Source organism: Dermochelys coriacea, chromosome 2 (genome assembly GCF_009764565.3).
Source record: "Dermochelys coriacea isolate rDerCor1 chromosome 2, rDerCor1.pri.v4, whole genome shotgun sequence".
In the NCBI taxonomy this organism is placed as follows: domain Eukaryota; kingdom Metazoa; phylum Chordata; order Testudines; family Dermochelyidae; genus Dermochelys; species Dermochelys coriacea.
In genome coordinates this window covers 125,938,786-126,227,143 of record NC_050069.1, presented here as the reverse complement: position 1 = coordinate 126,227,143, position 288,358 = coordinate 125,938,786, and the positions used below count along the sequence as shown (strand labels likewise).

Below are 288,358 nucleotides of genomic sequence, written 5' to 3'. Positions count from 1 at the left end.
TCCACCCTTAGAATCTAAGATGCCAAAACCTACTAAAACTAAAAGCGGTTATTGGAAATCTAGGAATCTCCCCACTTATAAAGAAACTAGTCCAGCCCCAATGCTTCATAAGTTATTGGGCATTAAGTCTGATTCAGTTTTAAGACTTAGGCCCAATTTTGGTGGGAATTTCCATATTTGGGAGAATGAAAGAAAAGAGGTTGTGACTGGAGATTTTTTTTTAAATGACAGTTCATTAAAACTGTTTGAAGGACTGTACTTATGTTAGAAATAGTACTGACAGAAATGAATCTAGGGGAAATTGACCTGGGAAAATACTAAATTTTTTTCAACAAAACTTCATTTGAAATTTTAAACTAATTTATTTCAGCTGGGATCATACCATTTTTCATGTTTGCTTAATGCAAATATTCTGGCAAATGAATTTCCTGACAGTAATATTCACTGAAACAGTGAATTGTGAATGTGCATTTAATATTTTATTTATAAATTTCAATTTCAATATGCTCACTTAAAAGAAGTGTAAGTTCTAAGTGAATCTAGCCCCTACATTCCATTCATTTCAATGGGAGTTCTTGGAGGATCTGGTTCAAAAGCAAAGAAAAGGTGGTCTTTGAGCCTTCCTCGTGGAATAAAGCTGCTGTTTCTACCCATAGGAATTTATCAGACTTTAACCCTTTCACTGGTCCAAGACAAAATATCAGAATATTGTCACTTTCCACACAAAGCCACATGAAACTTGGCAGTTTCAGCTGAGTTTCACATTGGAGATGTTGAATTGACTTCACGCCCAGATTTCAAAGCAAAACTTGGGGAATGTGAACCCCATATATGCCAAAGGAAACAAAAATATTCACATACACCCCTGTGAAATGAAGCTACAGAAGTAGTGGCTATATTGGGAATTTGCCCCTTTTCCAGCAATCAATATCCAGCCACATATGTAGCTGCACAAATGCAAACTACAAGCGTTGACTAAAGAAGCTATAATTTACCTCTGTTTAAATTATTTACCCTCGTCCTGTCTTTCCCATATGTCCTGAAAATATTTAAGACCCCTTTGCACTGCCTGAAGAAGCACCATATCTTACATCACTGCACACTAGTCACCAACAGCTTTCAGATTTTTTCTCCCCATTGATTGATAGGGGTTGTTGTGTCCCACCTAGTCACTGCTAGGCAACATTTCAGCTCTCCAACAAGGCAGGTACAAAGACCAGGTATTCCAAGGCTATAGCTCCAGCCACAGATTAGAGTGATGTGGGCTACTTTATGAATTGCTTGAGCTCAGCCACTGCAAGTCATGACACAATTCCAATAGAATCAGACAGACAATGTCTGAGCACCAGGTAATCCTTGAGGATTCGGCTCTAAATAAGTTTGATGAGTTCTTGACATCAGGGTCTCTTGTTCACCGTATTAAATAGCACCATGCCTGACAGGATCCATAAGAAGGTCATGGTATGTTTATTGAATTAAAAAAAATGCAGCATATTTAAAATGTATCAATGCATAAGAAAATAAGTATTTTTATATTTTGAAGGATGGATTTTTAATAAGTTAACTACAACTTCACAAAAGAAAGAATCATTACTCAATACACATTCGGAATCTTTCCATATCAAACATGTGTCTCTGAAATTGCCCTGTACATGTATATTAATGATACCATCAGATGTTTAAAAGACATGCTTTGAATAATACATACAATTTAAATTAACTTCCATTCTTACTGATCACAGTGAAAAGTGAAGGCAATCAAATTTTAAGTCAGGTTGCCTCATAATTACCATCATTAATATAGTATTTTTATTTATTATTAATATAAAATACAGTGGAAGGGGTATATTTTCTAATCTCAGGCATCAATCCTTAAATGTCACAAGCACTGCAGAACAGTTCAAGGCTCAAAGACTGAAGAGAAAACTCCTGGATCTGAAGGCTGAGAAAAGCTGTGTAGAGAATTTATAAAACCAAAGACCACTTGCTCCTCTTTTTTGGTGACACATCTTTCTGAAGATGTGACTGTCAATCTGTCCTGTAGTGGCTTAAAAGTGTGAGTACTAGCCTCAGGGCAGACTGTTAAGAGGCAAGGCACAAACTCCAAATTTCTTGTGAGTTCTACACTTAGATTTCACCAACCAAGTATCAAGTGTAAACTCCTCAGGCACTTTAACAGCCTAACCATGGAGTCACTGACAGTAATCTTGATGCTACAATTTATCTTGTCACCTAGAAAAGCTTGCCTTTGTGATAGATGGTCCCTTAACACCAAAAAAAAAAAAAAATCACAGAATTATTAAGGTTACTCCCAGTCCCAAAGGACCAGCCACTTACCCCAGGTTTCTTCCTGTTGGGGTGTTTATCTCATTCCCCCTTTGTGCTTCTCACCCAATGGGCGGAATTCACTTGCAAGATTCGTCTCCAGGAGAGAGAAAAGAGCAAATCAGTAAAGTCTTTTTTCCTCTTTAAGGTTCCACAATAAGTTTGTCTGGCATTGATGGGCCTTCTTTATTGGGCAGGATGTAAAACCTTCTGCTGGAAGCCACCATTTCACACAAGTTAATATCTTTCTCCTGTCTAGAAATTTACACAATTGCAGAGGATTACAATACAAATGCTTAAACATTACTTTATAACATGGGATATAGATATGATACATCAGATTAATGCATGCAGCAATATACAAGCTATTAATAAAGTCTAAACACATTTGTATAACTCTAATACCTATTGTAACCATGCTAACACACAGATGAGCCAGACTGGTTCTAGCAATGGATCTGTCAGTGTCCAGTTGAGACCTAGGGGCCTTGGCATCAGCTGGCACCTGGTCTGTCAGCATCACAGAGCGATCCTAGGCTGCAGCAATCAAGTATGAATAGGAACAAGATAATGACTAGGTTCCAATGTTATTTTCACAGCCCCTAACTTCAGGAACTCTGGTGTCTGTACCTTGTCATGGTGGGACAGCTTGCATGCTCTAATGATCCCCAGAGTCTTCGTTGGTGGGGGCTTTTTGCTCCTAGTAGGTTCAACCATGCTGGATTTGTCTGTGCGGGAGGAGCCAGACAAAACAGACACCCTGGTCCTCCAGGTTGGTGGTTAGGCACAGGGCTAACAACCCTGCCCCATAAAAAACCAAAATATATTACAGAAACAGTGATGGAGAAATCGACCACTACTGTGTGTGATGGCCTTCAGGAGTCAATGACCCGTATGAATGCCAGTAATGAAAGCCAAAAGGAAGCCAGGGATATGAAGACTGAAGTGCTCAACAGCAAGACAAAAACCAAACTTGGGTTTTGGAATGTACTGACAATGTACGAAACAGGGAAGCTAGCTCCGGTCAGAGCAGAGATGAGACACTACAGCTTACACATCCTGGGTGTCAGTGTCAGTGAGAGCAGATGGACAGGATCAGGAAGATTAACAATGGCCTCGGGAAAAACTTTGCTGTATTCTGGACAGGATGATGGACAACACCATGAGGGTGTTGCCATTCTTTTGAAGAAGGAAATGGAGCATTCCCTGCTTGAATGGAAATTCATGAGCATCAGACTTATGAGAGCCAGACTGAAAGGGAAACATAATAATATCACCCTAATTCAGTGCTACACTCCGACAGAAGACCGTGATGAAGAAGTAAAGGACAAATTCTACCTTACATTACAGGCAGAGTTAGAAAGAGTACCACATCACGACCAACTATCATCATGGGAGCCCTGAATGCCAAGGTCAGTAAGGACAACACAAACGACAGAAAGAAAAGGAGTACTTGTGGCACCTTAGAGACTAACAAATTTATTAGAGCATAAGCTTTCGTGAGCTACAGCTCACTTCATCAGATGCATTTGGTGGAAAAAGCAGAGGAGAGATTTATATACACACACACACAGAACATGAAACAATGGGTTTATCATACACACTGTAAGGAGAGTGATCACTTAAGATAAGCCATCACCAGCAGCGGGGGGTGGGGGAAAGGAGGAAAACCTTTCATGGTGACAAGCAAGGTAGGCTAATTCCAGCAGTTAACAAGAATATCAGAGGAACAGTGGGGGGTGGGGTGGGAGGGAGAAATAGTTTTACTTTGTGTAATGACTCATCCATTCCCAGTCTCTATTCAAGCCTAAGTTAATTGTATCCAGTTTGCAAATTAATTCCAATTCAGCAGTCTCTCGTTGGAGTCTGTTTTTGAAGCTTTTTTGTTGAAGTATAGCCACTCTTAGGTCTGTGATCGAGTGACCAGAGAGATTGAAGTGATCTCCAACTGGTTTTTGAATGTTATAATTCTTGACGTCTGATTTGTGTCCATTTATTCTTTTACGTAGAGACTGTCCAGTTTGGCCAATGTACATGGCAGAGGGGCATTGCTGGCACATGATGGCATATATCACATTGGTAGATGCGCAGGTGAACGAGCCTCTGATAGTGTGGCTGATGTGATTAGGCCCTATGATGGTATCCCCTGAATAGATATGTGGACAGAGTTGGCAACGGGCTTTGTTGCAAGGATAGGTTCCTGGGTTAGTGGTTCTGTTGTGTGGTGTGTGGTTGCTGGTGAGTATTTGCTTCAGATTGGGGGGCTGTCTGTAAGCAAGGACTGGTCTGTCTCCCAAGATCTGAGAGAGCGATGGCTCGTCCTTCAGGATAGGTTGTAGATCCTTGATGATGCGTTGGAGGGGTTTTAGTTGGGGGCTGAAGGTGATGGCTAGTGGCGTTCTGTTGTTTTCTTTGTTGGGCCTGTCCAGTAGTAGGTGACTTCTGGGTACTCTTCTGGCTCTGTCAATCTGTTTCTTCACTTCAGCAGGTGGGTATTGTAGTTGTAGGAATGCATGATAGAGATCTTGTAGGTGTTTGTCTCTGTCTGAGGGGTTGGAGCAAATGCGGTTATATCGTAGAGCTTGGCTGTAGACAATGGATCGAGTGGTATGATCTGGATGAAAGCTAGAGGCATGTAGGTAGGAATAGCGGTCAGTAGGTTTCCGATATAGAGTGGTGTTTATGTGACCATCGCTTATTAGCACCGTAGTGTCCAGGAAGTGGATCTCTTGTGTGGACTGGTCCAGGCTGAGGTTGATGGTGGGATGGAAATTGTTGAAATCCTGGTGGAATTCCTCAAGAGCTTCTTTTCCATGGGTCCAGATGATGAAGATGTCATCAATGTAGCGCAAGTAGAGTAGGGGCATTAGGGGACGAGAGCTGAGGAAGTGTTGTTCTAAGTCAGCCATAAAAATGTTGGCATACTGTGGGGCCATGCGGGTACCCATCGCAGTGCCGCTGATTTGAAGGTATACATTGTCACCAAATGTGAAATAGTTATGGGTCAGGACAAAGTCACAAAATTCAGCCACCAGGTTAGCCGTGACAGTATCGGGGATACTGTTCCTGATGGCTCGTAGTCCATCTTTGTGTGGAATGTTGGTGTAGAGGGCTTCTACATCCATAGTGGCTAGGATGGTGTTTTTAGGAAGATCACCAATGGACTGTAGTTTCCTCAGGAAATCGGTGGTGTCTCGAAGATAGCTGGGAGTGCTGGTAACGAAGGGCCTGAGGAGGGAGTCTACATAGCCAGACAATCCTGCTGCCAGGGTGCCAATGCCTGAGATGATGGGGCGTCCAGGATTTCCAGGTTTATGGATCTTGGGTAGCAGATAGAATACCCCAGGTCGGGGCTCCAGGGGTGTGTCTGTGCGGATTTGTTCTTGTGCTTTTTCAGGGAGTTTCTTGAGCAAATGCTGTAGTTTCTTTTGGTAACTCTCAGTGGGATCAGAGGGCAATGGCTTGTAGAAAGTGGTGTTGGAGAGCTGCCTAGTAGCCTCTTGTTCATACTCCGAACTATTCATGATGACGACAGCACCTCCTTTGTCAGCCTTTTTGATTATGTTGTCAGAGTTGTTTCTGAGGCTGTGGATGGCACTGTGTTCTGCATGGCTGAGGTTATGGGGTAAGCGATGCTGCTTTTCCACAATTTCAGCTCGTGCACGTTGGCGGAAGCAGTCTATGTAGAAATCCAGGCTGCTGTTTCGACCTTCAGGAGGAGTCCACCCAGAATCCTTCTTTTTGTAGTGTTCTACAAAACAAAGAAAACAACAGAACGCCACTAGCCATCACCTTCAGCCCCCAACTAAAACCTCTCCAACGCATCATCAAGGATATACAACCTATCCTGAAGGACGACCCATCACTCTCACAGATCTTGGGAGACAGACCAGTCCTTGCTTACAGACAGCCCCCCAATCTGAAGCAAATATTCACCAGCAACCACACACCACACAACAGAACCACTAACCCAGGAACGTATCCCTGCAACAAATCCCGTTGCCAACTCTGTCCACATATCTATTCAGGGGATACCATCATAGGGCCTAATCACATCAGCCACACTATCAGAGGCTCGTTCACCTGCGCATCTACCAATGTGATATATGCCATCATGTGCCAGCAATGCCCCTCTGCCATGTACATTGGCCAAACTGGACAGTCTCTACGTAAAAGAATGAATGGACACAAATCAGACGTCAAGAATTATAACATTCAAAAACCAGTTGAAGAACACTTCAATCTCTCTGGTCACTCGATCACAGATCTTAGAGTGGCTATACTTCAACAAAAAAGCTTCAAAAACAGACTCCAACGAGAGACTGCTGAATTGGAATTAATTTGCAAACTGGATACAATTAACTTAGGCTTGAATACAGACTGGGAATGGATGAGTCATTACACAAAGTAAAACTATTTCCCCATGGTATTTCTCCCTCCCACCCCACCCCCCACTGTTCTTCTGATATTCTTGTTAACTGCTGGAATTAGCTTACCTTGCTTGTCACCATGAAAGGTTTTCCTCCTTTCCCCCCCCCCCCCGCTGCTGGTGATGGCTTATCTTAAGTGATCACTCTCCTTACAGTGTGTATGATAAACCCATTGTTTCATGTTCTCTGTGTGTGTGTGTGTGTATATAAATCTCTCCTCTGCTTTTTCCACCAAATGCATCCGATGAAGTGAGCTGTAGCTCACGAAAGCTTATGCTCTAATAAATTTGTTAGTCTCCAAGGTGCCACAAGTCCTCCTTTTCTTTTTGCGAATACAGACTAACACGGCTGCTACTCTGAAACAAACGACAGAGCAATAGGAAGATATAGGTGTGGCACCACGAATGAAAACAGAGAAAGGCTTGTTGCTTTCTGTAATATGAATGACCTAGTCATCGGCGGAACCCTATTTGAACATTGTCAAATTCACAAGCTGACATGGTGTTCTCTAAATGGCAGAGATAAGAATCAGATTGACCATATCATGATCGATGGCAAATGGCAATGCTCACTGACAGATGTGAAAGTGAGAGGGGGTGCAGATGTTGGCAGCGACCAACACCTTGTGACAGTCTCCATCAAGCTGAAACTGAGAAGTGTGAGTCCACTAAATACGGGACATAGATGTTATGACATTGACAAGCTAAAGTCCCTTGAAATACAAAAAGCCTTTGTTCTGCAGTTAAAGTACAGGTTTCAAGCACTTGCAGGCCTTGATGAGGAGGAGGGGACTGCAGATGAGGAGATCAACAAGAAGTGGGACAAAGTAACAGCAATTTATAAACAGAGCAGTGAAGTCTGTCTAGGCTACAGGCAGAAAGGAACGAAGGAGTGGATTACACCCAGCACATGGAATGCCATAGAAACCCGATGAGCCCTGAAGAAAAAAGTTTTAGACACAAAATCCCAGAAGCTAAAGGATAACTACCACGAGCAGCATAGCAAGGCGCACTGGGATGTCAAACGCCTTGTGAGAGCAGAGAAATGGCATTATATTGATAATCTGGCAACACAAGCAGAGGATGCAGCTGCTTGTGGTGAATGAGGAACTGTCTAAAAAAATGATTTGGCTTATGAGTGGTAAACGGCCGATACAATAAACAAGCACTGTCATCAGGAACAAACAAGGCCACCTACTAACAACCAAAACAGAACAAGAAATATGCTGGACAGAGCCTTTCAAAGAATTGCTGAACAGAGAGTCACCTAAAGAGGAAGCAAACATTCAGGAGGCAGAAGAAGATCTTGATATCAACACAGACACCCCAACTAAGGAAGAGATCATTCAAGACATGAAATCTTATAAAATGGAAAAGCTCCTGGCAAGGATAACTTGAATGCAGAATTGTTCAAGGTAAATCCTAAATTAGCAACATCTATCCTGGCCCCTCTACTTACATCAGGCTGAGAAAGGGAAAAAGTGCCAGATGAAAAAGTACCAATGGGGTTATAGTGAAGATACCAAAGAAAGGACTTCTCTGTGATGGTAATAACTGGCATGGTATCACACTTTTATCTGTGCCAAGCAAAGTATTGTGTAAGATCATAGTCCAGCGTATATCAGAGGCATTCTCAGAAAAGAGCAAGCTGATTTTCGGAAAGGGCATGGATGCACAGTCTAAATCTTCACTCTACAAAACATAATAGAACAGTGCTTGGAATGACAATGGCAACTCTACATAAATTTATTTGAGAAATTTCTTTGACTTTGAGAAGGCTTTTGATAGCATTCACAGGACCAGCCTATGGCGCATTCTGTGGGCATTTGGAATTCCTTTCTGTATAATCAATGTAATCGAAAGCTTCTATTTCAACTTTACATGCAGTGTTGATCACAGTGAGCTCAGTTTTGAAGTCAAAACAGGAGTATGTCAGGGATGTGTCATGTCTGCAATCCTCTTCAACATTGCCCTGGACTGGGTAATGCAGCATACAACAGAAGACATGCCAAGAGGCATTAAATGGACACCCTTTTCATCCCTTGAAGACCTGGACTTTGAAGATGATGTTACTCTCCTATCACATACCCAACACCATATACAAGAAAAAACAACTCGACTCAATGCAAATTGGACTGAAAATCAAACACAATAAGACAGATAACATGACATTTATTATTACCTCACCATCACCAGTATGGATAGAGGATTATGTTCTCACCAATGTAGAAACATACTTGGGCAGCACCATCAGCCAGGACGGTGGAACAAGCCAGGACATCCGGAAGAAAATCAATAAATCCGGGAACACCTTCAGAAGCTTAAATACAGTCTGGAAATCATCCAAATACAACAAAACCAAACTCAAGATTTATCAGAACTGTGTACTTTCAATACTACTTTATAGTGCAGAATTCTAGGAAATGACCAAGTCTGACATGTCCAAAATGTCTTGTCTCCGTACAATCTCCCTCAGAAAAATCCTGCATTACCTTTTGGCCCAGAACAATCTCAAACCAAGATCTATTGACACAGTGCACCCAAGAAGATCTAAGCACCATCATTGCCAGGAAGCGTTGGAGATGGATTGGTCATGGGCTTCAGACGGAAACTGATTCCATCACCAGAGTAGCAATAAGATGGACACCTGAAGGCAAGTGAAAACGAGGCCGCCTGAAAACGACATGGTGAAGAGCTGTGGAAGCTGAGCGAAAAAACCTGGGGCACAGCTGGGGGGAACCATGGAAAGACTTGCCAGAAACAGACACGCATGGAGGAGCTTTGTCACTGCCCTAAACACCAGAGGCATAATAGGAACATGATGATGATGATGATGAACTGCAGGAACATGAGAGCATATGCTCCATAGCTGAGTAGTGGATTTTCTGACCTCTTGTCCCTGACATTTGGAGGTATAAAACCCTGCCCCTAGACAGCATTCAAGAGTGGGAGAACTCCCAAGACTCCAGCAGCCTCCCTGCCCCATATAAGGAGAAGCATTCCAGCTGAGAGAGGCGGAGGGAGGAGGGTCCCATCATCTGCAGAAGCATCTTTAGTGCTCAGATGGAGCAACAGAAGAATCTAGCTATATAGTTAGAGCTGTGGAGACAACATGCATATGTTTTAAAGCAACCAAGAATACCAGGGAAATGGCTGGGGAGAGCCTGTATAGACGGTCAGGAGAACAACAAATAATTAAATAGACTGTGAGCACAGCTTCATTTTTTCTGGAGGACAGGGTTGGGACAAAAATGTTAAGAGAGCATGGGGTGTAATGACCTGATAGGGAATCTTTGCAATGATTTCCATCATTCCCTACCTTTTCAGGACCACCAAGCCTGGCTCTGCAAAAAGCTCAGATAACAGCAAAATGAAGTCTTTTTTTTTTTAAGGCCTTTTGACACTGAGTAATCCCTTTCAGTGTGTATCACAGGGTAGCTGTATCAGCAGAAGGCCTGATAACATGTTCCCATCCCTTGTCTTCCTATAGAAAAATTTGGGTGGAATTCTGCAAGGGGAAACTCCCAGAGTTCCTCTCTGATAGATCTTCTTGCAGGAAGGGATGATCTAGCTCTGAGTAAAGACTTAAAGGATTTGCCCCATAGCTGACAGCTATCAGTTAACTACATGGTAAATACATCACTACATGAATCTTCTACTTGATAATTACTTTGATACCCATTAGATGGAATCACCAAAGTAACAGTAATAAGATGTATTCTTTGGGAAATATTATAGAACTCTACAATAGTGGCCCCAAATATCACAGTATATAATAGTGTCATTGCACGGCTCAGGGCTATTGCTATAGCATTAAAGCTAGGTGAAATGTTCTTCTCTTTTCTTTTAACAATCAGTGGTATGACTTCAAATCTTGGAATCCAGTCCGGCACCCAATGAAACCATCAAGTTTGTCATAAAATTCAGTGAGAGCAGGACTGGGCTACTCACTGCTACAATTCTCAGTGAAGTTGACCTCTGTTATTGTCTTTGGCAATTGAAAAAGGTCCTTCGGTTTGGAGGGATTTTAACCAATAGACACCCAGTAAACTTATTTGGGGGCAGGCATAAAATTTTGGGCAAAAAATTGTGAAAAAAGAAAAAAAATCATAAATGTCAAAGATTTTCAAACACTTTGGGAACAGAAAAATTTTCAATTTTCAAACAAAAACCCCTGCTCTAATCAGTGGCCATAACAAACCAGAACTGGTTGGCTTTTGTTTTGTTTTTCACTCCCAGTCTTTCAGTCAACGAACTGCAAGTGGCAACTCAGAAGACGGCAGGGTTAACTATGGCTTTATTGGAGTGGTGGAAGCAGAAGCACGCAGGGTCACAGGCTCCGTCTCAAAAACTCATTGATGGGGCGGGAGCATGCCCAGGCTGAGAACAAGGACTCCAAAGTAACTTTCTCTGTGTTATTGAAAGAGGTAGAAAAGGCAGTACATTCAATTAACATTAAACCAGAGCCACAACCTAAACACAACTGCAGCAACTTCATCTCCATTCTACCTGTGGCGGTCATAAGGGTACTTTGCTTGAGATTATGCTTGAGTGTGTCCCGTGGGATCTATCCTATGAGGATACAGCCATGCTCCTCTCCAGCAAATACCTATCTCAGTGGTAACTTTTTCCATCAGAACCCTCAGAGGCAAATCACTGATGCAGTAACTGGCTCTGACTCTGCAGCACTAGGCAACAGGAGTGACACCAGTGAGAAATGTGGTTATCTGCATACATCAAGGTATTTAAAATGGAAATGGAAAGTATATTACAACTCAGTCTGAACTCAGATTAAATAAATAAAAATCTGATCCAAAATAAAAAAGATGATTAAATTTCCCCTTCTAAATTACAGTATCTGTCTGTTACAGGTGTTTGTATCAGGAGACTAATTGACAATTCATTTTTATATTCCTCCTGTCAAGCTACAATCTTGTAATATGATGACTCATGCATTCAGAGACACTGAGTACAGGAAAAAAAAATCCCAAATTTGAAATCTGACCTTTCTATCAGAGATCACCCAAAGATCATCTATTTCAATTAGATTTCTATTGCCCTTGCAGCTTATGTATGAGACCTTAAATATGATTTCTGAGGTCACCAATTCTATTTATCAATGTTTAGATGCAAAAATTGCCACTGGGGAGGGAATGTGCCTGAAGCACTGCCTTAATAGCCATATCTGTTCAAACAATGGAGGATATCAACTATCATTACCATTTACTTGGTTGTGAAACATACCCCACACATAGCTTGGTAAAACAAAGTTGGTTGACCTTCATAGCGTATTGCAAGGTCAGTACAGTTTCACAAAAAAAATGGGTTGATCAGAATGAGTGAGTTGGAATGTTTTTAATCTTATTGTGTTTAGAGTGATTAAAATTTTAATATTTATGTGTATGTTTTCAAGATTGAAATATGCATGCACCTAAACCCTGAGACAGGCACATGTTATACATCAAAAATAGATATACAGAGATACACACAGTGAAAATATATTTTGTCACAATAGCCAGACTATCAGTTGTGTACTGCCTACCCTTAAAGCCATGTGTGGAGTTGGGGTAACAATGTGGTTTCCTTTTCTGCTTTTCTTTGTTAGCTGGAAATCATTACACTGATTCAGATACGTTTCCAATAACTAAATAGCCAAACTACTCTTGGGATTTTCTCTAATGAAATCACATGATAATATGAAGGGGGATTCTCTGACAGCCATTGTCATACCATCATAAGAGGGACAAGAAGAGCACAAAGACATCATCCTCTGTTCTTACTGCTTGCCCATATGAGAGTGCATCTCATAACTTCCAACCCACCAAAGCTCAGATGTAGAACATTGTGTGGAACAGAGGGCCAATGTAAGTCAACAGGGTTTATATCCATTTACATACTGTCTGAATTTGATTCAAGGACATCAGATGAGGTACATAAATGAGAGATGTCAAGAAAACCAAATTAACTCCTGCTGTAATTCCTTTGGCACGAGAGTGACTTCTAGCTCAGAGAAGCTTAGCAGAGTTCCTACTGAATTGGTCATTATTTGGCTTCCTTTTGATTAACTGCTTATGGAGTACAAGGCTCCTGGTTTGCATCTCACTTAGGCTACATCTGCACTTGGAACTAGGTGTGTGATTCCCAGCTCAAGCAGACATATTCGTGCTAGCCCTCATCTGAGGTAGTGCACTAAAAATAACAGTGTAGCCACAGTAACATGGGCAGCGGCATCAACAGCCCTGGTTATCACCCAGAGTAAGTACCCAGAGGGTCCAGGTGTTTTCGAATTCAGAGCAAGTAGCCAATGCTGCCACTGCCTGTGCTACCATGGCTACACTATTAGTGCACTAGTTTGATGAGAACTAGCATGAGTATGTCTACGCAAGTTGAGAAATACATCTTGAATGATAGATAACATTTGTGTCTGAGGAGATGTACACAGTGAACAAGATTCAGATTTCACACAAGAATAGATTAGAGCAACTTTATCCAAATCTATGGAGTTACTTGGGTTCTACACCAATGTCGGGGAGATCAGAATCCAGCTACCAGATGATGGATTTTAAAATGACTTGTTAAATCTATTCTTTTGTCTAAATCAGTTAGCAGACACAGCATCTGACTTATGTATTTAGGGTCAACATAATTTTCTATCACCTTGGTGCTATGATTCAACATTAGTAATGTAACTAGCGTAAGACTTGTATGAGAAAGGCAAGTTTAGGTCTGTAAGGACGAGGGACATCCTTCATGGAGTAGAATGGTTGAGTGGGATTATAATAGGTGGAGTTCGGGCCTAAGCCTGCTCTCATTGACAATAAGGGGACCCAACTCTCATCACAGCAATTCCACAACATTCTAACTCTAGTGATAGAATTGAAGTTACTCCTGATTTACATTAATGTAATAAGAAAATGAGTATCCCATTGACTCCCTGGAACATAGGATCAGGCCCTCATTGCCATCAGCTTACAAGTGCAGGTATACTGTTCTCAGTCAAAGGCAAATGGCCAAGCTTTTCTTTACCATTTCATCAGTGGTTGGTAATGGTTAATACTGTCTGTAATGACTAAGTTGACTAACACCTGTTTCCACTTTTGGTAGGATGCGTCTACTCAGGAAATCCAGAAGTTGCTTTTGCTCTGGAATGGTTATTTCTTCCTTGCCTAATTATTGAATACTCTGCACTGAGATATGTATTTTCATCTGTTTTCTTTATATAACTGGGAGAAAATAGCAAAAACCTTTTCTGGCAGATTTAATAGTTTACACATTTTTACTATTAAAAGGTTTTGGGGTTTTTTTGGTATTCAAACTAAATTAATCATAACAAGCAACATCTGATCTAATAACTGCAATTTTGTGACTCTTAGTTTCATTGCAGTTTGTTTAATAAAAACTACAAAAGGTTTGCCCTAGCCTTGATAGAAAGTAAAGTTCTGTTTCCAAAGCATTTTTTTCTTCTAAAATATGATTTCTTAGAATTTTAAGACTACTGAACACGTTTAAGAACTAAAAAAAGCCAGCTTTTTAGGTCAACATTTTTAAGAGTGACTAGTAACCGAGGGCCTCGGTTTTTGGGTTGTCAATTTAAGACACCCTTATGAAGGCCCATGCTCAGCATTTCTGAAAAGCTTACCCTTTTACGGTGTCTCAAGTTGGACCATAAAAAATAGAGACATACAAAAATCACTAATCGCTTTTGAAAATCTTGGCCATAATGAGAAAGGGGTTCTGAAAATGATCAGCTTATAGGACTAGTTTAAACAAGAACTAGCTTGTGCAGGCACTCTACAAACTTTACAAAATAGTTCAGATATACTTATGGAAGCATCTATCATTTAATGGACATTTTTTTTAATAGAACCATACTATAGCACATTATAGCAGAGATACAATGTTCTGTTAAATTCCAGAAGATGGTTCATAAAGCATATAGAAAACCCCATAAAGCATATTGAATGTTTCTATACATTACCATACTGTAAAGCATAATGAAAAAAATGTTTCCCTGCTGTAGTTGTCAGCTGGGAAGAACTTTTAAGATAACAAAAAGGAAAGGAGGACTTGTAGCACCTTAGAGAGACTAACAAATTTATCTGAGCATAAGCTCTTGTGAGCTACAGCTCACTTCATCGGATGCATGAACTGTAGTTCATGAAAGCTTATGCTCAGATAAATTTGTTAGTCTCTAAGGTGCCACAAGTACTCCTTTTCTTTTTGCGGATACAAACTAACATGGCTGCTACTCTGATACCTTTTAAGATAACAGTAATTCTGTGATGTGCAATAGATCACCAAGTCCATTTGTACTGGGGATATAAGACACGATTTGGACTCAAGCCTTCAGAGATGAACAGCTAACACACCAGTCCTGTGGTTTTCTCATCCTGGGTACCCTATCCTGCTATTCTTTTCAGCTAGCTCTGTACTGGCAGGGCGGTTAAGACTAATTACATTATTGCTATATCCTAAAACAGTAGCTAAAAGGGAAATATATTTTCCCCCTATAAATCAATGGAGAATAATTAAAAATGCTCAGAAAAGCAGTTCTAATCTGGTCTATATCCCACTATCAGCCAGCTTTGTAAGGTCTTGTTTTATGATGTCCCTGCCATCCTGCCTTTCACCTGACTATATCTCTGTTCACTCTCCTTGTGGATAAATGATTGCTAGCTATAATCTGCAGTAAAGCTTTTACATCTGTACCACATGTGTTGCTTTATTCCAGGTCAACTTTCACCTCCTGGGCATTGCCAAGACTAGATGCGTTGTCTCTGAACTTCTGTGCTTTTCATTCCATTATCTCAGGATCAGTTACAAGGTTTGCCTTTACAATGCTGGGTCTAGGGCTTCTCTGTGTCCCTGGTGACCTGAAGAAGGAGCACACACACCTGATGAGAAAGTAAAAGCAAGAGGAACAGTTTGAGTAATGTATGTACTGAAGGAGCAACTAATACACAGACACACACACACACACACACACACACACAGGAGAGAGAAATAAAAAATTGCTAAATCATCAAAAGTCTGATAAGGAACAGATATGGTAACACAATCTGCTCCCTCTCCTTTAACTTCTCCTTCTCAAATATCTACTTACACAAATCTTTTCTTACAAATGTCAACACCTGAAACCTGGGTTCTGCCCTCCTTTGCCCAGGTATTTCAAGCTGGAGCTGTGATTTTTTGGTCCCACTATTTCCCCTGCTCAGACCCAGCAGCAAAAGCAAAGAACCTGCATCATTCATGTGGACTATAGAAGGTGGAGAGGAAAAGAAGACAATCAACTTCTGTGTAGTCAGAGGGTCTCAGTTTTTGTTTTGGGGTGTTGGAGGAAAAGTATAATGAGTTAAGTCATTTGAGAAGGGGATTGTGATTTATCATTATTACTATCATTATCATATTAGTCTACTCTTAGCCCCTTTCTTAAGAGAAATCTGAAAATACTTGAAAGCATATTAAGCTTCACAAAAGCCTTAGAAGGTAAGTAAGCACTATTACCCCCATTTTACAGAAGAGTAATGGAATGGCACAGAGAGGTTTATATATAGGTAAATACTGCCCACCTTTTTCATACACATAGATAATTCACCAGATTTTTAAGGGCTGTTAGATGAGGGCCAAAGTTTCCATCACATAAAAAATGTAAATCCCTATCCTTCTGTATGAAGGAGGCATACCAGTAAAACACTACTGCACTGATCCAACAATGTGATTCACTCAGGCAGATTCTTACACCTGTACAGAGTTCCACTGAAGTCAATGGAGTTCTACAAAAGGGCATAGATCAAGTATCAAGTTTAGGGACTACCTTTTCAGCAAATGCCTTGCAAGATAAACACGTGTATTAAGTATTTGCAGGATTGTGGCCTTAGTGTTGTTTCATGTGTATATCTATTTTAAAAACATCCATTACTGGAGTTAAGCCCCTTTACATAGACAAATGGAAGTTTCAACTTTGACCCGAGGGACTCTTTAGTCTTCATCTGTTAGCTCTTAAAGATTTGAATGAGTAACCTGACACCTGAGTGCCATTTGAGGTCATCTTGAGTTTGTGTTGAAGTACCACAGCCTCTCACAGCCTACTTACCAGATTTAAACATTACTGAAATGCCTCTGATCAGCCCATGACGCTAGCCTCCATTGCCCACTTGTTAAATTCTCGAACAAGCACCTTTGTGTTCTCTTCCATGCTGTCCCTCAAGTTTGGGAGGAGCTCCACATAAAATACACAAAACTAGCACACTATCCACCTTCAAATCTAAAGCTCTCCTTTGCTTGACAATAGCTAGGCTGCTAGTGTGCTGAGACCACTTCCGATTATGCTGACCAATATGGTCTCATCATTTCCTTGTACTCTCCCATCAGCCTATATCCATTTGCTGTCTCTTGTCTTACACCTAAATTGTAAGCTTTTTGAGGCAGAGGGTTGTCTTTTTTGTCTGCTTTTGTACAGACCCTGGCAGAACTGGGTCCATGGCTAGGGCTACTGGGCACCATCTCAATTCAAATAATTGATAGATTTAATAAGCGCATTTGTCATTCTCTTTAAATAAATTGAATTATGTGATCTTAAAAATCATAGGTCCTCTGGTTTTGGTCACTTGCACAAGGTAACCCAGCAAGTAGTGGCAATTCCAAGATTAGAATGAAGGAGCCTTGATTCCCATATTGCTGCTGTAAGTGCTGTCTCGCACTAATATTTATGGTCAACAGAAGTTTTTTTACACAAGCTATGATTGTTGGTTTTTTGCTATGGATATTTAATCAAATTACTGTAATCAACTAAGTATTGTAAATCATAGGCATGATCCTTCAAACTCTTTACTTAGGTGAGTAGTCCCAATGAAGTCAATATGCAGCACGAGTCAAGTGAGTAAGGATTTGCAGGCTTAGTCCTCTCTACCTATTGCTAAAGTCTGTTGTCTGATTTATTCAGAACTGCAGTGAGAATTTTCACTATTGCCAAGCCCCCACCTTCAAAAATCATGAGTCAGGCCTTAAAAAAGATGACACTGAATTAAAAACATAAGATACTATAAAATAATAAATTTGTGGTTCTTTTCTCTTGTCTTCTGGTATCTGAGCTTTCCACATGCACTCATGTCATGTTTTCATGCTTTTCTCCAAACTTTTTATTTAAAACTTAAAGCTAAGATTCTCATGAAAACTACTTGTCTCCAGAATCTGAGGATTGAAAAAAAATCAAATATCACAAGAGAGCAATAAAATCACAACAGTTGACAACACTCCTTTTTGGCAAGGCTGATACAATGAGCAATATCAAACTAACTTGTTTCCATAAAAGATCCATTGCCCATCAGTGCATTAGACTGTTTGTTTTGAGACTAGTTTTGAGAGAGCTGTTACAATTTAATTCAAAGAAAAATGAATCCTGGAACCAATTAGAAGCAAAAGTTTTTCGACGCACACAAAACATTGACACACAAAGTGCTTTACAGATTTTTTTAATTCGTTTCAATGAAGATACTGGTGCCTTAAATAGGATTCCAGTTTTCTTTGTTTCCAAGCCACCCACAATCTCTCCTCTCATTTTTTTCTATTAAACAAGCTAATTAAGTAGCATGTGATTGTGATAGATACAACCCTAGAGCTCTCTTACTCTCTCTAGTAAAAAAAAAAAACAAAAAACAAAAAAAAAAACAGGTCCACAAAGCATATTATCTTTTCAAATCAAAAGACTTTAGGGTATTTGGGAAGCATGAGACTGTGCAAAGTTTGAATGAGATGCACCGCTGGCAAGCTTTCAAACTTATTTGCAGAAAAAGACATCTTTTGTAAAAGTCTCCCCAGGAGTAAAGCAGTTAGGCACCTGCCAGTCGCCTACAGTGGCACCATCCCACTGTGATGTTAATGAGATGAACAAGAGCACTACCAAGAGCTGCAATAATTACAGGGTGAAGAGCTTGTCTTTTCCTGGACCTCCTCTCTGGGCTGCCTGTTCTTTAAAGCAGGGTCTTTTGTAATACTAATTACAAATGTTAATTAAACATTTCTTTGGAATTTTGCCCTCCATTAATAGGTCAGATAAACAGGGACTAGACTGTGACAGACACAAGCCATTAGCAGCCATATGAGAAAAAATACAGTTTATTTGCTCCCTTGTAATTTTTGTTCCTGCTTTGAGATGTTAAACTGATACTCCAAGCACTGAAATATAGTGTTTGCTTTTTTAAATACACTAAAATACCAATAGTTTCAAAGTTAATGAGATTATACAGCTATTACCATTTTACTCACATTGAGAAGGCCTTATTCTGCAAGTAATACCATTAATTTCAGTAGAACTACTTGTAGTTCTTATTACATATATCTTTCCATGGATTTCATTATTATAATCATGTGAGAAATGTTAGCAGAATCTGGCCCATAGTAAGGTACTATTCAGCATGAGGAAGGGTAGTAGAATCATGCCCTATATTTATTATTAATTATACTATTAGCAGGCCTAATCTGTTTTTATGCACTCCTTAGTCTAAACCATTCATTTCAAGAATAGTTTTGTCTGCCTAAGAATCAATTTCAAGATTTGCCCCATTATTATTAGGCATGGACATACCCAATTGGGTCATACTAAGAACAGACTCAGATCAACTGATGAACCTGAGACGAGTTTTGAAACTTTTGTAGAATCAAAAGATCTTGGTTAAGTAACCCCCACCCCAACCCTCTCTGTCTACCTTTACTTTAGAAGAAAAGTCACAACATAGCAACCAGGCAGACCGGCCATTTCTGAAACACTCCAATAAGCCCCACAAACCTCACCTACTGCCTGTGACCCTAACACTAAAGGAAAAAGAAAACAGCATTTTGACTCTTTGCAGAGCCCATCACATGTGGCAGCCCCTCTATATGAGCACAACCTCTGTGAAAATGAAATCTCACCAGCTTTTTGGAGGGAAAAGTTTCCATTCACTAGGACCCAGAAAGTAGACTAACAGACCTGCTTCCTCCTGAAGTTGCCACCCCAGCTGAATAAACTGGAGTAGGAGTAGAATAAACTGGCCAATTCCTAGGGTAGAAATGGGGAGAGGTCTACCCAGTCTCACTCTGAAGATTACCACTAGAGGAAGGTGCAAATGGTTACCAAACATACCCAGAGATCCTGCTTGCCTTGCTGGAAATTTATTCATGCTAAATTTACTCTTGACATCTTTTGTGGTTCACCTGTCTCTAATTATTTAGCTCCTGGATTCAATCTCCTGATCATTATTACTCAGAGGTGCCCACATCTTTCAGGATCCTAACATAAATAGGTGTAAATGTGACTCTTAAATGGATTTTATGGCCAGAAGGGATTATTTTGATAATTTAGTTCAATCTCTTATAACACAGACCATAGAATTTAATTCAGGAATTCCTGTAACAGGCCATATCTTCTGGATGAAATAGAGTATATCTTTCAAGACAAACATCCAAACTTGACTTAAAGACTTTCATTGATGGAGAATCCACTACATTTGGTTCTCCAATGATTTATTACCCCAGCTATAAAAATGTGCACTTTATTTCCAGTCTGAATGTATCTAGCTTCAGCATCCAGCCACTGGATCACATTATGCTTTGTCTAATAGATTAAGGAGCTCTTTTTTACCAGAAATTTTCCCCCTGTAGGTATTTCTAGACCAGTCACCTTTTAAACTTCTCTTTGATACACTAAATAGATAGAGTTTCTTAAGTCTCACACAGTGAGAGGATGAGCCTCCCGAGACAGGGCAAGAGTTATTACCACACTCAGACTCCCCCAACTATTACAGTAAAGTTTGATATCATTTAATAGAAAATGATAATTTCCTTGCAGGTTTTTTAAACCATCGTATAAAAATAATAAAGCATTATATTTTATATACAGAATTCTATACGAAATTTAAAAAAAAAACAAAAAGCAAGCTCAAGCGCAGTGCAGCTCTGTTATTTTTCCCCAGCTGACTTCGGTGGAGCTATGCCAATTTACACCAGATGAGAATCTTGCTCCATGAGCTTAGGAAGAGATATTAGCCCACCCCTAACTCATAAGGGTTCAGAAGAAACTTTACCTGTCAGCGGGCTATGCTATTATTGCCTGCGGTGCATTCCTCCACAGCATCTGGCACAGACCCACAGTTAAAGATGTAACACTGGGCTAGATGTACCACTAGTCTGATCTGGTATGGCAATTCCCATGTTGCTATCATTAGAAAGGGTTTCATTCTTTAATAAATTCTACAGGGTTTTAAGAATAATTTATACAGCCTCTATTGGTTTCAGCCCTCTTACATTTTACAAGACTTTACAATAAGGGGAGGTTACAGCAGGGAACCTAAGGCAGTTTCACAGGAGTGCTGGGAGAGTCACTGAATCAACGCATCTGTCATTCCATCCTCTTATGTGGGAATGTGCCTGGCCTCCAGCAGAGCAGAGCTTGCAGGAAGCTTGCAGGAAGCCTGTGCCATCATAACCCCTCCTTCCACCAGACAGACTTTCTGTGGCTGGAGACTAATGGCCTGGCTTGCAATCTAGCCTAAGAGCTTTGTTATGTTCATACCAGCCTCCAGTTCTGTCAACATTATTCTAATGAGCCTCAATCTTCAAACTGACTGAACTATCCCACTGGGATAGAGCTTTGAATACAACATTTTGGACCAGGCGCAGATTGTCTAGTCCAATTCTGTTTTCATCATTCTGGCCTTTAGAAGTTATTTGAGAGGAAACTACTTTTGTTCTCACAGTTTTCAAATGCTTTCTCTGCTTCTCTAATTCCAGCACCATTCTAATGTAAAACAAATTTACTCAGCTTACAAATGTATACGTGTTCCTTTGGGTACATAAATTGAAGAGGCAGAGATACAGAGGTGTAAGAAGCAAGCACTGCACATGTATTCAGTGCTTTTTTATAGACCTTTTTAGTGCACACACTTACTGTGAGTGCATGGTTTATTGTGTCAATGGTCTGTGGATAATACTCCCTATATGCCTATTGGCATGATAAATTATAATGACTTTATATAATAAAGTTAAAACCCTAACACAAATGCAAAAGAGCAAGGAAATTTTATTCCTAATGAATTCTTGTTGTGTCTAGATTGGGATCTGTGTGTACTCATCATTTTAAAAAAATGTGACATGAATGTAAACATTTTGAACATCTTATGCATTCTGAAACTTCTCCAGCTTTCAACAGATTTGGCCTATTTTCCATCATTTTGTAATTTGGGAAAAATGTTATCCTTGATCTCATTGACAACTATCCTGCATTCCAATGAATCGAATAACTTGTTGGGTAAAAAAAAAAATCTAGTTTAGCTGCTACAACATTGATCAACATTTTAATAACAGAAGAATGTCAGCTCATCTACCACCAGTTAACCCTATATTGTGATGCATGTGACATTGATACCCATGAAGGAGTCATGTTCCAGCTTTTGGAAGCTGCTAGGATCAGTGGCATGCTTTAAAGTACACCTCAGCCGAGAAGAGTTTTTGTTTGTTTTGTTTTCTGAACAGGAAATGCTTCTAGCTGTGTTTCATTGTGCGACTTACTGTTTGTCAGCAGGACTGGGAATCAGGAGAAAGGGCTCCACCACAGATTTATTTTGAGACACTGAACAAGTCACTTGGGCCAATATTTTGCAAACTGTTCTTGGATATCTTGTTTTCTAGGTGCTGGACCACTTGAGCTGGACTTTCAGAGATGCTAAGTATAATTCCAGCAGGTAGACAGCAGAACTGCAGGTGCTCAGTACCTCTGAAAATCAAGTCCCAATGTCTCTTAAATTTAGCTTCTCCTCAATGTATTCAGCATGAATTAGGATATCAGAATCTGGTCCAATTTGGTATTTTTCAGACTCACCTCTGGAATCTTATAATTATTGCTCCAAAAATATTTCTCACTAATACTTATCTTACCCCTTCCTACACAAGAAAAGGTAAGAAAATATTTGCATTTATTAACTGGATCTGAAGCTGTGGGACAAGATTCTCCTGACCTAAAAGGGAAAAGTTTTCAAATTGTTGCAAAGGAAATCAGCTGAGAGACTTCTACTGCCTTTAGCAGGGGCTAAATAAGTAAATTAGCCGGCAATGCTTTGAAAATTTACCCCAGAATGACTAGAAAGTGATCAGATGAACAAAATCTAGTAACAGAAATGGATGGAGTTTCCGACCCCACCATGCTACAGTGGGAGCTTCTGAATTAACATACATAGTATCATAGTACTTACCTATTGTGAACCAATGCATCGAGTGCAACTGGCTGTACAAAACAGAATGATATCCATGTTGCAAGAATATATGATGCCAAAATTGGCTTCTTAGAAGTGCCATTACCAGAGCTGGTTGAGAATTTTTTAACAAAATGTTTTTTCATCAGAAAATGCCAATTTGTCAAAACTAAAACTTTTCTGATGAATTTTTCAACTTGGAAAAAATGTAGATTTTTTTTTAATTGTCAAATTGTTTTGTTCCAACATTTTTTAAATGAAAAATTCCAGTTTTGTGGTGCAAAATTATTTTTCAATCTGAATTGTTAGATAATTATGGTTTAAAAATTAAAATACAAAATAGTAGAAAGCAAAACATTTCAAAATTATCAAAATGAAACATTTTGGTTGACCTGAACTGATTTTTTTTTGTATTTTCAATTCACAATCCTTTTTTCCAAGATGTTAATTTTTCATCTCCTTTCAGAAAGGGAAAATTTTTCAATATCTCAGAAATGTTCACAAGACAAGAAAACAGCTTCCCACAATGATCTACTCTATGGCTATTGAGAGTGCTGGTAATGTGCATTTTTAAGCGCTCGTGATATGATGCCTGGAAAGAATTTCAAGAATATCCGCATAGGAAGCAATGGGCATCCTGAGATTTTTGGCATCTGCCTTTAGCTGCAAATATGAATTTTACAGTCTGAACAAATAAAGAGCTCTGGCTTCAAGCAGAGAGTGATGTGTTCTTGGTACTATCACTGGAATGTAAGATACCTCAATACAAAATAAAAGTAATTTCTCTTGATAGAGGGGAAAAATAGACCAATATTACTATTTCTGGCTGTGAAATTAAAGCTGTGAAAACATCATTCTCTCCAATGACTGTGGTTTGCTGAGTGACTCCCACTGTATTAGAAGCATTCATACTATCCCGTATTTAGGGCCTATTGTGTCCATAAGGCCAGGGCTGGTGCACCAAGGAACTACCCCAGTGCAGCTAGCATTCCAGCAGTCATTGCACCTCAAAGAAGCACAATGCAACCAGAGTCTCTCAAGTGCACAGTAAGAGTAGATCCATTGCTATACATCTTAAGGGGATGCAGGGTTGTCAAAGGCTTCCCTGTTGGTGTAAGGATGGATGCCACAGTTATCTCCTACGTCATTCGTTGGGCAGCAACAACCCCACAGTTTGGTTCTGGGTGATGGGGTTCAGCCCTCCAGCTGTGCCTCTTGATGTGTCCACTCCCTTACGAGGGATATAAAGCAGTTCAAACAAAACAGAAATTCTTCCATGGTCCTCAAAAGGCCAGACCCTCTTCCTTGTGCTGGGGCTTTCAACAGATCAGCTTGTTTTCTTCCTCAGAGGGCTCAGGCTGGTGGCATTCACAGACTTACTTCAGTTAGTGCCACCAGTCTGAGAGCTCTGGGCTCTAGCTCTGCTTCCTCCAAATACCACCCTTATTGCATTGAGTTCCTCCTTGCACAGAGCTCAGGCCTGAAAAGGCTCACAGGACTGATTGTGATGACAGGAGTTCCTTAACACCTGTTTTCCTGGTGGGTAGTAGTGGAGGTCACCGGGCCTACCAAAAGAGGACATTTCTTTCCACAACTAAAAGAGATGGCTTGCTGATACAGGAGGAGGTCAGGCTGTGGCTCCACCTATTTCCAGCTTCTTTACTGGGTGGCTAGTAGCACCAACCAGGAACAGCTTTTGAATATAAGAGAAGTGAAAAGAAGGACCACAGTTATGTCTAGTTCCTCATGGAGAACCCAAGTGGGATCCTTGTGCCATGCCCTCTTCTGCAAATTCACACAGTGGCTGGGCAAATCATATTCCATAGGAAGGGTGTGGAGATCTTTATAACTTAAGCAGTACACACTGGGAAGTATAATAGGCTGGTTTGTGACAGTGGTCAGTGCTGAAAATAGAAAAGGAATAAGCTAACTCTCTGTAGTGGAAAAGAATGAGGTAGGAAAATTCAACAATCTTCTGAGAAAATGTAATGCTCTGTTCTTGTTATTCAGTGATAAATTACACCATCAGATATGCAAAATCACTTCTGAAAAAGAACCTTTCATCATGAAAATGCAAGTTTACATTTTCATAATTGACTCACGTTGTAGAACTTTCGTATAAACCATGACATATACTCTCAAGTTATTGCATGGCAAACACAAGGTAGTGATCATAAATATTTTATGTCAAAAGTTCAATATACAGAAAAAGGGATGATGTATCCTCATTTGAAATAGATGTTACCAAAGCATGTGCACAGGAATATCCATATGTGGATATGATCTGCTCCTCCCACAACACACAGCCACATACCACCAACAGTTACTTAGGGATGTTTTTAAAGATACAATTCCATATTTAATATTGTAGGTGTATTGGAAGCACGGTGTGATTCATCAACCACCATTCATATAAAAGGAGCAAAAAATGACAAAGATTAGAAAACAATCTGTTCTTCATACTAGATCTGATTCTGCTCTCACTGAAGTCATTGGCAAAACTCCCATTTTCATCAACGTGAACAGGATCAGTTCAAACAGGTAATTGTAAAGAGGCTGAGGAAATTGCTGATTTTATGTGCCATTCTTATGTGAAATTCAGCTAGCAAAGCCATCTCATTCTTTGATCAGAGCTCATCATCTCAGGCCTGCATATAAGTCTCTGAATCTATGTTCAGCTCTGCCGGTCTCATTCAGAAGGGACACAATTGGGTCCTATCCCACTCTGGAGGGATTTTTTCCCTATAGAGCTGCAGGCTGCAATAACTGCCACAGAAGCTTAAGATCACCATTCAAGTGTCCTCAACAACCCTTTTGGGCTAAAGTCCATTGTACATTTAAAAAACCTGAAGTTACTGTGATCTCCTCGCCAGTGGGTGATATGGATCTTCAGCTCCTGAATAACAACTCTAGCCTTTAATTCACCTTTTCAGAAAATGAATTCAATGCTAGTGAAAACTATCAAATCCATATATTGGGAAACTAAAGTCAATTTATTTCTAGACCAGATACAATATGGAGTGAGGCAGTGCAAGCTCCCCAAACACTGTACTGCCAATAGGCTTCAAAGTTGTCTCTAGAGTTGAGTGAAGATTTCAAGTCACCAGCTAAATTCAATCCTTGGGATCTTCTTTTGAGATTGGGATTAGAAGATACCCTGTGGAGTTTTGTGTGCGATGTGGACACTTGTGCCCTATGAACTGGACTGAGTTCACCTTATTAATTCTCTGTATATATCTATAGGTTCATTTTTCTTCAGTATTTCTATCAATCAATCTCAGAAAGCCCTCTCTCTCTGTGACAATGTCCATAACCCTAAAGCAGGCAGTAAAGCAGCTCTACCACTCCAATGCCTCCCAGTATTGAATGCAAGAGTTACAGTAGGAATATGGCACAGTGTTCCTTTAAATCATCCCATATGGCCTATCTTTTGTATTTAGAATATATTATAAGACAGATCTTCAGCTGATGTAAATCAATGTGCCCATAGAAATTCATTTATGCGTCCATATTCCAATGATTTTGTGCACCCTTATTTTCCTCTCCCATGTGCAATACTTGTATATGTTAAAATATTTTTAAGAGAGACAAGATGAGGAGATAATATGTTTTAATGGACTGACTTCTGTTGATGAGAGAGACAAGCTTTCAAGCTACAAAGAGCTCTCAGTTCATAGGGCACAAGTATCCACATCACACACAAAACTCCTCATGCTATTTGGCATGAGTTTACTCATCTAGTCACAATCTCAGCAGAAAGAACAAGAACTGAATTTAGATGGTGACTTGAAGTCTGCACTCGCCTCTAGAGGCAAACCTGATGATCACTTTTGAAGCCTATTGGCAGTGCGATGTTTGGGGAAGCTCACACTACCTCAGTCCATTTTGTGCCTGGTCTAGAAATAAATTGACTTTAGTTTCCCAAGATATGGATTTGATCATTTTCACTAGCATCTACTTTATTTTCTGGAAAAAGTGAATTAATGGCTTTGTGTAGCTCAAAAGCTTCTCTCTTTTACTAACAGAAGTTAGTCCAATGAAGAGATTACTTCACTCAGCTTGTCTCTCAAATATCCAGGGACCAAAAACACTGCAAAAAATATTTTTAACATAAATAGCTTAAAACACACACTGTTTAATCTGATCTTCAAATAAGTATGATTGCAAATGATGAAGGAAAATATTTCATTTCAACAGCCATGGAAGAAAGAAAAAAAACAGAAGAAAATAAACATTAGAAGGTATGTCAACACTATTAGGAAAGGCTGAAAACAACAGAAGACCCAATAAAAGACAGTGGCAAATGAGACGTAACAGCTGACAGAGAAAATAGAATTTGAGAAATTCACAGATAAGAGAAATGAGGCTTTTTAGAGGGTTTGATATATGTAGTATGATGTCAGTGCTCTAAACTTATTTGTCAGGACTTTAAAGATGCCAGGACATTACTGATGTTTATTTCATCTCAGAATATTTAACAGTCTTAAAACCTTAGCCTCACCTTCCCCACCTCAACACACATACTTTTGAATCCCTACAGGTCCTATCAAAGAGAAAAGAGTTTCAGTCTCCCTGCCACCAGCTCCAAGCAACTCCTGGAGGATTATCAGCAGAGTCTACTAATGTCAAAATATGTCTTTATACATGGTTTTCGAGAGAGCCATAACATGAGCCTCTGTGCAGTTGGCAGAGGGGTGATTTGGCAGCATCTGATTTTACAGAACTTGAAAGACTTACATCTCAATCAGGCTCTGCCACTGCTGAGTCACGCAGCCTCCTCACTCGGCATCTGCAGAGCAAGGCTCTTAAAACAAACAGTGCTGTTCATAGACAACTGCAAATCAACTACGTTAAAGATTGTTACTAACCATTCCTAACACAAACACTTATAGAGTATGATATCATTTTAAACAGAAACTGTTTTGATGTTTCCATTAAAACAGTTTTAGAGGAAAAAACATACCGAGTTGAGAAACAGTGAAAACAGATTAATCCAGGCTCTCGGAGGTCACATTATATTTATTGTTATTTACATTACCTTTAGCTTTTAACAAGTGGTTGGCAATGATGGTGGCTATTCAGTGGCCTATGTGAAAGGAGTTGGGCAGGTCTCTGTCCATTTCCCAGCGTGCAAATGTGAACATTCCATATCAGCATGCGATTTGTTTGTTTTTTATCATGGACTGGATTGTATGCAAGGGTGGGTGGGTACTAGCATAAAAAGCTCCCCTATTTTGTCATTCATTTAGGGGGCTGGCTGAATAGCACCCCTTGTAGATATCTGTGCAAGGGCTAGAACCACTAGGCATCCTGCAGGAAGTTGCAGAGAAGATGAGGCTATAGCCTTTCTCTACCACATTGACTGCCCCTATTTAAGAGATGGCAAAACAACTACACTTCCCTGTACTTCTTAGCCAGCAGAAGCTATAAGAGCCAATGTGCCTCAAGAAGGCACCATGTCTGCTTGAACTCTAAGTACAGCTCTCACCATCCCAACACAGGGTAGTAGCGATAAGATATAGAGTCATACTATTATCATTAATAAAAAACTATTATCACTAATGCAAAAAGCCATAATCACAACTGGCACTAATTCACACCACTGTTTTCTGTCTCAGAAGACAGGCCAAGGGCAATGGAGATTGAACTATAATCTTACCCACCTCCTGACCCAGGAACGATCCCTCCAGCTCAAGACTGAAGCACAATGGCTGGGCAGTGTGACAAGTTTCCCTGCTACTCTCTGTGCTAGGTGTGTGGAAAAGGGGACTTCACTTTCTAGGGCTATTGCTCCAGTACTTTTCAACAGCACTAAGTTCTCTCTCACACATACAAACGCAAACAAACAGAAAAATAGCAGAAATGTGTTGTTTTGAATTTTAACCAATTGCTCTGCAACATACAACAGCAGTGGGTGTTATTCTTAATGGCACAGGAAGGGAGGTCAGAACAAATCTTTGTCCTACTGGTCCCATGGCAGGCAGACAAAAGGAGAAGCTTTTCTCACTTTTTCATTCATTCATTCATTCATTCCTTCATTGCTTTCTCTGAACAGCTTGACTGGAAGACTGGAGGATAATCCTGTTCATAGTTAATATGCAGTAACAGGATTGAGGAAAACTGATTTAAGCAGCTTTCATCTGGGTCAGGACACATCAAATCATATTTAACGATATACTTTCTGTTCTCCTGAGCAAAGATAAAGGTCTCAACTTCAGACTTTAAAAAGAAAACTCCTCGGAGACATGGCTACTTAATTATTTGACTGAACAACACAGCTTTCTCCCACAGACCATGTTTGCTTTCTTTACAGGTGATGGAGTGGTGTGAGCCAGTCAGTGAAAATGCTTTTCCTCCCTTACAAAATGTAATATATAATAGAAGCTTGATTTGCAGAGGTGCTGATCATCAAAAGCTCCAGTCGAAGTCAATGAGAGCCTGTGAGTGCTCAGCATGTCAGAAAATGAGGCCACCATAAGTGTTTATTTCCCAGAGTAGCCCATTATCATTGCCATCTGGTGACAGAAATGGAACCACTCACACTATGGGGACCAACAGACTTGTGTCACTTCACAGGCACATGGATGGCTATTTCACCATCTTGGATTTTTATCACTCACAGACATGATTCACTCTGATAATTTCATGGGGAATGGGAGTTCTTTGTTTTTACAATAATGGTATTAATGAACTCCAACAAGCTCAAATCTTTCAGTCCTGGATTTCCTGTATGATGTTGGAACTGAGGGATTTTTTTTACAGTTCCAAAGATTCACAGATTATAAAAAGAAAATAGTAGGAAAAAATTCAGGCTGTAATAAAGCAAATTACATTTCCAGTCCAGTTTATGAATGGCCTTAGGAAGCTTTTCAGAAACCTTAATATCAATCTTGCACAGCTGGACTATAAAACATTCATATTGGACATTTGCTTTGACTTTGTTCCCAGCATCTTAGGACCAAATTCAGCCCTGGCAGAAGCAAATGCAACTCCATTGGCTTCAGAAGTGTTGAACCTACTTACATCAGGGTTGCATTTTGCTCTTAGGCCCTTTGCTTCCAGGAGTTATATTGACACATTATAGTGGAGGTCAGTTGTAACACTGGATGCAAATTCAAGAGCCATGTAATTTTACTGGAGAATCATTAAGCTTATCAATGTTATTAGAGGATAGACAATATGGACCTGATCTATCTTCTTTTGAAGTTAGTGGGAGGTTTTCCATTCACTTCAGTGGAAATTTGATCAGCCTGGAGGAAATTTGTGGGGTGAATAATCACTAGCCACCTGACCAGGATGACTATCCACACTCTACCTCCCTCCCCAACTTTGTATTCTAAGCTACAGGTTGTTTTTTGTTTTGTTTTGTTTTTGCAGTACCATAGCACCTGGAACCAGAACAATCATGGACCAGGACCCTATTGTGCTAGGTGTTGTAATTAACACTCTAAGATCGTCTGCCTGTAAAACAAAACAAAACACACTTGGGAAAGGATCAAATTATACATTTTTAACAATTATCAGTGACTACTTGGGGGAAGCAAACTTTATTAAAAATATATATATAGCAAAAATGACATATACCATTTTCCTTATTGGGTGAAATTCTGATTCCATTGAAGTCAATAGCAAAACTCCTATAAATGTCAATGACACCAGGATTTCACACCTAATTTCCTGATAATATCACAGTATTCAAAATAACCATTTGCATGTGCCCTTATTCCTTTAACTATAAAGAGGCAGATTCTGACTCCATGCTCACATTTCTGTAGTATCTTACTCACATTGAGTAGTCCTACTGAATTCAGTGGGCATGTTTGCAGAAAAGATACTATTCAGCATGAATAATGATGATAAACTGTCCCTATGGAAAGTATTTTTCAGAGCTTTGATACATTTGGTACACAATCTTCTCACACTAGCCTCAGTATGTTAACAATTTGCAATCAAGTTTTTTTTTCTCCTTGTTGCTGGATTTTATTTAACCAAATGAGATTATGTCTGATAACAATTATTTGCTAGAAACATTAATAACACTTCCAAATTAGCAGATGTGAAACTTGCCTTTATATTTCCAAATAAACAAAGCCTTCAGGCAACGTCCTTCCAAAATAATCTGCATGGACTTCAGCAAAGGTCCCTGTTTGGCTGAAAATTTAAGAGGAAACAGAATACTTTCATAAGATAAGGACTTTCAGTTATTTTCATTCCCTGTTGTTGCAATGTGTGGCAAAAGCTGGAGTTTAAGGTAATCTCAAAACTGTGTAGTGCAATTTACAAATTAAACAACTTTTTGCTTTGCAAAGTCTTTTGATGGAGTTGTTCTGGTGGGATTGGAGGGTCATCTGTCAAGAAGAGTCTGAGATTTGTGTGTTGCACTATATGGTGAATCAAGCACTGTTTTGGTATTGCAAGCTATCATTTTAAGGGTATATCTACATTTGAGTTGAGAGGGGTGATTTCTAGTTCTCATAGATGTACCTAGGCTAGCTATGCTTGAGCTAGCACCTACAAATACTAGTGTGTCCACAGCAAGCACAGGCAGCTCTTGGGCTAGCCACCTTGAGTACAATCCTGCCTGACTCCCTGGCTACATGCTTGGGTGGCTAGCCCAATCATCACATGTGCCAGCACACACACACTGCTATTTTTAGGTCCTACCTCATCCAGAGTCTGAGTATGTCTTCATGATCTGGGAATTACATTTCCCAGCTCAATGTAGACATTGGCAGGAGGGGTTCCGCGTTCTGCTTGCAGGTTTCTGTAGGGAAGAGTCAGCACAAAAAGAGACAGCTTAGAACAAAGTGGGTGAATTGTGCTTCTCAGCTTTAGGGAGCAACCTGATTGTGTCTCTTTGTTTTGGGGAGGTTTGTGTGTTGTCATTCTGAAGTCTAAGAAAATAAATTGCAACCTTCCCTCTAGATGACTTTGTTTTTATCTAACTTCTCTCTGTGTGTGCTGTGAACATAACACAGTAGGTATACAAAATAAAAGATTAGAACTGTACTATCTCTGATCTTTTAACCTTTCAAGATCACCTCTCTCTCCAAGTGGTCCGAGAACAAAATTCAGAGTTCCTCTCAATAATCGCTAGGATGGCCACCACTTCAGAAATTATTACATAACCTAAGACATCTTCAGCTTAAATTTTCCTTTTTTTAAAAAAACTTTATCCCTTTTCTTAATACTTTAACTTGTAAGTCATGTTGCACAGTTTAGAGATTACTTTAAGCCCCAGCCTTTTCCACAGTGTGTAGCAAATATGAAGGAAAGAATTAAGAGTCCTGATCATTATTAATACTTCTTGAAAGTATCCTGCCACATGTTATGTTTTTGGCTGTACATTACTCTGAATTATACTCTCTTTACTATGATTAATAAGTCCACTGCCTCATTTGTGAATAGAGCCTTCCAGCATTTGTAGATTTATGGCCCATTTTACCCATTGCTTAGTCATATATATTTACCTTATCACTTTGTACATATTTTCTATGTTGTATTGTACATATTTAACTCTTTTACTCTTTCTTCGTCAATTCCTCCAGTCCCTGATCATTTGGGGGAGTTTTTTGAACCTCCCCCAATTTGTCAATGGTTTTCTGGTAATGAGGTACACACCTCTCAGAGTGTTATTCCAGAATATTGTATCAGACATATGCAGTTTTGTTAGCTGCTGGTAGGTGGTTTGCTCTGTTCACTAACAATGTAAAAACATGTCTATATGCCACTAGGCAAAGGGTATTCTGAGTGTGTTTTTGCCATATAGTATATGTACTGTAGCAGTACTGAACATATTGAAATTTATCATGAGATAACTGTGAGGTAAACATCACTCTGAGAGGCATATCTGCTAGTGGATAAGGCGGATACCCCTCCAGAATGGTAAATTCCAATCCTCATTCAGTGTCAACACTTCCTATCTTTAAATCTGTCCTTTTGGTAAAAATCCTCCAAGAGTTGTAGCTGCTACTATATGTTGAAAAAAACTATCCTTTCAGAGGAGGTTCACAAAGGTACATGCAAAAAATAAAGTAAAAATATAAGAACAGATTCTTTAGCTACTCTCCCTGTTTTTTTTTATGTTAGAGCCTATGGATAATTCTGTGTTGCCAACTCTCACAATTTTAGTGCTAGTCTCACAATAATTGGTGTCTTTCTTAAAGCCCCAGTTCCCAGAATCAAGTGATTATGGGAGAATCTCAGCTTTTTCTTTTTTTTTCTTTCCATTCTTTCTTTCTTTTTAAACAAAAGTTTCTAGCCCTCATGGTTGTGGAGAAAAGCTTGAAAATGTGCTTCCTTAAGAGCACCCTGAAGGCTCAGAAACCCGAAGACGAAAATAATCCAAAATGAATTTTGAAGCCAGTTTCATGATTTTTTGAGGCCTGACTCATTCTTTTTGAATGTTTGGAGTAGGGAATATGGAGATATAAACACATGTTGCTGTAAATGGGTGGAGTCCTTATCCCACTCTAAAGAAAAACACCCAGACATTTCAAAAGATACCTTTCTTGGGGACTGATTTAATCATAAAAAGGCACTTTTGGAATAACTATATGAAACACAAGCCTAAAGACTTCTCTTTAGGTTGGCTGCTCCTATGATTTCTTCTTTCAGGACTTGTCTTTCCCAAACCCTAGCTCCCTCTGCCAGAGGCCTACTCCCACTTCCTCTGCATTGGTAATGAGCCAGCTGTACCCCAGAGTCACCAGAATCTATTGAACAAGGCAGAGTGCCAGAGGCAAACATGGCTAGTCTATTACCAAAGCCTTGAGGTAAGTGGGGATCCCAGTAGGAAGCACAAGTAGGAGAGCGCAAGAAAGGAGGACTCCTGCCTCATACTGAGAAAGCGGGACAATCAGCAAGTGATCTTAAGTGCCTATACACAAATGCAAGAAGCCTTGGAAACAAGCAGGGAGACATGGAAGCCCTGGCACAGTCAAGGAATTATGATGTGATTGGAACAACAGAGACTTGGTGGGATAACTCATATGACTGAAGTAGTGTCATGGATGGATATAAACTGTTCAGGAAGGACAGGCAGGGTAGAAAGGGGGAGGGGAGAAGTTGCATTGTATGTAAGAGAGCAGTATGACTGCTCAGAGCTCCAGTATGAAACTGCAGAAAAACCTGAGAGTCTCTGGATTAAGTTTAGAAGTGTGAGCAACAAGGGTGATGTCATGGTGGGAGTCTGCTCTAGATCACCAGACCAGGGGGTGAGGAGGACGAGGCTTTCTTCAGGCAACTAACAGAAAGTACAGATCACAGGCCCTGGTTCTCATGGGAGACTTCAATCACCCCAATATCTGCTGGGAGAGCCATAAAATAGTGCACAGACAATCCAGGAAGTTTTTGGAATGTGTAGGGGACAATTTCCTGGTGCAAGTGCTGGAGGAACCAGCTAGGGGCAGAGCTCTTCTTGACCTGCTGCTCACAAATAGGGAAGAATTAGTAGCAGAAGCAAAATGGATGGAAATCTCAGAGGCAATGACCATGAGATGGTCCAGTTCAGGATCCTGACAAAAGGAAGAAAGGAGAGCAGCAGAATATGGACCCTGGACTTCAGAATAGCAGACTTTGACTCCCTCAGGGAACTGATGGGAAGGATCCCTTGGGAGAATAACATGAGGGGGAAAGGAGTCCAGGAGAGCTGGCTATATTTTATAGAATCCTTATTGAGGCTGCAGAACAAACCATCCCAATGTGTAGAAAGAATAGTACATATGGCAGGCGACCAGCTTGGCTTAATAGTGAAATCCTTGCTGATCTTAAACACAAAAAAGAAGCTTACAAGAAGTGGAAGCTTGGACAAATGACCAGGGAGGAATATAAAAATACTTCTCAGGCATGCAGGAGTGAAATCAGGAAGGTCAAATCACAATCGCAGTTGCAGCTAGCAAGGGATGTTAAGGATAACAAGAAGGAAAGGAGTACTTGTGGCACCTTAGAGACTAACAAATTTATTTGAGCATAAGCTTTCATGAGCTACAGCTCACTTCATCGGATGCATTTGGTGGAAAAGCACAAGAACAAATCCGCACAGACACACCCCTGGAACCCCGACCTGGAGTATTCTATCTGCTACCCAAGATCCATAAACCTGGAAATCCTGGACACCCCATCATCTCAGGCATTGGCACCCTGACAGCAGGATTGTCTGGCTATGTAGACTCCCTTCTCAGGCCCTACGCTACCAGCAGTTCCAGCTATCTTCGAGACACCACTGACTTCCTGAGGAAACTACAATCCATCGGTGATCTTCCTAAAAACACCATCCTAGCCACTATGGATGTAGAAGCCCTCTACACCAACATTCCACACAAAGATGGACTACCATCAGGAACAGTATACCCGATAATGTCACCACTAACCTGGTGGCTGAACTTTGTGACTTTGTCTCACCCATAACTATTTCACATTTGGGGACAATGTATACCTTATCCGATGAAGTGAGCTGTAGCTCACGAAAGCTTATGCTCTAATAAATTTGTTAGTCTCTAAGGTGCCACAAGTACTCCTTTTCTTTTTGCGAATACAAACTAACACGGCTGCTACTCTGAAATCTTCAAATCAGTGGCACTGAGATGGGTACCCGCATGGCCCCACAGTTTGCCAACATTTTTATGGCTGACTTAGAACAATGCTTCCTCAGCTCTTGTCCCCTAATGCCCCTACTGTACTTGCGCTACATTGATGACATCTTCATCATCTGGACCCAAGGAAAAGAAGCCCTTGAGGAATTCCACCAGGATTTCAACAATTTCCATCCCACCATCAACCTCAGCCTGGACCAGTCCACACAAGAGATCCACTTCCTGGACACTACGGTGCTCATAAGCGATGGTCACATAAACACCACCCTATATCGGAAACCTACTGACCGCTATTCCTACCTACATGCCTCTAGATTTCATCCAGATCACACCACACGATCCATTGTCTACAGCCAAGCTCTACGATATAACCACATTTGCTCCAACCCCTCAGACAGAGACAAACACCTACAAGATCTCCATCATGCATTCTTACAACTATAATACCCACCTGCTGAAGTAAAGAAACAGATTGACAGAGCCAGATGAGTACCCAGAAGTAACCTACTACAGGACAGGCCCAACAAAGAAAATAAAAGAATGCCACTAGCCATAACCTTCAGCCCCCAACTAAAACCTCTCCAGCGCATCATCAAGGATCTACAACCTATCCTGAAGGACAACCCATCACTCTCAAGATCTTGGGAGACAGGCCAGTCCTTGCTTACAGACAGCCCCCCAACCTGAAGCAAATACTCACCAGCAACCACACACCACACAACAGAACCGCTAACCCAGGAACCTATCCTTGCAACAAATCCCGTTGCCAACTCTGTCCACATATCTATTCAGGGGACACCATCATAGGGCCTAATCACATTAGCCACACTATCAGAGGCTCGTTCACCTGCGCATCTACCAATTTGATATATGCCATCATGTGCCAGCAATGCCCCTCTTCCACGAACATTGGTCAAACTGGACAGTCTCTACGTAAAAGAATAAATGGACACAAATCAGACATCAAGAATTATAACATTCAAAAACCAGTCGGAGAACACTTCAGTCTCTCCGGTCACATGATTACAGACCTGAGAGTGGCTATCCTTCAACAAAAAAACTTCAAAAACAGATTCCAAGGAGAGACTGCTGAATTGGAATTAATTTGCAAACTGGATACAATTAACTTAGGCTTGAATAGAGACTGGGAGTGGATGGGTCATTACATAAAGTAAAACTATTTCCCCATGTTATTTCTCCCCCCACCCCACCCCTACTGTTCCTCAGACATTCTTATTAACTGCTGGAAATGGCCCACCTTGATTATCACCACAAAAGGTTTTCCTCCTTCCCCGCCTCCTTCCTGCTGGTAATAGCTGATCTTAAGTGATCACTCTCCTTACAGTGTGTATGATAAAATCCATTGTTTCATGTTCTCTGTGTCTGTATATAAATCTCCCCATTGTATTTTCCACCGAATGCATCCGATGGAGTGAGCTGTAGCTCATGAAAGCTTATGCTCAAATAAATGTGTTAGTCTCTATGGTGCCACAAGTACTCCTTTTCTTTTTTGTGAATACAGACTAACACGGCTGCTACTCTGAAACCTGGTAACAAGAAGGGTTTCTACAGGTATGTTGGCAACAACAAGAAGGTCAGGGAAAGCGTGAGCCCCTTACTGAATGGGGGAGGCAACCTAGTGACAGAGGATGTGGAAAAAGCTAAAGTATTCAGTGCTTTTTTTGCCTCTGTCTTCATAAACAAGGCCAGCTCCCAGACTATTGCACTGGGCAGCACAGTATGGGGAGGAGGTGACCAGCCCTCTGTGAAGAAAGAAGTGGTTCAAGAATATTTAGAAAAACTGGACGACCACAAGTCCATGGGACTGGATGCACTGCATCCGAGGGTGCTAAAGGAGTTGGCTCATGTGATTGCAAAGCCATTGGCCATTATCTTTGAAAACTCATGGTGATCGGGGAAGGTCCTGGATGACTGGAAAAAGGCTAATGTAGTGCCCATCTTTAAAAAAGGGAAGGAGGAGGATCCTGGGAACTACAGGCAAGTCAGCCTCACCTCAGTCCCTGGAAAAATCATGGAGTAGGTCTTCAAGAAATCCGTTTTGAAGCACTTTGAGGAGAGGAAAGTGATCAGAAACAGTCAGCATGGATTAACCAGAGCAAGTCATGCCTGACTAATCTAATTGCCTTCTGTGATGAGATAACTGGCTCTGTGGATGAGGGGAAAGCAGTGGATTGTTATTCCTTGACTTTAGCAAAGCTTTTGATATGGTCTCCCACAATATTCTTGCCAGCAAGTTAAAGAAGTATGGGCTGGATGAATGGACTATAAAGTGGATAGAAAGCTGATTAGATCGTCGGGCTCAACGGGTAGTGATCAACGGCTCCATGTCTAGTTGGCAGCCAGTATCAAGCGGAGTGCCTCAAGGGTCAGTCCTGGGGCCGGTTTTGTTCAATATCTTCATTAATGATCTGGAGGATGGCGTGGATTGCACCCTCAGCAAGTTTGCAGATGACACTAAACTGGGAGGAGTGATAGATACGCTGGAGGGTAGGGATAGGATACAGAGGGACCTAGACAAATTAGAGGATTGGGCCAAAATAAATCTGATGAGGTTCAACAAGGACAAGTGCAGAATACTGCACTTAGGATGGAATAATCCCATTTACTGCTACAGACTAGGACCGAGTGGCTAGGCAGCAGTTCTGCAGAAATGGACCTAGGGATTACAGTGGATGGGAAGCTGGATATGAGTCAACAGTGTGCCATTGTTTCCAAGAAGGCTAACGGCATTTTGGGCTGTAAAAGTAGGAGCATTGTCAGTAGATCGAGGGACGTGATCATGCCTCACCAATGCCGAACAGAGGGGACTCATCTGGAGTACTGTGTCCAGTTTTGGGCCCCACACTACAAGAAGAATGTGGAAAAATTAGAAAGAGTCTAGTGGAGGGCAACAAAAATGATTAGGGGGCTGGAGCACATGATTTATGAGGAGAGGCTGAGGAAAGTGGGATTATTAAATCTGCAAAAGAGAAGAATGAGGGGGGATTTGATAGCTGCTTTCAACTACCTGAATGGAGGTAACAAAGAGGATGGATCTAGACTGTTCTCAGTGGTAGCAGATGACAGAACAAGGAGTAATGGTCTCAAGTTGCCGTGGGGGAGGTTTAGGTTGGATATAAGGAAAAACTTTTTCTCTAGGAGGGTGGTGAAGCACTGGAATGGGTTACCTGTTTTTAAGGCCCGGCTTGACAAAGGCCCGGCTTGGCCTGGCTGGGATGATTTAGTCGATCCTTCTTTGAGCAGGGGGTTGGACTAGATGACCTCCTGAGGTCCCTTCCAATCCTGATATTCTATGATTTTATACTTATAATAAAGTATCATCCCATTACATTTGTTCTTTAAGGCTCAAAAATAAATGCATCTTCCTATCTACAGCCTGCAGTTTAATGCAAATATGTATGCATTGCTCTTGTCCACTTATGCTGAGATTGTCTTTGACTTGTGGCAAAAAAAGAAGTTGGATCCCTTCTACCAGAATGCAGTGACACTACTCAGTGTGCTAGGGCTGTGTCTTTCTGATGAGTCTTTTTATCTGGCAGCTCCACTAATGTGGTACCATGGAGATTTGCAAGTTTGGTCTTTCTGCTGGACATCTAGAGACATGCAAGAAGTCAAAGTTCTGGCCCCAATGCCTTTGGGCTTTATAATAAGGGCACTGGCACCACTAATATAATGGAAAGTATGCTAGTACAATGAGAAGTTTAGCTTTTTGGTGCCTGATGCTAAATTTAGACAAGGCCCCCTGATGTAAATGAGACCTCTATTTGCTAATCTCTATGGACTACTGTTGAATAACTGCATTGCCTCAAAATCAGTATTATTATTTTCCTCTCTGGTCAGACAGCAGGTGAAGCAATACAGCTTCCCCACTGCTCTGGATATTCAAATTCATCTTCATGAATACAAGCTATACATGTTCAAGGGGAGGAAAAACTGTTAATTAGAACTTGCTAAAGATTTAACTTTATGTGAAAAAAAATGATTTGCCTCATCATTTTATGTTTCCATACGATCTCATCCATCATGCAATCCTGCTTCCTGAGATAAAGAGGGACTGAGAAATAAAACAAATTCTCACACCAGTACAAAAGCATATTTCTGGTCCATATATATTAGCAAGATAATGTCTTGCACGGATTCCTTATTAGGCAGGCTGCAGCACTAAAGTGTTATTCATGAAGCTATGCATAATGATAAAAGCAATCTACCTGACAATATTATGGGTAAGTAAATATGGAAACAGAGTGGGGAAAAGTATTTCCTTGCTTTATGATGCAAAAAAATTGTTTTCAGGCTATTGGTCCTTGAAAGACAGATGGTTCTAATGTGGAAAGTTCCACTATGCAGTACATTCTATTACAGCAAAGTGTAGCTTGAACCATCTGAGTTTTTAGGGCCACCCTGACTCCCATTTCAGTTGAGTTACTACAAATGCTGCCAAGTTTTGGCCAAGTGCAGCCAAGAGGAACGAGATGTCACATAGAGAATTGGAAAAAAGGTAATCTCCACATTCCCAAAGATTTCTGACGTGGAAATATTTTGCTTTATTCCTCTTAACTTTGCGACTACATTCACAAGCCACATTCTGAATTACTAAGGAGTTTAAAGACAACATGCCTTAGATAGTTTTGGAAGAAGGCAAAAAAAAAATCTATTTTCTACTCCTAACTTCTATGGCATCTAATGACTGGATATGATCTAGTAACCTTTTAGAGCCAGAGGAAAAATAATAAAGCACTCTTGCTGGCTCCTGAATAGGATTCATTTTCAACTAGCTTGAATGTTTGTCATTGCAATAAGCAAAGTCCTAGAAACTGCTGTGCTCTTCAGTTATAAAACAGACATACCTGAGGTTTCTTCTCTTTATTTTGAAGGGCTGATATTTGTCTGGTTGGCAAACTGGCTGTACAATTTAGAGTATCTGTGCTATCTCTCCTGCAACATAAGATACTCTTTATGTCAGTTCAGGATAAGGTAGATACTTGTTTCAGCTGGTAGAAGACTAAGCTAACACTGAATTTTTTAAAGATAATTAGGAGTTATGATTAACAACTGATCATTTATATTAATACAAACAATGCTTCTCTGTGTCTCTCTATTTCTCTCCCCAAAATAACGATGATGTGTGATAATAGCTTGTAAATGGTGTTGGGATTTGTTTTTTGTCTTTGACCAAGTATAGTAATGGAGAATTCCTTCAGGAATGGGCTCTGCACTTAATGATGGCCATTAACTACAGACCCTATATTCCCAGGAAACTCTGTATATCTGAGGCTAGGGAATTAAATGATTTACTACAAAACTTGCTTCAAAAGATCAAGTAATACCTTCTACTTAGCATACCTCATAGTGAGTCACTTCTAAAAGAACACACTGTGATACCACCTGCAGAAAATAGCACAAATCAAAAATAGGGATTGGTTTATGTAAGCAAACAGCAAGGGAAAACACAATTTAATACTCAAATGCTACATAACTTATTATTTATTGATGGCGTAGGAAAAAGAAAATTACTTTTCCAACTGCGTGCTATATAAGTTACATTATGTACATTTTTTGCCTCATATTGACGGGTTGCTCAGGACACCTGGGTTCTACTCCTGGCTCTTCTACTGGTCTCCTGGTTGACCTGGGCAAGTCACTTCAATGCCCCGTGCCTCAATTTCTCTATCTTTGAAATGGGGTAATGATACTGATCTCCTTTGTAAAGTGCTTTGAGGCCTACCAATGAAAAGGGCTACATAAGAGCCAGTTATTAATGTTATTGATTCCACCAACGGGGGATAATTATGGAGCTTTGAGTTTGAGTGACATCATACCATTGTTTATTTTTAAGCAGAATTCCCCATTAAAACAATATGCCCTTGAATTTAGGGTGAAATTCTGGCTCTATTGATAATGGTAAAATTTCCATTAAACAGGGCCAGGATTTCACCCTGAATGTTCAGTACTCCTTCACTCCCAATGCATTTTTCATTAGACTCAAAATACGTTTCATGCTTCTGTAGTAGCTTCAACTGGTTCCTCCTGGCCAGCCTCAAAGGGAGGCCACTAGGCCTCACTATGCCACCTAGCTATCAATAGTCAATTGGCAGGGGATTATCAAGGTATAATATCAGTTAATGGTCTGGTTTCCCTGTGCCACTTCCTACCCCAGTTTGGTCACAGAGCTCCATGGTTCATGGGCCCTCTGTCTCCTGGGGGTACTTGGCCAACAGCAGTCCCAGAAGCTCCTCTGGGTATTTGGCAGATGGCAGTCACAACAGCTCTTCCCTGGTGTCGGTCTCTGTTGTAGGTCTAGCACTGTATTACTCGGTCCCCAGTCTGGCAGCAAGTCCCCTTCCCTTGCATTCACCCAACTGAGCAGGAGGCTCCACCTATTATACTTCCTTTCCCACCCCTCTGCTTCCAGCACTGGCCTGACTTCATCTACCTGGGGGCGGGGAGTGGCTCCTCCGGGGCAGACTTGGAGGGAGGCCACTCCTCCTCACTCCAGATTTATAACCAAACAGGGTAATTATCAGGAGAAAATATCCATGTGTAGAATCTTTATAGGCACAATGCTTATTAAAAGGAGTCAGTAAAAAAATAGGAGCAAATATCTTTAAGATGGTGCTATGTATATCTTACAAACTGGAAAGCATCCTACAGATTGACTTGTTTTGGCCAGGCCAGTAAATTTTAATCTGTGTCCATCACAATTGTATAATTCATGACCAGAGCAAGTTGATCATAAATGTATGATTCAAAAGAGCCATCACCATGTTCCTCTAATTAATCTGAAATATATTTATCTATCATACCATAGTGATGAGCACCAGTACAGACTCCAGATAAGAAGACAGATGAAGGGGGCAAAGGAAAAGATATGAAAAGAAAAGGATTGAAGATTATAGAAGGGGGGAAATGTTTCTTCCACTGTTAACCGGAATGTCCTGGTAATGTCATAACTATGAGATTTTTATCAGTGAAAAAATCTTGAGAATTTTGCTTGGTACTGGCTTTTACCATCATATAGAGTCCAGAATCTTTCCCTATACAACTAGTGATAAATTCCACTAACCTCACATACACCCATGCCACTGAAGTCCATTTCTTGTTGGTGGGTTGTGCAAATGGAACTGGAGACAGAGTTTGACCTCTCATCTCCTCTGATGAGTAATTGTGGGGAGTAACACTGACAGTAGACCTGGTTTACCCCACAGGTTTTAATCTGGGATAAATACTTTAGTTAGGGAGTGTGTGGGGGTTTTTTTAAATCAAAATAGTTATAATGGTAAAACCCAACAGTGTGCACACAGTTATATTGATACAAAGGTGCCTTATACTGGTATAGCTTATTCCCCTTACTGCACTCATACACGTGCACAAGGGGGATCTACCACTATAACAACACCATTATAGTTAAAACAGTACAATCTGCAGGTTTAGACAAGCCCTGAGTGGCATGTGGTAGTTCAGAGACTGTGGCACTGTCACTATTTTTTTATTTAGATAAGTATAAGTGCAAACACTAAACAAACACCCCAAAATCCACTCATCTTGTTGATGCATAAATAAAAAATGCCCTTGGGTATTATTAACTCGTGCATCCTTGACATTAAATTCTGTCTATGTTCACCAGCGTAACAAATTGCAAAAGCACTCCTTTTAAAAAAAATCTGTGCTTTATATGACTGATACATACAGTTAAAAATCCATGTTAAAATGCATATAGTTTTCATCATCGTGTTTGTTTATTCACAAGTAATTTCTTATTTACAGTTTCACAAGGAGTGCCTGATTTTTTTTAAAGAGACAAAAATATAAAACATCCTGACTTTTATGACTTATTTTTGTCACCTTCTACAAAGCTTATACACAGCATGATGATCCATCGATATGAAACTTATGAAATGATTCACTTTGTAAATGCCTTTGACACACTGTTTTCATATTTGAAGTGCCATAATCTGGTATACAGTGCTGTTGCAGCCATGTGAGTCCCAGGATATTAAAGAGACAAGGTGGATGAGGTAATATCTTTTATTAGACCAACTTCTGTTGGTGAAAAAGATAAACTTTTGAGCTACATCAAACTCTTCTTCAGAAGACCTGAAGGATAGCTCGATGTTGCTCGAAAGCTTGACTTTCACCAAAGTTAGTCCAATAAAAGATATTACCTAACCCACCTTGTATCCCTAATATAACCAGGTATAAGCAGGTGGTAGGTATGTGTTATTGTCAATCTAGCTACAATATCAAGTTAAGATTTGGCTAAATATCTGAATCATGATAACACATTTAAATTTTATCTTCCCTGCCATACCTTCAAAATTTCATCATCCTCTTGTTTCCAGGAACCATCCTAAGTCTTTCGGGCAGATAAAAAAGCATTTACAGGAGCACAACATGCTTAATAGCTTCCTCTTGCCTGCCTGTGTCCTTTTCTGCTCAACCCTCTGCATCCAGTATCCTTTTGGAATAAAAAAATAACAGCCCTATATAGCAACGTATCTCAATCTTCTATGTCACTTGGACTATAGGTAGTTTTTCTACCATCCAAATATAACAGTCACCTTTTCTTTATTATTTAATTCTGTAAGCAAATCTTTTTGCCTTACCTCTCATTCCTTATGAAACCTTTAACTGAGCAACAGCAAGGAACCCAGTAGTGTTGTGGTTAGCACATAGTAAGGATGTGTTTATTCCTCTGTTCATTTAAGCCCACTGAGGCTTATATTAAAGAGTTTTTAAAGACAAGTGAGGATCTCAACCTTTTTGTTTATCCAAGCTCTTGAAAACCTCACCTTCCTTTGACTTTAATCTGGTAAACCTTTGATGTTAGCTGTTAACCCGCTTGTATTTATCAACAGCTGAAAATCCACTTTACTTCAGGGATGCTGTAAGAATCCACTCGGTCTTCCTGGGCTTCTGAGAAAGGGGAACAAAAGGTTTATTGAACCAATTTTCCATAAACACATCCATTACGCTTGAAGTGTTTCCTGTTACTGCAGGATACTTGTGCAAGTTACTGCCTTGAAACAGTGTGTTGTAAACACAATGGTGTTTATGGAGTGGGAAATCCCAAGACCAACCATGATGAAAAGGTGCAGTTTCAAGGAAAATAGAGGTATAATTTAGCTGGCAATTGGCTATTTCTTTGACTTTTCCCCCCTTTATATGCCACCAATTGCTGGGATCATTTTTGATTCCCTTTATTTTCTACAGGCATTTTACTATTTACATTATAGAGATTGTTTCAGCCTCCCTTCTGTGGGCCAGATTCTGACACCTGTACACACAATGAGTGGCTCCTTATTTCATGAATAGTCCTGTTGACCTCAGTGGAAGATAAGTGTAGCTGACTTTAGCTCTTTGTAGTTTGTTCTTCAGTGGCTTTTCTTCTCTGTCTAAGACACAGGAACATAGGATTGGAGGAATTACCTTTGTTCCATCTTCTTTGGAATCTTCTCCAAATCAGAAGTCAGAGTCAGATTCTTCTGAGCAGAAGGAAACCAAACATGGTGATGACTGGGTCTCACAGGGCATTTTTTTCTTTATGTCTTGTCTTCTAAGTTGTAAGTTCCCAAAACAGGGGCTATCTTGATTACCTGAGCATGTTTTCTACATTTTATAAATAATCACCCTGCAGCATCTAATTCAAAGTGAATCTTGCGGACCTGTGCTCTACCCCTGATAGTTCTCATTTCTGCAATCTTCTGTCTGCCCCTAGCCCTATAATCTTTCTTGCAACATAGGGAACCACTTCCAAGGGCCTTTTGGACCATCCCAATTTCCCTCCTCTCCTATGGTCTTTCATAGACTTCAGTGGAGACAGAAAGAAGTCTGTCCTTCTCCACAGAAGCAACAAGAGAGAGAAGACCCCTCTTTCCTGACTCCCAGCTACTAGAACACTAAGGATAATAAGATTCACATTCAGTTGCTAGGGATTCCCTATAGGATGTCTGTGGCAGGAGGTAGTGAGTGAGCTGTACAAACAGCATTGACTCGTGCTGAGGCTTACAGGCTTGGCCAAAACCACTCTAATTGTTGGTATCTATGGGGAGGTTAATGGATATAGATGGGAACTCTGTGTTATAGGACAATGAAAGAAGAAATATTTGTGATGGGAGAAACCATCAGCTATTCAAACCCCTACCATTGTGACTCTGGGAGGAAATTCAATACCTGTAGCATGACTAACTTTTCAACAAATGCAGGTAAAACAAGGATGTCCTTGCTGCTATCAGTAGGTGCCACTGAGCCAAACAGACCAGGTGTGATAAGGCTTCTCTGAGAAACATGCCATGGAAAGAGAAAAGGAAAATTGCAAAGGCACTTCAGTGAAATTTGTTCATATTTGACTTAGAAAATGACACATGACTAAGACCTTATTAATTACAGTCAGAGGCAGGTCTGTATCACACTTTCACTGTCTCCCCTCCATCACCTACAATCTCTTAGATTTTCTCTACATTAGGAATTTGCCTCGATACCAGCAATTGTTACCCAGACACTGACTGTCCTGGTGCAAAGCCTAACTGTAGAAAGGGAGCTTACTCTTGCTTGAAGTCACAACTTGCCTTGTCTGCTAGGGGTTTGCATTGGTGAAGCAGTGACTAGCTATCAAGAACTAAGGTCATCAAGTGTGGGGGAACATCAACCAAGCCACATCAAAATGAAATGTGTCTCCCTCCTTCTTTGCCATTCATTCATGCACAATATTTTTCATTCACTACAAGATAAAGGCACCCCTCAGGGGAACCCAAAATCAACTCACTTGACCCCACACAGAGTTAGTAGTATGTATAGAGTTTTATGGTTACCAGGGTGGCTGTTCAAATATCCAAAGAATGGCCTCCTAAAGATCCAGGGAAATGTGAATGAAATGTCTTTCTGATAGACCACTGGGAAACGTATATTTTATACAAAAAAGGTAGGAAAAGATAGTTTGGGTCAAAGGGAAATGCTAATTGATGATCTTTTCAAAAGTCCTCCTCAAGGTTCTAGAAAGAGAACTTGATTCTCTCCCGGTGTTCAAAGCACCCTTGCTGGGCTGGACCAACAGAGGAACACAGTTTGAAGTTGAAATGAGGGATGGCATGTCTGCTGCTCTTTGTAGCAAAGAATAAGGAGTTGCAGCATTTAAAGGGAAAGGACTTCTTTTAAATATATACTTTTTGCAGAAAAAAATGGTAGAAGTTGAATGAAAACTGGAAAAAGACATTGAGTTCAATGCTACATTTTAACGTTGACTTCTTCTTCTCTCATTATCCCTCTGACCCAGTAAGGAGAATCTAAGGCTGGACTGATTGAGGATTCAAATAAATTACTACACTGATTATTGTGTTTTTATCATTTGTTAATGAGAGTCAGGGATAAAATATTAGTCTTTCAAAGAATGTATTTCTAAAATGCCTGCTTCTGACCTCACTTAGGCCTTGATCCAGCAAAATACTTGAGCGCACACTTAATTTGAACACAAAAGTAGTTCAATAGATTTCAAACTGGTTTAAAGTTAAGCACATGCTTAAGTTCTTTGCTGGATCAAAGCTTTACAATGGTTTATACCTGTGTAACTATATTGACTTCTTGTTTTACCCCAGTGTACGTGAGATCAGAAATGGAACCCATATTTTTTTTCCAACTAAATGAATAGTTAAAGCTCAGGTTTGTAGATAGTAGCATAAGAACATAGGAACAGCCATACTGGGTCCATCTAGCCCAGTATCCTGTCTTCCAGCAGTGGCCAATGCCAGGTGCTCCAGAGGGAATGAAGAGAACAGGTAATCATCAAGTGATCCATCCCCTGTCACCCATTCCCAGCTTCTGGCAAACAGAGGCTAGGGACACCATCCTGCCCATCCTGGCTAAGAGCCAGTGATGGACCTATCCTCCATGAATTTCTCTAGTTCTTTTTAGAACCCTGTTACCCAGTCTTGGCCTTCACAACATCTCTGGCAAGGAGTTCCACCTGTTGACTGTGCATTGTGTGAAAAAATACTTCCTTTTGTTTGTTTTTAAACTTGTTGTCTATTAATTTCATTTGGTGGCCTCTAGTTCTTGTGTTATGAGAAGGAGTAAATAAATGTCCTTATTTACTTTCTCCACACCACTCATGATTTTATAGACCTCAATCATATCGCCCCTGAGTTGTCTCTTTTCAAAGATGAAAAGTTCCAGTCTTATTAATCTCCTCATACAGCAGCCGTTCCATACCCCTTATCATTTTTGTTGCCCTTTTCTGAACCTTTTCCAATGCCAATATATCTTTTTTTGAGATGGGGCAACCACATCTGCACACAGTATTCAAGATGTGGGCATACCATGGATTTATATACAGGCAATATTTTCTGTCTCATTATCTATCCCTTTCTTTATGATTCCCAACATTCTATTTGCTTTTTTGACTGCCACTGCACATTGAGTGGATGTTTTCAGAGAACTATCCACAATGACTCCAAGAGCTCTTTCTTGAGTGGTAACAGCTAATTTATACCTCATTATTTTGTATGTATAGTTGGGATTAGATTTTCCAATATGCATTACTTTGCATTTATCAACATTGAATTTCATCTGCTATTTTGTTGCCCAGTCACCCAGTTTTGTGAATTCCCTGTAGAGCTCTTCGCAGTCTGTCTGGGACTTAACTATCTTGAGTAGTTTTGTATCCTCTGCAGATTTTGCCATCTCACTGTTGACCCCTTTTTCCAGATAATTTATGAATATGTTAAATAAGACTGGCCCTGGTACAGACCCCTGGGGAACACCAATATTTACCTCTCTCCATTCTGAAAACTGACCATTTATTGCTACCCTTTGTTTTCTATGTTTTAACCCATTACCAATCCATGTGAGAACCTTCCCTTTTATCCCATGACTGTTTACTTTGCTAGGAGCCTTTGGTGAAGAACCTTGTCAAAGGCTTTCTGAAAATCTAAATACCCTATATCCACTAGATCCCCCTTTCCACATGCTTGTTGACTCCCTCAGAGAATTCTAGGAGATTGGTGAAGCATGATTTCCTTTTACAAAAACCATGTTGACTATTTCCCAACAAATTATGTTAATCTATAAAAAGAAAAGGAGTACTTGTGGCACCTTAGAGACTAACAAATTTATTAGAGCATAAGCTTTCGTGAGCTACAGCTCACTTCATCGGATGCATTTGGTGGAAAAAACAGAGGAGAGATTTATATACACACACAGAGAACATGAAACAATGGGTTTATCATACACACTGTAAGGAGAGTGATCACTTAAGATAAGCCATCACCAGCAGCAGGGGGGGGAAAGGAGGAAAAACCTTTCATGGTGACAAGCAAGGTAAGCTAATTCCAGCAGTTAACAAGAATATCAGAGGAACAGTGGGGGGTGGGGTGGGAGGGAGAAATACCATGGGGAAATAGTTTTACTTTTGTGTAATGACTCATCCATTCCCAGTCTCTATTCAAGCCTAAGTTAATTGTATCCAGTTTGCAAATTAATTCCAATTCAGCAGTCTCTCCTTGGAGTCTGTTTTTGAAGCTTTTTTGTTGAAGGATAGCCACTCTTAGGTCTGTGATCGAGTGACCAGAGAGATTGAAGTGTTCTCCAACTGGTTTTTGAATGTTATAATTCTTGACGTCTGATTTGTGTCCATTCATTCTTTTACGTAGAGACTGTCCAGTTTGGCCAATGTACATGGCCGAGGGGCATTGCTGGCACATGATGGCATATATCACATTGGTAGATGCGCAGGTGAACGAGCCTCTGATTGTGTGGCTGATGTGATTAGGCCCTATGATGGTGTCCCCTGAATAGATATGTGGACAGAGTTGGCAACGGGCTTTGTTGCAAGGATAGGTTCCTGGGTTAGTGGTTCTGTTGTGTGGTATGTGGTTGCTGGTGAGTATTTGCTTCAGATTGGGGGGCTGTCTGTAAGCAAGGACTGGTCTGTCTCCCAAGATCTGAGAGAGCGATGGCTCGTCCTTCAGGATAGGTTGTAGATCCTTGATGATGCGTTGGAGAGGTTTTAGTTGGGGGCTGAAGGTGATGGCTAGTGGCGTTCTGTTCTTTTCTTTGTTGGGCCTGTCCTGTAGTAGGTGACTTCTGGGTACTCTTCTGGCTCTGTCAATCTGTTTCTTCACTTCAGCAGGTGGGTATTGTAGTTGTAGGAATGCATGATAGAGATCTTGTAGGTGTTTGTCTCTGGCTGAGGGGTTGGAGCAAATGTGGTTATATCGTAGAGCTTGGCTGTAGACAATGGATCGAGTGGTATGATCTGGATGAAAGCTAGAGGCATGTAGGTAGGAATAGCGGTCAGCAGGTTTCCGATATAGGGTGGTGTTTATGTGACCATCGCTTATTAGCACCGTAGTGTCCAGGAAGTGGATCTCTTGTGTGGACTGGTCCAGGCTGAAGTTGATGGTGGGATGGAAATTGTTGAAATCATGGTGGAATTCCTCAAGGGCTTCTTTTCCTTGAGTCCAGATGATGAAGATGTCATCAATGTAGCGCAAGTAGAGTAGGGGCATTAGGGGACGAGAGCTGAGGAAGCGTTGTTCTAAGTCAGCCATAAAAATGTTGGCATACTGAGGGGCCATGCGGATACCCATCGCAGTGCCGCTGATTTGAAGGTATACATTGTCACCAAATGTGAAATAGTTATGGGTGAGGACAAAGTCACAAAGTTCAGCCACCAGGTTAGCCGTGACAGTATCGGGGATACTGTTCCTGACGGCTTGTAGTCCATCTTTGTGTGGAATGTTGGTGTAGAGGGCTTCTACATCCATAGTGGCTAGAAGCTCTTCAGGAATTCCACTATGATTTCAACAATTTCCATCCCACCATCAACCTCAGCCTGGACCAGTCCACACAAGATATCCACTTCCTGGACACTACGGTGCTAATAAGCGATGGTCACATAAACACCACCCTAAATCGGAAACCTACTGACCGCTATTCCTACCTACATGCCTCTAGCTTTCATCCAGATCATGCCACTCGATCCATTGTCTACAGCCAAGCTCTACGATATAACCGCATTTGCTCCAACACCTCAGACAGAGACAAACACCTACAAGATCTCTATCATGCATTCCTACAACTACAATACCCACCTGCTGAAGTGAAGAAACAGATTGACAGAGCCAGAAGAGTACCCAGAAGTCACCTACTACAGGACAGGCCCAACAAAGAAAAGAACAGAACGCCACTAGCCATCACCTTCAGCCCCCAACTAAAACTTCTCCAACGCATCATCAAGGATCTACAACCTATCCTGAAGGATGACCCATCACTCTCACAGATCTTGGGAGACAGGCTAGTCCTTGCTTACAGACAGCCCCCCAATCTGAAGCAAATACTCACCAGCAACCACACACCACACAACAGAACCACTAACCCAGGAACCTATCCTTGCAACAAAGCCCGTTGCCAACTCTGTCCACATATCTATTCAGGGGATACCATCATAGGGCCTAATCACATCAGCCACACTATCAGAGGCTCGTTCACCTGCGCATCTACCAATGTGATATATGCCATCATGTGCCAGCAATGCCCCTCTGCCATGTACATTGGCCAAACTGGACAGTCTCTATGTAAAAGAATGAATGGACACAAATCAGACGTCAAGAATTATAACATTCAAAAACCAGTTGGAGAACACTTCAATCTCTCTGGTCACTAGATCACAGACCTAAGAGTGGCTATCCTTCAACAAAAAAGCTTCAAAAACAGACTCCAACGAGAGACTGCTGAATTGGAATTAATTTGCAAACTGGATACAATTAACTTAGGCTTGAATAGAGACTGGGAATGGATGAGTCATTACACAAAGTAAAACTATTTCCCCATGGTATTTCTCCCCCCCACCCCACCCCCCACTGTTCCTCTGATATTCTTGTTAACTGCTGGAATTAGCCTACCTTGCTTGTCACCATGAAAGGTTTTCCTCCTTCCCCCCCCCTCCCGCTGCTGGTGATGGCTTATCTTAAGTGATCACTCTCCTTACAGTGTGTATGATAAATCCATTGTTTCATGTTCTCTGTGTGTGTATATAAATCTCTCCTCTGTTTTTTCCACCAAATGCATCTGATGAAGTCAGCTGTAGCTCACGAAAGCTTATGCTCTAATAAATTTGTTAGTCTCTAAGGTGCCACAAGTACTCCTTTTCTTTTTGCGAAACCAGACTAACACGGCTGCTACTCTGAAATATGTTAATCTATGTGTCTGACAATTTTGTTCTTTACTATAGTTTCAACCAGTTTGCCCTGCACTGAAGTCAGGCTTACCAGCCTGTAATTGCTGGGGGTCACCTCTGGAACCCTTTTTAAAAATTGGCATCACATTAGCTATCCTCCAGTCATTTGGTACAGAAGCTGATTTAAATGATAGGTTACAAACCACAGTTAGTAGGCCTGCAATTTCACATTTGAGTTCCTTCAGAACTCTTGGTGAATACCATCTGGTCCTGGTCAACAGAAAAGTATTATACTCGCAAATGGGCATCAATATGAAATTATCAAAATTATAATAAATACAAATATGCCTAACTCTCACTCATACTGATGTAAATCAGGAGAAACTACCTTGAAGTCAATGGAGTTACGTCATTCAAAACTGAGATGAGAAAAGAATCAGGCCCAACAATAAATAATAATTATTGAGGGTTATGTTAAAAATCCCTCTTTGGCAGATAACATGGGTGGAGCTACTATCTACCATAAAATCTGGGGTGCAAATTCCACTCACAGCTACCCTGTGGAAATTGATGCAGTGTCATGGAGGTTTGTGAGGGGAGAATTTCTTCCTGTTTCTACAATAAATGTTTCCATTTGCTGTCTTAGCTGTGTAACTCTCACTATGGAGCGCTTACATGTTGCTGCTGTCTGCATTATTTGCAACTTATTATGAATAAATAGTATCAGAGGGGTAGCCGTGTTAGTCTGGATCTATAAAAGCAGCAAAGAGTCCTGTGGCACCTTATAGACTAACAGACATATTGGAGCATAAGCTTTCGTGGATGCATCCGACGAAGTGGATATTCACCCACAAAAGCTTATGCTCCAATACATCTGTTAGTCTATAAGGTGCCACAGGACTCTTTGCCGCTTTTATGAATAAATAGAGGACTTCAGCTTGCAACGTTAGTGAGCCTTTAGCTTCAGACCCAACTCCCCCACACTGCCATAAATGAAACAACCCACCATCAGCATTCTCAATACGATCTCCTAATCTGTACAAGGGGAGAAAGGTCAAAATGGCTTTGCTCTAGCAGTTCTCTTCACAAAGAACTGCACAGAAGAACATCTTTGTCTTTGCCTTCTAAGCTAAACTCCACTGCATCACATCACAATAAAGCGAAGGATTTACTGGGAAGGCATTGATTTCAGTGAGAACAATCAGCCCCAATCCATGTCAAACAGGAACACAATGTGAAATTGCCTCCACTAGGATTCAAAAGCCTGTTACAAAAAAAAACAAAAAAAAAAAAACCCACCCCAACAACCACAAGTTAGCAAATATTGGTCACTAAGGTATTGGTATATTATTTTAAAATGAAACAGTAATTGTCCACTTGTACTGACTTAGTAGTTTTCTGTTTGTTTTGCTGCATTTCATTGTGTGTTATAGTTAGGCTTGAAAGAATTAGTTTTATAATTTCAACAGATAGTATTGATAAGATTTTTAAAATCTGTATCTATTTACATTTTCACAAATTTGCACATTTGTGCAAAATTATGGGTTTTAAGCATTTGTTTTGATTGGAATCTATTTAAATTTTCATAGCTGCAGGAAATCATGGGGAGGATCTGACAATGGCGGGGGGGTTGGACAATAATTATTTAATGACAGTAGATGTTGAGATTCAAAATGTTAAAGTGTTAAAACACAAACTGTCAACATTGCATTTCAAAATATACAGAGTAAATACATTTAAATCAAGTTCTCAAGCAGCATTTTTTTTTACTTTGCTTGTCTGTAAATTTTAATTATGATCAATGGAAATATTTTTCATCGGTTTATGTGAGAATGGTGATATCAATGTTTACAGACAAACATTTAATTCTTCAAAGCCTACTTACACTGATGTGTATTTCAGGGTCCCTTCAGTGTAAGGCAGTAGAGAATCAGGCCCACAACCTTTAACTGGGTGTATAACCAGTGCCAGGCGGGAGGATGATGTCTTTAGCCTTTTAAAGGGGAATTCTATTATAAGGCAAGACCATCATTTGTTCTATTTCCCTGCATAGAGGGACCAAGGGAGGTAAAGTGCTACTCACATCATGGGAACAGCACACAGAGAGGAGCAGTTTCCATGAGAATGCACAGGTGTAGTGGCAGTGGGAATGCAGGAGTAAAGAATAGGCAAAGCCTTGACCTGTGCATCACCATTTAATGTGCCCGACAGCAGAATGGAGCCAACATGGATGGGGAGGTAATTTCCTACTGGTTTGGACCAATAAGTGATTACCTCCCTACACAAGCAACAGGGAAAGACCAAGGAAGGAATTGTGCCTCCAATTCACAATTTCCTCTCTGGTCTACTGGGACACCACAGCTGAGCACTTGCCCTTAATCAGGATGGATTGCATTGCTACTGCTAGCCCATAGTGAGAGAGCATTGAATCAGGATTTTTGCTGATAACAGTTTTAAAAACTGCCAATTAAAGCTGGTTCTGAATTCCTCAAGAGTCACCAGGCCTGAATTTCTCTTCCATGATTACAGTGAACTCAACCTGCTCAGCACTGACAGTTTTTGCATTGGAGCTTGATCCAAAGCCTATTGAAATTAATAAGAAAAGAAGTACTTGTGGTATCTTAGAGACTAAAAAATTTATTTGAGCTTAAGCTTTCATGAGCTGTAGTTGAAGTGAGCTGTAGCTCACGAAAGCTTATGCTCAAATAAATTTGTTAGTCTCTAAGGAGCCACAAGTACTCCTTTTCCTTTTGCGTATACAGGCTAACACGGCTGCTACTCTGAAACCTATTGAAATTAATGGAAATCTTTCCACTAACTTCAGTGGCCCTGGGATCAGGCCCTATCATTTGAATTGAGATGGGTTAAATTGTCTGAACTAAACTCCTACACTAAAACTTGTATTTGAGTTGATACTGTGTGAAAATAGTGGCATCATTTTAATGTCAATGACAGCCCACATAGGAGTTGCCATTCAGGATCAGACCAATGGGCTATACAGGCAAGAATCTCATCTCAGAAAGCACCCAGTGCCCAATGCTTCAGAAGAAGGTGTAAAAAATCCTGTAGCAGACAATTATGCACTGACATCCCACTGCGGGACACGTCTTCTAAACTCCAGGCAGTAAATGACTGACTTATGTCCTTGAAGCATGAGGGCTGATTTCCCTTATGAATCTTTACTCTAGCTAGGGGAACTGCAGGTATTTTTATTAGTCACATGTAAGGTCAGATCCCTTTTTCAATGCTACTCAGCTCATTGCCTGTGTTGTAAGCTCTTTTACATTGCAAGCTTTTTGGTGTGGGGACTGCTTCTTTTATGTTTAAAATGTATCTAGCAGGTGGGGGGAGTACTGGAAAGACGACAACAACAAGATATCTAGCAGCAGATTAATTCTGTGTTATGTAAGAAATTTCTTTTTATGAGTATTAAGTGTATTGATTTGTTATCTCTTTGGGTCTTGTCTTGTTCTTGAACATGAAAAAGGGAAAATATCACACAGGAAAACCTTGGCTTCACGTGTGATTTCCAGCCCTCTTGGGAAGCAGATATCTGAGGACACACATGGATAATCTAAAACTCTGGAGAAGCAATGCCACTGAGAAATCTCTTTCCATCTTTCACAAGGACTGTCCAGAGGGAATATGCTGGATTGGTCCTATTAGGAGGAAATTTGAGTTTGCATTAGATAGGTTAAGGCAAGCACAGTCAGAACCCCGCACCCTTCAAGCCACAAACAGTAAGATTATTTTCAGCACACACAGTGACTCTGCACATCCCATGAGCTGATTAATTCATTGAAAATATCCCGGGCTAACTCATCAATGTAATTTATACGTATCCTAGTAACTCATTCAAATGTCTAAGGCTTTCTTATGAAGTCCAGCATTTCATAAAAATATTTGTGAAAGCAGACAGTAAAAGTTAGTCTGTAGCAAATGCATTAAGTATTTTTAACAGAAGACACATAACAATGCAGTTTGAGACCTTGGTTGTAATGCATTTTTTTTCTATTCTTTTTTAAAAAAATCATGGAAATTAGAGATCTAAAGAAAACTTACGTCTTGTACTCCATCCTTCAGCCTACATAGGATTGTTCCATATTGGGTATATAACCTAGAATACACAGACACACGCACAATTTTAAACAACTCAGGTAATGGATTTCTACAATGTCTCTTTGGAAGCTATTCTACAGCCTAATAGATCTGTTTAATTTTTTTCTTGATATTCAGCCTAAATGTTCCTTTGTTTAATTTTATTCCAGTACTACTAGTCACAGCTTCTTTACTATACTAAATAATTCCTCACCCTCCTTGGTTTTTCCATCCTTATGTACTTGATTATCCTAACTCATTTTAGATACCAGCACACCTGGCACCAATCCCTACAGCATCTCTCTACATACTTCCCCAACTCTATATAGTAGTTTATTTTTATACATTGGTCTTTGTGAATTGTGGGTCACACAGCCATTTCTCACTCAATGCAATGGTGTTAACTTCAACTGGAACTACTTTTAAAGTAAGATGCTGTGGGATATTTACAAATGTTTCACAAAAGAGCATATATTTTGCACCCACTGCATTCCCTTCACTCACTAATTCTGTAATTCCATCCAAGAAAGAGATCAACTCTGGCTAGCATGACTTATTCCTCAGTATTTCTGTAAGGTCAGAAACTATAAAATGTAACGCTGGTTTCAGGTTTCTGTTGAGAATCCTTTTGTACCATTCAGGTACGTGTTCTCCTTCTTCACAAACTCAACTCAGTTGCATTAATTTAAACAAGAGATTCCTGAGAACTAAGCAAAGCATGATTAAAGCATGACTAAATCCTTGTCCCTGATACATCTCAAGCCTGGTTAAAAATTAGACTTCCCTTAGAAGTTCCAGAGACAGAAAAAAGTCATGTCACAGCATGGGGTAGTACATCTCATATTGGTTTTAACTGATTCTTTAATTAAGTTTCCCTCTTGTGTTTCACAGCATGTAGTTTGTTTGGGAGGTATGGGGGGTTGCGTTCTTTTTCAAAGAAGTCTGCCTTGAAGGACCACATTTTATTGATGTCATTGGGAATCTAGGCTGGTGAAGGACTGAGCAAGGATGGCAGGATATGGCCCTAAGTCAACTTGGATATTTCACTGAACATGGTAGAGAAAATAACAAAAGCTACGAATCAGAAATTAGAAAGATCTACATCCAGTGTTGGAATTCTGCCAAGACCCACCAGGGTTGATGCTAAGTAAATCAAGCAGAAGCCCTGATACTTCTAATGATGTTATGTTGCACTGAACAATAGTGCCCTTCCTCCCAATCCCAATGAAGTTCCAGCACTGTGTGCCTCTAGTATCACACTGATAGCGAGCAGGGACAGCATCAAATTCAGGGATTAGTGTCTGCAGATTAGACACTCAGATGGCTTGAGAAATATGCTTTATCAGTCATTAGAAAAATATCCACAACTTTGAACCCTTGGTTTTATTTTGGAGTCCTGTTTCTTTTTGGCATGTGCTTGTGGTATTAGATGGCACAATACTGATGAAAGCTCAAAGGCCATATACTGTCACTTGCACTTTGCAAACCAAGAACAAAAACCCAAATGGCCTGTGATGCATTTTAGGCTTGATGCACTTGCAAGATGAACCTGCAGGTTTCTTGGCTCGATAATATGTTGATTGAGAAAATATATGTTGTTGCACTTTGAAAGTCTGCTTCTGGGGTGGTGGGAGGACCGGAGGAGTGTGATGGGGAGGTTCCTTCCCCTTTCCCTTCTTCAGTTTAAAAAATGCCTGTAACATAGTAAGCAGGCATTAATAGAGATCACATTCATCATCTTTAGAAAAGAGCAATCACTGGCTTAGCAAACCTGCTGTTGACTTTTGCTACCACTTTCTGCTGCCAGTAAAATTTGAAGCAAAGATCTAACAAACATGCAAACCTCGGTGGATTATTCAGCATCCAGTTTTGCATAACAGCATGTGAGGAAAGGATTAGAGAAGTACTTTTTAGTTATAGATAACCCTGAGCTCTAGATTAAAGCATAAAAGAGTTGGCTGAAAGGATTCTGTAGCTATAGAATTTACTGGTAACCTGGCCCTACGGTTTTAATTTCAATACGGAATATTTTTAATCCCTTGTTTGCCATCAGTGTTGCTATTTGATTAGAATGACCGCCAGGCTGTGACTATTGACACAGCAATTAGGCAAATGATGCCTTTAATAGGGAAAAAATTACATGGCTGCTGGTTATTAGAAAGGTTTTATCGCTTTGAACCCTGTTGCTTCTGTGCATCTCTACCAAGTTTAAAAGATCACCAGGATTCCTTATCTTTCTAACACAATGACTTGATAAAGTTCCAGGGTTGAACCTTTTCAGCCTTTGCTTATGCTCTCAACAAATATGTCTTTGATGACTAAAATTGCCTTTTACTTAGCTCCAGCTGCTGAAGCATCTATTCACTGATCGATGCTTGATGTTTGAAGGACTGAGGACCCAGCGATGAGCTGACAGCACTGATGACTTGAAACAGCACTATTCCTTTATCCGAGGAAGTGAGACTTCAGTCTGTAATGCTTTAATGGCCTTAAGTAGTTCAGAACAGAAAGCTGTTGAATACCTTGTTTTTTAATAGGATCTTTTGTTTGGAATGGACTAATTTCAGCCCATTAACTGGCTGTCTTCTAAGTCGGAGGTGCATTTTTGTCAGCAGAAGCTGATGATCACTGTCAAGTTCAGCCCCTTTGCAAACTCATATATCAGAGACTGCTGACTACCAACCATTGTTAATGAGGACATGATCAATAACTGTCCTGGTGAAACCATCTGGGCTATACATGATTGGCTTGTGAATCTTTGGGTGACAGAAGAGTGAATCAGTGATCACCATGTCATTGGGAGCTGCAAATTCCAGCAGTCACTGACCATTCTTGTTCTTTTTGCCCCATACCAAACTTCCAGAAAGTACTTTCCCAGGATTCTCTATCCTGTCAGTGGCAGATACAGGACTTGATTTCCTGTCTCCACAGGAGTTCGTAAGGCTGTGTTCTGTCACTATTGTTGTTCAATACTGGCATAGATCGGTTGGTTGATAAGCTTGAGGAGACAGCTGTCAGTGGAACTGAGCTGAACATCATTCTGCTTCGACATAGTGAATACACTGATGACATTGTCTTGTTGGCTCAGTTTGGTGAATTGCTACATCTGACAGCCAATCTGGTCAGGAAAGAAGTTGCACACGTTGGTCTGGTTATTAATCAGGATAAAACAATCCCTGCCATTACCATCAAGCAGCCTCCAGCTACAGATTACAAGCAGCTATAATTACAAACAACTGTCTTAATCTGTCCAGGTGGGACACTGAACAGGTGGCACCTGTCAAATACATGGGCAATGTCATAGATGGTACAGGAGGTAGCTTGAAAGATGTGGACCCTTATATAGCAGCAACTGCTGTCATGTTTCAGGCCTTTCAGCATCCTCTGTAGGGATGTCCTCACATCAGGCTTTCTTCGAAGCTGCAGATCTATAGAACCACAGTTATACCAACTTCAGAAATGAGAATATTCAAAGCTGAACCCAGCAACTGCCTCCATCAGCACTGGTTCGGTTTCAGTGGCTTTCTTGGTATGGATACATTATTAGAATGGAAGGCCAACATATTCCAAAGCATGTGTATCAAGCAATGCCACTACATGGCTGGTGATCACGTGAGGATGAAAAGTTTTGGTGGCATGACAAGATTTCCAGAGACGGGGACAAACTGAATATAGAACTTAAGCACCTAGCCAGAGACTGATCCAGGTGGTATTTGATGCTCAATTTGCAAGGAGGCCATATCTCTTTGTGATTTGTGGTGATGATTGATGAAGAAGAAGAAGCTAGAATGGAATAAGGAGCCAATCTCACTTGTGCACCTTGCATGAAATGTAACAATTGCAATGCAGGTACCACTACCAAAATGTCCTCAGTGACAGGATGAAGTCCTGCTCCTGTCTTCTGCTCTGTCTACACAGACTGTTTGGAGACCTTCAGTTATTAAATGCCACCATGTAGTTTATTTACACTTCTCTTTCCACCATCTTTACTGATCCATACCCCACAGCATTTACAACATGTGTTCCTCCTCAGACTTCAACAAAGAAGAGAAGAGGGAAGAGATACCTCCTTAGTTCTGGCTTCACAAGCCTGCCTCTCCCTCTAGCACTTCCTTACTGTGCCACCTTCTACATTCTGTGCTAATGGGCTAATTAGCTCTTTAGTCTTTCCCAGACCATTCTAATCTGCTAATTAGGCACGGTCAGCTCCTCCCCCAGGGGAATTAATTGGTGGTTATGTGATCAGAATGGCTCAGCCATTGATTCCCAGCATTCTGTAACACCCCTCCCAAGGGAGCATCTCATTGGAAGGAAACAGGGGTGGGTGGAACTATGATTCTGTCCCTCTGCACCAGCCATTAGAGCTGGCTGGCCACATAGAATGTGGGTATGCCGCAGTTCTTAAAGCAGCACAGCAGATTGTGCTTCCCCAGCACACCATGTCACTCCTGGCGGCATTCTGCACTAATACATACTACATGCACAATCTATCCTGAAGTTCGCAACAGGTCTCACATATGTTTATAGTCCAGAAAATAGTCTGTCCTTTCCTCATTTTCAGAATATGCACTTTCCCTTCTGAGTTTTGTGCCCCTTGTTGTGAGCAGAATATCTCATGCTAATCCACTCAACCTTTTTTGGAATGAATGAATAGTTTTGATTCAGTCACCTCAGTGTAAGGAAAATAAGGGATTAACCTCAATGTAAGTTTTTCTTGATACTAGTTCCTTAAAATCAAATATCACCATAATTATTTCATACTACCACATACCTAAGGCAATAATATTGTATATATCCTAAGCAACAATATCTCATACTCCTCTTAAAATCCTCTCTTGATATATCTTTTTTCAAAAAACTTACAGTTATTCCATGGGTTGATAGCTTCCAAGATCTTTCATCACAAACTCCAAGGGGCCAAATAATGCTCTCAGATATTTGTCTGCTTCTCCACTGGTGTCAATAAATTGCAACTGCATCCCACAGAATGATCTGTATGCATCACAGAGCAAAATTTAGTTCTAACATTCCTTTCCAGAGCATATGGTTTTATTTTGCATAAAGTGATTTTGCTATTGCAGTTTGTTGCCCCCATCATTTATATTTTACACCTGATTAAGCTAAATCTTGATTTACTGGTCCTTCACCAAAACATTCAAATCTCCTTGAATCTAATTGCATTGTTCTTCATTGTTTGCCAGAGCAGCAGAGTTGCTATCATCAACAAACTGACATCTAAGATGAAGAGTTCAGTGACAAACATCTCCACGGTCTCACAATAGGGTACCAACAATGATATTTACATCTAGATTAGAACTTGTCCAAAGTTCAAGGTTGATAGGATCCAGGATTATGATTTTGGTCCATCTTTATGGATACTACTTTGAAAGCTTTAAGGATCCTTTTCATTTTGTTTTTCTCCCCACAATTAACATTAAGCTATACTACAAGATAAATTGTTTACTTTTCTATCATAGGGCTCGTTTCTGAACTATGGTTCTAAGTTGTCATGCTCCTCTGCTCAGAAACTTGATCCATGTATAAAGAACTTTAAAATAATGGGAGGGAAGGAATCATAACTGTTAAAACATCAAAAGTTCGTTCGCTCTTTCTTTCTTTCTAAACCAGTAGCTGCATGCTAGCTTTAGCAGGTAGTTTATCTTAAAGAGGGCAGGCTTTCCCATTCTTATCTTCAAACAAGCTAACTCCCCCGATTACTTTACTAAAGGACAGGGTGGTTGATTAAACTTGCTCTCCATTCATTCCCTTCCAAAAATGCAGAATCAAAATCATTGTTGAACAAATCTGCCCTATTTCCCACTATCATTTTTATTGGACCACATCTCTCGTCCCTTCTATCTACTGCGAATATATTCAGTGAATCATTATTTTTTAATTATCTAACACATCTAACAGGATGCCTATCCCTGGCTGTTGGAACCCTAAGAAAACTGTAAAGATTCGATAGAGCCTTTACACTCAGTCCACAATAAAGGATGGCACATAATTGTTGTACCCCAGGATCAGCAGGTATTTTTCTCCTGTTTCCCTCTTGCTCAAAGGAAAGTAAGTTGCTGCTTCTCTTGAAAAGGTGCAGTTTACCTTCCCCTTGCTCCTGGCTAGCTATTCTGTCCAGAGGGGTCAAAGCTAAGTCTCTGCTTGCTTCCCAATCCACTGTAATTTCTCTCTAGCCATTTGCTTACTGGAAAGGAGTGTCCATAAAGCAAGAGCTATCCTACATATACGATCTGGACTTCCATTCTGTGTAGGATGAGCAAGGGGAAAGGTTCTTGTTTAGCTGAATAAAACATGGGCATACTCTAGCCCTATGAATATAATCCAGAATAAAAGAAAAGAAAAAGTTGAAAATTATTCTTTGGAATACAAAGGTAAAGCCACCTTTTAACTTACCTCTTCTTATTTCTCTATATCACCTTGTCCTCCTCCTGGGTCAGTTGATAATGCTGTAGTTTAATAAAGCACCTGTTTAATACTTTGTGCCATTTTTTTCTGACTTTTCCCCCACTGGCCTTTAACCTATGTAGATTTAACCAGGATGCATTTTCATTGCAGTCTGTCTGACAGGTCTTAGGTAACTCTCACTTGTACTACAGTAGATTTTTTTTTATTCTCCGAAAGAATCCTCATCAAAATTCCTCAAGGCATTGTTCTTCAACATCAGCTTTGCTAACCTCAAATACCTGTGTTTTCTCCTCAAGTACTCAATGTTTTTTCCAACATCTTTCTTTTCGAGTATTGGGGTGATCCCTAGATCCTAGCTTCTCTCCATGCTTAGCCTGAATTATCATACTGGCTCAGTTACCCAGGGCTAGGTCCAAAATAGCTTGTGACAATGCAAGCTAGCAAACAGCATAAAAATGCAATCTTGCCCTAAACCTCTAAAGCATGCCCTCCTTGTTAATTTGTGCAGTTATTATCCTAATCAATATCTAAGTAATTAAAATCCCCCATGATCAATTTTCCAGCCTTCCTACAGGACTCTCTAAATTAGAAAAGCATTTCCTGATCTCCATTCTCTGCCCTGATTTCTGTAGCAACATCCAAGAATCACCTATTCTATTTTTACTATGCTTGGATGTGTCAGCTAATATATTTCTAAAATTTCTCTCCACAGACTTAATAACATCACCTACCAATATCATCACATCCCTGTTTGATTCTGCTTACTCTTCACTAAATGCAGTATTGTGGTATTAAGTCCCCAGTCATCTTCCCAATTCAGTCATGTCTCTCTGTTATTTCAATAATACAAACCTTCTCTTTGAAACAATGTAGCTCACAGTCAGCAATTTTAGGCCCCAGTCCTGCTCCAATTCTTTGGGCCATATACTTCTTTCAGGAGCACCACTAACTTTTTTTACAAAGTTTTTAGATGAATACTTTATTCATTGAAAAAACATAGTATTGACAGCCCTAAAACTATTCATAAATTTGACCCAAAAATTACCAAATAGTTACCAAAATACCAATTTTGGGGGGGAAGCAGCTAGATTCATGGGGGATTTGGGAACCATTCACAAAGGAGGAGTGTCTCTCTCTTTTTCTGGCCCATTGATTATTCAAGTATCTTACACAAAGTGGAACCACTTCAGCAGGAAAGATGCCATTCTAAAATACCCTATAGCCAGGTGGTTAGAGCACTAACCTTCAGGGTGGGAGACCGGGGCTCAAGTTCCTGTTCCAGAGCCGGACTTCGAACTTGGGTCTTCCAAATATCATGTAGGTGCCCTAATCCAGTGGGCTAAAAGTTATAAGACCTTATACTACCTCTTCTTCTTACCTAACCCTTTTAACTAAATATTTTGTCTGACCCAAAATGGACTCTTTTCAATTCAACAAAAATTCCAAAACATTTCAGTTTCAGTACAGCTTCACCCAAATTTTTTTCCCGATTTTTTTTCAGAACTGCCACCAAAACAAAAAATCAGTTATTTGCCCAGCTCTAATTGTGACCCCTTTGACTTACCTAGTACCCATTAAGTGCAGACTTTCAGGTTTTCTTTCTGAGCTCTCTTTGATTAACTTTCTAGTATTCCTAGCCAGTGGTTATGTTAACTAAGGACCTAATTGCTTAACTAGTAATTTAAATAAAGGCAAAGGAACTTTCTGTCTATTGGGCCATATTCTCTTCTCATGCTATGTGAACATCCATTGAAGTCAATGGGAATTTTGTTCAAACATCAAGTGTAGAATGAAAGTCTGTTTTAGCAGTCAGTCTTTGCTACACTACACTCCCCTTCCGAATGGATTGCAGTTGTTAAATAATCCTTACCCTCTGACCATTACAAAGTGTTCCTCATAAATGGGGAGAGTAGTACTTACTTTATCTAGTCTCAATAATTTAAAGAATTGAAAATGTCTGTATATAAAAATTGACTATATTTCTGTCTTCTCCTACCTCACTTGTTGTCTTAGATTGCTTACAGCTGTTCAGAACTGGGACTGTGTTTTGGTATGTGTATGTAAAATGCCCATTACAATGGACCCTAATCCTAATGGGGCTCTCTGGGTGCTGCTGAAATACAATAAAATATAGATACATAAATGCATATTTGGCCACAGACTCCTGCTTCTGAAATCATAGCTTCTACCAACCACTGAGACCATACAATGCTAGAAAATATAAATGTAGAATTCCCTTTTTCTCATTTTCTGGGCAAGCTTCCCTTCAAATATCTCTGATCTCCTTTCTGTTAAATTATTTATATCAACATGTACAACTGCAATAGAATTCTCCTTCTTTCTCCTGACTAACATACAAACTGGTTCAGTAATACCACGGAAGTTACTTTTTTTGGGACACCCTTTTAGTTTCACACTCGGAGTCAGGGCTCTTAATCCCACTCTGATTGAAGTCAATGACAAAATTCCCTTTGAATTCAGTGATCCAGGATCAGCCTTAATCATCCTCCCTGATTGCCAGGAGATGACTCCCCTCGGTTTTTTTGGTTGGTATTGTAGTGGTTTGGAGATTTTATGGGACAGATCCTCAGCTAGTGTAAATCAGCATAGTTCCATTGCGGTATGCTGATTCACACCAGCTCAGGAACTGTTCCTTAAAAAATTTAGGTAAGGTGCCCCCCCTTTTTTTTAAGCAATGGAAAATCAGAATCAGTCACTCACTAATTAAGTGTCTACATTCTTAATCAGATTTGCCCGTGAAGTTGATTTAATAAACCATGCATGTTACAGAGTTAAGAATAGCACCTGGAGTACTTACGAATGGAATTTTCAAAGGACCCTAAATGAGCTAGGTACTCATCTTCCCTTGAATTTCAACAGATGTTTTGCCATTGACTTCAATGGGGCTAGGATTTCATCCCGGATGTTCAAATTTGAATTTAAAAATTTGAATTCATCAGAGTGCATAAAAATTCTTTAGCTGGAGACACAATGAAGTTGAACTACCATAGATTAATTTGATTAAACATCAGACTTTACCACTTTAGAGTGCTAAACATTATTTGGCTCCCTGGGAAGTTACCCAGTTAAGTAACATTTCCCCATTAACTATATCCTGATTAAGCGAAGTGCCCTGTATCTGTAAGAAATTGCACAGACTTCCAGGTGTGCCCTTGGCTCAGACTTACATTGAGAACTAGAACAATGACTATTCATGAAACAGAACATCAGGTTTGCTGTTGAAAATGTTCCACTCCACCTCACAGGTCCCTCATGCACAGTCCTGCATTGTACAATATTTCCTGTTAGCCTGTTACATTCAATAACTAGAATTTAAGGAGCAATGGACCTTATTATTCTAGTCATCCTTTTACCTCCTTTTTTTTCACCCTTATATGGTCTCTTCACTGTTGTTCAGTTTCCTCCCTCCCCCTTTCAGTCATCCCAGTTCTTCCATGGGTGTGTTTCCAGTGCACTCATCTGCCAATTTACATGGCAGCTCTGGCACTTCCCCTGCCCAGAGATTAAAACACACATCAGCAGTGAAACTCTCATCTTAACTCATCTTCTAAAAACACCATAGCTATGCAGCTCCCATATCATTGTATAGTACTCTGCCTGAACTAACAGCCACAAACAAGGGGTCTCTTACCTCATCAGCCCCAACAATCACTAAACATCAGTGGTTACGGTGATGAGCCCTTTAGAAATACCTATCAAGAAATATGCAACCTAGTGTAACCTGTTGGCTCATTAACAGGTATTTTCAATCCACCCTGAACTGGAGGGAAAGGACTAAGCCAGTGGAGCACACTGTTACAAATCTCAACATCTCGCCTGTATGTGGCCCCATAATGACCAGTGAACAAGAAAAGGATATAGTAACTTGAAGTTAGAGGACAGAAGGCTCAGGAGGGAGCCATAATCTGCATGGAAGCAGAAGCAACAGCCTGGAAATTGGCTTTGGAGGGAAGACTGGGTAGCAGATAACCTAAGGTGCAGGATTTATTAACTTTATTGTGCCTAAGGTATTTACAACCTTTATTTCTGGAAGCCCTAGTAAAATAATCCTGTATTTCAATAGTATATGATTATTTATGGGGACCCACCAAGGGTTAGAACCTATGTAATCGGGTGCTTAGACCAACTACAGTACCTGCCTTCAAGATTGTGATATATGGCACTCTCTACTAGACATCAGAGGGAACTGGGATCTCTCTTTCTCTCTGGGTATGTCTATACTGCCATTAAAAATCCACAGCTGGCCCATAACAGCAGATTCATGGGGTTCAGGCTAAGGGGCTGCTTAATTGTAGTATAGACATTCCAGTTCAGGCTGCAGCCTGAGCTCTACAACCCTGTGAAGTGGGAGGGTCATAGAGCTTGGGCTATAGCTTAAACCCAAACATCTACACCACAATTAAACAGCCCCGAGCCCAAGTCAGCTGGCATTGGCCAGCTGCAGGTATCTAATTGCAATGTAGATATATGTGCTCTCTCTCTCACACACGCACACACACACAAAAGTGAAAACCTTGAAAATTTTCATGAAAAAAATTTTCATTTTCTGGCCAGTCCTACTAATGACCCACGCCTCTTGGCTAGACAGCCAACATGTGGGAAGCATCAACAGCCAAGCAGGGATGAGTGAGATCTAGTCATGCTAGTGCAAGCACTCTACCCAGTTTCCCCTTTCTCGGTATCCTACAAACTCATAGACTTTGAAGCCAGAAGGGACCATCGTGATCATCTAGTCTGACCTCTTGCCCATCACAGGCCATGGAACCTCACCCATCCATTCCTGTAATAGACCTATAACCTATGGCTGAGTTACTGAGGTCCTCAAATATTAATTTAAATACTTCAAGTTACAGAGAATCCACTATTTACTCTAGATCAAAACAGCAAGGAACCCATGCCCTGTGCTGCAGAGGAAGACAAACAGTCCACTCTTTTGTCTCTGCCAATCTGACCGGGGGAAAATTCCTTCCTTATCACAAATATGGTGATCAGTTAGACTCTGAACATGTGGGTGAGACCTACCAGCCAGACACATAAGAAAGAATTCTCGGTAGTAACTCAGAGCCCTTGCCACCTAATGTCCCATCTCCAGCCATCGGAGATATTTGCTAATAGGTCGTGGCTGTGCCATATGCCATTGTTGGCAGTGTCATCCTATCACTCCCTCCATAAACTTATCAAACTGAGCCTTACAACAAGTAACTGTTTTGCCTCCACTTCTCCCCTTGGAAGGTAGTTCCAGAGTCTCCTCTGGTGGTTAGAAATCTTTGTCTGATGTCAAGCCTAAATTTATTGATGACCAGTTTATACTCATTTGATCTTGTGCCAACATTGGCCCTTAACTTAAATAACTCCTCTCCCTCCCTGTTTTTTATCCCTCTGATTATCTCTATTTATAGAGAGCAATCATACCACCCCTCAGCCTTCATTTTGTTAAGCTAAACAAGCCAAGCTCCTTAAGTCTTCTCTCGTAAGGCAAGTTCTCCATTCCTCCGATCATCCTAATAGACCTTCTCTGCACCTTTTTCAGTTTGAATTCATCTTTCTTAAACATGGGAGACCAGAACTGCACCCAATATTCCAGATGAGGTCTCATCAATTCCTTGTATAATGGTAATAATACTTCCCTATCTCTACTGGAAATACTTTGCTTGATGCATCCTAGGACAACATTAGCCTTTTTTTTTTTTTTTGGCCATATCAGATTGGTTGCTAATAGTCATCCTGGGATCAACCAGTACACTCAGGTCTTTCCCCTCCTTTTTGACTTCCAACTAGTCATCCCTATACATCCCTAGTTCACAGCAAAAATTATTGTTGTTAGTCCCTAAGTGTATAACCTTGTACTTCGCAATATTTAATTTCATCCCATTTCTATTACTCCAGTTTTCAAGGTTGTCCAAATCTTCTTGTATGATATTCTGGTCCTCATCCATATTGGCAATATCTCCTAATTTTAAGTCATCCACAAATATAATTAACACATTCCCACTTTTTGTGCCAAGGTGATGAACGAAAATATTTAAGAAGACTACTCCCAAGGCCAGTCCTTGAGGAACTCCACTAGTACCCTTCTTCCAGCTTGAGACTCACCTTTCAGCATGACCCACTGTAGTCTCCCCTTTAACCAGTTTTTTACCCACTGTGACAGGGCACTCACTTCTTGAGTGCTGCCTATCAGCCGGGCATGGTGCTGCAATCTTTTCCTTGCTCCTGGCATTCCCTCTATGTTGCCAACCTTGCTAGGCAGGTCTTCAGAGGTGCGGCCCTCCAGCCAAGTCACACAGACAAATGGATGAACCCTTTCTGGAGTAGCAAAGTTTAAGAAGCTGTCGGCCCTCACCAGGGTCTTTAGTCCCGTCTCTGGACCCTTTAAATCCTGCCTTTCACTCAGGCTTCCAAATAGGGCCTTGTTCCCTTCTTGGGGCCTAGGCCATTTCCCCAGTGAAATGGAGGAACCCAGGCCTGCCAACCACTCCGAGTCCTATCCCAGAGACCCTGTAAATACCAGCCATATACCATTACCTCCAGTTCACTACTTCTGTTCCCTGGCACTTTTTCCCACACAGCCTCTTTCTCTTCACCCTTATCTCAGGGCTGAAGTTCTCAGATCCTCTTTCTCCTCACTGAATTCACATGCCATCAAAACTCATCTTCTGGTTCTCTCTTTTCTGTGACCAGCAAAGAGCACCCTTCCTTGCTCCTCAGGTCCCAGCCAGGATCTGACCTGCTCAGGTCCTGCAGCTCCTTTGAACTGAACCTGTTAGTCTCTGATTGGCTACTTCTGTGGCAGCATCTCAGGCAGGCCTGGAGGACCCATCTCTGATGCTACTTCCTGAGATGGGATGTAGTAGGACCACAGACCAGGACACACAAACTCAAAGCATCACCAGACCCTGCCAGAATAATACATGCAAAAGCTGCAAACATATCTCCACTGCTGCAATGATCAACAGCCCCCACAACACATTTTTCAAGTCCTAAACATACCTATCACAACATGTGGTGTACCTCATCCAGTGCACTAAATGCTCCAATAACCAAACAATGACTATGAGTGAAATCAAACAGTAACTATGTTCTTGAATGAACTCACACAGGAAAATGATAAAAGGCAAAAAAACGGCATCACCAGTGGGTGAACACTTTTCTCAAAGCTATCACTCTATATCTGACCTATTGCTCCTCATTTTCAAAGGAAATCTGCTCAGCACTTCCAAAAGACAAGCCTGGACACTGAACTTCAGAACTTTGCTAGATACTAAAAACCATGATCTTAATAAAGACACTGTATTTATGGCTTATTACGACAATCTGTTACCCTTTTTGTCCTAAGAATACAGAGGTGTCAATAGGCCACTTCACCTTAAATAGTCCCTTAGAATATGTGCTAAATACTTATGCTAAATTATCTGTTCAATCTTGTATTTAGCTGTGACACTCTGGGTATGTCTACACAGCAACTAGATACCTTCAGCTGGCCTGTGCCAGCTGACTCAGGTTCATGGGGCTCGGGCTGTGGGGCTATTTCATTGCTGTGCAGACTTCACAGCTTGGGCTGGAGCCCAGGCTCTAGGACACAGCAAGGTATCTAGACATATCCCTGAGAACCTTTATCATACCTGAGGAAGAGCTCAGTGTAGATTGAAAGCTTGTCTCCACTTACCTCCCCCACGTTGTCTTACTGAAATTCACATAGACTAGAACTACTGCATTTCCTTTGTCTAGAAAATCAGTTATCTTCCCAAAGAAAGAGAGCAAGCTGATCTGGCACAATCTACCTTTTGTAAAACGGTGTTGCATTTTATCCCAATTACTGTTTACCTCTATGTTCTTAACTACTTTCAAAATTTGTTCTAAGACCTTGCATGCAATTAAGGTCAAAGTAATGGGCCTGTAGTTTCCCAGATCACTTTTTTCCTTTATTAAATATAAATATTATATAAGCAATTCTCCAGTCACAGGGTATGACCCCTGAGTTTACAGATTCATTAAAAAGCACTGCAATTGGGTTTGCAATTTCATGTGTCAGTTGCTTTAACATTTTTGTATTTAGATTGTCTGGGCCCCCTGATTTGGTCCTATTAAACTGTTTGAATTTGGCTTCCATCTGAGATATGGTAATTTCTACTTCCATATCCTTGTTCCCATTAGCCAGTCTGCCACTGCTCCCAAACTCATCATTATCCTTATTAAAAAATGAGGCCTAATATTCATTTAGGTGATGGGCCATTCCTAGATTATCTTTATTCTTTATCCCTATCCTCAGTGCTTAGTGGTCTCATTTCCTTTTTCTCTGTTTTCTTTTTATTTATATGACTAAAGAATCTTTTACTATTGGTTTTAATTTCCTCTGCAAGGTCCAATTCTGCTTGGCTTTTGTCAGTTCTCACTTTTTCCCCTATACTTTCTGACCTCCACAAGGTAGCTTCCCTTGCTGGTCCATCCCTTCTTTCGTTCCTTGTAGGCTTTTTGCTTTCTCTTAATAATCTGTTTGAGATTAAGTTTCATCTGCAACCCTTCCCTATGAATTTTTCCCCTTGCTTGAGATGCAGGGTTCAGATGGTTTCTACAACTTTGACCTAAAATATTTCCAAGTCTCCTCCACATTCATATTAGGATTGCCAGGTGTCCGGTTTTCAATCAGAATGCCCGGTTGAAAAGAGACCCTGGTGGCTTCAGTCAACACCACTGACTGGGCCGTTAAAAGTCTGGTCAGCTGTGCAGTGAGGCTAAGGCAGGCTCCCTGCCTGCCGTGGCTCCGGATGACTCCCAGAAGCGAGTGGCATGCTCCCCACCTGGCTCCTATGTGTAGGGATAGCCAAGGGGCTCCACACGCTGCCACCATCCCAAGCGCCAGATCTGAAGCTCCCATTGGCCGGGAACCAATGATGAGGCAGTGCGCAGAGCCACCTGGATGTGCCTCCACATAGAAGCCAGAGGGGGGACATGCCACTGCTTCCAGGAGCTGCTTGAGGTAAACGCCACCTGAAGCCCACACCCCTGATATCTTCCCATGCCCCAACCCCTTGCCCCATCCCTGATCCCCCTCCCACCCTCCAAACCCCTCAGTCCCAGCCCGGAGACCCTCCTGTACTCCAAACCCCTCATCCTCAGCCCCACCCCAGAGTCTGCACCCCCAGCCAGAGCCCTCACCCCACACACACATCCCACACACACTTCCCCAGCCTGGAGCCCCTTCCTGCACCCTGAAAACTCCCCATTTCTGCCCCCCCCCCAGAGCCCGCACCCCCAGCCAGAACCCTCACTCCCTCCCACACCCCAACACCATGAGCCAGCCTGGTGAAAATGAGTGACTGAGAGTGGGGAGAGCAAGCGACAGAGGGAGGGGGAGATGCAGTGAGTGGGAGCGGGGCATCAGACAAAGGGTAGGGCAGGGGCAGGGCCCCAGAGGTGGAGTGGGGTAGGGGACAGGGCAAGGTTGTTCGGTTTTGTGTGAGTAGAAAGTTGGCAACCCTCATTCAGATCTTTGAGTTCTTCCGTCCAGTCCAGTTCCCTAACTAATTCACTGAATTTTTTTAAGTTTGCCCGTTTCAAATCAAGGACCCTATATTTCTTTATGTTTCTCCTAAAATGGATGCAAAGGAGAGGCCTCATTCCCTTCCTTAACCCTCCACACCAGGGGCTCTCTAGCCATGAGGGGGAAGAGGGATCACACTCTCTAAGAGTCTCTGCTGCCTGATATACTCAGGTGCCATCTAGAGGCTGGGATAAGATGACAGACAGGAAAACTATGTCACAGATATTTTCAAAATAAAATTACAGAGAGTATAGCTACCTTTGAAACAGTGAAAGTGTGAATAGAGATGTGAACCTTACTTTAGTATCTATCTATATTAAATGCATTCATTATTTTTAATTAGAGATTGGTGAGGAAAACCTTCCAATAAATAGGTTGGGGAAGAACCTTTCCTGGCTTAGTTCTGTGAGGGTGGCCAAAGTGTCCTTTCCTATTTCTGAAAAGTACCATGGGAAGACAAAGAATTCAATATGTGCTACACTAATTTCCAAACAGAGAATTCCTTTGATTCACCCTCTGAAAAATAACTTGTGGCAGCAATTCATTACATTAAGATACCACTGTCCTCCTAACACTCTGCATATGTCAGTAGGGGTACGTTTGCTTGAACAAATGCCTCTGGTGGAATGTTGCTTGGGCCAGCTCATTTCTATGGTGATTAGAGGTAGCTGGTGCCCATCATACTCTGTTTCATTATTAACGCATCAACTGCAATTCAGTTGAAGAGAAAAGGAGAGATAAGATTGTCATAATATTGCAGAAGTGAGAGAAGGACCATGTTTTTAATGCCCAAGAAAAACCATTTGCTTGTCTGATCTCTTTCTTCCTTTGGTGGTAGTAAGTCTTTGCAATGGGGTTCAGAGAGATTATATTTTTATCTCAGTTCAAAACTGAAATAGAAGAGCTGAGCTATCAGAGGAGTTCCAGGGCAGAGAAACACCTTGCAATTACTTTGGTTTAGAGGCATTAGATCTACTGACATGGTGTTTCCTGATGTCTTTGTCTTTCAATCATGGAAGTCATTCTCAGGTTTCAGACATTTTCGGTTTGAAGTGGAAAGGCTCCATGAAAACAAATGTGCATTCACAGATACAGCAGAAGCTTTTTTTCATGAGCTCAGATTTTTATATGGTAGTTTTGCCTGTGAGGGGACTACAGAAATGGGCCCTTGAAGGCCAAATACCAGTTCATAGGATAAAGCACAATGCTTAAGTTCACAAAAACCAGAATTGCAGTTTGCAAGTTCTCATCTCTTTATACAATAAGGGATTTCCATTCTACTTTACTATAATGGAATTTCATTATGAGTGAATCTCATAACCTGCCAACCTCTTGCTCAGAGTTTAAATAGGTGAGCATTTTATGGATGCCTGATACTACTAAGTGCCTGATCCTACAAGACTGTAGAGAGCTTTCTGAGAGGTACTGAGTGCCCTCAGTTGCTGGGACTTCATTGCAAGTTGAGAGTGTTCAGTAGCTGAGAGCATTTGCTCAGAACCTCACAGGATTAGGGCCTTTATGGAGGTGAAAAATTTGAATCTCTTCCTCCAGCCCAGAGGGAGACTTCAGCACAACTCCTTCACACCAGCACATCCAGAGTTAATGAACCCCATCTCCATGGCTTCTCTGCTCATGCCCCCTGATCTAGCAAACACTGACATATCACACCAAATCTGCATTCCTTACTTAAATCAATGGGAGTCTTGAGCAAGATAAGCAGAATTTGCCTCAGATTGCTGTGATGTAACAGACTTGTCAATGATTAGGCCTCTGGTGTGCAGAGACCAGTGCATCTCATGCTGACCAATATCATATAATTGTTTTCTTGTATTCCACCATCAGTCTGTATCCATCTGTTGTCTCTTGTCTTATACTTAGATTGTAGGAGCAGGAGCCATCTTTTTATTCTGTGTTTGTACAATGCCTAGCACAATGGGATCCTGGTCCATAACTAGGGCTTCAATGTGCCACAATAATAAAATTAAAGAGTTATATATAGGTCATAATCCAATTCATATTTGTGTCACACTTTACTTTTTGTATTGCACTTGTAAAATATATAACCATTCAGCTATATATGAACATATATGTTTCCCCATAGAGCTTTCCAGTTTTAAAAGTAAAAGCAAAGTAACCAGACAAAAAATAATGTATTCTGTTTTTCAAAATAGAAACTTGGCATATGAATAGTGTAAAGGGCAGATGACACGGTATAGTTTGCCCATATCCAGGGAGTTAACCAGGGAGTGCATAAAAGGCAGATTCTGTAAGATTTTCTGGAGTATAGGTGATGTTTGGAAAAAAGTTGGGAAGTCTGAGTAAACCCTTTTAGTCAAGCAGAAGCAAAGTCCCAGGCTCATCTGTGGAGTGAAATAAAGATTTGACTACTTTAAGACTCAGTCATTCCTCCCAGGCAGTAATTGGCAGATTCAATTTTGAGTTTGACACCAAGGCTACCAATTCTCAAGAGAGAAATTGTGAGTTTGGGAAACTCATTTTATGAAGTTAGATAACTGTGTTCCAATCATGTATAATTTAACATTGTTTCAGTTTGGTATTCCTGTTCTTCACTGTTGATTCTTTTAGTGATTTATTAAAATATTCTCTCCAAAATTAATTGATTCTTCATTTCTGATTTTGGTATGCAGCCTTTTATCAGTGTTAGACTCTAAATAACTTTTTGTAGACATTTTCCCTTAACTGATAGAAGCTGTTTTATTTGATATAAATTATGCTTAGTATTATAAAAAATGTGAGAGACAGGTCTTAGATGTGTCACACATACCCCTCCAATTCCCCTCCTTCTCCCACTGGTCAACTAGTTGCAGTGTTGCCAACTTAGTTGTTTTCAAACTCCCCCTGTACATTTGAACACCCCCTCTATTTTCAATTCCTGGGGAAAATATAGTCAATGACTATCTCTGAATCATGTTACTCAATAGCTCAAGAGGGATCTGGGGAGACCACCTTATTCCCAACTAACCTTAATCACTTAAAATAAAAGTTTATTTGACGATAGCAAAAGCCTCAGTTATTTTCTATCTTTTAGCAGATCCAGCAAATTGCACTGAGTGACTGGATGTTCAGATAGAGACCAAAGCTCATCACAGCCTAATATTAAATAAATTCTAAACATTTATAAATAATCTTGAGATCATACCAAAGAGACATTAGTGTAGGCCAAAATTTGACCTAACTAAAGTCATAATAACTGGATGGAGCAAATGTTGTTTATTCCAGAGGCCTAATTCATAGAGTGAGTCTCGGAATTCAACTAAGTTGTAAAGAGTCTAACTGATAAAATGTTCAAAAATGCTGAAGTGACTTAGGCTTCTAAATCACAATTTCAAAAATGGCTTATCTCACAGACTTTTCAATGTGGTTCCCTCTAATGGCCAGATTTTTAAAGAGTATTTAGACACCCAAGGATGAAGATAGGTATCTTATGAGATTTCCAAACTCCCATTGAATCAATGGAAGTTGGGACCAGGCCATTTTGAAAATGCCATGGGGCACCTATCTGCATCTTTAGGCACCTATATATCTTTAAAAACCTGGACCTAGCTCTTTCTTGTAAATGGGACTTAGTCCCTTAGTCACATAGGCATTTTCGAATAATTTTCAAAGTGAGTACAAGTTAGAATGAGTTACACCATTAAATATCACCCTTGATTTTGGAAAGAAATATGTAGTTTTATTTAAAGAGTTGTTCTACTATCAACAAGGACTATATAAACATTATTTTCTTGTTGAACAGTTCTGCTCCCTGTGTAGATTCCATTTTACTCTATATAGGTTCTTAGAACATGCTCATCACCATAGTAGGTGAGCCCTTTCTGGTAGTGGATTAAGCAATGTTACTAATATATATTATATGCTTGTTCTATCATAATCTCCCTACAGGGAGAAGCATATGCAGTTTTGGAATTTTATTTTTATATATATATATATAAATATAAATATATATATACACTTACAGACAGCAGTGTGAGTGACTGAGTGTGTTAGAGAAGGCAAGGTCAAAGAAATGCACCTTACACTTACAGTGGAAGGTGGATTCTGAATCATATCTGCCAAATCTAATGCCATAAATAAATTTCACTATTTTTTACTCCCACTAGCCCTGCAGAGCCAACATAGCTAAGTAACAGTGAGATGGATTATATGTAATCCTGCGTATCAACATAACTTGTGTGCTAAATGTCAGTCGGTCAGTTACACCTGCAGATAACTGGTTTGAACAGGTGTCTCTGAGGGCATAGAATGCAGAATCTTTATTAGTGCTGCTGATGCCTAAGAAGAAAAAACCTAGCTTGACTCTCAGATCACAGGATAAGTTTACAGGGCTGGCAAAACACAGCATCATTTTTGCTTGAACAGTAAGAATATTTGATGTGTAAATTATTGTCAAATAACAAACATAGCACCGCATGATGAGTGTCTACAGTCACTTTTTAAGAGTGAAGCAGCACTTCAATCACAGAGAAACTAATCAAACAAAAACAAATAAATGATTCCCAAAATAAATCAAAGTTTTGTGCCAACTCCACAGAATCTGTTAGCATAGTACCAATGAACAGGAAAAAGACAAGACAATAAACTGAAGATATGGCTATTGTTAAACAAGCATACTGAGCATTGTTCATTTCAAAACACAGAAAAAAACCACCAGTATTTGCAAATGAAAAAAAATAGAAATGAAAAGTATTTTTCTTCCTTATTATTATAATTTTTTGAGTTTCTGCCAGCATGGAAACAACAGAAAATAAATAATATTATAAAATATTACTTGACATTTCCTCCCTCAAACTTATCCACTCTATAGAAAGATAACTTCCAGAAATATTATTATATTGTGTAACCTTTAAGCCAGGATGACTACTGTTAATAAGAATGAGATACACAAAGAAATAGTGTATTCCAGCTTGAAGATATTCTAGTTTGTTCCTGTTCTCTAAGTTCTTTAAGGCAACATGTAATTTAGTAATGTGTGTCTACTTGGTAAACTTTGGTTGCTGGACAAATTAATGACAAATTGTTAATCCAACTTGATCTATTTTTTAAAGACATCTAATGGGAAAGATAATTGAAGCATATAGCTTTTAGTTTTGTCTTTTCACAATCTTGAAGGGCCCATTTTGATACCACCAACCAGTTTAATCTTCGAGAATCTATATACCTTTGTTTGGGAAGCTTTATTGGTGTGTAGAAACTTGTTCTGTGGTTGAAAGTTGTAATAGGAATTCAGACCTGCTGTGTTTTAAGGAACCAATGTTTATGCAATGTAGGCAGAAGACCATATAGAGCTTAGCATATAGAATTGTATGCTAGGTGTGTGGAGATGAAGTGGTAAGGATACCAACCTGCCAACTCTGTAGATGCCTGCAATTCTGTTGAAAAAGTCTAAGTGCCTCTGTTTGTGTGCACCCCCTAAATCATTGGGGTTAATTCCAAATCCTTAGCAGGATACAAAAAATAGACATTTCCCCACCTAGCTCATCTGCAGAACCCAAGCCTGCAGATGCATTTAGAGTCCCCCTTCATTCACTAGAGTAAGGAGACTGGCACCTGAGTCTCCCATCTCCCAGGTGAATTTCCTAATTACTGGACTACAGAGAAATTCTCACTCTGTCTGGCCAAATGACCATTTAAGTATTTTATATAAAGTAAAATCATTTCAATAAGAGAGAGACACCCGAAGCTACTGTATAGCCGCATGGTTAGGGCCCTCAGCTGGGCTGTGGGAGACTTGGGTTCATGGAATCCAAGGCCCAGAGATGGTGATGGTGGTCATTTAGTCTGACCTCCTGTACAACACAGGCCATAGAACAGTGGTGGGCAACCTGCTGCACACAGCCCATCAGGGTAATCTGCTAGCGGGCTGCCAGACAGTGTGTTTACATTTACACATCTGCCCACAGCTCCCAATGGCCACGGTTCATTATTCCCAGACAATGGGCACCGCTTCCCGCAGCTCCCATTGGCCGGGAATGGCAAACCATGGCCACCGGGAGCTGCAGGCAGCTATGCAAATGTAAACACACTGTCTGGCAGCCCGCCAGCGGATTACCCTGTCGGGCCGCATATGGCCACAAGCTACAGGTTGCCCACTACTGCCATAAAACTTCCCCAAAATAATTGCTAGAGCTGATCTTTTGGAAAGACATGGAGAATCCACTGCGACCCTTGGTAAATTGTTCCAATGGTTAATTACTCTCACTGTTAAAAAATGTATGCTTTGTGAATTCCACTGTGTGACAGGGTGCCTAAAGTTAAGAGCTGCAATGCTGAACCTAAGTCCTCTTTGCGGGTCTAGACTTTAGGCTCCCTGTGCCTCAGTTCCCATGTGTAAAACAGGGATAACAACACTTCTCTGCCTCACAGGGACGTTGTGGGAGTAAACACATTTCAGATTGTGAGCTGCTTAGATACTACACTGCGGGGGGGACACATAAATACTGTAGCTAGTAGCACTCTGTATGGGGGGAATTTTGTCCCATAAAGATTTTACCTGGTAGAAAAGTCTAGCTGTTCTTCAGTATAAGCTGACTCAGGCATATTTTGACCAGCACTTTAAGATACATCTTCGTTAACGGTCATGAAAACTTCAGAAATTATTTACATTTGGCTGTTTTAAAAATATTTGTAACAAATCAGAATTCACATCAGCAATTAGTCTTCTTCATAGCATGGCTTTTTTTATTTTTGTCTTCTAAAAGTAAGTGACTAGTGTATTCAGGCATTTATTTATAGAGGAGAAAACTGGTGATATTTTCTCCTAAAATATGTAAATGTCACACACACACACACACACACACACACACACACACACACATACACTCACACAAACTCAGGTCCATATCCTTGTCTGTATCCAAGCTTTGGTTGCTACAGCTCAAGAGGAAGGTAGGGCAAAGGTAACTTGAAACCACTCTCAGGGTTCACCAGCAAATGCGGTGACCTTGGCCATGCTTCTTTTTCCCTTGTCACAACCCCTACATTGGTCCTTTGGCACCAGAGGATTTACTTCCACAAAGGGAATCCTCCACGGGCTATTTAAGATGGGTTTAAGGCTGCTCTGCACTGCCAGAATAGCATAAAGCTGCTTTATAAGAATTTAAGATGTAGCCCCTTACCCTTAGATCCTTCCATAACTTCTCCTCCAGGGAATATATTTTCCCCTTCTCTATATATTTTGCATTATCATTTTCTAGCTTTATTATGACATATTATTCACCTGGGTCTTGAGCTTCCCTCACCCTAGGACTTTCATCTGTAAGTTAATGAGGACATGTTAGGGAGTAAGGGAGTACTCAACATGAATAGGGTTGGCAGCACCGGCCCTGAGTTTGGATCCAAATCTGCATTCCTTGTGTACCTAAAGTATCAGGGGAAATCTTTTGCATTCTTTGTGCTCTCAAAACACTCACTCATATCTATAGAAATTTTGAGTTCTGCAATGAGAGTGAAATTCATCCCTGTGCAAAAGGTCCAGCATGTACCAATTAAATCCCATGTAAACCCTGATTTCAGTGGGGTTTAGGCCTCAGGCTAGGCCTCTGCATTGGGAGAATTTCTAGCGGAATGCATTTATTTGATTCTCCCTAGATATCGAGAAAATATAATCTGAAGAAAAATACATTTACAATTAAGCTTATTTCTCCTGCTTTCACAAATCCAAATTTCCGTCTGTAATATCATGCCTTTGAATCATTTCTTGGAGGGAGATGCTCCTGCATGTGCAACTGGTTTTTATTTGTTCATTTTTAACCTTTTAATTGTGTTAAGATGAGTAAACTGTTTTCATGGGAGTATCTTTTTCCCATGAAGGGCTTATTTCTTTTATTTCCCCACATCTTTGTCTTCCTATGGCTGTTTGCCTTATTTAAACCTCCCAATTTTCCCAAAGACTTGCTGAACACTAAACTTTTTGGGACAGTTCCACACCTGGTATAAATCAACACAAGTCTATTGATTTCACCAGTTTATACAGAGACCTGTCCCTCAGTAGGTTAACAGACAAAAATTAAATGAACATAGTAGGTTTGCCCTATCAGGCAAATAAATACTCCATGCTGTGATTTACCCGGAGTAGCAAATATGACATTTTCCTTCAAATGAGAGGGTTAAAAATGACCTAATACAGTGTAGCAAAATACTGAGGGTAATCAGTAAGACTGTTATTTTCTGAGATGGATGCAATCTGCTGTTTCTAGCTTCCCTACCAATATCCCGAAAAATAATGATGCGATTTAAGACATAAAACTTGCAGCTCAATTGTGGCAATTTATGTTCCTGTAAATGTGATATAAGCCTGAGTTACCCAATTCTTTGACTGCATATTGTAAAGGATTTTTTCATCTCAAAGGTCAGAGCAATTTACACAATTTTACTTTCAAAAATTTTTTTAAGTGAAAAACCTTTGTTTCGCAGAAAGATGCTGAGATTTGCCTCCATCGCAACCTGCAGAAATGGAAATATTTATTCAATGGATAGATTTCTTTCAGGGTGACACAATTGAAAGACAAATCATAAGAAGGTATAATACAACCATCAATGTGTTTCAGTCCCCAAGTGGGAATGCTAAGCAACCTCTTGCTCTAACCTTTTCTCCTTCTTCACTGAATGTAATGTTTTCAGATTCTGTTAGGAGTGTGTCTAATTCATTTTTCCAGCTTAGTAAGACTAGCCCCAAGTCATTTCCTATTTGCTGTCTTGCTGTGAGTGGAGCCACATTCTCTGTGAGAAGTCATTTTGGTTCTAGTGATTATTTCTGGTGAATGAGCATGCTCAGACCCGGTCCTCTAGTCAATGGATTGAAAGGATGCCTGCTCATGCTGGGAATATAGCTTAACAGTATGTAAATAAACACACAGGGAATGAGTCATGCAAACAAAGTCACACAGCCCTGAAGCTACAAAACATAGATTCAAAGACAGTAATAAACTTTGAAAAAATACACAATGTTATAACTTAAGTAACAGCTTTGTTATAAATGTGGCTAGGTTTGCAATGGGAAGAGTTAGCACCAAGATGCATTATCATTTTCCCTTGTGCTTGCTTTGATGAGCATTACAGTTAGGACTAGAAGGAGTTAGATGCATTAAAGGGAAGTAAGTCCATTCTCACTTTTCGGTGAAACAGTTTACAACACAAGGAATATTTCTTACCAGGCTATTAATTACATTCCATTAAATTCTTTAAAATGTGGGTGATTGAATGCAAACCTTCACTGTTTTCCTGCAAGAGACCTTCCATTTATAGGGTTGCTACTGTAGCTAATGCTAAAATTGAAACTTGTCTCTCAACTACAGTCCTTCAAAACCTATTGTACAAACACATTTGTTCTAACTTGCACTCCTGTGCAGTATCAACATCCTGTTACACTCCCACAAATAAAACAAAAGTAGAAGCAGGCACTAATCTTACAAAAGGATAAAATGTTACCCCTCCACCTACATAACACACATACACATTCCCCTTCCCCCACAATGATCCACTCCTAGACACTCAGATAGAAATATAAAGTTTCTCATTTTAATAAATCACAATAATGCAGGAGAAAGTTAATTTTAAAGGAACTAAACACAAAAAAATGAAAATGCTGGAAAGATAAGAAATACCCACTAACTGGAGACTGTTCTGAAATCAGGAAGAGAAAGCACAGCAAGATGCAGCATTTACACACACACACACACACACACACACACCTTTTGTTTTATTATTTGCATAATTAATTAGGATTGGGGAAGGAAAAAATAAAGCTACGTTTTACACATTTCTTTAGTTCCGAAAAGCAATCAAGATCTATAATAACCTCTTGGTTCTGAAGTTTAACATAAGCTTGTGTGAATGATGGAGCAATTGTTTTTGCTCTTTAGAAAAAATGGAATTTAGAACAAAATAAACCATGGCTTTAAGATTAACAGCAGTTTTTTAAACCTGCTCGCGGTCCCAGTAGCAAGTAATAGACTTGAGAGCTTAGTGGCAATTAAACCTTAAATAACTTGTATTTTTCAGTTTAGAAATGTGTCATTTACCAGCCATTCAAATAGTATCAAATACAACAAAAGTAAATAAAAAGCCAACATCACCACATGCATTAAGACTCTAAATCAAAGCACAGTAAAGTTGATGGGAATCTTCCCACTGACTTCTATGGGCTTTGGATCAAGACCTAAAGACAGCGGTGGCAGGAAGTGCTATGGGCCTCCTGAAAAAAATCTATGTTGCACACACCTATGGGCATGTTTTTACAGCAAGGTGTTTTACAGTAAACATGCTTTACTCCCGGCAGTGATGCAGACACCTCTGCATCCCCTAAGGAGGAGGACTTGTTCTCAGCTGCAAAGCAAGGCACAAAGATTTGGTCTTGGACCAAGAGCTAGTATGTCCCTATCCTGGCCTCCTTCTTCCCTGTTCACTACTATCCAGCAGTTGATGTGCACAATGCAGCAGAACCTCAGCTGGTGCAAACTGACATCAGCTGAGGATCTGCCCCAGCGTAAGAGGTGCCAAACACGAAAGTCCAGTCAAGAAGTTGGAGTTATAGGCATTGTGCAGCTCTGAGCTCACTCAGGAGAAATCCCCCGGTGGACATAGCTGGACACTGCAGCAGCATCTCATCCAATTAACAAATCCCTATTCCCTCAATGACAGGTTTCAGAGTAGCAGCTGTGTTAGTCTGTATTCACAAAAAGAAAAGGAGTACTTGTGGCATCTTAGAGACTAACACATTTATTTGAGCATAAGCTTTCGTGAGCTACAGTGAGCTGTAGAGTACAGTAAATGACTTACCTTAGCGGAAAAGCAGGTCTGTGATAATTCCTCTCATTTCATGGACATGCTACAGCTTGCCGCAGAGAGCCATAACCGCTATTGCATAGTACGGCACTGCAAAAGGTCAGGCATATTGTATTGCTGGAATATATATAATTCAGTGTTTGGAGATGTCCCAATAATCTGATGCAGAAAGCAAGAATGGGGCACAAGGCTGCTGTGTGGGCAAAGGCAGAGATTCTGTGTGCTGCTTCTGGAAGCTGCAGGTCACAACTCCCAGCCCAGGGATAATAAGGGAAGGGTAATTGTAACCTCCCTTTGCTCCCTCCTGATTCCAGATTGCTCCAGTAGCAACCAGGGCCCCCCAGAATAATTTTGGGAGCTTGATATGGGGGTGGCAGCCCTACAATATTATTGCCATAGGCCCAGTCCCTCCAGCCCCTATGCTAGGGCTTGTGGTGAGAGGGGAGAGATCATAAGCAGTCTATAGGAATTCTTCCATAGCTGGCTCTGGGGCTGTTCCAGCCCTTTATAAGGTCCTCCTGTAGTATACAGGAGGCACAGACGTAGTCTCTCTCTCTAAGTCTTTAAAAGCCTTTTATAGCCTCAGGCACACAACTCTGTGTCCATTACATATGCTTGGCCCATATTTTTGCTGTGTGACATGTGTAGTGAGCACTGTGTAGGATATCTCTTTGTGGAACAATCTTTCCGGTTATCCTTTGGCACAGCTGCCAAGTTCTATGTAGCTCCTTGAGTGACATTTTTCAAGGAAAGTGAAATGAACAAGCTTTTGATCCAGCCTGTCTCCTCTTCTGGTAGTAATGTATTAATGATAATGCATGACACATCTATATCACCTTCCATCTAGGTGCCCTGTGAGAGAGGGATGCGCAACTCTCCCAGTGTATGGATGGAGAAAGTGAGGCACAAAAATGGTGACTGTGATGTGGCATACATGCCACTTCTCCTCACAGCCAGGAATCTGAGGGTTGAAAACTCAGGCCACGTACTTAGGAGTCCTTACCCTCAAAATGGATTAAATTGCTAAATGTAGGCATCCAAGTTTGAAAATGTCAGCCTTTCTCAGTGCAGTACCAGATAAGACAATTACCAAGAGGCAAGTTCTATGTTTGAAATAATACCAAGGCCATGAGAGAAAGACCTGTAAATGCAGCCCCAAATATTATTTGAACATAAGCAAAGCAGCTTTGCGTACAACTTCTCCACAGTCCTCTGCCTCGCCTCAGTATAATCCCCACATTGAGTTGTACATTAGTCAAAAGGCAGAGCAGGCTACAAGTTCTACCGCACTTATAGCAAAACAGATCAGCCAATGTTTTCAGTGAAATCATTACTTATTTACTTTTATTCCCAAAGCAGCATCTGGTCCTTAATCTCCAGAGCAGAGGGAACCATTTTCACAGATCGTAGTGACTGCATGCCAAGGAGACGTTTCCAGAGCTTCGTGAGCTGACCATATGCTACATCTTTATCCAATTGGAGAAAAGCCATATAGCCACCACTTAGTTCTTAACCAGTATGGGTAAAAAAAAATTAAAGATGAAAGGGAAATCACTGTGTGGTGTGTGTCAGTGTTGGGGAGGGGTGGGGGAATCAACATGCAGTGTGTCTGTGTAATGAGTGAGAGAGAGAGAGGATTACACAGGTAGGAACTCTCCAAGAAATAGGGGGTCTTTGTTAGGGTTTCCACATAACCCATAACCACCTTGAATCAGGTGGGGGCTGTAGTTCTACAATGCTTGAATTGAATGGGGACACATCAATTCAAGTCCCTCCAAAGGTTCAATTACTTAAGCAAACCTCAGACCACATTTATAGAAAAGGTTCCCAAATAAAAGTGAATGAATGATAGGGGGCAAAAAATGGAGAATAATTTAATTGAATGATTGATGGGGAAAAAAGTCAAGAATAAACTGGCATTATTCATTCCTCACTAGAGCTGTGTGAACAACAAACAAAATATTCTTGGATAATTTATCATTTGGTGGGGAAAACAAATCCAATCAAAAAAATCAGTCACAAATATTATTTTACCAGTTCACTTCCTATTGGTGGGACAGCAGTGGGGATCTGGCTAATGGGAGGATGCCCAGAGGGAGGGTGATAAGTAGGGCTGTGCAGACACTACTTATCACCCTCCAGGCTCTGGGATTCCCCTCACCCTTGCCAAAGAGATTATTAGAGCAGATGGGTCTGAGGTACAGGTCTTAACCTTCCCAGTGTTAAGAGACATCTGGCTACAGGGTCTGATTTGAGCCCATCTCTGGGCTTGATAAGGGAGAAACAATGCTATCCTTCCCTATGCCCTTATGCTGACCTTCTGAGTTTGGTAGTCCCCGCTACTACCCTTGAGTCTAAAGAGGGTGCCGGTTGGCCAGTGGCCCCAGCACATTCTTCAGGGGTGGTTGTAGCCATCCAATGTAATGGATGCACTTGACTAAACTCTTTTTGTTGTGGTCAAGGGGGTCACCGATTACCCAGAATGGCACCCTCTGCCCCGGCGCCTGGCCCAGTTTAGAGGGCAAGCCCTGGGCAGGTGGGAGAGAAGATGCAGAGCAGGCCTGCTTTGCACACAGCCTGCAGCAGTTCCTGTCCCACGGGGTGGGCCCAGCTACCCACTGCAAGCATTGCATCCATTATGACAGAGGGGCACTCAGGCCAAATTTCAGTGGTGTTGTGGGGTTGCAGTGCAACTCAGTCTGCAGCTTTAGTGGGGGTTGATGATTTCTGTGGAGGCAACAGAACCCATGAACCCCCACACCTCCAAAGCCACCACTGCTAGCACAGAAGTAGGGCCAGCCTCAAACTCCAAAGACTCCTGCAATAAATTAGAACAATCCTAGTTTTTTGGGTTGGGGAGGACTGATTGTGATGGTAGGAGAGGAAGGGGGGTGTTTAAAGAGTGTTTTGCACTTTTCCAAAGTAAGCTTTCAGGAGTTGTCCAGAGTCAGTCTCTGCAACAGACACTGCAGGATCTGGTTTGTGTGCCCCACCATGAGCCACCCCTGCTTTGTAGCCATTTTTTGGGGAGAGTTTGAGAGTAAGCGTGTTGTTCCTAGAGAAATATTAGACTCTAAGAGAGCTGCTTTCCTTGTACTGTAGCAGATAGTTAATACACTATGTTCAAAGTAGTGTGACTGTGGTGATATTCCTAGGGAGTAGGCTCCTTCCCATGGCTCAATTATCAGCACAAATTCACTGCTGCCTCCAGAAAGATATATGTATTGCGGGCAGTTGCTGCTGAATTAGGAGTTTTTTAAAATGGAGAGAAATGTATGTATTAAATAGATATATATTTACACAAGAAAAAATCCCATTATGAAATATATGCCGCTGGAATTCCATGCTTAAATTCCTTAGTTGAAATGTACAGGTGGGCAGTAATAATCCAGTGTTCAATCCTCCCCTCTCTACCCTCCCTTTTGGTTGATCATATATGAATTTGCATGAAATAATTGTGCCATAGCTGGTTGTCCTTTATATCATCACCATGATTAAAACAGACCTGGTCCAGTTCAGAATAACCCTGATTCAGGCTGCTGTTTGCAGAGCAACATGCTTTTAATTAAATAAAGGCACATCCTACCAAAACCTGGCTTGAGAACAAACCCCTACCCTGTCGCCATTACAGACAGAGAGACAGAAATATATCAAAGCCACCTAGGCACTTAAAGAGAATAGGAAATAAAAGGGATGTGTCCAAGCAGTGCTGGTGGCAGGTGTTGGAAAGACGAACATCAGCAGGATCAACTAGAAGAGTTTTCTCTGTTGCTTCTTGAAAGGAAATAAAAAAATCTGAGACCCTTACATTTTGATTAAATACAAAAGTAAGTTAGATTAAGGGAACACTCAAAAAGAAGCTGGTACCAATACATTTGGATTTAGAGTTCAGATCACTCACCTCCTAGTACACAATACAAAGGCACAGCACTAAGCTTCACACCTCTCCTGGCATGCTCCAGTGATTCCCTCGGGATTCCTGAACAAGTTTCATGGGTGGGCTGGGGGAAATGGCAAATGGGTTTAAGATTCTTGGGGTGCATCCTTGAAAGCTTCTTGTCTGGTAAATGGCCTTTACTTTCACTTGGCTCAGTACAATCTTTTACACTGCCCTACCAAGCAAAAAGCAGAGGCTCTATGTCAGAGAGATAAAGCCCATTGGAGGATAGGATGGAAGAGATGAGGGTTTGAATCTAATCTTTTAGCATAGTACCTTTACCAGTTTGTCTCTGCTTTCAAAGAACTGTTTTAGCCCCCCTTTGGTTAGTGAACAGGATGAGGGCTCAGGAAATCTGGGTTCATTTCTCTGCTCTGCCACTTACTTCCTAGGTGACTTGGGGAACTCACTTTCGCTCTGCGTGTACTGTAGGCAGGGCTGATAGTTCCTAACTTGTGAGTGCTTGAAGTTATATCCTTAATAATGTTCTTTTATCATAGTTTTGTGTGTGCAATTTCCTAGATTTTTAAAAAAAGCAAACTGAAAATACAAGTAATTCATCCTGTGGCTTCACATTTACACCCACAAGGGTCATCAACATGACTGAAACTTTTAGATCAAGCCCACAGACTCCTCTCCCCCCCCACCCCCAATATGACTTCATCTACCCTGTCATCTCCAACCTGTCCTTTGCCCAGTCCTGTCTCTTCCCTACCTCTTGCTGCTCATCCTAGTTCCGTTCTCCACTCATACTCAGTCCCATTTCTCAGGATTCTCATCACAGTCCCAGTCTCCTTGCCCAGCAAGTCCTAACCTCACCCCTTCTGGACTCTCTGTCCTAGTCTCCCCTCCATTCCCAACCCTAGTCCCTTAACGTAGCTATTCCCTGTTCCTCCAAACTCTTTTCCCCTCTCCTTTGCTTACCCAGTCCTAGGTCCACCCTCCCCAACTCATCAGCTGATCTCTCTCTCTTCCCCACCCTGGCCTCTAGTTGTCCCCCAAGCCCTGTGTCCATGTTCCCCATCCCAATGGCCTCCCAATCCTTTCTCCATTTCCAGAATCCTCAACCAAACTCAGTACTCCCCTCCCACTTCTTCATCCCCCCAGTTCCTTGTCTTAGTCTTTTTGGACAGCCAGTACCAGTTCTCCCCTTAGAATCATAGAATATCAGGGTTGGAAGGGACCCCAGAAGGTCATCTAGTCCAACCCCTGCTCAAAGCAGGACCAAGTCCAGTTAAATCATCCTAGCCAGGGCTTTGTCAAGCCTGACCTTAAAAACCTCTAAGGAAGGAGATTCTACCACCCTCCCTAGGTAACGCATTCCAGTGTTTCACCACCCTCTTATGTGAAAAAGTTTTTTCCTAATATCCAATCTAAACCTCCCCCATTGCAACTTGAGACCATTACTTCCTCGTTCTGTCATCTGCTACCATTGAGAACAGTCTAGAGCCATCCTCTTTGAAACCCCTTTCAGGTAGTTGAAAGCAGCTATCAAATCCCCCCTCATCTTCTCTTCTGCAGACTAAACAATCCCAGCTCCCTCAGCCTCTCTCATAAGTCATGTGCTCTAGACCCCCAATCATTTTTGTTGCCCTTCGCTGTACTCTTTCCAATTTATCCACATCCTTCTTGTAGTGTGGGGCCCAAAACTGGACACAGTACTCCAGATGAGGCCTCACCAGTGTCGAATAGAGGGGAACGATCACGTCCCTCGATCTGCTCGCTATGCCCCTACTTATACATCCCAAAATGCCATTGGCCTTCTTGGCAACAAGGGCACACTGCTGACTCATATCCAGCTTCTCGTCCACTGTCACCCCTAGGTCCCATTTCCGCAGAACTGCCTGCCGAGCCATTCGGTCCCTAGTCTGTAGCGGTGCATTGGATTCTTCCATCCTAAGTGCAGGACCCTGCACTTATCCTTATTGAACCTCATTAGATTTCTTTTGGCCCAATCTTCCAATTTGTCTAGGTCCTTCTGTATCCTATCCCTCCCCTCCAGCGTATCTACCACTCCTCCCAGTTTAGTATCATCCGCAAATTTGCTGAGAGTGCAATCCACACCATCCTCCAGATCATTTATGAAGATATTGAACAAAACGGGCCCCAGGACCGACCCCTGGGCACTCCACTTGACACCCGTGCTGCCAACTAGACATGGAGCCATTGATCACTACCCGTTGAGCCCGACAATCTAGCCAGCTTTCTACCCACCTTATAGTGCATTCATCCAGCCCATACTTCCGTAACTTGCTGACAAGAATGCTGTGGGAGACCGTGTCAAAAGCTGGCTAAAGTCAAGAAACAATACATCCACTGCTTTCCCTTCATCCACAGAACCAGTAATCTCATCATAAAAGGCGATTAGATTAGTCAGGCATGACCTTCCCTTGGTGAATCCATGCTGACTGTTCCTGATCACTTTCCTCTCCTCTAAGTGCTTCAGGATTGATTCTTTGAGGACCTGCTCCATGATTTTTCCAGGGACTGAGGTGAGGCTGACCGGCCTGTAGTTCCCAGGATCCTCCTTCTTCCCTTTTTTAAAGATGGGCACTACATTAGCCTTTTTCCAGTCATCCGGGACTTCCCCCGTTCGCCACGAGTTTTCAAAGATAATGGCCAAGGGCTCTGCAATCACAGTCGCCAATTCCCTCAGCACTCTCGGATGCAATTCGTCCGGCCCCATGGACTTGTGCACGTCCAGCTTTTTCTAAATAGTCCCTAACCACCTCTATCTCTACAGAGGGCTGGCCATCTCTTCCCCATTTTGTGATGCCCAGCACAGCAGTCTGGGAGCTGACCTTGTTAGTGAAAACAGAGGCAAAAAAAGCATTGAGTACATTAGCTTTTTCCACATCCTCTGTCACTAGCTTGCCTCCCTCATTCAGTAAGGGGCCCACACTTTCCTTGGCTTTCTTCTTGTTGCCAACATACCTGAAGAAACCCTTCTTGTTACTCTTGACATCTCTTGCTAGCTGCAGCTCCAGGTGCGATTTGGCCCTCCTGATATCTTTCCTACATGCCCGAGCAATATTTTTATACTCTTCCCTGGTCATATGTCCAACCTTCCACTTCTTGTAAGCTTCTTTTTTATGTTTAAGATCCGCTAAGATTTCACCATTAAGCCAAGCTGGTCGTCTGCCATATTTACTATTCTTTCGACTCATCGGGATGGTTTGTCCCTGTAACCTCAACAGGGATTCCTTGAAATACAGCCAGCTCTCCTGGACTCCCTTCCCTTTCATGTTAGTCCCCCAGGGATCCTGGCCATCTGTTCCCTGAGGGAGTCAAAGTCTGCTTTCCTGAAGTCCAGGGTCCGTATCCTGCTGCTTACCTTTCTTCCCTGCGTCAGGATCCTGAACTCAACCAAACTCATGGTCACTGCCTCCCAGATTCCCATCCACTTTTGCTTCCCCCACTAATTCTACCCGGTTTGTGAGCAGCAGGTCAAGAAAAGCGCTCCCCCTAGTTGGCTCCCCTAGCACTTGCACCAGGAAATTGTCCCCTACGCTTTCCAAAAACTTCCTGGATTGTCTATGCACCGCTGTATTGCTCTCCCAGCAGATATCAGGAAAATTAAAGTCACCCATGAGAATCGGGCATGCGATCTAGTAGCTTCCGTGAGTTGCCGGAAGAAGCCTCATCCACCTCATCCCCCTGGTCCGGTGGTCTATAGCAGACTCCCACCATGACATCACTCTTGTTGCACACACTTCTAAACTTAATCCAGAGGACACTCAGGTTTTTCCACAGTTTCGTACCGGAGCTCTGAGCAGTCATACTGCTCCCTTACATACAGTGCTACTCCCCCACCTTTTCTGCCCTGCCTGTCCTTCCTGAACAGTTTATAACCATCCATGACTGTACTCCAGTCATGTGAGTTATCCCACCAAGTCTCTGTTATTCCAATCACGTCATAATTCCTTGACATCACCAGGACCTCCAGTTCTCCCTGCTTGTTTCCAAGGCTTTGTGCATTTGTATATAAGCACTTGAGATAACCTGTTGATCGCCCCTCATTCCCAGTATGAGGCAGGAGCCCTCCCCTCACAGACATTCCTGCCTGTGCTTCCTCCCGGTATCCCGCTTTCCCACTTACCTCAGGGCTTTGGTCTCCTTCCCCCGGTGAACCTAGTTTAAAGCCCTCCTCACTAGGTTAGCCAGCCTGCTGGCAAAGATGTTCTTCCCTCTCTTCGTAAGATGGAGCCCGTCTCTGCCCAGCACTCCTCCTTCATGGAACACCATCCCATGGTCAAAGAATCCAAAGCCTTCTCTCCAACACCACCTGCGTAGCCATTCGTTGACCTCCACGATTCGACGGTCCCTACCCAGGCCTTTTCCTTCCACGGGGAGGATGGACGAGAACACCACTTGCGCCTCCAACTCCTTTATCCTTCTTCCCAGAGCCACGTAGTCCGCAGTGATCCGCTCAAGGTCATTCTTGGCAGTATCATTGGTGCCCACGTGGAGAAGCAGGAAGGGGTAGCGATCCGAGGGCTTGATGAGTCTCGGCAGTCTCTCCGTCACATCACGAATCTTAGCCCCTGGCAAGCAGCAGACTTCTCGGTTTTCCCGGTCAGGGCGGCAGATAGATGACTCAGTCCCCCGGAGGAGAGAGTCCCCGACCACCACCACCCGCCTTCTCCTCTTGGGAGTGGTGGTCGTGGAACCCCCAACCTCAGGACATCGCATCTCATGCCTCCCAACCAGCGGAGTCTCCTTCCGCTTTCTCCCCCCAGACATATCATCTGGTCCACTCTCCGCATTGGTACCTGTGGAGAGAACATGAAAGCGGTTAGTTACCTGTGTCTGTGTTACTGGAACCCGGACATTCCGCTTACCTCTTCTGGAGGACACATGTTGCCAAGCTTCTTCACTGGCCTCTTGGCTCCTCTGTGCAACCTGCTCTATATCTTTAGAGCTTTGTGCCCCTAGAAGGCTATCCTGAGTTTGGTCCAGAAAATCCTCAGTCTCTCGTATACAACGCAGGGTCGTTACCTGTTGCTCCAGACCTTCAATCTTCTCTTCCAATATGGAGACCAGCTTGCACTTTGTACAGACAAAGTCGCTTCTGTCCTGTGGAAGAAAGACAAACATGGCACATCCAGTGCAGGTCACAACAGCTGAATCCCCCCCTTCCATATCACCTACCTACTATGAGCTTCCTCAGAGACGTTGGCAAGATGTAAGCCTCACTGGGCTCACTCCAGGCGAACTCCCAGGCAAACTCCTGCTGTGAGCTGCTCTGCTGTCCCCGCTGCTCAGCTGGTTCGCGAGGCTCTGGCTATTTTTAAACAGCCAGGCTTCCCTGACGCAAACACACAGACACCCTAATGCCCGCCCCCTGCAGGCTAGCAGCCAATCAGACACTCACTCAGGCTCTCTCCCTGCCCTCCCAGCAAACACACGCTCGGATACTTCCTCAGCAAGCAAACACACACACTCGGATCCTTAGTTTGCATGTGCAAACTAGGGACCCTTGCACCCTAGCTCCTCATCAGACCTGTCTCTCATCTTCCAACCCCACTTATTATCAATCCTAGTATTCCCCCTCCACATCTGATTTTAGTCACCCCCCAATCTACTGGCTCCTAGTCCGCTCCTCCCCTCTCCCTTGGCTCATAGTCTCAGTCTTCCTGCCCAATCAATTCCACTCTCCCCTCCCCACCCTAACTCCCGGTTACAGTTTATCTCTCTCCCGCCAGCAGCCTTCAGTCCTAATTTCTCCACCACCATCCCAAGGCTCCCTGTCTGAATCTATCCCTCCTCTGTCCCTCAGATCTGGCTTCTATTCTATCCCCTCCTCTGCATTCAGTTCTGGGAACTTCCTCCTCGATGTTGCATGGGCCCAGCAGAAGAGTCACTGAAAGTGCAGATCCCCCCTCCCCCCCATCTCTCTGCTCTCATTTCAAGTGCCTGTACCTTCGTACAGAATATCCTGCAGCAGCCCAGAGCTGCAACTGCAGAGAAAGTCCATCTCAGCCTTAGGCTGGAATATGCTCAGTATAGACAAATTTTATGAGGAATTTAGCTGTTAAAATTTAAGACATTTCTACTGAGCACATGCAAACTAAGGAACAAGGCACAACGCCACCCACTGCCCAAACTTTAAGTCCCTGCTCCAAACCCTGAGGGCACTACAAAGAAAAGGTTGCACAAATGTTATTAACATGGAAAATCAATGTATTTTTCCCTAGCCTTGGAAATGGTTGACCCATTTTGACTGAATGTTTCCAAAAATATTCAGCCAGAGTCAGACATCTGGCATATAGAATTTCAGCCTAAGTGTTAAAATTTGGCAAAAGTTATAAGTAGCTGAGAACAGGATGTTATAATTGGAAATGTCAGACAATCATAATAATAGGAGGTGCTACCATCTATAATACACACTCACTAAAGGTTTTGTAATATGAGTCTTGGGGTGTGAACCAAAGTCTGTTGAAGTCAATGGGAAAAAAAAAACCCTCTCATCTTTATTTAAATGGGCTTTTATAAGGCCCTTCTGAGTGCTGGTTGAGGGGGAAAAAGGGGGAGTGAAATGTGAAGGATCCCTTTAAAAATAATAATGTAAGTGGCCTCATTGTGCTTTGCTTTACTGAAGTCAGCTGTATAAATGAGATCAGAATTTGATCATCTGGATTTGAACATAAGGAAGTTTAGAGGCAAGGTCTCCCAAGTAAGCTACTATAATACTTGGGTTAATTTTCCATGGACATTTGTGTGATTACACGTATTGGCCTGATTGTTTGACGGATGTGAATTTCAAAAGGGCATGCATAAGATTTTAAAAGTGTAAGTGCAGGTATTTATGCACAATTCATCCAGGCAGGAAGAAGAAACAGCACCTTGTGATTTAACTGACCAATCAGAACTAGATTCCTCAGATGAAACAGCAAATAAAATATCAAATATTCAGAGAGAAGCATTCTTGATCAAATCCTAAATTTAAAATTGCTGCAATAAGGTATCTAACAATTTCAAACACTTTCACAAGTAAGGAAAGGAGACTAAATTTATCATTAGATAAATTATTAGTTTCATATTATTCACTTAGATGTATTATAGATGACACCACATTTCCTGGCCTTTTTAGTATTTTGTTTGTTGTTCTACATTGTTTTATGATTTTTTTAATTATTGTTGTTTATTTATTTTAGTAGTTTCATTTTAATTGTCTTTGGAGGATTCCAGTTGCTTTGCTAGGGAGGCACTAAATAAATACAATCACTATTAGTATAATAAACATAATAGATGATAATAGTTATTTCACCATTTATGATTAGTAGGAAAAAAAACCCTAGTATTTCCTGAAGGTTAGGATAGGGCAGGTAGGATCCAAGACCCCAAGGTTCTAATTCCACCTCTGCCACTGATTACATCTGTGACCTAGCACAAGTCACTTATAGTCTCTCTGTGACTCAGTTTATTCATCTGTGAAAGGATTATCATAATGTTTACCTATCACAAGGATAGGAGGAGAATTAGCTAATGTTCATAAAGCATTTTGATCTCCTCAGATGAAAGATGCTATATAAATACAAAAATAAAATCCTTAATCTTTTAGTTTATTAATGACACTATACAGAGACACTATTACAATCTCCCATGCCAGTGGGAGCTGTAAGTATTGTTTAGTTGGTTTAGAATCTACAACTGGTGCATTTTACTCTGCTTACATAGCAAATGGGCTAGTTTTTCCTAGATGCACCTGTATTACGATTAACAGGAGACATGCATACACACTGGAAGGAAAACAAATTCTACCACAAGATTCCTAAAGGCAAATATTGTTGCTGTGGAGTAATGACATAAAAAAAGTCAAAAAAGTACTGAACACCAAAACTAGGATAACAATTCTAAGTTTTTAAATCAAAGCCACTTTGAAAGTTATAGAAGCTTAAAATAAACTTTGAAAATGCTCGTTCTCTTTTTTTTGTAGTTGTTATTGGAACATTTGTCATTTAAAAATACCCTGACCTGATTTAAACTAAATGTGTTAAACTAGTTTTTCTTTTGTCTCTGAAACCCTGTGCCAAGCTTTAAACAAGAGACTTTTTTTGTTAACAGCTCATTAGAAACTTGTAAAAACTGGAGGTTATTTTAATACCAGCTCCTTAACTTTTGTGGCATTAGCAGGTACTACTAGCCCTACATTACAATCCTTACTCCACCTGCTGTCACAAATAGACTGCCCCAAGGTGGTGTAATTGAGGCAGCACTCCTCTATATACTGTCTACAGGCCAGTACAATGCCCTTGTCTAAGCCACCTAGGGTGACCAGATGTCCCGATTTTATAGGGACAGTCCTGATTTTGGGGTCTTTTTTCTTATATAAGCTCCTATTAACACCCCCCAGCCCCAGTCCCGATTATTCACACTTGCTGTCTGGTCACCCTAAAGCCACCAGATGTTGGTGCAAGGATGTCCTGCCTAGAAATGACAGTCAAATTCTAAACTATTCCTATCACAGGGTGGTTCGGCCCCAGTAAATGAAGTAGGTACACCTCTCCTGTAACAGTTTGGTCAATTATAAGAACATAAGAATGGCCATAGTGGGTCAGACTATGGTCCATCTAGCCCAGGATCCTGTCTTCTGACAGCAACCAGTGCCCGATGCTTCAGCACGAGTGAACAGAATAGGGCAATTTATTGAACGATTCGTCCTCATCATCCAGTCCCAGCTCTGGAAAGTCAGAGCTTTAGGAATACCCAGAGCATGGGCTTCCATCCCTATCCATTGCTCCATGAATTTATCTAATTCTTTTTTTAATCCAATTATACTTTGACCTTCACAACAAATCCTGGCAATGCATTCCACAAATTGACAGTGCATTGTGTAAAGAAATACATCCTTATATTTGTTTTAAACATGTTGCCTATTAATTTCATCAGATGACCTCTGGTTCCTGTGTTATATGAAGGGGTAAATAACACTTCCTTATTCACTTTCATCACACCAATCATGGATTTTATAGATTTCAATCATATCCCCGCTGTAGCTGTCTCTTTTCTAAAATGACGAGTCCCAGCCTTATTAATCTCTCCTCATACGGAAGCTATTCCATACCCCTAATCATTGTTGTTGCCCTTCTCTGTGCCTTTTCCAATTTTATCTTTTTTGAGATGGGGCGAGCAGAACTTCACACAGTGTTCAAGGTATGGGTGTACCATGGATTTATATAGTGGCAATATGATATTTTCTGTCTTATTTTTATCCCTTTCCTCATGGTTCCTAACATTCTGTTAGCTTTTTTGACTGCACAGTGAGCGGATATTTTCAGACAACTATCCACTATCCTCCAAAATCTCTTTCTTGAGTGGTAACAGCTAATTAGATCCCATATTTTGTATGTATAGTTGGGATTAGGTTTTCCAATGCACATTACTTTGCACTTATCAGCATTGAATTTCATCTGCCATTTTCTTGACCAGCTACCCAATTTTGTGAGACCTCTTTGTAACTCTTTGCAGTCAGCTGTGGACTAAACTAAACTGAGTAATTTTGTATTGTCTGCAAACTTTGCCACCTCCCTGATTACGCCCATTGTCAGATCACTTATCAATTCATTGAACAGCATAGGTCCCAGTACAGATTGTATTTACCTCTTTCCATTATGAAAACCATTTATTCCTAACCTTTGTTTCCTATCTTTTAACCATTTACTGATCTATTAGAGGACTTGCACGTACTTAAAAATCAAGAGCAATTTTTGTGTGTGTCTTTTGCTAGTTCTTTTCAAATTCTTTTCTGGCCTGCCTAATTATGCTTTTATATTTGACTTACCAGAGTCTATGTTGCTTTCTGTTTTCCTCAGTTAGATTTAACTTCCAATTTTAAAGGATCCCTTTTTGTGTCTAACTACCTCTGTTACCCTGCTGTTTAGCCCCTGTGGCTAGGAAGTCAGTGGAGGTGCTATCCAGCTGTCCTTCCTGAGCCAGAGAGCCAAGGACAGAGAAGGATGGAAGGGGATGAAGGCTAAGAGTAGCAGAAGGGTATGCTTGCTGGCTCTCAGAGCCAGAGAGCCACAAGGGATGCTGTAGTTGCATAGGAGAGCCGGGACACTGTAAAGGATGCTAGGGATGCTCTTGATGCATTGCCTGAATTAATAGTGTTAGGATTTGTTATGTGTACTGGGTTTTCTTCTGTAATAAATTCACCCCATTATATCATGATCAGTGGAACTAAAGTCAGAAGGCCCACGTTCTCTGGAGGATTGTTATTGATGTGACACCAAGAAAAGACGGAACATGAGGAGTTGGAAGCAACTCAACTACATGGCAGAGCAGTGCACAGGATTCAATAAAGTTCCACATGGTTAACATAACCTGCATTCAGCATCTCTCTTTGTGAATGAAACATGGTGGCAGCAAATTGAGTTGTTAGTTCTCTGCAGCGCAGCAGCTGGCAGCATGAGCTGTAGAACTTGGTCTGAAGACCTCCCGGTCCCTGGATTTTCAAGACACAAGCATAGTCCAGCAATGAACCCGGTGGAAAGAAAAGTGAGAGCTGTAAACAGATCTGTGCAGATGTGCAGAGGATGATGACGACAACAGCAGGAGGATAAAACTGTTATTTTATTTTATTTGGGAACAAGGTAGAGAAATCTGCACCCTTCCCACTGCCTCAAGCCTCACAGCAATCCTAGGAACCCTGGAAACCTATTGTTCACAAAAGCAGAATGAAATTGTGGAGGGACACATATTTCACAAAAAGACCAATCTGAAGGGGAGGGCATAGACCTTATACTTCCTTATGCAAACTGGCTACTACATGCAATATTGGGAACTTGACAGACTCCTTGGTTTGGTACAGGATAGTCTGTGGCACTTGGGATCAAGATATCACATTAGACAGATGCTTAAACATGGGGTGTGCAGAGGAAGCCTCCAGAGAAACGATGAAAGCCCTCGGAGGCGCCACACTCCCAGAAGCACATGCTGTGAAACAGCAGCAAAGGAGAGCTGGTGGCTAGGGTTCCCTACCCAAAGTGAGATGCATTTGCTGTGGGAGACAGGATGACCCACACACTAGGATGGCAGTGCAAAGAATGTAGCAAGCTGATTGATTTTAGCAGTGTGTGCAAGAGCAGAAGAAGCTCTCAGAAAGATTCAGTCAGTCTTGCACAAGAAAGGGATGGCACATCAGAGAGTGGTGATGATCATGACTCTATCTGTGAGTCTGTGAGCATATCAGGTTCAGGCTGTTGGGACAGGAAAGCAACTTGGGGTAATACCAACCCCCATGCATGTAAAAATGTTAATAGGGAAACACAACATGCAATTTCAGCGAGAAACTCTCCTGCAATGTGATTCTTCAGAGTGAGCAGGAATCAAACATGCCCATTACAGAAAGCAGTTGCAATCTAATAAAGTACAATGAGAGCATAATGTAGCCTGTGGGGAAATGTGATCTCATAGTAACTAACTTGAAAAATAAACATACCAACTGAAGTTTGTGGTGCTGGATGGTAAGCACCACAGACCCCTCTTAGGGAACACTACCATATGAGCCATGGATCTCATCATGGCGCAGCATCAGAATTTTATAGCTGCAAGGCAAGAAGAAAAATGGGGAGTCCCAAGGACACAGGAAACAATTTTAAAAGCATAAAACGATGTTTTCAAAGGTGATGGGTGCCTTGAAGGAAAGCTGTGATTAGAGGTAGACACAACAGTGGAATCTGTGTGCTTAGCGTGAAGGAAAATTCAGTGGCATTACATATTCGTGTGTAAAAGGATTGTGAAAATCTGCAGGCAGGGGGTATCATAGAATCATAGAGGTTAGTACAGCCTGGGTGAGCAACATGATGATAAAGAAGCCACCAGGCAAAATACACATCTGCATAGACCAAAACCTCCTGAAAAGTCTTTGAAAAGATGCCACTATGCACTGCCCACAATTCATGACATCTTGCCAGAACTCTCCAAAACCAGAATCTTTACAGTCTTAGACGTAATGAATGGGTTTTGGCATGTAAGCCTGGATAAAAAGTCCAACACACTTTGTAATACCATTTGGTTGCAACAGATGGCTGTATATGCTAATGGGCATAAGGCCAGCACCGAAAGTATTCCAGGGGAGACTCACCCAAGTACTGTATGGACTTTCTGAGATGAAAATAATTGCAGATGATATCCTCATTGTATGAGAAAAAAGTTATGATACAGAAGCTGAACAAGACCATGATAGCAAACTACAAGCTTCTCTACATCAATGCAGGAACAAGAACATAAAATTTAACCCAGAAAAAATGCAACCCAAATAGTGTGATGTATCATATATTGGACATCTAATCACAGTAGAGAGATTGAAAGCAAATTCAAACAAGAGCAAGACAGTCAGAGACATACCAGCTACATTGGATTTGAAAGGGAGATAGCATGTCATAGAAGTGATACATTTTCTGTCCAAGTTCTGTCCACACTTGGTGGCTATAGCAGAATGCATATGTCAGCTCAGAAGCCAGGATGTTGAGTGGGACTGGGTGGGTTCCCAACAGCAAGCATTTGACATACTGAAATAAGATAATGGCTGCCTGCTCCTGAAATACTACTAGCCAGGAGAGCCACTGACATGCTAGTGTGAAGAACTTGAGGAAGGACTGGGTGTAGCTCTTTTGCAGGAGCAGCTGGTCACTTATGCCAGCATAACCTTACCAGAGACCGAACAGGGGCACACCCAAATAGAAAAAGGAGCTTCTGTCTGTGGTATTTGGAGTGGAGCAATTCCATCACCTGTGCCCCCCCCCAATAATAGTGCAGTCAGACTAAAACTCCTGAGAGACAATCATGGCAAAATCCCTTCTTAGTTCTCCAAAGAGATTGCCATGCATGTTGATATGACTCCAGCAAGTCCATGTGGAGATCAGATATTGTCTAGGGCGATTACTGACACCCTTAGAAGGGCACATATACCCAACATCAGCAAGCTGGAGGAAGGGGATCAGAACACTGAATTCATTAACATGTGCACTATCTCCCAGTTTCAAGAGTGAAGCTGGCGTAAATCAAAGAGGCTATGGAAAAGGACATCGACTATAAGCAGTCAAGTAAGTGATACTAGCAGGGTTACCAGAAGACAAAATCCAAGTACAGATAGGAGCAGAACAAAATATTCAAATTAAAGATGAACTGGATATGCAGATTGGAATCAGATTTCAAGGACAGAGGGCTATTGTCCCCCCCCATTACATAAGCATGTCACGTGAAAAATACATGCCTCACAACTGAATATTGATGGGCATCTTAAACGGGCTGAAGAGTGTGTTTATTGGCCAGGGAACGAATTCATAACTGTGCTTTTTGATAGAAGGATGTGAGACTTGTCAGTTGTGTGATAAAATTGCCAGCAGAGACTTTTACCACATGAGCTGTGCCCCTCCCTGTCCCCAACCTTGGAAAAAAAGGTGGGAGTGGACTTATTTACCTCCAAGGAAAAGCAGTACTAGATTAGCGGACTACTATTCAAATTGTTGGGAGATTGATGCCCTGCCTGATACAAGAAGCAAGTCAGTGATTAGCAAACTGAAAGACCACTTTGCAGGACATGGCATTCCAAACCCTGCATTCACCCACAACAGATCGCAATGTGCCTTGGAAGCAAGGAATTTGTGTGCAAATGGAAGTTTGACCATCATACCTCCTCCCCAACATACCCTCAGAGCAATGGTACAGTGGAATCAGCTGTGAAAACAGCTAAGAGACTGTTACAAAGCTATTTCTTGTGGTTCAGACCCCTTGTTAGCATTTTTGGTACACAGGAATACCCCATCACAGGATGACAAAACTTCTGGTGCAAGTGCTGTGAAGTACCAAAACCCTTCTGCTAGGCAGAAAGATGGAGACACTGCCAAGAGAAGAAGGCCAACAAGCAGGTCACTTAAGAGGTGATGAGCAAATGACCTACCAGCCCTAGATCCAAGCACTCCTGTGAGGATCCAGCTGTTAGACACCAGAAGGAGCAGAATAAGGTAGTCATGAGGGGTGCAGTGGCACTCAGGTCATACAAGGGAGTTACCCAAGAAGGGACAAGTGATCCAACAGCGTGACAAGAAGATTCCAACTTGGCTATGTGCTAGCAACCTCTTGCTGAAGGGACATATGGTCAGGGCATCAATTATTTGTTTTTAATGTTCTGTGACAAAGCTCTGTCCTTGCCTCCATGGGTCCCACATTTCTTGGTGGATTTCGCTAGCCTCAGAGGCTCACTGTGACCCTCCATGTAACCCTTCTTTCTCTAGATACAAGGGTCACCGTCTACTGAGCCATTTTCATCAGAAGCCAGCGAGGGAGGTGAGGAGAAGTTATCATTCCTTGCACAGTCTTTGTTGTCTCCCAGTCTCAGTGATTAATTAGGGGGCAAAGGTTGAGGGGGGGAACCCAGGCCCACTCTCTACTCCGAGCTCCAACCCAGGGACCGTAATAGTATCAGCTATGGTGGCTGACCTTTTAGAAACATGACATGTACAATTCCCTGGGGTACTTCCCCCACAGCAGCCCTGACTTCCTCAAACTCCACTTCAGCCTTACCTCAGGGCCTCCTTCCTTGCACCTGATATGGTGTGTACTACTCAGCCTCTCCAACAGCACAACTTCCTCCTACAACTCTTGACATGCACACCCACCTGACTGACTGGGAGGCTTTTAACTAGTTTCAGCCAGCCCCTGATTGGCATCAGGTGTCCCAATCAACCTAACCTTCTCCCTGCCCTCTGGAAAGTTCTTAATTGGCCCCAGGTGTCTTAATTGACCTGGAGCAGCTGCCATTTCACTTATCCTGGTGCCAGGGATTTGTTTGAGAGTGAATCGCTCTCTCTCTTCCACTACTCTTCCATTGGTCAGGACTGCACTGGGTCCCTGCAGGGGTTCTCCATCTACCTCTGGAGGAGGGAGGACAGGGCCTGAAATGTCTGCTTACTCAGGTCCATGTCTTCCGCCTCCAGGCCCAGCAGAGGCTCCTTTATGGTGCAGGTAGTCCAGCGTGGAGCATACGGGCACACGCCTTCCTGCGCCACTTCCGAGGGCTCCGATATAACCGGCAGCTCCTTTATCTCCATCCAAGAGTTCTTCCGCGAGACCTCTCCGGGCTGCCGGTCTTCTACCAGGACCTCCTCCGGACCTGGAAATTCTTTTCAATGACCAGATCCATAGCGGCCACCGAGGGAGCAGGTCTCCTTGCGGAGCCCCTGCTAGACAACCCCCAGCTCCGTGTGCAGGTGGCAGAGTCCCACTTGGTGCGCCAGAGGTTGGTCCTGGCAGAGGTCACAAGAGACGGAGACCTCCTGGACTATGACCGGGGAGACTGACTGGATCCCCTGATGCTCGCTCAGCGCATGGGGCTTTCCAGACCTTGTACTCCCCAGCGCATACTTCAGGAGGTGAAGGCCTCTTTGCCGCCCGCTGCTCGGGTTTATCTCGACCAGGTCCTGCACAAGGGCATGCCCCGCTCACCCACTACCCCAGTCCCGCCGGACCTTTTAATTGGACCCCTGCCCCATGGACCCAACCGACCCCTTCACCCCTTCACTGGAAGCCGGCTGCACGAGATGCAGCCGGTCTGCTTTCAAACCGCGCCAAGAAAACATCTCTACATGCTCGTGCTCCACACCCTTCACGCCCTCACCCTCGTGTCCAGCCCCGATACAAAATGGTGGGACCTCCTGCCACCTTTGGAGGGTGAGGAACCCCGGTGGGCCAGTCTATATTCCACCTTAGTTCCAAAGCCTGCCGGGGAGGTCAGTTGGCGGCTCCTTCACAGAGCCATGAGCACGGGCGTGTACTTGGCGCAGTTCACTTCAATCCCAGACACTTGCCCCTTTTGCAGTGTGAGGGATACCCTGGCACATATATACCTGGAGTGTGGCAGGCTGCAGCCCCTATTCTGGCTCCTCACCAATATTTTATTACGCTTTTGGTTGCACTTTTCCCCTCATCTTCTTATCTATGCACTCCCTATCCATGGCCCCACAAAGTCAAGGGATCTCCTGGTCAACCTCCTTCTGGCCCTAGCTAAAATGGCCATCTATAAAACCAGAGTGAGGAGGTTGGCCGATGGCTCCTGTGACTGTGGGGCCTATTTCCGATCCTCGATCCGGGCAGAGTTCCTCTGGGCGGCGTCCTCTGACTCCCTTGACGCCTTTGAGGAGCAGTGGGCGCTGTCCGGGGTTCTCTGCTCGGTGTCCCCGTTCGGTTCCCTTCATTTGACCCTTTGACCCCATTCCTGTCCCTGTTATTTCATTAGTAATCCCCTGGAATTTTTTGGGTATCTAGGTCCTATGAATCCCCCTTTTAGGCTGGGGGGGATCCTTTAGCAGTGGATGGCTTCGCCCGCCCACTTCCCGGATCCCAATAAGACTACTCTTCCATAGCCTTCAAGCTTGGAGGGAGGTGGGAAGCTGCTACTCCTGCTGCTCCAGCTGCTCCCCTGGCTGGGCCAGACATCCTGCCCCTCCGCACCCCATTCTCTGCTACCTGGTTGCTGGACCCCCACTCTCGGGTGCTGCTACTGCTCCAATTGCAGCCCCGGAGGGGAGGGGCTGCTAGCCCACTCCCCAGAGAGGAGGAGTGAGGGACCCCAGCCACTGCTGTTGTGGACACCACCACCACCACCTGAGAGGGGTCCTTTCTGCCTGCCTGGACCACCACCTGGAGTTCCTGGAGCTGCTGCTGTGGAGTCTGCTGCCTGGAGCTGCTGAAGCCCCGAGGAGGAGAAGAAGAGGACCATCTACCAGTGGGGAAGCACCTAGAGACTTTGCAGGCCACCGTGGAGGAGGCCCTAAGACTGAGTAACTTTCAAATTGTGCTCTTGTGGTGGGGGTCTTGACTGTGTTTGTAGGGACACAGGGAGTGTGGTGTAGAGCTGCCCCCCCAATCCATCTGTGTGTCCTCCCCAACCCCCACCACTACTACCACCACCGCTGCCCCTTCCACCACCCCCACTGGCTGTATACCATCTGCCTCAGCTCCTGCCTCTGGACTCAGCTGCTTGCTTGGCTTGCCACGCCCTATTTCCACCCTTTGGGCCAGAAGCAGCAGCCAGCCTAAAAAGACTTTTACAAGCGCACGTGGGTGCACGTGACCCCCCCCCAGACTGCACACCCCACAGCTTTGCCCTTTACTACCTGCCCCATTTGCCACCTGTAGCTTTGCCCCGCCTTTTGCCCCAGCTCCCCTTACTAGCTTCAGTTTGTTTGCCTGCCCCACTCATTTCCTTCTGCAGCCTTTGTTTGTTTGCCCTGCCCCAGCCTCTGAAACTAGCCCCTTGGTTTCCCTGTTCTACCTCCAGACCGCTTAGCCCTCGCTTCATGCACCCATGCCCCCTTCCCATGCGCTTGTGCCACTCCCCATTTTAGTTTCAACCCTTTTCACTGCACTCCCAATGTTGTTGTATCCCCCCCTCCCTTAGTGCACCAAGAGGAGCCGGAAATCCACCCTGTGTCGGCGACTGACCCCAACCCAATTGCCCCCCGTCCAGCCCACCCCTTTTGGTGCCCTCCTCCCCTGCCTGAAGCCTAGCAGGGAGGAGTGGTTGTCCTGCTTCCCCTCTCCCCTCTTCTGGTGTCTCCCCTTCCCTCCCTGCTCATGATAGCGGGGGATGAGACGGGTGGGGCCCCTCCAGCAGCCCGAGCTGCCCCTCCCCCGCCTACCCCTCCATCACCCCCCAAGCTTCTACCTACGCTGCCGAACCATCTGCCACTGCCCCCGCTGGGGCACCAGCAGCAACGGGCACCGGGGTGATCTCCACTGCTGCCACGTCTCTCCCCCCCTCTGATTCGGGGGGAGCCCCCCCAGCCAGCAGGAAGGGCCAGGGGAAGGGCCCTGCCAGGAAGACCAGGCCCTCCATGGCAGGGGCTGCCCCCAATGCCCCGGCCCCACCACCTCCCCGCTGTTCCCTCCACCAGCTCTGCGCGTGTCCCTCCCTCGGCCCCCAGGGCGTACTCCCAGGTGGCGGCGGCCCTCCTGCCTGCCGCTATGTCATCTTTCCTGCCCACCGCCTCTGCTACCATCTATAGCGGCCGGGGCCCCTTTCCCACCATGACCAGGAAGCACGGCATCCGTTGCCTCCTGGTGCCTTCCTCGCCCCACGTGGAGACCTATGTGCGGGCGTTGGCGAGGGTGGTGGGGTCCACGGCCATTGTGGCGGCCTCCAAAATGTATGGCAAGGTTGTCTTCTTCTTAACATCGAAGGCCGCCGCCCAGGAGGTCATGGAGAAGGGCCTGGCAGTAGGGGGCGTTTGTCCCCTTGGAGCAGCTAGAGGACCTGTGCATCCGCCTGGTCCTAACCTCCATCCCTCCCTTTTTTCCCAATGCTGCTCTGTTATCCGCCCTCTCTACCTTGGGGAAGTCCATCTCTGTCATCAGCCCTCTCCCCTTGGGCTGCAAAGACCCCGCCCTCCATCACATCCTCTCGTCCCACTGGCAAGTGCAGCTTCAACTGCCGCCGCCGGCGCGTGACGGAGAGGCACTGGAAGGGTCCTTCCTAGTCCCCTACCAGGGGGCCCATTACCGGGTGCATTATTCCACGTGGGAGGCCCAGTGCTACCTCTGCTGGACGATGGGGCACGTCCGGAGGGACGGCCCCCTGGCCCGGCAAGGAGGGGCATCCGGGACCCCCGAGCCCTGGCAGGGCACCGGCCCTGTCATCGCCAGTGCCCAGTTTAATTTTGATTAAAGTCCCCCCATTGCTGGAGAGCAAGCTGTACTTTGTTGCGGGAGCCACGGATGTCTTCTAGAAACTCCCGCAACTCGTCTCGCAGAGCATGGGGGGGCTAGGGTTATGGTCTCCTGGTTACTCCCCGACGGTGCCTTTGGTACAGCCCCGTGACGCGCCAGTATGCTCCACGCCGAACTACCTTTTCAACGACCAGGTCCGTGGCGGCCCCCGAGGGGGCAGATCTCCTCGCGGAGCCCCTGCTACATAACCCCCAGCTCCGTGTGCAGGTGGCAGAGTCCTGCTCGGTGCGCCAGAGGTTGGTCCTGGCAGAAGTCACAAGAGTCGGAGACCTCCTGGACTATGACCGAGGAGACTGGCTGGAACCCCTGATGCTCGCTCAGCGCATGGGCTCTCCAGACCTTGTACTCCCCGGCACATACTTCAGGAGGTGAAGGCCGCTTTGCCGCCTGCTGCTCGGGTTTATCTCAACCAGGTCCTTCACGAGGGCACACCCATGCCTACCCGCTACCCCAGTCCCGCCGGACTTTTTAATTGGACCCCTGCCCCGTGGACCCAACCGATCCCCTGACCCCTTCACTGTAAGCCAGCTGCAAGAGATGCAGCCGGTCTGCTTTCAAACCGCGCCAAGAAAACATCTCTACACGCTCGTGCTCCACACCCTTCACGCCCTCACCCTCGTGTCCCGCCCTGATACAAAATGGTGGGACCTCCTGCCACCTTTGGAGGGTGAGGAGCCACAGTGGGCCAGCCTATAGTCCACCTTAGTTCCAAGGCCTGCCGGGGATGTCAGTTGGCGGCTCCTTCATGTAGCCGTGAGCACGGGCATGTACTTGGTATGGTTCACCACAATCCCAGACACTTGCCCCTTTTGCGGCGTGAGGGAAACCCTGGCACATATATACCTGGAGTGTGCCAGGCTGCAGCCCCTATTCCGGCTCCTCACCAATATTTTATTACGCTTTTGGTTGCACTTTTCCCCTCACCTTCTTATCTATGCACTCCCTATCCGTGGCCCCACAAAGTCACGGGATCTCCTGGTCAACCTCCTCCTGGCCCTAGCTAAAATGGCCATCTATAAAACCAGAGTGAGGAGGTTGGCCGATGGAGTCTCCTGTGACTGTGGGGCCTATTTCCAATTCTCGGTCCATTCACGTATCCGGGCAGAGTTCCTCTGGGCGGCGTCCTCTGACTCCCTTGACGCCTTTGAGGAGCAGTGGGCGCTGTCCGGGGTTCTCTGCTCGGTGTCCCCGTCCGGTTCCCTTCGTTTGACCCTTTGACCGCACTCCTGTCCCTGTTATTTCATTAGTTGTTCCCCGGAACTTTTTGGGTATCTAGGTCCTGTGGATCCCCCTTTTAGGCTGGGGTGGATCCTTTAGTGGTGGATGGGCTTCGCCCACTCACTTCCCGGATCCCAATAAGACTACTCTTCCATAGCCATCTGGCCTTGCCCCATCACAGTTCATATTAAACATATTGGTGAAACGGAAGATATATCAGGATCAGAGGAAATGGAGTTACAGGGCCCCATGTTCCCTGGAGGGACTGATATTGAGGGGCCACTAGAAAAATAAAATCAGAGGAGTTGGCCTGGAAACAACGTCGTCACAGGAGCAGAGCAGTGCACAGGGTTTGATACAGTTCCACTGAGACAACTTAAACCTATGTTCAGCTTCACTCTTTGCTAACGTAACACCCACAAAGGGCATTTACACTAAGGCCTGGTCTACACTGGGGCGGGAGGAAAATAGATCTAAGTTACGGAACTAAGTCTACGTACTTAGATCTACTCACCACGGTGAGTCGACTACTGCCGACTCCGCCTGTGCCTCTCACGCTAGTGGAGTACAGGAGTCGATGGGAGAGTGCTCGGGGTCATTTTGTCGCATCTAGACTAGACGTGATAAATCAACCCCCACTGGATTGATTGCTGCCCGCCGATAAGGCGGGTAGGATAGACATACCCTAAGGAAAACTGTTTGGACGGTTTCTGGTAACTCTGAAGGAGGGAAACTGCTGCACAGGGGAACTCTTTGTGGGGCTGCTTTGTGACAATTCCTCCTTCTGGGTTCAGTAAGCAAATCTACCAGCTTTTTCGGTTCCAAGATACCCCATTTATTTACTATTCTTTTCCTCCTTTATCCCCTTACTCATGTGTGTTTCTCTTATCTTTTCTTGTGAAGCAATTAATGACCAGCTAAATTCCAGCATCAGAAAAAAACCCACTATCCAATACAAAGTTTATTTCCCTGCTATATAAAAGGTTCTCTTAACTTCATCTAGATTCATACTTCTTCTCATTTAAGCAGTCTAGATCCAAAGACATGATATTCTCAGAAGTTTGGTTAGAAAATGATGACTCATCATCCACAGCTGCTTGTTGCTTTTCAGTTATTCTCCCCCCTTTGATCTCCTCTGTCTTGCAGTATTTTACTTGGACGCATCAATACTGATGCCCGTTGACAGCCAAATTGCTGTTCATACTCCTATTAATTAAAAATGTATGCAGATGATAATTTGTTAACATTAAGAATATTGCAGTTATTATTAATGACATTTGGCTTCCAATATTTTCTCTCTTGCTGCTATTTGTGGTCTTATTAATATCACCAACAGGTCATTGTCAAGACAAATCTGCAAAAGCAATTTTATTTGTGTAGGTTATATGTCTAATGAAATTAAATAAACCAAACAAATATTGTAAAATATATAATACTTTGAACTTATACGTAGGGCCCTCCAAATTCACAGCCATGAAAAAACGTGTCATGGACTGTGAAATCTGGTTTCCTGGCCCCCGCCCTCCATGAAATGTATTTTGTTTGCTTTTACCCTATACTATACAGATTTCACAGGGGGAGACCAGTGTTTCTCAAATGGGGGTCCTGACCAAAAAAGGAGTTGCAGGGGGAGTCACAAGGTTATTTCAGGGGAGTCGTAGTATTGCCACCTTTACTTCTGCACCGTCTTCGGAGCTGAGTGGCCAGAGAGCGGTGGCTGTTGGTCGGACACCCAGCTCTGAAGATGGCACCCTGCCAGCAGAAGCGCAGAAGTAAGGGTGATATTATTATACTATGCCATTCTTACTTTTGTGCTGTTGACTTCAAAGCTGGGTGGCTGGAGAATGGCAGCTGCTGACTGAGGGCCCAGCTCTGCAGGCAGCAGCACAGAAGTAAGGGTGGCAATACCATACCATGCCATTCTTATTTCTGCACTCCTGCTGGTGGCCTCTCTGTCTTCAGAGCTGGGCTCCTGGCCAGCAGCCGCCACTCTCCAGCTGCCCAGCTCTGAAGGCAGTGCCGCCGCAAACAGCAGCACAAAAGTAAGGGTAGCAGTACTGTAACTCCCCCTACAATAACCTTGTGACCCCCTCACAACTACTTTTTGGGTCAGGACTCCTACAGTTATAACAGTGAATTTTAAGATTTAAATAGCTGAAATCCTGAGTTTTACAATTTTTTTAATCTTATGACCATGAAATTGACTAAAATGGACTGTGAATTTGTTAGGGCCCTATTTATATGGCACCTTCCATTCCAGGATCTCATCTAAATTATCTTAGTGTCAGGATACCCCAGTTAGATAGGTAATATCATCCAATTTTATCGTGGGAACAAAGATACCAAAAGGTGAGGCCTCTGATTTTGGGTGACTATACTCCTGGGTGTCTAACATGAAATATCTGGGGCCCAATTTTCAGGAGTGCTCAGCACTCAACTCCAGTTGAAGTTAGTGGGAGTTGCGAGTGCTCAGAAAATCAAGCCCAAAGTTACCGTAAGTTGGGCTCCTGAGGAACACAAAATCTATGGCTCCTTTTGAAAGTATTCAATGATGCAACTTGCCCAAGGTCACAAAGCAGGTCATTTGCACAGCTAGGGATATAGTCTAGGTCTCCTGACTCGCAGTCCCATGCTTTAGCCACTAGACAATATTCCCTCTTAATAAGAATCATGGTTGTCTTTAGTAGTGTATATCCTGCAAATCCAGTGCTGGAGTGCTTTTCACCCAAGACAAAAGGATCTTTTCTCCCCCTTGATTCAAACCCTTGACTCCTATTAACTTCCAGCAAGGTCTAAGCATGCTAAGGGCATCTAAGGGCCAGCCTTAGACATGTGCGAAGTGTGAGTCTGTGCGGGTTCCTATGCTTGAAGCAGGTTCACTCTGTCAACATCCTTCTTAGCAAGCATCTACACAACCCAATGACCTCCCCACCAGGACAGACCCCCTGCCAAACCTAAGGCTGACTCTTAGGGAGTCTATCCTCCCCTCCCATTAACATGAATGGGAGTCATATGTTGGGGTCTCTTGTCCTCTTCTTACATGTGAATAGCTCACCTTAATATTTATGGGGTGTATGTACATTTAGAGAGAGAACAGAATTCAGCAAATCTATCCTTGTCATATTGTATGCTTTAGTTTAGACTTCAGAAGTATTTCTGAAGCACCACTATCCAATATGAAAGTTTTAGATCAAGTTCTTCCTCCATGGAAGCTATGCTTCTTGAATGAGAAGGGTTACAAGTAATTTCTTTATTCTCCAGTACATCTAAAGGACCAGATTCTCTCCGTGTACACCCATCTGCAACTCTAAGAATTCATGAGTTTATGACTGTAACTAAGAACTGGGCAACAAAACCTTTGCTGGAGTAAGTGGGTACCACTCCATGACTCAATAGAGCATCTCTCCAAGGTCAAGCATGTTTCCTTGCACATGTGCTTTTTGTAGCTAATTTTATCTGCCAAATGATTATACGATTGACAGGCCTTGATTCCTTTAGCATTTTCCTGAAAATGTACTACTTTAACGGAGCAGTTCTACCAATGGTAGCATGATTGGTCACCGGTAGAATGCTCACTGTGACAAGTTAGATGATATGGTGGTTAAAATGTTTGCAGCTAGCCTATATTAGTCCTTTCACTACTGCTGCCATAAAAGGGAGTGGAATCAGTGCTGGTGCAATGGTAGGCAATCTGAAGAAAATGTTAGTGTAGACACTGGCAAAGAGGCTTAATTGAAGTGCTGTTGAGAATACTTTGGACAACAAGAACTGAAATCACGGCTAGAGAGAAAAAAAGCTTTCTGGGCTTCTTTTTATTTTTTAAAAGTCTGCATGAAAGTTTTCATAAGCATCCGATTTAAAGTTTTGAATATTTTTAAGGTTTATGGTTCTTTCTAGTCTGTGAGCTAGCATCACTGGTGTGACCACAATTTGCAATTGATATCAAAGGCAACATGTAAATATTTCTTCTCTCTTCTTCACATTCATGCCAAAAGATAGATATCTGCATGGGCCAATGCAGATTTCTTTAATAAATGGGTCCAATATCTCTTTAACTACATGATGTCATCTATCAAATGTAGAAATGTGGGAGAACAGTCACAATCCACTCTGACTTAGCCTAAGTTAAAGGTCTGACACAGTCACCAGGCAAGAGAGAGGATGATCACCCTTTGCTAAAAGTTAACACACCTCATGTGACACTCCCAGCCCAAAGACTGAGAGATGGTGATGATAGATCTTAGAGGAAGGATGGATAGGACAAATGCACACCGTCTCAAAACAAGATATCTACTGTCAGGTCCTGGAGCTTGTTGGGAGGAAATAAAAAAGGGACTTTGCAGAGGGAGGTGATGTTCCCCTCCTCAACCCCTCCCCCCCCTTTTTAGAATATGGAGGTCACTGAAGTCCAACTGCAAAGTGAACCTGCAGGAATTGGTTCTCTTCCAATGGGAGAACAAAATGGCAGAGCTCATTTTGTGAAACCAGTTGCAAACCACACCCTGAATGCTTCACACAGCTCTAGTCAGGTTGATTATCTAATGAAAAGACATCCAAGCATGTGAGTCTCCGGGGGGTTGGTAGTGTCAGAGAGGTATACTGGGCCAAAGTCACTAACTTTTGTCCCTTGGCTGAGGTATTAAAGAGGACCGTTCTGCCTACCAGGTATAGCTATGGAGGTAAAAAACAAAACAAAAAATCTCATGGCACAACCTTACCCCCTTAATTAAACAGATGTTAATGTCCAAAACTATGAATGAGCATAGCTGAGCTGAGAGTGTAATGGAAGCTCAATTTGCGTCCTCACTACAATATTTTGCAATATTGCAAAGCACTTTGAGATACACCTTAAGTATGAAAAACACTGTTTACAAAAGACACTGTATTTTCTTCTCCTGATTATGTTTGGTGAGCCCAGAGAAGAGCTGTTTCAGTACACAAAGGTCTGCCGGATTCAGAGTAAGGTGATATAGATGAGAATTTGGAACAATTAGCTCCCTGTTCTAGTTAAGCCCCCATCTACACTACAGCTGGAAGTGTGCTTTTGTAATCATTGAACGGCACAATCAGCTTAAACAAGTTAGACAGGTCAGTCTGCATCCACAACTGTGTCCCAGTTCTTTGCTTAATTATATTTTTAGCAGTGCCTCCCGGAAGTTGTCCCACAGCCCCTCAGCCGAACCTGCTGCCCAAACCAAGACAATGCTTTAGAGTGCCTCCTCTTCCACTGAAGATTATGTTTCCTACTCAAACCACACAATCACCTGCCTCACAAGTCACAGTGGCCGTTTTCCATCATGGAGATCCCACTGACATTGCAGATTGCTGCCAATGTCCAGTATCTGGATTACGCTGTTTGACACGCACACCAGGACAGAAATGGCATTTCAATCTAAATGAGAAGAGAATCAGGCCTTGTTTTTTTAGCTAAGCATAGCGCTTCCCAATTAGTGGAACAATAAAGAGATGCTGTGTGGAAGGGGCCTTAATTACACTCAGAATGGACTGGTAACATTGGTAGTCAATTATCTTGAAATAGGTGATCAATAGTCTAGTTCTTCTGTTTTAAAATCATTATTGATATTACATCTTAAATTAATCCATCAATTAATCCACCTCTTTTAGAATAAAAGCATACATTCTAGAAGTTAATTTCTCTTCACTGTCTTTTTTTCCACTACCATATACTAAAAGCAACAATTGAAAGGCAGAGAAAATCTAGCTCAGGATATATTTGTTGTGCTGAAACATTTGTAATTAAGCAGGGTAACCACTTATAGAAATACCTAGAGTAACCCAGTGATTTGCTCTCACACATCAGAGGCTTCCTAATCAATTTAAAATAACCAGACCCTGCTATAGAAAATAAGCAAGATCACAGCACTTGCTAATGAGTCTCAAAAAATGGATTTCACTGCATGAAAATGTTCATTGTCAGGAGAAAGACTGTGTGTGCCCAGAATCTTTAGGGTCATTTTCATTTGCATTTGATTGGAGAAAAGTGCCCTTTGTTCTTCTCCATTCTCACATCCTCTGCAACACTGCCTCCCCCTGCCCCCTTCAGTGATTTAGTATTATTGTATCAACATGGTATACCAACTGCTAAAAATATACCCAAATAAGACGCTTTGTGCTGAAGCTGCTAGTATATACTTCAATTATTACTTAATTTCATTCTGTTACAGTGGTTTCCTTGAATATAAATTTGCAGATGCAGGACTTTTGGAAATTGTTTGACAGAAGACACAGTGGCAGAGCTATGAAGCACACACCAGAGTAGTGTATTATGCCATGAATAATACCACTTAAACATTTGAACAATTTAAAGCTGCTCTGAGCTTTTCCCCGTGGGGACTTGAATTCCTAGACAACAAGCAGTTCCAAACTCATCAGTCTGATAAAAACCTACCCCACTAAAATAGTGTCTAAAAATCACAAGGCTTGCAGGTCACTTGTTCTTTTCACAATAAAAGAGTGAGGTATTCACCTTACCTACTCACCTTCCCCAACCCAGCTGCATTCAGAACAAGATAAATTCATTATTGTATTTCCTTTTAAACAGGAACTGCAAACTATGGGCCATACCCAGTGGTCACCTATGCATGTGAGTAACTCTGAAATCAGCGGAATTACTCACAGGGGTGTTGGCAAGATCAGGACCCAGCTCAGAAAAAGAAGACAGAGACAACACAAACCATGAACCTTCTCTAAGTCTGCTTACTTTTTTTTTTATTTTTATTTTTTTAATTCTTCTTTGTCCTCATTATTGTTCATTTTCATTTGCTAGCTGATTTCCTAGTTCCAGCTGGGACTGGAAGTGGAGATGCCAAAATACAAAGAGAGAAGCTGTTCTTATGCTTGGCTGGAAGAGAAAATATCAGAAATCTCACAGGACAGACAGACACATTTCCAGACCAAACCTCAAAGGCCTGGATAAATCAAAGAAACTTCATGTAATTAGTGAGGGAAAAAAGGGAGGAAATGGTGAGTTGCTGGTGTACTGAAATTGGTTTGCATAGCATTCTTGTACCTAATGTCTAATATCTCCCTTATCTCTGCTCCCCAAGTTGATCAATAAGCTTTCTACTGGAAGGAGGCTTTATCTCGGCTGAAGGTCGAACTATGAATCACTATAAACTATGAAACTTGCATGCCGGCTATCTGTAGCTTGCATACCACCATGATCATCAGGTGAAAAATCTCTTCACATTGTCAAATTCACAAACACATCCTTGTCTAGGCAGTTTTTCTCAATAGTCCTTTTTCTGTGTTCTGTGTTTTACTGTACGTTTTCTCCATACTACTGTCATAGGCTTTTAGTTCAAAGCAAAGTTCATTCTAGTTGCATGAATAATAAAAAAAAAGGGGAGGGGAAGGGCAATTAATACAATCCATGCTCCCGAAACACTAAAATGTCAACCAACTATAGTAGCATGATGTTGCTCATGCTTCCTGAGATGCGGCTGTATTTAGTGTTAATACTTTTCTGAACTCAAAAAACACCTCCCAGAGAATATCATTGTGATCTGAGAACTATTCAGATTTGTGTACTGGGGTGGAATGACAGGAATAGATCCAACAGAGGCATGCTTGCATGTTGTGAAAGAAAATGTAAAATATCATTGGTGTTAGGGGATTTTTTTCTTCCTGTTAACCAACTTCACTCCAACCTCTTTTCCTCCCCCTCAAAAAAATCTGGCTGCAGGCTAGTTAAATTCAAAATTCTGGGGCAATAGCCAACTCCTATAGATGGCAAAATTTGCATAGACTTCAATGGGAGCACAACTGACCTCCCCTAGTGTGCTAGATATTGCTCCCTCTGCAGCACACAACACATTTCTTCCCCTGCTTAGAAAGTGGTTATGAATAGAAAAAGCCCACAACACATAAGGTGCTCAGATACTCCAGTGATGTGGGCCACGTAAGTAATTCAGTGGATAGATAAAATAAAATAAAATAAAAAATCGTCAGTCTTATTTTATTTTATTTTTTGCATATTGTGCTCACATTCCCTTAATCTGATCACTGCAAAACTCACTCTTTTTATTTTACTCAACAGCTTTAGAACTAAGTCACTTTTAGAGATTCAGTGTCATCACAATTTTTCCATGAAATGTATTGTTTTAAAAAATAAAACAGAACATATGTATATTCTGCTTTATTTTTTTAAAACACTACATTAAATGGAAAAAAGTGAATATATATATATATATATATATATATATATATATATATATATATATATATATATATATATATAAAAATATATAAAGGCCCATTCAGCCAGGAAATCCAAAGATTCATTAAGAACTGAAGCTTAATTGCATAGTAGGCATGTCCTGGGTCTGTTTCATGCATAAAATGTTGACCGAGAAGTGAAACAAAAGGTTGCTATTGAAAAAGAAGACAAAAGTATTCCTTTGGTTCTTTTTCACTCACTATTCTTGAAGATCTTTAGTTCAGTGCAAATTGGCAGCACACTACAAATTAGACCAGCCTATTGTTAGTGTCTTGTGAAAGAACAGAAACATCATTCTTCAAGGCTACTCTAGCAGAGTAACAAATGCAAACCACAAACATTAGGAAATGATGTTGATGTAAGATACTGCCTCTCTTCGTGTGTAGCAGAGCCCAGGTGGGTGGGGGGTAATTTCCCGTGAGATTCTCAAAGGAAAGGATCACAAAATTTCTGAGAAATTGGGTTGTTCTGGGTTTGTGTCTAATTAAAGCTGGTTGTAATCTTTCAAATCAGAAGACAAACATGTGCACATGGACAAGGATAAGGTGACAAAGTTGACTTTGATTCTTACATGGCATATTTTGCTTTGGGGACATCTACACAATAGCAATGAGCTGGAACTCAATTTTGTTTGTTTGTTTTTAGAAAAGACTCACATAGTATATTTGCTGTATCCCTCCAGTACAAAAACTGTGCACTTCTCAAAACACAAACACTGAATCAAGAAAGAGTTTTTCAGAGCACAGAGAGCATTTAGGCAGCCATCTACCATTAAATCCATCTGTCCAACTATATCTAAGTGTTTATATTCATTTACATCTACTTAGCATTTTTACTTATTACAGGCAAACAGACAAAGTCTCAAAGACATAAGAATTACCATACTGGGTCAGATGAATCATCTAGTATCCTGTCTTCCAATAGGGGCAAGTGCTAGATGCTTCAGAAGGAGTGAACAGAAGAGGGCAATTATTGAGTGATTCATCCCCTGTCGTTCAGTTCTAGTTTCTGGTAGTCAGAGGTTTGGGGACACCTAGAGCATGGGATTGCATCCCTGGCCATATTGGCTAATAGCCATCGATGGACCTATCCTCTATGAACTTATCTAATTTTTTTTAGGCCCAGTTACACTTTTGGCCTTCAGAACAACCCCTGGCAATGAGTTTCACGGGTTAACTGTGTATCGTGTCAAGAAGTGCTTCCTTGCGTTTGTTTTAAACCTGCTGCCTGTTAATTTCATTGGGTGACCCCTTGTTCGTCTGTTATGTGAAGGGGCAAATAACACTTCTGTGACACTCTATACCTCAGAGTGGCACCCTGGAACCCCATATTCACCACTGTCATATAATTATGATGCATTTTGTACGAAGTATATCTTGTGAGGTATCATTTTAAAAGTCTTGAGCAGTTGCATGTTAATATCCTGTTGGATTGTATGTGCTAACACTGTATGTGAAGTTATGAAGCTTTGCTATGTGTGTGTTACTGAAATATGTTTGAGGTAAGGAATACCCACAACCAGTCTTTCAGTTACAACAGTGGAGTAGCCAGAAAGTGGTTAATGGCTCATCAAAGAAAGAATACACTAGCCCAGAAACTGTATACAAAAGTGTCTTCTTAGAGGGCACACATATATAATGGAGACTGTTTGACCAATGGAAACCGCCTGTTCCCCACATCATAGCAAAAGATCTTTCCAGCAAGCTGGAAGAAACTATAAAGAAGGAAGTGATATCATCGGTTGGCCTCATTCCCACCACAACTCAACACCTAGAAACACATCTGGAGGACAAAGACTTTGAACTAGAGGAGAGTGGCTTCAGGCTGGAAAAGAGTCCCAGCCTGTGTATTGAGGATCTGTGACCTGTTTGTACCATCTGTCAGGGTGAGACACTGTTTGATTCAAATCCTGTTTAGTTTGTAGAACTCAGACTGTGAATTTATTTTTATTTCTTAAGTAACCAATTTTGATCTCCATGCTTGCTACTTATCACCACTTAAAATCTATCTTTCTGTAGTTAGTAAATCTGTTTTATATTTTACCAAAACAGTATGTTTTGGTTGAAGAGCTTAGGAAATCTCAGCTCAGTTTACAAAGGCTAGTGTGGTGTCCTCTCCACTTCGAAGGAAGTGCAGACTGGGTAACCAACTTAGGTAATGAAGATGGAACAATTCTGGGGTGCACAGATGGGGAACTGGTGTGGGGAGGGGTATTGACTGGAACATCCCTATTGATGGTTTCTGCATGGCTGGGAGATCATGTAACTCAGTTGGGTGTGTGCTCCTGCCTGTGGCTGTTTGTATAAGTGCAGTACTTGTCAGAGGTTTGTGGCTTGACACAGCATCACAATATGAGAGGGATACCCCTAGTTGGTAGGACAGAAGACTCAGTACTCCCCATGTCTAGGTTTCATCCCAGGGACCCTGTCACAACGTCCTTATTCATTTTCTTCATATCAATCACCATTTTATAGATCTCTGTCATAATCCCCCCTTAGTCGTCTCTTTTTAAGATGAACAGTTCCAATCTTTTTAATCTCTCCTCATATGGAAGCTGCTCCAGACTCCTAATAATTTTTGTTGCCCTTCTCTGTGCCTTTTCCAATTTTAATACATCTTTTTGAAACAGTGACCAGAACTGTACACAGTATTCAAGGTATGGGCATGTCAAGGTTCCTTCCCCACTCTGAACTCTAGGGTACAGATGTGGGGACCTGCATGAAAACCCCCTAAGCTTATTTTTACCAGCTTAGTTTAAAACTTCCCCAAGGTACAAACTATTTTACCTTTTGCCCTTGGACTTCATTGCTGCCACCCCACCAAGCGTCTAACAAATATATAACCGGGAAAGAGCCCGCTTGGAAATGTCTTTCCCCGAAAAATCCTCCCAAACCTTACACCCCCTTTCCTGAGGAAGGCTTGATAAAAATCCTCACCAATTTGCATTGGTGAACACAGACCCAAACCCTTGGATCTTAAGAACAATGTAAAAGCAATCAGGTTCTTAAAAGACGAATTTTAATTGAAGAAAAAAAGTAAAAGAATCACCTCTGTAAAATCAGGATGATAAATACCTTACAGGGTAATCAGATTCAAAACATAGAAAATCCCTCTAGGAAAAACCTTAAGTTACAAAAAGACACAAAAACAGGAATATCCATTCCATTCAGCACAGCTTATTTTCTCAGCCATTTAAACAAAACAGAATCTAACGCATATCTAGCTAGATTACTTACTAAGTTCTAAGACTCCATTCCTGTTCTGTTCCCAGCAAAAGCATCACACAGACAGAGAGAACCTTTGTTTCTCCCCTCCCCTCCCGCTTTGAAAGTATCTTGTCTCCTCATTGGTCATTTTGGTCAGGTGCCAGCGAGATTATCCTAGCTTCTTAACCCTTTATTGGTGAAAGGGTTTTTCCTCTGGCCAGAAGGTATTTTAAAGGTGTTTACCCTTCCCTTTATATTTATGACAGGGTGTACTATGGATTTATATAGTGACATTATGATATTTTCTGTCTTATTATTTATCCCTTTCCTAATGATTCCTATCATTCTGTTAGCTTTTTTGACTGCCACTGAACAGTGAGTGGATGTTTTCAGAGAACACCACATGATGACTGCAAGATTTCTTTTTTGAGTGGTAACTTCATTTAGAACGTATCATTTTGTATTTATAGTTGGGACTATGTTTTCCAGTGTGCATTAATTTGCATTTATCAACACTGAATGACATTTGCCACTTTCTTGCCTAGTCATCCAGTTTTATGAGATCCCTTTGTAACTCTTCACAGTCAACTTTAGATTTAACTATCTTGATTAATTTTGGAGTCACCTGCAAACTTTGCTACTTCACAATTTACCCCCTTTTCCAGATCATTTATGAATATGCTCAGCAGCACAAGTCCCAGTACAGATTCTTAGGGGACCCTCCTATGTATACCTCTCTCCGCTTTGAGAATTGTCCATTTATTCCTTCCTTTTGTTTCCTATCTTTGAGCAAATTACTGATCTACAAGAAGACCTTCTCTCTTATACCATGACAGCTTACTTTGCTTAAGAGCCTTGGGTGAGGAACCTTGTCAAAGGCTTTCTGAAAGTCCAAATACACTATATACACTGAATCACTCTTGTCCACTTGTTGACTCCTCTCAAAGAATGCTAATAGATTGGTGAAGCATGATTTCCCTTTACAAAATGAACGTGAGTCACCAATTAAATATCCAAAGAGAAGATTTTTTTTTAAGAAATATTGTTATTAGCCAGTTCTGTTGATTTATTTCAATGTGAATTTTGTACAGGTGAGAATGGGCTAGATTAGTACTGCTGAAGAATAAAGTTCTCAGTTTATCCACAGCACAGGTACAGCATAGGCAGCAGCATTATAAGCTTCCTCTCCAATACCCCTCAGCTCTGAACCTGAAGGGATTGTCTGTGGTCCAAGCACTGAGATGTTGTTTCCATCTACCTGACTACTTGGTCCTCTTCCTCTTTACTGAGACCGCTAATAACAGTGAGAAGCACTAGTGTAAATACAGCATTGTTTTCTTCAGGTGTAATCACTGGTGCAACTCAGACAGAGGTAGCAGCAGTGGGCCTTGTTCAATAGAATTTTAACTACTGTGTAATCTAACCCTGCTTGGGGCAGTTCTCGAGGACATGGTACTTGAAACACTAGTAACCTGCTACACTAATACACTGGTGGGGCTATATGGGTGGTTGTGCCACATTGGGAAGCCAGCTGTAGTGCTGGTTTGGTGCTATAATCAATTGTCCATAATATAATTAACTGAGACTGGAAACCACTTTCTAACAGGCAGCTGAATGGTTACCATATAGGGTGAGAATGTGCCATCGCTACAATAAGAGAGAGAAAACGTTCTACGTACTTATCTGATAGAAGCCACAAAGATGCAATGCCAGGAAATGCCAGTGATGCCTTCCTTTGGGATACAGCTGCTTTGCTCTGACAGTGTTAAAAGGACAGCCTGAGAAAGGCCTGCTGGGGAAAATAAAAGAACTTCCTATAAGAGGGCAACTCTGCAGTAGGGAAAAGTAGTAGGTATTACAGAAAGATGCTTTTTGGGGAAGAACTTCTTTGGGATTTTTTTCTGTCACCTCTAGATCATACATGGAAACAAGGTTTGGCCATGATCAGGAAGAACCAGATTGAAAACACTACCCTAGAAGTGAAAAGCGTGAATAGTTCAATCTCTACCTGCAATATTTAGAGACATTACTTTGCACATTTTAAAGGGGGGGAAAAACAGATACAACAGTACCCACCTTATTGACAGGTTAGGCCCTTTGTTACATATTTTTCAATGTGAAAATTTTGGAATCCATGAAGGCCTCCTCTACAAATCTTCCTCATACTGTATTTTTCATTGGTTTATGCCTCCATTCCTCCCAGATTTTCAAGAGTGAAATGTGTGGCCTCTTTTTCTCTTGCAAAGTACCCAAGAAAGAAAGAAAAAAATTCTACAAATGCTCAAAAAAAAAAAAATCAACAGCATAAGCCAGCAGCCATATAAGAAGTAAAGGAATTGGAACATTCTGCACATAAAATGCAAAGGTGGAAAAGAATTCTTGTGTGTTTTTCCTCTCAAGAGCAGGTAAAGATTCATTACAATGATTAATTGCTAGTGGGGGTGAAGGAAAGAGAAGGGTTGAAAAAGTGGATCAGAAGGAAACAGTAATAGAAACTTGACCAGTAACAGGAGTTGATCACTGTTGGCAGCATATATGTTTCAAATTCACACTGTGAACTGAGGAAATAAGTCTTGGATGGGATGCATTTTTCTGGGATATCCCTAAGGAATATCCATCAGTGATTCATCTAAGCAGTGACTGGATATCATTAGTGCTCTACCAAAAATGAAGATAAAACAGCAACCCAGAAGAAATAAGAGAAACAAGTGCCCCAGATTTTTTCTCAAACTATTGCTGGGAGATCATAAGGGCGGTGAAGAAGGGAGGGGGAAGAAGAGAGGTTTGAACTTTTCATCTGTAAGTCCTCAGTTTGCCTTTAAGCTGTGCACATCTAGTTTACTCTCATCTGAAGCTACAACTATACTTTGCAGCCCTTAAAGAATGAGATAATTGCTTTTTTGAATCACATACTTACTAATACAAAACTTTAGTTTTTTTCTTCCCCAGTCCTACAAGGTAGGACCTCTATCACTCAAAATAACATATGCTGTGTTAGAGATGCTAATGCACTATCCAAAGCAAATATAATGCAGCAGCTCTGACAGGTTCACATTCTGAAGTCCTCTTTGAACTCGGAATCTCTCTCTTTCTTGCTTCATAAAGAGTGGTCAATTATAAAATATGGGAAGGGAGAAGCTTCTGCTCTCTCCACAGCCCCCACCTTGGAGCAAAATTCAATTTTGCAGTGTGCTGTCTCCAAATATCTTCTCTGGTATGTTATCTAAGACAGAACTAGCGGCAGAATACACAGAATGGGGAATGTTTACGGTAACAAAGAACCAAAGGCATACCAACCAACTTCTTTTGGATCTATAAATATAGAGGGTCAGAGGCTCAGCTGGACTTAATGGCATTTCAGTGTTTTACATCAGCTGAAGATCTGGGCCATAGGGAATATTTGATTTGCATACTTAAGTAATAAATTGTATCAGTACAGATTCAACTGTATCTGAATGCCTTTACGTAAATAAATAGATGATTCAAGAAGAAACCTAAAAATCTATAGCAAACTATATCCTGACTGAATCCCCTGCACCTTTCCATTAATAGTTTCTTAAAAAAAGAGTTGTGATATGAAAAAACAGTACTATTCAAACAAGATAATTAATATTGCAAATATAATATAAAACCTGTGTATCCAGAAAGGATTTCTTCACCTACTTAAAGGGAGAACTTGCAAATGAATTTCTAAGTCTTTACCTATCTTGGATTTACTATAGCACCCCTTACCATAAAATCTAAAGCCCTGATTCAGCAAGGTATATAGAGCACATAGCTAATTTTAAGCATGTGAGCAGCCCCATTGATTTCACTCAGACCAACTCATGTGCTTAAAGTCCAGCATATGCTTAAGTAACTTGCTGAATTGTGGCTTAAGTACTTTGGCCAAGATTTCAGTGGGAGCTGATAAGTGGTTAGCACTTTTAGAAAAAAAAAATCACATCACATCACATATTTAAGTCACTAAATATCAGGAATCTGCATTGAGGCACCCATGTTTAAAAATCTTGACCTTAACCTTATATTACCCTAGGGGCATAGGCGCTTTTACTTTTCCCCAGGGATGATCCACCCCTGAACTGCCCAGAGGCACTGCCCCAACTCTGTCCCTTCCCCCAAGGCTCCGTCCTTGCTCCAACTCTTCCTGACCTCACTCCACCCCTCCTCTGAGGCCCACCCTTGCTCCGCTCTTCCTGAGCCCTCTCCGCCCCATCCCCAAGGCCCCACCTGCCTGATGCAGCTTATTCTGCAAAGTAGGCTCACTGAATAAGGGAGACTGAGAATGTTTTTGTGCTTCAATATCAAGACAGCATCTTCTAATGGGAACTAGGTACATTTCACAAAGTTGCAGTTCTTAAAATAAGTATAGGGAGAGGAGACAGTGAAATGGCAGAAAACAGGGTGTTAGTAATTTTCAAGAAAACTATCACAATTTGCTACTAATTGTTAAAGTAGATAAATGGGGTCCTGACAACATGTTTTCTATCACAGGCCATTCTCACTAAAAGAAAAGTAAGTGTGGGGATAGGGTTTTTTTGTTTTTGTTTTTTTCCCACATCCCAAGAGAGCACCCTCTTGAGGAAGGGGATGTCCCTCTCTTTTCACAAAAAAATTCAAAAGTTTTCTTGGTTTCATGCTGATGTGGAACAAAAACAAATGCTGAATCCTCAGTTTTTTGCAAAACAGAATTCTTGTTTTCTGGCCAGCCCTAGTGCATACCTCTTGGAGCTGCTGTTTCAGGCTGCCTACAGACTCAGACTAGCATTAGGTACATGCACATTTTCAGGTTCTCTTTTGGCCTTGAATACAGAAAAAAGTTGTTCCAATTACTTAAGTCATCTTAGAAACCAGTTAAATGGGTACAACCCCCTTGGATAGACACTTACTTCATTTTAAGAGTGCCTTACATTGATTAAATTTGCCCTATCTTGATTTAGCTTAAGTCAATAATAAGATATTTTTAAAGCTAAATAAGAGAGCCCACTCAATGGTTTCGCACCCATTTAGCTAAACCAGTTTAAATCAGCACATTTTTCTCATTGAAATTTGGCCTTTGCAGTCATGAAGGCTAGGATTTTTTTTTAATTAAAGTAAAACTGAGATTCTGATTTCATCATGTGACTCCTGGACCTGGGGCCTCATGCACAAGCCCATAGTGACTATGTTTTAAGCCAGCCCTGAATTTTAGGCAAAGTTAATTGCGATCTCAGTGTTGCTGGTGGAGGATGCCATCGATAAGGTAGCGAAAAGGATTCAAGAAGAAAAGTCAGCTGGTGAGGAAGGAAGGAAGAAGGTAACTCTGGAATAAATAAAATGCCTCACATAAACTCTCATCTTTATGTTAAGTGAAAAATTTCTAGTCCTTGTGCTGGAGCTGAATACCAAAAAAAAAAAAAAAAAAAAAAAAAATCAAACATAGCATGTCCAGCATATGTTGTGCCATATGATCAAGTCTTCCGTTTTCATTTTTTGTAATGTATTCCAAATTAACCCATGAACTACTTTGGATTTTCAAGACTGCATCCAATTCATAGATAGATACACATTCAAAATACATGCACCGGGGTATATCCCTCTATTAGATGACGTGGACAGACTCTGCATATAAACATACCACATAAGTGCCGGAGATATCCAGGTGACAAATTGTAGAACCAGGTTATATGTTGCCTTTACCATGCAACTTGGACCATTTCAACACTGTAAATCTCTGAACAGCTTCACATAGTCACTAGTTTTATTACAACACAATCTGACTCTTCTTCTTCACCAAAAAATAGAATTTTTCTCAAAAAGTTACACAAAGAAGGAGCATACAAATCCAAATATATTTATATTATAATATATATGCAGCATAACTAAAAATAAACCAAATTACACACCCCTACATACACAGAATACCTGACGATGTGGTATAAAGTTTATGTTGGCATGAATTTTCAAAGTCTGCACTCCTTGCAAATAGCCAAAGCATGGATGAATTTTTCAGATCGTCTCAAGTGAGTGCAAATAAAAATCTACTTCACCTTCATGTGATTTGTATATAGCTACATATTTTACAGAAAAAAAAAATCTTTCAAAAATATATGAAGAAACTTTGTACTATTTTATATCTCTCTCCATCAGCACAGGTAGTTGTCATGGGATAAAGTCAATAGAATTCAGTGGAGTTACACCTTTTTTTTTTTTCCTTCTTGGATTTGGATTCAGATTCATAACCCAAAGTCCATCTCTCATGGAAGAAATACATGTTAGAAAACACTCAAAATGATCTAAAATATCTCATCTATACACACTAATCTTGCTCTCCCTCTCTCATATACACACACACAAAGGTTAGGAGTGTTTTCCATAGAAGTTTGGAGTATGTAATAGTTTTGATATGGAAGGATCTAATTGGTGGAGAGGGACCCATTAGGGATTCTTATTTTTCAGCTGTACCATTTAAGAGGCAGAAGACCTGGTCAAAACAAACACAAACCCCAGAACTTTGGGAAGGACGAAAGCAGGGAAGCAATGAGCTCTCCTGGATAGACACTGCCGGCAGTCACCTGATGTGTGAGCATGGGTAAGTCACTTCACTTCTCTGGTTCCTCTCCTAACTGCTTTCTGTCTTGTCTATTTAGACTGCTAGCTTTTTGGGGCAGTGACTCTCTCTCCCTCAATGTGTTTGTAGAGTGACTAGCATAATGGGGCTCTGGTCTCAGTTGCAACCTCTAGACACTATTGTAACACAAATAAATAATGATCACAATAAAATACACTGCAAAAGCAAAGCAGTTATGTTTTGGCTTTTTGCTAGCTTCAGGGATTCAGTGAATAAGAGGGTCACTTCCTTCCCCCCTAGCCATCAAAACAGCTCTTCAGTATTCTTTTGAGTATTTTACAATAAATGACCATTCTGGAAAACGAAGCATTTCTTGAAAATAAATGAAAATTTCATAAAATGTTCCCAAACTCTCAACGTTTGACAAAGCTAGCAAAATTTCACTGTACTTTAATGTCATTGAAATAAGTTTGCAAGAAGAAAACAAAGTTTTACCTGAGGAAGGGATGACATCTCCAGCTCATCCTCTCAGTCCTTATGCCCATGACTAACTGCTACTATAACATCAGAATTAGAGGATCACTGATAAACGTGTTACCAGTGAAAGGGAAACCACCAAGATTCTAAGGATTTATGGTGGAATTTGGTCATAAATAATGATTACAAGTCACAATCAGTTTATCTAGAAGAATTTAATCTGACATTCAACCAGCTACTATCCCATTAGTGTAGATGTATCTGCCCCTTGCTTATCCTGATCAGTTGGTGCTTTTGGCTTTAAAGATCAAACTTGAAAGGATTTATTTGATTTCATGGTATTTTTAGAGGCAAGAAAATTGTTTGCATTCTAAGAACCATTCTACTGAACGTGGAAATGCCAACAGGCTGTTGGAATGCTGAGGAGAGCCATAATAACTTCATTGACCTGCCTTGGCATTAAAACACCCAATGTCTTCACTCCATTGTATTTGTGATGTCCACACTCTCCTGGGTCTGCCAGGAGCAATGAATCAGATATAAGAATATGGAGGTAAATCTTATAAACATAAATTTAAAATTAGTGAGGGATGAACTTCAAATGCTAGTTCATATAAACAACCCAAAATGTGTGTGTTTATGTGAAGCTTAGCAGACTCTCTTTAGCTAGTACTCTCATGAGATATCCTGTAGTAGTGGAATGATAAACACCAAAACAACAACTTTTTTTGTGATATTTCAGTACTAGTGAATTTCCTGTTTATCTCAATTCCAGAGGTGTGTGACATTTTTTGGAAAATACCCAAGTCAGTATGAATTTCATGAAAAGGCTGTGGTTGGTTTTCCCATCCCTACACAAATGTCGTCATGAAAAGGCAGAGGAAGAATTTGAGGGCGGGGGGGGGGGGGAATGTTCAGATAAGGATTGTTCAATTTTTAAGTGGTAATCATGTAATAAATGAATGAATAAATACATTTCATGATGTCTTGGCGCATTTCAGATGTACACAAAACAGCACAGAAATATACAGTGGGAGTCATATCAGAGGTGACTAGGACCATCAAGTAAAACTTGTGGCTCTGATACATCTGAATGGCATTCCAGCCCCTCTCATTTCACTTTATTTATACACAGCCATTGCAGATGTTTTGGGCATTCTCCTGAGCTTGGGTCTCCGGTACAAATGTCCTCCTAACTCACCCTCTCATCAGTGCTGGAGATAACCAGAAAAAACAGAATTTTGCTTCCATGAAAATTTTTGATTTAATCTGAAATCAGGATGAAAAGGCCAAAAATTTGAAGGTTGCAGGAGCTAAATTCATTTTGGGAGAACCAAAATGGATTTTTTTTACTTGCTTCCATGCTGCCTGATTCCTTGGGGATCTGGCTGCGTGGAGACTTGCCAGCTGCCATGGAGATGGAGAGCCTGAAAGCCATGGAGCTTGGGGACTCATGGTGCTGAGGCAGGTGAAGATCCAGGCAGATTTCCTTCAGAAGTTGTGATGGAATTAACATGATCTTGTAGAACATTTCAACTCCATAGAGTTTCCAATATAAAACTGTTCCGTTGGCAAATTTCTGACCAATCTACCACATAGTCATACAATCAGAATGATATAGGCACCCCTAGAAAGGCCTTGTGAAGCTTTGGTAGGATGCATGGTAGGTAAGCCACAATTTTGTGTTACATTAAAGATTTATCTTCTAAAAGGACGACAATGCCAAAGATATCAAAACAGAATAATGCATTATAATTCGTTGGACTAGTTTTGGTGCCCAACTTTGGTTGCATCTGTTCAAGAAAGATAACAGACAGGGGAAGTGTCCAGAAAAGGGTAACAAAAATGCTGAGTGGGTTTCACATGCAAAATACTGAGTTTAGTTGTGCAAGTTGTTATTCCCATATACAGTCCAACGGAACTTCAGAGGAGAATAGCAATATGCACATGAATAATTGTTCACAGAATTGGGTTTAAAGATTTGAAAGACTGGGGTTAATTATTTGGGAAGGAGAAAAAACTAGGAACTTGATTAAGATACCGAGGATGATGAAAGATATAATGAAAACTGGCCAGGTGCTTCCTTTCACTTGCTCCCACAACACAAGGATAAGGAGACACTCTTTGAAATTAAGGGGTGATAAATGTAAAGCAAACCAAATGGAAATATTTATGCAGTGGATAGCCCACCTGTGGAACTCATAACACCAGAAGGTCAGCGGGTCAAACACAGCAGGTCTGGATTTTTAAAGATATGGATAACTGTGACCATCGATAACATTCGTAGTTATGCTATGAAAAGATAATATTATTCTAGCCTCATAATTCCTGGCATCAGCTGATTGCTTGCAGTGTTAAGCCAGAAATCTCTTTCCCTTCTTGTGCAGCACTGAAGGAAACTGGAGCGGTGCATTATGGAAGGTTTCTGACTTCCTCTAGAGGATCACAGAAAATAGTGATAGGAAAGGCATATTAGATCATCCAGACCACCCCCTTAAAAATGCACAATACAGTCACAGGATAGTGGATGTATTAGATCAGCAGTTCTCAAACTTCCTTGCACCGTGACCCCATTCTGACAACAAAAATTACGACATGACCCCAGGAGGGGGGACCAAAGACCAAGCCCACCCAAGCCCTACCACCCTGGGCGGGGAGGGGGGAAAGCAAAGCTGAAGCCCAAGGGCTTCTGCCCTGGACAAGGGGCATGTAACCTTAGCCCTGGGCAATGGAGCTTGGGCTTCGGCTTCAGCCCCAGGCAGTGGGGCTTGGGCTTCCTACTTGCTAAGGCCCAGGGCCAACACCAGCCTGGGCCAATTTGGGGATCCTCACCCACAGTTTGAGAACCCCTGTATTAGATATTAAACTGCTCATCAAATAGAACAATGAGAACTCTGCAACATTCAGTTCAAATAAGGATTTGCAAATGAAGATCTGCAGATTGGTTTACAGGGCCAGGAACATACAGAGAACCATAGCTGGCCTCTGCTAACCCTGAGACACTCCTTCACCCCAAATCAGCATTAGATCCCACCTTTTTATCTTAGATTCCTTTTGGATTGGGGTGCCGGGATTTCTTAGGGCTTGGCAGGTACACTGACTATGGAAGAAGCTGGGTGGAAAAAAGTTCACAGGACAGCTAACCTATGTTTAACAAATGTGAGAGATAATGACAGTTTCATAGACAATTCAAATTCAGGACATAGGAACATAAGAACTATCATGCTGGATCAGAACCATGGTCCATCTATTCTAGTATCCTGTCTCTGACAGTGGCCCACACAAGATGCTTTAGAGGAAGATGTAAGAACCCTGCAGTAGGTAGATATGGGATAACCTTCCCTCTCCTGAAGGTCTCATCCTAATCCTTAACAGCTGGAGATTACTTTAAAATGTGAAAAATGAGCTTTTTATTTCCCATCCACTACTCTTTTAGTGAGCATTAACTATAACAACTCTGGCTATTCTTATTAGTAACATAAACATCCAATCCTTCTTTGAATCTTGCTAAATTCTTGGCCTCAGCAACAGTGCTGTCAATTTCAGACAATGCTGACTTCAGAGTAATTTTTATAAGGCTAGCTGAACATTTAATTCAGCTCAGGTATCAGGTACAGGACACTTCATGGACTAATGACCTGATCCAGTATGGGAATTCTAATACCATTATGGTATTTAAATGATGAATGGCAAAGAGGTAGAACATGACCTTGACAAGGTCACCTTGAAAACAAAAAGAAAAAACCTCTTCATGTATCCATGAAAGCGCAATTGTTAGTTGCTATTCCTATCTACCCAACCTATACGCAGATTCTTTTGAGTACACATTGAGTACACAAAGGAGAAATCACTCACTTTTCAGCACAGTGCAGAAATCCATCTTGGAAAAATGAAAAGTGGTCTGAGGAAAATGGGAAAAACAATGCAATTACATCCATTCAGCATGAGGGAAAGACTAATACCAAAAAGAGATCTTACATTTACAATGTGACACGGCGGCATAAGACAGAGGCTGCATATCCATTCTGTCAAAAAGCGAGGCGGGAGAATTGTCTCCATAGAAAGTTCTAAACCTGGCATATTGCATTTAGTCCTGGGCTTTTCATTAACAAAAAGATATTGGGAAACTGGAGGAAGTTCAAAGAAGAATGACCAAAAGGATCCACATACCTAGAGGAATGATCTGTGAGGAAATTTAAAATGATTAAACAGGTACAGCTTGGCTAAGCGGTGACTGCTACCGTTCCTTTGCGTAAATATGGTCTGCAAATATTTGAAAGGTGGACTCGAAGGGTGACATTCTCAACCTTACTCTGGCCACTTTATGCTGTTCTCATCTTTTTACCAAACTAAAGGGATTCTAAAATCCCTGTGTCTGGCTGAGGGAGGACACCTTAAGGCTGCCTTCAAGGATCCCTTCACAACGCCTGGCATAGGAGGGTTGGGAGTGGAGGGAGGAAGGGCATGCTGGGGGCAGGGCCCAAGCACTGCAGAGATTCCAGGGTGTGGTCCGACCTATATGGCAGGCCTGAAGAGACTGCTGAAACTCAGGCCCCCAGCACTATCTAAATTATTCCAGAGTCCCTGGAAAAGGGCACAGAGGTGGCTTAAATACACTTCAAGCCAAACTCCCCTGGGCTGCGAGGGCCACCTCCAAGAAACTCAGCACACAATTTTCCCCTAGGATGGGGGAAAAAATAACTTGGGTTTGTACTGCAGAGTGTAACTGGGAATAATGGAGAAAAATTGAGAAAAGCAAAATTATAGGCTGAATAATCAGGGAAAAGATTCATAATAATCCCACACTGGGCTATGGAATCCTCTCCAAGGCAAGTGTTAGAAGCTGCACAGCTTGCAACATTAACAATGAAACTGTTCAAAGCATGAGAAAAACACTATTATAGTGAACAATGATATACATATAAAGGGGATACACGAGGCTCCTGATAGGCAAAATGTAACGGACCATTAATTTCTATCATTATGTTTATATTTTTTACCCAAAGCTTCCTTTCCGGGCCACATTGTGCTAGGTGCGGTACAAGCACACCTGCCTCGTGCCCAAAGGGCAAACTGGTTTTATGATTCTATGAGCTGTCCAGGGAACCTAGACAGAAGCTGCGTGTTTGTACTCCCATGCCACCACATCTAGGTACTGTCATGCAAGGTAGTATTTCACTGGGAATTCTTGATCTGAAGGTCCAGGAAGTTAGGATAGCGCGGGCAAAAAAAAAAAAAAAAATGATGCAGTCATTTTTGATGATCAAAAGGACAGAAATTTCATTTCAGGCTTAAACACCCCTTGCCCCTCCCCCCAAACAGACGCACACAACTCTAAGTTATGAGCATGTCTTAACCTCTTTTCCATTTTCTGCTTTTACTATCACTACCGGCAGATTAGACAGAGCTGATTGCTTTAGGCTTCAAACAGTCAGTCGGGGGGGCGGGGGGGGGAGTCTTTAACAAAGCCCTCCCCCCCCCCCCGTACCCTCCCACCGCATTCACTTGCAAATCACTGTGTGTCTGGAAGTGCCTGCTTTCCCCCAGCCCTTAACCTTCCCATTACCGAGCGCTGCCGCAGAAGCAGAGCACTGTGTGTGTGAGGGGGGTGGGAGGCTTCCTTTCCTTTCCTTTCCTCCCCCCCCCTTTTTTTTTTTTTTTTATTAATCAGGAGCACTGAATGGAAACCAATCAGATAGAGAGCCCCCCTCGGCTTCGGCTCCCTGCATGCCCGAGTTAAAAGTGACGCTGGGAGCGAGCGAGCCCCACTTAGACGCGAGCAGCGCCAGCCGCGGAGGGCAGCCGGCAGAGCCGCAGCGCGGGTTCCAGGCTGGCCGCTGCACTCCCTGCCTGAGGCCGAGCACTTGCTTCCTCTTCTCTTACCGGTAAGGAGCTCAAGCTTCGGACGGGCCCAGGGCAAGTTTAACGGAGGGGCCGCCGCCGCCGCCCCTTGCCTTTGGTCGGGCGGGAATGCTCCTGAAAGCCACTTCTTTGGCAAAGTTGCCGGCTCGGGCCGGGCGTGCGCAGCGTTGGGCCGGGCGCCGCTGGCGATTCGTGTGTTTAGCGGGGCGTGCCTGGGGTGGGTCATTTTAAGTCGGGCATCGAGACGGGGCGTCTTGCTGCAAATGCGTGGGCAGTGGCAGGACACTCTAGCCGCGGCGGCGGCGGGGGGAGCAGCAGCAGCAGCAGCAGCAGCAGCTTGTTCAGAAAGTACCTGAAAACGACGCCTCGGCGAGGGAGCCGAGAGCAGGTGGCCGAGCGCCCGCCAGGAACGCGGGGGCACGAGCGCTCGGGTCGCCCGGCCGGGCGGAGGCGCAGCGGGCCTGAGCGTGGCGCGCGCTTGAAATTGGGGGGCGCCCGAGGCGGGCAAGTCGGGCGGGGGCTCGTGCTGGAGCCGTCTAGAAACCGACGCTCGTGAAGTTCTTCACGGGATGGTGGGGGTGGGGAAGGCGTTGGCCGGGGGGGGGGGGGGGTGCATGATTACAGAGAGACGCTGACTTCCTACCGAGCGCTAAATGAGGCACTGGTGTCGCCCCGTCGCTGCCTGTCGCGGAGTGAAATTCTATTTTTGTAGATAAATACAGCTCGCCCTGTTTTATATGCTGCTTGTGCAAAGAGTTGTAGCGGGCGCTAAGCAGCCCCTGTGGCGGTCAGGGGCTGCGGGAAGAAGTCTGGTCGCTGCTGCAATAAAAGCCATAGCTGACGGCGAGTTAAACGCAGTGCTTTGTAAGTGCAAGTGGATGGTCCCCTCGCTGACTCCCGCTGACATTCAAGGATCAAGAAGTTTAAGGACCAACATTGCGCCCGGCCTGACCCCCGCGCTGCTGCTTTTCTCCAAAAAGAGACAACGAGGCACCTTTTTCATTGACCCCTAGCATTTAGGGGGAGGGCAAACCCTTAAAGGAGTATCCGGTAGCCAGATTGCTTACTGAGTGTAAAGTCAGCCCTTTGTGCAATTTACAGTTATTGAAACAAAAGTGGAAGGGGAAAGGATGCCAATTCTGGAATAGTTAATGACCACACACCGCGATGTATGTAAATACATATATAGCATTGTTTCTGTTCATCCTTTCATGGGACCATATTTAATGGCACCTTGGAACTATTGTAATTCAGGATGGAATTTGGGTAGGAGTCCCTAGTTTTAATCAAAATAAACATAACTCTCCCCATCAAGATAAAGGCTTTTTTTCTATAGTGAAATATGGGTTGTGCAGTCAGTTTCAGGTGCAGGTGCTTGCATGTTAGTTTAAGTAATCCATAAATATGATTAGCAGCTGCTCATGAGCAGTATAATGCGATGGTACTGGCGCATCCCTATTTTTTTAAAAAAAATTCCTTTTAAAGGCAATTGAGGCAATACATTTTCATGTGTGAAGAGAGTGGAGAGCTGGAGATCTAAATTAAGTAGATTCCTTCTTCACTGATAAAACACATTTTTTTTTTAATAGGCCTGGCAGCAGAGAACTAATTGGATAGTTTCCTTAAACAGCCCAAATGTGCTAATAAATATTTCAGGGAATCTCTTCCCCCTTTCCTCTCCAATGTTAAGTTCCAGGGCAACTGTAAAAATATAATCTCATATGCTTGTGACTTTACACTGCATTGCAATCTTTCTGGACATATTTCTGCTGGCTTGTGATTAACTTTGGAGATGAGGGGGGAAGCAAACTATCCGAAGTAGCAATACATTTTCAAGGAAAATGACACTGATTTAATCTAGCGTAATTCCTTGCAATTATTTTTGCAGTCATTTCAGGATCTGGCAACCTGGGGTCCCTGTAGGGGATTTATTAGTCTCTCAAGCTTAGTGTTTCTCAACCTTTTTGATACCAGAGAACAGATTTTTGCCTTCCTAAACTATGGACAGGAGATCTCGGGGACCAGTGCTGGTCCACAGCGTGGTCTTTGAGGAATGCTGCTCTAGGTATTTTAGCTTTCATACCAGTTCATGGCTCTCATATAGTTCCGTACTAGCACTCCAAAGGTTACAGTTATAGGCACAGTCATCCTTTTCTACCAGGTTGTTCACCGTTAGAAATATGCATCTACCTTCTGCCTCTTCTCCACCTGCACAGCTCCCCCCTGCAAGTAGTAATCTGATGCTAAAGATAGTTTTCCCTTTTGAAAAGTAAAGTTTGCGTTTTGCACTCTGCTGTTCAGAATATATTTAATTGAGAACTTCTTTGAAAGGAAACATTCCCATTAAAGAAAAATGTTTTTCTCTGCTGGAAAATGTTTCAATTTGTAGAACTTCTGAATGGTTAGCAGAACATACACAGACGGCAGCCCCTACAAGCAATTAAGTTAATGTGCAACTCAAAGATATGATGCATCCCTCAACTCCTGAGCCTCCCCGATCCTCCTTCCACTCAGTTCATTAAATTTATTTTCATCTTGCAAGAGATGATGTCAACATGTTGATTTTCTCTTAGTTATAGACTTGAGGAATGGTTAGATTTGGATGGGATCTCTGTTGGATCACTTAATCCATGCCTGCCTCCACGATAGTAGCAGGGCTGATTTAATAATCCATGCATAGGAGAGCATTGGTATTCTGTTCATGTTTAAATGACAGTGTTGTCCAGCTCTTGCCTGACTTATTGGTGTGCTGTCTGCATTGACATTTGGTTTCTATTGGAATTTCCCAGTGCCAAGGCTCAAGATGCTCAAAAAATTGCTTATGAATCTCGCCAGAAATGACTAATTACAAAGGTAAAAAGCAACTAAAATCCGTAAAAACAACGTTGATAAAATACTTTGGGAGCAACCTGCTGTGATAGTACACAGCATGTTGTATAATGATGGTAATTTCTTCAATGAGTCTGCTGTAATGATGCAAAAAATAAATGGTTTAAGGTGGCTTTTGATTACCATTATTATACGTGAGAGGGAGCATGGAGGGACTACACCACTGAAGCTATTGTCCTTGACAGATTTCTTAAATTAACCCCCTGAAGACTAGGATAGCTAGCGTAGGTGTGCGGCTTTGCTCAAGGGCTTTTAGTTTTTGTAATCACTTAGCCACACAACTCTCAAAAACTAGCCAGTTAGCCTCAGCTGTGATTAATCTTCCCTGCTGTGCAGTGCCATGCATTGTTCCTTTGCTGTATACCTTACCATATTTAGGATGAGTCCCTGAAATTATGAATTAGAATAGATTAACAGCTCTGCATGCTGGTGAATCAATCTCTTCTGCTGCCTCTGTGCAGGATTCGACTTGCAGTTTAAATATTGGTTAGAAATGTGTTCCAGGCAAGATAAAATCTGGCAGAAGCTGGTTTGCTTAGTCATGGCAGCCCATTTTGAGGCTCTGGAGAAATCAGGATCCCTGGTTAATAAGGATAGAGAAGTGACTCAGTTTGAAATGTAGGGTTTTCTTTTTTTAATAGTGTTTCAACTCAGCTGCTGTCTGTCTTATTTGCCTAACAAAAAAGGCACAAAAGCAGATCATCAATGCCTATTTCAGTTAAATAAAAAAAAAATTGAATAATGCATAATAAATGCAAAGCATCAGGAGCATTATGCTAACAAGGGAACTGCAGAAGAAATAGTTATCTGTCAATTGTATTGTTTGCGACATTGCATTAGAACTTGATTAGAAACCACTTCCTGAAAACAATACGAAAAGTTGTGTTTTTTGGGGTTCCTCCCCCATCCTGTTTTACTTTCATTATAAATCTCATTTTAGAAACCTTCTCTCTTCTCCTTTCCTAGGGCCCATCCTACATTTGTTAGAGGCTATGGCAGCACTCCCATTGTCTTCAGTGGGCGTAAGAAGAAGCTTCTCTAGTCCATTTACATTCCTCCTATTTGTCCTTCTCCTGTTAGCCCAGTATTCAGCCTAATTCCGATCACGCCTTTATCAGCATTGCTCCATTAATTTAAATTTACACTGGATTAATTGACAGCAGAATTGAGCCATGGTCTCTACACTGGGTGCTGCCAATTGTCAGTATTGTCTTGTCTTCAGCTGATCGGTATAGCACCGGTTCCTTTGTATATCTTGTCCAGCACTGGGTGTCGAAGGCTGTTTATAAACAGAAATATGACTTTGTTGCAGAGGGTGTCCCATGATGAGAATGTCTCAGATTATACAGATTGTTCATTAAAACTCTCCAAAACCTAAAGCATTTTACTGGAGGCCTCTTACAACCGCAAGGATCTTCCCATACCACCAGTCATTTTTCTCCCTCAGGAGCCTACATCTTAGCAGTCATCTTGTGTTTCAGAGGAGTGACCAGGCAGGTCTACCTTTTAGGAACCTACCTCTCTAAATCTGCTGCAGGGTGCTAGGGTGACCAGACAGCAAATGTGAAAAATTGGGACAGGGGTGTGTGGGGGGGGGTGTTAATAGGAGCCTATATAAGAAAAAGACCCCTATAAAATCGGGACATCTGGTCACCCTAGGTAATGCTGAGAGATATGAAATAGTCTTTCCTTTTCATGGGTCTTCTAGCTGGCAGGGTAGCCCTCCCAGCATGGAGAGCCTAAACCTAAGTCTCCTTTCTGAGTTATTGCAAGGCCACTGCTCTCCCAAAAAGCATCCCAAAAAAGGTGGTTTTAGCAAAGAAGTGATGACTTAACTGTGATAGAGCCAGAACACTTGACAGCACTCAGGTGAGCAATCCAGGATTACACAGATACTGCATTCCCAGCCCTGAAAGACACAAACCAGACATCCCTCCCCCCCACGCTCTGCCAGACGCATAGCATATACATTTCCATCTGCTCCCATTCAGGAACTCTGCTCACCTTCCTGTGTTAAGTACCCTGTGTAATAGTGGCTTTGCTTTGGCATGGTGGGCAGATATATTATGGATTAATGGGGTTGTTTTGCTAGGTTACATATACACACAAAGTGTTTAATTGTAGCCATGTGATTTACATTTAACTGCAATATAAATGTCCACCGTCTCCTCCCAATCCTTCCCTAGTGACACACCACAACATAGTTTTGCAGTAATAGGTAGTGTCTTTCCAGCATTTCCACTTTTGCACCTAATGATGGGACCAGAGCAGGAGGACCTAGGATAAGGGTCAGTGGAGATCGAAAATTAGCACAGAAATTAAACACTAGTCGAGCTTCCACAGGTATTGCAGGTATGTGCTTATTTGTGTGGAAGATAGACTCCTATCCACAAATGCTGCACTTCATCCATCAGTTAATAGCTACTAAAACAACAAATGCTGTTCAATCAACATGATCATTAGCATGGAGCTCAGCTTTAGTGTGAAGGGTAAGATCTAACATGAAGAAAAAGAAAATTGGGATGCAAATATCTGTATATGAAGGAGCCTTCACTTTGTATTCCATAAGGAGATGGAAACAAAAATCTGTTCTGCATTAAAGTTGGTTAGGCTGCCTATACTCTGCTGTGATCAAGAGGATTTAAATCAGGATTCTAAGACTAAACTTGGTTGAGCCCAGCTACAAACACAAAAGTAATAGCCTAGGGGGGAATGTTCTTACTTGCATCTTGAAAGGGATCAGAGTATTTTTCCATCATATATTTTTAAAAAGCACATTGCTAACTTTAATTTCTTCCAGAAGCTTGCAAGTGAAATCTGTTTTCTTACTGAATTTTCTTTTTGTGTGCACAGTGGCTTATTATTGTAGGATTTCTGATAAGTACCATCTTGCTGGCATTAATGATTAAAAATGAGTAATTTCTTTACAAATATAAGAAAAGAAAATTAGTACTATCCTCGAGCAAATAGTTTGCTTTGTATTTTCACAGTGCTGTATGGATACTAAGGAGTCCGCTTATGTATTGTCTCTGACACAGGACAAAGCCAAGTTCTATCTGATCATCCCATAATCTTTCAGTGTGTTTATCCTCATAACATCTCTGTGAGATGGGCAATGCTTAAGCATAGAAAAGCCAAGAGTTTGCCTAAGGTCATAGAGGAAGTCAGGGGCAGAGCTTGGGTTTGAACCTAGGTCAGCAGAATCTCATGGTAGCACCCTATCCAATTGATCATCTTCTCTGTTCTGCTCATTTATGCTGCTCCTGCAGCAAACTGGAGCTGATCAAAAAATTTCAAAAATTAAAAATTAAAAGTGTGGGGGGTTGGCTAATTTTTTTTCCACAAAAAACAAATACCTTGCCTTTTTTGTACTAGCTCCAATACTAGCTGAAAAGTACGAAAGCTTTGTGAAAGATGTATCCAAGAAAGTGTTCCCTGTTTTTTGACCAGGTTTAGAGCAGACCAGGAACTTGACTGAGTCATAATCTACTCCCCCTTTACTTTTTGGGGGTAGAGATCTGAGCCCATTATCTAATGGCACTGATCACTTCTCCATCTGCGCTGGCCAGCAGGATGGGTTGTGGAGTCAAGCCTTTGCCCACTTTATGTGTGGGTGGGGGAGGGGGTGGTTGAGGACATATTAGACATATTAGAGGCCGCTCTTTTCCTCCCCAAGCTACATTATGGGCATGCAGTGCAGGCTGAGTGCAGCAGACCAAGGAGTCATGTTATGACCCTTTCTCTCCTGCACATCAAGACAATCACACTTTAATGTCCCTGTAACGTAGGTCTGCATTATTGGTTCTATGGGAGAAACAAGGTGGGTGAGGTAATTGTTCAGAAGTTGGTCTAATAAAAGCTATTACCTTACCCACTTAGTCTCTCTAATATCTTGGGACCAACACAGCTACAACTTCACTGCACACAACAGTGGAGGATATACAATTTAGCCATCTGAAATGGAAATGCCACAACATGAAGAAACAAGAAGCAAAAACCTTAATGGCAACATCTACTTCCTGAGCAAATGCAAGAAACAAAACGTCATCCCCAAAAGTCTCACCAGATGTAGGACACAGAAGTTGGTCCACCCACCTTGTCCGTCTAATATCCTGGGACTGACATGGCTACAACAACACACATGTACTATTTCCATTGCACAGGTAGGGAAACTGAGCCACAGGGAGGTTACTTGTCCAGGGCCAGTGTGTCATTAGCATGCAGGTACTGTGGCACTGAAAGTAGTGTAAATGCAGACAGATTAAATGGGATAGCGGTAGGGCTGGATTAGTCCTAAAAAGTAGCTGTCTCAGCTGTGCGCTCAACCTACTAGACACACAGGTCTGCAGTAATAAGAGCTAGAGAAAGCCCACTTCCTCCTTGTCAGAGTTACAGATCACATTCGGCAAAATCACAGAGGAGGAATACACACATTTGGAATCCCTTTCATGAAATGACAATTTGGTGAAATGAGAGCTCACTTTAGCTGTCATCGCTGCAAGGGAAAAGATTCAGAAGAAAGGTTTGAGTCCACTAACCTTGCTCTTTTAGACAATGAAAGCCATGCCAAATAATTTTTCAAAATTGTATATTTTGTCAAAACTCCTTTTAAGTGTACATAACCGTTACTGTATTTCCTTTCCCATCGTTGCTGGTTATTAAGCTTTTCCTTTGTAAACATAGGAATTTTTTCCTCATGCTGCTGGACTTTCTGGCCTCCTTCAGCCAGGCCCAGATCTGGAACAACACTAAGCACACATGCTTTACTTTAAGCACATCAGTGGTCCTACTGAAGTTGACAGGGCTACTCATTTGCTTCACTGGCGGGCTCTCGTGAGTTTGCAATACAATGTGTGACACCACCACAATTGCTTCTATGGTGACCATATTGTGACCTCCAAAACACTAGATGTGGTATCACTAAATAATGACTTGGGAAGGAGGAGGAAATTAATTAGAAATGAGAACAACTCACTGAAAACTTTACTAAATGTGATACCCCCAATGAACCCGTAGAACAACTTGCACGGCATGGGGTCAGATTCCTCACCACAGATCTGCAAGGATGAGGTGGCCCTTGTTAATTAGCAGTGATGGGGCAGGGAAATGAAATATAGAAGACATACAGAATATTTGGGTGGGGGTAGAACAATATATTATAAGGGTTTGCCTGACTGTAGTAGGGGTTCCATTCTAGAATATAGACATATTCAGGAGCTAGAGGTTTGGACATGTGTATGAAGCTTCAAAGTGGGCCAGATGTGGTCTTCACATGCCCATGTCTCCATTTAGACTTTAATGGAAGCTGTGTGCACACATTATTCTGGGGGCATTCTGTGCAAAAAAAAAATAAAAATTCTGCACACAGTATTTTAAAATTCTGCAAATTTTATTTGTCAAAATAACACTACATAATCGCACCAATTTCAATTATTTTGGTAATTTAATTCAAAATACCTGTCAGCAAATATGTCTGTAACACACACACATATTCCCCCAGGAGTAGAGAGTTAAAAAAAAAAAAAACCCTGACAACCCAGTTCCTGTGTCTCTACCTCCCCCCAGAGCCCAGTCATAGGGACCCCCTTGCCCAGACACCCGCTCCCCTCCTCCAGAGCCCAGACACCCGCTCCCCGCCCCCCCCCCATCATAGAACATCAGGGTTGGAAGGGACCTCAGGAGGTCATCTAGTCCAATCCCCTGCTCAAAGCTAATCCCCAACTAAATCATCCCAGCCAGGGCTTTGTTAAGCTGGTCCTTAAAAACCTCTAAGGATGGAGATTCCACCACCTCCCTAGGTAACCCATTCCAGTGCTTCACCACCCTCCTAGAGAAAAAAGTTTTTCCTAATATCCAAGAGCCCTCCAAAGCCCAGCCATGCCCCCACTCAGCCCAGATATCTGCCCCCCTCCCCCTCAGAGCCCAGGGATCCAGAGGGAGAAACAGCCTGATGCTTGGTCCCAGGTTTCCAAGGAGTTTCCTGTGTGCTGCCATCTCTTTCTCTCAGGGCATGCTGGGAACTGCAGCTGCTAGGAACCCTCTAGCTCCCGCCCCCGTCCCCCGGCAGTGGCTTCTCTGTGTGAGCTGGGCTCTGCCAGGTCCAGTAGCCCCTGTTGCTGACCAGCAGCATTGCAGCCCATTTCTGTGGGGGAAAGGAAATTCTGTGCACACATTAATTTCTGCAAAATTCTGCATTGCACAGTGGTGCAGAATTCCCTCAAGAGTAACGCATCCAAGGGCAAAATTGGGCGCAGTGTATCTTATTTATTAATATTTACATGCAATGGCTCTATTTACAGCCATCTGTGATCTCAGGTTTCTTTGAAAATGTTTACTGCTTTTAAGGCAATTGTTCCCTGTCAGAAAAAAAGAGTGCCCTTTGATTTCTAGAAAGGGCTTTATTTCCCTTTTAAAAAAAAAAAAATAATCCAGGCTTCCACTTGTCTCCACACACAATTTATTCTGCTGTGAAATGAAATATCATATTTTAACACTTTTAGGATGTCTTTTGCAGGATTTCTTAAAATGGTGCCTCATTAATTTACTGTAATCCATTTGTTAGATATGCTTCAAGCTGCCAGATATCTCATTCACTTTAAGGTATCATAATTTTCCTTAGCAACAGGTTGTAATTTCAACCAGGCTGGTAAATGTGAGGTCGGAAGCTGATTGTCACAAATCTAGGAGGTTAAAATACAGCACACATCATCATTTTCAGGGGAAATATTACACTGAACCCTAACAGAGCAAATTTACACAGCAGGATTTCCCAGGAGTTGCTTATAGCTTTATGACTGCTCATTTAATATTAAATAGGCAAGTATTTTGTGTGTTTACTGATGTATTCAAATTTAACAAGACAGACATTAAAAATAAATTTCCATCAGAGATCAGCATTTCAGCTGTAGATTTGTTTCCTGCCCTCAGCACCCTATTGTCTGTCTGCTATCTTACAAAGGCCTGGGACAGTCCCTGATGGTCAGAACACAAGACGGTTAGTTAATCTGTGGTGCCATCTAGGAGGAAGACTTCAGTAACTGGCTTCAGAACGCATTCAGGGCTTGCAGCGGCACAAGACAATCTGAAACCACTCCCTAGAATTTGAGTCCATGAATGTACAGCACGTACTGTAGATTGCTGTCAGAGACCGCAGGTTCAGAAAGGGTAGCATAACACTGTGTTTGACTGGAGCCAGGTCAGTATGGTCCAAAAAGACTAGATGACCTAACAGATCTTTTCCATCTCTGATTTCTATGAAGGGAACACAATAAATCTTTTTTCCCAAAGAAATAAAGAAGGAATGAAGTGCATTTAGGGTGCATGTTTTCAGTCACTGTCTCCCTTCATCTTTTCTTATTTACTTACTGGTTGCTGTTCTTTCCCTAAACCTCTATGTGCTTATCTATTGTTTGATTTCTTTTCTTTTTTTAAAAAATGACCCCCTAACGAGCCCTATATTTGGGGACACAGTCCTGTCACCAAAAAGCAAAAGGGATGATACACTGCAGTGGAGAGTTGTCACAATTCTGAAAATTCATTAGACATCTGCTTGTTGAGAACGAGACTGCTTGTCCTTACATGGAGCATCAAGGGCCATATACTGTTTGCCTCTCTCAGGCTCCTGGCCCATTGACTCAAGTAGGATAACTCACAAGAACAGAACAAACAGGATTCAGCCACAAACTAGCAAAAGATGAGTAGAGCCCTGCAAATCCATGGATGTCCGGGACCTTTTGAAGATTGGAGGCAGATACAAATTTTAGGCTCAGGGCTCTAAAATGAGTTAGTGTAAATAACAGAGTTGAGCCATCAGAAGTAACTTTCTAATGCAAGCAAGATTAACTTGATGTGCTGTCTGCAATGAGATATTAGAGATGATAGGGAGAGAGAGAAAACTTTCATTTAAATGGAAACATGACTGATTAATTAAGCAGTAATGAACAAGGAGCCTTGCCATGCATGGATATGAGGCTCTCAGTGCTAATTTAGCACAAAGTACAGCTCCCAATTTGTTGTTAAATTAAAATGGATTTTTAAATTGTTTACATTTTTTTCTTATCTGCTTCTGTGTGGCAAAATGATTATCTTGCTGGTTACGGAAACCAGTCAGAGCCACAGAATGTGGGGGAGGGATTGTCCTGTTTTGTAATTAAGAAATACACTCTAATATCTGTGGCATCATGAATAAGCACTTCAAAGCAATGAGTGTGCTTTGTGTTGCATATTAAGGCAAACAATTAGCATTTGCTAACAAGCAGCTCTGGACATAGAGCAAAAAATGCATTGTATTTAAGGATTTTTTTTTTTAATCCAAAATCTGTTCACCTGACTGACAAGTAAATAAAGGGAAGACATTTTTTAAATATTCAGAACAGCTTCCTTTTGATAGGCATCATGATTGTCACCCGGTGAAACTTTCCATCCCATTAATGTATGATGGTAGTTAGAGATATTTTTCACGATAGTCAAGCCCTATGGAAAATAGGGGGATAATAATAAAAAAAAGCAATGTCACTACAAGGTTAAGTCATAAAGAAGTTTCACTATGACAGGAATGATTCTCTGTAATTTATTGCAGGATAGCTCAACAACAGCAATTTGTCATGCATTGTGATATAATTTGATGGATTCATTTCTTAAATGAATTATAAATTACCTCTCTATATCAACGGCAGAGCTGGATTTTTTTAATGTAAATATTCCCTTAATTTTTCTTCCTTTTCTAATCCATTTTCCTTCATACAGAAATGACTCCCCTCCCCCCATCTAATCTTTCCACTAATAAGGCATTTAATAATTTAGAAGCCTAAAAAATGAGCATATTTCAAAGAGGTTGGTATCAATGTTAGCCTGAGAGCCTCAAGCTATAAAAATGTGGACGAGGCTACCAAACTTTTATAGAGTCAGAATTCCAACTGTCTTTCTGCTGCAGGCAGCTATTTTATTAAAGTTGGTATTAAACAACAGTGCCTATAGTCTGATTAACAATTTATGATTGCCTAAGAAGGATTAGCAGAAGCCTATAATTTTTGATATTTAAATCTTAATTTGCATCTAGGAAAAAGATCGACCTTATGCAGGTTTACAGTTTCATTTATTATTTTTCTGCTGCATCCAAAACAAATACTCATCTGCGCATTTCAAGCACACTTTGTTTTACTGCTCTTTCAGAATCTGATCCCAGTCCCATTTTGAAGTAAATGAGAGCTCTTCTGTGGACTTGTGTGGGAGAAGAATTAGCCCCTGCCATCATGTGATGGGCCACATTGCGCAAAATGAGAATTGCCTCCTGCTAGGTGCCAAGCACATGTCGCCCCTGCTGAAATTAATAGGAATTTGGAATGATCAGCACCTACCAGGATTGGGCCCCAGTTTTGCATGCCTAAGAACTGACTGCATCCAGCAAATGTTATTCTAGAGAATGGAATCTAGACAGACATGACTGAAATTTACTTGGCAGAGAATCCCAGAGACCAATTCCCTTCTCCTTTGGTCATAATTTATACTGTGCAACTAGTTAATCTGTGTCAGTGACTGGCCTGGTACCAGACTAGACTCCGCTTGGGGGAATACTGCTTCCACTACCAAGAAGCAGTGGGGAAGATCTGAGCTGGACCTGCAGCTGCTGGGTGGAGATAGAAAGGGAGTAGGAATTAAACCCCAGAACCAATACTAGGCGAAATTGTGCTCATTTGCTCCAGTAGAAAACCAAAATAATTCTATATATGTTGTAAAGGAGTGCAGCTGTGTAATAGCAGAATACGGCCCATTTGCGTCAAGGCTATTTTTTATATACATTTCTAAAAATAGAAATAGAAAAATGCTAAATTTCCAGTTCTGCAGATCTTTATTTTAAAAAGACCTTAATGTCCCCATGTCCCAGACCCCCTCAAATTCAGGTCCTGCACAGAAAGATTTATTTCCACTTATCTATTCTTCAATGGACTTAATGCTCATGCTTATTTTATGGGTTAGACATAGTGGTCATACCCTGCTGTGCTAAGGGAAAAGAGAGTGTTTACTATAGGTCGGTAGCTCAACTGGCTTGCAGTAAGAAAAATATTTTGGTCGCTTGAGTCTCACTAGTCAGTGAAATACTAAAAGATTCAAAGGAGATGCTGTTGTTTAAGCATCACTGATGTTTTCCATGGCCCTGATTGAACTCTTAGCTTTGATTCTGCAGCTTCTTTTAATCAACAGCTTAGTTTTGTTTTGAGCTCAAGGGCTTTAAGTTCTAAACACTAGATCCATGGTCTGGAAGTGGCTAGTTCTTCTTCAAAGAAGAAATTAATATTAATCCCATTATAAGGGACATTTCTCATATTACTTCTGGCTTTCCAGAAAGTGATCAATTAAGTGTTTCTATTTTTGTTGTCTTCTTTGGTCTATATTCTCCTTTCAGAGTGGTCATGTGATTATCTCCATGCATTGCAATCAGAATATTCTCCTGGTTGGACTGCATTTAAGCACATGCTTAAATTCAATTATGTCCCACTGACTTCATTGGGTCTTAAACTAAGTACTTAAGTGTTTTGCAATCAGGAACTTTAAGCATATCTGTGAGGAGTAAGTCCTTTAGATTCAGAATTTAGCAGAGCTCTAGAGTTTGTTTCTCTTGTGCTTCTGAATAATTTTTTATCAAATTATAGAGGCAGATCCTCAGCTGGCGTAAATCAGTATAGTTCAATTGACCTCAAGGGAGCTATGCTGACTTACACCAGCTTAGAATCTGGCCCATAAAGTAAATCAGCAATAGGAAATGTGTATGGAGAAGTTATCTACTGGTGAAGTTCCCAACCATTTTCATAATGTGCACCAGATCTTAATAGAGAGTCTTATAGGCAGCTCCCCTCCCATTTGTGATGGCTCAAACCAATTTACATCCCATTCATGATTCTGGGGAGAAGCTCCCCTTCCATTCACAATAATGCAACATCTCAGTATTCATAGCATTTTCATTTTAGTTGCTATTAGTGTGTTAACTGTTTTGTCCTTTTTGAAAAAGTTAGTCACATGGTTTATTTGTGATCTGCCTTCTCCAGTTTAAAAATTCTCCGTAGTTGAGCAGAAGCAATATGATGTGGACTTCATTGACCAATCACACAACATGAACAAACAGCCCCAGCCAACAGTTTATGATCAACCTGGAGGATGAATTATTCATTCCAACTATTCTGCAGATAATTATTTATATTACATTAGTGCCCACATGCCCCAGTCATGATTGTGCATGGCAGTGGACTAGGAAAATAGTCTCTAGCCCAAAGAGGTGGCAAATATGTTTACAGAAATAGAGTTTGGTTCAGGGATTATTAGCTGACCAGAAAATGTTGTTAGAAAAAGAGTGGCTAAACTAACTGTTTAATTGTAGCTTGTAAGCAACATATGTTGTATATGCTTTGGTCAATTAAAATGCATTTATTTTTACAAATATATTCTGTACTTTAGTTAATTCCTTCTTATTAGGCCTGATCCAGAAAATCTCTGCACTGTGAAACTCCCAACAGATGTCAATGGGATTTCCACACACAGCGGGATTGTAGATTCCCTTTTAATAAGGCATGACCCAAAGTACATAACATGCTTGTAGCAGTGTATGAGAGTGCCTGATGTGGAGGGGTGCAGGATCAACCCCAGTGTAAGGGCATCATACTGAAACAGGATAAGAGCGGAACACAAAATTGCAAGAAGTGTACTATAAAATGAGAGAGAAGCAAAAAGCGCATAAAAAGAGCCTTTGGGAAACAGTGTGAAGGTCAAGAAATGTGCTCGTAGAGCTCTTCAGGCTAAATTCTGCCCTCAGTTACACACTCCACTGTCTTCATGGGTAGAACGGAGGTTAGAAAATGTCCCATATTTTGTTAATCCTCAAACTCCAGAGTGTTCGAAACCAGGCTGCATTCCTGTTTTACTGATACACATTCCACATCAGACAATAGGCTTCTCAAACCCACATCCCTAGATATTTTATAGCTTTCTCTGGTTGATTTCTGCATCAAGGAGAACCAAATCCTGTAGCCAATTTTGACTTCATTCTACAGCAGACTCTGATAACATGTCACTTTGCAGTCACAGATACAACCTCTTCACTCTCAGCAGAATAACTACTGGATAAAAAATTCTGGGAACATTGGCTTTCCACAGACCCAAGCCCAAGCTTTGGATACTGATTGTAAACTTATTTCTACCATACACCAGTGCACTTCAATGTCCCATATGGGCCACATTTTCAAAGGAGTACATGGGATATTATGTGCCTGATTTCCAGTTCAGTCTCGGCTAGAGATGGGCTTGAATCAAAACCCTAACTTCAAATACCAAAATCTGAACCTGGGTCTAAAGTATGCAGATAGATGCCCATTGCATCTTTATAATGGGCAGAAAGGAAACCCTAGATCCAAACAACCCCAGACTTTTCAGGAGGGGAGGGAGATTTGAAATCAAAATACAAAAGAAAGTCTGAAACTAAAAATTCATCTCAATCCAGCTTTAAAATCTATGCCTGCAGTTTAGCATGCATAGGCATAAACCCCCAAATTAGCAGTCAAGCAGCCATTGCCCATTACAAAAGTGGTTGACCTGTGCACATTATGAGTGTGCAGATAATTACATGAAAAAAAATACTTAACTGGTGTAACTCAGTGTATAGCTCTATTGACATAATTGGAAGAATCTACAGTGAGGATCTGGCCCTACAATTGTAAAGTTAGAAGATGGTTTGGAAAATTTGCCCCCCCCCCCCATTGTTTCTTCCTGACTAAAAATGCCCAGAAGATTTTAGAACACATTTTTCAGAGTGGCAGACTTCCTTGTGTGTGTGCTCAGTTTGGATTAACAAAGTTTACATCTGGAATTCAGAGCCCCTTGCACTACCCAAATGGAGTGCAATCCAAGTACTTAAAGGTGTAAGTGCGCAACTTTGCTCAGGTTGTTTAGGTTGTTTTTTTTTCTTTTGCCCCAGAGTCAAAAGTGTGGCTAGCCACTGTGGCCCTCAGTCTATCAGTCATATAGCTGTGTCATAACTAAATGCGGGGGGGGGGGGGGGGAGGAAGAGGGAGGAAGAAAACCTCACAGTAGAAGTGTGACTTTGGATACTTGCATTTTTTGCCTTTGAAAAAGCTAAAAAAGTTAAAACAGCATCACCAGCTCTACTGGAGACAGGAGCTGGGCTCTTTGTCCTGGCTTCTGCACAGTGCAAGTCGTATATGACATCAACCTGTCTCATACCACTGCGTCACCATTCAGTTTGCCAGTGCAGAAGGAAAAATACAAGAGACTGTCAGGGGAATGCGTGTAGAGGTGGACTAAGGAGTAAACGGCTGTTTAAACAGGTTTATGGGGAATGTGATATTTCTTTTTAACAGTCTTTTAAAAAAGACTTTTAGAGAGCAGTTTCTTCTTCCCCATAGTGCTGTCAGTTGGCAGATGCCTCTGGGTGGGGGAAGCAGAGGACACCACACTCTTAAATGGCTCTTAAATGACATTGTTAAAATTTACAGCTGCATTGTTTAAAAGCCATTTCAGGAGCAGTTTCTAATCCTTACCCCACAGCCTGCTTTCACCTGCCAATCTTTTAATAGGCTGTATTCTGCCAATCTCGGTGGTGACATGGCAGCACCTGACTTGCTGGCTGGCATTTTGCATTATTCAATATACAGATATCAACATGGGGAGTAGGAATAGGCTACACAAGGCATTTTACCACCAAGTCCCCTGCTCACATGCAGGCCAGTTCAGATGCAAATGACCAAAAGCCACTACCAGCTGATGGCTGTTCAGGGGATTATGTAAAAGCAGTTAGTGGTTTCAATCTATTTCTTAATGCAGAAGTGTCCATATCACAAATGCCTTTATTAGCACCTTTTAGAGGGCAGTCTCAGAGAGGATAATAACTGAAAAGCCTGGGGTACAGAGCTACCATCCTGCCCCAGACACGCTCCTGCCCCAGACACGCAGAACAGGGTTGTAGCACCTATGCAAGATATTGTGAGGAAACATAAATAGAGGTCTTCAATCCGCAGGGCTGTCAGTCTGCTACACTGCACGATCATTACATCAGTACAGGAAAAAAAATAAAACAAATGCTGATGCCAGATCAGATTCTGATTTACAAGGATACAGGAGCGGGAGAGATTCCTGAATATCTGAGGGTCTGTTCGGAACGTGGAGTTATTTAAAGGGGCCATTTATTAATTGCATCTCAGAAGAAAAGTTGATCACAGGAGCAAACTTACTTTTCCTATTGTCCAGCCATGCAGGTGAAAGACCTACACTAAATATACCCAAGGATACTGGAGCACATTTTCAAGTGTGCCCTTTAAACATGTGCTTGCGAGATTTCATGGGGGTTGAGGCACAGTAGGTCATGATTTTGTAAGCACAGACTTAGAGGCCAGTATTGAAAGTGTGACCTAATAATGTAGCACTCAATCATGCAGGCCCTTACTCTTCTGGTGTAACAGCAAAGATCCAATGAAGACTATAAAGCTATGATCTGACCCCTAGTCAGGGATGTATAGTTTCTGGTGAAGTCACTGGGCTTGGATTTTGAACTCAACACTAGTTTTACACTGGTGTAACTTCATTAAGTAAAATCCTGGCCCAACCGAAGTCAATGGCAAAATTCCCATGGACTTCAACAGGGCCAGGATTTCACTTACTGACTTCAGTAAAATGGGGATAGTGATGATAGTCTCCTTTATACATGCTTTAAGATCAACTGTGTAAGAGGTAGGTATTATTAACAACACTGGTGGGAGAGGATTTTTACTTAGATTTTTTTACTTTCCAAAAGCATGGATTTCATATTTATTATTCATTTACAGTCCATTACACATTTCATTCAGTATTGCCAGCTCGCACAATTTTATTCCAAGTCTCACATTTTTTCTTAAAGCACCAGCTCCTGGAGTGATGTGATTTTAGCTTTTATTTAAAATAAAATAAGTGTCTAGCCCTCATGATTGAAAAAAAGCTTGAAAATGTGAATCTTACAAGACAGCAAATAAAAAAAAAGGCAAACTTTATTATTTAAAAACAAACAATTTCTTGGAGGGGTGATTTGTTTATTTTGTTTTGTTCGCTTTGATTTGTGGGATTTTAGGGCCTAACTCCTGATTTATTTTTTTTTTTAAAAGCACCTGGGTCCTATTAATTTGTTTTGATGATTGATGAATTCCTGCCTAAATCATATTTAGCATACCAGCAAGGTTTCCTTTCAACTGACTAGTTACATACAAGAATTTGTAACCTTCATTTGCAATCTCCATTTTGATTGCCTCACAGTCTTGTGTATGTAAATTTACACTCGCGTTCGACGCCTGGATTTCATGGTCACAAGGAGGAAAGTGCAGTAAAGAAAGATGAATGCTAATAACTATAACGCTTAGTACTTACATTGCTCCGTGCAGTCCAAATGCTTTTCAAACAGTAGCTGATTATGATATGTAAAAAATAATGATAGTTGATTAGGAGGACAGAATGTTAAAGGTGACGAGACATTTTTAATGTACTGTAATAGTGATAAGTGTTTTTTATAGAGAAGTTCTTAGGGACTTGTTTAAAAAAAATAGTTCCTACAATGATATGTTCATATTTGGAAAAAGTTGCACATTTCACAAATAAATAATCCTAAATCCACTCTTTTGTAAGAAAAATAAAGTCTTTATATGTCTAGACCAGTGATTCCCAAACTCGTTCCGCCGCTTGTGTGGGGAAAGCCCCTGACAGGCTGGGCCAGTTTGTTTACCTGCTGCGTCCGCAGGTTGGGCCGATCGTGGCTCCCAGTGGCCGCTGGGAGCCGCGACGCACGGCCGCTGGGAGCCGCGACGCACGGCCGCTGGGAGCCGCAATCGGCCCAACCTGCGGACGCGGCAGGTAAATAAACTGGCCCGGCCTGCCAGCGGCTTTCCCTGCACAAGCGGCAGAACAAGTTTGGGAACCACGGTCTAGGGAAAGGCCAAGGTGCAAATGAAGGGAATTTGGCCCTGTACCTGTTGGTTTGGGGTTTTTTTGTTTTTGTTTTAATTCTGTAACAATAGATGTAATGTGGAATTCCCATGGAGAAAAAAAGTTTCTTGTATAGAAAGTTTGTCCATAAAAGTAAAATTGGGTTTCATATATTCATTATGTTGCATTTTAATAGGAAGGCATAAAATCCAATCCATTTTCATTAAACGTATTCTACTTATTTGTAGGATACAGCTACAAGTGGAGAGTTAAAAATCAGATCTGAGACCACCTTGTAAAATATTGACTCCAGTTGTCAATTATATGCTGTTTAGGCTCTTCTCCCTGTAGAACCACAAAATACAGCCTGTTTCAGGAGGTTTTTGGTGTTGCTTGAAAGACTCTTCTCCTCTAAGGACTCATCCACACTGTGGGGTAATGTGTGCTAACATGTTACACATCACTTGGTCAACGTAGAACCTGCTCATGTGCACCAAGTTTTGCCTACTGCATGTTAAATTGCATTAGGGAATGATTAGAATGCACCAGCATGGTCAACATGAACTTATTGATGTGCTTCAGAAATCAGGCCCTGGTAGTATGGATTAACCCACCGTGTAGAAAAGCTCTTATACACACAACATCACTACCACCATGGTGATCTTTAGTACAGATTTATCCCTGCTCTGGTTGAGGAATGTTGTATCCTCACTTCAATGGACTGATGCAGGGGCACAGAATCACTGGAACACAAGCCTACCTTGACCACACCTCCTGCTGCCCCTGACATTCCCCTGCACTACATTTAGTTGCAGGATTCCAACAGGAGTAACTTGGCTAGACACAAAATGCTCCCTGTATCCATGACTCCTCTGGAAGTGATATACATACAGGCCCACAGACCTCCCCTCCTCCTCCCTCTCCCCACAGTGTTATTCTCCTGGGCCCTGGCTTTGTACCTACTCTGTGGCCCCCTTGCTCCAGTTTAGCTGATGCAAGAAGGTCTGTAGGGCAACAGCAAATCATGTCCTTACTCTTTTACATGCTGGTAAGCAAAGGAGGGATGGGAGCCAGAGAACCCTTTGAAACAGACCTGTGTTTGAAATAAGTTGACTGGTAGTGGTGGAATTTTCTCTTGCACATTTCAGGATACAAAGATAAAATTCCTGTCTCTGCTGCTCTGCTCATATTGCTTTAGTGGAGTCATCTTGTATTTTCTTCTTGAAGAATGTGACATCACAAAAATTAATTGGTAAACACACTAATAAAAATTAGGATGGGGGGAGGGGGAAGCAGCGTCATAAAATCTTGTAATCAGCCTGATTACAAGTTACTGGTAGAAGATTATTTTCTGCTCTCCTTGAATTTGAGGGAGGGATAATCTTTTTCTTAAAAACTTCATTATTCACTGAGTGTTTTCCATGTGTCATTAGGATTTTTAAGGAGGGTGTGGGGGAGGAACTTGAAAAATTAGTACTCCTTTACAGTGGATTTGTAGACTTACTTTACAGTGATGATCCATATTTCAGTGTCCATTTTTTTTTAAAAAAATAGCTGATTGCCACCATTTCATTTTAGACTTCTTTGGTAAAATATAAACATTTTAAAATCCTACAATAAATTGGTGTGTATTTGATTCAGATTACAGCATATGCAATGCTTTTTATATTGTGGTCTATCAGCTGGAATAGCAGACCGGCTCAAGTACTTATCACTTTGTAATGGTCTCCCCCACTAGTGGTAGAGGACTAGAAATAAAAAGGCTATGACTAACCACTGCATCCAACATGCAACTACACAACCCCCATGTCCTCTGTGTCCTGAATCAGATGCATGCATTAATGCACATGGAGTTGGGAGCATAAGCCTTCTGTCCCCTTTAGAAGCTTCACTTGACCTGATTGCTGTTGATCAATTTGGGCTGACCTGTCCTTTCTTCAGGCTTAGTTAGGCCAGAACAGAGAGCTTCTCAAAGAGAACAGTATAGGTCACTCAAGCCCCTATGCAAAATAGGGCCACAAGTGGGAACAAAGTGTGATATCATGGACCACAAGGGAAAAAGGTGTAATTAGCCACTGAGTTCCTAGTTATTAACAGACTTTGGAAACACTGATGAATAGGCCAGCTCCAAGACCTAAAATCTACAGCACTTTGGTGCTTGCACACTCTACATGACTAAGAAGTATTTGGCTGGAGCAAACATAAACTTGACATTTTTCATGGTGAGGATTGCACACAGGTGAGCCCTCACCTCCTAGTCTATCCTTCCAGTGTGGCTGATTATTAAGTTATTATTTTTAAAGAAGTGTTAGAGGTAGAAACTCAAGTTACTGGTAGTACTCAGTGGTATAAAACAACCCCTTCCCTCTAGATCATTTCTTGTTAAAGCAAAACTACAGTTCTAATCTGCAGTAAAACAAAAATAATCATCATAAGAGAAGGAGCTTCTGATCCTCTTTATTTATAATTCAGACAATGTAGACAAATGTTGCTGATTTTGAGGTTGCAATGTAGTTGACCATCCGTTCAGCTGGCCATTGTTTAAAGGGCATTTGACATTGAGTTATGTAGGGCCCAATCCTGCAAGATACTGAGTCTTCTTTGCTCTATAAGCATCCATAAGAATGAAGGGTGCTCAGACCCTTACGAGTTTGGACTTTTTTTTATGTGATGATGTAGCTGGAATGCGGACTGGAACAGATTGAAAAATGGGATTATGTTCTTTTATTTGCTCTCTTCTACCATTGAGAAATGGGAATACTTTCAACCAGCTCTAATGTTGACATTCCGAGTCCTCTCAGTGCTGTAACTTATCACTTGTAGAATTCTCATTTGTATGTGGTGAAGTTTACCAGAGACTATATTGCATAGTAGTGGATAATGCAGTTTAGGCTGCAAACCTACTGCTGTGCTAACCTCCTGTTTTTACTCAGGGCTTTCTGAAACAACAAGCTTTTTAAACTGAAATGTTTATGCTTGATACAGTTCTAAAATCATGGAAACTCAAATATACACCACACAATACGTAGATAGGCAAGTGGAGAGAGAAGGTCTGTATTATGCTAATTGGAAGAAATAAATAGTTAACTTTCTAAAACACAATTTTAAGAAAACCATGGTAAACAGGAGGTGTTTACATCCAGGAGACTAGGGTAATACATTTATCAAGAAAGAAAACCCAAAAGAGAAGCTAAAAGAGAACAAATATGCTGAGCAAAATGGGGATGACTTAAAATAAAATCATGATTTAAAAAAAAAAATCTGTATGCTAACCCTACTGTTTTCAAATGGAACAAAAGTATGGGGAGGAAAAATTCACATTTAAAAAGAAATGTGTGCAGCAAAAAAAAAAATTATGAATGGAAAGATCGCCATGAAATAAGAAGCAGGTTGAATCTATGTGTTCTTTAACAGTAGGGCATTTGCGAGTGTGAAGGTACGTTCAGCAGTGTGACTGTTAGAATTAAAGAATGTCAAATTAAGCAAGATGTTTAAAGCCATCTTGTGAACACAGAGATAATCTGTTAAAATACTACTTATAATGGGAGAAAATTTGTACATTTCCTGTACTTCCAGCTTCCTTTGAACGGTGTAATACATTTAATTGCTCATGTCTCTTCCAGGGAATGTTTGCTAGTGGCACTATTGATGAAGATACCAAGATGGTAGGTGTCCTAGGGCTTAGAAACACTAGACAGACAGAACTCAAGCCTGTAAGTTCAAGCCAGTGGATATTTTGTTATTAGTTTGAATAGGAGTCAGACCAGACTAGAAGTGAGAAAAATGAATAAATCTCTAGCTTGCCAGGAAATATGCAAAGCAAGGCAAAAATCTTCACGCCTCTAAATTTTGGAAATCATTTAAGATTGAATTACAGTTACAAACAAATCATATTACTTCATAATAGCATGGACAAAGATATATTATATTCATTTGATAGCAAACAGTTATAGCTGCAAAACCGTTACGATTTAACTTTTTAAAATAACTTTCAAAAAAAAGTCTGGTCTAAAATTGTCCATGACTGGCCCTGTTATTGCAAGTACACCTGCATCCAAGGATATTTCTGCAGGAATAGTTCCAATGCAATTACTTATATGCATAAGTATTTGTAGGATTTGGATCTAAAAAGGTAAATTACTATAAAAAGATTCGAGGAGACTCTGTTCAGACATTTTTGAATTGTGGAAGACTTAAACAAAAAGAAAAGAAAAAACAAAACACACACACCCCCCCCCCCGACACACACACACACACACACACACTTTTCTTTGCCTGTAGATAATTCAAGAATGGCTGGACTTTGAAACATTGCAGTTAAACATTGAGGTGTATGTCCATAATAAAAACCTGAGAATAATTTGCTAGTTTAGTAATAAATTTTATAAGCAACTGAAAAGTTACTTCTGAGCTTGCTTTGTAGGCATGTGTTAAGATTTTTAGCTGATCTCAACAGGTGATCTTTCCCTCCCTTTCTACTCTCTATGTGAGATCACAGTGCAACTTCTGTTGTCCATTATCACTACCTTATTTGTTACTGATGGGACAGTTTGCATAAGGTAATATGATTTTTTCCTTTTCCTGATGAGCATAGACAAATGCAGCTATTTTGGATTGTATGCTCTTTCCATAGTTTGTTATATTATGCAATATTTATTAAAAACAATTTGAAGTTTCTCTCGAAGTGCAGTCACCACATATACAAAGAGGTGCTATGGCCCTGTCCTATATCTCTAGGTTTCCAGCACTTCGGTCATCATGGTAGTCATGCCGTTAACCCAACCTTGCAGAGTGTGTCCAGCCAAACAACCGTATAAGCAACAGTATGAATTAGTCCACTCCATGCCTCATTCATTTTAATGAAACTGTTCCCATGCCTCTATAAAACCATTTGCCACAGTGAGAGTGAACTTCTGAGCCTAATTTTGATCAGATAACTACTCACAATAGTAACCATGTGTCTCCTTTAAGAACAATGAAAACACAAATGCAGAGAACTAGGTCAGTCAGTATTAAGGTTGAACAACTTTAATTTAAAAAAGTCAGGAAATGCAAAACTTGACTATCCAACAGCCCTGGTGCAGATGTGATTTTTGCGTCATGAAAGGCTAAAAGGAAATGCATTTCTTTTCCCACTGTTAAACTTACTGAAGTCTTTTTTCCTTTGACAGATAAGTCAAAAATGGCAGAACTTTTGAACATGTCATGTAAAGAGGAAGGTGTGCATTTCATATGCATTAAACAAGAAAGAACGAATGAACATGTAGCAGAAATATACAAGATACAAATGTAACTAAACAAACAGGAATAGAAAAGTACCTTATGTCTTGCTAAAGTTGGGGAGGATGGATAGCTCAGTAGTTTGGCATTGGCCTGCTAAACCCAGGGTTGTTGTGAGTTCAGTCCTTGAGGGGGCAAGTTAGGGATCTGGGGCAAAAATTGGGGATTGGTCCTGCTTTGAGCAGGAGATTGGACTAGGTGACTTCCTGAGGTCCCTTTCAACCCTGATAGTCTATGAAAGTTAGTTTTTGTAAATGTAATTTATCCTCTTAATTCTCTTGTGCTATATCTGCCTTTTCATCATATAGTAACTTGTGTCTGGCCTCTTAAAATTATTGACCTTGGACACCAAAGATCAATTTTTCTGCTTTTTCAGAGTCCACTCATTGCCATTTATCAGTTATTTCTGGTTGCTCACTTTTGTTTGAGGCTACTTAATTGGAAGTACTTAATTGGCTTGGGTGTCTTACGGCCAGGAAAATAATGAGTCTTAAGCAGTACTAAGCTCCCATGAATATTTCACTTCATGCTAATTTCTGTGCTTCCAGCTGAGTTGTTTGAAGTGCTCAAAAAGCTTTTTTGTTCACAATTAAATACATAAATGTGACAGCACATTTCATTTTTTTTAGTTAAGTGTATCTCAGTAAGGAATCAAATTCTTTAAGATTGACAGTCATTTCACATCCATAATCAAATTATTTGTGTAACTGTGTGGCCTGCTAAAGCTCTGATTCTTGAAATGCCACTGGACAGGCTCCGACTAGAAGGCTTGTCCTTTGAGCATAGCTGTTTGGAAAGCCTGGAGCTCCCTCAAGCGGACAAATGTTGGTGATTGTGCCTTAATGAATGGAACCTCTATCTGTCCTCTTATTCAGTGGGAAAATGCTTCTAGCTATGTGCCTAAAGCTTTGCACAAGAAAATTTAACTTTGAGAGGGATTCTTCTTTTGCACTTGCACACAAACTAAAGAGATGCTGTCATGGTACTTTTCATCATTATAAAAAAGGTGTATGTGTGGGTTGTTCCTTTTACTACTTCACTGTTCCTGATAAAAACAAATTGGTTTCTTTGCTAGTTTATTTCGGTATTTAGTATATTCTCCCCCACCCAAACATGCACGCTCTGTATATCTGGATGAAGAAGTACAAGAGAGAAGGGGGGGTTGAGAAATACAGGTTCTAGCCGTGCATCCGCAGTAGGCAGTATACACTCGGGTATTAAAGGCTGTAGGGTTGTCAATCCAGACACTGAAAACTGCAGCATGGTTCAACCTAATAACCAGTATGAGGAAGGAAGAATGTCCACTCCTGAATTTCTCCCAATAGGATATTAATAACTCCCCTAGGCTATTTAGTTGGTGTTACTCATCCTGTGGAAGCATTGAGATTCAGACCCCCGGGTTCCCAGCCATATCCAGCCTACAGAGCAAAGCCTGGGAGGGAGAAGTATGAATGCAGTGTAGGTGGCAAAGTGTAGGGCATTCCCAACCAGGAACGGCCCAGGAAACAAACAGAACATGGACTAAAGAACATAAAAATCCCACAGGTGACGTACACCCACAGGATATGGTAAGTCATGTAAGAGAAGATTCTGGTGTGCTAAACTGATAGCACACTGTAGAAGTAGGGGCATGAAAAACACAACAGCATCCAGGATAGGGCACGGGGCACTCAACGTTAACACTTCTACTTTTAAAAAAGAAAAGGAGTACTTGTGGCACCTTAGAGACTAACAAATTTATTAGAGCATAAGCTTTCGTGAGCTACAGCTCACTTCAGAGTAATGCATCCGATGAAGTGAGCTGTAGCTCACGAAAGCTTATGTTCTAATAAATTTGTTAGTCTCTAAGGTGCCACAAGTCCTCCTTTTTCTTTTTGCGAATACAGACTAACACGGCTGCTACTCTGAAACTTCTACTTTTAGTACACAACAGCAGCTGTGGTGACACATCACCAGCTTCACACATGTATCAGATGCCTTATCACCCTGGCTGAGGGCATGAAGGCCCCTGCCCACAGCCCACATATGTCAGTACTATGTAAAGGACACAGGGAAAGACCAACATACAAGGACTCCCTGGCGAACAGAAAGCTTCATGCAGGCAGCAAGCACCGGGAGTCATAAGGGCAAATGCTGATAGCGCCTCCTCTTGCTCCAAGCATTCCAGCATCCCTCTTTCAAACACATCCAACAAAGTGGTGCTCTCTCTCAAGTTGTCTCTGGCTGATTCGGTTAATGCTCTGTTAGCCTAATTACAAAGCACTCTGCTCTGAAACTTGCATTGAGGCACAGAGCATAGCTAGTTTCAGAGTAGCAGCCATGTTAGGCTGTATTCGCAAAAAAGAAAAGGAGGGCTTGTGGCACCTTAGAGACTAACACATTTATTTGAGCATAAGCTTTCATGAGCTACAGCTCACTCCACTGAATGCATCCAATGAAGCGAGCTGTAGCTCACAAAAGCTTATGCTCAAATAAATTTTAGTCTCTAAGGTGCCACAAGTCCTCCTCTTCTTTTTTTAGAGCATAGCTAATTTTCCTCTAGGCACACCTTTTCCTCTGGCACTTCCTTCTTTCTTAGTCCTGCACATGGCCAGAATGCAGCTAAGGCCCTGGACTGTTCTCCCTACATTATGCCCAAGGGCCAGGTAACAGTGCTGCTATTTTGCCCATCTTTTCCTACCAAGCAGTTCACTTTACACTTTTTCATTCACTGACTTGGTACACAACAGAATAAATCATTTGGGCCATATCGTTTTATTGCTAAGGTAACCATAATTGGTCTGGAATAAATAGCAGATCGTTTTAAATAAGTGAAAAAGCATGTACCAAACCACCAGTCAGATATGTGTTATGTATCACACCTCAGCCTTATTAAACTAATTTTGTTATTCTGCTTACAGGGACAAGTCCTGCACTGTGTTAGGTTAGCATGGCACCATTTTAATGCCCCTTCTTTCCCTCCCTGCTCCCCACCCCCAGTACCAAGCTTTTAGGCAGTTCCCCTGTCTTTAAATTGTCAGGTGGTATAGAGCCATCATAGCAGTTCTTACACAACCCTCCTTCTCTGCAGTCAATGCAGGGAAATGAAAGCATGGTATAAGTGTCCTCTTACCCTTATGTACCACAGCTGCCTTGAGGCTACTGTAAGTTTAGATCTGGCTGTCAGAGACAGATCCATGAACCGGGGGTCCATTAAAATGGCTCAGCCACTTTTGCACCCTGTCCTTCCTCCCCAAGCTGTGTCCCTGCTCTTCAGCCACTGTTCTGAATGTATCTGCATCCATTGTGTTTATTTCATGAGAGCATGCTTACCTTGTTAAAAGAAGATTGTATAAAATGCCCAGGGATTTCAATGGCAATTAAAATAAGATTGGATCCCCCCACCCTATACACACGGGAGATATATACTATGTTGTACATGACTCCACTTCTCCAAATGATGGACAGATAGATGGCATCTTCTATTGCCTAAAAATAAGGATCTAAAAAACCCCATGTTTCAAAATGGGCCCCTGTTATTTCTGTTCTTTCACTAAAAATCACCCTTCAGTAACTTAATACATTGATTGGCTTTCCAGGCCCATGGGGGAATGTTGCATTTCTGTCAGTCACTGCAATGTCTTTTAATGAATATGTAAAACTGTGAATGAAGTACATTCAGAAATACTCAGAATTTTATTTACCCTTCTCCATCTTTTCCTACTTATCTGGAATGACAGTGACAAGTTATTGATCACCCTGTTAATCTCCCATGCAGATAGTGGGCTGGGTGTCAAGTTTTCTGAGTGGATGAGTGATTCGATCCTTCCCTTTTGAAGAAATGAACCCAAAAAGAAACACAATTCATTGTTTTCAAAGTTGCTGGAAAAGTCTAAATCACTCATTTTCCATTATATTTATAGATTCTATCTGTAGATAGAGCTGAAAGAAAGACTTATTGGTGCTGTGAAATACATATTTCAATATAAATGTCAAAAAAAAAAAATCAAAGGCATAGATGGCTGTTTGTGACAGTTATAACACCTGAGAACGATCTTGATGTATCTCTTTATGTACAGAATAAAATGATCACAAAGGTTTAGAGAAATCTTCAAGAAAGCTAATGTAATAACTCTGATGTGCAGTACACACACACACACTCTCTCTCTCTCTCTCTCTCTCTCTCTCTCTCTCTCTCTCTTTCTCTCTCTCTAATGCAGCCCTGTAACATTTTATTTGCCATTTCTCCTGGTGTGCATAATAATTTTTAATGAGTGAGATAAATATTTCTCCTTCACTTCCTTTCCCTGCTTCTCCCCCCCCCCACCCGCACCCATCATCATCAAATGGGTAGACAAGGAGATGGGACAAGTTAAATGATAATCTTGTAAAGACAGGATAAATAGATACTCAAACCCTCTCTCATCCAACACCTCGTTATCCACATTTAGTTTGTCCTTGGAGATTCATCAGCTACATGAAAACTTGCCTTTCTTATCCACACCTAATGAATCAATATAAAATGTTATTCCTTTTAACTGAATGAAAAAGCATGTACAAAACCACCTTCCCAGAAATATATGATCTGTCAATACTCAGCCTTATTCAATTTTATTGTTGATCTACCTACAATGCCCTGTGTTATGGCAGCTTTGCCTTGCTCCCACAACACAGAACTGGATAATGCAGCTTGGAAGGTTTATCGGAACTAATAAAGAGAATGTAGTTTTTCCATACAACCTGTAATTAGACTGTGGAACCCATTGCTGCAGGATGTTGCCGAGACTAAGAATTTAGCAAAATTCAAAGAGGGATTGGACATGTACATGGATAGCAAATGTAATCAGATGTAATAGGGAATATTAGAAAAAGAAGCATTGGAAGGGATATCAAACCTCATGCTTCAAGCCAATTTCTGTTATGGTTAGGATGAAACCTACCTGGGGATAGAGGAGAGGGGTTTCTTGCCTCTTCTTCTAAATCAGCAGTTCTCACATTATGGGACAGGCCTCCCTTGGGAGGCCTGGAACATAGCAAGGGAGGCACGAACTGTGTGCCTTTTTTTTTTTTTTTTTTAATTAAAATGTTAAAAGCTCTGGCTGTCAACCCCAGGTGGCTGGGGCTCATGCATAAGGACTGTGCACATCTAGGAGGCAGGGATAAAAAGGGACAGTCTGAGCACTGCCAACCAGGCTTACTCACCCCACCCCCAAATCCCTCACAGGGACACAGCCCCGGATAGTGACATCTGTCACTTTTCACATTGCCTTCCTGAATTCTGTGCTGCCTTCGGAGCTGGGCCCTGGCCAGGAGCCGCTGCTCTCCACTCTGCCTTCGGAGCTGGGTAGGGATATCTACTTGCTGGGGGAGAGGGCTGTAAACAACTACAGACACACAGAAGGGGCACCTGCTCAAATAACTTTGAGAGCCACTGCTCTAAACCATTTGGTGCTAGCCACGGTCACAGACTGGACAAGTGAGCCTGTGGTCCATGTAATCCTACGCCCATGTTATTTATGTACAGTGCCCAGCACAATGAGGCCCAAACCCTGACTCAGACAGATCACTGCTGTAAAAGAAATAAGCAGTAATGGCCCGAGTGTGTCAGCATGGGACTGTGGCTGAGTCACCCACGCACCGGTGAGAACAGAGGAGGGCAGCACAGGAACAGCTCGCTGCAGCAAGTCCCCATGCAGCAAATGCCTCTGCACAGCATGTTCCCCCTAGTTCTCCTGGAGGAGTCTTGCCTTTAAAAAGCATAGTGCCCCTCAGCTGTGGGGCAGTGCAGTTCCACTCCCCCCCCCCCCCATCTGCAGTGCAGCTCTGTCTCCTAAGAGGCATAACTGACCCCTTTGCTTTTTTTCTTCTAGCTGGTTTATGTTTTTGCAAGTCAAACAAATAGGAAAATTAATGACAGAACATGAGTGTGCCACAGAATACTACTACTCAATGACGGCTGTGCCTTTGGCTCTAATTAACCTCAGTGTTCTTTAGAGGTAGCAGCCAGCTGCATCAATCATAGTTTCTTCAGCTGAAGAAAAAAAATCCATCATTACTGCAGTCACACACAGATATGTACATTATTCCCTTAAAGTATCATAATCCTCCATTTACCAAAAAGGAGTTGTGATAGCTGGGAGGAGATTAAGCTCAATTTTTCTTCACATCTGCTTGATTCTTTGGTATAATCAGCACTGCATGTGCCAGGCAAGGTCACGAACTGTGGCAATGTTCATCACAACATGCAATCTCCCAGTTCTAGGGCCATTACTCAGCAACCAGTCCCTCTCCAGCCCACTGTTTTTAATCTGCTAGAGCCCTTCAGGAGAGCTCTGCTCACAGACCTGTTTCCCAGATTACTGTCATAGACCACAACTGGAGAGGGAGTCAGCTGTGAGCTGCCATTCCATTTGTTTCCATGGAATAAGAAAAAGAACATCACAGTGGGATTTATTTCAGGTTTGCTGCCCAAACACTCGCATCTAGGAAGAGGTCCTGATGTAACTCGCATTACAGTCTAGCAACACCACCCTCCATAATTGCCTTTGCCTTCCTCCAGGTGGTTTCTAAAAACCTGGAGTTAGTATGGAATCAGTGTTGTAAACAGGTTTCAGAGTAGCAGCCGTGTTAGTCTGTATTCGCAAAAAGAAAAGGAGTACTTGTGGCACCTTAGAGACTAACAAATTTATTAGAGCATAAGCTTTCGTGAGCTACAGCTCACTTCATCGGATGCATTTGGTGGAAAAAACAGAGGAGAGATTTATATATACACACACAGAGAACATGAAACAATGGGTTTATCATACACACTGTAAGGAGAGTGATCACTTAAGATAAGCCATCACCAACAGCAGGGGGGGGAAGGAGGAAAACCTTTCATGGTGACAAGCAGGTAGGCTAATTCCAGCAGTTAACAAGAATATCAGAGGAACAGTGGGGGGTGGGGTGGGAGGGAGAAATACCATGGGGAAATAGTTTTACTTTGTGTAATGACTCATCCATTCCCAGTCTCTATTCAAGCCTAAGTTAATTGTATCCAGTTTGCAAATTAATTCCAATTCAGCAGTCTCTCGTTGGAGTCTGTTTTTGAAGCTTTTTTGTTGAAGTATAGCCACTCTTAGGTCTGTGATCGAGTGACCAGAGAGATTGAAGTGTTCTCCAACTGGTTTTTGAATGTTATAATTCTTGACGTCTGATTTGTGTCCATTCATTCTTTTACGTAGAGACTGTCCAGTTTGGCCAATGTACATGGCAGAGGGGCATTGCTGGCACATGATGGCATATATCACATTGGAAGATGCACAGGTGAACGAGCCTCTGATAGTGTGGCTGATGTGATTAGGCCCTATGATGGTATCCCCTGAATAGATATGTGGACAGAGTTGGCAACGGGCTTTGTTGCAAGGATAGGTTCCTGGGTTAGTGGTTCTGTTGTGTGGTGTGTGGTTGCTGGTGAGTATTTGCTTCAGATTGGGGGGCTGTCTGTAAGCAAGGACTGGTCTGTCTCCCAAGATCTGAGAGAGCGATGGCTCGTCCTTCAGGATAGGTTGTAGATCCTTGATGATGCGTTGGAGGGGTTTTAGTTGGGGGCTGAAGGTGATGGCTAGTGGCGTTCTGTTGTTTTCTTTGTTGGGCCTGTCCTGTAGTAGGTGACTTCTGGGTACTCTTCTGGCTCTGTCAATCTGTTTCTTCACTTCAGCAGGTGGGTACTGTAGTTGTAGGAATGCATGATAGAGATCTTGTAGGTGTTTGTCTCTGTCTGAGGGGTTGGAGCAAATGCGGTTATATCGTAGCGCTTGGCTGTAGACAATGGATCGAGTGGTATGATCTGGATGAAAGCTAGAGGCATGTAGGTAGGAATAGCGGTCAGTAGGTTTCCGATATAGGGTGGTGTTTATGTGACCATCGCTTATTAGCACCGTAGTGTCCAGGAAGTGGATCTCTTGTGTGGACTGGTCCAGGCTGAGGTTGATGGTGGGATGGAAATTGTTGAAATCATGGTGGAATTCCTCAAGAGCTTCTTTTCCATGGGTCCAGATGATGAAGATGTCATCAATGTAGCGCAAGTAGAGTAGGGGCATTAGGGAACGAGAGCTGAGGAAGCGTTGTTCTAAGTCAGCCATAAAAATGTTGGCATACTGTGGGGCCATGCGGGTACCCATCGCAGTGCCGCTGATTTGAAGGTATACATTGTCACCAAATGTGAAATAGTTATGGGTCAGGACAAAGTCACAAAGTTCTGCCACCAGGTTAGCCGTGACAGTATCGGGGATACTGTTCCTGACGGCTTGTAGTCCATCTTTGTGTGGAATGTTGGTGTAGAGGGCTTCTACATCCATAGTGGCTAGGATGGTGTTTTTAGGAAGATCACCAATGGACTGTAGTTTCCTCAGGAAATTGGTGGTGTCTCGAAGATAGCTGGGAGTGCTGGTAACGAAGGGCCTGAGGAGGGAATCTACATAGCCAGACAATCCTGCTGTCAGGGTGCCAATGCCTGAGATGATGGGGCGTCCAGGATTTCCAGGTTTATGGATCTTGGGTAGCAGATAGAATACCCCAGGTCCTGGCTCCAGGGGTGTGTCTGTGCGGATTTGTTCTTGTGCTTTTTCAGGGAGTTTCTTGAGCAAATGCTGTAGTTTCTTTTGGTAACTCTCAGTGGGATCAGAGGGTAATGGCTTGTAGAAAGTGGTGTTGGAGAGCTGCCTAGTAGCCTCTTGTTCATACTCCGACCTATTCATGATGACGACAGCACCTCCTTTGTCAGCCTTTTTGATTATGATGTCAGAGTTGTTTCTGAGGCTGTGGATGGCACTGTGTTCTGCATGGCTGAGGTTATGGGGTAAGCGATGCTGCTTTTCCACAATTTCAGCTCGTGCACGTCGGCGGAAGCAGTCTATGTAGAAATCCAGGCTGCTGTTTCGACCTTCAGGAGGAGTCCACCTAGAATCCTTCTTTTTTCAGATTGACAGAGCCAGAAGAGTACCCAGAAGTCACCTACTACAGGACAGGCCCAACAAAGAAAACAACAGAACGCCACTAGCCATCACCTTCAGCCCCCAACTAAAACCCCTCCAACGCATCATCAAGGATCTACAACCTATCCTGAAGGACGAGCCATCGCTCTCTCAGATCTTGGGAGACAGACCAGTCCTTGCTTACAGACAGCCCCCCAATCTGAAGCAAATACTCACCAGCAACCACACACCACACAACAGAACCACTAACCCAGGAACCTATCCTTGCAACAAAGCCCGTTGCCAACTCTGTCCACATATCTATTCAGGGGATACCATCATAGGGCCTAATCACATCAGCCACACTATCAGAGGCTCGTTCACCTGTGCATCTTCCAATGTGATATATGCCATCATGTGCCAGCAATGCCCCTCTGCCATGTACATTGGCCAAACTGGACAGTCTCTACGTAAAAGAATGAATGGACACAAATCAGACGTCAAGAATTATAACATTCAAAAACCAGTTGGAGAACACTTCAATCTCTCTGGTCACTCGATCACAGACCTAAGAGTGGCTATACTTCAACAAAAAAGCTTCAAAAACAGACTCCAACGAGAGACTGCTGAATTGGAATTAATTTGCAAACTGGATACAATTAACTTAGGCTTGAATAGAGACTGGGAATGGATGAGTCATTACACAAAGTAAAACTATTTCCCCATGGTATTTCTCCCTCCCACCCCACCCCCCACTGTTCCTCTGATATTCTTGTTAACTGCTGGAATTAGCCTACCTGCTTGTCACCATGAAAGGTTTTCCTCCTTCCCCCCCCTGCTGTTGGTGATGGCTTATCTTAAGTGATCACTCTCCTTACAGTGTGTATGATAAACCCATTGTTTCATGTTCTCAGTGTTGTAAACAGTGTAGCTTATTCTGTTTTCATTTATTGGTTAAAAATAACCCCCTATCAAATCTGTACTTTCAGTGTCCTCAGTTCTGAAATAGGTTTCAGAGTAGCGCCGTGTTTAGTCTGTATTCGCAAAAAAGAAAAGGAGTACTTGTGGCACCTTAGAGACTAACAAATTTATTTGAGCATAAGCTTTCGTGAAGTGAGCTGTAGCTCACGAAAGCTTAAGTTCTGAAATAGTTTGTGTACATTTATGAACAGTTATAACTTTGGTTGTCTGATAGACAGTTCGCTTAAACTGCATTGTTTCAAAGTTTTTGACTTGGTTCAAACCAGAAGGTCAAGGCAGAACCCACATAACGGAAGGAAAAATTTCTACAAAATCCTGTGAAACAATCCAGCCAAATTTCACACCACTAGTTGTGTTTGGGCTGCTTCTTTTTTGAAGTCATACTGCGGGACAATTGGATTTATGGGTCTGTTTTTTTCCTTTTAAGAGGGACTAGGATTTGCTGCCTACATATTCCTTCCCAAACATCACAAGTTTAGATGACCGGAGTTAAATCTGAGCAACAGATATTTTTACTGTAAAATCATTTACTGGGGTGATTTATCTGGGGGCATCTGAACCAAAAATGAGGGCCATCCTGCAATTTTCAGGATAATCAGCAATCCTCATTCACTTCTTCAGTATCTGAATAAAATCCAGAATGGGTATTTGGCCATAAATAAAATAAACTAATTTTTAAAATGTAGCCATTTTTTTCAAGGAGTCAGACACAAGATTGCCAATCACTTGCAATCCCTATTGCTTGTATATGCATTGGCGGGGGAAATCTTTCCACCAATGTCATGTCATCTTTTCACTCATTGGACAAGGAGTAGATTCTCCTCTGTTATGCTTTTCAGAGAAAAGAGATTTTTACCAATGGAGACCTCAGTTCATCAATGCACTCAGGCACATGCTTAAATTTAGGCATATCCATTGATGCCAGCAGGACTACTACTATATTTCAGGTTAAGTAGGTGCTTGAGTGCTTTGCTAAAACAACACCTTAGACACCTCTGAAAATACTAGAAGAAGAGTGTGCATTCAAGTAACAAGCCAGCATCACTTTCCTCCCTATTGCCTCTGTTTTGTTCCCTTGCTCTTGCTGGGTACAGCTATGGATTGCAGGCAATCCATTTGGATGTAGTTTGGAGGATTTGCAGGTTCAGAAGATTAAAAACAAGGCACAATTTAACAAGCTTCTTTTTTTGTAAATTTAAGGAAACACCTACCTCTCAGGCATCTTTAGGTACTACCTTGTAAATCTGACCCTCTGTACCATGGTTTTCCCATCTTTAAATGGGGAGAATACCTAGCTGAAAGGCCTCATTCAGTGCTCTTAACTCATCAGGTAGAGGGGATATATTCACATAGGTGGTAACCATGACATTTTAATGACTAACACATTTATTTTCAAGTCTCCCTAGTGTACACGTTATATACTGAGAGAGTGTCGAATCCCCTGGGCTCCACACATCTTTGGCTTTGTGATTACCTCAGTCCCTATTTCATTGGCTTGTGTGTGACTGAAGCAAGAGACATGGTTTCGGGGTAAGACAATAGGAGGTCTTTTCGTTAAACCAACAGGGCTCATTCTTTGTTACTTCTGATTTGCTGTCTTCAAAGAGACAGCAGATTACATGTACAAATCAACACACTACAGATAAAAGATTAGACAAAGAAACTGGGGAAATGTACTTGTTAACGTGGTCATTTGTCAATGGGAATACGGAATGCTGTATCTTGTTTATCAGACTGCTCCATTAACCTCTAATAGGACCCATCATCCAGCAGTAATTAGACTTTATATTTTATTTTTAGACATTAAGGGCTAGATTGGCACTGTACAAGCCTCACCTGGTAATCATGAACAGGAACAGAGATTCTCAGATAGTTGGATCCTCATGCTGCATGTGGGATGTAAGATGCACCAGCTCTTTTCCTAGTACAACTTACTTCCTTCTCTCTGCTGGTTCAGTTTTGCTGGCTAGTACACTAGTGGCAAGGAACCAAAACTCCATCCACACTCCATCAACCTGTGAGGGGGATGCGGGGGTGGGGGGAGTAGCAGCCTGGATCCATGGCACGAAAAGGACTCCAGGAGCCCCCCTTCTTCTGGCTGGCAATACCCTGCAGCGGGAGCCTCTCTCTGCAGCAGGAAAGGCTTTGCTTTGCATTGCTGAACGTAGCTACACATACCCTACATGCCGCTACAAAAGGCGTGCAGTATAGCTGTAGGCTTAAATGAAACTAATCCGCTGGATAAGCAAAGCAAATTAGAGAGGAAGTAAATATTAGAAATGCAAATGTTAACTTGATACGTAGCAATGCAAGATGCAATGAGACCACTTTGTACACCTCCGAGCACAATGGGGCCCTATTCCATGACTGGGGCTACTGCAATACAAATAATAAATAGTGACAACAGTGAACAAAAGAGAACATCTTAGTCACTGACGTTCCCTGAGAGGAAGTATAATCTAGTGGCTATAGCAGGGAAAGATGAGGAACATCACCCCCCTCCCTAAAAGGAAGCAAAGATAGTCTGGGAAGCAGAGGTTCTCCACACACACTCAGTCACTCACTCACTCACTCACTCAAAGAGATGCAGAAGAGCAAAACGGAGCAGAGGTCCAGAAAATGTTAGTTTCTCACACACGCACACTTTGCATGGAGTAAAAGTGTGCAGGAACTTCCAGTCGTAGATGTCAATGCTATTTGGTGAGTTCAGTGTGGCCTGTGGTGGCAACAGTTCAAAGTCAGCAAGTTCAGGCCTTGAATTTGCCCTCTCAAGAATTGTTGCACCAGCTGATACAAGTTTTTAAGCTTCAGAGTAGCAGCCGTGTTAGTCTGTATTCGCAAAAAGAAAAGGAGTACTTGTGGCACCTTAGAGACTAACAAATTTATTAGAACATAAGCTTTCGTGAGTTAAATGCATCCAATGAAGTGAGCTGTAACTCACGAAAGCTTATGTTCTAATAGAAGTTTTTAAGCATCACTTTTCAATTCTACCCCCCTCTTCTCTGCTGCTATCCTGGGTCACCTTGAGCCAGTCGTCATTTCCTTCCACATGCCTCAGTTTTCCCACTTGTAAAAATCGGGAAAATTATACTGACTTGCTACTGATGAAAAGTGCTATATAAGAGCTAGGTATTATTACCCTCAGTCATCAGTGTATTAAGACATGCAATACAGTTTTTTCCTGCTGTATCCTCTCTTGATAGGATGAGTTGAAAACTAACTACTAAAACTTGTTCCCAGACCTCTGCCAAATTGTATTATCAATTATGCTTGGGAGAAAAAAGGGGCTAGATTTACCTAAATCATGTCAGCAGATGCAAATCCATTGATTTAAATGAAGCTGCATCCATTTCAGCTAGTGGTGAGAATTTGTTGCAACCCTGTGCCAAGCTGGTGTGTGCACCATGAGAAATAAAAGGTGGGAGGGAGGAGTAGGAAGGGGAAAAATAAATATTTAAGTGGAAATTGTTCAAAAGCTAAATCACACTCCTGACAAAGTCAATGTTGAAAAATTTGATTTCAGTAGCGGCAGGATCAGGGCCAAAATTACAAAATATTTTGTTGCATATTTAAGCCTCTCAGAAGCTATTACTGAAATTATATGGTGTGACAAACCCAAAAGCTGTAGAAAAAGCTCTTGACATGAATGTCTCTTTAAAAACAAACATTGTTTAATTATCCTTAATCCAGTGTGTAATGTTTAATATGGCAAGAGAGATTCTGTTCCATTTGTTCTCAGTATGGTTGGCATGGAGCCAAAATACTGTAACTTAAAAGGCACATTAAAACAAGTGCCAAACCTGTAGTGGAAAGTCCATTTCTTTTTGCAGCAATTTAAAAAGATCAAGGTGATTTTTCACCTTGCCAAGGTGATTTTTCAAAGGATGTCAAAACTTCACGAGTACTTATTTAAAGGATGTAAACTCCTTGCAGTGACCTCATTTGCCAGAGCTCTGTGGAATGCAGGGACCTCCATAAAGTTCTCATTTTCAGAGAAACAGGTGCAGAGGTCTGGAATGGATCCTCAAATTCTGCCCAGCTCCTAAGTATTTGAACCACAACCACTTTTCTTGGGTGTAGGATAAGGAGGAGGAGGGACTCCTTAAATAGCACAGAGTTGAGGAGATGGTTGGTGAGAGGAGAGGGTGGAATGTCAGCCAGGTGTAGATGTCCGGAAGACAGCCTATGATTGAGGGCAGTTTGTGTGAGTGAGAACAGGACTGAGGGCAGAGCAGCAGAAAGGAGAAAGTCAGATGGAACAAAACCTGTGGTAATCACAAGGGCAAAGGAAAAATATTACGGGAGCCAGCATTGCGATGAAGGTGTCTGGTGGACCGGAGACATTGTGTGTTCATTGTGTGTAAATGAGCAATGGAAGGTTGTCATAAATTATGAAAAAAAAACCCCACCAAAACAGAACAAAAACACAACTGCAGTACCAGTAATTCACTTTAACCTTTTCAGCTGAGCAGTTTCAGACTGACAAAGTGAACTCTTAAATCCTAAGTGTTAAGCACACCAATCTCTCTAGGAAGCTATTTTCTCAACTCAGAAACTCTTCTCTATCTGTCATGTGTTCCCCTATAGTTGTCTTTGCTCCTTTTGGGTATGTATTAAGCAAATATTATTTTCTATTGTTCTTCTAGAGGTCAGCTGAATTTTCCTCTCACCCATATTGTGGTCTATGACACAGCTCCTTCCTTCTGCCCTTCCATTTTTATCAATTGCTCTGAGGTCCCACACATAAACTTAGTGTTGACCACCCCCAAAAGCATCAGGCCCCCAAAATCATTAGATTTGCTTTAAAAGTCATGAGGGTTTTTTTTTAAAGACACTTTGAATTCTTTAATTGCCTTCTGTTTTTTTGAGACTTTAGAATGTACTCAGGTCACACTTTCAAGTTTTTCCCTACAATGAATGAGCTAGAAAGTTGCTTTCTTAAATGAAAGCTGACATTTTCATATAATCACTTGTCTCCAGGATCAGGGGCTTTAAAAGAAATCCAACAAAAATCCAATGCCATTTTATTGTGATTCTCATCAGACACACTTTTAAAGAGGCAGCAGTCCTTTACTCCTAAGACTAACTACACTTTTAGGATATTTGTACAGTAGAGGTCTATAATCTTGAAGCAAGATCTTCTCCTTAATTTGTGTTCATTCACAATCAGCAGAGAGAATGAAAACTTTGGCAGTGAAGCAAACATTTCAGGAGCTCTCCAGCACTCTGCAGCTTAGCAAAGGTTATTTGTGTAGTTACATCTCTTCCTTTACTGAGCACATCTATAGCAGTCATTGAATCTGAATGTTTCTTTTATGCCACCTTGTATTGTTGAATTAGAGAAATCTGCATATAGCCTGCGTCTAATTATGTGACCACAAAGCCAGATAACTCTGATCCAATCAATCCTCAGCTAGAAAGTCACCAACAAAGAAAGGGAAACAATAGCAAAGAGTAATGTGCCTGCAACAATTTATTAGTTACAATCTTATTCTAAAAGATTTTCTCATTAAGGTTTAATGCAGTTTCGTCGGGGTGGGTGGGAAGGGGAGATCAATCCTATAAATAAAAGGTTTACGGCTAGCATAAGATTTACAGATAGCAGTTAGAGAGCTTTTTTTTCCATTAAAAATAAATAAATCTGAAAATATTTATCCTACCCCCATAAGATTTGTTCTTCCCTGGGAGAGTGAAACAAAAAAATTGATACAGTGGCTGCAAGTGCACCTTTAAGTCATCCGGGGGGGCGGGGAGAACACCACCATGAACACAATGGTCCAAATTATGCCTGACTCCGTACATCTGCATAAGAGAGCAGGAAAAGGGCACCAGGAGTCTCACCACCCCACTGGTTAAATATTGGGACACAGGCTGTGCTCCTTACTAGCACTGCTGCCAAGGCTACCCACTAGGAAGGGATGAGGAGCAGGATGTGGCTGTGTCCCAGCTGGCAAGCTGATCAGGTCTGAGGAGTTTATGCTGCACCCATGATAATCGGTGATGGAGCTGTTTCTGCAACATGCACGCACAGCTCTAGGAGGAATTCTAGCTAACTCAGCCATAATTCCCACTGGGCAGTGTTGTGTGGAGAGAAAGCACAATTCCCCCCCCCACACACACACACACACACAAAAGTTGTCTACATTATTTCCCTACTCATGAAAATATTTCACTGAAATTTTGGCAATTTATATATATATATAGACCACCTGTCCTTCAGGTTTTGCTGCTGCAGTGCAGTTGCATCAGATTACAAAAACAAAGAAACCAACAAAAACAGAATTTAACTCGCAGCTTTGCATAGAAAGAGGCAGAAAAGAAATTAATCTGGTCAGTCTCTCAAAGAACATCTTCCAAATTTCTTAACTTGAATTGTCAGTCTGTTTATTGTTTTAGTTCTCCCCCCCGCCAACATCCCATTATTTTAGGAAGAGAACATGTCAGTTAGCTGTCTCATTTTCATCCCACTCACCAAACAGTCTTAATAAAAGATTTCCGTGATAAACTGCTCATTGAGCACAAAGGGAAATCTCCTCATTGTATTACATTCTCTATCTTTAAGTAGAACAAATTCTGTTATGTTTCATACTAGACCTTACCCTTTAGGACTCCCCCCAAACCCCAATTTATTGCAAATATATGCAGTAAGAGATTAGTACCAAACTGACAAGGCTTACACATTTTCTCTAGGAAATCTCCTTGTATTAACTGGCCTGCCTCTACGAATATACGAAAAAATTGCTATGAGTGAAAAAATATTAAGTTCCAATTCTGGGAAAAGAATGGAAGCTACATGAAGCAGCAATGACCAATAAAAATACTAGTGGTGAAGTCTGTGCTCCATTAAAGTCGATGACAAAACTTACTGACTTCTGTGGGGCCAGAATTTCTCACTAAAATTATAGTGTGAGTGAATAGCATTCAAGAGAAACTCAGAAATACCCTTGAAATTTTGGTTTGGCACAAGCAATTAAAGAGATTCTGAATGTTTAAAGATAGATAAGACCTTCAGGTTAGTCTGTCACAATGGAGAAGAAATGACAGACCAGCCTTTTCCGGGGGGAAAAGAGCAGCTGCATGGAATTCCATTAAACACACCTTTGTAGGTCAAGTTATATTGCTTTATAGAGTTACTGTTCTAGAGAGCTAGCTACACCTGTGACACTAATGGCAAATTATTTGTAGGATTAAATGACATTGAGTCAGTTTCCCCTTTGATTAAGGATTTGCTTTTTAAGTGACAACTTTATAAACTGGTGCATTATAGCAGAACACCCTTTACACTAAAGAGTTTCTTAAGCCAGAAGTCCTCCTCATCCAGTTTAATGTTGTTGTTCTTTAAGAATAAAAAAAGCTCTGTTTACTGGAGTGAAGTTATGCAGAAATAGAATTTCTTTTATTCTGGGCCTCCAAACCGCTTCAGCAATTTCTTTGATTTTGCTTGGCCACCCTGTCTTTGATTCTGAATTAATTCAATAAAATAAACATCCCTCCCTTGAACTAAGAAGGCCAATTTCCCAGTCTTTGGTGTTTTACATGGACTAATGTGCCTCTAAGTCCTGAGCAGAGAGCAACCACTTGCATCACGTACTTTGAGGACTTAGGATAAGCTTCTTCAGATGTCTGAAACGTAAGAGTAGAGCTTGTCTTGGAAGTGCCTAATCCCCAGTTTGCCGCATGTGATGTGCACATAGTTATTTAGCTTTAAGAAAGTTGCCATATTACTCAATTTTTTCCATCAAGAACATTCAGCAGGGAGTCTGGTGTATTAGATTTAAAGAGGCAGGGCTGGATTCTGGTCTCAATTGCACAACGAAAAAATCCATAGTAATTCAACTGAAGTTATTCTGTCCTTGCTCTGTCCCCAAATTTGCAAATGAGCGTACACACCAAACACATTGTGGATGCTACTGAAAACAAAACAAATAATAATATGATTATAGCCCAGTAAAACAGATCAGAATCTAGCACAATATCTGTAATATTAGAAGAATCAAACTTAACGAGGGCCTGGTCCTGCACCAAAGCAAATAAGAACTTTCCGTTGGGCTTCAATAGGCAGAGGATCATGCCCTATCTCAGTGGTTCTCAGTCTGTCTACTGTACCCCTTTCCGGAGTCAGATTTGTCTTGTGTATTCCCCAAGTTTTTTTTACAAAATCAGACCTAAAAATACAAAAGTGTCACACCACACCATTACTGAAGCATTGCTTACTGTCTCATTTTTTCCTGTATGAAATTTTAGTTTGTACTGACTTCGCTAGTGCTTTTTATGTAGCCTGTTGTAAAACTAGGCAAATTTCTAGACGAGTTGATGTACCCCGGAAGACCTCTGTGTACACCCAGGGGTACGTATGCTGCTGGTTGAGAACCACTATCTGATTACAGATACAAGCATATAGAATTAGTTACCTTTTTGTCAAGTAACTTTTCCTATATATTTGTCTATATAGAAATAACTACACATATCCAACCACACACAGGAAGAGAGAAACCACACACTGTATTAGATTTTCTCAGTATTTCTAAGTGACTTGTTAAGGACTTTCTAATGTACTAGCATTTAATAATACTGCTTATTTCACACCAAAAAGTTATTTGCCAAGGAGTAATGTTGTTTACTTATTTTTAGTCTTTTGTGGATTTCCAAATTTTAATAAATATGAAATAACAAACACCTTAAAAGGTTAAGAACTTTGGAAAGCAAATATACAAGTATTACATTAAATAATGCTTCACGCTTACCTTTAAAGAGCTTCAGAAACATTTAGTTAATTGCTCTTCACAACACTTCCATTAGGCAGGTAAGTCCATTATCAACTGATTTAGACACAGACACAGCAGGGTTAAGTAACTTGACCAAAGTCTCTCAGAGAATTATAGTATAAACTTGCATTAGAGCTTAATACCTCCTGGCTTTAATTGCTGTGTTTAGACCCCTAGAACACACTTGGTTGAATAGGCCTGTATGTAGTCACTCTCTATGAACAACGTGTGTGGCTCATCCCTATTTGCTGTTTAGAGCTGCTGATGCTGAGGTTATTAGGAAACTTTCACACCATCTGTAACACTGTTGCAGGTTCATTTGCACTCTCCATTGTGGGCACATCAGTGAAGATTACCCACAGGTGTTTTTACCCCCCCCCACAAGGATATGGTGGTTAAAAAGAGAAAACAGAGGCAGCTGGTCTACATTAGGGGTCATTCCACGGAGCTATACCATTGTTAGAGCAATGTTTGGAGACTTTTCCAAAAAACACAGCCTTCTAGTACAGCCAGTTAGTGCTGGTGTCAGAGAAATAAGGCCCTGATCTCAGAAAGAGTGTTTGAACTAATAAATGAAGTATTGCTAATATAGGTCTTATTATTTTTAATACTATATTTGCAATGGAGCTGAATTTTCAACAGGCCTTCCTATTTTTTTCCTTGTGTGCTATTGTTTGGTCACCTACACCTCAACAATATGGGTGCAAAATGCTACTGCGGGTGTAGGTGGCGTAATCTGACTTGGTAGCATTCTAAATCCATTGTCACTGACGTAAGTGACTCCACAAAGTACAAGGCATGTCGGGCACTGAGCCAACGTGAAGGACTATCCTTATTCTTCACCAATTTGATGACTCATGCTCCCTCTGCCTCTGTGCTCAATAAACATCACTAAGACAATGTACCATTTCCCCTTAACAATAAGGAAAGACAAACATAATGAGTACTTACCAGATGGCAAAGAGAAGATTGCAGACGTATGATGATAAATACAAAATGGCCATTCAAGGACTACAACGGCTATATTCTTATCAAAGAAGTTACTTTTAACTACATTTTTGTCTGTATGCTGGTGAGCCAGCTATCTACTGGAGTCAAAGTAGTTAGGCTTTGAGAGGAAAAATCTCTTCTTCCTATGGAAATGAGAACCTTGTCTTCTGTCCTGGTATTCTATTGGTCAGACATGTACCTGACATTCTAGCCTTTGTTTTCATTAACATGTTTGAGGTTGCTTCAGAAGGAACAGTTGAAACAACTGTAAGACCAGTTTGCACATGGAGGAGACCAGCTGCCTATAGGCTGCCTTGGTCCTGCTGGAAATGCTCAGCAGGGAATCTGCAAAAGACTCCTGGCCAAAATTTGCAAAAGTGACTCATGATTTGGGGTGTTTCAGTCATTCGGTCCCCAATTTAAATGACCTTAAAGGGGCCTGATTTTCAGAAGATCGGAGCTGAACACTCTCCAAATATCAAGTCCCTTTATGGTGGCTCAAGTCCATCACCTAAAAATTGAGGCATGCAAAATCACTAATCACTTTTGGAAATCTTAGGCAGGACCTGTTGCTGTGGGGGCATAGGATAGCAGAGACCACACAGAAGCACAAGGTATCCACAGGTCCTGGGGCAGGCTGGACCTCCTGCTTCTTTACAGCCAACTCACTGATTTCACACTATATTGTCAAAGAAATGAGAGAGAAAAAGCCAACCCTTTAAAAGAGATATGTAAGTACTGTGGGTGTTCATTGCATGTCTGAAAATGGATGTACTATTCACACACACTGATGACAAAGCTGCAAACTTTCATGAAATGCAGCATGTTTTGTTTTGTTTTCTGCATTCATATCACTTCGAGGATCGTTTTTCATCCTGCTGCAAACCTTTTGCAAATTGAAAGCCAGACCTTGTTTCACCCACATCTGCTGCTATCTGACTAGCAGTATTGATTGAAGATAAGACACACACACTAGATGTATCCAGTTCTATGAATACTACTGATTTGTTTTTCTGTTAAACATAGTTGATTCCTGTACTCTTTTAGCCTACTCTCTATCAAGAGACAGGCTAATGTTAATTAAAGGATTCCTCTTTACTACATACGAGTCACATACAGCCCCTTTTTTAGTTTATAATGCATTTAGGAAACATTGCATCAGACAACCCTGCAAACATAGAAGGGCAGATTCTGGTAGTTCCTGGTGCGAGGGCACAACGGTGTGACATGGATTGTACAAGAGATTGGCTTTGCTCCACAAGGTTGGGCAAAACTCCTTTGGTAAATCCAGCTCCTGCTTCCTGCTAGAGCTATGCAGAACTAGCACTCCAACAGGAAGCAGAATGGGATCAGATGATGGTTGGGAAGTGCCATAGTCTGCGCCCCACCCCCTCTACTTTACTGACCGGTATACAGAATGAATAGCACACTATATCCCCCATAAGGTCTGCATATCCAACCATCCCAATAACCCCTCCTGGGGATCCTACAACACTGCCCTCCAGTATGCAGACAGAATCTTGCCTAGCACATGCAGTCAAGTAGAATTGCATTGACTAAACTCAAATATTATGTCTTGAATGGCCCACTGTTTCTTAGGAAGAAACAATTGCTTTATGATTAAGGTAGAGGACTGTGACTCAGGTTCAAGTCCCTTTTCTGCCTCAGACATTCTTGTGTGACCTTTGGCAAGTCATTTAATAACTCTCTGCCTGTTTCCCTTCTGTTCAATGGGCATAACACTTCCTTTGTCTATCTTGTCTACTTAGATTGTAGGCTTCTCAGGGCAAAGACAGTCTATCATGATGTGCATGTACTATATCTCACACAATAGGACCTTTAGACATAACTTTATTATTCATAATAATTATTTTATTTAAAAGCCGCCTAGAATGTTGAAAATATGTTAAGAGCACCATCACCATTTGATCTACTTATCAACCACTTCATGTTCTTATATCCAAAGATTTCCTAGTCATGTGATTGTCTCCCCTCCAACCCCACCCCAACAATCACCAAGAAAACTTGTTGTTGTTGTTGTTTGTTGTTTTTCTCAGTCTTTTTCTTTCACGTGTGTTTTTTTGCATTAGGACCAGAGGAGCTCTAGCATGTTTTCAGGGTCACTAGTGTTAAGCCAACAGGACTTCTCCTGGGGTCAGGGAGTCCAGACTAGCAGATCCCGAGGAAGGATGTGGGGCTGTGGTTGTCTTCATGTTTCTGGTGTATTGATTTATTTTCATAGCAGTTCTGTACCATCTTCCTGCTGAGTGAACTGAGTAAAAAAAAATTCCTTTGAAAGACTAACCATTGATGGCTGCAATGAGATTGTGTGTTCAGGGTCTTGACAATGCACCTATCATTAAAACACACACACCTTTTGGTTTCCATTCTCTTTTAGGCCTGTCCTTTGTCATGATTTCAATGTGTATCTGGAATAAACCTGAAACTACGTGATGGGGATTTATATTACCAAGATCTCATAATATAGGTGAACATTGAAAAGATTAAACTTTCAACAAGATATCTGTTCTCTAAAAGAAAATGATGCTTTCCTTATTTGTGGTTGTTATTTACAAAGGATAGAGAATGAAAGGAAAAGCCATTTGAATTTCAAAGCTGTAAAAGCTAATTCACACAAGAAAATTATGAGATGGCGCCTTTCAGATCTAACAGCTCATAAGTTCTAAAGTGGGCTAAAACTCAACCACCACTATTTAAGTCCAAGTCCTTTATGGACAAGTCTGCAAGAGCACCTGAACAACTGAAACTTTGCCATTACCCAAACCAGCTGTCAAAGAATTCTTTAATACACATGAAAATGACATATTTGAAGACCTCCATTTTTCTCAGAAGAGCTGCACTACCTCCCTTTTGCTTCAGTGATTGCCACTTCACCCCTTTCTCTCTCATAAAAAGATAGTTCTGTTATGGTCTTTCCTTTGTATCTGAAGTTGGCTTTAGTAGAAATAGGTTATTGTTGTGTGCATGTGCAACTTCTAAGTGGTTTTCTATATATTTGTGTGTCCTGAACTGTGTGGATGGTTGGGGCTCTGATCACTGAATCCTCAACTGGTATAAATCGTGCTACATCAGTTTATACCAGCTCAGGATGTGCCCCTCAGGATTTATAAAGCTATCTAAACAGCATAGGTTATATCAAACTCTGATTACGCCACCTTCTGCCAGTGTAACCCAGAATGTGGTGGATTTTCCACACCCAAGTGACTCAGTTTTGCTAAATACCCGGAACCCCTACTCCACAAATTGGTGTTGGCTAAAAAAGGGGGGTGGCCAGGGCACCTAGTAGATGTGCTAATTCACATTATCCCCAGTGCAGTATCCCACTGTGCATCTTCTATGAGGTCCCAGCTATAAATTAAAGGTGCCTTGGTAGAACCCAGTGGGAGGGCAGTGGATGGCAGCTTGCTGTGTTCGCCAGGTGATGCAGCTGTCATTGATGCGTGGGGGCAATTTGCCTCATTCTCGCAACAGGGAGGGTAAATCAGGCGCGATGGTGGGGTCAGACAGACCTGCACACAGACACACATACAGAGCATTTACTACTTGAATTAAACAGCCGGAGCAGAACACCCGCATTTTTTTTCCTAACAGAGGCTGAACTCTGGCCTTGCTGAGTGAAATAACGGGAAAATGTTTCCATTTGTTTCACACACAAACCAAAATCTAATAAAGAAAAACTGTTTATTCAAGGGTGGATTCAGACCCACTCTACAATACTCCAGCAGCACATTTATATCAATTCCCTAGGCACTGCTCCCCAGCCTATACGCACACGTCTGCATGCCAGGCGTTCTACCCATTTGCTTTTCTACCGTGAGAACAATTTGGGTTCACCAATCGCTTGGAATACAAATAACATTAATCATTAATAGGGATTAATGAATGTTCAGCATAGATTTAATGTGTATGGCCTTGGACCCAGTTTTGGGACAGTGAAGAAACGGTTAGAGGGGAATGAGCTGTCATGTTGAATGGGGAAGTGAAACTGCTGCCAGAGTCTCTACTAAAATTATTTAGGTACAGACTCATAATGGACATATTTGCTGTGTTGGACCCAGACTTGTGTGCATGCGTGGACACACACACACACACGCAATCTATATGAATATGTGGTCACGAATGGCGAAGTCAGCAAGCGTCTGAAGAGGGAGGGTCACATCTGGCTCCAGAAGTTTTAGAAATGCTGATGGTTAGTGACACACTTAGAAGTGCTGACCTGTCCTGCTGATCTGGGAAATTCTGTGATTTGCTGGAAAATTACCAGATCTAGATTCCTATTGGCCTGTATAAAATGGCTCCAAACTGGGCCCAATTTCAATTTGTCAATGGCTCATGAAGGAGATGCCATCGGGAGAAGTAACAGAGAAGCTTGTGGATAAACACCAAAATATTACTTCCAAGACCAAAACACCAGGGCATTGCTTCCTGAATTTCAAAGCCAAATCATCATGAAGCCAAAGCATCTGAGAGAGAGAGAGAGAGAGAAAGAGAGAGAGGGGGAAAAAAAAAATAAAAAAAAAGTATGGGATATGGAAGGATTAATGGCCAAGCTAAAAGGACCTGGGATGCAGTAACACTGAATAACTCATAAGAACATGAGCTCAAAAAAATGCCTATACGGGGTCAGACCAATGGTTCATCTAGCCCAGTATCCTGTCTTCTGACTAGCTGGTGCCAGATGCTTCAAATGAAATGAACAAAACGGCAATTATAGGGTGATCCATCCCCTGTTGTCCAGTACCAGCTTCTAGCAGTTGTAAGTTTAGGGCAGCATTTCTCAAATGCAGCCACCGTGGCTGCATTCAGTCACCAAGGGCTTTTCTTACGGCCACAGCCTAGTGGGCGGTGACTGCGGGGGGGGGGGGGGGAATCGGCCCCTCCCCCCGTGCTGTCAGCAGGGGTTGGTCCCTGTTCCAACTCTGGAGCCACAAACGCTGAAGGAGCAGGCATCCTTCCCGGGGAAGGTGGGGCTCAGACTTCCAGCTTCTGCCCTGGGATGCTGGGCGGCAGGCTGTGGGTGTGGGGCTTTAGGTAGCGGGCATCAGGCTCCAGCAATGGGGGTTTGGGCTCCAGCCCCAGGCTCACCCCTACTCCCATTGCCCTTGGCCCCCGCTATGTCCTATGGCCGTGGGCTTTGGCTGCGCAGGGGCAGGCTCCAGTCCCCGTCCGCAGGGCTTTGGATTTCGGGCTCCGGCCCAGAGCTCGCTACCCACCCACCCCCGTTGCCCCTGGCCCTTGCTACCTCCCTATCCATCTCCCCACCCAGGGCTTATTTTTGTTCCTCGGCTTGCTGGGATTGAGTAAATCTACTGTGAAAAGTGATATTTGTGTTTGTTAATATTGCTTTTCATTGCCTCCCAGCTAGCTAGCAAGTCTGCTAATGTGAAAAGAGATATTAACAAACATACAAATATCACTTTTCACAGCAGCAGACTTACTAGTTAGCAAGTCTAAAGCAATCAAAAAATGAAAGAAAGAAAAACAAAAGACAAGAATGTGCAAAGCACCTTATTTGTGTTTCTATTCTGTTTTAGTCCAGTAAAGAATAGGGACAACAGTACTTTATTTTTGAGTTTGCAAAAAAACCCACAATCCTACATAAAGAAATTACAATGATTTGAACATGTATATGTGCATATGTATTTGTTTTTCCTAAAGTTAGTTAGGTATTTTAGGAAAAATTGTCAGAGTGGTCCCTAGCAAGAGTTGGTGGCTTCATTCTGAGGCCACCAAAAAATTTGTTGTGAGAACCCCTGGTTTAGGGACACTCAGAGCATGAGTTTATATCCCTGACCAGCTTGCCTAATAGCCATTGATGCCTCTATCCTCCAGGAACTTACCAAATTCTTTATTGAGCCATTATACTTTTGGCCCCTTGCAACCATTTCCACAGATTGTGCGTTGTATAAAGAAGTACTTCCTTACGGTTGTTTTAAGCCTACTACCTACTAATTTCATCAGCTGACCCCTGATTCTTGTGTTACGTGAAGGGGTAAATAACACTTCCTTACTCACTTTCTCCAGACCATTCATGATTTTACAGACCTCTGAATGGGGTGTATATATGTAAAGACTTCACATTTGATGTATTAGTGTGTGTGTAAATTAAAAGATTGTTTGTGAATATCACTACCAGGGAGGGGTAATTTTGAATAAAGTTGGCATTTTTAGCAATTAAGTGATTGTCTAAGGTTTTGATCCTGCATGCTACGCATGTGCTTAACTTTAAGTGTGTGAATAGTCTCTCTAAAAACTGTACTCTATGTGCAGTGACATTGCATTCATGAAAGTTCTCCCTCCAGTTTTTAGATTTCTGGTTTTTCAGGGTTTGGGCACCTAGCTCCTTTAAGGCACCTATGAAAATCCCAGCTTCACTTACTATACATTTGGTCTGACAGAGCCAATCCAGTTGTTTCACATAATCATATGAGAGACAGTAAAATAGCTCTGCACTGATATTTTTAGCTAATTAATACACTGAGTTCGCAAACACCTGATCAGCTGGAGGTTGAGAAAGGGTCACTTTAAATGTCTTGCTTATTGTTTTGTCGTCTGTTTTTGTATTATTATTTGAAAAAAAAATTGTAAAGAGAGAATCATGTGACTTATATTTTCCTACACCCACAAAGCAAAATATTCCTCTGCCTGAATGACTGATTTTTGGATTAAAGAAACAATAAACAAAAAAGTCTAACTATAAAATCTAATGAGGGAAAGAAAGTCAGAACACAGTGACGAACATTCTGCATCGGAACTGAAAGACAAAATGTCAGCTGCCGCACAACCACCAACACTGAGACTCATCTGTATTTAAAGGTGCAGCATAGAGAACAGAGAATGATCACATCTTACTTCAGGTTTCAGAGTAGCAGCCGTGTTAGTCTGTATTTGCAAAAAGAAAAGGAGTACTTGTGGCACCTTAGAGACTAACAAATTTATTAGAGCATAAGCTTTCGTAGCTGTAGCTCACGAAAGCTTATGCTCTAATAAATTTGTTAGTCTCTAAGGTGCCACAAGTACTCCTTTTCATCTTACTTCAGGTTTCAGAGTAGCAGCCGTGTTAGTCTGTGTTCGCAAAAAGAAAAGGAGTACTTGTGGCACCTTAGAGACTAACAAATTTATTAGAGCATAAGCTTTCGTGAGCTACAGCTCATCATCCGATGCATCCGATGAAGTGAGCTTTGGCTCACGAAAGCTTATGCTCTAATAAATTTGTTAGTCTCTAAGGTGCCATCTTACTTCAGTTACTTAGCTAGGTACATCACTATGACCTGGTCTGTAAGAGAGCACTAGCCATGGACAAGTCCGAAACTGCAGCATCTCTAGGGCAAAAAGGCCCTGGATTTAAGTTACTTAAATGGATTCCACATTTGAGACCCGATTTTAAAGGTACTGCTGACTACTTGCCACCAATACAGAAGTCAATAGGGGCTGAGATATACAAAGTACAGACAGGATGATACCCTTACTGCAGCATTTCTGGCACATCTCAGCTGGGAAAAATAAGAAGCTGTATTTCACAGCTGTGATATTATCCTCACAAGCTATATTTCAACAAGAGCTGCTATAAAACCTCTCTCATGACCTCACAGCTGTGAAATATAACTGGCTTCAAGTGGAGAAAACTCTCCCTCAGGAATAATTGTTTCCTGGCAATTGACAGAGGACTGTTTCTTTAAATGGCTCGTGGGAGCTCTGTCCATGTTGTTCTGCTCTTGCAAGCACTGCTGAGGAAGGGTTATGTACAGGACCACGGAGATAATGCCCCTCTGCAGGATTTATCCACGGGGTAATGAAAAGAATGATGGGGATGCCTGACAAAATGATGATTTCCACTATCCTGTGCCCTAGTGGCACATCCAGACTGCACTAATGGCTAAATAGGTGTACTCATATGCTGTGCTCCATACCTCAGACCCTTCCTCCCCAATAAGGGGACCCGTGTGCACACAGCCAGAACTAACTTATCAGTCATTTCACATCTGCACTTGGAGCAAATATCATGACAAGCATGCTGTCAAATGGCAGTTTGCCAGAGCTGCAAACAGCCACAGCACTAATTAAGTCACCTGTGGAATTTGTAATCACACTCTAAAGCTTGCTGCCAGGAAGATTCCTGACCAGAAAATGAGAATTGCAAACACTGTGGGAGATGGAATATTCTATTTCATACCACACCGGCAAACAGACCCATTTGAATGGACCAAACTCAGAGATCACGCATGAGTAGGAGTGTACATTGGAACAGTGGTGAGTAGGGGGAGTCTTAGGGTATATCTGTGCTGCAACTGATGGGGTGAATTTAGCTCAGGTAGGCATACAAACACCAGCTTTAATCTAGCTATTGCATTTAAAAATAGCAGGTTTCAGAGTAGCAGCCGTGTTAGTCTGTATTCGCAAAAAGAAAAGGAGTACTTGTGGCACCTTAGAGACTAACAAATTTATTAGAGCATAAGCTTTCGTGAGCTACAGCTCACTTCATCGGATGCATTTGGTGGAAAAAACAGAGGAGAGATTTATATACACACACACACACACACACACACACACACACACACACACACACACACACACACACACACACACACACACACACACAGAACATGAAACAATGGGTTTATCATACACAATGTAAGGAGAAGGATCACTTAAGATAAGCCATCACCAGCAGCAGGGGGGGGAAAGGAGGAAAACCTTTCATGGTGACAAGCAAGGTAGGCTAATTCCAGCAGTTAACAAGAATATCAGAGGAACAGTGGGGGGTGGGGTGGGAGGGAGAAATACCATGGGGAAATAGTTTTACTTTGTGTAATGGATCATCCATTCCCAGTCTCTATTCAAGCCTAAGTTAATTGTATCCAGTTTGCAAATTAATTCCAATTCAGCAGTCTTTCCTTGGAGTCTGTTTTTGAAGCTTTTTTGTTGAAGTATAGCCACTCTTAGGTCTGTGATCGAGTGACCAGAGAGATTGAAGTGTTCTCCAACTGGTTTTTGAATGTTATAATTCTTGATGTCTGATTTGTGTCCATTCATTCTTTTACGTAGAGACTGTCCAGTTTGGCCAATGTACATGGCCGAGGGGCATTGCTGGCACATGATGGCATATATCACATTGGTAGATGCGCAGGTGAACGAGCCTCTGATAGTGTGGCTGATGTGATTAGGCCCTATGATGGTATCCCCTGAATAGATATGTGGACAGAGTTGGCAACGGGCTTTGTTGCAAGGATAGGTTCCTGGGTTAGTGGTTCTGTTGTGTGGTGTGTGGTTGCTGGTGAGTATTTGCTTCAGATTGGGGGGCTGTCTGTAAGCAAGGACTGGTCTGTCTCCCAAGATCTGAGAGAGTGATGGGTCGTCCTTCAGGATAGGTTGTAGATCCTTGATGATGCGTTGGAGAGGTTTTAGTTGGGGGCTGAAGGTGATGGCTAGTGGCGTTCTGTTGTTTTCTTTGTTGGGCCTGTCCTGTAGTAGGTGACTTCTGGGTACTCTTCTGGCTCTGTCAATCTGTTTCTTCACTTCAGCAGGTGGGTATTGTAGTTGTAGGAATGCATGATAGAGATCTTGTAGGTGTTTGTCTCTGTCTGAGGGGTTGGAGCAAATGCGGTTATATCGTAGCGCTTGGCTGTAGACAATGGATCGAGTGGTATGATCTGGATGAAAGCTAGAGGCATGTAGGTAGGAATAGCGGTCAGTAGGTTTCCAATATAGGGTGGTGTTTATGTGACCATCTCTTATTAGCACCGTAGTGTCCAGGAAGTGGATCTCTTGTGTGGACTGGTCCAGGCTGAGGTTGATGGTGGGATGGAAATTGTTGAAATCATGGTGGAATTCCTCAAGAGCTTCTTTTCCATGGGTCCAGATGATGATGTCATCAATGTAGCGCAAGTAGAGTAGGGGCATTAGGGGACGAGAGCTGAGGAAGCGTTGTTCTAAGTCAGCCATAAAAATGTTGGCATACTGTGGGGCCATGCGGGTACCCGTGCGCTGACAGGCCCAACAAAGAAAACAACAGAAAGCCACTAGCCATCACCTTCAGCCCCCAACTAAAACCTCTCCAACGCATCATCAAGGATCTACAACCTATCCTGAAGGACGACCCATCACTCTCACAGATCTTGGGAGACAGACCAGTCCTTGCTTACAGACAGCCCCCCAGTCTGAAGCAAATACTCACCAGCAACCACACACCACACAACAGAACCACTAACCCAGGAACCTATCCTTGCAACAAAGCCCGTTGCCAACTCTGTCCACATATCTATTCAGGGGATACCATCATAGGGCCTAATCACATCAGCCACACTATCAGAGGCTCGTTCTCCTGCGCATCTACCAATGTGATATATGCTATGTGCCAGCAATGCCCCTCTGCCATGTACATTGGCCAGACTGGACAGTCTCTACGTAAAAGAATGAATGGACACAAATCAGACGTCAAGAATTATAACATTCAAAAACCAGTTGGAGAACACTTCCATCTCTCTGGTCACTCGATCACAGACCTAAGGGTGGCTATACTTCAACAAAAAAGCTTCAAAAACAGACTCCAACGAGAGACTGCTGAATTGGAATTAATTTGCAAACTGGATACAATTAACTTAGGCTTGAATAGAGACTGGGAATGGATGGGTCATTACACAAAGTAAAACTATTTCCCCATGGTATTTCTCCCTCCCACCCCACCCCCCACTGTTCCTCTGATATTCTTGTTAACTGCTGGAATTAGCCTACCTTGCTTGTCACCATGAAAGGTTTTCCTCCTTTTCCCCCCTGCTGCTGGTGATGGCTTATCTTAAGTGATCCCTCTCCTTACAGTGTGTATGATAAACCCATTGTTTCATGTTCTCTGTGTGTGTGTATATAAATCTCTCCTCTGTTTTTTCCACCAAATGCATCCGATGAAGTGAGCTGTAGCTCACGAAAGCTTATGCTCTAATAAATTTGTTAGTCTCTAAGGTGCCACAAGTACTCCTTTTCTTTTTTTAAAAATAGCAGTGACACTGTGGTGGCCAAGGATTAAGCATAGGCTATATAGGCCCACCCAGAATGCTTAATATGCATTCTTAGTATGCACTGAAGCCTGTGCTGCCATGTTTTCCCTGCTATTTTTAGCCATTCTAGGTAGATTAAAGCTACTTGAGCTGCAATCACACCTTCAGCTGCAGCATAGATATATCTATGGTGAGTCTAGAGGGCATTTAAGGTGATGTAAATGTATATTGTGCGGACTGGAAGAAGGTATAAGTTGTACCAATTCAGTCTGTCTGTCTGCCTAGCTACCTGCCTCGGCATTTATGTTAGTATTGCATTTATCATTATACGTTCAAATGCCTTACACGTTCCAGAACTTAAGACACAGGATTATTTCTCCTTTTTACTATCTAGTCCTCCAATCAGTAGGACATCTTTCTTTGCAATTGCAAAGAGGGTACATATGTTCAGTGGGTATATTTTCTGATTGCTACATCTGTGATTGATGGGACAAATTCAGCCTCAGCCTGATGAACACAACTCCCATGGACAGCAGGGCTGAAGTGTTCCTATTTATCTAATGAATGTTAATAAGAGTTAAGTGCAAAAATCCCCTATGCATCAAGAGGGGACTAGATACTGTGTCTCAGTATTAAACATTCCCTTTTCATTCTTCCTATTAAAAATGTCTTAGTACAACACAGTCTTTTCACAGATTAACTATTTATTGCATGTTACCTTGCAGAGTAGTAAAAGGGCATTATTTTAAGCAGGCTTGCTCCATTACCAAGTATTCCTCTAAAATAGCTAAATGGTATTTTTTATATAGAAAATGATTTAGTCAAAAAATGTAAAAGATTTGGGGTTATTTTGTGAAGTTTATAGATTAGTGACAGACTTAAAACAGTGGCTAACACCAGACATAGCGCATGGTTTCCCATCCAACTCAGTCGCTGCATCTCAAGGACCAAATTCAGTCTCACTTGCATCTTTGGAAGCAAAGAGACTTCAGTTCAGGGCAGAATCTGATCCTTAATAGATGTAATTACCTGAATACAGCTTTGTGAAATGTTTACAACAAAAACCAAAAACTATATTCTCTCCTTGTTTTTGATACATTTGAACCATCATCATAAAAATCTTCCTTTGCAAACATTTTGAGAGATGCTACGCTGAATGATTTGTTTCAGAGTAGCAGCCGTGTTGGTCTGTATTCGCAAAAAGAAAAAGGAGGACTTGTGGCACCTTAGAGACTAACAAATTTATCTGAGCATAAGCTTTCGTGAGCTACAGCTCACTTCATCGGATGCATTCAGTGGAAAAGTTTTCCACTGAATGCATCCGGTGAAGTGAGCTGTAGCTCACGAAAGCTTATGCTCAAATAAATTTGTTAGTCTCTAAGGTGCCACAAGTCCTCCTTTTTCTTTTTTCAGAATGATTTGTGGTTTTGTATTGTGACTGAGCAAAATAAATTGTTGCATTTTCTTTGCCAGTGGTTCTCAAACTTTTGTACTAGTGACCCCTTTCACATAGCAAGCCTCTGAGTGTGACTGCCCCTCCCTTATAAGTTAAAAACACTTTTAAATATATTTAACACCATTATAAATACTGGAGGCAAAGCGGGTGGTGGCTGGCAGCTCAAGCCACCCCATGTAATAACCTCACAACCCCCTTAGAGTTCCCAACCCCCAATCTGAGAACCCCTGTTCTTTGCAAAACCAGGTGAAACCAGCCATTTCATCCACGTTTTGTTCTGGATTTGTTTGGGCTGGAACTAGGCAAACTAGACACTACAAAAAACATTTTGTAGGAAATGTCTCTCTCATTTGTGTTCAGTATTCTTATATGTTCACTGTTCATTACTCATGTCACACGATATCATGTTTGCTCCCGGATTGGATGTCTGAAACTTAAAACAAAAAAATACCAGGAAAACTGCAAACACACATGTGGAACACATTTTTGGGAAACATAATTATTCATGCTGAAATTCATGAAATTTTTAAGGTTTGTGATGATTTTCACAACTACTCAGTGGGTGGCCAACTAAGGAATAACAAGGATAATACAAAATAATGACTATAAAGACCCCACAAATCACAGTGAACCATCTCCATGCTTTTATTCATAGATAGTTAAATACCTATATCTGTCTAGCTATTTAACCAGCTCTAGTTTAGACCTAAAACTCAAAATGAAACAGGCAATAAAATACCCAATCAAAATATTCAGCAAATGTCCTGCAAATCAAAATCACTGAGTTTCACACATGTCTAGTACTCAGGAGAGATTTACAACTGTGGCAATTTATCCAATTATTTCACTAACCCTTTCACCTGGACTGGTGCCTTGAGGTGAAATCCTGGCACAACTGAAGTCAATGGCAAAACTCCTATTGACTTTAATGTGACCGGGATTTCATCTCTGATATAGTAATTCTGTTCTAATCAGGTTCTTCCACCACAGCCATCACCCCGGTTTCTGTACCCCTTCCAGTAGTGTATTTTATGTTGTAATCAATACCTCTCACATGCTGTGTGATCTGACCGAGACGACCAAACTCAGTTGAATCCTGAAATCCAGACACGAAAGAGACAATGAAGTAACCCACTTCAGCTCATCAAGACAATAACCCAAACTAGTATTTTTAAGTAATGGAAGAAAGAAGGAAAATAAGTAGCAGAGCTGCTTCCTCCTACTCAGCTCAGATATTACATTCAGTGGATCTGAAGGACCACTTGCAGCATTTTAGAACTGAAAGCAGCTTAGAGCTTTTCAGCAATTACAATTACTGATCTACCTTTTTGGCTTATTTGCTCTAGCTCTGAATGTTAAGTACCTCTGCAAAATGCTTGATATGTTGTCATTTTTCCTTCCAGAGAGCCTTTTGAGACTGCAAAGAACATTAAAGGAGGAAGAAGGAATGAACCTGGATTCAGTGCAGTAAAGTAGATTGCTTTGAGGCCAAGAAAGAAATCACTGCGTAGACCCGTTTGTGCTGTCATGATGATAACTTACCATTGCCTCTGGCTGCTGTTCTGGGTTGGTCAGCCTCATCAAAGTTTTTCATCTCCGTTATCCAAAAGGACTAGGGGCTTTCCGGAAAGGGAAAAGGTTTTGGAACTGTCCGGAAATAACAGGAAGGAGCTTACTCGTTCTAAAAGGAGCTGGATGTGGAATCAGTTCTTTCTCTTGGAGGAATACACAGGCTCTGACTATCAATATGTTGGAAAGGTAGGAGTCTTTTATACAAAGTTATGTTCTGATTTTGAAAGCTTTAGGAAGCCAGTAGTTGTGAATGGACAGGAATAATGCACCGTACGTTTCCTCTGATCACTTTGTTATGATGAGCAGTTCGGGTGAGACAATTGCAACGTGAAGCTGAGCTGCACTAAAAACAATACAGAGAAATGAAAATGCTCTGATCTCACAAATGAGTCCCACAGCCATTCATATGTGTTTATTCTAAAGCTTTTGATTATTATTTTTTTTGTCTTGAAATAAGGAATGCAAAGCATTTGTATTAGGAAATTCTGGGCCATATTCTCAGCTGATGTAATCTGCCATTTCTCCATTGACTTTAATGGAGTTATACTAATGTACATCAAATGAGTATCTGGTCCAAGATATTTTAACTATATGTATAATGAATGTATGTGCAGTCTCTGAAGTGAGCCAACACCTGTGTCAAGATTATAAATAAAGAGGCTCAAACTAGAGAGCACTATGCACTTGAAGTGCCCTTATTTTGACAAGAGTTCTTTCCACTTGTCAAAAAGTAACTGTTTCACTGCTTATTCCCCACTTCAGCTTCTCTGCTGCTGCCATTTCTTATGGTGCTGGGAAGCTCCACTGAAATCTCAATAACTTGCTGTGGCACATGCAGTACGTATGGCACTACTGGTGGGAGGAGCAAAGGCAGTGCATGCTCAGGGGAGGGGGCGGGAAGGGGTGGAGTGGGGGCAGGGCCTGCAGCAGAGCCAGGGGGTTGAGCAGTGAGCACCCCCCGGGCACATTGGAAAGTTGGCGCCTGTAGCTTCAGCCCTGGAGTCGGTGCCTATGCAAGGAGCTCCATATTAATTTCTGAAGAGCTGCATGTCCCTCTGGAGCCACAGGCTGGCCACCCCTGGCTTAGATCATTCCCATCAGCGTAAGTGCCTGCTCCTGATGCTTGCTGATCAGCTATTCAGTGAGAGGTGGATATGACATCCCACAACCAGCTGAAAGTCATGATTCTAGTAAAGGAAGAGCTATTCACCTGCTGCAGTATTGCTCCAACCAGGAAAATGAGCATTCATGAAAAGTCCTCCCAACAAGGCTATATAGGAGTGAGCCAAATGGAGTGAGTGGTCAGGGGGAGGAGGGAGAGGATAAAGAAGAAGCCAGGAGAGGGGAGAGCTAGGAAGAATGGAGGATGAGGAGGAAGCTTGGGGGGAGAAGGAATCAAGAGGAGAGAGAATGAGAAAGAAGTTAGAGATGAAGAAAGGGGAGCAAATGAATGGGACAAAAATTTACAGTTGGAAAAGAGAAGTTACCCATAGACAGAACAAAAACTGAAAAGACTAAAGATGAGACTGTGAAAAAGGGGGAAAGAACAAAAGAAAAATCCACAGGGAAATTTTTTTTTTGTTAATAGATAGGTTTCTTCCACAACCTTATGACTTTATCTGTATAAATACACATTATATATACATATGTGGATATTGCCCTTTGAACTGTAAATTCTGACATCAAGCCCACACAAATCCCAATAGCCCTCTTCTCCCCAGTATAGAATTCAGGTAAATATCATTGATTCCTATCCTGTGCGGGGAGAGAATAGGACTGCAGGATGAGTTTGCAGAGTGGTAGTCACAAAAAGCCTCTTTGGACCCATAAACCAAGCATATCTGATGTGGAGTCACTGAGCCAGAATAAATGTGGCGGGTCAGAATGTTATTTTTAGAGTTACTTTTCTGTCTGGAACTGACACTTACTGTGGCAAAGCATGGAAATGACACATAATATATAAATGTCATTGATTCCGTGTCCCTGGGCTGTTCAGAAGTGGCCTTTCACACATCCTTCGAGTGCCAGAGCTGCTCACACCCTTGTCTTTGAACAATTAGCCAAGAGGCATGAAAGAGCAGCCATTTGTTATCAGACATAGCTGTGTGTTTGAGTAAGGGTAAAGGATAGAAATAGCTGAATGGCTACAGACAAGGTAACCAGGCAGTTTTAGTGAACAATTAAATTTGACTGGTGTGGATAAATGAAGATTAACAAACTTACTTTTATTAAGCATGTTTTATCTCAAAGGTTGTGAGCCTTAACTAGTCACCTGCAAAGGTGAAAAAAATAGGGTTTTTAAAAATGTTTTGTTTCTTTATGCTGTATAAAGACAACAGCACAGTGTGTGTATAGGGGAGAATTTGGCTTGTATTTTATGTTAGAAATTCAATCATGTCTACTCTGTATTTCTGGGAAACTACAGTTGGCTGGGGAACTGGTTGGGCTTTGACATCAGAGACATCATACACATGAAATCTGATTTAACTGGGAGGAAAAAATGGTTTTACTCAGATTGTTTGAAAACCTTTTATGTTTAACATCTATTTAACTCAAACACCCAAATAAAAAGCTAGGAGAATAGCTGTCTACATTAAAGATTCCACACTTCTGCCCCTTCATTTATCTGAATACACCACAAGATCATCATTATAGGAGGAGAGTGGTTTTGCGGGCAAAGGGGGGGATCACTTGGGATTGAGGTGGGAGAGGGGAAAGGAGTCATGAAGTAAAAGAGAAAAACAGAGGAAGGAATTAGAAAGGGGAAAGAATATTGAGAGCGAGGGCTGGGTAGCTAAAGGCTGAGGTGGTAGGAGAGGGGCAAAATGAAGGGAAACCCAGTCACCAATGGTAACACAACAAACATGTGGAAAATATATCCAGAGCCCAAATTTCAGAATTGATTCTACCAGGAGGCTGTGAAGCTTCTTCCCAGCTACTGTTGCTACTGAGCCCTCTACCCCAAGTAGCTCCATCTGGGTCCAGTGGAGGAGAGGTCAAAGGAAACTGGAAGACCCTGATTTACCTCTAGCTGTTAGCTGGCCGTGGCTGCTTTGAGAAAGGAACACAGATGTGGTCCTTCCGAGAACATGTTAAGACATATGAGAGGAGTGGGAGGAAGCATGCACTACCTTGAACCATGCTCTGCCTATTCCATGAATCAATAAAATACGTAGGGTGAAATCCTGCCCTGGGATTTTGCCACTAAATTCAGTGAGTCAGGAATGGATTCCCCCTTATTCTCTGGGTCTGTCAATACACCATCATTGAGCAATAGTAAATTCACTTTTAAGATAAAGATACAAGTGTTAGAGAGGGGAACGATAGGGCTTGGGGAGCAGGAAGGACATTATAGGTAGTTTGGGTCCTGATTTTCACAAGAGCTCAGCATCCACCATCAGGGACAGATTTTGGTGACAAGGTTAGAATAAAGCACTTTTAAAAACCTGCCCCTGATGGTGGATGCTGAGCTCTTCTGAAAATCTGGCTGTTAGTATCACAATTTCAGAAGCCTGGTGCTGGTTAGTATTATTATGGTCCATATTGTGGAGCCCTAAGCATATAACAGGACCTCCTTGTGCTAGGCATTGTACAAACATACTGTCCCTGCCCCAAAGAGCTTACAATCTACATACTTTTGAAAATGTGTTCCGTATTTAGGTGCCTGAAAGAACACGGAGCTCTTTTCGAAGTTGGGCCCCAGTTTTGTGTGCTGAGCACTTGACAATGAGCCCTCAGAAGCTGTCATATCGTACAGGCCGTGATTTTTCAAATGCTGAGTATACCCTATTCCCATTGACATCAGTGGGTGTTGCTTGTATGTGGTGAGGCTGCATGCTCAGATCCACAGTTCTTATTATCCAGTTACTACACATCTGTGTTTCATTCCTGTATATTCAAGAAATGAAGATTTAATAAAACAGTCTCCACTGTAGGTTAGTCCCAGACATAATCACAGAAGGAACTTTTAGAAAAGTTCTGGGCTGTAATTATACATTGTGCTGCTGACTAACTTGCAAGCTGTGGCTATTTACTGGAGTGTGATTGATGGGTAGTGAGACACTTTAACCTGAAGATGTCTTTTCTTCTGGTTCAAGAATTATAACACTTGGCAGGGACTCAGACCCAAAATAAAATACAAGGAGTATATGAGCATAAAATACAGTGCCCGGTACCACTTTACAACCTAAAGCATAAATCAGCATAAATCTGAGTTAGGTTTAAAAAGGAAACTGACCGTACAGGTACCTCCTTAGTGAGAATTAACTGGGTTGGGGAAATGCTCTTTTAAATCCCAGGGGGAAGTTGGAGTGTGGGTGCAGTCATGGAAATATACGGTTTGTTAAGATTAAAGTAGAGGATGAGCATGGAGAGAACATGTGGATACTGTGTACAATTTGTATATGGTTTATGGCTTTAACAAGACAGTGTCATACAATACATGATGTCCACCAAAAACAACATCTGCAGCCTATTTCCATTCATTGGCAGGATAAGTAGGTTTGCATAAGCAAGCATACACTTGAAAGTTGTTGTCCAATAAGGAATAGGATGCCTCTTCTTTTTAACTGAAGAAATATCTGAACAAATCTTAAATTATTTATCCACCAAGGAATAGCTTTCAGTACTGGTTGGGTTTTTGATAACATGGAGGACAATTGTAGAACTGTTTTGTCACATTCTGGCAGTCTGGCACCCAAAAGAACTTCTAGCCTTGCTTTTCATCATCACTATGTCTTATTGATGTTGATCTAATTCAAGCAGCATGTTTGCCTGTTAGCTATCGGATGTTACTACCTGTACACCCCATCATAAACCATCTTCTACTGACAACTATTTTTCTAGAAAAATAAACTCAAAGTCTCTCCTCTGCTATGTGGTTTTACAATGCAGAAAGAATCTATTGCATTATTTTGGCCAAAACAAGAATCTTTTTCTTTAGGTCAATTTCTACCTCTTCGAAAAAGAAAGGATCTCAAGGAAAGAAAGAGATACTGAGTTTACCTTTGGTTGTGTCTCTTTCAGTGGCAATTGGAAAAGCATGATCCCCTCAAGACTTGTACCTGACCATGTTCTGCAGCAATCCACAGAAAGCTAGTTAGAATTTCAAAAGCAGGGAATTTCATCCTTACACACACTAAAGAAATGAGCTGCCTGAACTGTGTGTTTCCAAAAATGGTGGAAGTGTAAGATTTTCTCGGACTTTGTAGCAGCCAGCATAAACTCCTGATTGGAGAAGGATCAGGATCCAGTTCCAAAAGCTCAAGACTTATTTTCTTAACTGGAGGGAGAGGCAAAGTTTACAACAGCTGATGTATCCAAGCCACATTTCAGGTGGCATTTAAGCCCTATTTAAAAAGAAAAAAAATGATTACTGTGAGCACACACAAAGGGCACAGAACTCACAACCCAGGAAGAGGGAGCTGTTCCAGGAGGTGGAAAGGCCCCCAGTGTAACTTGGGCAGCACTGGGAGCCTGTCTATGTTATGGTAACCCCCCTGAGAATACCTTATGAGCTACAGGGCTGCCTGGAATCTCCATAGTGCTGTGGCTCCACCTATGACACATCCCTCCCACCATCAGCCCCTGTACACCACCTATGCCAGGCCTTGCAAGGGAGGGTGGATCCTTGGAATGCAGCCTCATGACTGTCTACCCCTGTACCTCCACTGGGGGAATCCTCCCATGTCTGGACACAGGTTTTCAGGCCTCTTTATGCCTCTCTAACTTTTTACCTGGTGAGGATCTTGCCCATAGGGTTTCATGTGCTTTTTCAAAGCAGCGTACAAACGTTAGTTAATTATAGTGGTATGTATGATGCCCTTGTGAAGTAAGTATTACCATCAGCCTTTTTCCGAAGGGGAAGCTGATTCACAGACAGGTTAACTGACTTGCCTTCAACCATGGTGCAAATGAGCAGCAGAACCAGGATTAGAAATTAGGAGTTCCTAGCTGCTGATGCTTTTATTCAGGCTAGCATGCCTGTGTTTTGCTTCAACAGGCTGAGCAGAGGTAGAACAACTGCCATGGACACTTCTGCACTTCCTTTATTCTTCCTCTCCATCATTCATATTTTATGTTCCATTTTACTTTCCCAACCACCCTTCAATCCCACACAGAATCGCACACACACACGCCTTTGACGTATATTCCCCTTGGAAAGATTTACTCGTGTCGATGGAAGCTCTCTGCATTGTCAGCTCCTGGAGAATAGAGAGAACTTTTGAAATAAGGGACAATTGAGAGGTCGGAGGCCCAAGCAGAGAATCTAGAAACAGTTTGCAAAGTTCAGACTGTCCCAGTTGTGCTAAGAAAGTGAATAATGAGACAAAGGGTGGGGCAGGTAGAAATATGGTTCAGAAAATGACAGGGCAGGAAATGAAGATCCTTCACTATATCTGATCCTCCTTGTTATTGATCTGTGTCAATTTGTGTACTGCAGCCATCCTAGATTCTAGGTGCACTACAGCATTGCATGAAAGCAAATTCAGTACATTGAGGGCTCACCAAACCATATCTCCTCCAACTCCAAAGAGCATTTTCCAACACCACCTCCCTATTCTCCTCAACCGCCTTCCCAACCTAGAAAAGCCTAGACAAACATTTACAGTGATTTAATATTTTCTCTCTGTTAACTCTGTGGCCTACTGACTTAGTTCCTTGCTTTTTATCTTTGAACTAAATTATTTCTACCTGTACCTTGCTAATGAGCCACCCATTCCATTACTCACGTTTAGGGCCACACCTTAGCCATCAGAAGAGGTTCCTAAAGATCTCCTTCTGGGCCCCACTTCCTGGTAAAGTGCTATAGCATTGCCATGAATCATATATTGCAAAGATGTTCAAATTGTTGTTCACAGGCTACTGGTAGTGTGCAGAGTATCTCTATCTAGCTCTTTTAGGTACTTAGGTGGCCCCGTTACTGTAGCATCCCAGACTCTTTGATGTTCTTATCCTCTCAACACACTTGTTAGATAGGGACGTTGATGGGGAATGGAAGCAGAGGGAGACAAGGTTTGGATTCACAAAGATATTTAGGCATCTAACTCCCGTCACTTTGAATAGGAGTTAGATGCTTGAGTACCTTTATGAATCTTACCCTCAGTGCTTAATTTGTAATAAAAAGTTTCCAGGGCTCAAGCAATTTTTTACATTCATAAACTGATGCAGCAAGCACAGAGGTACCAGGGCTATGAATTGCCAAACCTAGAGGTGCCGGGGCTTAGCCCTGGCACACATTAAGCACTGCTTACCCTATGGTGACTTGCTCAGGGTCACACAGGAGGTCTGTGGCAGAACAGGGAATTAAATTAGAGGTGCCTAAATCCCCTAACCACTGTACAATTCTGCCTCCCTCTTGCTGGTGTTTTGCATTGATCTGGCTGGCCATATGGTTAGGGCCCTACCAAATTCACAGTCTGTTTGGTCAATTTCATGATCAGAGGATTTTAAAAATTATAAATTGCACAATTTCAGCTATTTAAATCTGAAATTTCACAGTGTTGTAATTGTAGAGGTCCTGACCCTACAGGAGGGGTCACAAGGTTATTGTGGGGGAGTTGCGGTACTGCTACCCTTACTTCTGCGCTGCTGATGGCAGCAGTGCTGCCTTCAGAGCTGGGCAGCTGGAAAGCGGTGGCTGCTGGCCAGGAGCCCAGCTCTGAAGGCAGAGCTGCCACCAGCAGCAGCACAGAAGTAAGGATGGCCGAGTATGGTATTGCCACCCTTATTTCTACACTGCTGCCTACAGAGCTTGGTCCTCGGTCAGCAGCTGCCACTCTCCAGCTTTCCAGCTCTGAAAGCAGCAGCACAGAAGTAAGGGAGGCATGGTATGGTATTGCCACCTTATTTCTGCGCTGCTGGTGGTGGGGCACTGCCTTCTCCAGCCACCCATCTCTGAAAGCAGCACAGAAGTAAGGGTGGCAATATGGTGACCCCCCCAATAACCTTGACTCTTCTGCAACTCCCTTTTGAGTCAGAACCCCCAATTTGAGAAACATGGGTATCCCTCATGAAATCTCTATAGTATAGGGTAAAAGCACACAAAGGACCAGATTTCACAGGTGGAGATCAGATTTCATGGTCCATGACCTATTTTTCATGGCTGTGAATTTGGTAGGGCCCTACATATGGTGCTGCCTCTCCTCTAGAATTCCAGCCACAAAAATGCCTTTAAAGAGACAGCTAAAAATGCATTAATATTTTCCCTGGTACACAGCATCATACAGGGTATGAAAAAACTGCATGACTGCAGTGAAATCAAAGTCTTAGATTATTTAGTTTGTAATCTCTTTGGGGAAGGAGCCATATTTTTGTTTTGTGTTTGTATTGCACAGAGTACACTGGCATTTTGCTCCATGATTAGGGCTCCTAGGCATTACCACAATACAAATAATAAATTAATAATGATCATAATGTCATAAATGCAGTACACGCAGAGAACATGTTTTAACCTGTAAAAAGTCCCTCATTTCAGGCTCAAAGTTCCCTCCACTGGCAAAGCTCAACTGTTATTCCACAGTTAGTGGTTGTAATTTATTCTGCAGGAATATTGAACCATGAGGTTTAGGGAAACTTTCTTTTAAAAATAAAGTCCCAGCATTTCCAGCTACCTCCTTGACTTTTGTTGCTGTTTTTCTCCTTTGGGGACCTTGGTTCACACTGGAGCAATAGTAGATTGAGAGCTCTGGTCAGTCAGCATAACATTTCAAAACATAAACTTGAAAAATGTGCTGTAATGTGACTAGCTGCTGTTAACCTCAATGCACTAATGCAGACTGCAGCTTGCCAACCGGCAACTCCTTTTTGCTTTCTTGTGGTGAAACAGAAACCTCAGCATGCACTACATGTGTTTCAGTGTTCAACAGAGCTTGCATTTCTATGGAGAATCTGAGATGGCAGAGGAAGGAAAGTGAAGAATCCGCTCTGGATAGTGGTGGAGGGAGCCCCACTCCCCTTGCTCTGATTTTTTAGTCTCCTGGAAAAACAAGAACAAAGGTTGTGGAGGAATAAATTCCTAGTTAGGGCTAAGGGGTAAAGATGCAAGTCAGATTTTCAGAGGAGTGGGAACAGAGGTTGTGGGAACCAGCACTCGCTCGTTCTATGAACAGTGAAATCATAGCAAAGTGCATTCTTGAGTTACACCATGCAAAAAGATAACCACAACCCTTCCACGCCCAGACTTGCTTCTGAAACACAGGGATCAATGTTTTTTATGGTGTCTTACTGAGGAGTACTCTACAGGAGCCTTGCTGGATTGGTTACTGTACATGAGAATGATCACTACCGATCTGATACTTTTAGAGCTCGCAGCCCTGTAGGATGTGAGCCCCACCCTCCCCCTTCACTGAACCGTAGGTGTTGTCATTCACCAGGAGACATCTGTAAGAAGGAAGAGGCTATTTGCTGCTGCCATTAGCCATGTATTCACTCATGTTCACATAATCAGCCCAGAGTCTCTGTTGGGATGTCCTTCCAGCCTGGCCAATTTTATTTCTTTATGCTGGAGGGCAAAAGGAAGTAAAGCAAAGTAACTTGTAATATCCTTTGTGTGTGGCTAAATAGAATTCAGCAGATGTATTAGTAATAAAAGCAGGAGTGGATTTACCATGAAAAAAAATTTCAGGACAAATCTCATCTGACAACCTGCCCCCAAGTCCTGGCTGGAGGCGCAGCAGGGCGCAGGCAGGCAGACTGTCTGCATGCTGTGGCCGGTGGCCCCACGCCGCTCCTGGAAGCGGCCAGATGCTGGCAGGTCTCTGTGCGCTCCTGTTCGGGGGGAGGCGACTCTGTGCACTGCCCCAGCCCCAGGCAGCACACGGAGACCCACTGCCCCCATTTCCCCAAGGGGCATGCAGAGATGTGCTAGCAACGCTAAGGCAGCTCCCTGTCCGCTCGGCCTCCCTCCCTCCACGCTGCACTACTCCCAGAAGTGGCCCCTGGGGGGTTCATCTCCGCACACTGCCCCCTCCCCGAGCGCCGACTCTGCAGCTCCTATTGGCTGGATAGTGGTGGAGGGAGCACCAATCAGCACCTGAGGGCAGCAGCATGCAGAGACCCCCCAGTCCTCCCTGCCTAGGAGCTGCTGCCGGAGGGATGTGTGTGCTGGTTGCTTTGGAAGCCACGCTGCCCAAGGTAAGCACTACCCTCCTGCCCCCCAACCCCCTGCCCCAGCCCAGAGCCTGCACCCCGTACCCAAACTTCCTCCCAAAGCCTGCACCCCACACTGCCTCCTACATCCCAACCCACTGCTCCAGCCCAGAGCCCACACTCAGTACCCAAACTCCCTCCCAGATCCTGACCCCTGCACTCCCTCCTGCACCCCAACCCTTGCCCCAATCAAGGTACCTCACTTTATTTTCATTTACTTCCCATTACTTATAATATAGAAGGAGGATGAAGAAAAAAAGAATGAAAAACGGGAGAGGGAGATGAGAGAATGTTCTTTTTCTTGGCTAGGTCCCTGGGAGGGGGTGCGAAAAGGAAGCTGCGCATAGGGTCCCACTAACTTTAAATCTGACACTGAATAAAAGATTAAGTTCTCCCCTCCTCTTCCAGCAGTGAATGGGGGAAGGCAAAATAACTAGAACCTGTGGCCCAAGCCATATTTCCTCCTACCTGGGACCCCTTGGAAGCCACTTCACCAGAGCCCTATAGTGTTGGGTGTCCACAGATCTAAAGAGCCTGAAACAGGAAAGATTGTAGTGGGGAGCAGCCATAGCTACTTTCCACAGCATGGTACCTTGCTGATTTCATACCAGATTTGTCTTCTTGCAGGTGGGAGTCAGCAACTCTCAAGAGGCATAATGGTGGGGGTCAAACTCCCTGTCTAGAGGAACTCTGGTAAATACAAGATGGTGTTGTCTGCACTACAGTTTTTTGTTAGCATGAGTTTGTGCCTGGCTGCATTACTCCTGGGTAATAAAACTCCTAGTGCGTTATGCATGTCATTCCAAAAGAGCTCTGATAAGACCTTTTCACGCCATCATGTATTATTCTTCTTCTGGAAAATTTTTTACAGAAGTCTAGTTAGTTTCTTAAAAAAATACTTAGGGTGCTTTATGGGTGCTTGGTTTTCTATTGTTCTAACATACAGACTTCAGAGGGAGAGAACAAGTATACCTCATAAACATTAGGCACCTCCAAAATGTATTATACAGAATAATACAATGAAGCCCAGTACTGGATACTGCACAACCCAGCAGGCCTAGACACAAATGCTGCCGTCCCACTGGGAAGATTTGGAAAGATTCCTGGGTCTTCAGTGGAAGTAAACCCTCATTCCTAGTTCATGAAATATTGAATCCTAAGTGGTCAGTAGCCTAGGACCAAATATCACTCATCCTGCACTCTGACTAATGTAATTTGGGAATATTCGGTAGGTGGGAGAATGTAACAAAGGGCAGTGTTGGCCAAGGGAATCTCTGTTAACATGGCTCCAATGGAGCCACTTTCCTGGGCAGGGGAGCGTCAGGGATCAGACCTTAAGTGGAAGTAAAGGGCCTCCTTTGAGGACAGTCATAGGTCCCTGTAGAGCCCTAGGGATCTGTCCAGTTTGGGGATAGGCCTCACAGCTTTTTCCACTAGGGGACAATATTGTGGAATATGATGTTATGGGGGAATTTTCACAAGGGAACCCTTGCAGAGATTTCTTTCCCCAGATTTCCCCTTCCCTAGATCTGGTGCAAGGAGTGTTTAGGTAACTAGAGACATTAGAGATCGGAGTGAAGCAGAACTGGGGCTCTAAACACTCCCTCCCTATCCCAGAACTGGGAAAGTTGGATTTGAATCTAAACATATATCCTCACTTGTTTGGCTCCAGCTCTGTGTTTATATATTATATAAAGCACACACACATACAGCCAGACATGATTGTCAGCATCAAGCATTCAGACTATCAAGGGGTAACCTTTGACAGTAAGCAAAGGCTGAGAGTTTGCTTTCAAGCGCATCCATCAGGGAGTAGTAAGAGGCTGTTACCTGCTGAAGAAGCATAATGTTTTATTCAGCCATCTCCCAGTAAAAACATTTCTGGATTTTAAGACCAAGGGATTGCTTTATATTTATAGTTCATCTTTATGAGTGGGTCTCCCCATGAGGACAGCAGTTCTCCATTAATCTATATTTCATCTAACCCCCTGAAGCCATGATACTCCATAGAGAAGTAAAATCATAGTTGATGCAATAGTATTTAAAGCTAGAGCACTGTTTTTCCATTGTTTGACTGATTGTTGGGGCTTTTTCAGAGGATGGGGAATTCACAAGCAAAACTAATATTATTTTGGAATTAAATAAATCAAGCAAAAGTTAAAGTGAATGATCTGAAGAACAATTTTGACACCTGATAAACACTGAAAAGTTTCCCAGGCAAGTGTTTCGAGACAGCAGAACAGTCTACGGCCTGGTCTGCACTACAGAGTTTGGTCGACTGAAGGTGTGAAGTTTCCTGCAAGGCAGCTGCCAGGCTCCTGGAGGGGAGGTGGGAGCCCTGAGGGCAGCTGGGCTCCCAGGAGGAAGCTTGGGCAGCACCCCAGCTCATAGTGAGGAAGCGGGAGCCCGGGCAGCAGCCCAGCTCCAAGCTCAGGGGCAGCAGGGCTCCCAGCATGGAACCCGAGTTCCAGCCCAGCTTCGAATGGTGAGCCGGGGGTCAGGGCGGCAGCCCAGCTGCAATCTGGGAGCCCTGGGGACAGCCAGGCTCTTGCTGGAGCCCTCCACCCACCCTGGGGTGACAGCCCAAGCTGTGAGCTGGGCGCGGGGTTCACAGCAAAGAGCCTGCCAACCTTTCTTGTCAGTTTCAGGGCTCCAGCATGGAGCTGTGAAATTGAAAAGAATGAGAGCCAACAGCTGATATAAGTAACACAGTGTCTACACAGAGACTGCATCACCCTACCTACACAAGCCCTACATCTCTCATGGAGGTGGAGTTACTATGTCGGTGTATTAGGGCACTTACATAGGCAGGAGCAAGGCTGTAATATAGACACTGACATAATTAGGTTGACGTAAGCTACCCCTAGTTCCAGCACCACTTCCTGCATGACCTTGGGCAAATCACTTGTCAAAGTGCCTCTACTTCTGTATCTGTAAAATGAGGATAATTAGTAGTGCCGAACTCACACAGGTGCTAGATTAATGTTTGTTAAGTTATGAAAGCCTTAGCTGGAAGGGACACTTTGAGTGTGTGGAAAGAATACTTGCATGACCAGGTTGTAGGACTGGACTACAGACTACTAAGGGCTGAACTATGGCTTTGACACAGCCCCATGCATGGGGCAATGTGTAATTTTGCTGCCCCAAGAGCAGATCAGGAAACAGACGTTGACCCTGCGAGTCACAATCTGCCTCAGTTTTCTTCCTGCTCTGAGAGGAACACACCCTCTAACAGCCCTATGCCGTGCACAGAGTACAGGGGCTACAGTGGGTCTAGTGGAGAGAACAACAGCCTGTGATACAAGAGACCCAGGCTCTATCTCTGGCTCTGCTACTGGCCTGCTGGGTGACTGTGGGCAAGTCACTTCAGCTCCCGGCGCCTCCATTTTCCCTTCTGCAAAATGGGGATAATGATACTGACTTCCCCTGTAAAGTGCTTTGAGATCTACTTATGAAAAGCATTATATAAGAGGTAGGTATTTATTTATTCCTCCTGGCATATCAGCAAAGCACATTGGAGTAGTGCAGTCAAATCTCCGCCCATTCCCCATCTGTGAAGGAGGGATATTAGAAGATCTCTGAAGGCTGCTTCTTCTTCTCTGTTCTACAGCCAGCCAGCCAGCCCACCCAAAGCAAGAAAGCACCTTGCAGCAGAGCCACTAGATGAATATCACACTGGCTCTGCATTACATAAACCTCCTGCATGCCATTTAGGAATGGAAGCTCCAATACTTAAATAATTTAAAACTAGCCTGAACAAATTACGGCAGGAAAATTTGCTACACTGACAATCTGGAGGAAGGACAAGATACGAGCTAATAGATTTTCCATGGCTCAGTCCTAGATTTTGTAATTTGGTCATTTTTGTATTTACTGGATTTTGAGAAACATGCACAATATGCAATGCTTCAGTCCTACAAAGAGATGTGCCAGAACACACTTCCAACCTGACAGAGATGCTAGGAATGTACTTCCGGTAACTGACAGTACTAGAAGTAGTGGGATGCCACTGCAGTTCCCCAGCCGACTGCCAGAATGGCATTCTGGAGCGTTCCAGCATGACTTGAGCTCTGATAATACGGATAATTATTAAATCAGATGAATGCCCTCAGGGAGATTTTTTTGACAGTACGGTGACTGACTAGGAGATTATCCTAAAGTCAGTGCTCAAGGCATACGAGGCAAAATGTGTGCCCAGAGTTACAAAGAAAGAAATTAATACGTGTGTGTATCTGGGGCCTGTTTTACACTAATGGGAAGTGTTTTTTCCAAGGCACAAGTGACAGTTGATAGCCTAACTCCCAAAGACCTTTAATGGTAATTCAAAGGGTGCCAAACCACCATTTCTGCCTTAGAAAATCTCTCCCTTAAATCCACAGGTACTGCTTCAATGGGTACTGTGCGTACAGCGCAAGAATGCCTAGCTTTTGTATTCCATTTTTCCAAATCAGAGCACAAATAGCCCCTATGTATTAACATCTCTGTATAACTACAAGGCAAGCGAGCAGGTTGACATGCACAAGAAGAAATATCTAACTGGATGGTAATATTTATATTTAATATGCCTCTGCTCCATAAACATATTAATGAATAAATATATTAACTGCACTCCATTGTTCTCTCCATTAGATACCCCACTAGATAAAAGGCACAGATAGCATATCCCTTCATTTTTAAAATCCCACAGAAGCAGAAACCAACTGACCAAGTTTAAATGTACACCATTTTACAACATAGTACTTGGGGAGCTTTGGATCAAACCCACAGAATTAAATGGAATGTCTCTCACTGACCTCACTGGGTTTTATGTCTGGCCCTGTATTATCCTGTCGCACCCGCTGGCCTGAAGTAGTAATAAGAAACACGAAATATATGGTTTCCACCATCAGCACCCCCACTATAACATAGTTCCAGCAACCCAGCAAGTAATAAATACCACCAGTCCTGTATTTTAGCTTATCCTTCCCCTTATAGACTTTGTATTCTGTCACAGAGACATACATGAATGTGTTTCATTCCATTTGTGTGTTTTTGTTGTTAACAGACAAATAATCACTGATATTTCGAACTAATTTTCCTAGTTAGCCTTGAAGAATCATATTTGAATGCACTATCTGACTGTTGGATTGTGGTGCCAAATTTGCATGATGGGAAAAATCTTTCCATCTCCTATAACAAATGACTTGTGTGCTTTTTTGTGGCTTTCAAGTCTTCAGTGGTCAGGAAATAAAATCCAAGCCTCTGAAGTGTATACACTATGTAATAAAATCATTTTTAATCTCTCCCTTTCTTCCCCCTCATATATAGATATATAGATTTAGATTTAGATATAAATAAAATTGAGAGAATATTTAATAGCCAAGTTTTGTTTCATGAGTTCAGGGATGACCCCATAGCTCTGCTCTTAAAAATTTTTAGCAAGTAAACACTGATGCCTTTACTAAAACTCATCTATAATATGTATTATTTATACAAACAATATGAAAAATGAAAGAGGTATGTCAGTCAAAATTACAGTGACATACCAAGTCACATGAAATGAACAGCCATCGAGCATAAAGTGTTGAAATATATGTAAAATATTTAAATATAGTAGTCCTGGTCCTGGCCTGCACTCTTTCTGATTAGCAATGCAAAGCATTGCTAAACCTGGTGGATCCATGTCCTGGAGGAGCTCTCCTGAATCCAGGGATTAAAAACTGACTAATTGTTAGATCTCCAAAAGTGACTGTAAATGGGGAATCATCGTCCTATGGGGTTGTTTCAAGTTGAATCCCATTCAATGCTATTCAGTTATTCCCAGTGCTATTCAATAATTTTTATGAATGATCTAAAAGAAAATATAAAATCGTTGTGGCTATGGTTTACAGATGACACAAAAATTGATGGAACAGTAAATAATGATAAAACATCAGTTTTACACACTAGAACAATCAAGATCACATGGTAAACTTAGCTCATTTGAACAACATGAATTGCATCTCTTTCTAGCCAAAGCTCAGAATCGATACTCCATTCTCATTCCTTCTTGACCTGTCAGCCATCTTCATCATCATCATCGACAAATCTTTTCTTGAAATCTTGTCCTCCTTTGGTTTCTATGGCTCTGTCCTCTCCTGGTTCTCCTCCTACTGCTCAATCTCAGGTTCAATGTATCCTTGGGGGATACTCCTCATCTGCCCTCTAACTTTCTGTGGAAGTTCTACGAGGTTCTCTCCTTGGTTTGTTTTCTTCTCCCTCTGCATCTTATCTCTGAGTAATATCATCCACAAGCACAAAATCTACCTCTCTAATCCATATCTGTTTCCTGCATTCCAAATTACAACCTCAGCCTGTCACTTTGACATCACCTTGTGGATGTCTAGCTATCAGCTCAAGCTCAACATGGCTAAAAGAGAACTCTACATTTCCCCCCCGCCCAATTCACTGTGGGCAACACCATCATCCTGCCTGTCAGACAGCTCTGTAACCTGCCTATCATCTCAGATCTCTTTCAAGGTCCTCACATCTAGGCTATACCTAAATCCTGTCAATTCTTTCTACATAACATCTCCATGATGTAGCCTTTTCCATCCATTCAAAACATCTCCTCAAGGCTGTCATCTTCTTTCTGTCTGTGACAAATGCAATCCTGCCCCACACATACCCCTGTGCAATAAGAGACCTGAGGTACAGAGGGATTAAGTAACTTGCCCAAGGTCACAAAGGAAGTCTGTGGCAGAGAAGGCAATTGAACCCAGGACTCCCAAACAAAACACCCTTTGCTGCAAAGATCATTTCCCTAGCCTATTGTTCCGACCAGGTCATCCTCTCTTTCCATCACTGTACCACCTCTGTTGCATAAAATATAAGCTACTTGTCTTCACTTTTAGGGCCCTTCATGACCTATCCCTACCCTACCTATCATTCCTCATTCAGTATCAAGAGGTCAACTGCACCCTTTGACTAGCCCATGATGTCAGCCTCCCTCATTCACTTGTACAGTGCCTAGCACAGTGGGGTCTGGGTCCTGGTCTTTTGGGACCTACAGTAATACTGTAGAAGAAGCTCAGTCTGTTCAGTTTATCCAAGAGAAGGTTAAGAGATTATTTCATCATGACCTATAGGTATCTTCAAGGAGAAGAAGATTTATAATAGTAGAGGGCTGTTTAATCTAGCAAACAAAAGTATAACAAGAGCCAATGGCTGGAAAGTTGAAGCTAAACAAATTCAGACTATAAAAAAATGGCACCTTATTTCAAGTGATGATAATTAGCCATTGGAACAATTTACCTAAGGAGGTGGTGGACTCAGTGTCACTTGCAGTCTCTAAATGAAGATTGGATGTCTTTCTAAAAAAAGATGCGATAGCTCAGTCAGTAGTTTTTTGTTGTGATATAAGTATTACTAGGTGAAATTCTATGGCCTGTGCATGCAAGAAGTCAGAGTAGATGATCACAACAATCCTTTCTGATCTTACAACATTTGAAACCCTGGATGGGTTAGGGCCACTCAATGCCGGGGCCTATGCAGCATGGCTGGGATAACTCACTTAGCCCTGGCCATTGCAATAGCTCCTCAGTGCCGTTGGCAGCTGGAGTAGCTTACAGTAGCCTGTGACGGGAGTGGACCAGCACAAGGCAGCCCTAGGATCAGAAGAGCACAAAGATACCTTTAAACTTCAGCTGTGCCATACATCCTTTGCGTACAGGTGAGGATCTGGCCCAACAGAGGCAGCCAATAAGAATAAGAGACCTGTATAGTCACATCAGTCATGGGTTACATATGAGCACAGTACCAGCACTGTGCTGTGCAGAACAGAAAACTCCTGGGCCACTGTCACTGCTTAAACCATCCCAGCTGTGAAGTCTAAGAGAGAGAAAAGGTACTAGACTCTAGGAAGTGAGAGTGCTTACACCTTCCAATGCTTTCTTGTCCTATCCCAGTAAAGCGGATTAGCTGTGGAACTTTCTGGACGCTCAAGAGCACAGTAAATGATGAAAAGAGAGGATGGCGTGCCACAACCTAAGTAATCATGATATATTTATTGCAGAGGTGTAGGTTTAGAAGAATTGCATGCAGCACCAGGTGGATTGCAAGCTATTCTCTGCATGGGAAACAACCAGGGAGAATTGGGAGGCAGGTAGCTCCTCCTCACCCACGCACAGCACTCCATGGGAGAAGGGATGAAAACACCTGCAACCACCACTAATTGGGTGGAGGGGTTGAAAGAACAACAGTTGCCCATCAAATCAAGAACATTATCCCCAAGAGAAAAATCATCTATCTAAGGTACTTACCCCACCATTATCATTGTATTGGAACACTTAATGTATGTATCCTAACAATACCCTGTGAGGTAAGGGATCTGAAGTACAGAGGGATTAAGTGACTTGCCCAAGGTGACCCATGAAGTCTGTGGCAGAGCAGATAATTGACCCCCCCCCACCCACCCACCACCAGACCATCCTGCTTCTCAATTTAATACCTATCAGGACCTAGCATTCCAGGGTCAGAGGGTGAACAAAGGAGGCTGCATGATAAGAGAGGAAACATAGCAGGGGAGAGAGAAAGGGATCGAATGAGTAGTAGAGAGAGAAGGAAGATGGGATGAAAGTAGAGACACAAATGGAAAGGGATTTGACGTGACAAAGGGAAAGATTTTGGGTGGCACAGAAAGGGAAAGCAAAAAAAAGGAAAGGGAGATGAAGTAAGGGGAGTGAGATCTAGTGCCAAAGGAAGAAGTGTGATAAAGAGAAGGAAATGGAAGTGATATCCAATAGGAAAAAACAAAATATTGAGAGATAGCTAGTGGGAAACAAGGAACCTGGGGGTTGTACTAGGGTGGGCAGAATCATAAAAGAAATGCATTTGGAGAGAAAGGTGACATGAAGGAAGAATGGTCTTAAGGAGAAAACAAACTTATCTGAATAATACCTGCCTCCTTTGTGATGTGAGGATTAGTTAATGTTTGCACTGCACTTTGAGGCTGAAGATATAAAGCATTATTTAAGAGCTACGTATTGTTATTTTACCTTGAAAAGATTATTAACTGAAGAAAAACACACTGAAAAAGCCAGGAGCAATACCTCAAGATATACAGCAGAAGCAAGGGAAAATGGGAAAGAAAAGGAAACGCAAACACAAGGGAAACCAAATTGATCAAATTCATCCTGGGTCTGGCTCCATTAAACTCATTAACACTAGGGGTGACTTTGACACAGTAAGTTTGTTTTATAATTTTTAGAAATAAATGCAAAATTCACAATGAAATGCATGTACGTGTTTGATTTCACATATCCAGAGGGTGGAGGCCTATTTATTGCTGTGATTTTGAAGGATGGGTCTGATAAAGGTGTGACACACCACAGTACTGATATTTATTTATTGATTCACATTTTTAAGCAGACATATAGGTGCCCATTGAGTGCTCCGTGGACCTATCCCATAAATCGGGGTGGCCAACCTGTGGCTCCAGAGCCACATGCATCTCTTCAGAAGTTAACATGCAGCTTCTTGTATAGGCACCGATTCTGGTGCTGGAGCTACAGGTGCCAACTTTCCAATGTGCTGGGGAATGTTCACTGCTCAACCCCTGGCTCTGCCACAGGCCCTGCCCCCACTCCACCCCTTCCCGCCCCCCGAGCCTTCTGTGCCCTCACTCCTCTCCGCCAGAGGTACCTGCACACTACGAAACAGCTGATCGGGAGGGAGAGGTGCTCATTAGCCGGGCTGCTGGTGGGTGGGAGATGCCGGGGGTGGGTGGTGGGAGCTGCTGATGTATTACTGTGGCAATGCACATTCGTAAATTCTGGCTCCTTCTCTGGCTCAGGTTGGCCACCCCTGCCATAAATTGTCAATCACATAGGATTGCCAGGTCTCCACTTTTTGAATGGAACACCAGTGAAAAAGGGATCCTGGTGGTTCTGATCAGCACTGCTGACCGGGCTGTTAAAAGTCCGATTGGCAGCGCAGTGGGGCTAAGGTAGGATCCTTGCCTGCCCTGACTCCACGCGGCTCCTGGAAGCTGCCAGCATGTCCCTGCTGTCTCTAGGCTCCGCGTGTTTCCTCCACCCTGAGCGCTGGCTCCACAGCTCCCATTGGCCAGGAACCGTGGCCAATGGGAACTGGGCGGGTGACATCTGTGGGCAGGGGCAGCGAGCAGAGCCCTCTGGCCGCGCCTCCGCCTATGAGCCAGAGGGACATGTTTCTGCTTCCCAAGAGTCACCTGAGGTAAGCGCCACCTGGAGCCTGTTCCTCTCACCCCCTCCCATGCCCAACCCCCTGCTCCACCCGAGCCCCCTCCTGCTCTCTGAACCCCATGTCTCCAGCCTCCTGCACCCCAAACTGCTCATCCCCAACCCCAGGCCAGAGCTGCAACCCCAGCCAGAGCCCTCACCCCCTCCCACTCCCACTCCAAAACCCCCTGCCCGAACCTGGTGAAAATGAGCGATTGAGTGTGGGGGGGAAGAGTGAGTGACGAGGGGGAGGGAGATGGAGTGAGTGGAGGGTGGGGCCTTTGAGAAGGGGCGGAGTAGTGGCAGTGCCTTGGGGAAGGGATGGGGCAGGGCCAGGGCAAAGGTGTTTGGTTTTCTGCAGTTAGAAAGTTGGTAACCCTACAAATCACATCGTAAACAAAAGAATTGCACTTACTCTTTTCTATCTCAGCCCTCAACCGCCTTAACAAAGAGGCAAAGAAGATAGGATTTGCAGTATGCCCAGCAGATATAACAAATCTGGGCAATGAGAGACGGATCTTTTTTTCCTGGCCCCAATCACATGACAGAACTACTATCCCTATCATATGGCAGAAGTCATGAGCACTTCTGACACCAAATGGCTACTATTTACAACTCCCTGATTTTCTTCCACTTTCTTTCTTTTGACAAATCAAATGCCACCGTCTTTGATCTTCAGTTTGCCTTCTGATCACATAGTCACTTCAAGAAAAGGAGTACTTGTAGCATTTTAGAGACTAACCAATTTATTTGAGCATAAGCTTTCGTGAGCTACAGCTCATTTCATCCGATGAAGTGAGCTGTAGCTCACGAAAGCTTATGCTCAAATAAATTGGTTAGTCTCTAAGATGCCACAAGTAATCCTTTTCTTTTTGCAGATACAGACTAACACAGCTGCTACTCTAAAACATAGCCACTTCAGAGTCTCAAAACTATCTTTCTGCTCTGGACTGTTAATCACTGAGGTTGTTCTGTCATTAGTTCGTCATTAGTTCTTGGCACTAATGTATTTTCCCCTCAGCCTATTGCTCTCTGAAGTGGTGATCTTAATAAATTTTGATTTGTATTGTAATATTTCAACAGTGTTATATATTGAATTCTAGAGAATTTCTTTTCTTTTCCTGCTGTTTAGTTTTTGCATTGATTTTTCTGCTCATCCACGTGACTCTGCAAAGTCAGAGTTTGATGTGGTGTGCTTCAGACTTGCCAGAATTAGGAAGCTACTTATGAATGGTGGGCCATTCTCTGTTAATGGGATTCACTTGGAATCCACCGGTAAACAATCTGAGACTTACAGTGAGTTGATAATATTACTTAACACGTGATTTACTGGGCAGGTCAGTTTAAACACAACAAACCTGAGTGCTAGTTCACAAATAAGACAATTTTTTATGTTAATTTCAAAACAGATGTGTCAAACTTGCACTAAGAACAAACAGGAATATTACATGGTCTCATTGTTTCCTTTGCATTCCATTTACTGTGTTTATTACAGAATTCACACGTACAGTCTCAATAGTAACATTCAGACCTGACCAGAATATTAGATTTTGGGCTCAGTTTTTATACTTCAATAGCCACATGAGCACTGTCAAATACCTTTAGCCTTTCTGACATCATGCTGTGTGGTATTATGACAAAATAGGGGAGTTTTGGGGGTGGGGGGAAGAAGAGAGGGGTACAGAAGCCCATTGTCATAGAGCAGCCCCACCTCAAGAGCCCTCCGGCTCTCAAACAGGTGTGTGTGCACCTCAGTTTCCCTTTGGCCCGGCTATAAAAAGAGCATTCTCTTACTGTCCAATTCAAAGACCCAGGCATGATTTATTAATGTACAGATGCAGTAATTCACTGAATCCTTGTGATAAAAGATAATTTTCTATTCCACAGTAAAAACATTTCAAAATTCAGAAATTTTCTGTTCTTCTCACCAGAGACTTCACTTCTACTTCAATCCCCAGGAATCCATCAGCATATGGTGCCCAGTTCCTTTCTGCCCTTGTTCCAGGACACCACTCCAAGCCATTCAAGCTGCTGAGAGTGACCAGTTTCATAACTCTTCTACCCAAACACAGTCCAACAACTCAGCCCTTTTCAGCCTCCAGCACTGGCTTTCCAGCTCAGGAAAGCCCACTGGCTTGCTGACAATTTCTCCCTATTCCCAGGGAGAGCTTGTGGAGCTTCCTTGTCTCTGCAGCTTCCCCCCAAGACCTCTTCCAGTCCCCTGATCTCTAGCTCTCACCTTCAGTCTCCTGACTGATCCACTCTGTTGTCACACTTTCCCATCTATATGGCCCAGATGCCCTCTCTTAAAACCCAATTAGGAAGCAGCTGACGAGTCACAGGTGCATGGGACCCAACACCCTCTTAAAAGGGGCCAGCCACCTTGTCACACCCATCACATGCAGAAATCCCATCTCTATAGTCCCATCTTTATGTTTGGAAGTAGCTGAGCTTTTTCTGATGGCCATCAATCTAGAATTACTTTCTCAAGCTCTTATAAGGTTGGGTCATTTTGCGTTTCTCATTTGAGCTTGTCAAAAAAAAAGAATAATGTGAAAACAGGTAGTACTTGAGTCCTGTTTACTTCAAACCCCTGTTCCTGCAGCTCCCATGGGAATGCACTGCAGGTGTCTAATGCTTCCGCACCCGCTACATATTGTAGCGTGGGGGACTCCCCTACTGTGGCTTCTCTGCAATGCTATTTACTTCCAGGAAAATTTGGAAGCAGAGCAGCCACTTCCTCCCATTCTTTGCCAGGATCCATGGCATCCATTCTATTTTTCCTGAAGATTTAAGCCAACATTTTCAAAACTGTGTGCTTGCAGTTAGACTCCTAAGTTTATTTATAGTCACCTAAATATATAGCCTGATTTTAAAAACTGCTGAATAGTCAGCAGCTTCTTAGCCCCCAAATCTATAAGCACCCTTTTTTAAAATATTGGCAATAGTTTTTTCCAGATACTATGTAGTAACTATGTGATTAAAAGACCATGAGCTTATTTCCTGACTCCAGTAACAGTTGGGTCAAGATTACCCAGAATACAGGAGCCTAGTGGTCCTATGCTCTGAAAAGGGGACAAGCCCACCTTAGTATGTGGAACAAATCTTATATTGTTTTGAATCAAATATTTGTATGTGTTTTTGCAGTGGTGATGCAGGAGTTTTATGTAAGTTTTTGTATATGTTTGGCAGGCAATACAAAAGCATATTTGGAACTTCATGGATTTAGTAGAACCTTTTTCTCCGCTAAATGTGGCACTACCAAGTGGAGGGAAAGGATTGATGCTGGCTGGGGCGATTTATGGAAGGGATGAGTTAATGCTGGCTGGAGTGCCAAGCCTCAATGGACCAAGGGAATGTTGGGAAGAGTTTATGGTTTTTAAATAGAAGCAGGTATAATTCTATAGGGCTGGCAAATCTCATTTCGAGTGTTTGGAATTTTCTGAGTGCCGCGTAACCTCAAGTTACACACAGGATTGAATCAGTTCATAGCTAGACAGCAGTCTGTTAGTCTGTAAATATCCAGTTTGAAATGAAGGTATTAGCTGGAAAAGGAAGTGCACAAGTGACTCCAGGTCCTGCCAAGAGTGAACCAATGATTTTATCTGCCATTTGCCTATTATCTATTTAATATTTCAAACAGTTGGGCACATCTTCACTATCAAGTTAGTAGAGAGACAAAAAAATTAATGGGGGGAGGGATAGCTCAGTGGTCTGGGCATTGGCCTGCTAAACCAGGGTTGTGAGTTCAATCCTTGAGGGGGCCATTTAGGGATCTGGGGCAAAAATTGGGGATTGGTCCTGCTTTGAGCAGGGGGTTGGACAAGATGATCTGCTGAGGTCCCTTCCAACCTTAATATTCTATGATCACAACAGAACTACAATAGTAACTAGTATCAGGGGTAGCCGTCTTAACCTGTATCCACAAAAACAACAAGGAGTCCAGTGGCACCTTAAAGACTAACAGATTTATTTGAGCATAAGCTTTCATGGGTAAAAACCTCACTTCTTCAGATGCATGGAGTGAAAGTTACAGATGCAGACATAAATATACTGACACATGAAGAGAAGGGAGTTACCTCACAAGTGGAGAACCAGTGTTGACAGGGCCAATTCGATCAGAGTGGATGTAGTCCAGTCCCAACAGTAGATGAGGAGGTGTCAATTCCAGGAGAGGCAAAGCTGCTTCTATAATGAGCCAGCCACTCCCAGTCCCTATTCAAGCCCAAATTAATGGTGTTAAATCTGCAAATGAATTTTAGTTCTCCTGTTTCTCTTTGAAGTCTGTTTCTGAAGTTTTTTTGGTTTTTTATAGCTACTTTTAAATGTTACAGAATGTCCAGGAAGATTGAAGTGTTCTTCTACTGGCTTTTGTATGTTACCATTCCTGATGTCCGATTTGTGTCCATTTCTTCTTTTACGTTGGGACTGTCCGGTTTGGCCAATGTACATGGCAGAGGGGCATTGCTGGCAGATGATGGCATATATAACATTAGTAGACATGCAGGTGAATGAGCCTCTGATGGTGTGGCTGATGTGGTTGGGTGCTCTTATGGTGTCACTAGAGTAGAGTAGGCAATGAGGTTTGCTACAGGGATTGGTTCTTGGATTAGTGTTTCTGTGGTGTGGTGTGTAGTTGTGGGTGAGTATTTGCTTCAGGTTGGGGGGCTGTCTGTAAGCGGGGACTGGCCTGTCTCCCAAGGTCTGGGAGAGTGAGGGATCGTTTTCCAGGATAGATTGTAGATCGTTGATAATGTGCTGGAGAAGTTTTAGCTGGGGGCTGTACATGATGGCCAGTGGTGTTCTGTTATTTTCCTTTGTGAGGTAACTATACCTCATAAATACAAGTAAGTAATAAGACGTAATCTGCAATATATATTTCTGGATTATTATAAGAGAGACTGACTTTGACCTTTCAAGAAGTGCAGTAACTGCTCTGAAATTTAATGAATAGACTGTTCTATTTGTGCAGGAGGTCAGACTAGATGATCATAATGGTCCCTTCTGACCTTAATATCTATGAATCTATTTGTAATATGAAATGGAATTTAGACTGTAGGGTAGAAAACAACATTACCCATAAAGTTTTCAGGCAATGTAAAAAGGTCTGGGGCAATAGTGACAACTAAACAGGAAGATGCTGTGCAATCCAAAGCCATTTAAAAATGTGATTAGTTACACTGTTTAGAACAGAGTGTGGTAAAAGTTGTTTGCTGCTCCATATCTGAATATGCCATTAACATGGGATTTAAGCTCTTTGAGGCAAGGATCCTCTTTTTGTTTTGTGTTCATACAGCAGCTAGCACAATAGTGTCTTGGTCCATTTCTGGGGCTCCTAGGGGGTACCCTAAAAATACAAATACTACTAATAGTACTTAACAAAAAGTTATGAAAAGCACACGCTCCCTACTGCAAATAAGTCTGCGCTTTATTACATAATCCTTTAAAATATATGCCAAGCACTTAGAGCCTGATCTAATTCCCATTGAAATAAATGAGAATCTTCCCCTTGAATTCACTCGGGTTCTAGATGGGTTCTCATTTTCATTGAACAATTTTTTTCCAAATTAGGTAGGTTCCCCTTGAAAATTATTGCCACTGCCCATCAAAATGACATTTTAAAGAAAGTATCAGTGTTTCCATTTTTCACAATTTCCTGGTGAGTCATGTGATCTCAGACAGGACTGCAGCCAGTCTCATGATGATGATGATGATAGATGATCCAGCCTCTCATGAAGGGGGTAACCACCCTTTGATTGGCTGCCTTCCCCACTACCTTGCTTCCTCAGAAAGAGCAGCCAATCAGAGCTACTGCAGGAGCCAGAACAGTTTTTAAGTAGGAGATGGGGGGAAGAGGAAGCAGCCAACACCATTCTCACAAGTTGGGGGAGGGAGCAGAAAGATCCTGGCAGCTCAGGCCAGTCTCATGATTTTGGGGGGTTTTTCATATGGGTTTTGAATGGTTAGGGCTGGCACTACTGAAATGCACTTCCACAGAGCCACATGAAGAGCAAATTTTCATATTAAAATAGTGTTATCTTAGTCCCGAAAGTATGTGAAAGGTACATTTAAATTCTTTCTGCATACTTTGCTGGAATATTTTCCATTTGTGCTCTGTGGATTAATTTTTTGTTTTTAAAATCTCAGTAAAAATTTGCTGGCATTTTTGTGTTAAGTGAAATTATTTATTCAACATAAATAGACAAGCTGTAAATATATTCATGCACCTTAAAATTAAATAGTACAGATACTTTGGCCAAAACTTTCCTTTGTGTCTTTTTCTTTCTTGCGTTCTTTGTATTTCTGTGCATATGTCACTGTCATTACTTTTGCTTTAGGGCAATATTGCCAATGACATTTCTAAGGAGGAAGCTATTAGTTATCTCAGATTGCAGGCAATTTTGAAACGGAACTACTTTTCAAATAGTTATTCATCTCACAAGAAAAAAAAAGGCAAGTGTAGGTGCTTAAACTTAGGCTCCTAAATCCATATTTAACCAACTATAGAATTCTCTAATTGGGGTGGCTAAATCTGGATCTAAGAGCCTAACTTTAAGCACCCACATTTGAACTTTTTGGCCCTGGATGATTCTGGGGAAGATGAAAGGGGAACAACTGAATAGTTTTTATTTGACAGTGAATCATTAAAAGTGAACCAGATTGTTAAATTTAACCATGGTATTAAAGTGAAATTAGGTAAAAGTGTGCCTATAGTATCCTAAAACTTTATTTGTTGGTCATCCTCAATCTTTTCCAGTTACTGATGATTTAACAGAAACAATTCCAATAATTTTTTGAATATTAAGCACATTAATTTACTATAATATAAGTATGATATAATTGCTTCTGCATTCACTTTCCACAGCAACAGCATTGTCAGAGCTTCTTCCCCTTAGTTTCCTTTGTCACATTCAGTTCATTTGACCTGAGAAGTGAATACTATTGAATAACATTGAGTTCCTGTAAAAAAGGTATATTCTTACTGTAGAGGAAAAGGAGTTACAAAGGGCTTGGACTGAAATGGCTGTGCACTAAAGGAACAATAATGAGATACAGCATATCTGAGAAAGGTATGGGGGAAATAATGAACACGCTCTTCCAACATGTGACTTAGCTCTTCATGACTCCACAACTCCTTTGCTATCCCACCCCTAACTTTCATACTCTCCCCTCCGCAGTGTGCCAGAGAGTCCACTGCAACATGCATAGAGGCACAGAATCCCACAGAGCAGTATAAACAATACAGACCCTATAACATCCCTAGCAGCCTTATGTGCATGGCTGTATAACATAACAGAAATATTGTTCAGTGTTGCTGAAATAATGTTGGGCCTAGGATATTAGAGAGACAAGCTGGGTGAGGTAATATCTTTTATGGGACCAACAGAAGTTTTTCCATTTTATCTGGGCTTACATAGATATACATGCCATCTTAGAAACTGGACCAGTGGACATAAGAGATGACAGAAAACTAAGGGAAATGAGAAGGATTAACCATGCAGTGAGGAGAGAGAAACCGTGGCGATGACAAATTCTGAGTTATTTTCCACTTACATAGGAAACTTTAGAGTAAGCTAATACAGCATAACCCTTAAAATGAACCCGGATATGGTAAAATTGTATTTAAAAGGCCCAGCTTTGGGAGGAGCTGAGCAATCTCAACTCTGACTGACTTCATTGAACGTGCTGAACAGTGGTTCCCGGGGGTCACTTAGCACTTCACACAGTCCAATTCATAGTGAAGCAAAATTCTTCCCAAATTCTTCTAGCGTACTGTAATGTGTACAACTGCTGATGAATATTCTGTTCTAGGGGCAGATCCTCAGTGGGTGTAAATTGTCCCAGCTCCATTGAAGTCATCATATTGAATGGAGGTATGGCAATTTACACCAACCGAGAATCTGTGATATTGGAAGAATGGTACAGTGCACTGTAATGATCTTTCTACCACCAGCTAGCAGCAAACTCCACCACATGACACGTTGCTAGTGCTCAGGAATTTCAATGCCGTGACTGGCTATGATTGAACTGGGTATAAAACCATGATAGGCCCTTTTGATTTGGGTTCCCCAAATGACTCAGCTTTTGACATTATGTGCCACTGTTTGTCTGTCATGGGCTCCTGGTTCAGGTGGACCATTGCTGGACCTGGATTTCAAATAATGGATGTGCCATGAAAAAAATTGACCACATCTTTATCAAAAATCGCTTTATAGTGAAATTCTCACTGGGTCTTCAGTGGCGCAGTAGCTCCAGCAAACTCAGACCATAGACTAGTTGCCACTCAGTTCTCACTGCATCTTCCAACTCCTCACAAGCCAGATGATCGATAACAGTACAATCTGTGGATCAGTCTTTCTGTGGATCCTGTTGAAATACACACAGGCTATCGAGGATCTCGTACATAACTTTGGTACCCACTCTGATGACAGAGATTGCATGGCATGGTAAACATACTGCTATCACATATAAACATGTATCACACACGGCCACTGAAAGAATCAATTTCAGATTGTCGCACAAGAAACACTGGCTTTCTGAAGACCCTTTGATATATTAGCAAAAAAGGCAGATGCATGCAAACAGGGAGATGTCCAAGAACATAAACAGTTGAAAGGCATTTCTGGGGCCATGGTAAAATGTGATCATGTGATCTACATCAGCTCTGTGGTCAATGAAGCAGGCAACAGTCTAAAGCACAACAATCTGTGTCCTGCCTCCAGAACGATCGTGTGCCTGGCTGGCAGCCATAAATAGCCTTCTAACATTCTCTCCCTGCTCATCAATGGATGAGGTCCTGAACAGATAGAAAACACATTATGAAAGTGTGATGAACCATGCACCTGCTGATGATGGTCTGGAGCTACCAGACTTGGCAGATCCAGGGATGGACACTCGTCCTCCATTACTAGAGGAAGTACAGAAGGACATCCAAAAGTTATGGAATGGATATGCTACTGGTCTTGATGATATTTCACCTTAGCTGCTCAAGGGTGCCTAGGAACCAATGAGCACTGGTCTGCATCAACTACTTGTAACGGGGTCAGCACCCACCTCTCACAAGCACCCCCCTTTTGGCCAATGCATGCCTGCAATCACTCAGTTTTGAATGGGGGTAGCATCCACTTCTTGCAGGCATCCCCTTTCTAGTCGGATGTTCAGTGACTCAGCCCTCTGGCTGAATCACACACACTGTCCCCTGATCCAGGATATACAGTCTTTAGTTCTTTCTCACAGCCCTGGTTGGGGCTGTAGCATCAAGGTTTCCTTCCTGGAGATACAATCTTCTTTAACAGCCCAACAGAGGTCCATCTTGGTCCCCTCAATTTGTGTCCTTTCAGCAGCCCTCCCTAGGCTCAGTCTTCAACCAGACCAGCAGGGCCCATCCTGGAACCCTCACCCAGTCTGGCTAGGTTCTGGGCTCAGTCCCCTGGACTCAGCCTGCCTGCACTGGCCTGTCCATGGTCCTGATGCTCTTTCAGCCAGCCAGACACCCATTTCTCCCATTTCAAGCTCCAGGCAGAAACTGACTGCTCTGCCACTGCTGCTTCCTTTTATGGGGCCCTTCTGGCCACCAGTTGGTCACTCCAGCAGCCCCTCTGATTGGCTGCTCCCCTGCAGCCACTCTATGCTGCCTGGAGGTGTTCACCAATCAAGATTGTGTTGATGACACAGCCTTGCTTGTAGAGAACCCAGAGAATTTCAGCTCCGCACTTCAAGTTTTCCAAGACATCATCCCATCCACACTATGAGGTTGAACATCTCCTGGCAGAAGACCAAGTCAAGAACCTCAGAGCTGGGCCACTAGAACTTCCAGTACTGGTGGGATTGAGCACCATGCAGAGCTTTGACAATTTGCATCTACATAGGTGCAAGCAGAGTTCAAACAGTCACAGTAAACCAGATGCCCTCTGATGAATAGGTTTTACCACTGCCTGATGAAGTCAATGTCTTATCCACAACTGAAAAAAATTTTCTGCATTGAGACAAAGATTAGGTTCTGTCAGACTTTTGTATTGCACTGCTATATGGGTCAGAAGCCTGGTCCCACTTCCAGGCAGATTTGGAGCAGGCTAGAGGCATTCCATATGCTCAATAAGTGCCAAATTCTAAACATAAAGTGTTTCAGTTTTGTGCAAAATGACACAACATCACAGAGATCTGATCTTCATCCAATCACTCACTACATTCAAAAGCAGCTTTGCATTTGCTTTAGCCATGTTGCCAGGATGGACAAAAACACTCCAGCATGCCATGCCTCAAACTCTCCATCAACACACGAAGTGGTGCATGCTTGGACCATACCTGGAGTCATCGGTGGGACCACCCCAGAGATACATGGATTCTCAAGATTGAGCCAGAACTGGGAACTTCACTCTCTGATCCCTAGTACAATGCTTTCACAATGGTCCTTAGTAGACTATGTGCATTTGATGATGATGATGAATGGGCACATCTGGTTATAGTGAACATCCTCCTATAATGAGTCTTCTGTATGGGGAAAATGACTTCACATTGAGAGGGATATTTTATTATTACTATTTACTGATTTTATTCTACATACCAGCTATTGTGCTAGGCACTGTGCAGGCATAGAATACAACACCGTCCATTTATTTTTAACTGTATCTTCAGGTGTAATCCTTTGGTTTTCTTTTAAGTTTTATTTTTACAATTCTTCTACATGGTTACAATGGCAATTTTCCTCCTCATATCGGTCACATAAACAGCAGATCGCTGCTAGGACATCTTGACACATAAGAAAAAAAAGAAAGAGATTGTTTGGTAGAGAAGTTTTTATTCAGGCAAAAACAAATGGTTAAGGACAAATGTAGATAACAGAATCTAGAATAACAGAACAGGTTTTCAGACATTCTTCTCACAGGAGAATGTTACAAATTTTATCCTCTGCAGAGATGGTTTTCTTTTTAGAGAATTAATTTTTGATTTTTTTCTAACTAGTGTATGTTGGAAAAGAAAAAGGACCAAACTCAAAACTACATATTTAAAATTCTGTTCTGATGCTGTAAGGATCATCAGATCTTGAACCCAGGTTTGCATGGCTACCTGGCAGTCAACAGCCCCACACTGCCATAACCTGGCTGCTCTATGCTATCCACAATCCACGGTAGGTGCATGACACAGGACATTTCTCCTTGAGTAATCTGATTGGCAGTTGTTTTAGCAATCCCTGATTGGCTCCATGATCATATAGAAGCTCATGGGGCATAGTACAAAGTACCCAGGCCACAATGTGGATCCTTAGCGAGCTGGAATGACTGCACTGCTTCTCCATTTCTGAACCCCCAGTACTGACTTTGGCTCTGACTTGGATTCTGACTCCTGATCAACACCTGGAAGCCCAGTACGGAATCTGATACCTGATATTGACCCTGATTCCTGACTCTGTCTCTAGCTCTAACACTCAGCTTGATACCTGATTCTGATTCCGGCTTGATCCTCAGCATGGCTCCGACCCTGATACTGGCTCTGACCCCAGGCTTCAGTTCCTGGCTCCCAAAATCCTGCCATTAGTCCTGTCTTCCTTTACCCGGGATCATGACAGATGTGAGAAGATTGATGCAAGACTTATTTTATAGACACATCCCTCAAATACCTATTATCAAGGTTTTAGGGAAATTTCCCAATGTACTGAATTAAACAGATTCCTATAGAACCTTTTTTAGAATTTGTATGAATCAGATTCAAGGAGACTACTCAGAATAGCAAGCTCTATCTTCAGTAGTTGCATACAAGATAAGGATAATAGCTAGTCTCAGATCTATGCAATATGTGTTGTTGCATGGACTATGATCTCTTGCACTTCTCTGTCATGTAATAAATAAATAATTTACATACTGCTTTGCCAACAAACTGGTGTCAGTAATTTATTTGCTCAGGTCTTTGGGAAAGTTGTAAGACTGGATGCAATTACAAATCTGTCTTAGCTATAAATGTGTGTTTTCAAAAAAACTAGAACAAGATTTCTGAAATATTTCATCCTTAACATATGTTGGTCAGGTTGCTTACTACACCAGAACCTGAATAGAACAGAGTGTCTGTTATTTACATGATCAAAGATTTTTCTTTTTCACACTTGTTTTGTTATCTTGGAAGTAACAGGAATGTCACAGCTAGTCTTGTCTTCCCTATCTTTGCTGGACCACCTGTTGGCAGTTTCAAAACATGTTCATTTTGAGCTTTAATCCTTTAGCTGAAAGGGTGGAGGTACTGAATCTTTAACTAAGACGTCAAAATGTTAATTAATTATTGAAGTCAAATATGTGTTTGTTCCAATGTATGGAATCATAGTCCATCTTAAACAGGAGGCATTTATTTAAGAAAACTAAACAACTAGTGACAAGAACAAAAAATACTATTGCTTTATCTCCTCTTGTGCAGCAGGGACCGCATCTGATCTGGATCTCTTTACAGTAAACAAAGATATCTCAGAGGTGAATAGCATACTCAAAATGAGCATATCATTATAAGTATTAACAACAACAAAAAACCCACACAAATAAAAAATTTAAACTGTGATTAAAAATCCATTAACCTTTTTACTTCCTAAATTTCACTCTCCTAGTTCTTGGGAATATCCTACTTCCACTAGTTCTCCTGTCATTATAGGCTATATCCATATTAGGAAATGTTATTAAAAAAAATTCCCACTAGAATGGTGGGAGCCCAAGGGTAGACAAGTTTTCCATGACTGGACTTATTTTTACCATGATATTAGCTGAAACCAGGCTTAATTAACATGGTGATAAAAATGAGACTGGTTCAGGTATCCTTGTCTGCATTAAGGCTCCTCCTAGCACTATCAATGATTCAGCTGAACTGGTGGTAGCACTGGGGAGGGGAGGAGGTTTATGGTGGTATTCATCATCTGACTAGAAAGGCAGGAGAAGACTCTAGGGAGAAAAGAGGATGGTTTGGGCAATAGTAGCTCATGCTATGTTCACTGACCATCTGCCATCACCCCATGATCCTCCGAGGGTCTAGAGGTCTTATTTCTCTCAGGTAAAGATGTTGGAATCTCCACTGCTGACCTCTTATGTTGGCATCCTCCAATGACCCAAGCTGCCTTGGTTCTCGGACTGCCATGTGTGCTGATTTCTTGTTGTTTGTTGCTTCTCCTCATTGAATTTAGCATACTGGTTTGCTGTGTGTTATGTGTGGTCTTAGGGCTCATCTACAATGCCCTGCACTTTGGACTAGGGGAATTGAAATAGCAGTGCGCACCAAGGTGCTGTGCGATAACACCCCTGTGTGGATGCTGTGGGCATGAACTAAAAGTTTCCTAGTTTGCGTTAAGCTACTCCTCTTCAAACAGATGCTGCAGTGAATGTTTTTTGTTTGTTTGTTTGGACTCTAGGTCCACTTACCAGCAAAGATACAATTCAGTTTGATCTGTGCTTAGCTTGCCTTTGAAGCCTTTTGGTGATGGAGCTGTGGCTTCAAGTTCTGGGGCTTCCTCAGAAAGTTTCCTATAGTGCTGTAGGCAGTACATCTGAAGATGCTGAGAAATAAGTAGACAGCAATGTAGGATCATTCTTCCACTGTTGCATCATTCTACTCCCCTGATCCTCCTGCAATACCACAGAGCATTCTTTCTTTCCACTAGCACTGGATAGAAATCCACAGTTAATGTTGACAGTAAAAACACTGTTAAATTAGATTCTGCAACTGAACATCCCTCAGAAAGAGACGATCTTGCAATGGCATGGGTTGGAGGGCCAATAGCAGCATGGCTTCTGTGAGAAGGACCACAGGAGCAACAGATTTCAGAGTAGCAGCCGTGTTAGTCTGTATTCGCAAAAAGAAAAGGAGTACTTGTGGCACCTTAGAGACTAACAAATTTATTAGAGCATAAGCTTTCGTGTGCATCCGATGAAGTGAGCTGTAGCTCACAAAAGCTTATGCTCTAATAAATTTGTTAGTCTCTAAGGTGCCACAAGTACTTCTTTTCTTTTTAGGAGCAACAGAGTTACCATGATACCAAAGGGGGGGACAAGCAGGGCTGAGTGCCAGAGGTTGGGGAATTTCCTTCCCAGAGGATTTCTTGCCTCTTCTGCAGCCCTCCAACATTCTTTGATGGGAAGACTGGAAGGAATCTTTTCAAACTATAGCAGAGTTCCTTAGCCAATTGTCATCCTGCCATGGGTATTTCTTTTGGAAAAGTACAGTTTGGTCCCAGGTGCTTTCTAGCGTTCACTATATACAGAGAACAATAGTTAAGAAATTGGGCCAAATTCACTGCTGTTATAAATTCTGTTCAACCCAGCTGAATTCAAAGCAGCAGTGCATCTGGCCCACTAATTCCCATCTGAAGCTGGAGTCTCCTTGCACAGTGTAAAGAACCGATGGTGCATTACTGTAGCTTGCTTGGTCATCTGTAGCCTGCACAGTGAAAACACCCTGAATCTGTATCCCTCACCTTCAGCTAAAGCAAAGCCCAGCAATATGCTAGTTTGTTTCCATGTGATGTTTCTGTGAGGTTGTCCTGCTTTTCAGCAGTTATGCATTTCCTTGGAAGGTGCACTAGCCACCTTCTTTTCAGGACAATTCTCTTCAAAATAAAGATCACCCTACTGAAATGTGGCTGATCTGAGACACTGCTTATTGCTTTATGGAGAAAGGACTAGAGGGGATACAAATGAATAATGCAATACAAAAGTCAGGTAGACCACTATGACTTGCAATGAATACCAGTAAATCATGCCTCATGATGACAGATATAGACCTTAGAATACTGTCTCAATTATTTATTTTTCCTTTTTTATTATTCCCATTTCACTACTAGCTGCATTCAGACCAGGACAGAGGAGATGGCTCACTTAAGTACATCCTTTCTGGAGATGGAGCAGGAGACCTCTTCATTATCAATGAAAACACTGGAGACATACAGGCCACAAAGAGACTAGACAGGGAAGAGAAGCCTGTTTATACACTTCGTGCCCAGGCTATAAACAGGAGAACTGGACGACCAGTGGAACCAGAGTCTGAGTTCATCATTAAGATCCATGACATCAATGACAATGAGCCAATGTTTACAAAGGATGTTTACAACGCCAGTGTTCCGGAAATGTCGGATGTCGGTAGGTGGCAGCTCAGTAATTCACTGTCTGATCTGGGTTCTTTTGGGGGATTTGCATCAGTGTCCATTATTCAGAGGTGCAGGGCAGATACTTGTTATTTAGTTCATTTGGAGCTGTGGAGCATTCAGCATCTCTGAAAATCAGATCCCTAGTATTTGGGTTGGACCTGGAACAGAAGTCCTAATGCTGGTCAGCTCTGCTTGTTTATGGTTTAGGACAAAAACAAACTGGAAAAAGGTGGGGGAGGGATCATGTACCTCCCACAAGAGAAAGTCAGTGTACCTCTCAGCTCTTTCCTAATTTTGGGATACATTTCTCAATTCCCTTTGTCCCTCCATAATCTTTTGTTTCTCATTGAACACAAAGGCTGTTCTCCATTGCCCATTTAAGTAAATCCATATCTTTCCACTGACTTCACTGGGCTTTGGATAAGGCCTTTAGAATCAATAAAAGAACATAAAAAATCAGATTTAAAATGAATGGATTAAAAACTCACCTTTGGAGATTCAGGGGGCCCGTATTTAGAGGGTTTCACAGGTTCACATTTCTTTGTCCCTTGTTTCTTTTTAGAGAGAGCTGGGAGATTGAATAGCAACACAGCACATTTGTAATCTGAAACAATGTCCAGTGAGAGAAGCATTAAACAAATAGCATCAAGTAAAGGATTCAAATAAACCATGAACAATATGCAAAAAAGGACTAATGGGCATCTTCTCTCAGCTCATTCATGGGGTTTGTCATGTGAATGAAACCTTACCCCCATCAAAGTCACAGCATCCCCCTAACATTTTACATTAGGACATGGCATTCTTTAATCTGTGGAGTGGATACTTTGTTCAAAAATGTCTCCTCAGTCCCAAAACCAGCACTGTTTTTGGTACAATAAACATTTCATCTAGAACTGAACAGTGGCTATTTTTCTGAGAGAGTGGGAGTCAAGATTCTGGTATCTGAGGGCTGGATACAGCCCTCAAATACCAGATCCGAGGTTTTGGTTTGACTGATTACAAAGATGAGACACTTTGCAAAATTCAGTTCTTGACTTGGGTTCAGATTTTAAATACCGACCAGAATGGGGGTGTTCAGATCTTTGGGTTTTGGTACAACTGTACATTTTATAGAAAATATGAAACAGAATTTAACTTCCCTGTAGAGTCTAAACAATTGACTTTTTTTGGCTCCAACAGCAGCTGGAGTTTGTCTTTCCCTACAGTATTGGGCTGGTGCCCTTTAAATAGAGGAATGGGCAAAGCAGTTTAGATGAAATAAGAACATAGCTTAAGCTTTGCCCAAAACTTGAATTTAACCAGAATTGCATTTTTTTTAATCCAAAAAAACTTCAGCTGTGTTTAAAAATGTACTTTTTTTCTTTCCTTTTTTTCCATATAACGCCCCCAGGTTCCCACGGGGACTCGAAGGAGAACTGCCAAAGTGTCACAAATAGAGGCTGGTTCTTGAATTCCCAGAGCAGTTTTCCAAACCTAAGATACCCAGCTAGTTATAATAAACACCCAAACTCCAGTCTTGATGAGATTCCTCCAGGATTAAATTAAACAGTCTATTCGGGATCACAGATGTGTTGTCAGTAGAGAAGGAGCTGTTCAGTGCTTCTTGATTAATAGATTAAATGCAGTGGGCTCCCAATTAAAATACCCACAGATGGGTATTTGAAAGGCCTTATTCAGTTTCCCCAAATTCTTTCATTGAGGACATAGCATTTGTCACCAGCACTCCAGTCCCTAAGCTTTGTAGATCTCACAGGTTTCCCCTCAGGTACAGGGCCATTTGTGCAAACCCATCCACATCAGGGTCCTTCATGGCTCCCTGGCAATATAGCACTAGGGATTTGTTAGCTTCAAGCTACTCCTGGGATCCCCATGAAGGGAATTTCCCTTGAACAGAAAAATAATAGTAATAATAAGAACAATACAGAATAAGGCTGAATTTTTATTTATTTAATTTTAGAAGATTAACCACAAAGGTCTTTCCGCACCCACTCCCAAGTCCTCTTCACACACGGGGGAGCCACTGATTATTCCAGTCCAACTTGGAAAGACACGATCTATATGCACAATACCACATCTCCAAAACATCTCTTTAATGCAAGAGACAAACTTGCATTAACTGTCTGTTAGCGCTCGCGTGGGCAGGGAGACGGATTTCTGAAAGGACAATATCACAGTACTGTTCTTGTTTGTAAATTTACATTGCAGTAACTGTACTATATTCAAACCAAATGTTTTCTATAAATAAGCAAGCAAACATCAGGTACAGGGAAAGAATAATTTTCACCCACACAAATTGCTGTTCGTTGAAATAGTTCAAAAGCATTTTCGGCCCCTGTCAGAGTAGCGATATAACTATGAAAAGAGCAGGAACATTAAAGCATGTCCAGATGGATAAAGGCACAGGCAACTATACTATAAATTACTCTGTCTACCAACGAGAGTACATGTTTTTTATTTATCATTGCAGGTACATTTGTTGTGCAAGTCACTGCGACGGATGCCGATGATCCTACCTATGGAAACAGTGCTAAAGTTGTGTACAGCATTCTCCAGGGACAACCGTATTTCTCAGTGGAGTCTGAGTCAGGTCAGGAGACCTTATATCTGTCATTCTCTGACAGTGTCTGTAATTTAAAATGACATGTTAAACCAAGCTAGGACATATTAAACAAAAACTTCAAAGAGATTACATTTTACTCAGTGCAGAATCTGACAAACCCAGTAGAGCGATACATCTGTAAACATGATACCTACATTATTTTAATCTTAACATCAAAGGCAAATAAATATAATTAGACCTAGATGTGAACTAGTTTTCAATCATTTTCAACAAGCAATGGGCACGGACACTTTGCAGAGCCTTAAATTAAACCAAGTGTTGCTCAGTTCAATAGTTTGGCTCCAATGAGGAAAGAAGAAGGGAAGGCGGGTGGAAAGATTACTCATGGATCATCATAACAGCTGAATTAAGCTGAGTTTTCTTTTCTTTTCTTCTTCTTGGTGTTTATTTAAAACTTGTGCCAATAAAACGATTAAAGTTATTTTTCTGTACATCTGTAATGTAGAGAGATATTTTATGTTAATCTTCTGGGGGTAAATCTTCATTTAGAATCATGATAGAAGAGGTGCATTTGGCTTTGCCCCACTCAATATAACATCTCTCAGGATCCAGCCTTTTTGAGTTCCGTCTAGGGCTTTTGGGGAGATTTTCATCAGAAAATATTGGTTTGTCAAACAGAAACTTTTTGTGGCAACGTATCTGTATCAAAGAAACTTTTGTTAGGTAGGTTTCTCAGGTCCAAAGTGGAATTTCTGGAAAGAGCGAGAGACACACACATACATACAGAATAGCCCAGGGGTTAGTGGGAGACCCAAGTGAGTGCTGTAACCACTGGCCTATTGGATATTCTAGCAAGGGTCTTTCTCATTTTCTGAAAGGTTTTGGTATCATTCCGATGTGTAACACCAACAGATTTTGAAACCTCAAAATTGTTCATAAAATGGAATTCTTGTTTTTTGGCTAGCCCTAATTCTGTCCTCAGGAGGGCATCAAGTCAGATAGTGCTTGGGGGAAAGGAGGAGGATTCACCACCACCCCTACCCCCCATTTAAGGATTGCATTAATAAATAAAGGAAACACCAAGTTTGGAACAAAAACTCGTTTATCTCACTTTATGAAAAGTGGATGAGTTTACTCATGGTACAAAATTACTCATTAAAGTGATACTCAACAACTTGTTTATTATTTTTGACTGTAGACACACACACTCAAAATTTTAAAAAGTTGTCTATATCCCTGTAACATGGCTGATTTTGTTCTTGTTGGGGGTTGAATAATCATATGTCCAATAGCTTCTGTGGTTATAGGAGGCTGTGGGTTCACCTTTCTCTGAAGCATAAGATACTGGCTACTGAAGGAGGTCGGATTCTTCTCTTGATGGACCAATGGTTCTAGTTTGGCAGAGTATATCATACATTCTTCTATCCAAATGGATAATAAAGATGAGGTATCATATGCTTTAGCTGGTAGTGCAATGGTTTCTTAGCAGAGTGTATGGGGAAAAATAGATACAGCAAAGGTTTGATCCTGCTCCCACTGACCTCAACAGCAAAACTAGGGATTTCAGTGTGACCAGAATTCTATTCCTACTGACTACAGAAGAGCAAATGATCTGGTCTTAGACCAGATAAATATAGAGACACAAGATAGGTGAGATAATATCTTTTATAGGACCAACTTCTGTTGATGAGAGACACAAACTTTCAAGCCACACAGAGCTCCCTTTCAGGTCTGGGAAAGGAACTCCCAGTGTCCCAGCCAGGGGCTGGTACCACCATGTTGCGCGAAGGACGCTTGACAAAATTACTGTACTTAGTGACAGACATGGGGACAGAGGGGGGTTTATGTCATTCAATTTTTTGAAAAATTACCACAGACCTCAACATTTTTACCATGGACACGTTGCTGACCCCTGGTCCCAGCTAAATGCAAGGTGGAACAGATTGTTTACTATAAGTAGTTAGTACATATTGTAGGGGCCAGTCAAGGTAGACTGGCCAATTAACACCTCTGCAGTCATAGGACAAAAAGAGGGAGTTAGTGGGTTACAGATTCTTGTAATAACTCATAAATCCAGTGTCTCTGCTCAGTCCATGATTTTCAATGTCTAGCAGAGTTATGAATTTAAGCTCCCAGACTCATCTTTTGAAAATGTTGTGCAAGTTTCCTTTGAGAATGAGAACTGATAGGTCAGGTATAGAATGCTCACTTTGTGAAAAGTGTTCACCTACAGGTGATAGGATGTTTTTGTCTTTCATCGTTATCCTATGTGAGTTGATTGGAGAGCATAGTGATTGTCTGGTCTCACCTACATAGTCGTTATTCGCAAAAAGAAAAGGAGTACTTGTGGCACCTTAGAGACTAACAAATTTATTAGAGCATAATGCAACCGATGAAGTGAGCTGTAGCTCACGAAAGCTTATGCTCTAATAAATTTGTTAGTCTCTAAGGTGCCACAAGTACTCGTTTTCTTTTTGCGAATACAGACTAACACGGCTGCTACTCTGAAAATAGTCGTTATTGGGGCATTTAGTGCATTGGAGGAGGTACACCACATGTTGTGATAGGCATGTGTAGGATCCATGGATCTTGAAAGGTGTGTTGTGTGGGGCATTGATCATTGTAGCAGTGGAGATCTTCCTGCAAGTTTTGCATCTATTGTTTTGTCAGGATCTGGTACTGCTTTGAGTTGGTGTGTCTGCATACAGATAAATATAAACATTTTGCTTTATTACAAATATAAAGTATTGAATTTCAGTGGGAGTTAGGTGCCTAACTGACATTTATGCCTTTGAATAATAAAATATTTAGGAGGAGAATTTCAATCACTGTATAAATAAAATTAGATATTGTATGCTTGGGTGCTTGCTGCTTTCTTAATTAATTTCCCTGCCATTTAATGTCTCTGTGCTGCCTCTTAATGATGCCTTGCTGAAGTTTGCTTGTTTTTGCCATGTCTGTCAAAATAAAAGTTGATGGGATGGGGAAAATAACTGAAGTACCTTATAATGAGAGACAACCCTTCTTCCAGTTTAACAAGAGACTTTCATGCCAAGTTAAAGAGGGATAAATAGTCATATAAAATAACAATGCATGCAAATTGCTTTAACGTTTTTCTGGGGATGTCCTTAATATTGTGTCTGTCATACAGGCAGCAGCCTGAGATACAATGTGACAGGTCTGTAATTTAATATGCCATCTCATAACAGTAAATATTTATACTGGGCAAAGTTTACTGATTATGCAGAGACTGTCATCTATTTTTTTTTAAATAAGCATTTCTGTCAAAGACAGTACACTACCAACTATGTTCCCCTCCTTAATTCCCACCTTCCCAGGTATTATCAAAACCGCTTTGCTCAACATGGACCGAGAAAACAGGGAGCAGTACCAAGTGGTCATCCAGGCCAAGGACATGGGTGGACAGATGGGTGGACTCTCAGGAACTACCACGGTGAACATCACACTGACTGACGTCAATGACAATCCACCACGATTCCCACAGAGTGCGGACCATTTTTGTTTCTTTGAAAGTCTTTAAGGAAGTCTAGACAGAAATTAATATTTTTCCCCACTTATTTCTGCTGTCATAAACTGTGAGCCTACTGCATATCGGGCTTCCACAGAGTGAGTGAGCAGTGGCTTGATACTAGTGCTTAACTCCAGTGGATGGAAAATGTTTCTTGTAATGTTTTCACTGCTTTGCTAGAGCTAGTCTGAGATGAACATTACTAAACAGAAAGCATCCTTATTTTTTCTTCTCATTAAACGGTATGGCTGGGGACCTCCTCTCACATTCTTTGTGTTAGCATGTGTCTGCAATTATTTTTAGAGCGATTTCTGCTTTATTCTAATGTCTGTGTTTTGAAATATACTAATTTAAATGACTCAAATCTGTCCCTGGAGTAATTCCGTTGAAATCAATGGAATTTCCTTGCAACTATGCTTCAACATAGTGCTGTTTCAAATAGTACTATGTGAAAATGCACTAGGAAATCTTAAGCATGAACCAGCGGGGTCTATATGGCCAATTAATGTGCAACATGGTAGTGCGCTTTAGAAATTCCACCACCATAAAGCGCATTACCCATTTGTGCAGCCCTTAGAATCAACAGTCCTTTGTATTATTGCCAGATTCTGGGTGTAAACTGATTAAAAATCTCCCACACAATTTTTTTGCTTTACCTAACCTTTGCCATCTGAGCCAAGAGCAGTAGCAGCTGTTTGAGATTCTAGATACTATCAGACAAATATGAAAGCTTTGACTGTTAAATCACCAAAAATGTTATTGAAAGCAACTTGTCATTTAGGTCCAAAGTCTGCCCTTGGCTGTGGGCCAACAGCTCCCATTTAATTTGGTGGACTTAAATTGAAATGTAAGTCTCTGCCCCATAAAGTATATTATACACCTTTGCGCGTGAGCATCTCTTATTGCCTGAATCAATGATGCATCAACACAATGCCAACATTCCCCAAGTAACTTTTCTTAGGGATGTTGGGAGCAGTTTGTAGTGCAACACATTTGCGGTAAAGACTGGCCTGGATTTGGTTTTAATGTCACTATATCACACAGGCTACTGGTAGTTCTCTATATTTTGTGCATCTTTTAACATATAGAGGTTGTTTTTTCTATTCTTATCCATCTTCAACTGGCCAAAAGGGACCCAAGATATTGTCTGACATTACTTGCAGGTAGAAAGGAAAAAAAAGTTCATTGTCATACTAGGGTCTTGTCAGGGAATCACTTACCTCTATTGTTATGAAACTAAGACATGGGGTGAGTTTTACTTCTTGCTAAAGACCTGGAGATCAGCAACTTCTTAAATCTACTGATCAGAATATTGGTACATCTGCGTCTGGCAAGCAAATACAGCTTTTATATCCAGACTCCAAAATACCATGGTTCTGGCTAACCAAAACTGCTTTCTCATTTATTGTAGGCACATACCAGTTCAAAACACCTGAATCTGCTCCACCTGAATCACCAATTGGCAGGATAAAAGCGAATGATGCTGATGTGGGTGAAAACGCTGAGATCGAATACAGCATCACTGAAGGAGATGGATCAGACATGTTTGGGGTTATCACTGACAAGGACACACAGGAAGGAATTATAACAGTCAAAAAGGTACACATTTTAATAAACTTAATTCCAACGTTTAGAGTCCCTTTAAGAGCCTTACATGATGTGCGTTTAATTTGTCAAGCAATTGACATTGTTCAGTGATTTACACATTGTTTATTAAGAGTCTCCTCCAAATCCTCTGTACAAAGTCCCTTTTACCAAATCAATTAGGATTCCTACCCCTTCCCACCCTCCCCAATCCTGTTTCCTCTTAGAACCACTTCACAAAACCTGCTTGCACAGCCTTTGAATGGGAAGGAGCAGCATTTAACCTATAAAGAGGGACAGGTCTGAGAGAAAGTTCTGCTGCCTCAGAAAGTTCATCTCAAAGGCTGGAGAAGTGCCCTTCACTTGTGCTCTTTGTCCCTAATGTGAGTAAAAATATTTAAAAAAAAGATTTGTTCTACTTATTAGGAAAGTGCTAAGTTAGTCAACAGAAATAATCAGTGTCCCTGTACTCTTTTGCCTATTTAAATTACCGTTGACCTCTCAGAAGGTGTTGAATTATAGATGCTCTAGTAAATCAAAGCACACGATTTATTAATGTACATTTTGCATATAATGTAATTAATAAACCATTTAGTACATTCACTTTTTTAAAAAAAACCACAGTGCCTTATTAGATCACAGTGTGCATCATCTAATAGATTGCACTTTGGCTGTCGGAAAGGATTTGAATAATCTTGTTAATAGTGAGTTATCAGGCAAGTGTGATAAGGTTACAGATATCAACTTCCATCAGTTCAAGTTTAGTCAACATGAAACAGACATTGTGTGGATTTTCAAAATATGCACTTTGCTTGTTGATATCAGTATGACACCTGTCATTACTTGTTCCTTAAGAAACGCCTTGTAGGGTATGATCATCGACATCAGTCTAATTCTGTTCATGTTCCTGTCTGCTTCTGACAGCAACTTTGTCCCTGTTAGTCTTGTTCAACAAAATGAAAAAAAAAACAGGGTGGCTACTCTCTGCCTAAGTTGCTATAAGTATGTGTGTGCAGCCCCTCAAATGTTGTTTCTTTTGTATTTTTAAAAGGGCATTAGAACCGTATGATAGAGTCATAACCTATCATAGCATGATACTCTATTTGATGAGTCACCCTAAATCATTTTTGACACCACGACATAATATTACATTTCAATAATGGGCAGCCAATATTTTAGCACAGGGCTCTCATAAAGAGTTTTCCCCTGAGCGTGTGGTACTTAGGGAGCAGGAGCAGGAGGGGAAAGACAGTAAATGTGTTGAGGCTGTTCTAGAATGAAGAATTTGTTTTCCAATGATTATATCTCATAACGAGAACAGTCCAGGGAGGCAAATTCATTTGGGAAAAGCGTGTATGTTAAGTGCACTCTTCCTGACAAATATTAAGGACTAGATTCTCAGCTAATGTAAATCAGCATTATTTTGTTAATTCCGATGATTACTTCTGTTGATTTCAATGGAACTACACCTATTTACTCCAGCTGAGAATCTGAACCTTAGATAGTAAGTGCTTCAGGGCAAGACTGTGTCTACTCGCAGCTTCTAACACAATGTGCCACAACCTGACTGGGGCTTTTGGGAGCTACCACAATAGAAAAATATTGAGGTATAACTATATGCAGTACAGTATTATTATCATGTTATAGTTTATTTTCTGGTGGCAGCACTCCAAGGTCCCAATCAGGACCATGGCTCCCTTCTGCTGGGCCTTAGAAACATACAGGAAGACACAGTCACTGCCCCAGAGAGCTTAATTTGAAAAGTGGTGTACGGGTGTGCGTAGGGGAGACAGAGAGAGAGAGACCATTAATCAGAGATGAGACTCAGAGGCACCCTCCTGGAATTGATTTGAAAATACCTGACAGCTGGCACAATCTGGTACAATGGCAGTGTTTTATATTGGCTCAGCATAAGTTTGTATGGGTCTCAGGCATAGCATGTCTCTCTGGCCCGTGAGATTTTTGTAGTACACTCCAGAAGTAGCAGGGAGTAAAAAAAAAAAACAAAAAAACAAAAAACCACCACACCCACCTCATACCATTGTCTAGTAATGGATTATTAAGAAGAGGGCTCCATTAGCTCTCAAAACCCCCTTCAGTTCATCATCAGTTCATTCAGTACATCTAGATGCTGCCTGAAGTGGCTTTAAATGGTGAGTCCCCAGAAACCTCTCGGTTTTTTTTTTTGTTGTTTCATGACTCTTATTTATTTTCCAAGGCTTTGGATTTTGAAAAGAAAAAGCTGTATACTCTGAAAGTGGAGGCTACCAACACTCATGTGGATCCCCAATTCCTCTACTTGGGGCCATTCAAGGACTCCACTACAGTCAGAATCCTGGTGGAGGATGTGGATGAGCCCCCAGTGTTCAGCAGACCAGCATACATACTAGAAGTGAAAGAAGATGTGGCCATAAACAGTATTATAGGAACGGTAACAGCCCAGGACCCTGATGTTGCGAAAAATTCTGTCAAGTAAGCATAGACTATTTCAGGTCACCTCTACAGTCTTTTTGAATGCTTTATATTTATTTCTATTTGAACATCCGCATGCAAAAAAACATTCCCTTTAATAATGAAGTATATGTTATATACTGTACATGGCATAAACATATACACATGTACACATTCTACATACATGAGTGTGTGTGCATGCTCATTACATACAACTCGATTTGCATTTCAATTGCTTTTGTAACTACTCACTACACCTTAGGCATTAGTGACACTAACTAACAAGAAGAGAATCTTCAAGAATACCACAATTACGTTTTCTAGTTGCAGAAAGGCAAAACTGAATAGTTCCCGGTATAATATGGGTACAAACTCAGATTCACACACACACGGTCATACAATGTAAGCTCATTTATATCAGTGCAATTCCATTCACTTCAGTGAAGTGATTCACTGGTGTAAGCAAGTTTACAATCAGCCTCACAGACGTTGTAAATTAGGCAATTAATTTTTAGAGGAAATTTGAAGTTCAGAATCATTAAAGTTGAGCCCTTGTTTTTAATGAACTAGCAAGTGATACGAGCAAGAACACAACTACAGCGTAGTTTAGACTATGAAGATCTTTCTGAGAAAAATGATCAAAAGTGATTTTTTTAAAAAATATATGAGACTCTTCTTTTACACTGAACAGGAGAAGAATCTTACAGTGTGACACCCTCTTGTTAGTGCATTATAACAGGTCACCAGTTGGGATGGGGACATGGAAAATATGCAGTGTAGTTACATGCAAAGCAAGGTACATTGCCACCAACATTTAAAATCCAGGTGCATCTTGAGTGCATCTTGCATCATGGGTGGGAAAACTCAAAACTTTCCTAAAACGGGTTGGGGGAGAGGGGGGATACAAAGGAGAAAAGGGAATTTGATAAAATCAGAGGTCATAAAATTAAGGTTTATGGGTAATGCACTGTACTTCTACAAAGTACTATCCATCGACATATCTCAAAGTGCTTTTAAAACATTAATACGTTTCAACCCACCTTGTGAGATAAGTAAATATTTTCTTCATTTTACTGATGAGGAAACTAAGACAAAAAAAATTGTAAGATCTTTTTGTTCTGTGTTTGTACAGCACCTAGCACAAGGCAGTCCTGCTTTGTGTTGGAGTCCCTAGGTGCTTTTTCAATACAAATAAATAATAATAAGTGAAATAATAATCCTGTGTCTGAGGCTGATTCCCACACTTTTGTTTTAGCCACCCAGACAATCTTTGCTGTCATAAGACAAATTTTATGTAAGAACATAAAAATGTCCATACTGGGTCAGACCAATGGTCCATTTAGCCCTGTATCCTGTCCTAAGACAGTGGCCAATGCCAGATGCTTCAGAGAGAGTGAACATAGCAGGACAATTATCAAGTGATCAAACCCCTGTCATCAAGTCCCAGCATCTGGCAGTCAAAGACTTAGGGACACCCAGAACATGAAATTACATCCCTGACTATCTTAGCTAATAGCCGTCTATGGACCTATCTCCATCAACCTAACTCTTTTTTGAGCCCACTTATACTTTTGGTCTTCACAACATCCCTTGGCAAGGAGTTCCACAGATTGACTATGCATTGTGTGAAGAAGTACTTCCTTATGTTTGTTTTAAACCCTCTTACTATTAATTTAATTGGGTGACCCCCCTGGTTCTTGTATTACACGAGAGAGTAAATAACAATTCTCTTATTCACTTGCTCCTCACCAGTCATGATTTTATAGATCGCTATCAGATCCCACCTTCGTTCTCTCTTTTCCAAGCTGAATAGTCACCGTTTCTTAATCTCTCCTCCATATGGAAGCTGTTCCATACCCCATATCATATTTGTTGCCCTTCTCTGTACCTTTTACAATTCTAATATATCTTTTTTTTTTGAATTTTGTCCAAGGAGAATAAAATGACAAAGTAAAAGAAGAAAAAAATAAAAATTTACTAGAGAAAAAAAATCTCTCATCAGCACGACCTCATGATGAAAGAATGGTACCACATAGGCTGTTTGTCCTCTATCGCCATATTGTGCCATGGCCTCTGGTGCCATGTTGGCAGATCCAATTTTTTTAAAGAAAGGTTTTATTTTGTTTTTACAAAAACTTCCAGTATACAAGCTTTCAGAAGACTAGAGTGTAACTCTACAATCTGCCTGTTGTAAGGGGCAGCACACTCTTGTGCTGGTCCTGGAGGAACCCTGTGAGAAAATAAACTGCACTGGGTTTATACCTGGCACAGTGTATGTTCTCCAGCATGTCAGCACACAGACATGATGGCTCGTAGAAGGCCCCACCCGGACCCTATCTCCTCCAACCATCTCCCACCCAGTGGCACAGGAGGGGCTGGGAATGTAGTGCCTCTGTGGATCCTGCTTCCTGTATGTTAAGAGCTGCACACAAGAAGCCATATGCAGCACACACCAAGAAGTTTTATTTGCCCTATAGAAACCGGGAACTATGCTGTATAGTTTTGAGCCCTATGTACCTTATCTATAACTATCTATCTATAACATATTCTTGTAACACCCCCTTCTGCAGATTACTCACACCATGGTATCAGACACCTCCTTAATTCCTTGTACAGCCATGCAAGCCAGGCCATGATTTTCCCCAGAAAGAGCAGATGGGACAGAGTCCATACAAAGGGAAATGACTCATACCAGCAGAGTAGATCTAACCCACTAATACTATGTGCAAACATAACAATGGATTGAAAACATCAAAGGGAAATATTTAGATTTACAGTCCAAGGTGGTTGATATTATTTAGATGAAACAGAATTTAATTTGCAAGGTGAGGGTATCCCCTTATTTGAGAATAGGGTAATGAAAATCTCACTGATTTGTCCAAAATGAAAACCAAAGGAGGAAAAAGAGAGAAATGAGGAAGAGATTGAGACACCGGAAGGAAGTGACAGGAAGAAGAGCAAGAGGGAAGAGGAAACCAAGGAACCACTAGCCTATGAGATGTGGGCCTGCCAATAAATTATGATCCTAATGGGGCTTTTATGGTGCCAATATCTTGTGGGATCTCCCAGGATGTGGGAGGACAGTATGCGGTTCCATATTCTTGACAGGGTGATCTTTTTCCATGACAAGTGTAGATGCTAAATCTGACTTCCACTTTGAGCTTAGGGGAGGATGCAATTAGACTGTATGTGTATGACTTGTCACGTACTTGTCAATTGGCCTTGACAGTCAGAAATAAAATCTTTAGACACTTGATATTACAGTGAAAACCTTCCATTTTTTCCCACCTAAGTGCAGATTTTTCCTTTTTAAATAAAATGAGCCCTAACTCAGTTAGCTGAAAGACCCTTTGATCTTCCATTACAGAATCCTTCATAATATCATTATGAAAACGCATTATGAAAAATTCCCACACACATCCCTTCGTGACCCACAAATCTGCTTGACTTGTGGTTGCATTAGACAGCAAGCTGCTGAGTATCAGAAGACAATGAAGCAAAAGAAGACTGAGAAGTGAACTTTGCAGAAATATCTGCCATAACCAGAAATAACTGATCACCATCTACACAATATCAGTGGAGCCACATTTCATCAGCCTAGACCTGACCAATAGGTTTCCTAGCTGCAGAACAACATTAAGAAAGGACAAAACATATACAATTAGCGTATGCATGGATATACAAATACTGATATACAGCCAATATCACTAGAATGTTAAATAACACTCCACCATCCAGTTATTAGTGAAAATGTGTTGTTTGCACAATGCTTACATTTACAGTAAACAGAGGTAATATAGAAAAGAAGTACTTGTGGCACCTTAGAGACTAACAAATTTATTTGAGCATAAGCTTTCGTGAGCTACAGCTCACTTCATCGGATGCATTCAACTGAATGCATCCGATGAAGTGAGCTGTAGCTCACGAAAGCTTATGCTCAAATAAATTTGTTAGTCTCTAAGGTGCACATCCAATGAAGTGAGCTGTAGCTCACAAAAGCTTATGCTCAAATAAATTTGTTAGTCTCTAAGGTGCCACAAGTACTCCTTTTCTTTTTGCAAATACAGACTAACACAGCTGCTACTCTGAAACCAGAGGTAATATACTGAACCTCTGAATTCTTCCCATGTAAAAAAATAAATTGTGCTGCTTCTGGCATTATCAGATCTTTCTTTAAATCTCTAGTTGAGTTTTTTGCTCTTGTAACTCCTCAGAGGCATAATGTAGTTCACCATATATTGGAACTGCCTCCCTGCTGTGGCTGATTTATCAAAAGTATCCCAGATGAAAATAATCTGCAAATAAATGCAAGGCTTTATTTTGTTTGTGTATTTTACTGACAACTTACTTGCATGTATTGGCTTTTCTCTCCTCTCTCCCCCCCCATAGTTATGTTTAAGGGTACAGTGGAATATGCATATATTCATTAACTTTCTAGCTTGTCAGTTACCCAGGGTTTGAAGGGTATAAAGTCCTGAAATCTGACATATATGCACCATTAATTTCATTAAAGAAATGTAAAAACAAGTTTGATGTTGTCTGCTTAATTCATAGTAGGCTATGATCCATAAATTAGAATCACCACCAATTCCACATAATTAGTAGTCCTTGATCAAAAGAGACCCAGGATTATATAAACTCAGACAGAAATGACAGTCTAGCTTATTAAAAGCATCCTTCTAGGTCAGGGTTAATGGTATAATTAGAATACATTTGTAACTGCACTGATCTTGTATGTATTTTCACTTGAATATGAAGAAATAAAATTAATATTTCATCAAGACACTATTGCTTTATTGAGTTCAACATCCTGCTATACAGATGACCTAATGTGCATAGAGACTTGTGACAGCTCATATTTTGAAATACTAAATATTAATATATTGAAGGAAGTCTCACTGTTATGGCTGTGATAAACTCAGAAAAGCTCAAGAATTGGATACAAAAGGTTTCTCCATTGTTCCCAGACACTGTATCACATTTAGGGCTAAATCCTGGGAGTTTTGCTAGAATAATGACCATGATCACAGTGTCCCACAACACTAAAGCCTCAATTGAGCAAGGTATTTAAGCACACGCCAGACTTTAAGCATGAGTAATCAGTAATGGGGGGTATGGTGGGAAATAAATGCACTACACACTGCTTAAAGCTAGGCACGTGCTTAAGAATCTTGCTGAACCAGCACCAGGTTACTTGAGCTGGTAAGAAAAGGGAGTTTCCATTCTGTGTGAAATTCCAATCTTTTGTAATTTCTTTTCATTCCAAATGAGCATGAAAGGGTCAAAATTTTCTGTAGGATGGAAATTCTGAATCTATGGTGGAAACTAAACTTCACCAGCCATTTTCCTGGCATACCTTACTTCCCTCAACATGCTGCCTCAACTAGGCTCTGCCCACTCCCCACCTCTACCCGCCCAGCTGCACAGGAGATACCACAGTGGCTGCTCTCCTTGGATTGTGGTGACCTTTGATGCAAGTAGCCCACACAGGAGAGTAAGGGAGCACTTTAGACCTCTTCACTTACTTGCACAGGTATATAGGTCGGCTCACGACTGAGCCCAGAGCAAGAGCAGAATAATAGTTTAGTTCTGCCATAGTGATATGAGTGGAGTTTTTCTGCCACATCTTTGTTCTGTGGCAATTTCATTTTAACAAGAGATGGACCTGAGCAGCAACATTTAGATCTGGATGTCAGAACTCCCTCACAGGCATCAGGGACATTCATCTCCAAGATTTAGATTCAGCTCAGTATAAAAAGAGAGAGAGGCTAGATAAGAAATTCAAATCCATATTCAGATTCTGAATGCCCCCAAAGTTCAGTGGTGTTCAGATCCATCTGTACATATTACCAAGGAAACAAGTTGGATTATCCTTTAATGTGCTAGAACTTGCATTTACCATGGAATGAATCATCAACTACACTGATCTCTGTATCTTTCTTTTGTTGTTGTTTTTTAACCAATACAATTTTGGGAGGGAATGAAAGCAAAAATTGCACCCCAGCTGACAAATTTTGTATCAAAAGTCATTTGAAAGAGTTGAGATAGCAAAATATGAAAAGAGGGATGTATAATGGGAAAGCCAATTCAGCCTGAAAATAAGTGAATGTCATATCTTTCAAGATACAGACTCCATGTTTCTCACTAAAAGGCAAACCTTTGATGCTTCTCAGAAGTATGTAAATTCTACAGTAATTCATTTATTCAGTGACAATGCCCCACCTTCTAAATCAAACCCTCCAATATGTCATTATCCAACAGCTCAGAACAGACTCTTTGTATGAATATATCAAGATGCTGAAGTCTGCACTGAAAACAAAAAGGCAGCTCATTTACTAGGTATTTGATGTCTAGTCTTAGGCAACAGTTTAAAACAGAAATTAAAGTAAAGGCATTTTTTCTAACCATGGTCTCTGTATTTTCAGATATTCCGTTGATCGGCACACTGATATGGACAGAGTATTCAACATCAATTCTGGAAATGGTTCAATATTTACTTCAAAACCCCTTGACCGGGAAACATTGCTATGGCACAACATTACAGTAATAGCAGCAGAGATCAGTAAGTCAAACCTAAATACCACCGCTGTCCCTGATGTAATGAATTTAGCCTTTTAGCTGAGTGTGTGTAAACTACTGCTGGAAAGATGTCAGGCTGTATGGATGGGCCCGCTCGATACTAATCAAGCAAGGGAAAGGCTGAAAAAGATGCTGTGCGCGTCCTTTTCCTTTACCTAGGGCTACAGCTTATGAAGAGACAACATTTATACCTGAACGGGTGGAAAGTTAATGCTTACGTGTTTCTGAATCAACCTGCCTGGAAAAATGCTTATAGTCATTCTTTAATACAGTAGGATTTGCCGACTTCTGAAAAGTTATATACAGCAAACAAGATAATAGGAAAATAATCCATACAGTGTGGCCAAAATCAATTCTGTAGCGTAGCCTGGGAATTTTCAAGTGAACCAAAAGGTCCCCAAATTCCATTAACATGCAATGAAAATTTGGCATCTAACTCCCCTGCACGCCTTTGAAATTCCCATCTATAGATACGAACCCATTCCATTATTTTAGCCCAGGCGTAGGCAGTTTCTCTCTGTGGTGACACCAGTGTGTTAATTGTTTTGCAAACTAGTGGACTGTTCCATCAAATTGCAGATACATTTCATTGAACTAAATAAAGTTAATTGAAGCTAAAGAAATATTGAGACAAATTAGAATAAGCAAGTACATTCTCACTGAAGGGTACTCCCTTCACATTAATTACCAGTATATTTGTAAACTCAGAAAGAGAAACACTTTACAATGGTGAGTATAGTTATCCTCATTTCACAGAGGGGGAAAACCATGGAGATACAGAATGTATCATTTTCTAAAATATCTAGTAAGTTTGGGTGCCTCAATTTTTGGGTGATCCCCTGGAAACACTTTGACTCAGATCCTCAAAGGTATTTAGGCACCTAATTCCCATTGAAATCAATGGAAGTTAGGTACCTAAATACTTTTGAGGATCTGGGCCTTTGGGCCTGTTGTTCACAGATGCACAGCACCTCCAACTCGAAAGTGAAGTCAATGGGATCATCAGATGCTTCCAATTCACTGCCACTGTACCATACTACCTCCTTACTGAAATTCTGAGGGTGGTTTAAATCTTTACACTTACATTGGGAAAGGCACAGTAGATGTTGCACTGCAGAAGACACTCGACAACCAGAATCAGATAAATTTTAGGATTTCAGTCTGTGGATTGACAAAAGCTACATCCAAAACTAAGGAGATGTGCTAACATTATGCACCAAAATGAGGAATCTGCCTGCTCCATACAGTAGCCCTTTTTTCTGGACAGTCTAATAACAATTAAGTGATTTGTGAACAAGGAGAAGTTAAGCATCTCTTATGCATTCATGTAAAAGGATTTGGAAGGAGAAAAAAAGAGCAACGAGGCTTGAAGATTAGATACAAATATTTATACACATACCTGTTATATCTCTCTGAAGAAAAAAGTGTGCGAGAGAGACTTGGAATTATATATTTTTCATGGAAGTTCTCCTTGTTACTATATTGTTATTTTGAATTTTTTTTTGACTCACAGCCAGCTAGAAACAAATAAAACTGTGTAGTTATTTGTACAAAGCAGCATGCAAAAGAAGTATAATTAAGAATGATAGGGAAACCCTCGCACATATTTCAGTCGTTTCAGAGTAGCAGCCGTGTTAGTCTGTATTCGCAAAAAGAAAATGAGTACTTGTGGCACCTTAGAGACTAACAAATGTATTTGAGCATAAGCTTTCATGAGCTATAGCTCACTTCATTGAATGCATTCAGTGGAAAATACAGTGAGGAGATTTATATACACAGAGAACATGAAACAATGGGTGTTACCATACACACTGTAAGAAGAGTGATAACTTAAGATGAGCGAGGCGGGGGGGAGGAAGAAAACCTTTTGTAGTGAAAATCAAGGTGGGCCATTTCCAGCAGTTGACAAGAACGTCTGAGGAACAGTGGGGGGTGGGGAAATAACATGGGGAAATAGTTTTACTTTGTGTAATGACCCATCCACTCCCAGTCTCTATTCAAGCCTAAGTTAATTGTATCCAGTTTGCAAATTAATTCCAATTCAGCAGTCTCTCGTTGGAGTCTGTTTTTGAAGTTTTTTTGTTGAAGAATAGCCACTCTTAGGTCTGTAATCGAGTGACCAGATTACACTGTAGCTCACGAAAGATTATGCTCAAATAAATTTGTTAGTCTCTAAGGTGCCACAAGTACTCCTTTTCTTTTTACATATTTGAGTGAATTCCTAGAAAATACATATGGGTGTGAAACCTTCATAGCCATGCAAATTAAAATTAGGAACTGGGATTTTGCCCATTATGAAGATTCAAAATTTGTATCTACCTTTTAGTGTAGATTTCAGCTTGGTCTATATTATTCTTAGACCCTTAGTGTTATTTTACACCTGGGATGAATTTAGTCCAATGGCCCAAATTAAAAAATGCTTTATATCCAATTCAATCATATTAACTCCAATAAAACTGTAAGGTTTAAAGCACAATATTTGGCCCAAACCACTCAGTTCTTAATAAAATACAGAGCAGGCAATTCCAATATTGTGAATATAAAGTAATAAAATAATAGGTGAGTATTAAAACCAAATTCTACCAAAAACACTCCAGTGAATTCTTTTAGATATATAAAAGGCTCAAGAATTGCTGTATTTTATTAATCTGCTTTATTACAATATTTTTGCCTTTGACCCTTGTTTAAGATTCATTAATAATCTGTACAATCAGTATTATGGAGAGCATGGTTCTTTGGAGCAATTTAAACCAATCCAGGAAATGGAGAAATCCCAGTAAAATAAATAGCAACCTGTATTTTTTTTTTTTTGGTTGTGATGATGCTATCACTAAAACAAAGGTTTTGCTGTTGTTTTTTTTAAACTTGAAGAGCCAAATTCATTGCTTGCTTTTATTTTTATATCATTGAAGTTGATTTGGATTTATTGGAATTTTCCAAATTGCTTCTTTTTTATGAAGTAACTAGTATTTCCATAAATATTTTTAACTGAAGAATTTTTTTTTAAAAAAGAGTACATCACTCTTGCTGCCTTATACAGCTCCTGTGAGAGAAGTAAGCAATGCACTACATAGGGCTTATGTTCCTCAGCTGATGTGTTTTAGTGTCAACTCTGAAATAGCAACAAACAAAGATCAATCCACAAAAGGTCAGAAAGCATAATGTCATAATAAGCATACTGTCATAATAACAGTTGGTGTTTATATAGGACTTTCTTTGAAAGCACTTCATAAACATTGGGCCCATTCCCACCACCCACTTCTCACCCAAGTAATCTAGCCACATATAGACCTGATCCTGCAAACATTTACACATACAGATATGGGAAATGCATAAAGATATGAGGCGTGGCTTCACAGTTAGTCCCATTGACATCAATAGATTGCATGAACATGAATAAAATATCCATGTATAAATAAAGACTTGAATTATTCAGCCCCTGTTCTCTCCTTTTCTTCCCCAGCACTGAGTCCTATGCGCACTGTGCAGCTTTCCCGTTCTTTCTATTTTTATCATTGCAGACAACCCAAAACAAAGTAGCCGGGTCCCTGTGTTCATTAAGGTTCTGGATGTAAATGACAATGCCCCAGAATTTGCTATGTTTTACGAGACCTTCGTCTGTGAAAATGCAAAGGCAGAACAGGTGTGTTGATTGTTTGCACTCCATAATAAAAAATAAACTATTCAAAATGAATTCTGTTTAGGCATTTCTCTTGCATCACCTCATCAGGAGGTTGCCACCAGCTGTCACCGTGTAAAATTAAATTAAGCAGTGACTGTGTCATATCTGATTATATTTAGCATTCTTGTATTTGAAGTGACAGTGTGTTTCACATAGTTAAATGTGGTTGCTTCTTGTAGTGTGTCATGCTATCTACAATTCAGTTCCGTCTCTCTTCCCTTGAAAATGGGATTCTGCATCTGTATGTCCGGGTGCTTCCATCATCTCTTTTGAAGAATGGTTACAGGTCTGAACAAAAGTCCTGCCTTGTAAATTAGCTCCAGGCTGCCACATTGCTCTAGTTCCTAGTTCACCTTGCTCTGCAAGACCTGTTGCTTGGGGGTTCAAAACAGCAGATATTCCAGAGGATTCAGCGACACAACTCCCATTTAAAATTAATAGGATTTGTGTGGTTAAATAACCTAGTCAGCTTTGCTATCTCAGCCTTCATTTCTGCAGCTTGTTCCCACTGGGGATTTCCCACCCAGTTGGGATGGCACCAATCCATGCAGTCCCCGGAACTCCACCGAATTCTCAAGTCACTGCCCAAGTCATTAAGTTATTGGGCTGAAGGGCTGCAGTACAACAGCTTGGTGACACACACACACAGGGCCAATTTTCATTCATGGTAAGGCCCTTCTGGCAGCATCAAGGGCCTTAAAGCAGAAGAAAATTATATCTATCCCCGTTTTAAGACCATTTAACAGATGCAGATTGCTAGAGCAGATTGCCTTAATGTAAATGAGAATCAGGCCCACAGTCATCGAAGGGTAATTTTGCTGTTATCATTTCAGCTGATACAGACCCTAAGTGCAATTGATAAGGATGATTCTTTCAGTGGACACCAGTTTTCATTCTCCTTGGCTCCAGAAGCAATCAGCAGCTCAAACTTTACAATCCAGGACAACAGAGGTGAATTCCTAGGAAGACTTTATTTTGTTTTTTATTCTTTGTGTTTTTCAGCACACAGTTGAGAACTCCTGTACCATTTGCTTTGTGTTTTCAGACAACACAGCAGGGATCTTCACCAGAAGAAACAGATATAACCGACATGAAATGAGTACTTATCTCCTGCCTGTGGTGATATCGGACAGTGACTACCCAGTCCAGAGCAGTACTGAAACAGTGACAATCCGAGTGTGCGCCTGTGACCATCGGGGGAAGATGCAGTCTTGTAATGCAGAAGCCCTGATCCATCCAACTGGCCTTAGCACAGGGGCTTTGATTGCCATTCTTCTCTGCATCATTATATTGCTAGGTAATAGACCCAGATGAGTTTCGTTCCTGGGGGGAGTGAGGGGGCAGCTGGAAGGAAGAGGAGCATTACACATTAAAGACACATTGGAGAGATCTCTCCTGCATTATTCTGTAACAAAGGAGAAGTCTATAAAATTAGTGCCTAGTGGGCGGAAGATACTCCCAGATCACAATTCTCCACTCACGTAGGCAGCAGCATTTTACGCCCACTTTGGGCAGATACAAATGACTAAACAAGGTGCAAGGCCATATATCAAAATCAAAGCCACCAGATGTATCATGCTGCATTTACAGTGCTACATTGCAGATTATGAGGCATGCTGAAGTTAGGGTGACCAGACAGAAAGTGTGAAAAATCGGGACGGGGTGGGGGGTTATAGGCACCTATATAACCCAAAGCCCCAGATATCAGGACTGGCCCTCTAAAATCAGGACATCTGGTCACCCTAGCTGAAGTAGACACCTGTTGGGGTGCTGGAGAAGCATATTGAGTTGGGACAACTACAACATCCTGCAAAAGGACACACATGCTCTCCTTCCAGCACCAGAAGATACAAATGGGGTGTGGCCCTTTTGGGGTATGCAGCCCTCAGGCCAAGCTCCAGCCCCTCTCCCTTCCATTCTGGGTAGATGAAGACTGGTATTCTAGCTGCCCCCAGCAAAACAGTAGAGCTGGGAGAAAAAAACCCTCCCCTCATAGCCTTTCCTTACGTTGTATACCCCATGCAAGCCCAGGAGCAGTCTGGCCCTTAGCCTTTCGCTGCACTCAGTGAATACAAGGATGCACTTTGGGAATATGAGGAATTTTGAAATTTGGTGTCTCTTAGGGAGACATTGTCAGATGCTCTACCTACCTGCCCAGGGAAGTAAAGAGGGGCATGAAGTAGGGGCAGGAAAGGGGACAGAGCCGCCTCTGCAGTGCTGCTACTCCCACTCCTATGCATGTGGGCTGAAAATGGGTAGGGGTGGGTGGGAAGTAGGTGGCACAAGTGCTGGACCCACACCCCCCCCCAAACATGCTGGGCAGCACAGCTGAATCACCTTAGCCAAGGACATAATCTGTTAATGATGTTTACCAGTAGCAAATGACTCCCTTCTGGAGCAAGAGGATGGGAGGGAACACAGGGACCACATGGTGGCTCCAGACATGCACTGCCCCTTACTCAGGGCAGATTGCTAAATGACAGCCTTGCCCATAATTTGCAATTACAGGGGTTTTTTTATGTCATTACTTTTAAGGGTGGAACCCATTTAATATCAACTCATGGAACAGGAAAAAATTGCCCTATGCTGCAAACCATTGTGCATGCATTTAGTACAACTGTGCTCAGTAATATCAATCTGATATTAAACGATTTCCAGTTTAATGTCAATTGAAAATAATTGATTTCCTGCTCTCAGCAGCACTTTATGTCAATTATTGCGCACGTCACCATGCAGAATAAGCAGATTTTCAATTAACTAGTCTATATCATTTTCCGTTTTATGTCTAGCTGCAGGGTTTGTAGGTGCAAACATTCCTCCACATGATGCAATGATCTGGGCAGATCCAAACCACAATTTCAATGTTTATAGTAACTAAAGGTGCCTCCAGATTGGTGATTTTATTTGCATCTTGAGAAAGCTCAGATTACTTCCTAGAAACTCCCAGCTCATGTTGAAAATTGGTTTGGATATGATTGATTTGGATAGCTTGACTGTACTTCGATTTTTGCATCTACCTGGTCCAGAGATTTTTATTTGCAAGTTCAGCATAGAAGAAAATTCTTGGAGTATCAAGTACCTAGTATTAGTTATTGTTTATGAATTTATCATTCTACTATCCCTTTGTGGAGTAACATTTTTGTTAGCAGGATGCCCCAACAGTAATTACATACATAAAATACAAAGAAGCAAGAACACATTATCCCTCTCTTCTGAAATGAGAGCCAGTAGACTTTCTGAAGCCCATTAAAAAACTGACCTTCTTGTTTTTCAAATCCTTCGTGGTTTTCTTTCGACTACCTCATAGACCTGCATTGCCTCTTTCATCAAACATCAGCCTTCCACATAGTCTCTTAGACTGTATACTCTTTAGGACAGGAACTGTCCTTCATGCTGTGTTTCCATGGCACATACAGAGGGGCCCCCCAAGTGGATTAGGATCTCTAGGGGCTACTATAATATAAATAATAAGTTGTTGTCTTCATCATCATCGTGTGTAAGAACCTGCAATTCCTGCCATCTAGACCAGCCTCCATCACCACCACTTCTCCCAGCTTCATCAACTAACCTATTTCTTTTCAAATCATAGCTGACGCTATCCTCTGTTACCCAAGCAGTAAAGACATAACAGCAATTTAAAAAAAAAATGGGAATTTGCACCTGTTCTGTGGATAGAGTTGCCACTGACTTTGATGGGAGTTTAGCACAGGGGCTGCAGAAGCAGACACTGGCACTATGTCCTTTAGCTTATGTGACAGGGTCAGGCCATATGGCTACAGGAGAGTGATAGAAGGCAAATATATTAGACCCAGGTTAAGAAGGTCCCTTTTCCCTGGGTAAGGTAACAGGGAAGGTTCCAGAACAATCAGGAAGTTTCTGGAAACAATTAAGATAGACAGGCTGATTGGAACACCTGCAGCCAATCAAGAAGCTGCTAGAATCAATTAAGGCAGGCTAATCAGGGCACCTGGGTTTAAAAAGGAGCTCACTTCAGTTTGTGGTGTGCATGCGAGGAGCAAAAGGTGCAAGAAGCTGAGAGTGAGAAGGCGTACTACTGGAAGACTGAGAAGTACAAGCATTATCAGACATCAGGAGGAAGGTCCTGTGGTGAGGATAAAGAAGGTGTTGGGAGGAGGCCATGGGGAAGTAGCCCAGGGAGTTGTAGCTGTCACACAGCTGTTACAGGAGCCACTATAGACAGCTGCAATCCACAGGGCCCTGGACTGGAACCCTGAGTAGAGGGCGGGCCCGGGTTCCCCCATCCCTCCAACTCGATACTGGAGGAGTTGAACTGGACTGTGGATTCCACCAGAGGGGAAGGTCTCTGGCCTGTTCCCTGATCCACTAGGTGTATCAGCAGGGACTGCAGGGATTGTTCTTCCTTTCCCCATGCTGGCCAGTGTTGAGGCTAATTGAGTGAACGGCAGATTTGAGCCACGAAAGTGGCCTAACTGAGGGCTGCTGTGAACCTCCGAGGCTAGAAGATCCGCCAATAAGCGAAGGACCCACCAAGGCAGAGGAGTAACTTTGTCATCTTGGAATACAGCTAGCCTGAGAGATGATCTACAAAATAAGGGCTGAATCCCTGAAATGCTTGCATACACTATTGGGAGTCAATAAATGTTTTCAGGGCCAGGCCCAGAAGGGTATATTTATATAAAAGTAAAAAAAAAAAATGTATGGAGTGGTATTTAATAGAGCTGGGCAAAAATTTTCAACAGAAATTTTTTTCAGCTGTTTCTGTGACACCAAAACATTTCACAAATTCATGTTGATTTCACTGAATTGTTCATTTATTAAGAGATAAATTAAAAAACTAACATTTTGATTTTTCAATTCAAAATGACCGTTTACAGATTTCCTTTTATTCTGTTTGTTTTTTTTTTAATTTCAACACATTTAAAAAAAAAAAAAAGCTTGAAATCAAAAAGTTTCATTTGGTGTTGAATGAAACATTTGACCCAAAACAATTTTTTTTTATTTTTCAATTAGCTGAAATTAAAAATGTTCAACCCCAAACAATTATTTCCCAGTTTTTCAGAAGTACCAACAACCTAAAAAATCTGTTATTTGAACAGATCATTATGAGCACTGTAGCAAGAACCATCTTTCTGTAGTGTGTTTGTACAGCACCTAACACGACAGCATCCTAGAATACAAATAAAAGAAAAATACCAGTGCCAGATTGTGGCTGTTTATATGTTTTCAGTGATAAACATTCATATGTCATTTAAAAAAAATGAAAAGTAGAGTCAAGATAAGTAACTAAAATTTGGCTTCACAAGGTAATAGGAAAGTTTGTCTTGGACCCCAGTGCTGCAATGAGTTCTGTGCAAATGGACCTCTGTGCCGCCGCAGAACTGCAACAATGCTAGTGAGACAGTATGCAGGTACCAGACTCTGCCCACTTAGAGATTGTGGCAGTATCAGGGCCTTAGGTACAAACCAAAAAAGCATTAAAAAGTGGGAAAGCTGTTTGAGAAAAGTTGTGGGGGTTTTTTTTGGTGATTAAATAATAAAAAAAAAATACTTGTTCTCTGGGGACAGAGCTGCAGCTTGTGTAAATCGTCAATGCTCCAGGACGTCAACAGAGCTACGACCATTTACACTAGCTAAAGATCTTCCCCATGTTCTGCACCTCTTTCCAGGAAAAGAAAAAAAACGACTAAAAAAATAGTTTAGATATGCAGATTTGCTAAACTTTCATCACACCCCAATAGGAACAAGCCTTGTCCTTCGAGCAAGTTTTGCAGCATTTTAGGTGTTCGGTCTAATTTGCACTCTCTATTACAGTATTTTGAGGGAGGGGTTTGCCTTGAGACTAGGCTGGCAATTTCAAAGGAGCAAAGCTGCTATATGACTAAGGGAAAATGCAACCCACTGACAAAATATGACTCTTCCCACTAGCTTGAAATCCTTTCTTCTCATATTTATCCCACTCTCAGCTCCCAAAGTGATTACAGGCAGACAAGGCACAATCAGAAATTTTGCAGCACAACTTCTGAAAGTTAGAGTTCAAGCAGCACAATATTTCTTTCTGGCTTTAATTGGTGGCAAATTAACTCTCTCCCTCTCCTCTCGTCCCGTATCTCCAATTTATTTTTGTTTCCAGTTACGGTGGTGCTCTTTGCAGCTCTGAAACGGCAGCGGAAGAAAGAACCTTTGATAATTTCCAAAGAGGACATCAGAGACAACATTGTCAGTTACAATGATGAAGGCGGTGGAGAGGAAGACACCCAGGCTTTTGATATTGGCACACTGAGAAATCCTGAAGCCATAGAAGACAATAAGTTACGCAGAGACATTGTGCCAGAAGCACTTTTTATGCCGCGCCGGACTCCAGCGGTACGAGATAACACTGATGTCAGAGATTTCATTAACCAAAGGTTAAAGGAAAATGATACAGATCCTACCGCGCCTCCATATGACTCATTAGCGACCTACGCGTATGAAGGTAATGGCTCTGTGGCAGAATCCCTCAGCTCCTTAGAGTCGGTGACTACGGATGGAGATCAGGACTACGATTACCTCAGTGACTGGGGGCCTCGATTTAAAAAGCTGGCGGATATGTACGGCAGCGTGGACAGTGATAAAGACTCTTAATATGTTGCCTTTGTTGATTTCCAGAAACAGCATTGAGATATATGAAGTAGCTATTTCTTTCGATTTATCCACGGCTCTGTGATAGGGCTCTCTATTCTATTGGTTCCAGTTGTCTAATGACTGCAGTCTGTGTGGATCAAATGTCAGAAAACTTTTTTCTAGTATAATTTATGAGCTTCCAAGAGGCAATTTTTTTTTAATGCATCCACTTTACCAAGCCAGTCTTACAGGCACTGTGGTAGAGGAGGGAAACAGGAATGGAGGGAAGCAATATTTGTACTTGTTCTGCTTATATTGTAAATTGGAGTATATTACTGTTCCAGCTCACTTAATCTTCTTACTGTATTCAGATTATTCAGCTCAGATGATTGCTCTGTCCATTTTGTATTGCACATCCTAATGTACTGAGGTATTATGGTTTAACCTAAATATTATAGTAAAAAGTAGTGGGGGAGGAATTTATTATAAAATTAGAATCAGCTGACAAGGCTATAAGACAACATGAGAGTAAATTTTATTCTTGAATTTAAAGACGTCTAATTGCCATTTAACTATAAATATTTTTCTTGAACCTGCCATTGGCCCCCAAAGCATAAAATCATACCTACTCCATGTATATAATTCCCTGTGGACCACTATACCTGTATCCTTCTTACCTAACATTCCCAGAGAGGTGTGTGTGGTCTGTAGCTCTGAGCAGAGAATTGCTAAGTACTATCCCAGTTCTAACACTGACTCACTTTGTAACATTGGGCAAGTCACCTAATCACTCTGGATTAGACTGTGGTTTTGAAACAAGACTTGAGCAAGGAGCAGAATGTAGTTGTGCTGTATCCTATGTCTGGTATAGATCACTTCCTCCAGGCATACCAGCTCAGTGTGTAGGAAAGCAGAGTGAGGCTCCACCCATTCTCCTGCTTCTGCCTGCCCACCCACATGGAAGGGGAGAGGCAGTTTTAAGAAGGCTACCCTCTCCCTTGTGACATGGATAGCGAATGCAAAGAAGAAAGAGAGTACCTTGCACCCTTTACTTCCCTGCAGGTGTGCATAAAATGGGTCACATTCTGACTCTGTTTCAGTTTTGCCATCTGTAAAATGGGAAAATAATGCCTACCTCACAGGGATGTTGCAACGGTTAGAGACAGAGTTTGAAAATTGCTTTGAAGGAGGAAAATGCTAAACTCTCATCTCAGTAAGTCATTTCTAATGGCTTTTTGTGTGTGTGTATTTGAGCCCTGAATGCACAAGTAAATGAGAAACGTTCATCATTCTGGTTACTAGAACCAGGAGGGTGTTAGAATACTATCTTTACAAATGCATCAACCAGAATTGTTATAGGTTTCAATTACACCAAGAGGTAGAGTTTTAAAAATGAATCTTTTAGTCGGTTTCCTTAATTTCCTTGCCAAACCTGCCATTTTGCCTAAGCCAGAACAGTGGTGCCATAGGACTCAGTACGGGCCAGTGTCTCTTCTTTACAACTCACATGCATGAGGCAAAAGTAATCAGCAATGTATTAGAATGACAAGAGGAATATGTCACTGATTATGTTTCAGATCCAGTCATCTGAAATAGATTATTTTGAAATAGATTATTACAGCTTTTACAACCCTAAGGTCATACCCTTATGACACCTTATCAGGAAAGAGTGAAGTTTATCTTTATACATCATATACAACCAGTCTCATTCATTCAATATAAATAGAATAATTTACATAGTAGAATAATTGTATGTGATCTGTTGCAGTTGCTAGGTATTTGAGTTCTTTCCTTGAAACCATAAAGAAATTAGTTTAAACACCAGTCAGTAGCTCCAATTTACCCTTTCCAATAATACAAGAATAAGACAAACATTAAAAGGCAGCGAACTATAGTTTATGCCATCTGTGGAACTCATTGCTACAGGATAGTAAAACAAAGGGTTTAGTAAGATTCCAAAAAGGATTAGACATTTACAAGCATAATATATGCTTAGAAAAAACTAGGATTCAATGTAAAGGGCTATCAATCTTTGTGTGTTCAGGGCATACACTGGTAGCAGGAAGGCATCTATTCCCCATTGTCCAGCACGGCACAAGTGGGAATTAAGCAACTAGACCCTTTTGAAAAATCCCACTAGGTGCCTACCTGCATCTTTAAGCACCAAACACCTTTACAAATCTGTCCCTTTATGTCTTCGTTTCAATAGTCTGGCAATCGCCATTGTCTGAGGCAGAAGAACAAGTTAGATGGTTACTGGCCTGTTCTGGTGTAGTGTGTTTCCCATGTTCTTATCATTTCATATGTTTTGTTTTTTCTTAATTAATCATACTTAGTAGCAGTTCAGTCTAGAATTTTGCATTTTATCAACCAATGGTTTTATCGTGTCAGGAACATCACATGGTGTACAGAGAATGAGCCACACAAGCCTGTTGTGTAAATATATATAAAAGTATGTAATCTACTGACAAAAAAATTATTGTTTCAGAGTAGCAGCCGTGTTAGTCTGTATTCGCAAAAAGAAAAGGAGTACTTGTGGCACCTTAGAGACTAACAAATTTATTAGAGCATAAGCTTTCGTGATGAAGTGAGCTGTAGCTCACGAAAGCTTATGCTCTAATAAATTTGTTAGTCTCTAAGGTGCCACAAGTACTCCTTTTCTTTTTGCAAAATTATTGTGACAAACTGAATAGCAAGTGAATTCCTGTAAGAAATTCTCATGAGGCAAGTGCATCATTACTCACGTCTGAATTATTCTTTTATCCATCCAGCTTATAAGTGCTGATTTTTCCACAAACGAGACTCATTTACCATCACTCACACATAACAAAAAGGGTCCAATTCAGTCTTGTCTTCTTCCTCTATAGCTCCACAAAGTGCAATTAAAAAAACAGTGCCATTTAAATTGTCATATTGCAGTAAATAAAATATTTGCAGTAATATTTTTACTAAACCTTGTGTACTGCAGTGGCAGAGGATGGAAATCACTGTGCCACACTATTTTTATTCAATGACAGGGATGTTAAAATTGTCCATTACAGACAAAGAAGTGTCAGATTACAGCCTGCAAGTGGGTTTCTGGGCTGTGTTAAGGAAGTGGACTGCTGCCTTAATCAGTAGGATATCTGTTCAGGTGGAAAGAACCCCTGAAACGATGCTAGGAGATTCCACTGAGATGAGCTATACAATCATCTTGTAGTCTCGATAGTGGCAAACTAGATGACCTAATAATAGGAGAGGTACTAAAGGGTACCAAATAGTCTAGTGAGATGAGTGTGAAGGGGAAGGAGGGACGTGGCATAGCAATAGCAGAACAATTATTGGAGTAATTATTCCAAAAGAAAGTTGTTTTTATTCCAGAATAGTGTCCACTCGGGGAATTATACAGGAATATCCATAGCAAAATAATTATTCCACTACAGCTATATAGGAAATTTCCCATGTGGACATGCCCTAGGAGGAGATCTGAAGCTGGATCCTGCAATGAACTGCAATGAACCAGTGCAGGAAGGATCCCACTGCCCAAATAGATCCCCATTGGCGTCATAACAGGATGGGAGTTCAGTCCCCAGACCTGATGTTGCCTAATATGCTATCTGACCATGGGAAACTCATGTGATCTTGGTCATTTCCATTTCCTTGGCTATAAGCCAGGAGGAATAACACTCAGACCCCTTTATAAAGTGCTTTGAGATCCTCAGATTAAAAGGCTCTACATCAGGCAGTGCCAATAGCAAGATTTTCTGAATAAGCCCTAAAAATGGGCAGACTTTTCTTACTTATTTTTTGGTTCACTGCCAAGTCTGTCCTGATTATATACAAACACATTTCATATTTGTTAAACATGAAAAAAATTAAAAAGCAGTTTTCAGCTCTCCTAATTTTTCAAGTAACAGGCTACATCTCGAGGCACAGGCTTGGCATCAATCTGTCATACTAAACTATGCAGAAAAAATTAAATTGGGTATTTATAGCTCACATGGTTGTAGCAAATAATAAGCAATATATTAATAGGCAAGTAGGTAGAATTAGGTATGGAAATCTGTGTGTGTGTTTCTATGCATGAGAAGAAAGAAATAATGAACATTTAAAAATAAGGCACATTTGTAAATTAGATATTTTCATCTTCACTGGGGACAGTAATGAATGCTTAGTCAATTCCTTGGGGCCAGATCTTACACTTTCAGAATTCCAATAGGAGTTTTGCATGTGTGAGGAGCAAAATAGACTTCTAGCTGTCTTCCTCAGGCAAAATAACTCAGAATCGGTGCCATTTTGGTGCAGAGCTCTATTAAAAAAAGACCCCACAGCTGGAAAGCTTAAACTGCTGAAAGATAACATTTTACTTTTTTTTTTATTATGTTTTAATTTTATACATCATCTCTATCTCATGATCGCTTCTCTGGATGTTGCCATGCTAGCAGGTGGTCCAAAGTCCCAGTGGCCCATTGTGTTTAAATTAACACTGCAATCTGGATTTCTTTATCAAATTATGAGACCTGACAGATTAACAGTTGCTATGTTTATCTTGACAGGTGGAAACTGTTTCATAAATTTTGAAAAGGCAATTTTCCTTTCAGCCCTTCAAGAATTATGGCGCAGCCACTTCCTTCCCCTCCAATGAATGTTAAAGTTGAAGCATTTTAAATTTCCCTTCAGTAGTTAGAAAAAGACATTTTTAAAAGGATTTTTCTTTAAAAAAAGGTAGAACAAAACCATATTTAATGTCTGTGGCTTCATGGTTTATTCTGTTAGGAGGCAAATACAGTAGCTGTCTCACTTGTTAAAAATTAATACAGCAAAGGATCTTTAAAAGAAAAAGATTGGTTTATGGTCCCTCCCTTTTCAGTTTAATTTAGATATAGCTGAGACAATCTTTAATCTGCCCGCCATTTTGTAATATCATACTTATGGCCTGGACCTGCATTCTGTGCATATGCAACACTTTCCTTGAAGGGGAAGATGGCAGGTTTGAAGTCAAGGGGAAATTGGTTGGCTGTTCAGGGAATTCAGCAGCAGGTGATTATGGTTTGTATTTGGGGATTGTTTTGTTTTTTAACGAGGTGGAGGGTGGGGAGTTGCAGGGAGGGTAGTAGAAAATGCGGGAGAAAAACTAAGTAATCAGTCGTATGCTAAGCAGGAGCATTGTGACACTTAAAGCAGCAGAGCTACCATATTACACACAATATTATTAAAAGAAAAGGAGTACTTGTGGCACCTTAGAGACTAACAAATTTATTTGAGTGTAAGCTTTCATGAACTACAGCTCACTTCATCAGATGCATTCCATATGAGCTTTTACAATAACTGCAATTTCTTTGCAAGTATTTACTTTAAAAGGGGACTGCAAACTTACATATCTCCATCAACAGGGTTGATTTGACAAATAAGGCATAAGCCCAGCATTTATGGAAATCCTTTCCACACCATTGGGCTTTTAGCCTTTCCTACAAAACTGCACTATTGATGTAAATACATCTGGAGACACTTTCTAGAAGCTCTTAGTTTTCTATGATCTATTAGTTTAGTGTTTATTAAAGAAACAAAAATGTATAGAATTATTAGACATTCAGGTGAACACAAGAAAAAACACAGCAAACATGACATGGCTCTGGTTTTTGACAAAAAACAAAACAAAACAAAACAAAACACCTCTTCAAAACCACTCTACTATTTTATTTCTGTGATTACTTTCATTGCTTTGCAAATTAAACTTAAAAAAAATCGGCCTTATAAAAAAAAGCTATGTGCATCCTAACTGTGCTGCCGAGCTAAGTCAATCTGGCAAACCCTATTGTGATTTGTGATTTTTTTCAACCCCTAAAATAAATGTTTTTTGGTATTGATTTTTTTTAATTAAAAATACTTCCAAGCATAAATTGAAATTGATGCCACTGCCCAGGAAGATTTACTAGTTGGAGTGCTCCAGTCATGCAGTTACTCTCAGTTGTCATTCCCTTGTTCTGCAGAGAGAGCACAGAGTCAGATGGAAGTAGTCACTGTTCAGCACAGAGGAACGTTTGTGGGTGATAAGATTTTCATCATTTAAAAAGTTTACATTTGGAAGGTTCTCTGTATTACAAAGAGTCCCATGCTGGAACAATTACTTTTATCTCAGTGTGGCTGGGCCATTTGTTATAGTCAGCTGGCAAATGTGCATTCTTTCCCCCTTATATTTCTTATTCACTGTAATGGCTTTTTTTTTTTTTGGTTAAGATTTAATGAGAAACCAATTTGAACAACGATTTCTCACAGAAAGAGTGAATTTGCCTTTTTGCAAATCAATTTTTGTAACAAGTTATTTATATTATACTAAATAAATTGTTTTTTTCTAACTCGCTTTTTTTATTCTTTCAGTTTACAGTTTATATTTACAAAGTTAACATAAAATAATGATATAAATCTTCTAAAGTAATTCTGCATCCACCATCCTGACACTGCCACCAGTTGGCTCAGCCCATCAAATTTCATTGGTAAATGCTTGGCTTCTAACATTTTGTGTGAGCAATTGGGCTGGTCTTGAGATTGGTGGGGCCTCAAGGAAGAATGATGTAATTGGACAAGGAGTCAATTCCCCTTAGAGACCCTCACTTGGAGAAGGAGATAGGAATGACCATTATATTGACAAAAGCATAGGGTTCAGAGAAGCTACTTATGTTTATAGGTGACTTCAATTAGAAAGAGCTCTTATTGAAGTCAATGGGAGTTTTGCCTCAGTATTGGGTGTGGAATGTCCTCCATCTTGAAACATATGAAGATCATAGCAGAGAAGTCAGATGTAATACACTTATACATGTTACTCCTTGGTTATTTCTCTTTTGTTAAAAGAGGGTCTCAAAGAGAATTTAGGCATAGGGCTAGGTTGACCATATATTGAAGATGAGCACAAACCTCAACTGAGATATCTTCATATGCAAGCAGAGCTACTCTCTGAGGAAATTCTTCTTTTTAGCACTTCATAAAGGAAAACACCCCATCTTATTTAACAACTTTTGTGAGGAAAGGGAGGGAAATATCATTGCAAAGCAGTGCTTCAGAAATAACATGGGTAAGGATACATTAGACCTACTCAGGCAAAGTAATTGACCTGAATGACTGACTCCCCTAAGTGGTTTATGAATTACAATAAATCAAATGACTCACATAGGCCAGTGACTGGTTGGGCCATATGGAATGCTGTCTTAGATGCATCTCAAGAATATGGGTGAAAATTTTATATGGTAATCTTAGCAAAACAGTATTCATTTAGTATTCATTACTGGGATTGTGGTTTAGACTAATACATTCGTCTATATACAAACTAAAAATAAAGGAGATTAGTTTTTTACCTGTATTACAGTACACCAAGGCCCCAGCTGGAGCTCCATTGCGATAAGCCCTGTACATACAGGATTTTATCTATTACATACACACATATAAACCTTAGTTAACCTGTGTGTCATAACTATTATTTTTTTTCTATTTCCATAGCACTGGGAGATTCCAATCACACCGAGGCCCCATTGTGCTAGGCCCTATGCAAATAGAGTAAGAGATAGTCTCTGCCCCAAAGAGCTTCCAATCTAATTAACAGAAGATGCAACAAGTTGGCGTAACAAACCAGCAGGGAGAAGTGGACGGTAACAGTGACAGGAGAACAGAATTATCTATAACGGCTGTGGTCACAATTTGCCAGCTTGAGGGTTTGTTTTTTAAAGAGACCATAATGATTTCAGTAGGACTGCCACTTGGCCATTTTTTGACCAGCCTGGCCAGTTGCCGGTCAAAAGATGTACCATGTCAGTTTCTTTTTTGTGTGCACATGCTGCCACGCAAATAGAAATCTTAGCTACAGGCTGTACACGTCATGGCTGGGAGTGTGCCGCAGCCTGGACAGCACCCAGGTCCCTTTCTGTGTGCCAGGCCCTCACCTGCTGGCTGCTGAAACCACGGTGGCTCCTCTTGCACTGGGAACCAGCTGGGAAGAGGGACAAACCATCACCTGAGGGTGAGGCTTATTAGCATGGATGAGTAAGGAAGAGGGTAGGGATGCAGGGGCTCCTTGGAGGGGATGGTAGGACGGACTCCCTTGAGAGCTCCAGGAAACAGGATAGATGAGGCTTACCAGCAGGGAGGAGTAAGGAAAGGCAGGGGGAGCCCTGCCTCCCCCACCCTGCTCCTTATCCCTCCCTGCTGGTAAGCCTCTGGTCTGTCCCATTTCCCAGAGCCTTTGAGGGAGCCCTCTACCATCCTCTCACAGCAGCAGGGGGGGCTCCCTCTAGAGCTGAGGCCCCTGGTGGGAGTGGGATGGGTATAGGGAATCATGGACCAGGAAGGTAAGGCTGCTGGTGCATCTGAGAAGGGAAAAGGAGGATCAGGCTCATGGGGGGGGCCACTGTGGCATGACCAGTGACCAGTTTTTCTGTGCCTCAGAAGTGAAACCCTAGCTAGCAGTAGTTTCTGCTGGCCCCCTGTCTAGGTGTTAATCTAGAATCCTCAACATTCACTGAGAGCTCCACACAGCAGATCTAGGATTGGGATGCTAGAATTCTTTCCATTATAGGTGACGACAACCAATCATACTTGGCTCCTGTGCCATTACACCTCGTTTACCAGGGGGCATCCTCATCATGAAGGAAACCCCTAACAAAAGGCATCCCAGCAGTAAAATACACTGTTCCCAGACATTCAATCACCATTTTTATCTGTGTAGAAACCAAAACAAATCAAACTCATGCCTCCTTGCTCCATCCAGGTTATCAAAGGGCTAAGTTAGACTTTAACTAGACCAGTCATTAACTCTTATAAGCTGTGATTACTGGAGAGATATAGTAATTCAAACAGCAATAGGTTTCCCATAATTTTAATCTCTATCTAAGAGCTATGGAGCAGATCACTGATGGAAGTGGCCAACTTTTGACCTTACTCTTCAGGAACTAGATTGGCCACACATTGCCTACTCTCACTTTTGTATTGATGAAGACACCTTCTCTTTCCATCTCATGCTTATGTTCTTTCAAATATAGAGCAGCCGTATTTGCACATTAAATACAGCTCTTTCAGCAAGAGCCAAACCTTCTTGGGGTTCTCTATGAGAATCACCATAATCTCCCTTTCTTTGGCAGATTTTCCAAAACACTAGATAGACCCATAAACCTTAGGGCCAAAAGGGAACATCGTGATCATCTAACCTGATCTCCTGCACGTTGCAGGCCACAGAACCTCACGAACCCCCTCTTGTAGTAGACCCATAACCTCTGGCAGAGTTCCTGAAGACTTCAAATCATGATTTAAAGACTTCAAGTTACAAGCTACTCACCAACCGCTGCATTCAACACCGACGCCTCCACTTCTAATCACAAACTTCTTTGTTCTCACTGCTGCTAATCTGTGAAGAAAAGTTACAAATGTTTAATGCTATTAATGCTAACAGTAGGTATAATATACTTCAAAACATTTGGTTCAGACCTAAAAACAATCATCATAGATCCCTATCTTAATCAACTGAAGTTTTCTGTTTCACATTCCTCTCACTCTAACCAGGCCAGCCCCTCTTTCCCCTTCTTTCTACTGCAATCAGCTGCCTAGCACACATTCATCCGCTTACTCTTCTTTACATTCCCCAACCTGATCCAAGCCAAGTAATGAGATGTTCAACAGCTATCTGTCCACCTTTCAGCTCCCCATTTTTTTCTGATATCCCACCAAACCAAAGGTGGGCTTTACGCAGGTCTGCCAGTCTTGACTGCAGTCTTCAAATCCCTCATTCTCCATGTCAGATTTGCTCCAGCATACATTATACACTTCTGACCCAAGGGAACCACAAAACACACAAATATTTTCAGATACCCACTAGCTTAGCATATACTCTCAACCCACTACATTCCCACCATGCATCTTGCAATGTATCAGCAAATGGAAAGAGACTTCCTGAGATGGGCACAGAATGAGGAAACGTGTATACAAGGGGGTATGTTCATCTGAAACTTCCTAAGAGCTTGGGATGGCTTATTCCTTTCTCTCATGAAAAACACCAACAGTAGCCTGTGTTCAATTTTGTCTGAATCCCCTGCTGAAGCTTTTCTTTTCTTAACTCAGAATTTTCCTGGATGTCTGCTCATGCATGCATCTTAATTAATAAACAAATGAATACATTCCCTCGCAATTGCCTTTACATGTTGTTCTAAACATCTGTTTCTATCTATATCCTTCAACAAAGCAGCTCTAGTCTGCAGTTCAGCCAGGGAACATCTCTCTCTCTCTCTCTCTCAGGACACAATCAAGTTTTTTTTCATGTCAGTTATCTTAATTGGTTACAAGCTTGACCCATTTCCCAATTATGACTCCAGTTTGTTAGAACAAACAACCCCTCTAACCTTCTTAAATAGAATTATTTTTAAAAAACCTCTCCTAACTAGTCTTTTATGAAAACATTAATTGAAGGGATGGGTACTTCATTTGGAACCCAGGTTCTGAAACAATCAGAACCCTAGGCCCATCTTTCTAATGGATAGAATGAGAGACACACACATCCCCAAATCCCATCAGACTTTATCATTCAGGTCTGTCTCTAATGAAAGGTAGAAGCGTAAAGAGAAGGTACAAGGAATCCAGATGTGAGAGGGCCACACTTGCCTTACTGCACTGTCCACTGATAGGTTAGCCATACCACAACCTTCATTTGGTCCTGTTCCTTCTTGCTCATCTGTTTCCAGTTATACAGCCAAATACATCAAAGCTGTCACATCTTTCCTGTGCCAGCTACGTCCATTATTACAGACTTGAGCGGAGGGCAAATGTCTCAACTTCTGCCCTCCCTTCAGCTTCCTCTAGGATGAGGCACAGCTTTAAATTCTGCCAGAAGGGGGCATGATGCTATATTCTGCTTGGCCATGTCCCCCATTTCAACTAATAACACCAACTTTTGCAGAGACACTGGCACTTTACATACACCCTACCCTGCCTGGAGAGGCTGTGTCCACAACCTGCCCCTCCCCTGAACTTTCCTCCATCATTTATACTGATATGATATGGATTAACCAGGCAGGGAATTTAACCCAGATTGTTATGATATCCTACTTGATTACAGCACTTGCCTTGCAGGATTCCTATAACCTATGTGGGTCCTCCTGCCAAGTTCAGAATCAGAAGTCATAACTACAATAGTATTTGCTACTCTATTGCTTTCAGATATTGTTCACAGTTCTTAAAATAGTCTTATGGTTAGTTTTTAAATTTAAAAAAGCCCAAATGAGTTGCATGTTTCCAATAATTCAGCATTTAATAAACCAGCCATCTATCTGGTTGTGATATGAAGTTACTTTTGAATGACCTGGAGACAACAGCTTGTTATTTTTGTTAATATTTAAACATTGCATATAGCCTTTTATTTCAGAAGGAACTGTTTGAATGTCTTGGTACCAAGGTGGATATTCAGCACGAGCTCAGTCCTCATCACATTGAAATCAATGAGAATTTTACCATTGATTCAAAAAGGAGTGCCAGTGGACTTCCAAAACACAATGCATATCACTGAATTTCTGATGAGTAAAGTGAAGCTTGGCGGACAGCAAAGCAACTTGCCAGATACATCAGAGGAAGGCTGCCAATGGGCACTAAGAAAATAAACCAAGGGGACCATGTGCAAACAAGAATCTTCAGGAAAAGGAACACACCTCATAAAAAAGCTGTTCTAAGGCTTCTGAATTTCAGTTCAAACCAATATTTACTAATAATTTTCTCACATAAAGAAAAATTACCAGTAAACATTAGCCTGTTCACTAAATCCTGCCAGTTCCCCGTCAATTCCTCTCCACCAAAATCCCTTGTCTAGGAGTTAATCATCTGGTGCTCCATTCCCTCTATCCTTTCTCACTCTCTCCCACCCTCCACCCCAATGTGACCAGAATTCAGTTCTGAAAATTATCTTCCACATTCAGCCCCAGCATCTTGTGTCATCTTTCATGCATTCCCCCATGTTGCCCATATAATGCCCCTGTTACTCATCTAAATGATCAACTATTCTTACAGTTTTGCTCAACTCTGCCCATTTTTAAACCTCACAGTACTTAATGCACGTTTTCTTATTCTTATCTTATCATAGGACCAGTCCTGTTGACATTCCCTGATGTGCTCACTGCTGAGAATAGCCCTAACCATTTTGTAGCCAGGGTCTAATGGTGTAAAGGCCTGAGACCCAAGCCTGTAAAAATGTATATAACAAGCTTGGGGAAAGCACTGTGCTGATATAATATTTCTTTCCCTGCTGCTGTACTTCAGCTTACCTCTCTGATGGGGTACAGACCAGAGATTAGTCTTTTTAGGACTTTGAGATACCTATGTATTGTATATAGTGTTTGTCATAAATATAAAGGGAAGAGTAAACACCTTTAAAATCCCTCCTGGCCAGAGGAAAAACCCTTTCACCTGTAAAGGATTAAGAAGCTAGGATAACCTCACTGGCACCTGACCAAAATGACTAATGAGGAGACAAGTTACTTTCAAAGCTGCAGGGAGGGAGAAACAAAGGGTCTGTCTGTGTGATGCTTTTGCCGGGGACAGAACAGAAATGGAGTCTTAGAATTTAGTAAAAAGAAAAGGAGTACTTGTGGCACCTTAGAGACTAACAAATTTATTAGAGCATAAGCTTTCGTGAGCTACAGCTCACTTCATCGGATGCATTTGGTGGAAAAAACAGAGGAGAGATTTATATACACACACACAGAGAACATGAAACAATGGGTTTATCATATACACTGTAAGGAGAGGGATCACTTAAGATAAGCCATCACCAGCAGCAGGGGGGGGAAAGGAGGAAAACCTTTCATGGTGACAAGCAAGGTAGGCTAATTCCAGCAGTTAACAAGAATATCAGAGGAACAGTGGGGGGTGGGGTGGGAGGGAGAAATACCATGGGGAAATAGTTTTACTTTATGTAATGACTCATCCATTCCCAGTCTCTATTCAAGCCTAAGTTAATTGTATCCAGTTTGCAAATTAATTCCAATTCAGCAGTCTCTCGTTGGAGTCTATTTTTGAAGCTTTTTTGTTGAAGTATTGCCACTCTTAAGTCTGTGATCGAGTGACCAGAGCGATTGAAGTAGTAAGTAATCTAGCTAGATATGCGTTAGATTATGATTTCTTTAAATGGCTGAGGAAATAAGCTGTGCTGAATAGAATGGATATTCCTGTCTTTGTGTCTTTTTGTAACTTAAGATTTTGCCTAGAGGGATTCTCTATGTTTTGAATCTAATTACCCTGTAAGGTATTTACCATCCTGATTTTACAGAGGTGATTCTTTTTACCTTTTCTTATATTAAAATTCTTCTTGTAAGAAATTGAATGTTTTTTTCATTGTTCTTAAGATCCAAGGGTTTGGGTCTGTGGTCACCTATGCAAATTGGTGAGGATTTTTATCAAGCCTTCCCCAGGCAGGGGGGTGCAAGGTTTTGGAAATGATTTTTGGGGGAAAGACATTTCCAAACAACGCTTTCCCAGTAAACCCAGTCAAACGTTTGGTGGTGACAGTGGAAGTCCAAGGGCAAAGGGTAAAATAGTTTGTACCTTGTTTTAACCTAAGCTGGTAAAAGTAAGCTTAGGAGGTTTTCATGCAGGTCCCCACATCTGTACCCTAGAGTTCAGAGTGGGGAAGGAACCCTGACAGTGTTACATCGGTCAAAGAAGGAAAGTGACACAAAACGTCTAAAGGAGAAAATATTTGCTATATGTAAGTGCAAGTGAGATTTCTTATAACTTATGAAACAATGACTTTATCATAAGCAAACTAGGGAAATATTGGAAGTGGAAGGCAGTTTGGGTGAAAGTGATCATGAAATTATAAGAATTCGTGATTCTAAGGAATGGTAGGATGAAAAACAGTAGAATAAAGAAAACGTACTTCAAGAAGGCAGACTTTAGCAATCTCAGAGAACTGGTAGATAAGACCCCATGGGAAGCAAGTCTAAGGGGAAAAAGAGTTGGCAATTTTTTAAAGAGACATTATTAAGGGCACAAGATCAAATTATTCCAATGCATAGAAAAGATAGGAAGTATGGTAAAGGACTGCCCTGACTTCACCTGAAGATCTTCAATGACCTGAAACTCAAACTCATACAAAAAATGAAAACTAGGTTAAATTATGAAGGATGAATATAAAAAAAACAACACAAGCATGTAGGGACAAAATTAGAAAGGCAAAAGCAAAAAATGAGAGTAAAGTAGCTAGGGACATAAAGAGTAACAAAAACAAAACATTTTACAATACATGAGAAACAAGAGGAAGACCAAAGACAGGGTAGGCCCATTGCTCAATGGGGAGGGAAAGACAACAATAGAAAATGCAGCAATGAAATGTTAAATGCCCTTTTTGTTCTTGTTTTCACAAAAAAAGTTAACAGCAATTTAATGGCTAATAGAGCAAACATCAGTGTAAGTGGGATAGAATGTGAGGCTAAAATAGGAAAAGAAGAAGTAAAGAATTACTTAGACAAGTTAGATATCTTTCAGTCAGCAGTGCCTGACTAAATACATACTAGAACAGCTGTTCTCAACCAGGGCTGAAGCCGGCACGCCCCGGCCCCAGATGGAGCAGCTCGGGGCTGAAGCCAGTGCCCCACCTCCCCCAAGCCAGGAGCAGCGGATGGCTGAAGCAGAGAACGCCAGCGTCCCCACCATCAAAAGCTGGGATCCGCACTGGGAGACCCCCTGACCCTGGCCCATGCACAACCCCTAGCTAGCTCCTGAGCTACCCCCGCCTGCATACAGCCCCTAGCTGCCCTGTTCCTGCACCCTGAGCTACCCCCTGCCTGTACACAGTCCCTAGTACCTCTCTCCTTGCATCCTGAGCTAACCCCCTGCCTGCACACAGCCCCAGTTGCAAGAAGGGACTTACTTCCCAGACCAGAAAATTACCATTGGAGATGTTGTTATCCTTAGGAGACTCAGCCTATCCCTTGCTCCCATAGCTCATGAAGCCATACACAGGCAGCCTGGAAAGTAGTAAGGAGCAGTTCAACTACAGGCTGAGCAAGTGCAGAATGGTGGTAGAATGTGCCTTTGGACGTTTAAAAGCTCGCTGATGCTGTTTGCTGACTAGGTTAGACCTCAGTGCAACCAACATTCCCATTGTTATTGCTGCTTGCTGTGTGCTCCATAATATCTGTGTGAGTAAGGGTGAGAGGTTTATGGAGGGAGGTTGAGGCAAATCGCCTGGTGGCCGATTTTGAGCAGCCAGACACCAGGGCGATTAGAAAAGCACAGCAAGGTGTGCTGTGCATTGGAGAGACTTTGAACCAGTTTCATGACTGGCCAGGCTATGGTGTGACAACTGTGTGTGTTTCTTCTTGCTGCAAACCTGCCCCCTTTGTTGATTTTAATTCCCTGTAAGCCAACCACCCTCCCCCCTTCAATCACAGCTGGCAAAGGAAATAAAGTAACTAATTGTTTTGAAACCATGCATTCTTTCTTTGTTAATTAAAAAAAAAAGTGAGATAACTGACAAGGTAGCTCAGGTGGGGTGGGGTGTGGGAGGAGGGAAGGACAAGGCCAAATTGCTTATTGTAGCTACACTACAAATCAAAACTGTTTGAATGACAGCCTTCTGTTGCTTGGGCCATCCTCTGGAGTTGAATGGCTGGGTGCCCGGAGCCTCTCCTGCTGCGTTCTTGGGTGTCTGGGTAAGGAGAATATGGAACTTGGGGAGGAGGGCAGGCGGTTATACAATGGATGCAGCAGGGGTCTGTGCTCTTGTTGGCTTTCCTGCAGTTCCAACAGACACTTCATTATGTCTGTTTGCTCCCACATTAGCCTCAGCATCACCTGCTGCCTCTGCTCTTCGCACTCACTTAATGCTTTCCTGGCCCCTGCCACTGAATGCCTCCATGCATTAAGCTGTGCCCTATCAGTGCAGGAGGATTGCATGAACTTGGAAAACATGTCATTGCGAGTGCGTTTTTTTCACCTTCTAATCTGTGATAACCCCAGGGACAGAGATGATAGGGGGAGCATAGAAACATTTGCCCCTGGGGGGAGATAAAAAGGGAGAGTAAAATTTAAGATGATATATTTCTGAGAACAAAAGGGATATTCTTTCACAGTGAATCAAACAATTCACAGCAGACAGCACATGTGCTTTAGGTACAAGGTCGCATTTTGCCTTTAAAATGGAGCACCTGCTGGTATGGTGACACATCACACACGGCTGGGCAACAAAATTTGGTTTCCAGGCAGCCATGGTAAGCCTTTTGGTACGCGGGGTTGGCTTCTTCCACCTTCATAACACGTGGGAATGGTTTCAAACTGCAGCGCCATCCTTTCCCATAGTAAGCAATGCCGGTTGGGTTTCACATTTAAAAGGAAGGGCTGCAGTTTTGGGGTGAATGTGCAGCACACACCTCCCCCCAACCCGCCACATGGCTATTCTCTGGGATGATCCCTTCATCCCTCCCCCCCACCGCATGGCTATTCTCTGGGATGATCCCTTTTAGCCAAGCGCAAACAACCCAGCACGAACGGGGTCCTTTTACTGTTCCCTTACAAAAAATCCCCTATTTCAATCAGGTGACCATGAATGATATCACTCTCCAGAGGCTAACGCAGAAAGATGAAGACCGAATGTTGCTTGAGTGTGACCAAAACCCAGGACCATTTGCTGCCATGCTTTGTGCTGCAATGATTCCAGACTACTTGCTACTGGCTTGGCATGGGAAAGTGTCCTACCATATTGAACGAAATAAGGCAGCCCTTCTCAGAAACCTTCCGCAAAGCCTTTCAGAGTACCTCCAGGAGAGCTTCATGGAGATGTCCCTGGAGTATTCCTGCTCCATCCCCAGACATGTTAACAGACTTTTCCAGTAGCTGTACTGGCCACGAATGCATCCCAAGTCTTCAGGGCAAATCAAATATCAACCACTATTGCTTTTAATCCTTGTACTGTAGTTACAAATGTGCACTCACCAGAGCTGCCTTCTCCAGCTTCAGGGTCGGAGATCCCACCTTGGCTGCTGGGGAGAACAGATTCACTGCTTGCCTGCTGTGCAATCTCCTCCTCATCATCATCCACAAAATCCTCCTCCCTGTTGCGTGAGACTCTCCCCTTGCAGATGTCCGTGGAGAGTGGTGGGATCCCCCCCTAGAATGCTGCAGCTGATCATAGAAGCGGCATGTCTGGGGCTCTGACCCGGAGCAACTGTTTGCCTCCTTTGTCTTTTGGTAGGCTTGCCTGAGCTCCTTAACTTTCATGCGGCACTGCTGCGTGTCCCTGTTGTCCCTCTCTCCACTATGCCCTGTGCAATTTTGGCATATATATTAGCATTTCTTCTTTTTGATCAGAGTTCGGCCTGCACAGATTCTTCTCCCCATACAGCAATCAGATCCAGTGTCTCCATTTTGTCCATGCTGGAGCTTGTTTGCAATTCGTTTGCATGGTCACCTGTGCTGCTGAGCTCACCACGCTGACCAAACAGGAAATGAAATTCAAAATTTCCCAGAGCTTTTACTGTGTACCTGGCTAGTGCATCAGAGTTCAAAGTGCTGTCCAGAGCAGTCACATTGGAGCACTCTGGGATAGCTCCTGGAGGCCAATACCTTCGAATTGCGTCTGCACTACCCCAAAATTGACCCAGCAAGGTCAATTTTGGCACTACTCCCCTCGCCAGAGAGGAGTACAGAAGTTTATTTTAAGAGCCCTTTAGGTCGACGGAACAGGGTTGGTTGCGTAGACGCATTCATTTTAAAATTGACCTAATGCAACTAAATTTGACCTAAGCCCGTAGTGTAGACCAGGGCTTCATAAATTTCCACATAGGGCAGTATCGTACCAGGCTGAGAGTTGGAATCAGGTATATCAAAATCAGACAATCCACACACACATTATACACAATTTTTATTTGAACACTCAGAAGGATCAGTTCTTTATGGTTTTAGGCTTTTCTTCTATTTGTTAGAATATCCCCTCAACTATTTTTACAAAGTAACTAATGTCAACATCAGAAAGTGTGCATTGTTCTGAAGAGCTAAAAGTTTTGCTGAAAAATTAGTGAATAAGCAGATGTGCTCTGCATGTGGATCTCTTTACACAGTTAGGCCCCAAACCTGAAACACTGTGTATGTAGTAAAACAGCTGCTTCTGCATGGAGACCCATTATCTTCAAAGTGGCTCTACACAGGTACAGCAGTATGCCCAGTTGCACTGAATTGCAGGGTTGAGGCCATCCTCTATATTCTCTTCTCTACCCCTCCACAAACTTTTTTTTTTCTTTTTCCACCAAAGCTTGCTCTCCTTCACTGCTAGGCATTTCACAGCTGTACAATGGTGGTGGTTGTCCATCCACATGGGGTTGTCCTGCCTCTATCTTGTGTTGACAAGGTTTGTTTGTTTGTGTGTTTCATTACATTGCAGTAATTGTTTTGGAATTAGATTGGGCTACACAATTATTAAATGAACTAACAACACTTTGGAATATATTTGCTTTGCATGTTTGCAATGTTAATTTGTTTTTAAAAAAATAGTAGTAAGAAGGACTTGCCATTTATTATGTGCAGCTAGACTATTGCTTCAGGGAGGAGACCCAGACAAAAAGTCAGGAATAACTACAAGGTTATTTAAGAGGTTAAAGAAAAGGTCCAAGCATTTAGTATTATTGAAACACTTCAGACCCAGTCCTGCAAACACTTCTGCACGTGAATACTTCTCATTCTCATACTGCATAAAGTTACTCACATGTTTCTTTGTCTATATGATAAAGGCCATTTTCTGTTATAGATTAAAATTTTTAGAAAACAGCTTGTGGTAGATGATTAAAAGGCCCTGTTTTACTAAATTTAGAATGGTTTGATACATAGAATATATATTTTGTGATCAGATTTTTTTTTAAATCAAGGAGATTTTCTATTATGTTTTGCTGAACTGTAAATCGATTTATAAAAGTGCTGTTTATTCCAATCCAAGGGTTTCAGTTCAGAGAATGACTGTGGGCGTGATCCAAAGCTGTCAGGGTTGCCTCCCCACTCTGAACTTTAGGATACACATGTGGGGACAAGCATGAAAGACTCCCTAAGCTTATTTCTACCTGCTTACGTTAAAACTTGCCCAAGGCACAAATTCTCCCTTGTGCCTTGGATTAAGTAAACGCTGCCACCACCAAGTGATTTAACAAAGCATCAGGGAAAGGACCACTTGGAGTCCTATTCCTGCAGAATATCCCCCAAGCTCTACACCCCCCTTTCCTGGGGAGGCTTGAGAATAAAGAAGATGAGCATAGACCAGATTCTTAAAAAAAACAGAACTTTATTAGAAAGAAAAAAGGTAAAAGAAGCACCTCTGTGAAATTAGAATGGGAGATAATTTCACAGGGCAATTAGATTCAAAACACAGAGAATTTCCCTCTAGGCAAAACTTTAAAGTTACAAAAAGAAAAACCAGGAATATACCTTCCTCTCAGCACAGACAAAATCACAAGCCAAAACAAAAGATAATCTAATGCATTTCCTTGTAAAATACTTACTAAGGAGTTGGAGTGCTTCCTTTCTTGTTCTGTCTCCAGCAAAAGCCACACGGAACAGACAAAGCCTACCCCCCTGCCCTCCCTGAATTTGAAAGTATCTTGTCCCCTTATTGGTCCTTTTGGTCAGGTGCCAGCCAGGTTACTCAAGCTTCTTAACCCTTTACAGATAAGAGGTTTTTGTGCCTCTGGCCAGGAGGGATTTTATAATACTGTATACCGACAGGTGGTTGCCCTTCCCTTTATTTTTATGACAAAGGCCCATTACAGTTAATAGAAAGACCACCAATGATTTTAATGGGCTTTGAATCAGGACCTATATTTTGTTTACGGTTTAGTAATTTAGGCCCAGATCCTCATGGGAGTTAGGCACCTAAATACCACTGAGGATCTGGGCCATAGAATTGTGTATTCTGCAGTTTGGATCTTTTAACATATAGTCAATGCAGTGAATTGCTAATACAGACTGCATTATGCCAGTCAAAATGATTCATTATTCTACTGTGTTTTAGGTTCTTATGTGGTGCCCAAGCACCTTGCAATCTGCCAAGTATTTATCCTCACAAAACACTGAGGTAGAAAAGTGCTAGTATCTCCACTTTACCTCAGAGGTATTTATGCTCCTAACTTCCATTGAAATCAATGGGAGTTAGGTGCCTAAAAACCTTTGATGATCTGGGCCAAAGAGACTAACTGGGTTTCCCAAACTCACAAAGGAAGCAGTGTGGAGGAGCAGGAATTGAACCTGGGTCTCCCACTCTTGGGTTAGCATCCAGATCACTGGATTAGCTAACATTTTGCATGTGTCAATGACAGATGGTAGGTTTGTACCTACCTGCAAAAGAGCCCATATCAGTGACCTTGAAAAGACTAAGATATAATCTCACCTCAATTGCTTTTAAAACAGCACCACACGACCAAAAAGACCTTACTACATTAGAGTTAAAAACCACCAAATACTGTCACCCAGGATATCAGACATGAAATGTATGCCACAGGTGGTGGTTGTTTTCTTTTTCACATGGGTATACGTGTTCTCAGTGATATTTAATGCTTAAGAGCCAGATCCTCAGCTGGTGTGAATCGACACTGCTTCATTGAGGGCAATGGAGCTATGCCAATTGGCACCACCTGAAGATCTGGCCCATAAGTTTGAGCTAAAGTAATTTTATCTTACTTGCATAATTTATCATTGTAACCTATTTTTCATTATATTGGCTATGCTCTTAGAATCATAGAATGATTTGTTCTCGTCAGTTTTGGCTCTTAAAGTGCAACTCTGCTGTGAAAAGCAACTGTACAATTAGCACCTTTTTACTCAGCAGATCCCCTCCCTGTGCGAAGTCAGAAGCTTCTTAATTTAGGGAAAAATGTAAGAGTTTACTACTTTTGACTACTCTTCCAGCCCTGCAGAGTCAACACAGCTGTGGGAGAGTTAATTGGACACTTTTCTGGCTTGCACATTTACAGAACTGTTAACTAAGTTCCATTTGCAGGGGCACCTGTACAATCCCCGTGTCTTCTGATTATGTCCTCAATTACATCTGCACAGCCCAACGGTTATAATTGAGGGTGGCATTTGCCTGCAAAATCCTTGATACTGAAGATGAAGTGTGAGCCAGAAAGAAGCCAGCTTGACTTTTAAATCCCAGACAATGGCCCTGATCTTGCAGATGCTTAAGTATGTACCTAACTTTTCATGGAAGTCAATGGGACTGTTCACATGCTTAGTTAAGCACATGCATGAGTGTTTGCAGGATCAGGCCCATCATCTGGGATCTGAAAGGCAAACAAAGTGCTTTCTAGATCCTCTGCAAAATTATCCCAGAGTGGAGGCCTCTGGGCCAGTGTGGAAGCCTGAGTGGATTCAAGGATTTCTCCATGCAGAACAGCTTGTTTTTTTTTAAACCAAGATTTCTGGGCACTTTACATGTTAGTAAAATGAGTCATAAGTTCATACAGGCAAACTGATTTCTCTCATAGAGGCAGAAGTGAGTACATGTTTTCCACTTGATATTTTGCTATGGGAGATAATTCAGCTATGGGAGACAAAAATATCCAGTAAATCCAAATATTTTTCAAAAACTGTTTATTTATTGAAAACAGGAATAGTTTCATTTCCAAAAGGCAGACTTTCAAATCTGATACTAATGAAATACTCAAATAGTCTCAAGAATTTAGCGAAGCTTGCACAGTAATTAATATATTTTTTAAAAGTGGGGCTTTTAAAAATCTTAAAATATTCTTTGCAACAGGAAACCATTCATTACTAACATTTTATTTAAGTTTAGCCATATCTAACAAAAGACTAAATCTTAAGGTTTGAGTTAAAAGCTATTTTGTCTACCTTTTGACTATCAAAAAGGGCAAATGAGTTATAAGGGCAGTTGGGTCATCAAAAGCTTCTCTCTCAGGACCCAATGTTGCAAAAATATCCTCAACCTTCCCAGCAACTAAAGACCCAAAAGACCACATATCTTAGCTTGCAACAGGCCAACCTATTCAACCCAAACGTCACCATCATTAAATGAAACAAACAAACCAGTTCTGCTGTCACAAACGGCACAGCTGCCCAGGAGGTGAAGAATTCATGTAGATATCTCTCTGGGCCTTTTCACTCCCATCCCTCCTAAACCTTTCTATACACATCAACAAACACAAACAAACAAAAACAGGCAGGTAAGAAAAAAACATGGCAGTCAGACATGAGGTTATATATCTACAAATCAACATGGAACCAACAAGATGTGTGGCAGCCATTGAGCTGTTCTTTTTGCTTGTAGGTTGTATTCCCCACCCCTCTTTTGTTTATTTTTCATCCTGACAGGCTCTGGAACTAAGGGTTGCTCAGCACTTCACAGGATGGAGCCCTTAAACTGTGAGCACTCAATAATTGCCCTGTTCTGTTCATTCCCTTGGAAGCATCTGAGCTAGATGGACCATTGGTCTGACCCAGTATGGACGTTCTTATGTTCTTAAGGACAGGGACTATACAGTGCTTGGAACCATGGGGACCCTGACTGTGGCCTTTGGGCACTACCGTAATCTAAATAAAATACAGTAACAATAGTATGTGCATTCCCATACCACATGCTGCCTAGAGCTAAAAAGTCAGTGTGTACACATGTGGGAAGGGGCATTCTTCCTTCCCCCTCCTCCCTGATTGCTATTATTTGAAGGGATTGAGGCTTTGGGCTCCTTTCTTGCCCTTTCCTTGTGGTCTCATCAGTTCCCGTCAGTCAAGGGCAGACATCAGTAGTTACTGGTCTCCCTTAACTTCTCTGTTGGCGGGCTGATCATAAATCATTTCAGGAAACAACCTGTCTTCCTGTTCTTGGAAGCAAAAAGGTTAGGAATTCAAGTTCCTCACCAGGAGTTGGGGTCAAACATCCAGTGCTTATAGGGCTCAGTTTTACAAGGAACTAAGGACATTCAACTCTCATTAAAATCAGTGGGTGCAAAGGGCCCTCACCATCTCACAGGAATAAGCCCATGCTCCCCTAAGAAGGGGAGATGGTATTTTCTCTTTACATTACATGTTAATATAAGACCCCCTTCTGCCCATCTATGATGATTGCCCCGGAGGAAGGAAAACATGTCCCAGCCAGCTTCTTTTCAAAGAAATAATAGCTCCAAAGCCCTAGGCAACACTTCCTGCCTTCAAGTTTACTGAGGCGCATCCCTTGGCTATGTGTGAGCTAGCATTAAGCAAATAGTTATTTTGGCTCTAACTCTGCATTGTAACCTGTGCTGGAGAATTGCTGCATGTGCACAAAGCAACATTACTTCAGTGGGGCTCTGTATTTCATAGAGGCCAGAAGTGCCCTTTAGATTATCAAGTCTGACCAGTTTATCACAGGCCATTAACTTTCACCCAGCTACAGCTATATTAAGCTCAAAGACTTCAGTTAGACTAAAATATTTCAGTCCTCAGGAGACTAATCTGTGTGACACAGATCAAAGCCTCAGACTGTAAGCTCTTCAGGGCACGGACTGTCTCGTCATGTGTATGTACAATATCTAGCACAATGGGGGCCTCCATTTGCTGCTGTAATACTTTAATATATAATAAGAATTTTTACTGGTTGTGTCTCACAGCCACCATTTTGGCCATCACACTTGGGACTCTCCAGAGCATGAGCTTCTATATGTGTTAAAGAGCCACGGTTCTATATGTGTTAAAGAGCCAAGGTTCTCTAACTAGGGTTGTACCAACTTGGGTACAGAGTGGGAGCTGGCACACACACCACCAGTAGGTTACATTTGCTTATTCCCTCATTGCATTTTTAATTACTTTTGGGTAGGCATTCAGCATAGAAGGGATTGTATAAAACCATATTCTAGTCTACAGTCAATGAAATTTAAAATAGATACAATTGTGCTGAAAAGAATTAATGATTCATTACAAAGTCAGATGTTGTAAACAGCAGCATGGTGTAATGACTCGGATACTTAGTTGGGACTGGACAGACCTCGGTTCTGTTCCCAGTTTGAGCACTGAACTGTTCTGCAACTTTGGGTAAGTCACTGCCCCTTTATGTGCTTCTCTTTCTCCTTCCCTTCATCTATTTTGACTGTAAATTATTTAGGGGGCAAGGACTGTGTTATGCTCTGAAGCACCCCATCATAAATATAAAGGGAAGGGTGACAACCTTCCTGTATACCATACTATAAAATCCCTCCTGGCCAGAGGCACAAAATCCTTTTACCTGTAAAAGGTTAAGAAGCTCAGGCAACCCGGCAGGCACCCGACCAAAAGTCCAATAAGGGGACAAGATACTTTCAAATTGGGAGGGAGGGGGGAGAAAAAAGATTTTGCTCTGTCTGTTCTGAGTGCTTGCCAGACACAGATCAAGGAAGCAAGCAATCCAACTACATTACAAATAGTAAGTACTAGCAAGGAAATAACATACCTTATTTTTGTTTTGGCTTGTGATTTTCTCTGTGCTGAGAGGAAGGTGTATTCCTGGTTTTCTTTTTGTAACTTTAAAGTTTGGACCAGAGGGAAATCCTCTGTTTTTGAATCTGATTGCCCTGTAAGATTATCTTCCATTCTAATTTTACAGAGGTGCTTCTTTTACCTTTTTTCTTTATGATAAAGTTCTGTTTCTTTTAGAATCTGATTTTTTTTAGTGTCCTAAAAAAACCCAAGGTTGGTCTGTGCTCCTCTTGTTTATTCTCAAGCCTCCCCAGGAAAGGGGGTGTGGAGGCTTGGGAGGACATTACAGGGGAGTAGGAACTCCAAGTGGTCCTTTCCCTGAGTTTGTCTAAATCACTTGGTGGTGGCAGTGTTACCTAGTCCAAGGTACAAGGGAGAATTTGTGCCTTGGGGAGTTTTTAACCTAAGATGGTAGAAAAAAGCTTAGAGGGTCTTTCATGTGGGTCCCCACATCTGTACCCTAGAGTTCAAATTGGGGCAGGAACCCTGACAACCCCAGAATAGCAAACCAAAATGCAAGAGAAATAAAACAAGGCACACAGCTAAGTTGTCAATCAAAACATGTAATAATCATGGACCAGTTAGGTTAGCGATAGTCTGAATTAAACATAACATTCTGAAGAGCAGATAAGTAAGAGTGGGCCCTGAGTAGTTTCACACACCCAATGCTATGCACACACACATGCAGACTTAAACAAAAACTGGACTACTGAGATCAGTGAACAGGAAACAAAACAGGAACAGCAAGTTGGAAGGCAAACACACACACACACACACACGTCATCAGACTGTCTGTCACCATGTGCCAGTGTCTAGAAAAATGAGGCCCAAACTCAGCTGGGGCCTATAGATTCTATTGTAATACAAATAAATATTATTCTAATGCCAATTCCACTGGCTATCTGCATAGGTGAAACCAGGAATTTTAGTTTGGTACAATGGATGTTGCTGTAATGAGCTGGCAAATTAGAGAAACGTAGGGCTGGAAGACACGTCGAGAGGTTATCAAGTCCAGTTTCCTGCACTGAGGCAGGACAAAGTCAATTAGACCATCCTGCTGAGCGGTGTTTGTCCAACCTGTTCTTAAAAATCTCCAATGATGGGGATTCCACAACCTCTCTTGGATGCCTATGTCAAGGGAATATTAAAACATTAAATTCTGGATACCTATTATACCTTTGCTAGAGTATTTCCCTCTCTTGTGCCTTGGGACATTAAAAAAAAATTACTTCACTTTTACTTGTAACAGCCAGTATTGATTTCACTGGATCTTATTTTTTAGATTCATTTTCTGGTTTCGCAAACCATTCAAATCCTAATGTCATTTTTAAAACTAGTCAATTATCTCAAGCAAACAGCACATCATAATATTTATATTTGACTGAAAAAATGTATTTTTATTACTTACTTGAAAGTGGCTAATATATATCTTTTGTGCAGTCTGTTAATCCATCCTCAGTGGTCAGGGTTGATGGAGCCCCTCTTTCTGAGTGTTTCAGGTAATAGCTCTTCTTCCCCCACCCTTTTCTTTATGTATGTTATATACATGCACTGGCGCTGAAACAGATGATAAACTTGACCCAGTTTCAGGAATTCACACCACAGGCTGAAGAAAGCACTTAGCAAAGTGTCCAAAGTCCTATTAAGACCCTACAATATCTCATAAAGCCCCCCACAGGGAATCCATGAAATTGCACCACAAGGATTCAGGCAACAAAAAAACACCTGATTCAGATGCCTTTGTATGTACAGCACCATTCATTTGGAAGTGAGTCTTGCAACTGCAAGGTGCTTAACATTATCTGCTTTTGCGCATTATAAATTAGAAACCAATTCTAAATCTGCTAACTTTAAATAAAGAAAGGGAAACGCTGAAAGCCCTAATGAAAGAAAATACACTATTGCAGCAAAAACAAAAAATAGTCTTGGAGAACAATCTCAGAGCAAAAACTCAGCTGTTTGGAAAGGCTTCAGGATACATACCTACTTGGTAACAGCCCAGCCCCTTTGGATGTAATTTTAGGCCCTGATTCAACAAAATACATAAATACGTGCTTGACTTTAAGCATGTGTATAGTCCCATTGACTGATTTTCAGGAGTAGGACCTTAGTTCCAAAATTTGACAGGCCTTTTCAAATGGAAAATGAATGTCAGATCTTTGCCTTGGTTTTTTGGAGCCTCAAGTTTTAAGTTTCTGAAGTCTTAATCTAGAGCAGAGGTTGTTTTTAATAGTACTTTAAATGAAACTGAGTTTATTTTTCATAATTATGACAAAGTTAAAATGTTTTCATGATACATTTGACAATCTCTATGATCCCAGGAACAAAAGGCCGATGAAGCAATTTTGGCTGACCTGTCCAATGAATCATTATGAATTCTTCTCCTCCAGAATTTTAATTGTTTTTTCTGCGTACTTTGGATATTGGATAACAGCAGCATTTTTAACTGCTGCTGTTTTTTAGGGTGGCTGTTTTTGGTTTGCCAATTTAATTATCCCTCTGAAAATTGAGTTATGACAGTTGAATTATAATTGTGGCTGGCATTAAATAAATATTTTAAGCTAGTCACAATGTCAGAGCTGTTCTAGCAAAGCAGTTTTAAGAGGTAATAATAGGAGACAGTCTGCAGAGGCATCATAGCTTGTTTGAAGTGTTCCTTTAGCCTTTCTGTTTTCCTGGGGTCACTGACATCCATTAGGCCAGGATTTCACTCTAGGTCTTAAAGGTTAAAAATCCCCTCAAATGAGGATTTCTGTTTTGTTTTTCTCACTTGTCACTGCCAAATCAATTTGGGGCATTTTCACTATAAGTTTGGAGCTTCTGGAATGAATAGAAGTTCATGAGGTTGCCTGGTTAGGGGAGTGCTTTTTTTATGATGCTTCCATTCCAAATTGATTACTTTTGAAATGTCTGCATGAAGGGAACGGCCCACAGTTATCAACATTCATCTCAGCACCTAGGGTAGAGCCTTTGAGAAGTGTAGGTCTGAGGAGCCAGGCACAAGACAGTAATACATGAGGACAACATTTACCTTTGTTCCCTGGCTTAGAAGGACTTTCTAGTTTTGATCTCCTTTTAAAGCTGTTCAGTCCTTCTCCCTGGTGTGGTGCTTCCTGGAAGGTAGATCAATCTGATTGTTATGCTGAACGTTCCCCAGTATTCTGTGCTGTTGATCCGGGTTACTGCTGCTGCTGGGCCTTCCTCTCTCTGATGCATTATTTTATGACTCTAACCCCAAACTCCCAGTGTTTTAAGCTAGCATTTTACTGCACTGTTCAAGTAGGTGTCTATGAGAGAAGGTGCAGATACCGTCAGGAAGAAATAACGATATAACCGCATTTGCTCCAACCCCTCAGACAGAGACAAACACCTACAAGATCTCTATCATGCATTCCTACAACTACAATACCCACCTGCTGAAGTGAAGAAACAGATTGACAGAGCCAGAAGAGTACCCAGAAGTCACCTACTACAGGACCGGCCCAACAAAGAAAATAACAGAACGCCACTAGCCATCACCTTCAGCCCCCAACTAAAACCTCTCCAACGCATCATCAAGGATCTACAACCTATCCTGAAGGACGACCCATCACTCTCACAGATCTTGGGAGACAGACCAGTCCTTGCTTACAGACAGCCCCCCAATCTGAAGCAAATACTCACCAGCAACCACACACCACACAACAGAACCACTAACCCAGGAACCTATCCTTGCAACAAAGCCCGTTGCCAACTCTGTCCACATATCTATTCAGGAGATACCATCATAGGGCCTAATCACATCAGCCACACTATCAGAGGCTCGTTCACCTGCGCATCTACCAATGTGATATATGCCATCATGTGCCAGCAATGCCCCTCTGCCATGTACATTGGCCAAACTGGACAGTCTCTACGTAAAAGAATGAATGGACACAAATCAGACGTCAAGAATTATAACATTCAAAAACCAGTTGGAGAACACTTCAATCTCTCTGGTCACTCGATCACAGACCTAAGAGTGGCTATCCTTCAACAAAAAAGCTTCAAAAACAGACTCCAACGAGAGACTGCTGAATTGGAATTAATTTGCAAACTGGATACAATTAATTTAGGCTTGAATAGAGACTGGGAATGGATGAGTCATTACACAAAGTAAAACTATTTCCCCATGGTATTTCTCCCTCCCACCCCACCCCCCACTGTTCCTCTGATATTCTTGTTAACTGCTGGAATTAGCCTACCTTGCTTGTCACCATGAAAGGTTTTCCTCCTTTCCCCCCCCTGCTGCTGGTGATGGCTTATTTTAAGTGATCCCTCTCCTTACAGTGTGTATGATAAACCCATTGTTTCATGTTCTCTGTGTGTGTGTATATAAGTCTCTCCTCTGTTTTTTCCACCAAATGCATCCGATGAAGTGAGCTGTAGCTCACGAAAGCTTATGCTCTAATAAATTTGTTAGTCTCTAAGTTGCCACAAGTACTCCTTTTCTTTTTGCGAATACAGACTAACACGGCTGCTACTCTGAAACCCGTCAGGAAGAGTGGCTCTTTGTACCCACCTGAGAGTTGTCCTAGAGAGGAAGAACAATGCACAATAAGGTGGGAGGAGACCATCAGAAGGAAGAAGAGGTAAGACAGAATGAAGAGAGCATGCAGAGAATCAACACACATGCCTTTCTATGGAGAACCAAGGTTTTCAAATAGGAGTGCCTGAGAGATACCAGATAAAGTGATGCTATGACACTATAACTGATTATCTTACATAGCTTTTTATTGTGGTAGTTGGGGTAGTTTAGTAAAAATGGAAAAATATGTAAGTAATGCACCATCTGAAATACAAAATAGAGCAGATGATGAGGGAGAGAGGGGCAGGACAATAATCCTAAAAGCCACCCCAAAAACCTTCAAGTCTCCACCACACCATATAATTCAAAGTGATCAATGTATGATCGTATGTATGCAACCAACTTCTAGCAACTTTAATGTAAATATCTAAGGGAACCTATATCCCCAAAATATGTGAACTTATTTTAGCTTTCAATTTTATTTTAGCTTTAGATTTCAATGATAGATGGTTTAATGAGCAGTTCAGTAGCAAGGATAAAGGATACTGGGATGAGTCAGTGACAGATGGGAGTTCTGGTTCCCTGACCCACCTACTATATTGTTATGGTAATTTTCTCTTTTATTCTAACAAGAAACTGTGAGCTCATTTTGGAGCCAGCTACTTTCTAAATGTTCAGCACAGCACCCTAATCGAGTGGACGAAATAACACAGCTAACAGAACCTAGTGTTCCAATGCCTATGCTCACTCTGGCCGCCACCTTCTTGAGGGAAACAGATAATCAGCCATGGACAACCCCCCATTTCCTGATCTGTGACCCTGCCAACAATCAAATTTAAATTATGTTGAAGGACCTGGTTACAACATGTTTCATTCTTGTAGCATAGGCGGGATATCTATGCTGTTCTCAGGTCTATGCTAAACCTTTAAATACACCAAAGACTTCAGCAGTGCTTAGGGAAACAGAACAAAAACCACCCCTTGGCTAGGTATTCCTTATTTATGCAAAATGTCAAATTATGAACAACAGGGTACAAATATACAATCTGTAGAAAATGTTTTAAGGATCTGATTTTCAGAAATTCTAACCACTCAGACAATCCCAGTTAAAATCAATGGAAGTTTATCAGCACCTCTAAAAGTCAACCCCTAAACCTCTACAGACATCTACATACATCTATTTAAACACAGTCTGTAAAATTAAGTATATTACCTTACCTAGGAAGAAAGAGAGTAAGGACTCTCCTTTTGATCTTTCTGAATGAATTATAGTAACTGATAGCCTCAACAGCTTTCCTAACAGCTATGCTTAAGATCTCTATTACAGAGTGTTAATAGTAAGAACAACAACAACCAGTGCTACAGTTAAAGTTATTCTCAGTATTGTCATTATATGATTTTATCAGAGTTTTAAATTTCAAGAGGCCAAAGCTGGGCATAACAAATAGAAATGATGAACATATGCAAACAAAAATCCCATTTAAGGGCCAACAAATAAAGCAACAAGACATTATTAATTTCAGTTTTTAAAAATGTGCCCATCAAATCCTCTAACACATGGACATTTATTAAAAAAGAAAAATGCTCACAGTTTAGTCCAAAGCTCTCCTACTTCATTCACCAGCCAGCACTGAGAACAAGCCTAAGAAAACATGGACGTTGCATCATAATTTCAAGGTCAGAACATGTAGTCTTTGGCACACTGATGCAAGAATCTCATTCCATCATTGAGCTTTCAGTGAAAGCACCTTGCCATCAGATCCCCTTCATACGTCAACCAAAGGTTGCCTATTAGTAAGCTATAGAGGCTTCCAGTTGGTTAACACATATTTCAAGGGACCATCCAAGATGAGGTGGCCCATTAACACTCCTTTAGTCATAGTGGAGGAAAAAGAAGAGGGAAAAGCAGCTAGGAGCAGGCACAGCGGATGGACACTGGATTATAGATTGTCATAATAAGCCATAAATCCAGTGTCTCTATTCGATCCATGATTGTTAGTGTCTAGCAAAGTTATGAATTTAACAGTGTTAATGGGCCACTTCACCTTGAATGGTCCCTTGAAATATGTGTCAACTACTTACCCTAAACAATCTGTTCCATATTATATTTAGCGGTGACACTCTGATTATGTTTTCCAGAGCTGAAGAAGAGCTCTGTGTAGCACAACGGCTTTTCTCTCTCACCAACAGAAATTAGCCGAATAAAAGATATTACCTCACCCATCTTGCCTCTCTAATATCCTGGGATCAAAACGGCTTCAACAAAACTGCATATGAAAATTTAAGGCATCTTGGAGCAATTATTTTGCCTTTTTAAGTGTTTTGTAAAGCACTGTGTCCACTTCTGGAATCTATACATCACATAATAATCATTTTAAAAGGTTAGAGCCCTTCACACTTCGATGTGGGTGTACTGATGTGACAGCACCAGAAAGATCCACCCAGCCAATCAGAACATGACTTTCGATAATTAGTGTACAGAAATACACTTTAGTTGTGATTTAGACATATTTCCTTCTCCTGCGTTTCTTTCCACTCTCCCCAGAGTTTTTGCATCCATGCAAAGAAAATATACATATTTTGCAATAAGTGAGTTCGTTGATACTACTTTTTCAGATGCCCTGTAACTCAATGCTTTTTATATATATTTTGGAGCTGAATATGCAAACTAACCACTTCTCATATCTATTTTCTAAAATGTATATTATATACTTGTGATAGAGGATCAAGCTTCTGTCAATAATTCGTTATTTTAAGATAACAAATTAAAAAAATACTTTTATTCCAAGCTATTTCTGGGGGTGGGGGACTTCCAGAGGTGATTAGGAAACAGCCCCGTGGCCTTCCTCCAAAGCAGGACTCCTGATCAAAGAGTCTTTTGTGTAAATGTTAATGAAACCTCACCTTGATGGGTTAAATGGACACTAATAGCTGAAAGACACACAGACAGCAAGAAGTGGGATGTTTAGATATGTACACCAATGGACAGGTCAGTTGACAACCAGATATCGGAACAGGAGAGTTGCTATTTAGACTGCACAATACTGACAAGCTCACCAGAGTTCTGGAGGTGAGAGAGAGAGAGAGAGAGAGAGAGAGAGAAATGGAATATTCTCAAAGAATGAAAGCTATGAGAACTGTAAATTCAGGTGGGAAAAGCAAATTGGGTTTTTTTTTTTCATTCCATGTGGTCTGTTTTTAATAAATCTTGTTTTTGCTCAGATTACTGTTGAGTGGGTAATTTCAGGCAGACCTCCTCAAAGAGAAGACAATCCTGTAGCTTCTAAGGAGAGGTGATGATCTGGAACTGCTCTATAGGAAGCAGCCAGGACTCTGGGTGACTCCCCTCAGGGCACGCTATCCAGGGCAAACCTCCTCGGCTTCGACCTTCCTGGTCTGACCGTGGAGCATTCAGTATCCCTGTTCACACTGCACGCTTCCCCTTGGTGGGGGAACCCAGAGGGCCCTGCACCTCAACTCCGCAATCAGACATGACTCTCAGCCAGCATTGTAATACAGAAGGGTTTATTGGTCAACAGGTACACAGCATAGAACAGAACTTGTTAACACAGAAGTCAGTGACTTTCAGCAAAGTCCATCTTGTGCTGCTTCCTGGGCAAAGTGTAACCTGGTCGCATCCCCCTCCTGGTCCTCAGGTTACAAAGGGTATCAGCCATCATCTACGTCCAGACAGCTAAGCAGCCTTACCTGCCCTGAGGGCCTCAGCAAGAGTCACACACCCAATTCCCACCACCTAGGCATTGGTGCAATTGGTGCACTATACAGGGAAACTGAGGTACCACACAGTATTAGTAGAGGACAGTAAGTCTCACATAACAAGGTGAATACCCCCCCACTTCATCACAAGGGTAAACAGTCTGGAATCGACATACGGCTCTCAGTCTCAGTCAAGGGGCTTAAAAGGAGCCTGCTCTGAGAGAGTCGTGTTACCATTGAGTGGTGGCAGGCAAACAAGGAGAAGAGACCAAGATGAAAGTTGGGGTGGGGTTGGTCACAATATCACAGATGGTGGGTCGCTCCATTCAATCCTGCTAGCAAGGGGTTTGCAACTTGCAACTTCTCCTCCCTCCCCTTCCAAAAAGGTTACTGAGCCCTGTGGAGGGAGGGGAGATTCTTGCTCAGGGAAGCACAGGAAGCATTTGCAGCACTGACCTACCTGAAGGGTTCCACTTGCTGGTGGCAACTTTGAAGTTCTACTAGGGCTCCACATGCTGAATCCAAACAAACCTCATGTACACCTTTGCAAACTGCAGTGCCAGTTGCTAGGGCAGGTAGGCCAGCTCCAGGAAGTCTGGCAAAGGAGGGATTATAAGTGACCTCGCCAGGCAGGCTCGCTCTCTGTTGATGGACCCCTGGAAAAATGGGGATCTTTCAGATCTGAGTCAAGCTCATGATTTTTAATGGGAATGTGCATGTTAAGATTTGCAGTGAAATCAGAGTTGCTTGGTAGGGTTAACAGAAATATCATATAAATATGTAACTAAACTAATTAAACTAATGCTTATAAAGTGTTTTGGGATCCTCAGATGATACACACAATGGAAGTGGAAAATATCATCATACATTACTGTCCCAGTGGCTACTGGAGTCAGCGGATACGGACCCAGTGCCATGTCATTGGGGCCAGGAAATAAGGTAACCATGACTCCCCCGTGTGTCACATTGTCATTAAATGTACCATGGTCAGGAATGAAGACCCGCAGTCAGCCTGCTGGCATTACACCCATGTACTCTAACAAGCACAGCTGGGCCCCACTTGAGCCACCTGATTGGTCGAGAGGATTAGCAAACCTGCTCTAAAATCAGCAGTAACAGCACAGCACTGGCTTCTCAAAGCATTTGCCCAAGGCTGTGATAGCTCCCGTTTGCCTGCTTGTTCCCAGCCCTGTCTGCCTCACACAAGGTAACCAGGCTTCAGAGTAGCAACCGTGTTAATCTGTATTCGCAAAAAGAACAGGAGGACTTGTGGCACCTTAGAGACTAACACATTTATCTGAGCATAAGCTTTCGTGAGCTACAATTCACTTCATTGGATGCATGTCCTCCTTTTCTTTTTACAAGGTAACCAGGTGTTGACCATTCGATCTGACTCTGGCCTCTGACTCTGGGCCCCAATTCCAATTCTGACTCCGGCTCTAACCTGGCTACTGACTCTTGGTCTGACCCCTAGACACAACTGCCCATGTCCCAATCCCTAATCGCCATGCACTTTATATATGGAAAATAAGATACAATTTTGAATTAGGGGCCAGCAGTTCCATTGGGTGGTTCTGGTGATATCACAAACCATGAGTGAAGCCCAAGTGGCTTGTTCAGTCACCAAAACTCCTTTAGAGGAAGTCACTTAGTATTTTTTTTAAATGCATGGATCTGATCACTTCTTGAAACGGAATAAACAAAGTAATGGTATAAACCACTCTGCCCTTGTTTGAGCCTGCAGCCGTAAGTGGAGATATGGAATACTCACCATGTACATCTCTAATTCCAGCACTGGATATGAAGTGTGTTTGATTTTTTTGTGTGTGATCCTGTTCTAAGACTTTTTAGCATTTTGTTTACTCATTGAAGTTGCTAAGGAGCTTCATTCACTTCTCAGAAGCCTAAATGCAGCAGAATCTGACAGAGGTCACCAACTTTCCTTCATATGCCAATTTCTTAGCTTTACTGGTTTATCATTCTTGGGAATTATAGAATGTTTTCTCTCTCCTGGTCTGAAATATATTTAACATCGGTCCATAAACAACAGACATGATCAAATAGGGAGACGGGAGGCAACAATTTGGGGTCAGATTTTCAGAAACACATTTCTGCTTGTTTATGCATCACAGGTAGTGTACATACAAAAACATGCATCTGAAAATATAGACTTTGATTAGCTCACAAGTGCAACTATGGGGTGAAGCTTGTATAGTTTGAACTTTTCAGCTATACTGGTGTCTATTTTTTATCCCATTTGTATGATGAAGTGCTCTTGGGAACTCTTGTCATATACATTCAGCAGATGCCAGAAATACCTTGCTGAATCAGCACCATAAAATATTTGTCAGACTGGGATGGATTATGTGAAAGAAGTATCCTTTTAAAAACTCTCAAGGTTCTCTCTGTGAGGCTAATTATGGCTCTGATTATGGAACTATTTGATGCATCATCGACCAGGTATGCATTATCAAATTTGGAGAGGGTGCAGAAAGGAGCCTCAAAAATTATTCAAAGGCTGGAGAAAATGTCTTACAGCAGCAAACTTAAAGAGCTCAGTCTGGTTAGCTTATTAAAAAGAAGATTGAGAGGTGATCTGATTACTGTATATAAGCACTTTCTACAGGAGAAAAATACCGGGTACTAAATGGCTCTTCAGACTAGCAGAGAAAGGCATAACAATATTCAATGGCTAAAATATAAAACCAGAGAAATTCAAATTAGAAACTAGGCATACATTTTTAGCAGTGAAGGTGATTAACTACTGAAAAATACTACCAAGGGAAGTGGTGGAGTCCCCATCTCTTGATGTCTTCAGATCAAGACTGGTTGCCTTTCAGGAAGGTGTGCTTTAGCCAAATACAAGTTATTGGGCTCAGTACAGGAGTAACTGGGTGAAATTTAATGGCCTAGGACAGACAGGATATTAGATGAGATGAGTCAAAGGTCCCTTCTGGTCTTAAACTCTACAAGTGTTTGAATTACATCCTAAGGGCCAAATTCTGTCCTCAGGTACATGCACACAATTTCCATCTGCAGTTGCAGGTATACATCAGCTGAAGGCAGAATTTGACACTCAAGGTTTTCTGGACAAACCATTTTGCTAGGCTAGGAAGATAGGAATAAAGTTACAATTAATCTACAAAACTGATATATAACTAGCCACATCCTGACAAAAAACAGGTATTTCTTTGCTTTAGAATCATCATATTGTTCTTATAGAATCTTTAAAACGCTGCCTTTAAAAAAAGCAACCCCCACAACCTTTCACATGCAGGTATAACACCCGCTAAATGTTTGAAGATTCCTAGGTCCATTGTTTCAAATAACAATCTGAATAATTGCTCCTAGGGGAATTCTGCACCACTGCACATGCACATAATTCATGTGCCACACACATTTTTTCCCGCAGAAAATAACTTCTGTCTAAAAGTTGCCGCTGTTCCACCTTTTGTCCACCAGAGGGCGCTGTGGCACTAGATCAGAGCAGCCACTCCCGGCCAGCCCAAGCTACCACAGGGAAGAGAAAAAGCCTGCAGTGCCTTCTTCACAGCGCCTGTTGGGCCAGGTCAGGAGACAGGAGATATGGGGAGACAGCGTGGCGCACATGGGGCTGCTGGGAGGTCACAGACAGGGGTTCATAAGGGATAGTGGGGGAGGATAGACTGGGGCAGGGGCTGAATGGGAGTGGAGGCACAGGGCCACAGGGGAAAAGGGGGGTGGCTGAGAGGGGGCACAGAGACATATGGGGACAGAAGGAGGGCGTCCAGGGCCAAATGGTGATGGGGAAAATGGATGTCTGAGTGGGGGTGAAGGGACATATGGGGACAGAGGCAGATGTGCCTGACTGAATGGGAGAGGCTAGGGATCAGCCAGGGTCTGCATGGGGGAAGCTCCCTAACAATCCTTCCCTGCCCCCAGAAAAACCTGTTCCACACTTTTTCAACCCATACTCAAGAATCCTCCAAGTTCGCACACAGGCTACTTCCCAGTAATTACTTCCCTCTCCCTCAGTTACTCCATTACCCCTGACTCCCGCAAGCCTTTGCACTGTCTCTGAGGGGTGTGGAAAATATGGTTCTGTATTGTAGTTTAAATGAATTATTACTCAGATTTCTGCATTAATATGCCTACTAAGGAATCTATTTGTCAACAAATATTTCCTGAATCTTTTTTGTCATCTGTATTGTTACAGATATAGTTGCTGACAGGAATTTTGAAATAAATTACCAAAATAATTGAAACTGGTATGATTATATTGTGTTATTTTGACAAATAAAATATGCAGAATTTTAAAATATTGTGCATAGAATTTTTAATTTTTTGGCACAGAATTCTCTGAGGAGTAAATAAGGAATATTCCTGTGATAAAGTTGCTATAAATTTACTTTACTTAAGATGGACCAAAAACTTATTAAGGTCCAATTCAGCAGGAGTGGGTAGGTGAGATTCTGTGGCCTGTGTTGTGCAGGAGGTCGGACTAGATGATCATAATGGTCCCTTCTGACCTTAGTATCTATGAATCTATGAGTTTAACTGTATGT

At 41.7% G+C, this 288,358-nt stretch overlaps 1 protein-coding gene across 2 annotated transcripts; it reads left to right on the top strand.

Moving 5' to 3' along the window:
- Window positions 1-119,346: 119,346 nt before the first annotated feature.
- CDH6 (cadherin 6) lies at window positions 119,347-253,668 on the top strand. 2 transcript variants are annotated; one of them, XM_043508434.1, is made up of 14 exons: window positions 119,347-119,358; window positions 130,794-130,889; window positions 133,656-133,719; window positions 188,524-188,878; window positions 223,865-224,159; window positions 226,635-226,754; window positions 230,066-230,233; window positions 231,668-231,855; window positions 234,059-234,312; window positions 240,717-240,853; window positions 244,392-244,513; window positions 245,386-245,503; window positions 245,598-245,849; window positions 250,665-253,668. In XM_043508434.1, exons 4-14 carry the CDS (start codon window positions 188,648-188,650, stop codon window positions 251,153-251,155), a joined length of 2,376 nt encoding a protein of 791 aa, XP_043364369.1. In that variant the 5' UTR covers window positions 119,347-119,358; window positions 130,794-130,889; window positions 133,656-133,719; window positions 188,524-188,647; the 3' UTR covers window positions 251,156-253,668. The 2 variants fall into 2 exon arrangements, with proteins under 2 accessions (XP_043364369.1, XP_038247945.1); XM_038392017.2 differs by lacking the exon at window positions 133,656-133,719.
- Window positions 253,669-288,358: the final 34,690 nt, after the last annotated feature.

Excerpts from the sequence above, each read along its gene's own strand:
- CDH6 (XM_038392017.2), top strand. The coding sequence starts at position 188,648 with ATGATGATAACTTACCATTGCCTCTGGCTGCTGTTCTGGGTTGGTCAG. Across the intron at positions 188,879-223,864 it reads ACTATCAATATGTTGGAAAG|CTGCATTCAGACCAGGACAG; the intron begins GTAGGAGTCTTT and ends TTTCACTACTAG. Across the intron at positions 240,854-244,391 it reads AGTAATAGCAGCAGAGATCA|ACAACCCAAAACAAAGTAGC; the intron begins GTAAGTCAAACC and ends TTATCATTGCAG.